This window comes from Heterodontus francisci, chromosome 4 (genome assembly GCF_036365525.1).
Source record: "Heterodontus francisci isolate sHetFra1 chromosome 4, sHetFra1.hap1, whole genome shotgun sequence".
Taxonomy (NCBI): domain Eukaryota; kingdom Metazoa; phylum Chordata; class Chondrichthyes; order Heterodontiformes; family Heterodontidae; genus Heterodontus; species Heterodontus francisci.
Genome location: NC_090374.1, coordinates 158,617,197 through 158,905,554, shown reverse-complemented (window position 1 = coordinate 158,905,554; position 288,358 = coordinate 158,617,197). Strand labels below are relative to the sequence as shown.

General features: G+C 43.6%; 1 protein-coding gene across 5 annotated transcripts; it reads right to left on the bottom strand.

The window, feature by feature from the left end:
- Positions 1–49,818: 49,818 nt before the first annotated feature.
- Positions 49,819–184,339, bottom strand: gak (cyclin G associated kinase). 5 transcript variants are annotated; one of them, XM_068030463.1, is made up of 28 exons: positions 183,987–184,339; positions 158,698–158,759; positions 154,113–154,172; positions 146,086–146,200; positions 145,759–145,901; positions 138,235–138,360; positions 136,287–136,376; positions 126,468–126,603; positions 121,630–121,742; positions 118,645–118,744; positions 114,060–114,177; positions 105,037–105,086; positions 104,141–104,289; positions 101,205–101,327; positions 99,021–99,154; positions 90,535–90,729; positions 88,218–88,335; positions 86,475–86,554; positions 83,646–83,839; positions 79,552–79,707; positions 77,048–77,524; positions 73,631–73,789; positions 70,195–70,335; positions 69,017–69,142; positions 59,631–59,873; positions 58,886–59,034; positions 53,209–53,385; positions 49,819–52,819 (listed from the first exon to the last, which is right to left on the bottom strand). In XM_068030463.1, the coding sequence occupies exons 1-28, from the start codon at positions 184,123–184,125 to the stop codon at positions 52,718–52,720; spliced, it is 3,975 nt and encodes a 1,324-aa protein (XP_067886564.1). In that variant the 5' UTR covers positions 184,126–184,339; the 3' UTR covers positions 49,819–52,717. The 5 variants fall into 5 exon arrangements, with proteins under 5 accessions (XP_067886564.1, XP_067886565.1, XP_067886566.1 ...); XM_068030464.1 differs by having other exon boundaries at positions 73,631–73,786; XM_068030465.1 differs by lacking the exons at positions 146,086–146,200; positions 154,113–154,172; positions 158,698–158,759; positions 183,987–184,339 and adding an exon at positions 151,851–151,998.
- Between the last annotated feature and the right edge of the window lie 104,019 nt (positions 184,340–288,358).

The window sequence follows — 288,358 nt, the reverse complement described above, 5'->3', positions numbered from 1 at the left end:
TTGCAGACGACACAAAGGTTGGTGGAGTTGCGGACAGTGATGAGGATTGTCAGAGGATACAGCAGGATATAGATCGGTTGGAGACTTGGGGGGAGAAATGGCAGATGGAGTTTAATCCGGACATATGTGAGGTAATGCATTTTGGAAGGTCTAATGCAGGTGGGAAGTATACAGTAAATGGGAGAACCCTTAGGAGTATTGACAGACAGAGAGATCTGGGCGTACAGGTCCACAGGTCACTGAAAGTGGCAACGCAGGTGGATAAGGTAGTCAAGAAGGCATACGGCATGCTTGCCTTCATCGGTCGGGGCATAGAGTATAAAAATTGGCAAGTCATGCTGCAGCTGTACAGAACTTTAGTTAGGCCACACTTAGAATATTGTGTGCAATTCTGGTCGCCACACTACCAGAAGGACCTGGAGGCTTTGGAGAGGGTACAGAAGAGGTTTACCAGGATGGTGCCTGGTCTGGAGGGCATTAGCTATGAGGAGAGGTTGGATAAACTCGGATTGTTTTCACTGGAACGACGGAGGTGGAGGGGCGACATGATAGAGGTTTACAAAGTTATAAGCGGCATGGACAGAGTGGATAGTCAGAAGCTTTTTCCCAGGGTGGAAGAGTCAGTTACTAGGGGACATAGGTTTAAGGTGAGAGGAGCAAAGTTTAGAGGGTATGTGCGAGGCAAGTTCTTTACACAGAGGGTGGTGAGTGCCTGGAACTTGTTGCCGGGGGAGGTGGTGGAAGCAGGTACCATAGAGATGTTTAAGAGGCATCTTGACAAATACATGAATAGGAAGGGAATAGAGAGATACGGACCCCGGAAGTGCAGAAGGTTTTAGTTTAGGCAGGCATCAAGATTGGCACAGTCTTGGAGGGCCGAATGGCTTGTTCCTGTGCTGTACTGTTCTTTGTTCTTTGTCCATGTACCTGATGTCTTTCATCTCTGATCCCATTTGAGTAAATCTCTTTTGCACCATAAGACTTTGACATTGTTCCTAAAATGTGGCATCCAGAATGGGCCACAATACTCAAACTGGGGCATAACCAGTGTTTTATGAAGGTTTAGCATAACTAGTTTGCTTTTGTACTTTTATATCTCTATTTATAAAGCCAAGGATCTATCTTTTAAAAAGCCTTCTCAACTTGTCCTGCCCCCTTCAAAAACTTGAGTATGTACAAATACCATCTTCTATATTACAAAGAACAAAGAAAATTACAGCACAGGAACAGGCCCTTCGGCCCTCCAAGCCTACGCCGATCCAAATCCTCTATCTAAACCTGTCGCCTATTTTCTAAAGAAAATAGTTATGCATAGTGTTAAAAACTAAAGTCCCAGCACTGATTCCTGCGGAGCTTCAGTGATTAAACACTGTTGGCACACACACAATATACTAAATCACCTTTAGCCTTGAAGCAAGAAAATAAGTTTCTAGACTCAGGGTCTATCTTGGTATCTTTGTAACAAGCTCATGCTTTCACTCACATGAAAAGAGTGAGAGTGTTTTCCAGAATATTTTGTTGAGATAATTTCAAAACAGGAGACTAATCATTTAGGCAAGATTTGTTTTGTTTTCGCTTTGACCACCTCGTATTGGAAAAAGAGCCCCAAATCTGGTTTTAGGAATAAAAGGAATATTTTGAAAAACAGTCTGAACAAACATGGATATTTTGAAAGCCGAAGTCTCCTCCTCAAGATATAACTGGCTTGAAGCCAAAGTTTAAATAAATTACAGTTTCCGTTAGATAAAATAATAACACTACATCATATTAAAATTAGGCTGTTTCAGTTAACCCAAGTCAAGCCTCTAAATCAAGTGAAATTGGCTTTGAGTGATTTAATCTGGCACACAAAAGCACAAGACCAGTTCCATATACTGAGAAATCATCAACTGTTCTTATCACAGCTATAAGAATCTGAGTTTTTTCAATCAGATTTAAATTTGGGTTATGAAAAGTTACATTGTGTATATTATGTATTTCTTGATAAGTATGCTTCCAGACCAATAAAAAAGGAAGTTGTGCCAGATCTAGTTCTGGGGAATTAAGTGGAGCTTGTTTCGTCGAGTCATACAGCATAGAAACAGGCCCTTCGGCCCACCGCGTCCATGCCGACCATAATGCCTATCTATACTAATCCCACCTGCCTGCATTAATTCCATATCCCTTTATGCCTTGCTCATTCAAGTACCTGTCCAAATGCCTCTTAAATGGCGCTACTGTTTCTGCCTCCACCACCTCCTCAGGCAACTCATTCCAGATACCCACTATTCTTTGTGTGAAAAATTTACCCCTTTGATCCCCTTTAAACCTCCTCTCTCTCACCTTAAATCTATGCCCTCTAGTTTTAGTCACCCCTACCATGGGAAACAGACTCTGGCTATCTACCCTACCTATGCCTCTCATAATTTTATATACCTCCATCATGTCCCCTCTCAGCCTCCTTCGCTCCAGGGAAAACAGACCCAGCCTATCCAATCTCTCTTTATAACTCAAGCCCTCCAAACCAGGCAACATCCTTGTGAATCTTTTCTGCACCCTCTCTAGCTTAATCACATCTTTCCAGTAGTGCGGCGACCAGAATTGCACACAGTACTCCAAATGCGGCCTAACCAACATTATGTACAACTGTAACATGACGTTCAGTGGGACAGCATTTGGGAAACAATGATCACCAGACCATTAGGTTTAGAAAAAAAAGGACAAGGAAATTTTCTGTGAAAATACTCAAATGGAGGAGGGCTCTGTTCAGTGATTTGAAAAAGGATCTGGCCCAGGTAGATTGGAATCAAAAGATGAGCAATGGAAAGTCTTCAAAGTGGAAATGGTTCAAGTAAATGGTTCAGCCATCCCACAAGAGGGAAAAGGAAGGACATCCAAAGCTACAGCTCCCTGCCTGACTAAAGATATAGAGATTAAAATGAAACAGAAAAAGGAGACGTGATAAATGTCGGGTTCATCAATCAGGAGCCAAGCTGAATACAAAAAGTTCAGGGGACAACCGAAAAAGGAAATAAAAGGGGCAGAGACAGAGTATGAGAATAAATTAGCAGGCAACATAAAAGGAACCCAAAAGTCTTATAAACATTTAATATTGCTGAAAACAGAGACATTTAGTCAAAGCTTTTCGTCTTGCACTCATCAAGACAATTCGCAAGAAAACCAATGTAAGGGAAAGCAACAAATTTATACTGATTGCGAAGAGAGTGCTGACTGGTTGGCAAGTTCTCTACTACTAAACAACGAATGAAAGAGCAGTTGAAGGAAGGGTGAGGCGGATTAGGGACCAAAAGATGTTCTTGAAGAGAAAAATAAAATTCATTGCGCATCACACCTGTACATAAATACATGAAAATGGGAATGGAGAAGCTTCTGCTTCTATGCCACACTGGCAGCCTGAACAAAGTGTCATCTTTGTCATTTTTGGGTCAAACATGGTTGAAGTACTAAATGAATACTTTGCATCTATCTTCACTAAAAAAACAAATTAGAAGAAGACATTAATAAAGTTGCAGAATAGGCATATAGTTGGCAAATGAATTAACATTGATTACTGTGAAGTATTTTTCTTAAGAAAATGTAAGGATGTCACCAATTACTTGGGAAATAAGAAATCCAAATGAGGTACAAGAGCAAAGGGATCTAGGAGTACAAATACACAAATTACTAAAAGTAGTGTTACAACCAGGTGAGGAAGAGGTCTCAGGCTCCCCTCTTGCCCCTTTCCTGGTTTGGTCACAACAAGGTTTATCTTTTAAAACAGTGATTTTTAGCTTACCACCTCAGTGAGCCTTTACTCACTGCACTCTAATTGTAATTGCAAATGAACTAATCAGAAAGGTTTTCTTTAGGTTTAAACAAGAAAGACACAAGTTTATTAGCTCGGTTAAAATTACTAATATACGCGACGTAACCACGCTCGCATGCACACGAGATAAACAGATACAGAGAGGAGAAAGAATTTGGGGGGGGGGGGGGGGGGGCGGTGGTTGAAGTAGAGTTTGCAATAAATGGAATTCAGTCACTAGGTGTTAATGTCCTTGATACAATGTCCTCAATTGAAGTTAAGATCATGGAGTTCTCACTGGGGCCCAGTGCACAATTTCAAGCTTGCTTCTCTGGTACCAGAAGGCCAAAGATATGCTTTGTCTGCAGTCTTGAAACTTAGAATCTGCAACCGTGGCATTCCTGGGACTTTGCTGGAGAGAGACCAAGAGAGGGAGACCTTCCTTCTCCTTTCTGTTCAAATTGCAGTCTGTCCTTTCTGTGTGGCACAATTCAAAAAAGACCCCAGTCTGGCCAGCAGGTAGGTCATGTGACCCTCTGAGAAACAGCAGTTTCTGGGAGGGTTGTTGATTTCAAAGCTTTCCAGACACATTCACGGGGGTTGGAGCTCTGGCTCTTACACAAAGAATGTTGATCACCACCATTGCCCAGACCAATCTTGTTAATTGAATCAGTGAGTGCTCCCATTGTCTCTCTATTCAACTGTCTCTCAGAATGCAAATGTGCAACCGTGTTTCCACCTGTTCAGCTCTGTCGTCTTTTTGAACAAGTTATGTGCAATGTCCAGTAAAGAAGGTTCAAGTAGAGTCCCATATGACAAAATTAATGTGTTTCCATTTGGCAGGTGTAGTTTCCATCACAGTAGCAATACAGCTAAATAAAGCTATAAAATTGCAAACAATCACTAGGATTTATTTCTAGAATGATAGAAAAGCATCCCTCTAGAATACTGAATTCTCTACTGAGTATCGGTAAACCTCTGTCTAATCTTGGTTAGACTACAGTTGGAATGCTTTGTGTAGTTCTGGCTGCCATATTACATAAAAAAAAGGACATGGAGGCACTGGAGATGGTGTTAACCTACCCTTCAAAATGGAATTTTGGATATATAAAAAGAGACTTGCATTTATATAGTGCTTTTCATGACCAATGGACATCCCAAAGTGCTCTAGAACCAATGAAGTACTTTTGAAGTGTAGTCACTGCTATAAGGTAGGAAACGCAGCAGCCAATTTGCATACAGCAAACTCCCATAAACAGCAATGTGATAATGATCAGATAACCTGTTTTTTTGAGATGTTGATTGAGGGATAAATATTGGGCAGGACACCAGGAATAACTTCCCAGCTCTTCTTCAAAATAGAGGCATGGGATCTTTTATCTAACCGCTATGGCAGACAGGTTCTCAGTTTAGCAACTCATCTAAAAGATGGCACCTCTGAGTGCAGAACTCCCTCACTACTGCACTGGAGCATCAGCCTTGATTTTTGTGCTCAAGTCCTGGAGTGGGACTTGGAACCCAGAACTTTGTAACTCAGAGGCAAGGGTATTTTTTTTTTTTAATTCATTCATGGGATGTGGGCATCACTGGCTGTGCCAGCATTTATTGCCCATCCCTAATTGCCCTTGAGAAGGTGCTGGTGAGCTGCCTTCTTGAACCGCTGCAGTCCATATGAGGTAGGTACACCCACAGTGCTGTTAGGAAGGGAGTTCTAGGAATTTGACCCAGTGACAGTGAAGGAACGGCGATATAGTTCCAAGTCAGGATGGCGTGTGACTTGGATGGGTACTTGCAGGTGGTGATGTGCTCATGCATCTGCTGCTCTTGTCCTTCGAGGTGGTAGAGGTTTGGAAGGTGCTGTCTAAGGAGCCTTGGTGCGTTGCTGCAGTGCATCTTTTAGATGGTACACACAGCTGCCACTGGGTGTCAGTGGTAGAGGGAGTGAATGTTTGTGCATGGTGCTTTGTTCTGGATGGTGTCGAGCTTCTTGAGTGTTGTTGGAGCTGCACCCATCCAGGCAAGTGGAGAGTATTCCATCAAACTCCTGACTTGTGCCTTGTAGATGATTGACAGGCTTTGGGGAGTCAGAAGGCGAGTTACTCGTCGCATGATCCCTAGCCTCTGACCTGCTCTTGTCGCCATGGTATTTAGATGGCTACTCCAGTTCAGTTTCTGGTCAATGGTAGCCCCTAAAATGTTGATAGTGGGCAATTCAGCAATGGTAATGCCATTGAATGTCAAGGGGAGATGGTTAGATTCTCTCTTGTTGGAGATGGTCATTGCCTGGCACTTGTGTGGCGCAAATGGTACTTGCCACTTATCAGCCCAAGCCTGGATATTGACCAGGTCTTGCTGCATTTCGACACCGTCTGCTTCAGTATTTGAGGAGTCGCGAATGGTGCTGAACATTGTGCATTCATCAGCGAACATCCCCACTTCTGACCTTATGATTGAAAGAAGGTCATTGATAAAGCAGCTGAAGATGGATGGGCCTAGGACACTACCTTGAGGAACTCCTGGAGCTCAGATGATTGACCTCCAACAACCACAACCATCTTCCTTTGTGTTAGGTATGACTCCAACCAGCAGAGAGTTTTCCCCGATTCCCATTGACTCCAGTTTTGCTAGGGCTCCTTGATGCCATACTCGGTCAAATGCTGCCTTGATGTCAAGGGCAGTCACTCTCACCTCACCTCTTCAGTTCAGCCCTTTTGTCCATGTTTGAACCAAGGCTGTAATGAGATCAGGAGCTGAGTGGCCCAGGCGGAACCCAAACTGAGCGTCACAGAGCAGGTTATTGCTAAGCAAATGCCGCTTGATGGCACTGTTGATGACACCTTCCATCACTTTACTGATGATTGAGAGTAGACTGATGGGGCGGTAATTGGCCAGGTTGGACTTGTCCTGCTTTTTGTGTACAGGACATACCTGGGCACTTTTCCACATTGCCAGGTAGATGCCAGTGTTGTAGCTAAACCTGAACAGCTTGGCTAGGGGTGCAGCAAGTACTGGAGCACAGGTCTTCAGTACTATTGCCGGAATATTGTCAGGACCCATAGCCTTTGCAGTATCCAGTGCCTTCAGTCATTTCTTGATATCACGCGGAGTGAATCGAATTGGCTGAAGTCTGGCATCTGTAATGCTGGGGACTTCAGGAGGGGGCCGAGATGGATCATCAACTCGGCACTTCTGGCTGAAGATTGTTGCAAATGCTTCTGCCTTATCTTTGGGTATGCCAAATGAGCCACGGCTGACACCCCTGAAAGGGGTGCATTTGCAAGGCAATGGAGAAAGAGCAATGTCATGCTAAACCCCCACCTGCCAATAATGAGGCATATTAATTTTGCCATACAGATATTAAATTTCAAACTGTTGAAGTGAAGAAAGGACTTGTTTAAAAAAATCACCAGGCGCTTGGTTGGAAAAACATTTTTTGCACACTAACTGCCAGTACTTGGAAGGACAAAGGTGCTATTCCCTACTCCAATTGAACCCACAATGGACTTTAAGCACCAGGTTAAAGGCCTGCCCAGGTGTGCAACTGAAACCCGACCCGGGCCAGACCCTACCACATCCAACCCGAACCCGACCCGGGCCCGAGTCCTTTGATTTTTTTTCCCGCGCCCGGTCAGATCCGACATGACTACCAGAATAAAGTTAATTATATCAAAGCCGTTGTGCTCTACCTTGCCCAAGTGTTGTGATCCTCTGTTCCAGCAGCAGGCTACTACTACAGAATCGTGCAGATGGAGGCAGACTAGTGCAAAGTCCATATGCATGTTTCCCGCCTCGACATCCTGGCTGTTCAAATGTTGAAGTTTACTTCCCTTTCCCTCCCTGAGCAAAAGGCAGCACTGTGTCTGACCCTGCCAGACCCGACCCCAAATGCCAGACCCGGAAGAGAGACCCAACCCGACCCATGTTGTCAGGTCTGGTCGCCATGCTCTACACCAGGTATTGTGTGTTAGAAGAGACATTCCAGGGTCGGCTAAGACCAGAGAATCCACAAACAGACGTGGTCAGACAAGCCAGTCACATAACTAACCTGCCTGGCAACTAGGGTTTTTCTAAATTGTACAAAGAGTTTGAACTAAGAGTGTCTGTTTGCTCCTGGACTGAAAAGACCTCTCCTGGCTGGCTCGCCACAGCCTCTCCTGTCTGCTCCTATCTTCTTCCGTTCCGTCTCTATCAGTATGTGTGTATCGCGTATGCATGCTAGCATGGACGCGTTGTGTATCCGTAAGTTTAATAAATTTCAATCTCTCTTCTTTAAACTTAAGAAAACCGGTTTGTGGTTTCTTTGCCTTATAATTGGAAAGCAGCGAACAAGAATTCACTAAGGGGGAGCTAAAAACAGTGTCATGCAGGCCCCCACCTGCCAAGAATGAGGCACATAAATTTTGCCACATGGACATGAAATTTCAAATTGTTGCTGGGAAGAAGAGAAGGCCTATGACAAGGGGTTACCAGGCCCCTGGCTGGAAAGGCATTTTTGCCTATTAACAGACAAAGGAGCTAGTCCCTGCTCCAATACAATCATGGTCAAATCAGTTAGTCACATGACTAACATGCTTGGCAGTCTAGGTTTTTTCTGAATTGTAGAGTTTGAACTGAGCTTGCAGAAAGCAGAATGCTCCTGGACTGAAGCAGACCTCCTCTCCTGTCTGTCTGCTCCCATCTCTTTCTCACAGTACTCCAAAACCCACTGAAGACACATGAACCCCAAGAGAAAAAAGTCTCCTACAGTAAACAAGGCTTAAGAATAATACTGGGGCCCAACAAAAAGCAAGATCTACCTACAATCAAGAACTCTACAGTGAGCTCGAAGACCCATAACAAAAACCCTCTTCAAAGATTGCCTCAAACTTTTCCACTTTATTTCTTCTGCTCTATTCTGTCTCTATCTGCACGTGTGTATCGCATATGCACACTAGCGTGGGCACGTCGTGTATTTGCAGACATTAACCGAAACAGAGTTGAAGTTTAATAAATTTCAAACTTTCTTCTTTAAACCTAAGAAAACCTGTTTGGCTGGTTCTTTGCCTTATAATTGGAAAGCAGTGAACAAGGATTCATCAAGGGACAGCTAAAAACACGGTGTGTTTAAAATTAAACCCTGTCAAGGTAAAACCGGGTGAAGGCTAAGAGGGAACCCTAGACCCCTATCTCAACTGGTCATAACAGCAGGGAAGAGGGACCAATTGGGAAGTTCCTTCTAAGAGCTGGCACAAGCAGAACATGCCAACTGGCCCGTATCTGTGCACCAGATTTCATGAATCCTTCATACCTTGTATGGCAATGTAAAAAAGGCCTTGCATTAAATGGAAAAAAGTGAACAGAGTATGCTGTCCGCTCTAATAATTAGGAAACAAAACAGGCATGTAAAAGATATTAAACACTTGCTCAAAAGCACACGTACGCATACAAGTAAACATTACAATCTACCTACAATGCTTTACGATTGAAAAAAATTGGACATCAGTCTGATCTCTTAATTTTATAATTACAAAGCTATTGCAAGAGCAGGAAAATAAAAAAAGTGGCAATAAAATTCTACTCAGCAGTTTCAATATCATAAGCAAAAGCAATTAAAGAAAATTGGATGACTTTGCAGAACCACCCATTGATATTTATTTTTTTATTTAATAAATTGGTCAACATCTTTAAATAAATGAGAATTTAATCAGTACTAGCACAAATGCCCCTATCAAGCATCTATATATTCTAGTTCAAAACAATTCAATGTTCTTTTACCTCCCAAATGCTTTGTCTCTATAATATCTACTTCTATAGGGCTGTTTTGGCAATTCCTGAAAAACAAAAAGACAAATGTAAAAATCTAACATTTTGTCACTGCAGTATCCATTACTTTGTGCTTCAGCACATTTGCAAAGCAGATAAATTCACAAAACCCCTCCCCAGCACACTCCCAACTCACCCTTCTGTTCCAACAATGGCTCACTTGCTTCTAACTCAAAATGTTGTGGATTCAAGCTGCATTCCAGAGACTTGAGCACACAATCTAGGTTGACAACCCAGTGTAGTACTAAGGGAGTGCTGTCTTTTGAATGAAATGTTAAACCAAGGCCCCATCTTCCCTCAGGTGGCTGCATAAAGATCCCATAACACTATTAGAACAGCAGCAGTGGAGTTCTCCTTGTTGTCATGGCCAATATTTATTTATACCTCAACCAACACTACTAAAAAATGGACTACCTCATCATGACATTGCGGTTGTGGGATTATGCTGTGCGCAAACTGATTGCCATGTTTCCTACATTATAACAGTGACCACAGATATAAAGCACCATGGATGCTCTGAGATTGTGAAAGGTAATATGCAAAAGCAAGCATTGTTTCTTTCAAATACCTGACAACATATTCTTTACAGTCAACTAGATTGAATACAATAAAGTGACAAAGTTAAGAGTAGAGTGCGTGTTGATGTTGAATAACTAATTTGCAAAGCAATCTTCCCCGCAGATGAAGTTTTCCATTTTAAAAAAATTAGCTCTAACTTTTCCTGTTCTCAATGAATTTTGGCAGGTTGAGGCCACATTGTCAAAATGGCAGGGTGTGACGAGGGAAGAAACAATCTAGTAGACACCTGCAAGCAATTTCAGAACAGCTCATTGAGTTTTTGTAGCTTTATCAAATTCTGCATAATCAGTAAACAGATTATGGTAACATAATATGCATCTTTTTTCTCTCAACAAAATATATAAATTGATGAAGTTAGTTCATAAGGAAAACATTATTGTCACATTTCAAATGTCTGTGCTGAAGCAATCCTTCACAGATGAATACAATAAAATGGTTTTTACTACAAAGTACTATTGAACTGGTATTGGTATTATGATTTTAAATTAGTGGTTACATGCAGATGGAAATTGTAATTCAGTATATTTAACTAGGTCCACAATTTTATTAGAGCCTGGGGTATACAGGAAAAAGGTGTTGGGAAAATGTTAGCAACATAGGAACAGGAGTAGGCTATTCAGCCCCTCAAGTCTCTTCCGCCTTTCAATTAGATCATGACTGATCTGCATCTTGACTCAATTCACCCACCATGGTTCCATAAGCCTTAATACGCTTGCCAAACAAAAATCTACCAATTTTGAAATTTTCAATCGACTAAGCTTCAGCAATTTTTGGGGGGACAGAATTCCAGATTTCCACTACTTTTCATGTGAGGAAGTGCTTCCTGACATCACTGCTGAAGGGTCTAAGGTTGAGGTGATGCCCCCCTATTCTGGACTCTCACACCATAGGAAATCATTTCTATCCACCCAATCAAATCCTTTAATCATCCTGAACATTTCAATTTGATCACTGCTTAATCTTCTATATTCCAAGGAATACAAGCCTAGTCTATGTAGCCTGCCTCCATAATTTAACCCTTTTAGCCCTAGTATCTATCATGCTGGTGAATTTAAGCTGCATCCCATCCAAAGCCAATATATCCATTCTGGGATGGGTGGTGCCTGGAACTGAATGCACTACTCAAGGTAGGCTCTAATCAGAACTCCACTTCCATCCCATTATATTACTGCCCACCCGACTCCACCAGAGATAAAGGTCAACATGCCATTAGCCTTTTCAGCTTTTTTTGTACCTGCCCACTAGCTTTTAGTGTTTTGTGCATTTGGACTATAAATCTCTCTGCTCATACACAGTTCCTAACTTCTCACCATTTAGAAAATACTCTGGTCTATCTATCTTAGGTCCAAAGTGAATATCACCATAATTTTCCACATTGAACTTCATCTGTCAGTCACAGTTTTGCTAACTCACCTGATCTATCAACGACCATTGCAACACTCTGCTCCCATCTACACGATTTACTGTGCCACCTAACTTGTCATTAGCAAACTTAGCTCTCGATTCTTTCATCCAAGTCATTTATAAATATAGTGAAAAGCTACGGCCCCAGTACAGATCGCTGGAAACACCATTCGTCACAGCCTGCCAATTTGAATACATTCCCATTAAGCACACTCTGTTTCCTACATCCTAACCAATTTCCTATCCAAGGCAATTGGCTACCTCTAATTCCATGCACTCTCATTGTTGTCTCTTACATGAAACCTTGTTGAATACCTTTTCAAAGTCCATAGACATTCCCTTATCTACCACGTTTGAATTTTAGGAGGTGACAACTAGGTTCATTAGACATGCCAAATTCATGCTGGCTCACAATTGACGAAATACTCGGTTAATCTGTCCCTAGTAACTTCCATTAGGCTAATAGGCCTAAAATTGCCTATTTTATCTTTCCTACTCTCCTTACATAATGGAGTAACATTGGCAGTTTAACAACCCAAGGGGACAACTCCTGAATACAGTAGGTTTTGGAAGATAATGACAAAAGCAGTAACAAATTCCTCACCTACTTCTTTTAATACCCTGGGGAGAAAACCATGGGTCCTGAAGATTTTTCTGTCTTTAATCTAATGAGATTTTCCATCATTGTTTCTTAATTTATAGTGAATATAGTCTGCCCCCGCTCAAATTTTTTTTTAGTTTTCCTTGTATCTCTGGTACTTTATCCTCATCCTTTAAAGCGGCTACCACCTTTGGCCAACCGGTGAAACATGCATGGGTCACCAAACTGACCCTTAGGACCAAGCTAATGGTTTATAAACATACAAATTAGGAGCAGGAGTTGGCCACTTGGCCCTTCAAGCCTGCTTTGCCATTCATTAAGTGCATGGCTGAACTGATTACTTCACATTTCCACCTACCCCTGATAAGCAAGGGGATGAAAGGTTATCAAGAATCTATCTATCTCGGCCTTAAAAATATTCCAAGACTCTGCTTCCACCGCTTTTTGAGGGAAAGAATTCCAAAGACTCACGACCCTCTGAGGGAAAAAATTTCTTCTCATCTCTGTCTTAAATGTGTGCCCCTATTTTTAAACAGTGACCCCTGGTTTCACCCTGTCAAGACCCCTCAGGATCTTATATGGTTCAATCAAGTCACCTCTTACTCTTCTAAATTCCAACAGATACAAGCCTAGCCTGTCCAATCTTTCCTCATAGGACAGCCCACCCATTCCAGATATTAGTCTAGTACACATTCTCTGTACTGCCTCCAACGCATTTACATCCTTCCTTAAATAAGGAGACCAGTACTGTACACAGTACTCCAGATGTGGTCTCACCAATGCCCAGTACAGTTGAAGCATAACCTCCCTACTTTTGTATTCAACTCCCCTCGCGATAAACGATAACATTCTATTAACTTTCCTAACGATGTGCTGTACCTGCATACTAACCTTTTGCGATTCATGCACTAGGACACCCAGACCCTCTGCATCTCAGAGCTCTGCAATCTCTCACCATTTAGCTAATACGCTTCTTTTTTATTCTTCCTGCCAAAGTGGACAATTTCCCACTTTCCCACATTATACTCCATTTGCCAGGTCTTTGCCCACTCACTTAACCTATCTATATCCCTTTGTAGCTCCCTTATGTCCTCTTCACAAGTTACTTCCTAACTATCTTTGTGTCATCAGCAAATTTAGCAACCATACCTTCGGTCCCTTCAACCAAGTTATTTATATAAATTGCAAAAGGTTGAGGACCCAGCATAGATCCCTGTGGCACACCACTCGTTACATATTGACAACCAGAAAATGACCCATTTATGCCTACTCTCTGCTTCCTGTAACCAATCTTCTATTAATGCCAAAATGTTACCCCATACACCATGAGCTTTTATTTTCTGCAACACCTAATCAAATGCCTTCTGGAAATCTAAGTACAATACATTCACCAGTTCCCCTTTATCCACATAACGTGGTTAAACATGATTTCCTTTTCACAAAACCACTTGACTCTGCCTGATTACATTGAATTTTTCTAAATGCCCTGCTGTAACATCTTTAATAATAGCTTCTAACATTTTCCCTAAGACAGATGTTAATCTAACTGGCCTTTAGTTTCCTGCTTTCTGTCTCCCTCCCTTTTTGAATAAAGGAGTTATATACGCTATTTTCCAATCTAACGGAACCTTCCCCGAATCTATAAAGGACTGTATTCTCAGCGCCTTGCTGTATGACTGTGAAACATGGACAGCTTACAGCTACTTGGAAAAGCAGCTTAATCATTTCAATTTTCACTGTCTAGGGCACATTATGGATGTATCCTAGCAGAACAAAATCATGAATGTGGCAGTCCTCTCAAAGGCAGAGCTCCCAAGTGTCTACACTAATCAAACACGTCCGCAGAATTGAAGACCCTCTGTATGGTGAGGTAGCCAGGGCCAGACGACCAGTAGGGTGCCCAAAACTCCATTTCAAGGATGCTTGTAAGCATGACATGAAGGCCCTTAATGTCAACCATCACACTTGTGAATCACAAGTTGGCGAAAGTAGGAAAGGCCGACACATCCTGTGGACTGGTGTGCACTACCATAATGACCAGTTGCTGCAGCAACTTGGCAACAGATGCCAACATCAAAAACAACAACTCACGGCATCACTTGGCAGCTTCACATGTGGCACTTGTGGCAGAACCTGCCTCTCAAGGATTGACCTTCACAGCCATCAGCAAAGGTGCACCAAGAGAAGACGCCCCACCTAAATGGATAGTTTGCTATGCGTCCATCATCTTTCGTAGATGGAAGGATGCCAACCACTCGAAGACCAATACAAAGTAGCCACTTAATATGTCCGCTATTTCCTGATTTCCAATTAGTTGGTCATTTAAGGGTCTGCACTACTGAGCCACCCTCTTTCCCTTAATATTTGTAAAAATCTTTAACATCGTCCTTGATACACATTCCTTGATAGCCCTCAAGTTTTTTTTCTCATATTTCTCTTTTGCAGCTCTTATCACTTTGTTTGTGTCCCTTTGCTGTTCTTTACATCTTTCCCAGTCCACAGGACCCGTACTTTTTTTTTTGCCTTTGTAGAAAGCCTTTCATTTAGTTTTTTACTATCTCTCATTGCCCTTGTTGACCAAGGCTATTTAATTACACAAGTAGAGCTCTTGTTCTTCAGGGGTTACGTACCAGTTTTGTACTCTACCACATACTTTTTGAATCACCTCCCCCCGCTCATCCATAGTTTTATCTGTTAATAGCGCTGCCCAGTTTTTTGTGGTCAAATTCTGCTTTGTTACTCCAAAGTCAGCCTCAACTAAATTGAAAACTTTGGTTTTCTGACTCAACCTTCTCCCTCTCAGACCCAATATCAAATTCAATAACGTTATGGTCATTGTTCGCTCAATGTCCCCTTGCTGTTAGATTATCAAATAAGTCAGGCTCATCAATCTACTATGGCTTGTTTCTTGTTGTTTTAAGAACATACTGTTCCAGAATACTATACTGAATGCACTCAAGCTATTCACTGCATTAGGAACTCGAGCTGTTTTGACAGTTTGTGAAAATGAAAGTCTCCCATGATAACTACTCTGTTTTTTCAACAAGCTTCTCTGATCTCCACGTTTATGCATCTTGCTACTTAATCACTGCTATCTGGGGGACTATGAACAATTGCCACCAAAATCTTGCATAGGTTTCTATTCCGCAATTAGACCCAGTGCTACTACTGCCTGCTCACCTCAAGTTACATTTTCACAAATATGAACAGCCACACAATACGATAACTAGTGGTAAAAATTCTATGGAATACAGAATTTGACATGATAACCATAAATCACTGGCTTGACAATGCACTGCGCATTACAATCTACTCTTGGTTGTTGTTATTTTTGCAAAAATTTGAAAGATCCAGTAATTGAAATGAAAAGTGCATGAAGCGTTTTAGCACTGAAAGAAATGAATTATCAAGCAATTTTAAGTAACCTTGAATTAACAGTAGATTGTATATAGCAAAACATTCCTATTGTTGTACAACATAACCCCTCATTCACCATCAGCAACAGAACAGATCCAACTGTAACAATGAAAATAACTGGAGTAATTCTTAAAAGATACAAACAAGAAACATGTTTATTGTTTTGAATTTAGATTAGCTAAAACTGAAGAAATCACAACTGTAACTAATCCGTCTCACTGTAAACTCTTGAAATTCTACAAAATATAAAACCCAAACAAATCAAATTGCTCAACAAAAATTGTCAAAATCCATTCAGTCAGCATTTTCCTTTTGTGTGAAAGAGAGAGAGAAAGAAAATAAGAGAAAGAACTTAAAAGGAAAAGCAAGAGAAAGAGGGAAAAATGGTCAGAGAAACTCATTCCCAGCACCTGAACTTTATTCTGTTGAATGTTCTATTAATAATTGCTTACAAAGTCGATTTACTTTTGCCTTATGGCTTTGATCACCATTACCTGCGTTCTGTTTGTAGTTGGATATAGCCAGCTATTTATCTAGTGAAGTATGGGAAAATGAGCATAGGAAACATTTTGAGGAAGAATTTCAGATATAGTAAGTCTAAAGTGTTCTAGTCTTCATATCCATTACCCAACCTTTATTAATCTCTCCAAACCACTCAGTATCCTCACAACTGCACATTCGCAGCTTCCACACCACTCCTGAACTTATACTGGCACAACCTCCCATCCCATAAATCCCCTTTCAAATACAAAGAGCACCACAAAAGATCCAATTTCCCTTGAGCAACACCACATTTTATATATATATATATATATATATATATATATAAAAAACACATACATATAGTGCTTTACATAACATTTCTCTAAGAAGTCTTGGGACTTGCTATCAGACAAAATGCGAGAGAGCCACACAAAGAGATTAGGAGAAGCGACCAAAAGCTTGGGCAGAGGTAGGTTTTAAGGAGGAAAGCGAGATACAGAGGTGGACAGGTTTTGGCAAGGAATTCCAGAGTTCAGGGCCTAATTGAAGGCACAGCTGCCAACGGTGTGTCAAAGGAAATTAGGGAGATACAGAGATCTCAGAAAGTTATAGGGCACCACAAATTGCTCTGACCAGCAACAACAGTCAGTGCTTCAGCCAAGCGTTTTGTAACTGCAAGTGGGCTAAGCCCAAGTCTGTAATGGGCCGAGTCGTGCCCATGGTTGTAGGTTTGTTCTTCACAGGTTCTGATGAAAGGTCACAGACCTGAAACGTCAACTGTTTCTCTCTCCACAGATGCTGCCAGATCTGCTGAGTATTTACAGCACTTTCTGTTTTTATTTGTGCTCCACAGTCCAAGTTGAGCCCAATCTTTCCAGCCAGTGCTATTGCAGTTACTGAAATCCTGATGACAGCCAAGAGCAGGGGAACGGATGCTCGGCAGCGGAAACTGCTTCTTCAGCCCCACAAATATCGACTCGACCCGCCCCCTCAGCCCCGCAGTCAGACTGCTGTAATAATACTGGGGAGACTCTGACAGAGAGGCTGCCCGATTTCCCGACCCCCTCAACCAGCCCCAACATCCTACCACAAGAGTTCCGCGAACCGGACGACAAGGACCCCCGGACGGACTCACCAGCCTGGGCAGTGCCGCCTCCCCGTTCATGCCCACTCGCTCGCTGACCGACGAGCTCCGGTTTCTTCTGATCTTGTGCTGTTTACCGCCTCTTTCGTGAATTTCAAATCCGTCGCGCGGCCCGGACGTCATTCACGCGCCGACCCAAAACATTTCCGTCCGTCAACCAATCGCAGCTCAGCGTGACCAGAGGCGCGGTCTCGCGCGCACCACAACGCACAGCCGTCATCAGAACCGTTGCTTCCCTGCGTTCTATGGCACGTGACCAGAGGAGGTGCCGTGTATGTGTCTGACAGAGAGAAATTGTGGTGGTTCAAAGTTGAGAGGAAGTATCTGCAGGCAGAAGATTTTTATAGTATCACTAATTAATCTGCAGTGGACTTGAACATGTAGAATAGGCACTGTTTCTTACTTGTCTTCTCTCCTTGTTGCTCTTCCTCTTGTACAGGGTTTTGGTGAAACCACATCTGGAATACAGGCCGGAATTTTACACCACTCCAGCGGGTCGGATGGTGGCGTGGGCGGGGCAAAATTGAGTGGCAGGCTCCAGGAGGGCTACCCGCCCCTATTCCGCCTCCGGACAAGTTTACGGAGGTCGGGTGGGGGGCGGGAAACGGCCCGACCACCCGAGGCCATTCAAGACCCTTAAGGGCCCTCGCCCGCCTCCACAGGTATTTTACCCGTGGCAAGCGGGTGTGCTGGGGACGTGAAAGGCCACCCAGCGATAGCTGCTGACCTTTCCACGCCCCGGGGGGCATGGCAGTTGGGCACAGGGTGCCCAATTGAGGGCCACCTCCGCCTCCCAACCCACCCCCGGGATCCAAGATGCCCCCTCCCCCCCTAACGACCACCCTAGCCTCACCAGGGCATGACCGATCCCCCGGTGAGGCAACCCAAACTTACCCACTCTCTCGGGTCCATGGCATTGACTGGGCTGCAGTCCTAGCAGTGGCCACTGCTCCTGGTGGCGCTGCTGAGACTAAGAGCTGCCAGCTCGCTGATTAGCCGGCAGCTCACTGAGGCGGGACCTCCTCCCTCAAGTGGGTGGAAGTCCTGCCTCGGGACAATTAAAGCCTGGGGACCCGTAAAATATGGGACGGATCCCCAGGCTAGGCAGAAGCGGGTTAGTCACTGACATTTAAGTCGGAGTCTGGCTCCCATCTGCCCACTGTAAAATTCCAGCCACTGTGTGCAGTTTTGGTTTCCACATTTAGGAAAGGATATATTTGCATTGGAGGTGGTACAGCAAAGGTTCATTAAATTAGGCCCTATGATGTGAGGCTGAGTAAATTGGGCCTATAGTCTCTGGAGTTTAGAAGAATGAGAGGCTATCTCATTAAAATATACAAGATTCTGAAAAGGCTTGATAGGGTAGATACTGAGAGATTGTTTCTGCTGTTTGGGGATTCTAAAATATGGAGGCACAGTCTCAGGATAAGTGGTCAATCATTTAGGACTGAGATGAGAAGAAATTACTTCACTCGAAGGGTTGTGAATTTTTGGAACCCCCAACCCCAGAGGGATGTGGATGCACCATTGTTGAATACATTTAAGGTGGGGATAGATAGATTTTTGGTCTCTCAGGGAACCAAGGGATGTGGCATCTGGGCAGGAAAGTGGAAGTGAAGCCATGATTGTATTGAATGACGGAGCCATTGATGGGCCAAATGGTCTACTCCTGCTCCTATTTCTTGTATATTTTTGTTTCTCCTCTGATTCTTACTTTGTTCCCTTTGGTTCTCTGCAGGTTTCTTATTTCCAAGTTGTAAGTTGTGGTTTGAAGTCTCACTGCTGGGCCTTGAGTACACCAATTTAGGCTGACGCTCCGGTGCAGTACTGAGGGAGTGCTGCACTGTGGAAAGTGTCGTCTATTAGATGAGACATTAAACCCCATCTGCCCTCTTGGGTAGACATAAAAGATGCCACGGCCTGATTTTAATTAGAGCAGTGGAGTTTTCCTGGTTTCATAACTACGATTTATCACAGAATCACATTTATTCCTCAATCAACACTTAAACCAGATTATAGTAAAAGCAAAATACTGCAGATGCTGGAAATCTGAAACAAAAACAAAAAGTGCTGGAAATACTCAGCAGGTCTGGCAACATCTGTGGAGAGAGAAGCAAAGTTAACCTTTCAGGTCTGTGATCTTTCATCAGAACTGGCAAAGGTTAGAAAATAATTAGGTTTTAAACAAGTGAATGGGAGGGGATAGGGGAGAGAACAAAGGGGAAGGTGTTTGATAGGGCAGGAGAAATTAAATAACAAAGCTGTCCTGGGACAAAGACAAAGCGTGTATTAATGCTTGTGGTGAAAGACAAAGCATTAGACCAGAGAGACTGTTAATAGTGGAATAATAAGCAGCTCTGACTACTTGAAAAGCAGGCACATCGTTAAAAAATAAAATATTAAAAAAAGGCCAGTTATGTTGTGAAGTTGTTGCACTCATTGTTCAGTCCGCAAGGCTGTAGAGTGCTTAATCGAAAGATCAGGTGCTGCTCCTTGAGCTTGCGTTGATGTTCACTGTAACATTGCAGCAGGCCAAAGACAGAAATGTTGGCGTGAGAGCAGGGGGGAGTGTGTTGAAATGGCAAGCAACCGGAAGTTCGGGGTCGTGCTTTCGGACTGAGTGGAGGTGTTCAGCAAAGCGGTCACCCAGTCTACGTTTGTGTCCCCAATGTAGAGGAGACCACATTGTGAGCAGTGAATACAGTATTCTAAATTGAAAGAAGTACAAGTAAATCGCTGCTTCACCTGAAAGGAGTGTTTGGGACCTTGGATAGTGAGGATAGAGGAGGTAACAGAGCAGGTATTACACCTCCTGCGATTGCATGGGAAGGTGCTGTGGGAAGGAGATGAGGTGTCGGGGGTAGTGGAGGAGTGGACCAGGGTATCGAGGAGGGAACGATCCCTTCGGAATGCTGACGGGGGAGGGGAAGATTTGGTGGTGGCATCACGCTGGAGGTGACAGAAATGGCAGAGAATGATCCTCTGGATGTGGAGGCTGGTTGGGTGGAAAGTGAGGACAAGGGGAACCCTGTCGCGGTTCTGGGAGGAAGGGGAAGGCGTGAGGGCAGAAGTGCGGGAAATGGACCAGACACGGTTGAAGGCCCTGTCAACCACAGTGGGGTGAATCCTCGGTTGAGGTAAAAGGAAGATATATTTATTTCATAACTGTAGGAGCTTGCTGTGTGCAAATTAGCTGCCAGGTTTCCTATAATACATGCGTTACACTTTTTTGTATTAAAGGAGCTGATACACTACTGCATGTCTACTATAGGCCACTGAAGAGTGGGAAAAGGATAGAGGAACAAATTTGCAGGCAAATTACAGAAAGATGCAAGATTTACAACTTAGTGATAATAGGAGACTTCAATTATCCTAATATAGACTGGGAAAATAACAGTGTAAACATAGGAACAGGAATTGGCCATTTAAATGCTTCAACCTGTTCCGCCATTCAATGAGGTCATGGCTGATCTGTGACCAAACCCTATATACGCACTTTTGCCCCATTATCTCTTAATACCTTTGGTTAACAAAGCTATCAAAATTAGATTTAAAATTAACAATTGACCTAGCAACAATTGCCATTTGTGAAAGAGAGTTCCAAACTTCCACCAAATGTAGAGTTAACTTCAGTGAAATGGAAACAGATCTGGCCCAGGTGGATTGGAATCAAAAATCGGTAGGCAAAACAGTAATTCAATGATGGGGTATCTTCAAAGAGGAGTTGTTTCAGTTCGAGAATATTCACATTCCCATGCTGGGGAAGGAAAAGCCTCCGAAGCTATAGTTCCCTGGACAACTAAATATATACAGAATAAAATATGACAGAAAAGGAGACTGAAGGCAATTGGAGGATCATAATAGAGAATTAAGCTGAATATAGAAAGTACAGAGGTGGTCTAAAAAAGGGAACGGGGCAAAGAAAAGGTATGAGAATAAATTGGTGGTTAACATAATGGGGAACCTAAACATCTCTTAAAAAGACATAAATAGTAAAAAGGTAAGCTGATTTAGAACCAAAAAGGAGATATTCTTGTTGAGGCAGAGGGCATAGATGAGGTAATAAATGACTACATCTGTCTTCATTGGAGAAGAAGGTGTTGTCAATGCAGCAGTAAAGGAGGAAACGGATGTTGGATTGGATAAAAATAGAGGTGGTACTTAAATGGTTGGCAGTCCTCAAGGTAAAAAATTAACCTGGTCCATATGGGATGTATCCTAGGTTACTGAAAGAAATAAGGATGGAAATTGTGGAGGCTCTGGCCACAATCTTCCAATCTTCCTTGGACATGGGGGCAGTGCCGAGAACTAGAGGATTGCAAATGCAATACCCCCATCTAAGAAATAGAAAGAGTGAAGCCTGGCAAGTACAGGTAAGTCAGCCAATCATCAGTGGCATAGAAAATTTAGAGATAATCCAGGACAAAATTAATTGGCATTTGGAAATGTATGAGCTAATAAATGAAAGCACAGATTTGTTAAAGGCAAATCGTGTTTGACTAACTTGATCCAGTTCTTTGCTGAAGTAATGGAAATGTGTTGTTGAGGATAGAGCAGTTGATATTATGTAAATGGACTTTCAAAAGGCATTTGATAAAGTGCCACAAAACAGATAGGTTAGCAAAATAAAAGCCCATGGGATCAAAGGAACCTGACAGCATGGATACAAAATTGGTTAAGGGACAGAAACCAGACAGTAGTGTTAAACGGTTGGTTTTCAGACTGGATGGAGGTATAAGTGGTGTTGCTCAGCGGTCGGTACCAGGATCATTGCTCTTTTTGATATCTATGAATGGCCTGTACTTGGGTACACGGGGCATAATATAAAAGTTTGCCAATGCCACAAAACTCAGAACTGTAGGAAACAATGAGGATAGTAACAGGCTTCAGGAGGACATAGATTGGTGAAATGGGCAGTCACATAGCAGATGAAATTTGATGCAGAGAAGTGTGAAGTGATACATTTTGGTAGGAAAAATGAGGAGAGGCAATATGAACTAAAATGGTACAACTTTAAAGAGGATGTAGAAACAGAGACCTGGAGTTATTTGTGCACAAATCTTTGAAGGTGGCAGGACGAGTTGAGGAGACTGTTTAAAAAAAAAACATATGGGAACCTTAGCTTTATTAATGGACAAATAGAGTACAAGAACAAGCAAGTTATGCTAAACATTTATAAAACACTGGTTAAGCCTCAGCTGGAATATTGTGCTCATTGCTGGTCATACACTTTTGGAAAGATGTTGAGACCTTACAGAGGGTGCAGAAGAGATTTACTAGAATGGTACCAGGGATGAGGGATTTTAGTTATATGGACAGACTGGAGAAGCTGGGATTGTTCTCCTTAGAGCAGGGAAGGTTAAGGGGAGATTTGATAGAGGTATTCAAAATCATAAACAGTTTTTATAGAGTAAGTAGGGAGTAACTGTTTCCATTGGCAGAAGAACCGTGGTAACCTGAGGAAACATTTCCTTTTACACTGAGTTGGTGTCATCTGGGAGTCCCTGAGTGGATGATGGAAGCAGATTCACAAGGACACAAGAATTAGGAGCAGGAGTAGGCCATTTGGCCCCATCATGCCTGCACCACCATTTGATAAGATCATGGCTGATCTGATTGTGGCCTCAACTTCACTTTTCTGTCTGCTCCCCATAATCCTTGACTCCCTTGTCAATCAAAAACTATCTCACTCAGCCTTGAATAAATTCAATGTCCCAGCCTCCACTGCTCTCTGGGGAAGAGAATTCCAAAGATTAATGACCCTCTGAGAGAAAAAAATTTCTCCTTATCTCCGTCTTAAATCGGAGACCCCTAACCTTTTAAACTGTGTCCTGTAGTTCTAGACTTGCCCACGAGGGGAAACAGTCTGTAGGCATCCACCCTGTCAAGACCCCTCGGGATCTTATATTTTTCAATAAAATTGCCTCTCATTCTTCTAAACTCCAGTGGGTATAAGCCCAACATTAGCATACAATATTAAAACATTCAAGGGAGAATTGGATAAATACTTGAAGAGTACAAAATTACAGGACCATGGAGAAAGAACAGGGGACTGGGGCTAATAGTACAGGTTTTTCAAAGAGTCGACACAGGCACAATGGGCTGAATGTCGACTCCTATGCTGTATTCTGTGAAAATGCTTTGGGATGACCTGAGATTGTGAAAAAGCACTATATAAATGCAAGTCTTTCCTGTTGGGTGGGAGATGGTGGGTGGCATAATGAGGAAAATAGGAACAAGAGTAGGACATTTAACCCTTTGGTCATGTTCCACCATTCAATTAGGTCATGGCCGATCTGTACCTGAGCACCATTTACATGAATTTGATCCATACCATTTGATACAATTGCCTACAAAAATCTATCAATCTTTCTGCTTCCCTTTGTGTGAAAATGTAACCATCAACAATTCCAAGTTGCACTTAGCTTGAGGGTTGTGCAGAAAATGTGACTTACAGCAGTCTTTTCCACCAAATCACTCTCACATCCCCCATGCTCATGTCCCCATTGCATCCCCTATCCCCTTTACCTTCTCACTGGCCCACCTTTACTAACAATCCATCACTGCCTCCTTTAAAATCATGTGCTGACGCACACAGTTTTTTAAAAAATGCAACATATACTTTATCTCAGTATAGATTTTGGAATTTCCCATTTTGTTTTTCAATATTATTTGAAAAAATACTACTGCACAGTAACTGCTAGATGCAATGGAACTACAGAGGTACAGTTGACTGAAGTACTGATGCAATTTCTAGATATTCTAAACATGCGCAGGCTTCAAAATTCAAGTTCAGTTCAGCATCAGAGCTCTGGACAAAATATCCAGGCTAAGCCTTCAAATAAATACTTTAATGAAAACATTATGTAAATGTAACCATGTTATTGTGATTTTTTTATTTTGAATAGGATAAATTTCAGCTACAGAAATGGTAGATTTTTTTTCAGAAGGCGTTTCAAGTGATTTGTGAGGAAAACATATAGATGAATACCTGACAGAACATCCATTAAAACAGTTGGTGGTATGTTAAGTGTAATGTTGTAGGAAAGAGTTTTGTGACAGCTTTAGCATTGAAAATTCTATCAGTGTCATCTACAGGCATCACAGTATTGCAGGGAAATGTGGATACTTAGGAAATTTATTAAGCACAGGTTGACATATGAGTTTTCAATGGGACATGTGCCCCTCAGAAGACAAAGATATAAATACACGTTAATAAAGAGTAAACTTCCGTATAATAATCACTTTTTTTGTGTTATCTGTAATATACTAAAATGTTACCTATCTACACATTTCTGGTGTCAAATTATCCCATTATAACTTGCTATCTCCACATTTAATACTCACCATTATAACGTATGATTGTAATTACGTGCTTTTGGCAGTGGTGACACTGCAGCATATAGTTTTACAATTGTCAATTTTTCAGCCTGTAATGTAGAGAAATTCCTATGCTGCAACCACCTCTACCTTTCTGCGTCCTGAATTGTAATAAGTTTCATCAACAGATATAAAATCTGGACAGAATATAAAATAGAGGCGAGAGGAGGGTTTTGACACTTGGGCAACTCACAACCTCCATACATCCACTCAGGCACGCGCCGTGGAGAGGTCACTCCATAGTCGCCTCACAGCAACCAAAACAACACAGAAGGCAGAAGAGTCTGTCACTCTAGAATTGGCCTTTATAGCCAATGCAGGTGCTGCTTCACAAACCACTGACCACCTCCAGGCGCTTACCCATTGTCTCTCGTGACAAGGAGGCCAAAGAGAAAAATAAGAACTGAATTATATCTGCATGCCCTTGTCCAAATCTATACCTCCCTCAAACCTGTAATCTGAAAATTATACTCTGTATGTGCAATGTCATGGGAACTTAACAAATAAATTAATGCTGTTGCATTGCATGCTTATGTGTTTGCAGTAAAATTTTGTTCCAAAATTATACCATATTCACAATGCACTTTGCTCTCTCTTTTTCTTTTTACTGCTATTATTTTACACTTTTCTACTTGCTGTTTCACTCCCCATCTTTTCACATTTGAGAATTTCACAAGCTATTTTTAAAATTTAACAAAATGTTGTTATGATGTACAATCACGCCCAAAACAATAACCTGTCATTGTATAGATCTGCATCGTGTTTCCAGCATCGATTTTAATTCACAAGAACATAAGACATAAGAGCAATAGGGCATTCAGCCCTTTAAGCCTGCTCCACCATTCAATATGATCATGACTAATCTTCCAACTCAACTCTATCTTCCTGCACTATCCCCATATCTCTTAATTACCTTAGTATCCAAGAATCTATGGATCTCTGTCTTGAACATACCAAATGACTGAGCATCCACAGCCCTCTGGGATATCATGGATATTTACAGCACAGAGGAAGCCATTTGGCCCATTCTAACTGTGCCAGCTGAAAAGTATTTAAAATCCCACTTTCCAGCTCTTGGTCTGTAGCTTTGTAGGTTACAGCACTTCAAGTGGATATCCAACTACTTTTTAAATGTGATCAGGGTTTCTGCCTCTATCAACCTCTCAGGCAGTGACTTCCAGATACCCAACATCCTCTTGAGTAAATATATCTCTCCTCAACTACTCACTAATCTTTCTACTAATTACGTTAAATCTATGCCCCCTGGTTATTGGCCTCTTTGCTAAGAGAAATAGGTCCTTCCTATCCACTCTATGTAGGCCCCTAATAACTTTATCAGAGTGTTTCATGAACACACAGAACACACGCAGAGCGATCGCCAGTATGAATCCAGGCATGGGTACGGGGTGTGCCAACGTCATCATGTAATGATGTCCGAACGTTGCCTCATCCCTCAATGGCCACGATCGCCGCTTCCATTCTCCTCAACAGTAGCCCACTCCCCCGTCTCAATTTCCGCATTCAGTTTCCCACTCCCTCCTGCAATTGCTGCTTCCCTTCACTGCTCCTTCCCACGCTCATCTGCTTGCCACTCCCCCCAAGCGGCGAAGAGAAGGTGCGATCGCAGGAGGGAGTGGGGTACTGTTGGGGGGGATGGAGACAGCAATTGCATCCATTGACAGGTGAGGGTTTGGGTTCAATTTGTTTTTTTGTGTCAAATTGAGCAGCGCCATCTTAATTACTGAGAGCTACCTGAAATGTCGCAGTGGCGATTCAGTCGATGAGGCTGCATTTGCGCATGTGCCAGTACTGCACCTCCTTGTTGTTGTGTTGTCAGCAAACACAGCCAATTAAGTATCTCCTCAGCTGCCTCTGCTCCAAAGAAAACAACCGCAGCCTGTTCAATCTTTTTTCATAGATAAAATTTTCCAGTCCTGACAACATCCTTTCAAATCTCCTCTGTACCCTCTCTCGTGCAATTGCATCCTTCCTGTAATCCGGTGACCAGACCTGTACACAGTACTCTAGCTGTGTCTTAACTATGTTTTATACAGTTCTAGCATAACCTCCCTGCTCTTATATTCAATGCCTCAGCTAATAAAGGAAAGTATCTCTTGTCATGCAGACCCCCACCTGCCAAGAATGAGGCATATTAATTTTGCCATATGAACATTGATTTTAAACTGTTGCTGGAGTGAAGAAATGACTTGTTTGGAGATCACCAGACACTGGGCTGGAAGGACATTTGCATACTAAGAGTCGCTGATAGTGGAGACAAAGGACTATTCCCTGCTCCAATTAACCCAAATGGATTTTGATCATCAGACATTGAAGGTATAAGGAAGCGCATTACAGGGCCTGCTAAGATGATACTATGCACAAAGCCAGGACTGATTAAACCAGCTGATCACATGACTAACCGGCTGATCCAGGTTTTTTTGAACTAGCCAGAGGACAGTTTGAATTCAGAAGGCATGTTCGACACCAAAGCTGGAACAAGGAAACCTCTCTTTCTCTCACTTTCTCCCAAGCCACCGGACCCACGGAAGACACGTAAACCTCAAGAGAGAAAAGACTCCTACATCAGAATAAGTTGAAGCGTGAACTGAGCTCCAACGAATTGCAAGACTTACCAGCAACCAAAGACTCCACATTGAACTTAAAGGACTGTAAGTACCAGATATTGCCTCAAACTTTTCCCATTTATTCTTTTCTATTTTTTCTGTCTCTATCTGTGTGTGTGTTTATCGCGTATGCATGCTAGCGTAGTCATGTCGCGTATTTGTAGTCGTGAACCAGATTAGAGTTTAAGATGTATAAATTTCCACCTTTCTTGTTAAAATCTAAGGAAACCTGTCTGATTTCTTTCCCTTACAATTGGAGCAGTGAACAAGGATTCACTGAGCAGGAGCTAAAAACACAGTGTTTTAAAATTAAACCCTGTTACGATTAGACCAGGCAAAGGCTGAGAGGGACCCCCTAGACCCCTTCTCATCTGGTCGTAACACTCTTATGCCTTCTTAATCACATTATCTACCTGTTCCACCTTCAGAGATCTGTGGACATGCACTCCAAAGTCTCTCTGTTCTTCTGCACTTTGCAGTATCCTACCATTTATTGTGTCTTCCCTTGCTTTGTTTGTCCCCACCCCCCCCGCCCACCCCCGGCCCCAAATGCATTACTTCACATTTCTCCAGACCAAATTCCATTTGCCACTTTTCTGACCACCTCACCAGCTCATTGATGTCTTCCTGTAGACTACAACTTTCTTCCTCACTATAAACCACACAGCCAATTTTTGTATCATCTGCAAACTTATTACTTATGCCTGCTACATTTAAGGCTAGATCATTGATATATACCATGAAAAGCAAGGGACCTAGAACTGAGCTCTCCGGAGCTACACTGGAAACAGCATTCCAGACACAAGGACACCCATCAAGCATTACCCTTTGCTTCCAGCCACTGAACCAGTTTTAAATGCAATTGCCACTTTCCCTTGGATCCCATGGGTTATAACTTTTCTGACCAGTCTGCAAGATGGGACACTGTCGAAAGCCTTGTTAGAGAATTCCAAAGATTCATAACACACTGAGTGAAGAAATTTCTCCTCCTCAGTCCTAAATGGCCAACCTCTTATTGAAACCCCTAGTTATAGATGAATTTTATATGTTTCAATTAGATTACTTCTTATTCTTCTAAATTTTAGTGGATATAGACCTGGCCTACTCAATCTCTCCTCATTGGACTATCCAATCATCCCAGGAATTAGTCTAGGGTACTTCTGTTGCATTTTCTCTAAGAATATACTTGCCTTAGGTATGGACACAATACTCCAGATGTGGTCTCACCAAGGCCCTGCACATTTGCAGTAAGACTTCTTCGCTCTTATACTCCAATCCCTTTGTAATAAAGACTAACACACCATTTGTTTACCTAATTGCTTACTGTATCTGCTTTTCAACTTTCTGTGATTCGTGTACACAGACACCCAGGTCCCTCTGAATACCAACATTTCCCAGTCCTTCACCATTTAAAGCATATTCTGCCAATTTATTTTTCCTTCCAAAGTGGATAACTCTCACTTCCCTGCATTTATATTCCATCTACCATAATCTTACCCACTCACTTAACCTGACTATATTGCTTTGCTGCCTCTTTTCATCCTCTTCACAGCTTATTTCCCACCTAACTTTGAATCGTCAGCTAACTTAGATATATTAGAATTGGTCTCTTCATCTAAGTCATTGATATAGGTAATAAATAGCTGAGGGCCAAGCTTTGATCCTTCTGATACTCTACTAGTTATAGCCTTCCAACCCAAAAATGAGCTGTTTATTCCTACACTCTGTTTTCTGTCCATTAACCAATCCTCAATCCATGCTAATATATTACCCCTCAATCCCGTGAGTCCTAATTTTGTGTAATAACCTCTTGTGTGATACCTTATCGAATGCTTTTTGGAAATTCAAATACACCATATCCATTGGTTCCCCCTTATCCATCCTGCTAGTTACGTTTTCATTAAACATTGATAAACATAGTTACAAATTTTGTTTTGCCCTGCCCTAGCCCTGAACTCGCATCTTTGTCTAATTTCTCTCCTATCTCCCCTCATGCCCTCTCCAAGTAAGACTCACCGCCTGCTCCTCTAACCCTATCCCCACTAAACTGCTGACCACCCAACTTCCAGTCCTGATCCCCATGTTAGCTGATATTGTTAATGGTTCTCTCTCTCAGCTGGTGTCCCTCTCTCCTTTAAATCTTCCATCATCACCCTTATCCTCCAAAAACAAACCCTTGACCCCATCATCGTTGCAAACTACCACCCCATCTCCAACTGCCCTTTCCTTTCCAAAGTCGTTGAACATATTGTCCCCTCCAAAATCATGCCCATCTTTCCTCGAACTACATATTTGAATCCCTCCAATCAGGTTTCCATCCTGCCACAGTATCGAAATGACTCTTATCAAAGTCACAAATGTCATCCCATGTGACTATGGCAAAGGTAAACCATTCCTCCTTGTCCTTCATGACCTGCCTGCAGCCTTTGACATAGATCTTAAGAAATAGGAACAGGAGTAGAACCATACGTCCTCTCGAGCCTGCTCCGCCATTCAAGCCAATCATTGCTGATCCTTGGCCTCAACTCCACCTTCTAACTTGCTCCACATATCCCTTGCTTCCAAGAGATCAAAAATCTGTTTATCTCAGCCTTAAATATATTCAACGATGGAGCATCCAAAACTCTCTGGGGTAGAGAATTCCTTTGATTCACAACCAACCCTTTGAATGAAGACATTTCTCATCTCAGTCCTAAATGATCAGCCCCTTAACCTGAGACTGTGCTCCCGTGTTCCAATTCCCCAGCTACGGGAAACAACCTCTCAGTGTCTATACCCTGTAAAGCTCTTTCTGAATCTTGTATATTTCAATGAGATCGCCTCACATTCTTCTTAATTCCAGACAGTATAGACCCAATTTACTTGGTCTCTCATCATAGGACAACCCCTCATCCCAGGGACCAATTTAGTGAACCTGTGCTTTACTGCCTCTAATGCAAGTATATCCTTCCTTAAATATGGAGACCAAAACTGTGTACAGTATTCCAGGTGTGGTTTCACCAAATCCCTGTACAATTTTAGCAAGACTTCCTTATTCTTGTACTCCAATCCCCTTGCAACAGAAACATTGCCACAAGAAAATTAACATTGAAGGTCTCAAGGATCCCACGAAGGCAGCTCTCCTCAGCAAGCACCTCACAAGCAACTTCTTGACTTCCAGCCAACATGAGCTGCAATGTGTCCACAATACCTGCTCCACTGTAAAGTCCACCATAATCAGCACCTGCGAAGAGATTCTTGGCTTCTCTAGCAGGAAACATAGCGGATGGTTCAATGAGAATGACGAAGAGATTCGACAGCTAATTGAATGTAAGTGCAAAGCATTCATAGACTGGAAGCACAATGACATTTGAAGAGAAAAGCAGCTAGCCTATGGGCATCTGCCTTCAATATGACAAAAAACCCATGACATAAAGAACAAATGGTGGGTGGAAGGAGCGCAAGGGATTCAACAGCTTGCAGACAACCACGACGTGTGGATTCTTCAGCACTGTCACATCCATCAATGGTCTAAACCCTCAAGGGCCCATCCTGCTGAGAGCCTAGAAAGGCGGAGAGCTCATGAAGGACATAGAGGCAGTCAGCATCTGCTGGAGGGAGCATTTCGAAGAACTCATAAATCAAGACTCTGTCTTTGACCCGAGTGTCATTGACTCCATCCCTCAGTACACTATGCAGTTCAGCCTTGGCACTACCCTGACCCGGAGGGAAGTTGGAAAAACCATCCATCAGCTGAAAAACAACTAAGCCGCTGGAGTTGATGGAATTCTTGCCAAAATCCTGAAACACGGTGCTGATAAACTGCTAGTGCAATTGTACCATTCATATCCCTTATCTGGGAAGAGGAGCACATGTCAGGGGATCTCGGGGACACCATGATTGTGACCATTTTCAAGAAAGGAGCCAAATCCAATTGTGATAATCCTTGCTCTCAGCTTTCCTGCCCTGCTTAGTTCATTGAATCATTTCCTGCATTGAATTCAGCAACATTGCACCATGCTCCTGCTGCTGACCTCTTGTGCTACCTCCAACCACACCTTCTTGATGTCCCCAGACAGTGGGCTGGATTTTAAAGGCCCTCCACCATCAGGAATGATGGTGGGGAGCCAATGAAGATCAGTGCGGTGGAGGCCCACCACTGACCCCGATGGCGGCGGCGAAACCTACTTACCATTCATTGCGCAGTGATTCTGCCATCACGTTGCCATCTTCATTCTAGCTGCCAACAATGCCGCACCCTCGAATACTTATTTGGGGAAACGTGGTACGACACCTGTGAGGAGGGGGGGAGGTGTTTTTTTCTCTGTGCGGGAGGGGGGAGCGGGGTGACAGCACAGCGGATTGGTTGGGGGGGGGGTGCGGATGATGGGAAGGGGTAAAAAGTGCCAAACTTTGGAGTGGAGGGGGTGGTGGAAGATCAAATTTTCAATATTGGAAATCCAGTGGGGGAAAGGGCAGGAATGTTTGGAAATGCCATTGCGGGGGTGGGAAAATGCATGGAAAGGTCATTTAATTCTGTTTTGCAACAATTTAACCTACCTGGTCCTTTAAATTTTAAATGTCCATTGAGGACTGTAAACCCTTTAAAAATGGTGCCGGCACCTGCACATTGGCGACGGACGCCATTGCCGGCGATGGCTCGCCCAGCCCCTCCACATTATCGCGGGGTCGGGAACTGCGGCCATGCAAATGAGCCACTGTGTTTGAAATCGCAGAGGCTCCGTGACTTGGTACCCGTGCGCACGGACTGCATTTTCTTTACGTCCGCCACCTACTTTGGCGCCAGAGTCTTAAAATGCAGCCCTGTTTCTTCCTGTTATTGCTCTGGAACAGCAGATCCGTCTGGGTCCTCACAGCCCCCAACAGCACATCGAGGGGGCATTGCTGAAGCCTTTGACCTTCTACCTTCCATATCAACATTTCTTTCTTTCTCATTCACACCTCCAATTGCTTCAAACTTTAAATAGTAGAATTGAAATTGTGTCTTGCGGGTCATCATCATGCCTACTGACATATATTAATGCAGTGCCTGGGCTAAGTAGCTACTGACAGACTTGCTTCACATACTTCTGGGTTTCCCACACATTATCAGGCCCCTTGCAGCTGAACATTAAAATCCAGGCCTTGTTTAAACTAAAGGGGGGTCAGGTGAAGGAAGATTTCAAAATCTAAAAAAAAAGTCGAGACAATAGAGCTGTCTGCCACAGGGAAGATCATCGCAAAGATCCTCTTCAACAGCCTCCTTCCAGTAGCTGAAGAACTCCTTCCAAGTTGCAATGCGAATTTCACCCACTGAGAGTCACTACAGATATGATCTTCACCTCGTGACAAATCCAAGATAAATATAGGGAACTGTACATGACCTTTTCCGACCTCACAAAAGCCTTTGACTTCGTCAATCGTGAAGATTTATGGAGAGTCCTCCTCAAGTTTGTCTGCCCTCAGAAATTTGTCACCATCCTTTGCCTACAACATGATGACATGCAAGCCGTAATCCTTAACAACGAGACCACCATAGACCCTATCTCAGTGAAGACTGGCAACAAACAAGGCTGTGTCCTCGCACCAACCTTCTTCTCCCTCTTCCTCAGCGCGATTTCGCACCTCACCTCCAGCAAGCTCCCCACAGGGGTCGAGATAACTTACAGGACAGACAGGAAATTATTCAACCTCTGTCGTCTCCACTCCAAAACAAAGTTATTGAGCTTCAGTACATGGACAATGCTTGTGTAAGTGCTCACTTGAAGACTGAGCTCCAAGTCATTGTTGACTCCTTCACCGAAGCATCTGAGAGGATGGGCCTTGCTTTAAACATCCAGAAAACTAAGGTCCTCGTCCAACTCACTCCTGGAACACATTATCATCCTCCATCAATATGGATCCACGGCAAGACCCTGGAAAATGTGTACCTTTTCCGATTTCTCGTGTGTCTCCCCCCATTGAAGGCAGACATAGATGAAGAAATCAATGTGGCAGCTCTGCCTTCAGCCAACTGAGGAAGAGAGTATTCGAGGATCTCAAACCCAAGACTAAGGTCATGGTGTACCAGGCAGCCTTGGAGGCTTGGACAATCTAAAGCAGGCACCTCAAGGCACTGGAGAAATACCATCAATGTTGTCTCTGCAATATCCTTCACACTCATTGGTAGGATAGGCAGTCTAATGTCAGCAGTCTCTCCCAAACCAACATTTCCAGCAACATGGTGTTAATCACCCAAAACCAGCCTCGCTGGGCGGGCCACATCACCCGCATGCCTGACACCAGGCTCCCGAAGCAACTGCTTTACTCTGAGCTTTGCCGCAGCAAAAAACTCCCAGGAGGACAAAGGAAACACTTTCGGGGTGTTTTCAAAGCATCCTGAAGAAATCCAGCATACCCACCAACTCATGGGAGTCTCTGTCCCTCGACCACTCAAAGTGGAGAAGGTGCATTTGGGAAGGTACCAAGCACCTTGTCAGATTTCAATAGGAGCAGGTGAAAGCCAAGTCCAGGTGGGGGAAGGAGTGCACAGCCCCCCAAGTAACTCGCCTATCCATCTCTTCAAACACTGCCTGCCTCACATGTGGTAGAGTCTGCGTTTTGCTCATCAGACTCGTTAGCCATGTTAGAATGTACTGAATCTGAGTGGAAGCAAGTCATCCTTGATGCTGAGGGACTGTCTAAGAAGAAGACGTTTCTCCAATACTTTTTCTCTGCTGATATTATTTACCTTAAATTCCTCATTCGTATTAGCCCCTTGATACCCTCTATTTCTGGTATGTAATTTGTATCTTCTACAGTGAAGACAGACACAAAATATTTGTTCAATGCCTGCCATTTCCTCACTCCCCATGATAATTTCTCTGCATAAAAGGGACCAACATTTACTTCAGCTACTCTCATTTTTATATAGTTGTAAAAGCTCTGACAATCCGTTTTTATATTTATGACTAGTTTACTCTCATATTCTAGTTTTTCCCTTTTTATCAACTTTTTGGTCTCCCTTTGATGGTTTCTAAAACACTCCCAATCCTCAGGCTTACTATTATTCTTTACCACATTATAAGCCTCTTCTTTCAATCTAATATTAACATTAACTTCCTTAGTAAGCCACAGATGGATCTTTCTTGCTGACCACACAATTCTCCTCCGATGCCTCTCCACTGTTGCCCAGCTGAGTGGGACTGCTATCTATTTGTAGTCAGAGTATCACTTGCAATGGCTTCTCTATTCTTGGCACCCTCCTATCTCTCATCTACATGTTGCCCTTGGAGACATCATCCGAAAGCACAACGTTAGTTTTCACACGTACACTGACAATACCCAACTCTACTTCACCACCACCTCTTTCGACTCTTCCACTGTTGCTAAATTATCAGATTGCTTATCTGACATCCAGTACTGGATGAGCAGAAATTTCCTTGAATTAAATATTGGGTAGACTGAAGCCATTGTTTTAAGTCCCCACTCCAAACTCTGTTCCCTAGCTACCGACTCCATCCCTCTCCCTGGCAATAGCCTGAGACTAAACCAGTCTGTTCACAATCTTGGTATCATATTCAACCTGAGATGAGCTTTCAACCACATTGTCGTACCATCAGAAAGACCTGTATTTCCACCTCTGTGACATCTGACCTGTCTCAGCTCATATGCTGCTGAAACCCTCATTCATGCCTTTACCTTTGGACTTGACTACTCTAACGCACTCCCGACTGGTCTCCTACATTCTACCCTCTGTAAAGTTGACAACATCCAAAGCTCTGCCCCATGTCTTATCAGGCATCAAGTCCCGATCACCATGTGCTCAGTGACCTACATTGGCTCCTGGTCAAGCAATGTTTTGATTTTAAAATTTTCATCCTTGTTTTAAAATTCCTTCATTGCGTTGGCCCTCCCTATCTGTACAATCTCCTCCAGCCTCACAACTGTCCGAGATACCTGTGCCCATCTAACTCTGGTTTCTTGAGCATCCCCGATTTTAAATGCTCCACCATTGGTGCCCATGTCTTCAGCTGCCTCAACCCTAAGCCCTGGAATTCCCTTCCTAAACCCCTGTGCCTCATTTTCATTCTATAAGACACTCCTTAAAACCTACCTCTTTGACCAGCTTTTGGTCATCTGACCTAATATGTGAAGGACCTATCACCGTTACCTAGTCAGGACTACATATAATTATAGTCCCACACTATATGGTTGATTGTTGGGACATCCGAACAGGACAACTGTTTGAAAAACTTAAACCGTGGCTAGCATGTTAATCAGGTTGCCATTGGAACAGGGGTAGGCCTTTCAGCCCCGCAAGTTTGTTCCGCCATTCAGTTAGATTATGGTTGATCTGTTTCTTAACTGCATCTACCCACTTTGATTCCATAACCGTTAATACCCTTGCTGAACAAAAAATATCAATCACAGTTTTGAAGTTTTTAATTGAGCTAGTCTCAATAACTTTTTAAGGGAGAGAATTCCAGATTTCTACTATACCTTCTCTGAGGAAGTGCTTCCTAGCATCACTCCTGAACAGCCTAGCTCTAATTTTAAGATTATGCCTGTTGCATGATTGTTATAAGAGTGATGTCCCTTTAAAAACTCAGTATGCTAATAAGCTAAGTACTAGGATGTAGTCATAGAGTCATAGAGTTATAAAGCACAGAAACAGGCCCTTCGGCCCAACGTGTCTGTGCCGGCCATACAGCACCCAACTATACTAATTCCATATTCCTGCACTTGGCCCATAGCCCTGTATGCTATGGCGTTTCAAGTGCTCATCTAAATACTTCTTAAATGTTGTGAGGATTCCTGCCTCCACCTGCACTTCAGGCAGTGCGTTCCAGATTCCAACCACCCTCTGGGTGAAAAAATGTTTCCTCAAATCCCCCCTAAACCTCCTGCCCCTTACCCTAAATCTATGCCCCCTGGTTATTGACCCTTTTGCTAAGGGAAAAAGTTTCCTCCTATCTAACCTATCAATGCCCCTCATAATCTTGTACACCTCAATCATGTCCCCCCTCAGCCTTCTCTGCTCTAAGGAAAACAACCCTAGCCTTTTCAGTCTCTCTTCATAGCTGAAATGCTCCAGCCCAGGCAACATCCTGGTGAATCTCCTCTGCACCCTCTCCAGTGCAATCACATCCTTCCTATAGTGTGGTGACCAGAACTGTACACAGTACTCCAGCTGTGGCCTAACTAGCGTTTTATACAGCTCCATCATAACCTCCCTGCTCTTATATTCTAGACCGCATTTGTTGACAACGCGAACGGTAGGTGGCGCTGTTTTGGCACATGCGCAAATCAGCTTGCCTCCGTCCATCCACTGAAATTACTGTTGTGCACACCTTTTTAAGTTCTGCAGTGAAGGCACCAATTGATAACGTCGCCAATGAAGCACTTTTTACCCACCTCAGATGCAGGAATCAGCACATCCTTGCGTCCTCTCCTGCACTGCCTCCATTGCTTGAATGCCGTCCTTAAGTGTCAAGGATTGTTTTCTCAAGGGCACGTTTTACATGAAAGGAAATAAGGAAAGAACATCAGTGTCAGAGCTTCCCTCCCTCCAATGAAAGTACTGTTGCGCATGCTTTATGCTCTGCAGTATAGGCATGTACTGATAACACCGCCAATGGATCACTTAGTACCCACCTCAGCTGTAGGAGTCAGGATGATGTAACTGCCCCTATCTCGTGATTGTTCAATGCTGCTCTCAGGGAAAACATGAATGATGTGAGGGTGCTGGAAAAAGAAGCACATTTCTTTTGGACTATGAACATAAAGCAGGCCATTTAGCCCAGCTGTTCCCTGCTAGTGGTTATGCTACTCCTGCGCCTTCCCATCCACTCCCATTTAATCCTGCCTACTACTATCAGCATCACCTTCCATTTCTTTCACTCTTACCTACCTTTGCCTTAAAGCAACACTGAGGATGGAGAACGGTGTGGCTGCACTCCCACCTCACCAGTTGTGTTCGCAGCAAGAGCATTCACATTTGTGCTACCACTGGACACGGCATGCTTGTTTCTTTTAGTGCTCAGTCTCTTCTTGCTGAATGTTCCCCAAGTGCTTGACCCCTTTGGACGCCCTCTCTGCTTGACAGGCAGCAGCTGGCAATTGCGGAGTCTCACAAGGCTCTGCATGGCTGTTTCAAAGGCGGATGGGGAAACAGGTGGCTGTGTGTCCATGTGCACTGCTCGGATGGGTACAGGAACAGGTGGCTGTGTGTCCATGTGCACTGCTCGGATGGGTGCAGGAACAGGTGGCTGTGTGTCCATGTGCACTGCTCGGATGGGTGCAGGAACAGGTGGCTGTGCGTCCATGGGCACTGCTCTGATGGGTGCAGGAACAGGTGACTGTGTAACTGAACAGCAAGGAGAGGGTACCGCAGGTGGGGGAAGTGGAGCGTTGAACAGGCAGGCGTATGTATGGTCCATCAGATCATTAGGCCAGGGGGTGAAACGCTCAGGATCCATGGATTGTGGCACGTGACTGATGTCCAGCACGTGGCCACCTCCATCCGAAGGTGCTTCCGGGCAATTGTTGGGCAAAGTAAATGGCTCCATCTCATCAGCCAGTCCTTGCTGCCAGCGGAGAATCTGTTGCCGCAGCCAGTCCAGCCTCCTCATGAATGATGCCGTTCCACTCTGCAGAACGGCCTGTTGTAGCTGGTACCATTGATCTGAAAGCAAGCGGTATTTTTCATTGTAGCTGAGGGGCCTTGGCTGTTCCTCTGTAATCACAATGGCAGCAGCCATGCCTGTCGTCATTGGTGTCTGAGATGCATGCCAGCGGCAGTTGGGGGCAAGCCTGTCCAAAGGCAGACCCAGATGCCTCTGCACAACAATAGCATGTTTGCAGGGCAACAAAGTCTGAATGGAGAAGATGCAGCTGCAGGTAGCCTGGCCATCATGTATCTGCAGTGTGTACTGTTTGGCACCAGAAATCACAGTCACTGTGCCTTCGTCCTGCTCCTTGACATGTACTCGCTGAATGTGGCTATGATCCTGATGCATCAGCTTCACAGCATGACTGGTGAATCCCGTGTAAAATGATTGTAGATCTGCTGGTGCCTCTGCGATGCGCTTGAAAGAGGCTCCCTGCAAGAATGTTAATAGGCACGCTCCCGATCCAGGACACTATTGTGGAAGATCAGCGCTGAGATGCATTCCTTCATGGATGAGGAGCAGTGGAGCAGGTGCTTTATCTTGTCATTCTCTGACTCAATGCGATTGTTGGTGTTGTTCCCAAACGTTAGGACTTTACCGCGTGAACATGCTGCCCACATCTCCTTCTGTGGAATCCAGTTTGTAAGCAGGTAGTCCTGCAGGGGTGGGTAGAGATGTCCAATCCTTTCTACACAACTTGTGAGCTTCTCCTCCAAAGATGCATGAACCATTTCCTTGCAGATCATAAACAACTGATCCCTCAGTTCACCATTCAGTGGGTAGCTGCTGATCTTCCTCCTCAAGCTCTGCTTCACATGGAACTGACAGAGGAGAACTGTTGCAGCTGGGAGATGCTTTCTGATCGCATTAATCTCATTGATGTCTTTATCCACAATTGCTGATCTCACGCGGCAGGCGCTGGATCCCATGAAATCGACAGAAACACCCACAATCTCGTCCAGCATCTGAGCCGTCTCATTCCTCACCATGGCATAGAACACAGCCATGCCCCTACCAACATTGTCCTGCACCATCACTTGGTACAGGGGGTAGCATTTGTTCACCTTGTACGTTCCGTCCATGAACAGCAGTTCAGGAAAGGCCTGCATGTGGGCCTTCATGGCTGGTGTCATGAAGGCAATATAGAGGATGCTGCTTCCCTGCAGGCCAACCCGTACTGCAGCCCCGTCCTGCTGAATCTTCTCCAGCATATCACACAGCGCATCCATGCTGTCATCCCCTGTTTTGAGCCGGGATTTTACATTTCTAATGTCACTAAGGGTCACGGTCTTATTGAATGAACACTCGATATAATCCTTCAGCTGTTTGTTCCCAGCCTGCAGCTTGACCAACTCTTCTACCTTGTGCCTTTCATCGTGGTTCAGTTGTCGTCTTCTTGCATAGAAGCGTAAACATTCTGGATGCAAAACATGACCGGTATGCACAAGATGGTAGGAGCTGACACACAGTTTGTTCTTGCTCGTATTGAATTTCACACTGATGAAGACCTAACAGCCCAGGGCGAGATACCTGAAAAGTTACACAGACATTCAATGAGCACGCCCCACGTGCCTCGTGCCCTCACTAAAACGCCAGCCATCCCCAGGTGTGTTGCTGGCAGCAGTTTACATGTGCACCATGACAAGGTCCCAAAATCTGGTGCGCACCTGTTTCGCAGTCCAGAGGAGGTTGCGCAGAGGTGGTCGACCAGCCATTGCTCCATCCAGGAAATCACAACAAAGGCAGTCCATAGACACGGGGGTGGTATGCGCGTGGCTTTGTGGGCACAGGATCTAACTGACGAGATGTATTGATACTGCAAATCTAATCTTGGTTCAATGCGCATCAAGGAACAGCTTTACAGGACTGACAAGCTACACAAGTGGAAATGTAGTGACCGCAGCACCTACCTCTGATTCGGTCTCACTCCAGTGGAACGGATGCATGGCTGCCCATAGTGTACACAGCACAGCCTCACCGAGGCATACTTAAAGCGGATGGGAATTTCGACTCGCCGTCTCTTGTTTTCCGTCTCAAGCGTATGGGTGCTCACTTTTTTAAATAGACTCCCCGTTGCCTGTAAGCACAACAGCAAAGCGCATTTAAATAGCATTGTTAACATAGTGAAACATAACAAGGCACATCACAGGATGTGCCTGCAGACCATGCTACCTGTTGAAACATCTCAAGTTTACTGCTGAAGTCGTCATAACTCTCGAACTCCTGGGTTGTGAAGGTGGCAAGGAACTGCTCTGTGGAATCTACTGACGTTGCCATGATCGAAGTTTGAAGTTCAGGAAGGCGATTAAGGGACCACACGGGAAACATGAGATGAGATAAGAAATACAGAATGCACTCCATTGAAACGTTACAAAAACGAAAGTGACCATTTAGATGGTAGGTTGTTCGCTGGACTGCAGCACATGTACTGCCTGCACACAGCAACTCACAACAGGGACTGGAGCACATGCGGTGCCCCAGACAATGGAAATGCTTTCAGAGCAGCTTACAACAGGGACTGGAGCACATGCGGTGCCCCAGACAATGGAAATGCTTTCAGAGCAGCATACAACAGGGACTGGAGAACATGCGGTGCCCCAGACAATGGAAATGCTTTCAGAGCAGCTTACAACAGGGACTGGAGCACATGCGGTGCCCCAGACAATGGAAATGTTTTCAAAGCAACTTACAAAGGCAAAGCAACTTACCTTGGAACAATCTCCTGTGTCTAATGAAAAAGAAGCAAATATCCAAAACGACTAAATAATTCAGCTAAAATGCGAGAAAATGCCCGACGAAACCTCTCCCCCTTCCACTTCCAAAAAGTCGCGCCGAAGCTTTGACGCATGCGTGAATATCCGAAGATTGACGCATGCGCAGAAGCCAACCTGGCGCATTGCCCGGGGAAGACGACGTAACGCGATGACGTCATCTGCGCATGCACAAAGCGGCCGTGGCAAGCCGGATCGCAGCGCATGCGCAGAGAGCAGGAGACCGTCTGCGCATATGCGCACCACGTCATCTGCCCATGCGTAAGCTTGTCCTGGCAAGCCGGACCGCAGCGCATGCGCTGAGAGCAGGAGACCGTCTGCGCATGAGCGCACTGCGGCGCAGCCTGATGACGTCAGCGCTGATGAAGCGTTGTCACGAATCACTTTGTATATTCTATGCCTCAGCTAATAAAGGCAAGTATCCCATATGCCTTCCTAACCACCTTATCTACCTGTGCTGCTGCCTTCAGTGATCTATGGACAAGTACACCAAGGTCCTTCTGACTTTCTGTACTTCCTAGGGTCCTACCATCCATTTCCTTGCCTTGATAGTCCTCCCAAAATGCATTACCTCACACTTCTCAGGATTAAATTGCATTTGCCACTGCTCCGCCCATCTTACCAGCCCATCTATATCTCCCTGTAATCTAAGGATTTCCTCCTCATTATTTACAACACCACCAATTTTCGTGTCATCTGTGAACTTATGTGACTAGAAGCCATAGTCACTCTGCACAGCAACACCTTGGACAAAGGTTCTGTATAGGGTTTGATCTGTATTGTATGCACTAGTTTAGCTTCTTACCAAGGCAGCCTGGATGGAGGTACCAAAGGAGGTCTCGAACTGTGGGGTGATGTGCAGAAGCTAGGTACAGTGTCACATACACATCAATGACTTGCTCAGGTCAATGGTCTTGGTGAAGCTGTTCCGTTGTTTTCCTCCCTGGCTCCTTCTCTTTAAGACAGAGGGCAGACAAGGCATGCAGTGGAATGCGTGAGCAGCCTTGGTGCCACACGCTTACTGATTGTGTGCAAAGTTGACGATTAGCATTGCTGATGTGCTTAGATGTGTCAAGCAAAAGGCAGTCCTGAATGCATGATTTCAATGCATTTTTACAATGGTTGTGATGCATCTTTGACATGTCACTAAATCTGCACTGTCTCCTGCAGGATAAACGCACCCAGAACAAGCATGAGCAGGCAAAGACAGTTGAAGGTGTCCCAGACATAAGGATGCTGACACCTGCTGAGGAGGAAGCTGCAGGAAAATTGTGAGAGAGGAGGGAGGAAGGGCAAACACAGATGGCAAGGTGTAAGGATAAAGTGTCACATTCAGTCTTGCAGCCATATGTGCACACGAAAGGAAAGTGTGCTGTACTCATGTTCAGCTGGTACTTAATATGCCTCTGTTTGTGTCTCCGCTGCAGGTGCCCACACTCGAGTCTCTGAATGCTATGAGGCCCAAGACTCCTACTCTGGGGAAGAAGATGAAGCCAATGCCCCAGAGGGTGCACCGTCGCCTGCCTTTTCTTCCACCTCTGCCAACGCAGATACATCCACACGGTCTGCGGGGGGTTTAAGATTAGAATCTGGGTCACAAGCTGGTAGTTGTGACAGACACATCCCAGCAGCTGAAGGAGCTGGGTCGCCTGACAATCAGAGGACTGCTGGGGACCAGGCCCCTGCTCAGCCCCACACTCATGATGATCCTCTGTTTGTTGCTACAAGAAGACTGATGGATGTACAGCAAAGCCACGTGGAAAACATAAAAATATGTTGGAGATGCCTTTGGTCATGTGTGGCTTTGCGCGTGCCATGGAAGAGTCCATGCAAGCCATGACGTGTGCCATGTCCCCGGCATATGAGCGTGTGGCTTCCTCAGTCGAGAGTTTGGTGAACTCTGTGGTGAGTCTGGTTGAGCACTCGAGCCATATGCGATCTGACTGCACTCCATCGCTGTAGCCATGGGCTCCATACGGGCAGAGAGAGAGAGGGATGAGGAACCTGGAGCTCCCTCCAGGTGTTCCTTCCCCTTATAGAGACAGGCAGCAGCCATCATGCACCCAGGTGGAGGATGAACGTGTGCCAGCTGCCCCAGGGTAAGTGGCGTCTCATCCACCCCCCGACATTGAACCTCCCTTACCTCCAGCAGTGGAGCACATGGGGGATACTCACGCACCAGTACTGCAGAGTCCAAGTAGGATAGAGCCATCAAGGCCCCGTTCCTCCACGCCACGGTCATCCACAGCAACGGGGCAGCGCACTGAGCAGGCTGCCTCCACCTCAGCTGCTAATGCCGGGGTAGCACCTAGACATAGTGGTAGAAAACATTTTTAAAAAACAGTTTTGAGCACGAAGGTAGCACCGTTGCTGTTACAATTGTGCACATATTGCTGATGTTTAAATACATCTTTATTTACTTTAATATTTGATTCACTCTCGTAAATCATTTGCTTTGTTACAGATGAAAAGGAAAATGTTTATTGGAGGCTTATGGCAGGAATGCATTAATGCTTCCAAAACATTTCAGAAAGTGTCCAGCGTCCATTTATCATTGCTATTTGAGCTTTCAGTCTTCAATGACGTCTATTTGTCGTTGGCAGTTTTTCACTTCTTTTTACTACCAACGTGCCTCACATTTGTGATTCTGCGGTCACACCCTTACTTTCCTTGCATTGGTGTGTTTTTGGTTCCATGGTAGCCCTGAGAAGATTTGATCTGCCGGTCACATCAAAGTGCAGCAAAGTTGTAGCTTGCTGTGTGTGCAGGTTAATGCCTTGATGCAGGACAATTTTTCGAATGGAGATGCAGGTCTCTTTTAATGAAGTTGATAGCATACAAGTGCATCTCCACTGCAGGTTCATGTGCTGTTGTCAGAAGAGCCCTTTTGATTATAGCAATGAGAAAGGCCTCAGGTGTATGTGAACATACTTGGAGAATGTTTTATTTTTTCTCCGAACAACGTTCCTTAATGAAGTGTCTTAATGTTGGCTGAAACATGCAAATATGAGGTTTTCCCTGATGTCCCTCACGTCTCTCCATGGCCCTCATCTATAACGGCATCATTGTCATTGCTATCCTCCTCCTCACCCTCTTCATAGTCATCCTCATCTGAGGAGGACTGGTGTCCCTTCTGTTCCTCAACCTGCAGAATGTTGCTGCATCTAATTGCAAGGTTGTGCAAGGCACAGCGGATGACGATTATTCGTGACACCCTCTGTGGCGCATATTGAAGAGCCTCTCCAGACCGGTCAAGGCAATGGAATCGCATTTTCAGCGTGCCAATGATGTGTTCAATGATGGCTCTGGTGGATGTGTGAGCAACATTGTACCTCTCATCAACAGCGCTTTGGGGATGCCGCACTGGTATCAACATCCATGTACAAATCCATGCACAACATCCTTGTCACCCAGGACCCACCTTAGCTGGTTCCTCAAAAACTGCTGTCAGCTGCGAGTTCCTCAAAATGTATGAATCGTGATAGCTCCCTGGGAAATGTGCATAACCATGTCTCCTGTGATTACAAACCAGTTGTACGTCCAAAGAGTGGAAGACTTTGCGATTCACAAATGCGGCAGGCTGGTCCCAGGGAGCTCTAATGGCTACCTCAGTACAGTCGATCACCCCTTGCACTCTGGGAAACCAGCGATGGCGCCAAAGGCCGCAGACCTTGCTGCCTAGGTGTCCTCATCTACAGGTAAGTAGATGAAATCATTGGCATGTCGAAAAGGGCATTGGTCACCTCTTTACACCTGTGGGTCGCGAACTGTGATATGCCACATATGTCGCCCATTGATCCCTGGAAGGTCCTGCTAGCAAAAGAATTGAGTGCAGCAGTCACCTTGAGGGCAACTGGCATGGGATTCCCAACAAACGCAAGCGGTTGCAGGTCATGCTGCAGGATCCTACAAATTTCTGTGACCATTTCACGTGACATCCTTAGGCATCTCTGACATTGCCTCTCTGACATTTGAAGGTAATTTGTCTTCGTCCTAAGAATGTGATGACGTGCCATTGCCGTCTTTGATAATGCCATTCCTGGATGTTATCATTTGGAGCATCCTCAACAACTTCTTCCTGTTGCTGCTGTTCAGGCACCATGAGTTGAGGAAAAAGAGCCCTCCTTAGTTTCTCTCTCTGCTCTTCTTCCCATGTTAGTAGATAAATTGGGTATATGAGACCCATATCGCTGCAGCTTTTCAAAACATGAAATAAGCAGAGTGTTCCAATTCAGTCCTCTGTTGCCAGTCAGCTGAACCATCGAGGCAATGAGCAGTTCGCTTTTATATGCCTTCGAATTGCAGCCATGTGGAAATCCCACCCACTATCATTTGTCTCTTCCCACTCTCCTTGCAATCCTTGAGTGGCCAGGTGCATTATTGTGGTTTGCATTATCGTTGGAGAAAATTGTGCATGTGCAATTTAGGACAAGTCAACCCATCTTACATCCTCCTCCTGCAACATTTCAGCCTGAATCCATCACCCTTGACCCAATGTAATCATAACCCTTCCCCTTTGTTACCATTGAATCTCCCCTCATTACCTTGGACAGGGCCACAATCAATTTGTTCATGCCATTCCTCCCCCTGTTCCTATTCCTGTTACCAACGACATGCTGACTCTGACCCTTGATCCTCCTCAAATGCACCTGAATATTATTGTTGAGTCCTTTCCCTTCCCTATGATCTTGTAGAATACCAAACCCTAAATCTTAACCTTCCCCCTACACAATCCATTTGCCCCCATTGACTGTGACTGTTCCCTCTGCTAGCCAGTATGTTGAATTCGCCCCACCGGTCCCCAATGTTGACAGTACTCATCCCTCCCTTTAGGCCCCTCAAGACCATCCATTGACTGTAATGCTCAAATTAACCCACCACAGCCACCCACATCCAGCTTCAGCAGCAATAACAACCACTTTTCACCCTGGATACTTTGCTCCTCCCTCCTCTGCTCCGCCATGCATCTGATCACCTTACCCTTTCCTCCCCGAGTACCCTCCACTGCTACTCCATGCACCCGGTCAGCCCACCCTTTCCTCACCAAGTACCCTCCCCTGCTACTCCATGCACCCAATCAGCCCACCCTTTCCTCCCCTGCTACTCTATGCACCCCATCCTTTCCTCCCAGAGTACTCTCCCCTGCTCCTCCATGCAACCCATCACCCCACCGTCCTCCCCAAGTACCCTTCCTATTCCTCCATGCAGCCGATCACCCCTCCCTGTCATCCCCTCCTCCCTCCCCTGCTCCTCCAATACACACCCTATGCCTTCGCCGCTGTTCCCCCGAGAAGGATCACCCTTGCTGGTGCCAAGCCTGGAGCCAACCATCCATTCCAACATTGGCGCTTGTTTTGTTGATAAGTTCAACAAAGAAAAACACTGCCCTCAGACTTAACTGCACAAAAGCCGATTGTTGCATACCATGTTGAAATAAACGTAAACCAGGTGGCAAGGGAATTGCACTTGTGGTTCACTTAATCTGGCAGGTAGGACTTAATTGGACCTAAGTGTAGGGTAATGAATATTCATGGCATGTAAATAAATGCAAAGCTGCAATCTGCCACCGTGTAGGGGGAACCCCGGAATGCTGAAAATATGCCGTCAACTTAATTTCGGTAAAAAATCCTGCCATTGGGAATCCGAAAACACCTCCCACTTAATTAACTCACCCCGCAGGCCACACACTCCACTCTTGCAGGGCCCATAAAATTCCACCCAAAGTGTCCACAGATATATAGATAGGTTAAGTGAGTGGGGAAAAAACGTGGCAAATGAAGTATAATGTGGGAAAATGTGAAGTTGTCCACTTTGGCAGGAAGACTAGAAAAGCAGAATATTACTTACATGGAGAGACTGCAGAATACTGTGATACAGAGGGATCTGGGTGTCCTTTTACATGAACCACAAAATGTTAGCATGCAGGTACAGCAAGTAATTAGGCAGGCTAATGGAATGTTGACTTTTATTGTAAGGGGGATGGAATATAAAAGTAGAGAAGTCTAACTACAACTATACAGGGCATTGGTGAGACTGCACCAAGAGTACTGTGTACAGTTTTGTCTCCATTCTTAAGGAGGGATATACTTGGGATGAAGGGATTGTCTCATGAGGAAAGGTTGAGCAGTTGGGCCTGTACTCACTGGAGTTTAGATGAATGAGAGATGATCGCATTGTAACATCTAAGCTTTTTAGGGGGCTTGCCAGAGTAGATGATGAGAGGATGTTTCCCCTCATGGGGGAATCTAGAACTAGGGGGCACAGTTTCAAAATAAGGGGTTTCCCTTTTAAGATGGAGATGAGGAGGAATTTCTTCTCAGGATGTCATTAATCTTTGGAATTCTCTTCCCCAGCAAGCAGTGGAGGCTGGGTCATTGAATATATTCAAGGATGAGCTGAACAGATTTTTGATCCACAAGGGAGTCAAGGGTTATGGGGGACAGGCAGGAAAGTGGAATTAAGGCCACGTTCAGATCAGCCATGATCCTATTGAATGGCACAGCAGGCTCAAGGGGCCAAATGGCGTACTCCTGCTCCTATTTCTTATGTTTAACTTTATTGAGCTGCATTAGCAGAGAAAGAGAACTAAAACATTTTATTTATTTTTTATTTTTAGAGATACAGCACTGAAACAGGCCCTTCGGCCCACCGAGTCTGTGCCGACCATCAACCTCCCATTTATACTAATCCTACACTAATCCCATATTCCTACCACATCCCCACCTGTCCCTATATTCCCCTACCACCTACCTATACTAGGGGCAATTTATAATGGCCAATTTACCTATCAACCTGCAAGTCTTTTGGTGATGGGAGGAAACCGGAGCACCCGGCGAAAACCCACGTAGACACAGAGAGAACTTGCAAACTCCACACAGGCAGTACCCAGAATTGAACCCGGGTCGCTGGAGCTGTGAGGCTGCAGTGCTAACCACTGTGCCGCCCTTTCAACATTTATTTATTCATTCTATCTTCAATAGTATACACAATTCTTTCCATGCCAATTGAAAGAGAACAGGACATACCCAGGGATGGTGATGTCAGGGACATTGTCTATATGGTATGATTCCGTGAGTATGACTATGTCATGCTATTGCTTGACTAGCCTGTGGGACAGCTCTTCCAATTTTGGCACAAGCCCCCAGTTCTTAGTAAAGGAGGACTTTGCAAGGTTCACAGGGCGGAGTTTGCTGTTGTCGTTTCCAGTGCCACTGTCGATACTGGGTGGTCCATCCGGTTTCATTCCTTTTCTTACACTTTGTTGCGGTTTAATACAACTGAGTGGCTTGCTAGGCAATTTCAGAGGGCAGTTAAGAGTCAACCACATTGCTGTGGGTCTGGAGTCACATGTAGGCCAGACCAGGTAAGGACGGCAAAATTTTCTTCCCTAAAGGCAGATAACATCTGTCATAGGAAAAGTGCTGGAAATCATGTTTGACTAATTCATTGGAGTTCTTTGATGAAGTAGCAAGCAATGTGGATAAAGGGGAACTGGGTTCCAGAAGGATTTGGTACTTGTATTTCCAGAAGGCATTTGACAAGGTGCCACATCAAAGGTTACTAAGCAAAATAAGAGCTCATGGTGTAGGGGGAGGCATATTAGCATGGATAAAGACTGGCTGGCCAACAGGAAGCAGAGAGTAGGGATAAATGGGTTTTTTTGGTACAGCAAGCTGTAATTAGTGGAGTGCCCCAGAAATCAGTGCTAGGGCCTCAACTATTTACAATTAATATCAATGACTTGGATGAAGGGACCGAATGTATGGTTGCTATATTTGCTGATGACACAAACATAGGCAGGAAAGTAAGTTGTGAAGAGTTAAGTTGTAAGGGAGCTACAAAGGGATATAGATAGGTTAAGTGAGTGGGCAAAAAATTGGCAAATGGAGTATAATGTGATAAGATGCGAAGTTCTCCACTTCGGCAGGAATAGTGAAACAGCATTTTATTTAAATGGAGAGAGATTGCAGAACTCTTGAGGTACAGAGGGATCTGGGTGTCCTGGTAAATAAATCACAAAAGGTTGGTATGCAGATACAGCAAATGATTAGGAAAGCAAATGGAATGTTGTCATTTATTGCAAGAGGAATGGAATATAAAAGGAGGGATGTTTTGCTATAGTTGTATAGGGTATTGGTGAGACCACATCTGGTGTAGTGTGTACAGTTCTGCTTTTATTTGAGAAAGGATATGTGTGTTAGAGGCAGTTCAGAGAAGGTTCACTCGACTGATACCTGGAATTTGAGGGGGGGGGGCTTATCTTATGAGGAAAGGTCAGACTAGTTGGGTCTGTATCCATTGGAGTTTAGAAAAATGAGAGGTGATCTTATTGAAACATATAAGATCCTGAGGGGACTTGACAGGGTGGATGCTGAAAGGATGTTTCCCCATGTGGGAGAATCTAGAACTAGGGGACACAGTTTAAAAATAAGGGGTTGCCCAGTTGAGATGGAGATGAGGAGAAATCTTTTCTCTGAGGGTTGAGAGTCTTTGGAACTCTTCCCCAGAGACTTGTGGAGGCAGGGTCATTGAATATTTTTAAGGCAGAGGTAGATAAATTCTTGACTAACAAGGGAGTCAAAGGGTATCGGAGGTAGGTGGGAAAGTGGAGTTGAGGCCACGATCTGATCAGCCATAATCTTATTAAATAGCGGAGCAGGCTCGAAGGGGCCGAATGGCCTCCTACTGCTTCTAATTCGTATGTTGTCCTTAGGTGTAAGTCATGATACAAATCACTGAAAAAGAATGCTACTGTACATTATTCTGTTTAGCTCTATTTCATGTATTAAGTTCATTGTGGATCATGCAGAATAATTAGTAATTTCTGTGTAGGAGTAACTCCTACAGTGTTTAGAGCTGCCCTTGTTGGACCAAAATGGACAGTTATGTTCAAACAAAGGGAATCTAAGCACAAAAACAAGAGTTTTTTTTCTGCAAAATACCTTTTGTAACAAAAATATTAACTGATCCTCCAAATGAGAATCGAGAATACATAATACAGTATTTAGAGTAAAATACCATCATAGTTAATTCAATACTTTCAATTCATTCAACTTATCACCCCCAGTTGAGAACTGAAATTAGGAAGATGTTTGTGCATGTATCCCCACCACAATGCCTGACTAAGGAAAAATCTTATCATATCTGACGCTGAATGTCTGTGACACATTGGAGGAAATGAGGTAATGAACTGCTGAGTAAATCAATCTGTTTTATTAGCCATAAATGCAGTTCACAGAAAAGACACTTAAATTTCCAGAGATGTATGTGACTAACTTAAAGTCTATACTGTATTTATTACATGGATCTGTTTACAATGAGGTTTCAATTTTGTTTGTTCTATATATACATATATGTTGTACAATCTATAGATAATACAATATTTCCATATTTTAAAAAATGCAACTTGTATAACATATTTTCTGATAGTTGTCCAAAATAAGATTATTTTCTGCAAGTCCCTTCAATATATCCCAGAAAAATCACACAGATTAAGACTATGTTAGATTTAAAAGTAATTGTGCAACCAAATCATTATTTTCCATAAGTTAAGGTCGATACAAGAGCAAACACATCCGATTTTGCACTTGGAATTTATCCTTTGAATGCCTTAAATGACTGCAATGCCCGATTACTCACCTGCCATTTTAGGAGTGTCTCATCCAGCAATACAAAATTCCTACTATACATCACTTGCTATTTCAACTACATGTTCCCAGGTAAAATTACACAATGTATCCTTCATTAAGCAATAACTTGCCAAGATATACAAATATGCAAAAAAAATCCTGCTTCTGTCCTGACATGTACTCTCCCAGCAAGCATTTCAGCTCTAGCCTTTCAAATTAATTCCAAAAACAGGTTCTATGAGTGCTTGTTTCAAGTTCAACAGTAGTGTTCACTGCACATGTAAACAGTTCAACTGTGAAATCACCTTGTAAGCCACATCATTATCTTTGTTTACTGTAATTCTTAAGCAAAAAGTTACTGGGTAAACATCTATCAGAAAGCTCAATTAAAGAATTCTCACAAGGTATGAATTTTTTCTTCAGGTTGACCTCACAATGTTAGAAATGTTGCTGTTTTTGTCAAGTACTGTGCAGTCTCGGGTTGTGCATGTAGCCTTGGTCTGAGGTGGACATCCCACTTTGAACACATGGGTTTGAATTCCCAGCCTGATGACACTTAAAATTCAAACCTTGACGTGGGACAATTTTGTCAGGTCTTAGCCAGATTGCTAAACAAAACTCCTTGGGGTAGAGGGATATGCGCTCCGGACTAGAAAAAGGAATCTCCTGGGAGTTGCACTTTATAATAGGCAACAGCACAGTTGGCAGGAATGAAGAAGTTGGACCTACCTCTTTTTACCCTCTTGCGTGAAGTATGACACATGGAGGCAACAAAAAGGGAGCAGAGAGGTAAAAATGATTTAAAAATGGCCTTTCAATACTGATGGAATATTAAGAATACCATATTCTATGACCATATTTTAATACGTAATATTTGTAAGTGTTTGTAATACAGATTCTCTCTTGCCTTTCCTCATTAACCAACAGGTAAGCAATTAATTCTCATCCTTTTAATAAATGGCTGCATCAGTAACCCAATTTCATAAGAAACTTGTGCCTAGTTGATTGAGATTTGCAAACTTGATTTCTGTCAAATGGTATTGACTCTGGCGTAAGCTAAATTCAATGTGCAGAGATTATGTGTTAGTTACCACGGTATGAATTAAAATACACTGCACCAAATTCACTAAACTGCAAATCACTTCAGTTCAAAATATCGTACTCACCAATTGGGATTTAAGATTTATGCAGCTGAACTCAAACCAACTTTTATATCAACAACAGGAGAGAACGGACTTTGATGTTGCAATTCAATCAGTTCTGAGTAGCCTTACCATTCATGCATTTCTTTTTTTCAGAAAACTACTCGGTTAATTCTGGACAAACGATGACCATATAAAACAAGGCCTTTGAACGGAACGTATACAGGAGATGTTCTCCTTTATGTATACGACAAAGGTAAAGTTTCCTAAATTTTACCTCCTGGAAAGCAGCGTTCAGCAGACAGTCAACCAAAGGATAGCTTGAATGTAAACTGCAAACACTTTCAATTTTCACAAAGAAAAAGTAACGAACATTTTCTTCATTTTAAGTTATTACAAATCATTTCTCACAGGTGTTGGCTGACACTTGAAGACCCACATGCTAAAATTGCAGCATTGACATGCTAAACCTTAGGATGTGATGCACGACCCCCATGTTCAATAGTCATTGAAATCTGCAGCAGGAACATAATGCTTCAAAGTAAGTCAACGCCCTAATTCACAGCACATAATATATACTCACAAACATTAAATTTACATTATTACAGAAATTAACATGAAAATGAGAAAGGAGCTTGCTGAAAGAAGTCTCTAGATTCAGAAAGACATAAATTATAGTCTATATAGGGTAACAAAATGAACATCACTTCTGGACAATAACCTTTTGGATGGAGGTTAACAGAAATCAACAAAAGGCTGCCATGATAAGACAAATTATGGCAAACATGAAAAAAGAATGAAGATAGTGGGGCGGAGGGAACATGCCAACAGGATGCTTCACCTCCAGTTTTTCAAGGCAAGGCATTGTTAAATAAATATGTTGCTTAAACTTATTAAACCTGTAACTGCACATTTTTAGAACTGGTCTTCATACAACTTAGATTTTCTTCTGAAGCCTTCTCAAGCATTTACACACTGCATTTTCATCTCTCTGTCAAACAGGATAGATTTTCAACATGTTTCAAAAGAATATTCACTATAATGATTTTAAAGATAAAAATGTGTTTTTTATGAGGGCTTCTAAGTGCTGCCATCACCCTGTAGCAGAAAAATTTGTCTTGATGATGCAGGAAGTGCATCAAGAGTCTGTAGGAAGAACTCCATACATTTTAAACTACAGCTCTGCAGTAACATTTCATGAAAATGAAGTTTTAAGACAACTGAAGATATGATGATCTTTTGCAGTGGCTGTTCCAGGAGAAGATAAAAACGGACAAACTGAGCACTTGGAGCAGCCTCATTGATTATATCCATAAGTTTGATAATTCAGAAGAGTGCCTTTGATCCCTGGTTTTCAAATTCTGACCAAGCATCATTCAGCTCCATGAAGATCATTTTGGCATACTGTTCATAGGGCTCACCTGTAGCCTTAATAGTAAGAAAAAAATGTTTAATACCTAGTTCACAGCAGCTACAATGTGCTATACTTCATTGTATGTTTGGAACTTTAAAAGCAAATCACATGAGAGGCAGAACATATCATACAAAAAATGTTGTGATGGGTTCCATCAGGATTTAGTAATCAATTATTGAGCCCTTTGTAAATAGTAATTTGGGCCTAACTCTCCAATTTTTCCTGTTGGTATCAAAAAGCAAAAATTAACTAAAATTCAAACACTGTATTTCATTTTCTTTCAAATTGTTTAAAAATACTATATACTTTTGATAATGTTAATTGTGAAAACCTGGAATGATTTCCCAGATTTTCAACTTTACTCCTGTTGATTTTTTCGACAATGTCATGTTGCTGACCTTACCTTATCCGGATGAACCACAAGTACAGCTTTCCTATAGACCTTCTTCACTTGGTCTGGGTGTACTACGTCTGCCATGCTCACAGGTTTCCATTTGGTTTCACCCTCCCACAATACTGTGTGCAGAGTCGACAGTAAAGCCCTTATATTTCTCTCTTTTCCTTCAATCCAGTCAAAGATCTAGCGAAACAAATAAAATATTAATCTGTACTTCAATGACCTATGAGAACTTATTGAATAATTATGCGACATCCTAATCTCACATATGATGATTACAAATAGCCCTACAGCACTGGAAGGAGACTGGGATCTGCAGTGGGGTTGCTGCACAAACAGCACATGGGTTTCCCAAAATTTAATCCAGAATTAGAATTTAAATTTGTTTTCACAGAAAAGAAAACAATCAGTAAAATTTTACAATGTTGGTCATCTTCTAATTTTTCAAATGAAGAAAAAAAAATGACCTGTGGCAAAACTTCAGTAGGCAATGCTTAAAAGCTTCATCACAGCATAGGGATATGGCATATGGTTCTAAGAGAAGAGAATTGAGGTACAGATCAGTCATAATCTGAATTGTATGGCAGAACAAGCTCAAAGGACTAAATGGCCTACTCACGTTCATTTGCTTCACTGTAGCCTGAAGTTGTACACATATGTGAAGTATGAATTTCATTGTTCGCAAAGATGTTTTGATAGAATGATGCAACAAAATCAACAGCATCACTACACTTTGTGCTATTTAGGTATCACTTTCTAACAGCAACTGCTACTGACAAGTCAAAAATAAATCACTGCAGTTCTAGAAGCTTATTCAAATTGCAAGTCACATACACAAATTGATACATTAAGGATTTGTGCTTTTTGTTCTTGATTCCCAATTCTTCAGCTGCTTTTGAAGAACAGTTTGCCAATTACAATTGAAAATATTAAACAGCCACCACACCAACCTCTCTTCACAATCCCAATGAAGCTGCCACAATTTTTAGTACTAATTTTCTTTATTCGTTCACGAGATGGGCGTCGCTGGCAAGGCCAGTGTTCATTGCCCTTTCCCAATTTCCCTCGAGAAGATGATGGTGAGCCACCTGCTGGAACCACTGTAGTCCATCTGGTGCTTGTACACCCACGATGCTGTTAGGGAGGAAGTTCCAGGATTTTGACCCATCAACAGTGAAGTGATCTAGTGATATAGTTCCAAGTCAGGGTGGTGTGTGATTTGGAGGGGAACTTGCAGTTGGTGGTGTTCCCATGTATCTACTGCTCTTGTCCTTCTAGGTGGTAGAGGTGGTGGGTTTGCAAGGTGCTGTAGAAGGAGCCTTGGCGAGTTGCTGCAGTGCATCTTGTAGATGGTACATACTGCTGCCACTGTGTGTCGGTGGTGGAGGGAATGAATGTTTAAGGTGGTGGATGGAGTGTTGATTAAGCAGGCTGCTTTGTCCTGGATGGTGTCAAGCTGCACTCATCCAGGCAAATGGAGAGTATTCCATTACACTCCTCATTTATGGCTTGTAGATGGTGGACATGCTCTGGGGAGTCAGGAGGTGAGTTACTCAACACAGAATTGTCAGCCACTGATCATCTCTTTTAGCCACATTATTCATATGGCTGTTCCATTTAAGTTTCTGGTCAATGGTAACCCCAAGGATATTGATAATGGGAGATTGAGCAATGCTAATGCCATTAAATATTAAGGGGAAAAGGTTAAATTCTCTCCTGTTGGTGATGGTCATTGCCCAGCACTTGTGTGGCGCAAATATTACTTGCCTCTTATCAGCCCAAGCCTGAATGTTGTCCAGATCCTGCTGCATGCAGGCATAGACAGCTTCAGTATCTGAGGAGTCGCGAATGGTACTGAACACTGTGCAGTGTACATCCCCACTTCTGACCTTATGATGGACAGAAGGTCATTGATGAAGCAGCTGAAGATGGTTGGGCTGAGGATACTACCCTGAGGAAATCCTTCAGTGATGTCATGGGTTTAGATGATTGGCCTCCAGCAACCACAACCATTATCCTTTGAGCTCAATATGACTCCAACCAGTGGAGAGTTTTCACCCGATTCCCATTGACTTCAATTTTACTATGGCTCCTTGATGCCACACTTGGCCAAATGTTACCTTGATTCAAGGGCAGTCACTGTCAAGTCACCCTCTAGAATTCAGTTCTTTTGTCCATGTTTGGGCCAAGGCTGTAATGAGGTCTGAAGCCGTGTGTTGCTGGTGGAACCCAAACTGAGCACTGGTAAGCAGGTTATTGGTAAGTAAATACCGCTTGTTAGGACTGTCAACAACACCTTCCATCACTTTTCTGATGATTTGGGAGTTGGCTGATGGGCAGTAATTGACCAGATTGGATTTGCCCTGGTTTTTTGTGGACAGGACATACCTGGGCAATTTTCCACATTGTTGGGCAGATGTGAGTGTTGTAGCTGTAGTGGAACAGCTTAGCAATGGGCACAGCTAGGTTTGAAGCACAAGTCTTTGGCACCACTGCCAGGATGTTGTTGGGGCCCATTGCCTTTGCTGTACCCAGTGTGCTCAGCCATTTCTGGATATCATGTGGAGTGAATCGAACTGGCTATAAACTGGCACCTGTGATGCTGAGGACCTGAGGAGGAGGCCGAGATTGATCATCCAGTTCAGACCTCGGACCGAAGATTTTTTTTTATTGATTCAAGGGATGTGGGCGACGCTGGCCAGGCCAGCATTTATTGCCCATCCCTAACTGCCCTTGAGAAGGTGGTGGTGAACTGCCTTCTTGAACTGCTGCAGTCCATTTGGGGTAGGTATACCCACAGTGCTTTTAGGAAGGGAGTTCCAGGATTTTGACCCAGCGACAGTGAAGGAACGGCGATATAGTTCCAAGTCAGGATGGTGTGTGACTTGGAGGGTAGCTTGCAGGTGGTGGTGTTCCCATGTATTTGCTGCCCTTGTCCTTCTAGTTGGTGGAGGTCGCGGGTTTGGAAGGTGCTGTCTGAGGAGCCTTGGTGCATTGCTGCAGTGCATCTTGTAGATGGTACACACTGCTGCCAGGCAAGTGGAGATTATTCCATCACACTCCTGACTTGTGCCTTGTAGATGGTGGACAGGCATTGGGGTTACTCGCCTCAGGATTCCTAGCCTCTGACCTGCTCTTGTAGCCACAGTATTTATATGGCTACTCCAGTTGAGTTTCTGATCAATGGTAGCCCTTAGGATGTTGATAGTGGGCGATTCAGCAATGCTGTTGAATGTCAAGGGGAAATGGTTAGATTCTCTCTTGTTGGAGATGGTCATTGTCTGGCACGAATGTTACTTGCCACTTATCAGCCCAAGCCTGGATATTGTCCAGGTCTTGCTGCATTTCTACACGGACTGCTTCAGTATCTGAGGAGTCATGAATGGTGCTGAACATTGTGCAATCATCAGCGAACATCCCCACTTCTGACCTTATGATTGAAGGAAGGTCATTGATGAAGCAGCTGGTTGGGCCCAGGACACAACCAGGACATTGCTACAAACGCTTCAGCTTTGTCTTTTGCACTCACATGTTGGGCTCCCTCCCATTGATGATGGGTTCATTTGTTGAACCTCCTCCTCCTTTTAACTGTTTAATTGTCCACCGCCATTCACGACTGGATGTGGCAGGACTACAGAGCTTTGATCTGATCTTTTAGTTGTGGGATCACTTAGCTCTGTCTATCACATGCTGCATCTGCTGTTTGGCATGCATGTAGTCCTGTGCTGTAGCTGCACCAGGTTGCCACCTCATTTTTCGGTATGTCTGGTGTTACTCCTGCTCCTGGCATGCTCTCCTACACTCCTCATTGAACCAGGGTTGGTCCCCTGGCTTGATGGCACTGGTAGAGTGAGGGATATGCCAGGCCATAAGGTTGGAGATTGTGGTTGAATACAATTCTTTCTTTAAAATTCATTCATAGGATGTGGGCGTTGCTGGCCAGGCCAGCATTTATTGCCCATCCCTAATTGACCTTGCGAAGGTGGCGGTGAGCTGCCTTCTTGAGCCGCTGCAGTCCATGTGGGGTCGGTACACCCACAGTGCTAGCAGTTAGATACAACTTAGTGGCTTGCTAGGCCATTTCAGAGGGCATGTAAGAGTCAACCACATTGCTGTGGGTCTGGAGTCACATGTAGGCCAGACCAGGTAAGGACAGCAGATTTCCTTCCCTAAAGGACATTAGTGAACCAGATGGGTTTTTACAACAATCGACAATGGTTTCATGGCCATCATTAGACTAGCTTTTTAATTCCAGATTTATTAATTGAATTCAAATTCCACCTTCTGCTGTGGTGAGATTTGAACCCATGTCTGCAGAGCAATACTCTGGGTCTCTGGGTTACTAGTCCAGTGATAATACCACTACACCACCGGCTCCCCAATTCTGCTGCCATGATGGCCCACAGTGCCTCAAGGATGCCCAGTTTTGAGCTGATAGATCTGTCCTGAGTCTATCATATTTAGCGCAGTGGTAGTGCCACACGACATGATGAAAGGTGTCCTCAGTGTGAAGTCAGAATTTTGCCTCCACAAAGATTATGCTGTGGTCATGCCGACCAATACTGTCATGGACAGATGTATCTACGACAGGTAGACTGGCGAGGTCAAGTTCAAGTAGGTTTTTCCCTCTGGTTGGTTCTCTCACCATCTGCTGCAGGCCCAGTCTAGCAGATATGTCCTTCAGGACTCAACAGCTTGGTCAGTAGTGGTGCTACTGAGCCACTCTTGGTGATGGGCACTGAAGTCCCTCAGCCAGAGTACATTCTGTGCCCTTGCCACACTCAGTGCTTCTTCCAAGTGATGTTCAAAATGGAAATGCACTGATTTGGCAGTTGAGGGAGGGTAGTAGGTGTTACTCAGCAGGAGGTTTAACCTGATGTCATGAGACTTTATGGCACCCAAGGTCAATGTTGAGGACTCCCAGGGCCACTCACTCTTGACTGTAAACCACTGTGCTGCCACCTCTGCTGTGTCTGCCCTACTGATGGGACAGGACATACCTAGGAATGGTGATGGAGGAGTCTGGAGACATTGGTTGTAAGCTATGATTCGGTGAGTATGACTATGTCAGGATGTTGCTTAACTAATCTGTGGGACAGCTCTCCCAATTTTGGCATAAGCCCCTCAGTATTAGCGAGGAGGACTTTGCAGGGTCGACTGGGCAGGGTGTGCCTTTGTCATTTCCAGTGTCTAGATTGACCCAGGTGGTCCACCCAGTTTTGTTTGTATTTAACTTTTCTTTGATACAGCTGAGTGGCTTCCGAGGCCATTTCAGAGGGCAATTAAGAGTCAACCACATTGCTGTGGGTCTGCAGTCAGACAGGTAAGGACAGCAGATTTCCTTCCCTAAAGAACATCAGTGAATGACAATCCGGTAGTTTCATGATCATTATTGCTGAGACTAGCTTTTTATTGCAGACTCATGTAACAAATAGAATTAAAATTTCCACAGCTGGCCAATCTGGTGATTTATAAAATCAAATCAGAAGCTAAGAATGGAATAGGATCACAGGTTTATGAGGAACCCAGGATGACGTGAGTTAATCTCAGTCAGAATTATTATTCACCTAATCTTTGCAAACTCAGGGGCAGCAATTATATACTCAATGAAGAATTAAACCTGTGCTACAGGTTACAAAATAAAGAATCAAGCTCTGTGCACACATGTATATATTCTTCAAACCTTCAATTTTAGAGGATCCATTTCTTTCGTCAGCTCTTCTCTCCGCAATTCTGCAATAGTCTTTGGTTCTTTTCTGTCCACTGTGCTGGAAAATCCTTGCTCAGACAACAAATCCTTAAAGTCGTTTGCAGAAACTTTTGGTTTTGGTCCTGCAAAAGGTGCGGGGGTGGGGGGAGAAACCAAGTGAATAATAGAATTCTGTGATAATTTCCTTTCATGATCAGAAGAAAATGATATTAAGAAAACAAAAAACTTTTTTTTTAATATTTAGGTCCATTTTCATCGGAACAGAGGAGATAACGGGGTGCTTTGTGGTGTCGAAATTTATGAACGGATGGGATACATTAGGCAGAGACAGTGCTTCAGAGGGGTAACCTAATAGTGGTTCATGGGGGCCCTAAAATGAGGGAGCATACATTTGAGAAATTTAGGAGGGAGAACTTTGTTTTCAAATTGGGTTGTGAGGTTCTAGAGTTAGTGATTGAAGCAGAGACAATGTCAACATTTAAGAGTCGGTTTGATAGGTGGTTGAAGAAAAGGGGTATGGGAACAGAGGGGACATATGGAGTGAGGACTATTGCTGGTGTGGAGGATAGACACCAACACAGACTGGTTGGGCCAAATAGTCTGCTTCTGCATTGTAATTTCTATCTAATTCTATGTGCTTTAGAAAGTTTTTTCCCCCTTAAAAACTAAAGGTTGAAAAAAAAAAGCTGAAATATAAAACAAAAAAACAAAAACATACCAAATCCAGGTCCACGGATGCCTCGTTCCTCCCGTCTTCCAATCACGCTGAAATTCAAACTGTAGTTAGGTTTGGTCTGGGCTGCTGGCTTAGGCTGGTGTGGCTTTGGCTGCTGTGCCTGTTGTCGTGTAGCAGTATTGCTGCCCGGTGTTCTGCCCGCCTGCCATGAACCACTGCCCATTGCTGGCTGGGCTTGTTTCTGAGTGAATGTGCCTCCAGCCGTGAACCCTCCACTCAAGGAACCTGGAGGAGCATCAAGAACAATTACTATGAATGCAAAACAACTATACAGTTCATGCTATTTGTCCATGATTTCTCCTCACATGAAATACAACAGATTACACAGCATTCCAAACATTTGTGTTCTCTTTCATAATAAGTGAGATCAATGCTGGGACCACCTTTGTTCACTAATGACATAAACCATTTAGACTCAGGAGTACAATATCAAAATTTGCCACTGACATCAAATTGGGGAGGTGGAATAAGCAAAACTGTAGAGGACTGCAACAAAATACAGGAAGACATTAATCAGCTTGTCGAATGGGTGTGCAATTTGCAAATGAACTTCAAAACTACTTTTTAATAAATTCATTCGGGGATGTGGGCATCGCTGGCCATCCCTAATCGCCCTCGAGAAGGTGGTGGTGAGCTGCCTTCTCGAACCGCTGCAGTCCTTGGGGTGTAGGTACACCAACAGTGCTGTTAGGAAGGGAGTTCCAGGATTTTGACCCAGCGACAATGAAGGAATGGGCAATATAGTTCCAAGCCAGGATGGTGTGTGGCTTGGAGGGGAACTTGCAGATGGTGATGTTCCCACGCATCTGCTGCCCTTGTCCTTCTAGTTGGTAGAGGTCGCAGGTTTGGAAGGTGCTGTTGAAGGAGCCTTGGTGAGTTGCTGCAGTGCATCTTGTAGATGGTACATACTGCTGCCACTGTGCGCGATAGTGAAGGCAGTGAATATTGAAGCTGGTGGATGGGATGCCAATCAAGCAGGCTGCTTTGTCCTGGATGGTGTCGAGCTTCTCAAGTGTTGTTGGAGTTGCACCCATCCAGGCAAATGGGGAGTATTCCATCACACTCCTGTCTTGTGCCTTGTAGATGGTGGACAGGCTTTGGGGAGACAGGAGTTGAGTTACTCACCGCAGAATTCCTAGCCTCTGACCTGCTCGAGTAGCCACAGCATTTATGTAGCTGGTCCAGTTCAGTTTCTGGTCAATGGTAACCCCAGGATGTTGACAGTGGGGGATTCAGCGATGGTAATACCATTGAATGTCAAGGGGGGTTGGTAGAATTCTTTCTTGTTTGAAATGGTCATTGCCTGGCACTTGTGTGGCGTGAATGCTACTTGCCACTTATCAGCCCAAGCCTGAATGTTGTCCAAGTCTTGTTGCATCTGGACACGAGGTGCTTCAGTATCTGAATAATCATGAATGGCGCTGAACATTGTGCAGGCGAACATCCCAACTTCTGACCTTATGATGGAGGGAAGGTCATTGATGAAGCAGCTGAAGATGGTTGGGCCTAGGACACTACCCTGAGGAACTCCTACAGTGATGTCCTGGGACTGAGATGATTGACCGCCAACAACCACAACCATCTTCCTTTGTGCTAGGTATGACTCAAACCAGCAAAGAGTTTCCCCCCCGATTCCCACTGACTCCAGTTTTGCTAGGGCTTCCTGATGCCATACGTGGTCAGGTGCTGCCTTGATGTCAAGGGCAGTCACTCTCACCTCACCTCTGGAGTTCAGCTCTTTTGTCCATGTTTGGACCAAGGCTGTAATGAGGTCAGGAGCTGAGTGGCCCTGGCGGAACCCAAACTGGAGCATCAGTGAGCAAGTTATTGCTGAGCAAGTGCCGCTTGATAGCACTGTCGATGACCCCTTCCATCACTTTGCTGAGAGTAGACTGATAGGGCGGTAATTGTCTGGGTTTGATTTGTCCTGCTTTTTGTGGAAGGACATACCTTGGCAATTTTCCATATTGCTGGGCAGATGCCAGTGTTGTAGTCATACTGGAACAGCTTGGCTAGAGGCGCGGCCAGTTCTGGAGCACAAGACTTCAACACTATTGCTGGAATGTTGTCAGGGCCCATAGCCTTTGCAGCATCCAGTGCCTTCAGCCGTTTCTTGATATCATGTGGAGTGAATCGAATTGACTGAAGACTGACATCTGTGATGCTGGGGACCTCAGGAGGAGGCCGAGATGGATCATCCACTCAGCACTTCTGGCTTAAGATGGATGCAAATACTTCAGTCTTGTCTTTTGCACTGATGTGCTGGGCTCCCCCATCATTGAGGATGGGTATATTTATGGAGTCTCTTCCTCCTGTTAGTTGTTTAATTGTCCGCCACCATTCACGACTGGATGTGGCAGCACTGCAGAGCTTAGATCTGATTGTTGGTTGAGGGACTGCTTAGCCCTGTCTATTGCATGCTGATTCCGCTGTTTGGCATGCAGGTAGTCCTGTGTTGTAGCTTCACCAGGCTGATAATGCATTTTTAGCTATGTCTGGTACTGCTCTTGCCACGCCCTCCTGCACTCTTCATTGAACCATTGATAAGTGTGAGGTAGTATATTTTAGTAGCAAGAATAAGGATGCCACATGTTCCTTGGAAAGTAAATGTCTAAATGGGATGGAGGAACAGAAGGATCTGGGGATACAGATGCACAAATCATTTAAGGTAATGAAAAACACAAATAAAGCACTATGATTTATTTCTAGAGGGACAGAATTAAAAAGCAGTTGTTATCTTAAACTTGTATAGAACATTGGTTCGACCACACTTGGGACAATTGAACGGTTCTGGTCTCTATATTATAAAAAGTATGTAGAGGCACTGGAGGGGTTTACTAGAATTATATCAGAACTGAGAAGTCACACCACCAGGAAAGATTGAACAGGATGGGGCTCTTTCCTGAAGACTGAGGGGTAACCTAATAGATGTCTTAAAGATTATGAAAGGGTTTGATAGGGTAGGCGTAAAGAAGATGTTTCCACTTCTAGTGCAGACTAGAATTAGGGGCCTTAAGTATAAGATAGTCACTAACAATTTCAATAGGGAATTCAGAAGAAACTTCTTTACCAAAGAGTGGTTAGAATGTGGAACTCGTTACCATAATGAGAGTTGAGGCAAATAGCATAGATGTATTTAACAGGAAGCTTGATAAGCACATGAGCGAGAAAGGAATCAGAGAATATGTCAATGGGATGCAATGAAGTGTGGGAGGATGTTCGTATGCAGCATAAACACTGGCATGAACCTGATGGGCTGAACGGCCTGTTTCTCTGCTGTAAATATTATGTAGCTATCTAAATGGCAAAGTATTACACTTTGTCGAACAGTACATTCCCTCCATAAATATGTGCACATCCAAAACTCGATGCCTGTATCCTAACTTGCACCAAATCCCATTCACTTCAGTGCTCACTGACTTGCATTGCCCTCAGTCCACTAGCACATCAAATTTATAATTCACATTCTCGTGTTCAAATCCCTCCATGGCCTTGGCCCTCTCTAAACTCCTTGAGCACTACAATCCTGCATTCTTTCAACACTGGTCTCTTGTGTACTCCAACTTCTTTCAGCCTAGCGTCAGCCTAGCATGGGTGGTTGTGCCTTCAGCTGTCCAGGTTATAAGCTCTGGAATTCCGTCCTTAAACCTTACCATCTCTCTTGCTCCTTCTTTAGGAGCTTCACCAGACTGATCCCTGGGATGAGATTCAATCCGAAACTAGGGTCTCAAATCTAAACAAATGAAACTACGAAGGTATGAGGGGCAAACTGGCTGTGGTAGATTCGGAAACTACATTAAAAGGTATGACGGGAGACAGGCAATGGCTAGCATTTGAAGGATTAATACATGGTGTTATGATCAGGTGAGAAAGGTGTCTTGGGGTCTTTTACTGTCTTTGCCTGGTCTTATTGTAACAGGGTTTAATTTTAAACACCCTGTGTTTTGAGTTCCCCCTTTGGTGAATCCTTGCTCACTACTTGCCAATTATGAGGCAAAAATGAGCATAAACAGGCTTTCTGAGGTTTAAAGAAGAAAAGTGAAATTCATTAAACCTTAAACTTAAACTCTAACACGGTTAACATGTACGGATATACGACGCACCCATGCTAGCATGCACACGCAATACACACATGCAAATAGGGACAGAAAAGAGAAGAAAAATAAAATGGAGAGGTTTGAGGCAATATCAGAGGAGTTTCTTGTTTACTGTGCTTGGAGCTCACTGTAGTCCTTTTATAAGTAGTCTTGCTTTTCTTGGGTTCCAGTATTCTTCTTAAACCTTGTTTACTGAAGGAGACTTTCTCTCTTTGTGTTCATGTGTCTTCAATGGTTTCCAAAGCTGGTGAGAGAGAGATGAGAGCCGACAGGAGAGAGGTGTTCTTAGTCCAGGAGAAAACAGCTTTCCGAGTTCAAAATCCCTGTTGGAAGTTGATATTCAAAAAGCTCCAACAGTCCGCCAGTAATGTAACCAAACTGGTCAGACCATGTCAGTTTGTGTATTCAGCCATCTTAGCAGAATGCTAGCCTTTCCACCTTCAATGCCTGGTAATCAAAAGTCCATTGTGGATTAAATTGGAGCAGGGAATAGCGCCTTCGTCCTTTGAAGTACTTGTCTGTTGATATGCTAATGTCTCTCTCCAGCCAAAGTCTCCAATTGTTTTTTTAAAGCAAGTTCTTGCTTCATCAACAATAGTTTAAAATCAATGTTCATGTGGCGAAATTAATTTTCCTCATTCCTGGCAGGTGGGGGGGGGGGCTTGCCTGACAATGGTTTCCAACAAATTTACATTCCTTTGAGGTACAAAAACCCAGCAGGAAAGGTGATCCAACCATGGCTAACAAGAGAAGTTAAAGATTGTATTAGATCAAAGGAAGAGGCTTATAATGTTGCCAAAAAAGTAGTAAACCTGAGAATTAGGAGCATTTTAGAATTCAGCAAAGGAGGACCAAGAAACTGATAAAGAAAGGGAAAATAGAATATGAAAGTAAATTAGCATAGAACATAGAACAGTACAGCACAGTACAGGCCCTTCGGCCCACGATGTTGTGCCGAACCTTTAACCTACTCTAAGATCAAACTAACGACCTACCCTTCATTCTACTATCGTCCATGTACCTATCCAAGAGTCACTTAAATGTCCCTAATGTATCTGCTTCTACTACCACCGCTGGCAGTGCATTCCACGCACCCACCACTCTCTGTGTAAAAAACCCACCTCTGACATCTCCCCGAAACCTTCCTCCAATCACCTTAAAATTATGCCCCCTGGTGAGAGCCCTTTCCACCCTGGGAAAAAGTCTCTGGCTATCCACTCTATCTATGCCTCTCATCATCTTGTACCCCCCTATCAAGTCACCTCTCATCCTTCTTCACTCCAATGAGAAAAGCCCTAGCTCCCTCAACCTTTCTTCGTAAGACGTGCCCTCCAGTCCAGGCAGCATCCTGGTAAATCTCCTCTGCACCCTCTCTAAAGCTTCCACATCCTTCCTATAATGAGGCGACCAGAACTGAACACAATATTCCAAGTGTGGTCGAACCAGGGCCTTATAGAGCTGCAGCATAACCTCGCGGCTCTTAAACTCAATCCCCCTGTTAATGAAAGCCAACACACCATACGCCTTCTTAACAACCCTATCAACTTGGGTGACAACTTTGAGCGATCTATGGACATGGACCCCAAGATCCCTCTGTTCCTCCATACTACCAAGAATTCTGTCTTTAAGCCTGTATTCTGCATTCAAATTCGACCTTCCAAAATGAATCACTTCACACTTTTCCAGGTTGAACTCCATCTGCCACTTCTCAGCCCAGCTCTGCATCCTGTCAATGTCCCATTGCAACCTACAACAGCCTTCCACACTATCCACAACTCCAGCAACCTTCGTGTCATCGGCAAACTTGCTAACCCAGCCTTCCACTTCCTCATCCAAGTCATTTATAAAAATCACAAAGAGCAGAGGTCCCAGAACAGATCCTTGTGGAGTACCACTGGTCACCGAGCTCCATGCTGAATACTTTCCATCGACTACCACCCTCTGTCTTCTATGGACCAGCCAATTTTGTATCCAGACAGCCAACTTTCCCTGTATCCCATGCCTCCTCATTTTCTGAATGAGCCTATCATGGGGGAACCTTATCAAACGCCTTGCTAAAATCCATATACACCACATCCACTGCTCTTCCTTCATCAATGTGTTTTGTCACATCTTCAAAGAATTCAATAAGGCTGGTGAGGCATGACCTGCCCCTCACAAAGCCATGCTGACTGTCTCTAATCAAACCATGCTTTTCCAAATAATCATAAATCCTGTCTCTCAGAATCCTCTCCAATAATTTTCCCACTACTGACATAAGACTGACTGGTCTATATTTCCCAGGGTTATCCCTATTCCCTTTCTTGAACCAGGGAACAACATTTGCCACCCTCCAATCATCCGGTACTACTCCAGTGGACAGTGAGGACGCAAAGATCATCGCCAAAGGCGCAGCAATCTCTTCCCTCGCTTCCCGTAATATCCTTGGGTATATCCCGTCTGGCCCCGGGGACTTATCTGTCCTCATATCATTCAAAATTTCCTCAACCTATGCAAGAGCATAAAAACGGACTGTAAAAGCTTCTATTGGTATGTAAAAAGGATAAGATTTGCAAAGACAAATGTGGTCCGACTCTAGGCAGAGACAGGAGAATTTATAATAGGGAATAAGGAAATGGCAGAGAAACTAAACAAATACTATGTGTCTGTCTCCAAGGAGAAAGATACAAAAAACCTCCCAAGAATACTAGAGAACCAAGGGACTAGGGAGAATGAGCAACTAAAAGAAATTAGTATTAATTAAAAAGGAGTACTGGAGAAAGGAATGGGACTGAGAGTTGATAAATCCCCTGAACCTGATGATCTACATCCCAGAATGCTGAAAGAGGTGGCTACATACAGACATATGAATTAGGAGCAGGAGTAGGCCACTCAGCCCCTCGAGCCTGTTCCGCCCTTTAATAAGATCATGGCTGATATGACTGTAATCTCAACTCCACATTCCCGCCTACCCCCGATAACCTTTCACCCCCTTGCTCATCAAGAATCTATCTACCACTGCCCTAAAAATATTCAAAGACTCTGCTTCCACCGCCTTTTGAGGAAGAGAGTTCCAAAGACTCACGATCCTGAGAAAAAGTTTCTCCTCATCTCTGTCTTAAATGTGCGACTCCTTATTTTAAAACACTGTCCCCTAGTTCTAGATTCTCCCACACGAGGAAGCAAACTTTCTGCACCCACCCTGTCAAGACCCCTCAGGATCTTATATGTTTCAATCAAGTCACCTCTTACTCTTTTAAACTCCAGCGGATACAAGCCTAGCCTATCCAACCTTGCCTCACAAGACAACCTGTGATTCCAGTTTCTGAACTGCTTCCAACGTATTTACATCCTTACTTAAATAAGGAGACCAATACTGTACACAGTACTCGAGATGTGGTCTCACCAATGCTCTGTATAACTGAAGCATAACCTCCCTACTTTTGTATTCAATTCCCCTCACAATAAACGAAAGCATTCTATTAGCTTTCCTAATTACTTGCTGTAACTGCATACTAACCTTTTGCGATTCTTGCACTAGGACACCCAGATCCCTCTGCATATCAGAGCTCTGCAATCTCTCATCATTTAGATAATACGCTTCTTTTTTATTCTTCCTGCCAAAATGGACAATTTCACATTTTCCCACATTATATTCCATTTGCCAGATCTTTGCCCACTCACTTAACCTATCTATATCCCTTTGTAGCCTCCTTATGTCCTCTTCACAACTTACTTTCCTACATATCTTCGCATCATCAGCAAATTTAGCCACCATACCTTTGGTCTCTTCATTCAAGTCATTTATATAAATTGTAAAAGGTTGAGACCTCAGCACTGATCCCTGTGGCACACCACTTGTTACATAATGACAACCAGAAAATGACCCATTTATGCCCACTCTTCATTTCCTGTTAGCTAATCTGTTAGGGTGGTGAATCTTTGGAAATCTCTACTCCAGAAGGCACTGAGCATAGTCAACAGAGATCAATAGATTTCTCGATATGAAAGATATCAAGGGATATTGTGGGAAAATGGCATTGAGGTAGAAGATCAGCCATGATCTAGTTGAATGGCAGAGCAGGCTTGAGGGACCAAATGGCCTATTCCTGCTCCTATTTCCTATGTTCTTTAAAACCTACAACTTTGACTAAGCTTTTGGCAACCTGTCCTAACGTCTCCATAAGTGGTTAGGTGTTCATTTTCAACTGATTATGTTCCTGTGATGTGCCTTGGGTTGTTTTATTACATTAAAGGCACTATATAAATACTATTTTTTGTTGAAACCAAGCATTCCACTTATTATAACCCTGGTCCATCAAAATCACTTTACAAAATAACAATGTAGAGTAGCATAACAAGATTCAGTCGTGATAACAATGGAAAATAACAGTTCAATAAAACACAGACATTACAATTAATGCAGCAAACTGGTCTGGGAGTACATTACAGAGTAGCTCAAGCAGTTTACCAAGTTTAAAATGCAAGCGTACAATCTTTTTGCTCTTATGGGTCACTTATAAGCATTGTCTCCGATTAAAGTTTAAATCGATATTCCAATAATCTGCATACATTTCAAGCTTCAGGTAATGGATCTTAAGGTTCTGATTTCAGATTTTTCCAACAGTGAAGCAACAGAGTTAAGAACCACTCTTTCCATACTTCCAGCTCCACAAAATTCAAACATGTAATAATTTAATTATTTCTTTAAACAGAGACTGGTGAGAATGTGAAACTCACTGCCACATGAGGTTGTTGAAGAAGATAGCATTGACACCCTTAAGGGGATGTTTGATGCAATGTGTGGGAGAAGGGAAGAGAGAGAGACAGAGCAAGGTGAGAAAAGGTAATTAAGAGTGGGAGGAACCCCCTGTGGAGTATAAACACTGGCATAGACCAGTTGGGCCGAAGGGCCTGTTTCTGTGCCCTAGATATTGTGTGTGTAGATGATACAGAAATATGAGCAGAAATGCATGCAGTTGTCTGGCCCACAATGCCAGAGTCCGCGAGTCACAGGGCCCACGAACTGTAGTTTGGACACCCTGGTTTAGAGCATTGTCAAAATCCAAGGTACATCTGAACAAGGGGGGAATAAAATCAGAATAAAATCTGTGATCATCCAACAAACAGATCAATCTTGTCAAAACAAGTTTCACTGCATGACCCTTGTCTTACTCTTAACTTGTTAACTGTGAGTGAATAAATGCAAGGCAACAAAAGAAACAAGGATGATTTTAGTAACTGGATCCAAGATGAAATGCAAGTTTTGTATTAATGGCTTCAGAACATTACCTGGTAAACTGGAACCAAGGTTACCGATGTCAGCAAACGGATCGAAGCTCTGCGACTTTGAATGACTAAATGGCGTACCTGATGAAGGACCGGAGGCAGCACCAGAAGTTGAACTAAAAGTTGAACCTACGTTTGAAACAACCCAGCACAAGTTACTTACAGGTCAGCAGCCATGCATCATACAAGGGCAAAAATAATGGTACAAAAGTTATGCAGACCAAAATTCAGAACAGATCTCATTCAATAGACTATATACTGTACAATCAAAACTAACATAACACATAACAGCCAATATAGCAATAATGCTAATTCATCATGTCAGCAAAAAAGCATTTTGTTTTTAAGTGATCACTGCTATGGTACTCCATAAATCATACTTTTTCCACTGTGGTCTATAAATATGTATACAGGTGTCTATGTATATCTGCAAATCACAGTGCGGAAAGCCAATGAACCTGTGCACATTTTGGTAAAGTTTGTTGTTTCTACCAATATTGAACAGTTTATTCCACACAGCCCAGACAGATGGGTTTCTTATCTATCTCGCCCTCTATAGAAAATTGGCCACTTATTTACATTATCCTTCTTTGGATGAGACATTAAACAAAGGCCTCGCCTGCCCTCTCAAGGGGACATAAAAGATCCCATAACACCATTCGAAGAAGGGCAGGGGATGCCAACATTTATCCTTCAACCAACATCACTAAAAACAGTTGTCTGGTCAATTATTTCCTTGCTGTTTGTGGGGCTTTACTGTGTCCAAATTGGCTGGTGCATTTCCTATATTACAATAGTGACTACACTTCAAAAGTACTAACTGGCTGTAAAGCACTATGGGACATTCTGAAGTTGTGAAAGGCACTATAAAACCCAAGTACTTCATTTCTTTTCTTCAGAAAGCTGGTGGTGTGTATTTAACCTAAATATGACTGAACCGCTGATATGATCAGCAGGTTCAGGTAGATTTGTTTATTCAATCTCGGGCTCAGCTGACAAGTCTCAAAATCCTTGATCCCAAGGCTGATGAATGAACTGGCATTCTAAAAATTAGATTCCAATCCAAGTTATGCATTTTTAAACATCTCAGGCAGTTTTTTTAAAAACTAAGTATGGCTATATGAGATAGCCAAGATGCAGCAGGTTGACTGAAAACATATTTTAAAACAAGCATATGTTACTTTGTGCTGTAGCTCCAAACGCAGCCTTGTTATCCTGTTGTGGAACTGTGCTGCTGCTGGAAGGCCACGTGTCCCAGTCACTGATCAGGTCTGGCTGACTGGCAGATGACGATACTTTTGATACCTCAGGTGGTGCATTTCCTGGAATTAAGCACAATTTGTGCTAGTTCAAACATTTTTCCAGAATCATTAAAATACTCAGAATACTAAAAAGCACTATGATCATTTACAACCAAAACGACAATCAAACATTCAGCGAATTTCAGCAAAGTCTCACTACACAGGCCATTTTCAGAACTGCATTCCATATAGATGGAGGGTGGGCATTTTAATGCTCCATTGTATTTTGTTGCAAAAAATGATACATTTTTACTTATTTTAAAATATGCAAACTGTCAAGGGAAAGAAACAAAAAAACACTATGTGAGGCCCCTCAGAATGACAATCAAGGCTCATCACAGAATGGTTACAGCGTAGAAGGCATTCATTCGTCCCAGCTCTGCATAAGCAACTCAGTTAGTCCCTGCCTTTTCCCCGTAGCCCTGCAAATATTTATCAAATACCTTTTGAAAGCCATGATTGAATCTGCCTCCACCACACTCTCAGGCAATGCATTCCAGATCCTAACCACTCGCTGCAAAAAAAAGTTATTCCTCCTGTTGCCTTTGGTTCTTTTGCCAATTACCTTAAATCGGTATCCTCTGGTTCTCGATCCTTCTGCCAATGGGAACAGTTTCTCCCTATCTACTCTGTCCAGTCCCCTCAGGATTTTGAACACCTCTATCAAATCTCCTCTCAAACTTCCCTTCTCTAAGGAGAAAAGTCCCAGTTTCGTCAATCTATCCACGTGACTGAAGTCCCTCATCCCTGGAACCATTCACGTAAATCTTTTCTGCACCCTCTCCAATTGCCTTCACATCCTTCCTAAAGTGTGAAACCCAGAATTGGACACAAGACTCCAGTTGAGGCTAAACCAGTGATTTGTAAAGATTCACCATAACTTCCTTGCTTTTGTACTCTATGCATCTATTTATGAAGCCCAGGATCCCATATGCCCTATTAACCGCTTTCTCAACTGGCACTGCCACCCTCTTTAAAATTTTATCCTTTATTTTGTATTGCATTTCGTTATTCTTCCTACCAAAATGTATCAGTTTACACTTCTCTCTTTTAAATATCATCTGTCAAGTGTTTGCCCATTCCACTAGCCTATGTCCTCTTAAAGTCTAACGTTGGTTTGGCCGCATCTGGAGTACTGTGTGAAGTTCTGGTCGCCGCACTACAGGAAAGATGTGATTAAGCTAGAGAGGGTGCAGAAAAGATTCACAAGGATGTTGCCTGGTTTGGAGGGCTTGAGTTATAAAGAGAGATTGGATAGGCTGGGTCTGTTTTCCCTGGAGCGAAGGAGGCTGAGAGAGGACATGATGGAGGTATATAAAATTATGAGAGGCATAGATAGGGTAGATAGCCAGAGTCTGTTTCCCATGGTAGGGGTGACTAAAACTAGAGGGCATAGATTTAAGGTGAGAGGGAGGAGGTTTAAAGGGGATCAAAGGGGTAAATTTTTCACACAAAGAATAGTGGGTATCTGGAATGAGTTGCCTGAGGAGGTGGTGGAGGCAGGAACAGTAGCGACATTTAAGAGGCATCTGGACAGGTACTTGAATGAGCAAGGCATAGAGGGATAGGAATTAATGCAGGCAGGTGGGATTAGTATAGATAGGCATTATGGTCGGCATGGACGCGGTGGGCCGAAGGGCCTGTTTCTATGCTGTACGACTCTATGAGTATCCTCCACACAGCTCACAATACTTCCAAGTTTGTTTGAAATTCTTCAGATTTTTCTGAATGCACATTTTACAAAATATAAGCAGCAAACAAGGCCATTCAACTTTGCGCAAGCACCCAAATGCTTTGAACATCAGTAAATTAAAGAATAAAAAACTGAATAGTGCAAGTAATATTTATTGAATGGGAATTCCAAGTGGATTGTGACAATAACTATAGTATTTAACAACATCTAGGAACCCATAAACCTTACCCCAACTTGGCTACTTAACTGTGCACTAAGTAAAGGAACTGTATGGTACACTTAAGTTAGAGATGATACCTGGGTTAAAAGGTTAAATTACAAGGGCAGGTTTGCACCAACTTGGCTTGTATTCCCATGGATAGAAGACTGAGGGGTGATCTAATCGAGGTGTTTAAAATGATAAAAGGTTTCAACAGAGAACCTATTACCTTTGATGGGGGAATCCAGAACAAGATGGCATAATCTTAAAATTAGAGCCAGGCCATTCAGGAGTGAAATCAGGAAGCACTTCTTCATACAAAGAGTGGTAGATTTGTGTTAAGTAAGGGGATCAAGGGATGTGGATCAAAGGCAAGTAAATGGAGTTGAGGTACAGATCAGTCATGATCTAACTGAATGGTGGACAGCCTCAAAGGACTGAATGGTCTACTCTTGTTTGTATGTTCCTAGGCGATAAGCTGAATCTATTCTATGTTATTGATGGCAATACAATTGGAATGTTTTGTCTGTTTATAAAAACTTTTTTTGTTTTTTGATTAGCCCTGATGAGTACTTGTCAGAACAGTTAATTAAATTTATACTAACCATACACCGCTAAGAACAAATTTCTGTCCTTATTCAAGCAAACATACTTTTGACAATATCAATCTCTTTAATGTGTAATCAACATAGCAACAGATCCACAGCATACTCTGTAACCCTGGAACTTAAAGAGTGTATTTTTTGCTACTCAGAAAAATGCCGATAATTGCTTTCAATATGTGGGCGGCACAGTGGCGCAGTGGTTAGCACTGCAGCCTCACAGCTCCAGGGACCCGGGTTCGATTCCGGGTACTGCCTGTGTGGAGTTTGCAAGTTCTCCCTGTGTCTGCGTGGGTTTTCTCCGGGTGCTCCGGTTTCCTCCCACAAGCCAAAAGACTTGCAGGTTGATAGGTAAATTGGCCATTATAAATTGTCACTAGTATAGGTAGGTGGTAGGGCAATATAGGGACAGGTGGGGATGTTTGGTAGGAATATGGGATTAGTGTAGGATTAGTATAAATGGGTGGTTGATGGTCGGCACAGACTCGGTGGGCCGAAGGGCCTGTTTCAGTGCTGTATCTCTAATCTAATCTAATCTAATATTGTTCAAATGAAAGCACACTACATAAAATGTTCTGTGCAAATTTTCTTTCAGCAATGAGAATTTTGAATTCATGTACACTTTGCTGTTTCCCTTGTGGAAAGGAAAATGCTCTTAAACATTAAACAGGGGTAGGAAAAAAACTCAGAACTAATACAAGACTTAAAGTCTGGAGAGAAGGCAGACAGCAGATGTGGTCTGTGAGCGCAGTCACTCTATTGAACAACATCAGTGGAAGACAAACAAGGAGGAAGAATTAAACATTATTGAGCCAACCTTACCTATATTGAAGAAATCTGAACTCGAGGATGGATGAGGCATATCATTTGTGGATGAAAAAGCAGGAGCATTAGGACTGAAAAACTGTCCAAATAAATCTGGCTCAGTTTGATCAGGCTTGTCTGTTGAAAATGCAGCACCAAACGGATCAAAGGAGTCTGCTGAGAAAAAGGTGAACAGGCAAGTAAAGCTGTTTTATTACAATGTCTCTTATCAATCAATGATTAACATAAAATGCACAATGCACATTACTGACTTACATTAAATCTTAAGTTCTACCGAAAAATGAGCAGCTGACTCAGGAAAAGCTTTAAGAACATAAGAAATAGGAGCAGGAGTAGGCCATTTGGCCCCTCAATCCATTCAATAAGATCATGGCTGATCTGCCCCAGACCTCAACTCCTCTTTCATACCAGCTCCTCATAGCCCTCAACTCCCTGATATTTCAAAAATCTATCTACCTCCTCTTTAAATACTTTCAGTGATCTAGCCTCCACAACTCTCTGAGGCAGAGAATTCCAGACATTGCCACTGCTCATCCACTGACCTTCCCCTTAGTCTATTTTCCCAGCCTGCTTTAGACAACTCTTTCTTCATACCTCTGTAATTACCCTTGTTTAAGTTGAAGACACTGGTTTGAGACCAGAGTTGCTCGCCCTCAAACTGAATTTGAAATTCTCGATCGCTACCCCCTTGAGGATCCTTAACTACGATATCTCTTATTAATCCTACCTCATTACACATTACTAGATCTAAAATAGCCTGTTCCCAGGTAGGTTCTGCAACGTATTGCTCGAAGTAACAATCCCTGATGCACTCTACAAATTCATATTCCACATTACCGCTGCCAATCTGATTTGTCCAGTCAATATGCAGATTAAAATCACCCATGACAATTGCAGTGCCCTTCTTACACGCCTCCATTATTCCCCGATTTATACTTTGCCCTACAGTGAGGCAACTCTTTACTGTAGCCTGAGTTGTCCATCAGCTTGGCATATTTACAAACTCATCTATTAAGAACATTCAGCATGACGAACATTTCAGAATAATAACAGAGTGTGAAATCGTGCCCAAATACCCTTACTCTTCAGCTTCTGTCTGTTGATTTATGGGGGTGTAAATGAATAATAGCCTCAAATTTAAAGCAGATAATGGAAACGAGCATAGGGGATTTGTAGATTCCCTCCTTAATGTGACAACTAATCAGGTAGTCATTAAAGGAATAGGAACAGAAGTTTAAAAGGGGACAGAGTTTATTCTGAACAATTCCACCCAGTCTGAAATGATAGATTCCAAGCATTTAATGGACACATTTTATACCACACTCAAAGCAATCTTAATGGATAACTAATTACCAAAATGGAATTAGACCCAGCAGTTTCAACTCTCCAATGACCAACATAACTCAATATGCAAAGTATTTTCTATTTACTCCCACTGTATGCAATTCTTAATCCATGCACAGATTTTAAAATGTAGATCACTTGTTCTGCTTACCTATTCTCTTAAAAAGAAACCTCACTATTTTAACACCATTTCCTACTCCACTGATAGCAACTGGGACCACGAGAAAAATAATAAGTCTACACATTGCACAAAGTTAAAAAGGTCCTCTTCCCTCATAAAAATTAGGCTGGCATATTTTAGTGTGATATATTTGACTAGAACTATAATCATCAAAAATGAATTAAAATTGAGCTGCTAAACCTGGGTTCTCTCCCTTTAGGAAATAAATACAAGATATCTGCATTGTTATCACGCAGTAGGGACTGAAATGATGTTGCAAATCACAATTGTGAAACTCAGACACATTGGGCCAAATTTTTAGCGGCGAACTTCAATAACGGCACTGCGCATGCAAAAGATGTGCGCCGCTGAGCCGCTGCAATATTTATTGCGGCGTTTCATTTACATGGAGGTGACATGAATGCCTGCCCCTGATGACGCAGAGGGGGCGGGTGCTCCATCCCCAGCAATGGCGTCTGGCGCCGCCGCCAGCACCATTTTTAAAGGGCTTCAGGCGCTTTGGACGCATTAAAATTTTTTAAGTGACAGAATGCTGAAAAATGAAAATAGACTTTCATTCACATTCTCAATTCCCTCTCCCACACCCCCAATGAATAATGAATATGTAAATTGTTCTCTCCCCCTAAAAAACCTTTTTTCAGGTCTCGATCTTCCCCCCATCCTGAACTTCATTACCTTTGACCCTCAACCCCTTCCCACCAATAGGAAGAGTTTTCCCTGCACCCCTCCATCACGAAAACTTCACTCCTCCCCCCTCTCCAGCAGTTTTCTGCCTCGATCTCCGAGATCTGAAGGCGCGGGACTTCAGGCAACCGGACGGAATATCAGTGTGGGACGGCCGTCGTGGAAAGGCAGGTAATTATTCAGTGATTAACATAGATTTTAATATTGAAATTAAGGTTCCGTTGTTGAGCGGCGGGGGGTGGGCAGCCCCGAGGCCTCGCTGCCCATGGTAAAATGGGGCAGGACCATCCCAGTGTCGAGGCCCATAGCGGGCCTCTCCCGGAAGTATTTTCCAGGCCCCCCTGCCGTGACCCCCGGCGTCGGGGAGGCTGGTAAAACTCAGTCCATTGTGGCAGCTCAAATATTAAATGCATCTCTGTCCCATAACACATTATACCACACAGAAATACAACAATTTATTACAGTTTAACATTGCCATTTTTGATAATTATGTTGTGATAGAGACTGATGATTGGCAGGGTCCTCTAATAAAACCATGTAATTTAAGAGACAGTAGTTTACAGTACTAAATAATTGAAAATAACAGACAAATATCATAGCTTTTATTTACAGTCTGCAGTCTCTCACTGTTTCACAATTCTGCTGTTCCCTTTATAACACGCTTTCCAAAACAAACATGAAGTTTACAGAGGCAGTCTGGCAACTTCAGTCAAACTGTTCTGAACCAGATCACATGATCAAATCCCAGGGCTGCTTAACACTCCAAACCACTTGCCTTGGTGGAGTGACTTTATGAGCAGTTTGTTGCACCAGCTGATAGACTGTTACCTAGAAGCAAAGGATTCCAGTTTAGGAAGTTGCGGCGGTCGGTGGGGGGGAGGGGGGGTGAGGACAAACAGATACACCAGCTCAACTACTTTAAAATCTACCTCCAACTAACCGTAGTGAACCAGTGACCATGGCAAAGTCTGCAGTTTATACTAACAAAAGGTGGGTGATATATAGCATTAATCAAAAGCAAAACTTTTGAGGGGTGGCAGGGCAGGCATGGAAATATTTTCTTCAATCTCTACAACTCCTGACCCAAAAGCACCTTGGTTTAATCTCTACACCAATCAATATAGCATCTGACAAAAAGGGACCCGATATTGACAGATCTAATTATCCGGTAGTTGTGAGTGATATCCATCTGTAGCAATGCCTACCTGCTGAAGTGCGTGGTACAGGAACTGGTTCCACCGGTGGTGCAGGCGCCCCACTGAAAAAGAAATCATCCGCTCCCCCAATAAGGTCAGCTGAGAATTCCTGCTTCATTTCTGGTGGAGCTCCAGCAAACAAATCATTCAGCAGATCAGCATTGCTAGATGAACTCTTCATTTCCACTGCAGGAGGGGCAATGTCAGACTGGACATCACTATTTAGTCCAAGTAAATCCACATTGTCCTCAGTAGGAGATTCTGTGGTTTGCTCTGCTGGTCCATCAAAATCTGCTTCAAAGAAAAAGTTCACAGCGTCCTTTTGTTCTTGCTGATTTGGGCTTTCTGGCTCATCAACCTTCGCCGTGCTGCGCTTGCTAGAAAAAGCAGCAAAATCATCATCTGATGGTCCACTTTCATCCACCACGCTTGTATGATCTTCATCTGGAGACTGTCCTTCAGCAGTCCTGGAGTCCTCTTTTCCTTCTGATAAATAAACAAAGCATCAGGACTAAACTGATTAGGTTCACACAAGCCATTAAAATCATTATGTGCAAATTAATAATGTGTACTTCAATGTCTTCATTCATTGTCTTTCGATGGTAACTTATAGCAGGTTATAGTTTCAAGGGCAATAGTGCTATGCTATCTCGCTAAATCATTCTATTTCATGTCAGCTTGGTGAGTGAATCAGTGGGCCATTTGACCATGAGGACCATCACAGCCAAGCTTGTCTTCACCTGGTGACCAAACACAAGCACTTTCCAGCAGGAAACACTGGAGAACAGCACCGGAAACTGATTTATTTTTCCTCTATATCGTCCAAGAAAACAGAATTTAACCGTAGTGCTCCCACCAGCCGAGGCCAGTGAACTCAGCACACATCAGGGATCATAGCTGCAACCTTCCTGTTCTGTGTTGCATAGTACCACATTAGGCAGTGCTCTGACCCAATTGGGAAATCTACAAAAAAATCAATCAGTGTGTTTCTTCGATAGCTCAACAAACAGTTTTGGTTCCCAGGAGAGAAGTGGGAGTTGAAAGGTGGTTGGTGGGGGGGGGGTGGGGGGGGGGGGGGGGTGCGGGGAGAGGGGTGGAATTACTCAATGACATGGGTCTGAATTTTCCCAGCCCATTGGAGGCAGGCTGGGAAGTGGTGGGGCTGGCAATATGGCATCGGGAGGGGAGCCTGACATTTTCCCGTCACCATGGCATATAGCCAGCAGTGGAAAACATGGCAGCACAGCCGCCTGCCTGGCTGCCAACTGAACAACTTAAGTGGCTAAATAAAGTCAACTTCCCGCCTCTGGGCATTTTGTCTACGGCAAGAGGGCCTGCCGCTGCATGGGGAGACTGCTAGGTAAACACTGGCGGCCTCCCAGTGTGTTCCAGGGGGCCCTCCTTTATGAGAACTTCATGGCCCACAGAGGGGCCCCTGGCGGCAATGCTGTCCCTCCGGCAACGGCACCGTTGGTGCCCCATGTCACCACCCACCCCCCCACCCAATTGCCGCTGTCTGCCTGCCTAGCCCCGGTGTCCCCCAACCCAACTCACCTGTCTTCAAGGACACCCTCTCCCTGGAGCTGCAGTCACAGCACTGGCCACTGCTAGCTTTGGCACTGCTGAGGTTGCTGAGCTGCCGGCCCTCTAATTGGGCCAGCAGTTCTTGGGTGTGGGCTGTCATCCTTAATTGGACAGTGGCTTTTACTTGGCTGCCCCCTGCAATATGCCGCCTCAGGGATCTGCTGCCAGCTGAAGTGGGGTCACCTCCCACGTTCGGCCCTGACAGTGGGACTTCCAGGAAAGTGGAAAAATTTCGTCCATGGTTTCAAAGCCGAAAAACATAATGAAAAAAATCTAGTTTCTGGAAACGTAGTGACACTATAGCTTGAAACAAAAAAAGTAGGCTTAGGATAGAGGATGCTATGCTGCTGGTAGACCCAGGTTATGAGAAATAAATGTTACCTTCCCCCTTCCCAAATAATTTCAAGCAGTACATAAATTCAACTTAATCGACTGTGTTTAACACAGACTAACTTCAGACAGTCTACATCCTTAATATTACTTGGAAAAGTGCCTGCTTAAGTTGCAGAAGTGAGATAATTATTTACATCCTTGTTTTTTTTCGAATTTTCTGTCTAACTGATTTCACAAACACGTGGATTCAAGTGACTAACTAACCCGAATGGTTGAAGAGCAGTAGTCCTGTGAAGAAGATTGGGTCAATATTAATGCTTGCACTACATACAAATAAGATGTGAAGGTAGTCCAATATTGCTCCATGAGATGTAAAACTAATAAAATTGGAGTTTTACTTTGCTGTGAATTTGATGGTAAGCATTCTCAACTTTTGAATGAGTTACCATGAACTGCAAGTTCTTGCTTCTTTTAGCAGGTGCTTTTAAATAAATACCCATGTGAAACAAAAATCAAGGAATTATTAATAAAATGAAACCTCCATGTACTACACTTGCTGAAATCTGACCAATTCATCAAGATCATTCAACACTCACCTTCCCAATTTAGTGTTTCGAAAAAACTGTTGGAGGTGTCACTGTTCTGATGTGATGCCTCATCTTCACTTGTATTCTGTGAAGTGTGGTCTGATTTAGGGGTCTCTGCATCATACTGTGCTGTTGACCCTGGTTGTCTGGGTAGTTCAGGTTTTCCTTTGTATGGTGAGAAAAATAGTTATAAACCTCAGAACTTCCTTAAGTTATATTTTATCTCTACATCAACGGGCTTTCCTGAATATTCTGCATAATTTTACTAATAAAATTGATCTAATACTTCATCATTACTACCCAATAAACATTGGCCCACGGGAGTGGTGATATAGTGAGATTTAAAAACAAAACCTTCATTGAGGAAGTTATTTTTATTCAGAAAGTTATTCTTACCTATTTAATACAAAGATTATCAACAAAATCTAATGCAATAGTTATGCGACTCTCCATTGCAAATAAGCATTAATACAGTCGTGAGTGCTGCAGAGGAAGTGGGCTTGCAACATTTTTCACTCTGTCCAAAATAGTTCCTTACACATAAATTGTTGATGTGTATTTCATTGCCTAGAATATGTTTACATTAAATAGGTCTATAGATACAGAAGGAGTAGGGCCTCAGGGAGGGGTGGAATAACTGATCACTGAAAGCATATATCAACAGAAGATTCTGATGTTTTTCAAAATGCTAGCATGAGTGAGTGAGGGGCTAGTGAGAAAACTGGAAAAACTAATTCTTTGAGCTGCTATATACAGCTCAGCACTCAGGGAAAGAAAAAATACATTTTCCTCTCCAGCTGTCATTCAGCCCATCTTGCCTCTGCCAGTTCTATGAAACAGCTATCTAATTACTCCCACTTCCCTGTTCTTCTCCCATAGCTCTGCAAATTCTTTCTTTTCAAATATTTATCCAATTCCCTTTTAAAATTCACGATTGATTCTGCTTCCACCACCTTTTCATGCAGTGCATTCCAGAACATAACAATTCGCTGTGTAAAACAATTTCTCTTAATCTCCCCCTTTTGCCAATTATCTTAAATTTGTGGTTACCGACCCTCCTGCCATTGGAAATTGTTTCTCCTTACTTAAACTATCAAAATCCTTCATAATTTTGAACATCTCCATTAAATCTCTCCTTTACCTTCTCTGCTCCAAGGAGAACAATCCCAGTTTCTCTAGTATCTTCACGTAACTTAAATCTCTCATTACTGGTACCATTTTAGTTAATTTCCTCTGCACTGTCTCTAAAGCCTTGATGTCCTTCCTAAAGTGTAATGGCCAGAATTGGACACAGTACTCCAGCTGATCATTTACAAAGGTTTAGCAAAACTTCCTAGCTTTTTTACTCTATACCTAAATTTATAAAGTCTCTATTTTAAAAAAAAGCCTATCAACTTGTCCTGCCACCTTCAAAGATTTGTGTATGTCGTCAGACTGAAGGTCACTCACAATGAGGAAATCACTCACTGTGGTTAGAAATGTACCCTATTTGGATATGCATTTTGTCACTACTCCCTATGTATAAACAGAATTATGTGTGCCACTCTTATGGAGCACAAATGTCACTCTTAACATCTCCCTAATGTTGGCAGCTTTGAGACTACAGCTTCTGAAACGGTATCTGCCTAATTTTAAATCTTTGTCAAACAAGCATCTACAGAGCTTCCTCATTTAGATCACACTCCCATCTGTTACTCTTGTATCTAACATGCAATACGTCATACTTAACTATGAGCTGCATCAGCAATTGTTCTGCCTGCTCACTCAATCCATGTTCTATTGCATTCTTTTGTTCTGTTGCATTCTTTTGTTCTCTTCCTCTCAATTGCTATCTTCGTATCAAATGCAAACTTGGATGTTCTCCATTAGTTACATAGCGGGATTTTCAATGATTTGATTGAGGGGATTTTTTGGTATTGTTTATTTTCCATTACTAATACAAAGTTAAACTCAGATTACAAATGGCTAATTTCCCAGAGATCTAGAAATAGCTTCTGACATGATAGGAAACATTGAATATTGATTAGTTGAGAATGTCCATGTGCTATCCTGAGGGGAAGTGATATGGCAATTAAAAACATTTACTTTCTACACACTAGACTTTGAGTCTTTCTACAAGACTTCGAGCTCACATTAAGAGAGAATGGGCTTTCATTCAATACACCTAGCATGGTGGCTTTAGCTGACAGGCGTTAAGAGGTGCCCTGAGCTCCCTACACCAAGGGAGAGGGCTTTTCATGTAACTTTGGAAGTTCAGCCAGCCAATCCTCCACAGAGAGAACTGAGGAAAGGGTCAGCTTTTATCATTCTCTCTCTCTCTCTCTCTCTCTCTGAAGAAATCAGTCTAGGGAGTCTGAGTCAACCAGAAAGGTCTTGCTTTCTGGAGGCAAACGTTCACAAGCTAAGGCATGAACGCACGTAGCCTGTAAGAGAAAATGATAATGGCAGTTACTTTAGGGACTGCTAACTTGTAAAGTGAGCTCATACCATCATAGGGCTGTCATGCAGACCCCCAACTGTCAAGAATGAGGCATATTAATTTTGTCATATGAACATTGATTTTAAACTGTTGCTGGAGCGAGGAAGTTACTTGTTAAACAGATCAGCCGTGGCTGGATAAAACATTTACATACTAACAGACAGTGCTTGTGGAGACAAAGGCCCATTCCCTGACATATTCAACCCACAATGGACTTTGATCACTAGACAGTGAAGGTGAGGATGCTCACATTCCAGGATGACTGCTAAGCTGGCCGATTCCACAAACAGACATGGTCAAACCAGCTAGTCACATGACTAACCTGCTGGGCAACCTGAGTATTTTAAAAATTGTACAAACAGCTTGAGAGAGAGAGACTGGTTGCTTCTGGACTTAGAAGACCTCTCCTGTCTGCTCCCATCTCTTTCTCATGGAACTCCAAATCCAATGAAGACGTGAACCGCAAGAGAAAAAAGTCTCCTACATCGAATAAGGTTTAAGAAGAAAACTGGGCCCCAACGAAAAGCAGGACCTACCTACAATCAAGGACTCTACAGCGAGCTCTAAGAACAGTAACCAAAACCATCTTCAGATGTTGCTTCAAACTTTTCCAATTTATTTCTTCTGCTCTTTTCTGTCTCTATCTGCATGCGTGTATTGCGTATGCATGCTAGCGTGGGCATGTCGCGTATCCATAGGTGTTAACTGAATCAGAGTTTAAGTTTAATAAACTTCAACCTTTCTTCTTTAAACCTAAGAAAACCTGTTTGGCTGGTTTCTTTGCCTTGTTGGAAAGCAGTGGACAAGGATTCACTAAGGGGGAGCTTAAAAAAAAGTGTCTAAAATTAAACGCTGTTCGTCTAAGACCAGGTGAAGGCTGAAAGGGAACCCTAGACCCCTTTCTTGCCTGGTCAGAACAAGGGCAAAGGTGCATATTTTGCTTTTTACCATGGTATGAAGAGCAAAAAGAAACAGACCGATCTCACTGGAATAGCCTGTGTTCTATTCATTCATTTCATATAAAATAAACCAGTATGCTGGTCTGCAATTGGCCTCATACTGTTACATGGCTTTTTAGTTTGCCTCCCAAAAGATAGAATTGAGCTTTGGAAAATTGTAACTATTGCATTTCTGATTTGCTCACCTATTTCTGTAAATACCCTTGGGAAGAAACAGTCTAGGGCCTGGAGAGGTATCCAACTTTAATACCATCGATTTAAACATTTCAATCTTTATTTATATAATCCCAGTAAGTTTCCCTCTATCACCAATTCCCTGTACTTGTGGCACTGTGTCCTACTTCTCTGCTGTGATGACCAAAACAAAACATTTAGTACCCTTTACTAATCATGCCTATGGCTGTTTTTATTAGGCCCATCTCCTCCTTTATCGCTTTCTTTCTTGATGTACCTTTGCTCATATGCTTGATACCATCTGCAAGGCGCTTTCGTACTCTTTTTTGCCCTTATTATAATTTTCTTGGGTTTTTTTGTGGCTTTCTATAATCCTTCCACTCCTCATTTTGTCCCATATTCCTGCCCTTACATATGCAATTACATGAATTCTTTTCTATGAGCTGTATATACGGGCAGCCTGGATATTGGTTTGGATTTCTAAAACTTACCAAATTTAGACAGCATTGCTTGCTGTTCTTCACGGCTAGAGAAGAGAATCTTGGGATTAAGTCCCTTTGTCATCAAGTTTTCCCACGGTGGTATATTACTGCTGGTGTTGTCCCGAGGTTCCACCTCTACTTCCAGAGTTACCTGGAACAGATCTGGATATTTCTCCTGGATGTCACATGCATCAAGATCATACCTGCAACATAGAATCATCATTCCATCAGAATCATTTTCAACAACAACTCATTTTTATAGCACCTTTAACATAATAAAAGATCCCAAGGTGCTTCACAGGAGCATTATGTAACAAAATATGACACTGAGCCATATAAAGACATGACCAAATGCTCGATCAAAGAGATAGGTTTTAAGAAGTGTCTTAAAGGAGCAAAGTGAGGTAGCGAGCCTGAGAGTTGTAAGAAGGGAATTCCAGGGTCTAGGGCCTAGGCAATTGAAGCCACAGCCACCAATGGTGGAGTGATTAAAATCAGGGATGTTCAAGAGGCCCAAATTAGAGGAGCGCAGATATTTCGCAGGGTTGTGGGGCTGGAGGAGATTATAGATAGGGAAAGGCAAGTCCATGAAGGAATCTGAAAACAAGGATGAGAACTTTAAAATCAAGATGTTGCTTGACTTGGAACCAATGTAGTTCAGCAAGCACAGGGGTGATAGGTGAAGGGCACTTGGTGTGAGTGAGAACATGGGCAGCAGAGTTTTGGACAGTCTCATATTTACGGAGGGTAGACTGTGGGAGTCCAGCCAGGAATGCGTTGGAATAGTCTAGCGATAACAAACGCATGGATGAGAGTTTCAGCAGTCACGAGCTGAGGCAGGAGTGAGGACAGACTATGTTGCAGAGGTGGAAATAGGCGGCCTTAGTGATGGCATGAGTACATGATTGGAAGCTCAGATTTAAGGTGATTGGTAGAAGAATTAGAGGGAACATGAGAAAAACCTTTTTCACCCAGAGGGTGGTGGGTGTCTGGAATTCACTGCCAGGAACGGTGGTGGAGGCAGAAACCCTCAATTCTTTAAAAAGGTACCTGGACATGCACCTCAAGTGCTGTAACCGGCAAGGCTATGGACCAGGTGCTGGAAGTTGGGATTAGATTGGGCGACTAGTTTTTTTTCAGCCGGCTCGGACATGACGGGCTGAATGGCCTCCTTCTGTGCCGTAATTTTTCTATGGTTCTAAAACAGAACCAAAGCTCAAGTTATCTTTGAAGCTGAAAGGGTGCTTGTGACTAAGTTAGTTTATTGAGGGGGATCCTGCTAACAACGGGGGTAGGTTTATGTACGTCAACTTGCAAAGCAGCTGTACACATTGTCATTTATTGAATGGAATTTACTGGGTACATCTTAGCACTTTTGTCAAACTTCACCAGGTGAAATCCTTCACACCTTTCTTTATATTAAGCAAATATTGAAGAAGCAAATCCATCCAATTCCAAATTTTTTTAAATGTAGAACAATGAAAAACCATTTATTTTTCTCGACAATTTGAACAGTGAATTATTTTCTAATAACATAAAAATAATTGTGCTTTTTTTATTCTTTCAAGGGATGTGGGCGTCAATGGCAAGGCCAGCATTTGTTGCCCATCCCTAATTGCCCTTGACAACTGCGTGGCTTGCTAGGCCATTTCAGAGGACATTTAAGAGTCAACCACATTGTCATTCCTGCACCAGTTTGAATTGACTTGTTTAAAAACCTCAGGTCCAGTATGATTTCCTGGCGGTAGTTTTAACTTTGGGCAATGGTATAAAATGGATATCGAATTGCTACTGAAGTCAATGGAAAGGAAAATCATGACAGGTGTATAATAGACAGCCAAATTCATTGTCACCCCCTTTACTCTCTCGCCAAAGATATAACTGTTTGCAGATTAACAGAAGTCTCGCCATGCTTTTTTCTGCCAAATGGAACCATTCTCTTGGCTTCAAAAAAACAGTGAAGTGGCTGCCTCTAAAGCCATGACATCGTTAGTCAATTTACTGCAGAAACTAATCCCTTTGGATGCTTAAAATAATGGGCAGCCTTCCCAGACTGATTGTAAAAATACTTGTAAGAGTTGACTTTCAATGATTACACAGTCCTTGTTAAGTGCATAGTACTGCAGAACAGACAGCTCTACTAAATGAACCCCACATCTCCAATGGAGCCCTAAAAATATTTTTTTCTGATTCCTGAAAAAGGGGAATCTAAAGCATAGAAAACCCAAGTGGCTATTTGAATTGGTCCTTCTAGTACATCACATATGCTCTCCGCCCCACCTGTAAACCAGGTAATCTCCTGGGAAAGGCAAAATACAGATAAAAATTCAGGACAATTAAGCGGGAAGAAGTCCAGAAAATTCCCTTTCGATCCCTTTTGACAATCAAAATTAGTCCAGGAGACACCACTCTGGTCCTGATTAATGCCACAATCAGGTGAGTATCAGATTCACCTCAAAAACACTGTCTCAGAAGTACACATCCATTTACAGTTTATATTGTGCAACTTAATGCATACAATCTATTCTCAATAATTCAAAGCTGTTTATTACACTAAAAAGTTATCCAGTAAATCAAATTAATCAATGCAAAAGGTGCAAAGAAATTCCAATTATCCAATATGAATTATGAATAAACTCTATTAGCCAAAATAATTCAACGTTCAAATTCTATGCTGAGGGAGAAAATAAAACATGTAAATTGGGCTCTCTCTATACAATCCAACCAAAGTAAAAAAGCTTCAAATAAAAATTTGAGATGTAAAAAAGGTGAATACAGCAGTTATGTACATATTAAATTTAGGTTTACTTGCAAGACATTAAATTTAAAAAGACTTACTTTGCAAATTTGACCAACGTAGCATTCCGGGGCACAAATCCAGTGTGGAACTGAATCTGGAACATCTTCATTGAAGTCATCTGAAATAAAATAATTAGTCAATGCTTGCACATCCCTTCAATCTTTCAAATTTTATGAGGCAGCACTCACATTTTCTAGTCCATTACCTCAACTATCATAGAAAAATATACACTATTTTGAAAATCCATTAGCAATTAGTAGCAATAGGCTGTCCAAGAGTGGGGAGGAGGAGGAAGAGGAGGATGAGGGGAAGTGTAATGTGTTAGCTGTGGAAGATTCAATAAGTAGGGAGATGGAGAGAATCATAGAAAGAATCATTGAAAGTTTGTGGCACAGAAAGAGGCAACTTGGCCCATCGTATCTGTGCTGGCCTAAAAACAATCCATTCTAATCCCATCTTCCATTATTTTGTCCTTTATGGAGACTTTATGGGCAGAATTAAGAAATAGAAAAGGATTTAAGAATAGTGGGAGTTGTGCATAGGCCCCTCATAGCAGCTGTCAAGTGGTAGATTGCATAAATGCAGAGATTAGACAAACATTTAGCAAAGGCAGAGTGGTTTTAATTGGCGATTTTAACTTTCATGTAGATTGGGATAAGCAGACATGTCAGAAAGGTAGTGAATTTCTTGAGAGTACCCAGGATAGTTTGCTAAAGCAATACAATCGAGATCATTGTAGTGTTTGAAAGGGATATTAATATGATATAGAACCAGTTTATACCCGTAAGTAATGAGCTCTGTTTGCCTAAAAAGACAGCCACGGACAACTAAAAAGATATGCAACATAAAACTAAAAGAAAAAGTATACAACAATGCAAAAAATAGCACAGTTCCTGGCAAATGGGAAAGGTACAAACAGCAACAAAGGGTGACAAAACAAATAGAAGGGCTACAAAAAGGGAAGAATGAAAAGAAACTTCCAAGAGAATCAAAATCAACACTAAATATTTTTACAATTACATTGGGAAAAATGAGGAGGGTCAGGAGCAATGTGGGCCTATTAAAAACTGATAGTGGTAATATTGTCAATGAAAATAAAGGAAATGTGGGCTTTTATTCCCTGGAATTTAGAAGATTAAGTGGTGATTTGATCAAAGTTTTCAAGGTAGTATTAAGGGGAACAGATAGGGTAGATAAAGAGAAACAATTTCTGCTAGTAGGGGAGTCTCAGACTGAGGGCACAGTCTAAACATTAAAGCCAGACCTTTCAAGAGTGAAACTGGGAAACAGTTCTAGTTCTACACGCAAAGTGTGGTAGAAGTTTGTAACTCTCTTCCACAAATGGCAATTGATGCTAGATCAATTTTATATTTAAAACTGAGTTTGATAGATTTTTGTTAATGAAAGATATTACGGGATATCAGGCAAAGGTGGGTATATGGATTTAGGTCGCAGATCAGCTTTGATCTCATTGAACGGCGGAGCAGGATCGAGGGGCTAAATAGCCGACTGTTCCTATGTTCCTATTTATGAAATTGGCTGGTCATGAAATGCTGCACATCCAACACATCTTACAGGGAACCAAGACCATATGAAAAAATATATTCACTAAATCAATTTCTACATGCCCATCTCTTCTTGCCAGTATATCAGCATTAGAGAGTGAATTCAGATCCTCTTGTCAAGCAAAATACTGAAGTTAAATCAATTTGCAGAGTTAACAGTGTTTTTTTCACCACTACCAGAATAAGTGAATTAAGAATTCTTCAGATTTTCTGTACCTTTGCCTGCAGTCTTCCTCCAAGTGTTGATCTGGCATGAAAGATCACAATGAGGACATCGCCGTGGACGTTTAAACCCAGTGGAATTATTGCCTTGCCATCTTCCATTTTAAATTCCCTGAAAGAAATAGATGCCAGGTAATCCATCCGCCACAATACCAGGTACAATCTAATTCTTGTTAACAAAAAAAATCTCTATCACAAATCATCTGAGATTAGTATTTTTCATGTTGAACAGTCTGACAAATCCAATGCTTCAATGGCAGTTCCATTTAACATTAGCAGCACTAAGTCAGGAAAAAATAACATTAGGATATGTAATGTTAATGGGCTGTTTTGCCAGTGTCATCACAGCTAAGCCTAATATTGCTCTCATCTGGTACCTATGCACTTCCAAGAGGAGATGTTAGATCAGGGGTGTCCAACCTTTACTTGTGGGGGGCCACATTACAATTTTTGTCCTATATAGGGGGCTGCTGAAAAAATTTTGCAAAGGTAAAGGCATTAAAAATTTATTTACTATTGATCAAAACAACAAATGTGCATTTTTGTGAGGAAGCTTCAAATTAGAAGACTAATTTATTAATTTACTTTCTCGTCACTATGTTGAACACTGATCACTGATTTAGTGACATACCTGGCATTGTTTTTGCTTGCCTAAGTACTCAATCTCTGCCCGCACACTTGACGTAATGATGCGCAGTATTCCGGATAGATGTCCATCTGTCAGGACTGATCTTGATCTCTCTTGCTGCCGCCCCCCCCACTATGTTTGTCTGTCTCTCTCCCCTCCCTCTCTATCTGTCTCTCTGCACCCTCTCTTCTGTCTCTCTTTCCTTCACTCTCCACTCCTTCTCCTCCCTCCACTCCCTGCAAATATGCATAATAGAGGCAGGCTGTGAATGCGGCCTCGCTGCTGGGTGCAGCCATATTGTGTGGTAGCGGGGTCCTAACAAACCTATAGGCATCTGCCAAGGTGCTTGACATTCCGGCAGTTTACATCCATGGGCCAGATGGAAACTTTTGGCAGGCCGGAGTCTGGCCCGTTGGCCGTATATTGGACAGCCAAGTGTTAGATAGTGATTGGCGAACCTCAGTCAATCTTTTCCCTTTTCAGATCATATACACACAGTCTTGCATTGGCTGCCATACCATTGCCCAGCTGATTTAAGCTGACTCTATGCAACAACTTACATTAAATGTAGTGAAACATCCCAAGGTACTTCACAAAATCAGGGAGGGTGGGGAGTTAACTGTCACCAAGCAGGATTTGGGAGAAAAAGGGAAGTACATGTAACTGAAGATTTCATCAATGAACTAGGTTTGATCTTTGATCTTCCCTGATCAGTATGGAGCAGCATGTTGCACATAGCTGCTACTCTATCAGTCACAACAATGTGATGCACCAGCACTTTCTATAATAGCCATATTATAGCTGTGTGAGTTTGCCAATTTAGGGGAAAATTACAGATAGTTTTGCCGTGACAAACCCTGCTGCTGCAAAGTGGCTGAATTATCCCTTTTGGCCAATAGAGAGATGAGACTTTCATCCCATCAGTCTAGTCGGATTGAAACAGAGATCACATGGGTGATCTAATTTTTAGACTATGCCCCCTAGTCCAAGACTCTCCAAACAACAGAAAAAGTTTCTATCTACCCTATCTGTTCTCTTAATATCTTGAAAACTTTGATCAAATCACAACTTAATCTTCTAAATTCCAGGGAATACAATCATGCCATTTCCTTATTTTCATTGACAATATAACCGTTCGCAGTTTTTAAGGGGCCCACATTGCTCCTGACCCACCCTCTATTTTCCTCATATAATTGTAAAAATTGTTCTTTTTGACTGATTCTCTTGCAAGTTTCTTTTCATTCTTCCCTTTTTGTAGCTCTTACTGTTTTGACACCCTTTGCTGTTGTTTGTATCTTTCCCATTCGTCAGGATCTGTGCTATGTTTTGCATTTTTTGTATGCGTTTTCTTTGATGTTTATGTTATTGCTTATCTTTTTAGTTGGTTTTTTTTGGCAAGTGGAGCTCTTGCCCCTTTGGGGTATAAATTGGTTCTGTATCACATTAAATTCTTTTTTGAACACTTCCCATTGATCTGTTGTTTTACCCATTAATAGATTCGTCCAGTTTACTGTGAATAGTCTGTCACACTGTAGTGAAGCCAGCCTTACCTAAATCTCGAACCTTAGTATCTGTTTTGCATTTCTCCATTTCAAATGCTACATTTAACTCAATCATATTATGATCACTATTATATGAACTGCCAATAAACTACAGATAACTAGATAAATAAACAGTACTTACTTCAATTTATCGTATTCTTCAGAAGTGGTCATTACTCGATCATCACCCACGTATATCTCGCAGAACGGGCGGCAAGCATTACGTTGTTTATTAAATAAAGGGACAGGTGTCATCACAATTGATTTGATCATGATGGGTTTGTTGTGGGGAATTATAGGCTCTTCAGCCATCATGTCACACATGTATTCCACATACCTATAAACACAAGGAAAAAGGTACAACTATCTAGTAGCACAGCAGTAAACTATAGCATTCCTGCTAGTAACTGAACAGAGTGTACTTTGCCAGTACAATCTCAGACTGGTCAATCTGAAAATTCAAGGCCTTGTTCATACTCAGTAGTTACAGTTATTAATACAATTAAAATTTTGTTTCAGGTATTTCAACAAAACACAGATGTCCCATGGTTTTACTGAATAACTCATTTCAACCTCTTGTGCAATTGTTCCTGAAGGAAAAGATAAAAACAGAATTCTCTAATTTCCTGCATCTGTGTTTCATTCTTTCCCACTCTCTCATTCTGTTTATCTGTTTGCCAACAACTCTCAATTGTGTTTTTCATTGCCCCAGCTGTCTATGATTATTTTTCTCACTTCTTTTATGTCTTTACTGAGCTTTGTCTGTTTTACGACCATAGGAATTAGGAGCAAATATAGGCCATTCGGCCCCTCGAGCCTGCTCCATCATTTAATAAGATCATGGCTGATCTGCTTATGACTCGAATTCCACACTCCCATCTTTTGCTCCCATTTATTTTCCAATCCGTCTTTATGGCTCTCACACATGTTGCTTCACCTATGTAGTGATATTTCATACCCAGGAAAAGCAGCAACATGGCAGACAACATCTACCAGGGTGGAGGCAGGTGGTGGGATCAGGGAGGGAGAGGCTCTGTGAGCTGGTGAGTACATGTAAGTGAAACAACAAGCGGGGTGTTGGAAAGTCAGGCTGGGAGGAATTGGGGAAGTAGGGAAGAATGGATCCCAGGGTTGCCACGTGGGGGAAATCAGTGGGTGTGGAAGAACTGAACCTGGGGAAGGGGCCCAGCAGGGTTTGGGGTGGTTTGGCAGTAGAGCAAGGTTAAAGTCATGAGATTTACCAGACATCCGGGAGCACTCAATGAGGCTGGGCTTTGGCTGCATTGCATGGGAAGGTACTACTTGGGATCACCTGACAGCCAGGGGTGGACAAGCCCTTGTGTTAGGTCTCTCAGTAGTCTGTAAAAGGCGGGGTTGGGGTGGGCCCTTGGAGTTGTGGTACTGTTATCTTACTGAGTTATTGTGTGAACTGTGTATTTGTTTATAATCTCATCAGGGCAGGTTGCTGAAACATATCAGAAAGAAAACTGCTTTGATGAACTATAGTCATAAATATTACAGGACTGTTCACTGTGACTCAGTTCAGTTTCTCTTGCCGTGGTGCACCAGATGAATTAAGCTCCAGTGGCTGACTCTACATTTGCATAACTCACACAAAAGGCTATATTCAGTTTTCACTGAGCAAGCTTCCTTATTTCTCTGAGGAATACTTCTTAGGTTCTATAAGGAGCATTCAAAAATCTTGCCTGACTTAGTAGTTTAATTATCACCCTTGTGAGCTGCTTCTAGACTTTTGGTATTGTATTGGACGTTCAATACTTCGCCTACACTACTTGCTTCTATAAATAATTATTTTTGTGAATAGAATTGCTTGTGCTTTTTTTAAATGGACGCACACAATAAGAAGTTTTAATATTCTCTGATAAGGGTCAGAAATAGTCACTTACATAAAAAATCTATTTGCAAACTGAATTTATGAATGGACTCATTAATTAGTGTCCCCTTGATAATTTATATCCTGGAATTACAAGGATACATGGATAGTTTCAACAGATCAAACATTTATGCTAAACTGGGCAGTCATGATTTAGTGATGAGCAAACATCCTGTACTGACTTTTTGTGAGCTTGTAGCACAATACAAACCAATGGGAAGACCCTCCTATTCTAACCTATTTACTCCAAGCTCAGCGTTATTACCCAGTCAAGGGAACAAGCATTTACCTCTATAAGGGGAGATGGTGGCATAATGGTAATGTCACTAAATTAGTAATCCGGGGCCCAGGCTAATGCCCCAGGGACACAGGTTCAAATCCCACCGTGGCAGCTGGTGTCACATGTTGGTCAGATCAGGTAAGGATGGGCAAATTTCTTTGCCTAAAGGACATTAGTGAACCAGATGGGCTTTTATGATAAACAATGATCGTTTCATGGCACCATTAGAGGCTAGCTTTCAATACTAGAGCTTTTTAAAATTAATATAATTATATTAACACATATCTTTCATTCTAACTCTTTGAGATGAGTTATTCAGAGCTTTATCACTGGGATGTTATATATTACATTAATTATATTAATTAAAAAACTCGAGAATTGAAAGCTAGTCTCAGTAATGGTGTGATGAAGCCATCATCGATTGCCATAAAAACCCACCTGGTTCACTAATGTCCTTTAGGGAAGGTAATCTGTCGTCCTTACCTGGTCTGGCCTACATGTGACCCCACACCCACAGTAATGTGATTGACTCTTAACTGCCCTCTGAAATGGCCTAACAAAGCCACTCAGTTGTCAAGGGCAATTAGGGTTGGGCAACAAATGCTGGCCTTGCCTATGATGCCCAAATCGCATGAAAGAACAAAAAAAGGTGACACACCTAACCTGCCAAATAAGGTGGTCTCCCTCCCTGCAATAAAGCTAAAACCAAATAACTCATCTCAAAGAGAATGAAAGATATGCATTAATATCCTGCCACACTGTGGATAGTCTCATTCATCTTTAACTAGATATAAAAACATAGCTAAAAGCAAAGATTATATCAAATTCTGTGAGATCCTACAAAATAAGTTTTCTGTACGCTCTTGGTACCTATTTTTGTGTTCATTAAGTGAGATCTCTAAGTAATTTTTAGTTGAGAGATACAGCACTGAAACAGGCCCTTCGGCCCACCGAGTCTGTGCCGACCATCAACCACCCATTTATATTAATGCTACACTAATCCCATATTCCTACCACATCCCCACCTGTCCCTATATTTCCCTACCACCTACCTAAACTAGGGGCAATTTATAATGGCCAATTTACCTATCAACCTGCAAGTCTTTGGCATGTGGGAGGAAACCGGAGCACCCGGAGGAAACCCACGCAAACACAGGGAGAACTTGCAAACTCCACACAGGCAGTACCCAGAATTCAACCTGGGTCGCTGGAGCTGTGAGGCTGCGGTGCTTACCACTGTGCCGCCCTTGGAGTCATACCCTCCCATCCCTGACCACTAGCCAGAACTGTACCACTAAGGAGCGTGCCTGCCTCCTGGATCAAAGTGTTCAGGTAACATTCCCTCTCCCTGAAGCCCTGTAATTCCTGCATCTCGAATTCCTGCTCAACAGCTCTGAGCTGAAGTTCCATATGATGTAGACAATTACTGCAGATGTCGCTATCTAAGGTTGCAATGCTCTCCAGAGTCCCCCCCCCCTGCTGCAGCTGCAGCAGGGGAGCTCCAGTTACAGTTCTGGCTAGTGGTCAGGGATGGGAGGGTATGACTCCAAGTCAGGCAAGTAAGGGGACCCGAGGTGCAGTGCAGGAGGAGCTTTGGCCTTTGCCCTGAACCAACAGGTATGAGCTTCTTGGTGCCTGTGCGGATGAGGACGAAGTCTGTGGGATGGATGAGCAAACTGACCATGGTACGGCAGACCATTCAAATAGAGAGGCAGAAAATGAACATGATAATGGCAGGAGACAGTATAGTCAGGGGGTCAAATACTTCTCTCAGCAGCTGCAACCGGGAGTTCCAAAGATTGTGTTGCCTGCCCAGTGCCAGGGTTAAGGACATCTCTTCGCGGCTAGAAAAGAACTTGGAGTAGGAGGGAGAGAATCCAATTGTCATGGTCCACCTAGGAACCAACAACATAGGCAGAACAAGGAATGAAGTTCTGCTAAGGGAGTTTGAGGAGCTAGGATCCAAATTAAAAAAGCAGAACCTTTAAAATAATAATCTCTGGATTACCATCTGAGCCACGCACAAATTGGTATAGGTGAAAGAGTTTTTATTATGTGGCTCAAGGATTGGTGGGGAGAAAGGGGCTTCGATTCATGTGGCACTAGCACCAATACTGGGGAAAGAAGGAGCTGTTCCTTTTGGACGGGCTGCACTTAAACTAGCTGGGACAAGTGTCCTGGCAATCGACTAACTAGGTCTATAGATAGGACTTTAACCTATAAAGGAGGGGAAGGATTCAACTGAGGGGAAATTTATAAATTTAAAGTGAAAAGTCAAGGCCACAAAGCATTGTAGCATTTTGGGTAAAAATAAGCAGAGTGGGACGGAAAGGGACAAAAGGTTTAATTAACAGTACATCAGTGAATAAAGTCAATTCAGGGAAAAATGGTAGAAAGTTAAATTAAAGACTCTTTATCGGAATGCATGAGGCATTCGTATCAAGATCAACAATTAATGGCACAAATAGAGATAAATGGGTTTGATATAAAAGCCATTACGGAGACGTGGTTGCATGGTGACCAAGGTTGGGAACTAAATATTACAGAATACTTAGCATTTTGAAAAGACAGACAAAAGGGAAAAGGGGTTGGAGAAAGAGTAGGCCTGCTAATAAAGGATGACATAAAGACGATAGTGAGGAAGAATCTTGGGTCAGAACAGCAGAAAGTAGAATCACTGTGCGTGGAGATAAGGAATAACAAGGGTCAGAAAACGCTGGTGTGAGTAGTTTATAGGCCCTCTAACAGTAGCTAACTGTCGGACAGAGTATTAACCGAGAAATAAGAGGAATTTGTAACAAAGGCAATGCAATAATCACGGACGACTTTAATCTTTATATAGATTGGACAAATCAAATCAGCAAATGTAGTCTGGAGGACGAGTTCATGGCATTTGAGAGTTTTCCAGAACAATACATTGTGGAACCAACCAGGGAAGAGGTTATTTTAAATCTTGTTTTGTGTAATGAGACAGTATTAATTAGTAATCTCATAGTAAGAGATCCTCTGGGGAACAGTGATCATATGATAGTATTTCACATTAGTTGCAGTCACGTATGTAAGTCCAAAACTAGAGTATTGAACTTGAACTTAAATAAAGCCAATGACATAGGTAGTGGAGGAGGCAAAAGCTAGGTTGGGAAATTAGATTAAAAGGTTTAATAGTAGATGAGCAATGGCGAACATTTAAAGCAATATTTCATAATTTTCGGCAAATCAACATTCAATTGAGATATAAAAGCTCCATAGGAAAAGAGATTCACCAATGGCTAACTAAAAATGTTAAGGACAGTATTAGACTAAAAGAGGTGGTTTCTAAAATCAAAGTGACTCCTGACAATGTAGAGCATGCGCAGAGCGATCGCGGACATCATCAGTTCATGCAAGCATCTGCCAGCTTGCCAGTATGAATGTCAGTATGCGCGCACTGACGTCACCACCCATCAATAGACGTGATCGCCGGCTCCATTCTCCCGAACAGCACCCCACTCCCTCCCTGCTTTAATCGCTGCTTTCAATTTCCCGCTCCATCCCGCCTCATCGCTGCCTTCCCTCAACCGCTCGCCCCCGCTGCTTCTCCCCTTGGCTGCTCGCTCTCCGCCTCACCGCAGCCTTCCCTCAGCTGCTCGCTTCCCGCGTCGCCACTTCCCCATCCCAACAATCTTGCTCCCACACTCGCCGCTTCCTCCACTTCCTGGCCACTTGCTGCAGGCCTCGCTGCGTTCCCCCTCGGCCACTCACCCCTGCCCTTGCCCTTCCCCCACCGCCCTCACCCCGACCGCTCGCTCCTGGCCTCATCTCTTCCCCCTTCGGCCAATCGCTCCCTGCTGCGCCACCCAAATAAGTGGTGGGGAGGAGAGGGGGGAATGAGCTGCCAAAGTGGCAAGGCGGGGAGCGAGCAGCTAAGGGATGATGAAGCAATGCGGGAGCTAGTGGCCAGAAGAGGGAAGCGGTGAAGCCTGCAGCGAGTGTCTGGGGGGGTGGGGCGAGTGGCTGAAGCGGCAAGGCGGGGAGCGAGCAGCCGATTTGGGAACGAGGTGAGGGCGGGAGCTAGTGGCTGAGGGAAGGCAGCGGCAAGGCAGGGAGTGAGTGGCCGAGGGGGGAGAGGCAGGGAGCAGGAAATGAGCAGATAGGCGCGGCGAAGAAGGGAGTGGGGTACAGCTGGGGATGGGATGGAGACAGTGATTGCAGCTACTGTTGGGATTTGGGTTTAAGGCTGCGTTTGCTTTTTGTGACAAATGGAGCAGCGCCATCTTTATTACTGGCAGTTGCCTGAGACATTGCAAACAGTGACGTTTCAGTGGATGAGGCTGTATTTTTGCATGTCAGTACTGCGCCACCTAGTGGTTGTGTTGTCAGTAAACGCAGCCTTATAATATTGCTAAGGGAAAGAATGAAGATTAGAAGAGTTCTAGATATCAGCAAAGGATGACCAAAAACTGATAGAGGGAAAATCCCATAATGAGAGTAAATTAGCCAGAAATACAAAAAAGATAGTAATATCTTTTACAACTATGCAAAAAGGAAGAGAGTAGCAAAAGTAAAAATTGGTTGATGAGAGGCAGAGAGCAGAAATTATAATGGGGAATAAGGAAATGGCAAAGACATTAAACAAATAATGTGCTTCTGTCTTCACACTAGAAGCCAGAAGAAATACCAACCGGAGCCAAGGGTCTAATGAGAGAGAGGAACTTAAGGTAACCAATCTTAGTAAATAAAAATTACGGGAGAAATTAATGGGATGGAAAGCTGACAAATCCCTGGACCTGATGGCCTACATCCTAGGACTCAAAAAAAAAGAGGAAGCTGCCGAGATGGTGGATCTGCTAGTTGTGATCGTCCAAAACTGCCTCGAGTCTGGAATGGCCACAGTGCACTGGAAGGCAAAGGTAACACCACTGTTCAAGAATGCAGGGAGAGAGAAAACAGGGAATTATAGACCAGTTAACCTGACATCAGTCACTGGGAAGATGCTGGAAGCCATTATTGAGGAAGTGGTTACAGGCCACTTAGAAAATCAAATATGATTAAGCAGAGCCAACATTGTTTTGTGAAAGGGAAATTGTGTTTGTCAAATCTATTAGAATATTATTGAGGACGTAGCAAGCAGGGTAGATAAAGGGAAACCAGTGAATTTAGTATATATGTATTTTCAAAAGGCATCCAATAATGCACCACATGAAAGATTGTTGCGCAAGATAAGGGTTCAAGGGGTTTGTGGGTAATGCATTGGCATGGATAATGGATTGGATAAAACAGAGTAAGAACAAACAGGTAATTTTCAGGTTAGCAGGCTATTATAAGTGGGGTATTGCAAGGCCCAGTGCTGGGACCTCAGCTATTTACAATCTATATTAATGATTTAAATAAAAGTGTAATGTATCCAAGCTTGCTGATGATAAAAATCTAGGTGGGAAAGTAACGCTGTGAGGAAAACACAGAGTCTGCAAAGGGATAGAGTCAGGTTAAATGAGTGAGCAATAAGGTAGCAGATGGAGTATAATGTGGAGAAGTGTGAGGTTATTCACTTTGGTGGTAGGATTAGAAAACAGAACACTTTTCAAATGAAAATAAACTATTAAATGTTGGTGTTCAAAGGCATTTGGGTATACAGCAAGCAATTCAGAAGGCAAATGGTATATTAGCCTTTATTGCATACGAGCTGCAGTACAAGAGTGAGGAAGTCTTGCTGCAACTGTACAGGGTTTTGGTAAACCTAGAGTACTGTGTGCAGTTTTGGCCTGAGGAAGGATATACCTGGCTTAGAAGCAATGCAACAAAGGTTCACTAGACTGGTTCCTGGGATGAGAGGGTTGTCCTATACAGAGAGGTTAAGTAGTATGGACCTATATTCTCTGGAGTTTAGAAGAATGAGAGGTGATATCATTGAAACATAGAAGATTCTAAGAAGGCTTGACAGGGTAGTTGCTGAAACACTGTTTCTCCTAGCTGGAAAATCTGAAACTAAGGGGCCTAGGCTCAAGATGAGGGGCAACCATTTTGGACTGAGGAGTAATTTCTTCACTCAGAGGGTTGTGAATCATTAGCGTTCTCTGTCCCAGAGGGCTATGGATGCTCAGTCATTGAGTACATTCAAAGCTGAGATCAATAGATTTTTGGGCTCTATGAGAATCAAGGAATATGGGCAACGGGCATCCGGTGGGAAAGTGGAGTTGAGGTTGAGGATCAGCCATGATCTTATTAAACGGTGGAACAAGCTCCAAGAGCCAAATGGCCTACTCCTGCTATTATTTTTTTCATGTTATGAAAAGACAAGAAGGGCAAGTAACCTGCCCCCCAGCTACTAAAAGCAGCACAAAAGCAAAGTTAATTGTCTAATGTTCTAGTGTGTCAACAAACTGCGCAAACTAATGTAAGCTCTGTTCAGCAACGTTTGGTGCACTTAACATAATCCGCCCATCAGCTTTATTTTATAAAACCAAATATAGCATACCTTTTGTGAGAAGGCCAAATACCAGGTGGTGACCTCTTCATACTGAACATGTACACTGCAGCTTCAGCAGTGGTGAAGAGACGACAAAAGCACAGGAAAGAACAGACGACTACTGCAGATGCTGCTCGGCCATCCTGTTACAAAAGATTTGAATAAAAGTCCATTGGTATGAAAAAAGCCCATATATGCAGATCACTCAACCCCAGGAAGATAATATAAACAGTTCAGCATATTTTTGGCCAAAGTTGGGCATGCTCACCAATTCAGGCACATAGCTATTGGTGCAATAGAACTATTGCTGCTACCAGTGTTTGTGAATGCCTTTCCATCCTTACATCAAGGTCAAGTAAAGGAGATGCAACACAAGATGGACTAGCGCTAGTACATCTACTACTGCAAAGCATTCCGTCTTGTAGTCAAGAACCAGTGTCAATCGCCTATCAAACAGACTCAAGATTTCTAATGATAGTCAAATACATCAGTGCTGGAGGTGGCAATATTTTTATTTATTGATAACAGCACTTTTATATTTTTAATTAAATAGTCACATGAATTTTCAGCTCAAGTGAAGGATGCTGTGCTCAAGATGGGAACACTTTTCCCATCTTTGTTACCCAGTGTCAGCATTAACTGCAGTGTCAAGCGCCCTTTACTAAATTCCAATCATGTGCCTTAATGCCCAAACTCAGGACAACACCCACGACAACATCCCAGAACAACCACTCTTACCACGACAGGGTTCCCCCGTGCTCATTTTCCACCCCACCAGCCACCACATCCAAAGGATCATCCTCCACCATCTCTAGCATGATACCACCAAATGCACCTTCCCCTCCCAGCATTCCGAAGGGACCATTCCCCCAGCGGCACCCGAGTCCACTCCTCCATCACCTTGCCCCCTCCCCAGGTCACCTTCCCATGCAATCACAGGTGGTCTAACACTTGCCCTTTTACCTCTTCTCTGCTCACCATCCAAGGAACCAAACACTCATTCCAGGTGAAGCAGCGATTTACTTGTACTTCTTTCAATTTACCATAGTGTATTCATTGCTCACAATGTGGTTTCCTCTACACTGGGGAGACCAAATGCAGATTGAGTGACCGCTTTGCAGAACACTTCTGTTCAGTCTGCAAGCACGGCCCCGAGCTTCCAGCTGCTTGCCATTTTAATTCACCATCTTGCTGTCACACCCACATTTCTGTTCTCCACCTGCTGCAATGTTCTAGAGAAGCTCAACACAAGCTCGAGGAACAGTACCTCATCTTCTGATTAAGGACTTTACAGCTTTCTGGACTCAATATTGAATTCAACAATTTCAGACCATGACCACCATTTTGATTGTTTTTTTTAACCATGTACCCAGTCCTAAACTTGCTTTTCATGTTTTTGCTTTCAGACAGTCTTTCATTATTCTGTCATTAACACTCTCCCTGGACAAATACTTTGTATTTTACTACAACTATTACCACTCTCTTTGCCTTTTATTCGATGACATCTTTGTCATTTAACCTCTCCCACCCTCCACCCTATCATAGGCCTTCCCTTTGGCTCTTTCTTCCCTCCCGCCACCGCACCACCCCCCACTCCCCCACCCCACTTTCACAGAACCTATTACATTTCTAACCTTTGCCAGTTCTGAAGAAAGGTCATTGGACTGAAACATTCATTCTGTTTCTCTCTCCACAGATGCTGCCAGACCTGCTGAGTATTTCCAGCATTTTCTATTTTTACTTTTAATACAGAAATTAAAGTTTGCATAAATTGCTATTATCTTCCCATGAGATAAATTACAATGTTTATTTTGGATTGTTCAGATTTTCAAAAGATACTTGTAGACGAGGAACATCTCAATTCATCCACCCAGAAAGAAATTACAGTGCCACATCTAATTGCTTCTTAAATGACTTCAGAATTTTTGCTTCCACTACTCTCTAGAAGGCCATACCAAGAACACATCACTCTTTGTATGAAGAACTACTTCTTGATATGCACCTTAAATTTAACTTTCACTATTTTGAGCTTGAGTCACCTTGTCCTATTAGTTTTCGTTTAAAGTAATGAGAATAATTTTTTATTCCTTTAACTACCTTATAAACCTGTATAAAATTACTTCAAATGCCCCCTTTCCAACATTCAATTCTCCTTTATTTCACATAATAAAAACATATTTCATTACTACTTACAAGGCAATGGACAACACAAATATTCTTCTGGTCTTGTTTCAACCATAAGTGCATATTTCTGCAAATATTGTACAAGTTTTGCAGACTTGGAGCACGTCGTGTTGGCCAGCCACATTCAGAAACCTATGGTTATCAAAACAGAGCGTATGTTTCACAAAATATTCCTGTACTTTATGAAAATCTGTATATCTTAGTGACTCATATTCAAATACAATCCTAACCATTGCTTTATCAGTTTAATTTTATGAACAAGTACATTTGTAAATGTGATGCATGAAAAGAAAGTATCTTTAAGTTTGTGGCATTGGATTTTGCCTCGACAGTCAGAAGGTTTATGTGTTCAAGTCCAACTTCAGCAACATGAGCACAAATTCCAGGTTGATTCTTCAGTGCTGTACTATCAGAGATGCCACCTTTCGGATGAGACATTAAACTGAGGCCTGTCTTCCCTTTCAGATGGTTATAAAAGATCCCATGGCACTATTGAAGAAAAGCAAGGGAACTCTCTCCTGGTTTCCCAGCCAGTATTTAATACCATAACCACCATCAATAAGAAACAGATTAAAGGGGTTGTTATCTCATTGCTGTTTGTGGGACTTTGCAAAGTGTCACAAATTGGCTGCCACATTTCCAACATTATAACACTTACTACATTTCAGAAGTACTTAACTGGGTGTAAAGTGCTTTGTGATATCCTGAGGTCATGAAAGTCACTGCAGAAAGGTAAGTATATCTTTCTTTTAGGTGGAATCACTTATTTAGAAACAACACTGCAGTATGATTCTGAACTTTGGGCTGGATGTACAAAACTGATCAAGCCAGTGGACAATTTCATCCTGTGGCAAAAATTAACCTCAATATTTAAATTAATATTCAATTCTAAGATTAAAACAAGTAGCAATTTTGCTAAAGCCTGCTATTATTATGCAAAGCTTGGGAGGAAAGTGAGCTGTGAGGAGGATGCAAAGAGGCTCCAATATGATTTGGACAAGTTGGGTGAGCAGGCAAATGCATGTTTGCTGATGATTGCACAATGTTCAGAACCATTTACCTCACATACTGAAGCAGTCCGTGTAGAAATGCAGCAAGACTTGATTGGCGCCCAACGCACAAAAAACATTCATTCCCTCCACCACCGATGCACAGTGGCAGCAGTGTGTACCATCTACAAGATGCACTGCAGCAACACACCAAGGCTCCTTGGACAACACCTTCAAAATCCGTGACCTCTACCACCTAGAAGGACAAGGGCAGCAGAAGCATGGAAACACCACCACCGGCAAGTTTCCCTCCAAGTCACACACCATCCTGACTTGGAACTATATCGCCGTTCCTTCACAGTCGCTGGGTCAAAATCCTGGAACTCACTTCCTAACAGCACTGTGGGTGTACCTACTCCACGTGGACTGCAGCGTTTCAAGAAGGCAGCTCACCACCACCTTCTCAAGGACAATTAGAGATGGGCAATAAATGCTGGCCTAGCCGGCGACGCCCAGATTCCATGAACAAATAAAAAACGACTGAGATAGTTAAATCTTTCCTTCTCAACATTAATGCAAAAGATCTTTCACACAACAAACATTTCAGCTAATAGCCTCATCGGTCTACACACCAGGGGCTGGATTTTATGGGCCCCCCTGAGACAGGTTTGGAGGCGGGAGGGCCCATAGAATTGCGATGGGAGGCAGGGAGCGGAGGGCCCGTTGCCTCCCCATCACAACGCAATTTTGTCGGGAGTGGTCTAGGCCAACGACGACTTTCCCACTCAGAGGCCAATTGAGACCCTTAAGTGGCCTATTAACGGCCACTTAAGGGCCTCTACCCCGCCACTGGTATATAACCAGTGGCAGAGGGCGTCTCTGTCAGGTGGGGAGGTTGCCCAGTAATATGATCTGTGGCCCACAGAGGGCTGGGAAAAAAACACACAGGTTAAACACTCCTCCCACCACACCCTCAACAGGGCCTGCTGGTCTGACCCCGGTAACCCCGCCTCACTTAACTTGGGTCCAGGTCTCCAGCACTGCCAATAGCCACCGCTCCCTGTGATTGGTCGGCAGCTCTTGGAGGTGGGATCTCAGTCTTTAAAGGGGCGGGGATCCCGGTGCCGGTCACTTAAGCGCTGGAGCAACACAAGATCGCACGGTGGGGGGAGGGGGGGGGCGGTTGCAAGGAAAGGACAGGGCAGGGCTCTCCCCACCTTTTCGGCACAGCGCTGAGAACCTTGCCGGCGCCACAAAATCCAGCCTATGTTGCACAGTTTGAAAGAAAGTAAAGAAAGTACCAACCAATAAAATTGAAGGCATGAATACCATTTTTTTTTACATATGTAGTTGTCAATATTAGAAGGTTTGCCTTGAAGAGGATATAAACTTATATTTGCAATAAGAATTAAAATACATTTCAATTGTGTAATACTACATTCCAAATCTAAAGCAACTTTAAAGTCATTTCACGTTCAAAAAATCTTAGAAAAAACAAGTGTTTTGTTTTGATTTCCTCAACATTTTTCAAGATTTAATACATTTAAGGACATAAGCAGCACAACCATGATTTTTATTTATTTAAAAAGGCAGAATTTTGAACGGCCACTTGAAAATAGTTTGGCTGACCAATTTCCCACATTCAAAGATGTCCAATATGATGTTGCCCACAACAATCAGTGGCTAGGTTTTTATTTATGGAAAAAGTCAAACTGAACAGCTACTTGGCAGCTTTTTTATTGCACATGCAGCTGCACTGAATTGAGCAACAAAACATAAAATGGACAGAAGCGACCATTAAGAAGACAACATACTTCAAATCTGCTCAACATCTACATATGTACGTAGTTTCATATGAAGAAAATGAATTAAGTTTAAGAATACAAAGCTTGAGTAATGCATTGAAGATATCTCATTTCAATTCACCTTTAACAGCTTTACATTTGTTATACATACCCTGTTATGGAATTTGGTGGACCTGTAGGTTCGTTGTGAGAGATTGTAAACTGCGTAATGTCCCGGATGGCGGGAATCTAGAAATAATCTAACATCTTCAATGTTGTTTTTGATTGCAGACTCAACACCTTCAGCTGGAAATGACATAACTGAAGGCAAATATAAAATATATTACAAATACTTGGCATAGAACTGCATGGTCATAAATTACAATTAATTCAAATGATTTCAGAACTCCTTAATTAGATTACTGCCTTGTACTCCCTGGTGTTTATTATTCTCTGTGGAAAACATGTGAGAATTGTAATTAGAATGACTACTCTGTAATTACTGCTCGATATTTCACAAGCTAATTCAGAACCTGCTATTGTGGATCACCCTTTAATTGTGCCTTTTGCCATTTATTTGATTTAAAATAATTGTATAGTTTTCAAAAACACTTCCCACTGATTCCCTTTACGAATGCTAGGTGGTCACAGAGGTAGCATTTCATGAACCATAAAAAAAAAGTCCGTTCAAGACTTCAAATTAAACCATACAGAAGCCTCGGAATAGAGAAATCAAAGTGTTTTTGTTTCTAATATAATCTCCAGTATCTTGTGAAATTTTCTTGGGTACAGGGCTTTGTTACAGTTAAGTTTTCCATAAAATAAAACTCCAAACAGGGTCAACAATTCAATTATAAATTCCTGTATTCATGATTTTCAAGAGTTTAACAAATGTGAAGTGAGATAAAGCACAGTTGTGCCATAGAATCTAGGCCATGAACAAGTAATTCTCAGTTAACAGTTGGCTTTCTTGTACAAAACAAAATCTACTGTTGAAAGCAGTTTATCAAACAGGCTCACACCAATGCATTTAAGCTTATCACTGATACATAAAGGCTTTTGACTTACCAGCTATTCTTGAAGTAACATATGAAATGTCCAAATCTCCTTTAGCATAGCTGGTCAAAAGAGCACAAAAAAAGCACATAAGAACATACTGTAAAGTAGGAAAGAGTGAGATACACAGCTTAACCCTTGAGCAAGGAATGCACCATAATCCAGAATGAAGTAATCATACACGGATTCTCAGAGTCGTACATGCGGCACACAGTCAGTAACCCAATTATCCATTTCTTTCACAAGTTTAAAAACAGAAAGGGCATCCAATTAATCACGAGCTACTTTTAATTCATGATAAACACTCACAGAACAGTTACTGCTCATCATTGCAAAGGTAGCTGTTATTTCATAGAAATGTACAGCAAAGGTGGTTGTCATTCAGCCCATCATGCCTTCGTCAGATCTTTTAAAGAGCCATCCAATTTGTGCCACTCCCTGCCCTTTCCCCAGATACCCACAAGTTTTTCCTTTTCAAGTATATAACTAATTCACTTTTGAAAATTACTACTGAATCTGCTTCCATCACCTTTTCAAGCAAATCATGTAAAACAAAAATGCTCTTGGACCCAGAGACCAAAACAAAACATTGAATGAAATTGGCAAGGATAATCTGAATACAGATTAAAAGGGAAGAAAAGACTAAGAGGAATATTTTTGTCTCAAGTACTTTATTTACTTTTATTTTTTATTTAGAGATACAGCACTGAAACAGGCCCTTCGGCCCACCGAGTCTGTGCCGACCAACAACCACCCATTTATACTAACCCTACAGTAATCCCATATTCCCTATCACCTACCCACACTAGGGGCAATTTACAACGGCCAATTTACCTATCAACCTGCAAGTCTTTGGCTGCGGGAGGAAACAGGAGCACCCGGCGAAAACCCACGCGGTCACAGGGAGAACTTGCAAACTCCGCACAGGCAGTACCCAGAATTGAACCCGGGTCCCTGGAGCTGTGAGGCTGCGGTGCTAACCACTGCTTCACATACAACCTAATGCACCAAGCCAGTTCTGCAGTTTGCACAGCATGAGGTTCTGTAAGCTGGACCAAAATGCCAATTTCAGACCAAATAAATGGGATGTTGGTGAGCCATCTCTGAGTGCGAGCAAATACCCAAAACAACAGATCTCCATGAAAGAGTAGAAACATAAAAATGATTTAAAAATCCCAATAGGAAGTACCATTTTCAGTTTTTTATTTTAAATACAATATGAAGGAAGTACTTCATATTGAAAATCTAGCCTTTAAATTGGGATACAGGAATGTAGAGAGGACCAAAGACACCACTGAGGCTCATCCCAACATTTGAAGAATTGCATATACTATTCTCTCACCCCTTCATTACTTTCTCTACAAATATTTAAGTTCTCCCTTGAATATGCCATTACTATCCACCCCACTGCCAACCTAAGCAATCTATTCTTTATTTTCACACCCCCGTTCAAAGTACTTAAATCTAGACGGCCTATCTTCCCATGTCTGTGCTTTGGTTCTTCAACAGTCCTCTGTCGACAACATCGCTCTGCTTTCCTGCTGTTGATGTGATAAATTTTTAACATTTAAGTTCCAGAATCAAGCAATAAAGTATTGATAAAATCCCTGATATAATGGCTATTTGAATTCTCCTTTTCCTTATGAGAACTCATGTTTCATGGAGTCTTAAAGCACAGAAGGAGGCTATTCAGCCCATTGTGCCTCTGCTAACTGAGTTCGGCAATTCTTCCCACTTCCCTGCTCTTTCTCAATAGCCTATCAAATTTTTATTTAGCAAGTATATATCCAATTCTCTTTTGAAAGTTAAGACTGAACTGTTCAGGTGAAGGGTCGGGCCAACAAGTCCAGGGAAGCCTGGATATCAAGGGATATAGAGGATTGGATCAGGAAAAAAAAGGAGGCTTATGACAGATTCGGAGCGCTGCAAACAGCAGAAGCACTAGAGGAGTATAGAAAGTGTAGGGGGGTACTTAAAAAAAGTAATTAGGAGAGCGAAGAGGGGACATGAAAAAACACTGGCAGACAAGAGAAAGGAAAATCCTAAGGCGTTTTATAAGTATATTAAGGGAAAGGGGATAACTAGGGAAATAGTAGGGCCCATTAGGGAGCAAAGTGGCAATGTGTGTGTGGAGCCGGAGGACATAGGTGAGGTTTTAAATGATTACTTTTCATCTGTGTTCACTATGGAGAAGGAAGATGTAGGTGAGGAGATCAGGGAGGGGGATTGTGATATACTTGAACATATTAGCATTGAAAGGGAGGAAGAATTAGCCGTTTTAGCGGGCTTAAAAGTGGATAAATCCCCAGGCCCAGATGAGATGTATCCCAGGCTGTTATGTGAGGCAAGGGAGGAGATAGCAGGGGCTCTGACACAAATTTTCAAATCCTCTCTGGCCACAGGAGAGGTACCAGAGGATTGGAGGACAGCGAATGTGGTACCATTATTCAAGAAGAGTAGCAGGGATAAACCAGGTAATTACAGGCCGGTGAGTCAAACATCAGTGGTTGGGAAACTATTGGAAAAAATTCTGAGAGACAGGATGAATCTCCACTTGGAGAGGCAGGGATTAATCAGGGATAGTCAGAATGGCTTTGTCAGGGGGAGATCGTGTCTAACAAACTTGACTGAATTTTTCAAGGCGGTGACAAGATGTGTAGATGAGGGTAAAGCAGTTGATGTAGTCCACATGGACTTCAGTAAGGCTTTTGATAAGGTCCCGCAAGGGAGATTGGTTAAGAAGGTAAGAGCCCATGGGATTCAGGGCAATTTAGCAAATTGGATCCAAAATTGGCTTAGTGGCAGGAAGCAGAGGGTAATGGTCAAGGGTTGTTTTTGCGAGTGGAAGCCTATGACCAGTGGTGTACCACAGGGATCAGTACTGTTTGTAGTGTACATTAATGATTTAAACGTGAATATAGGAGGTATGATCAGTAAGTTCACAGATGACACGAAAATTGGTGGTGTTGTAAATAGTGAGGAGGAAAGCCTTAGATTACAGGACAATACACCAGAGACCTTGGGGTGCTTGTCCATAGATCGCTGAAGGCAACAGCACAGGTAGATAAGGTGGTAAGGAAGGCATATGGGATACTTGCCTTTATTAGCTGAGGCATAGAATATAAGAGCAGTGAGATGGTATGATGGGTGGAGCAGTGGCAAATGGAATTTAATCCTGAGAAGTGTGAGGTGATGCATTTTGGGAGGACTAACAAGGCAAGGGAATATACAATGGATGGTAGGACCCTAGGAAGTACAGAAAGTCAGAGGGACCTTGGTGTACTTGTCCATAGATCACTGAAGGCAACAGCACAGGTAGATAAGGTGGTTAAGAGGTTAGGAAGGCATTTGGGATACTTGCCTTTATTAGCCGAGGCATAGAATATAAGAGCAGGAAGGTTATGATGGAGCTGTATAAAACACTAGTTAGGCCACAGCTGGAGTACTGTGTACAGTTTTGGGCACCACACTATAGGAAGGATGTGATTGCACTGGAGAGAGTGCAGAGGAGATTCACCAGGATGTTGCCTGGGCTGGAGCATTTCAGCTATGAAGAGAGACTGAAAAGACTAGGGTTGTTTTCCTTAGAGCAGAGAAGGCTGAGGGGGGACATAGATTTAAGTTAAGGGGCAGGAGGTTTAGAGGGGTGTTGAGGAAAAAAAATTTCACCCAGAGGATGGTTGGAATCTGGAACGCACTGCCTGAAGAAGTGTTTGAGGCAGGAACCCTCATAACATTTAACAAGTATTTAGATGAGCCCTTGAAACGCCATAGCATTCAAGGCTATGGACCAAGCGCTGGAAAATTGGATGAGAATAGTTAGGTGCTTGATGGCCGACACAGACACGATGGGCCGAAGGGCCTGTTTCTGTGCTGTATAACTCAATGAACCTGCTTCCTCCACCCTTTCAGATAATGCATTCATTGCATTAAAAAAAATTATCAACTCTCCCCTGGTTCTTTTGCAATTATCTTGGATCTGTGTTCTCTGGATATCAACCCTCCTGCCAGTAAAAACAGTTCCTCGCAATCAAAGCCCTTCATAATTCATACACGGCGGCACAGTGGCGCAGTGGTTAGCACCGCAGCCTCACAGCTCCAGGGACCCGGGTTCAATTCTGGGTACTGCCTGTGTGGAGTTTGCAAGTTCTCCCTGTGTCTGCGTGGGTTTTCTCCGGGTGCTCCGGTTTCCTCCCACAAGCCAAAAGACTTGCAGGTTGGTAGGTAAATTGGTCATTATAAATTGACCCTAGTATAGGTAGGTGGTAGGGAAATATAGGGACAGGTGGGGATGTGGTAGGAATATGGGATTAGTGTAGGATTAGTATAAATGGGTGGTTGATGGTCGGCACAGACTCGGTGGGCCGAAGGGCCTGTTTCAGTGCTGTATAACTAAACTAAACCTCTATTATATTTCCCTTTAACATACCCTGCTCTAAGGAGAACAGCCCTAGCTTCTTCAATCTCTCCATATAACTCAAGTTCCTCATCCCTGTTGTCATACCAGTAAATCTCCTCTGCACCCTCTTCAAGGCCCTGACATCCTTCCTAAAGTGTGGCACCCAGAATTAGACATATTACTCCAGCTGAGGTCTTACCAGTGATTGAGAAAGATTTAGCAGAACTTCCATGTTCTTGTGCTCCGTGCCTCTATTTATAAAGGCCAAAATCTGTATGCTATTTAACAAAAAAAAACACCTGCCAAAGATTTGTGTATGTGAACCCGCAAGGTGACTCTGTGTACCATTTAATTTATATTATTCATCCCTGGTCTTCCTCCCAAAATGCATCACTTCACACTTATCTGCATTAAATTTCATCTCCCATATGTCTGTCCATTTCACCAGTCTGTGTCCTCCTGATGTCTGTTACTATCCTTTTCATTGTTTACTACATTTCCAAGTTCTGTGCCACCCACTAACTGTGATTTTTTGCCTCCAATACCAAAGTTCCAGGTCATTAATATATTTCAAAAATAACTGTGGCCTTAATACTGACCCCTAATAATGGCCCTACTTGCTACTCGCCATAATTGTTTGCGTGCAACTTTCAGAATGCCATCTGGCAGTAACACACTTCATCAGGGACAAGAAAATAAAATCAATTGATAATTATATCTCAACTTGCTAAGCATGCCTCCTATTGGCCAATACAAAGTCATACTGGCTGCTGTTGTCATGATTCATTACTCCATTCTACTTGCTGACGTGCATGAACAACCTAGTGGCAGAAAAGTAGTGAGGGAAGATGAAACAGAGAGGGAATGGTTAGTCAATTAAAATCACACACACAAGTCATATAAAATGGGGCCCATAACCACACGCATTACAAACAAGGGTTACAAAGTAGACATGAGATGTTGAACCCTACTTTTTTTTACTTGGTTACATTTTGCCAAGATTAACAGAATAAGTTTGCAGATTTACAATATACTTATTTAGTTCCACAGACTAATTTATTTCAAACAAGCTGGTGGGGTTCCAGTGGCATTGCTCCCTGAGAGTTGCAGGATAAGGTGTGATTTCAGTCTGTTATACATAGAAAGGAAGAGACAGATCAGAAATTTGTGAGACAGCTACTTAGAGACAGCAAAGACAGTAGTGCTTTTTGACTGTATTTCTGCAAAATTTGAATGAATCTGAAGTCATATTTTTAGTTTCAAATTTGAAGTGTGAACACTACCTGCGAGACTTCAAATATATGTTGGTAAATATTAACACAATGGGTCACAAGCAGATTAGTTCCAAAATGTTTTATCCATTAGCAAGATTGTTTGTACTCACCTCTGCCCCTACCTCACTCCCACTCTTACTGAAACTATCACCCACGCCTTTGCTACCTCTAGACACAATTGCTACAATGCCCCAGTTACCACTCCCCATCTTTTGTTCGAACTTTTGGTTACCTTTCCTAACACTCCAATCATGGGTTGATAGCCTTTCATTTTTATTTTTTTCCACTTAAGAAGTTTTTCTACTAGAAGATGCTATATAAATTCAAGCTAGTTGATATTGTTCAACTATCTCTGCAGCACCTGTGGAAGAGCCTGTCACTCCAGAATTGGCCTTTATAGCCACTCCAGGCGCTGCTTCACAAACCACTGACCACCTCCAGGCGCGTATCCATTGTCTCTCGAGATAAGGAGGCCCAAAAGAATATAAAGAAAAGTCCTGAATACACCTCGCAACCATTGCTCACCAGAGTTTGCAGAATAATGCTTAGAGGGTCAAAATGTTAATCAAGATAAAATAGATGCCCAAATTTAACAAGTTAATCAGGAAAAACACAGAACAGTTATTTCTGAAAGACTGATTATAAGTAAAGACACAGCACATATAAAGATGAACTCAAAGCTTCTCCACACTGCATATTTTTAACATGCCCCCTTATGAACTCCATTCAGGCAACATTAATTGCAAACACGTGCCATAGTAGTGTCAGATATATTATAGCTCAGATCAATTTACAGACCCCCTGGCATTGTTGAAAGAAATTCTATCATACCTTTACATTTATCAATGGAAAAACAGTACATTAACGCAATTAGACTATTTACTAACCAGATTAAAGAGGGAAACTTTTTGATCATGATATTTATCATCATCATGAACATGAAAACCTTCAAAAGAAAATCCCTGTAAACAATATGACTGCAGAATGTCAAAAGCTTTATGCAACTTCTTAACTATACTTAGTCCTCAACAAAACTGGACTGAAGGTATCCCTAAGCAATGATCATCTGAACGTTTGACTCCAGCATTCGCAGATCAGAGGCTGTAGGTACTGAAAAACTCAATCAGCTCGATTTCACTTTGAAGCTGCTTTCTGCCCTCTTGAATAACTCATTCGGGTTGCCTGATGCTGATGATGGATGTGCAAAATTAGAATTGCTTCATTCATCAGTCGCAACATCCCTGAAATGCAGCAATGCAATCAAATTCAAAAACATAAAACCGAGAACAAGCAAAAACATAGCATCCCTCTCACAGAACCACGTTTGTACATGCCAAATCTGGGCACTTCAGCTTAACTGTTGACTAGCAACTTTTTAAAACATCACTGACTGAGAGGCACCAGCAAGATTTCAAGGTAAGTTGCAATCTGGAAAATTGATGAGCCCTGCCCGTTCGACTCATATCCCCAACTCTTGGAAATACAAACAGTAAGTGCTGTTCATCCCCAACTCTTCCTTTCTTTGCCTACACCCTTTCCTTCAGTAAATAAAATTAAACTAAATTAACAGTGTTTACAGTTGTAGCCCTTCAAACGAAAACACATACCAACACCTCTGTTCTGAGGTTTGAACTCAAAGAGAACAGTTAATGAACACTTATCAAAAGGTGGGCAAAATCCAGTTATTACAAAACCATATATTAGCAGCACACAGAAGAACCAAAATATTTACCTGGGATTACTACCAGAGGCAGAGAGATGTTGAGAAAGAAAGAAATTAAGTGATGAATACTCAAAACACAAACAGTAACAAGCAACAATAGTCACAATGGGAAACAAAAATGTTAAGTGCATGCTACTCATCAAATCAAATTTTTAAAAAAATTCTTAGGAAAAGGTTTGCAAATTAAAAGAAATGCAAATGTCAAAACAGTTGTCTCTCCGGCAGGAATGACACATCTAATTTGGACAATATAATTTAATGTTCTTTTGATTGACACCCCAAACTCTAGAGGAAGGCAACATCACAACATAGCTCAAATTCATTAATCGCTTGTTATTGAATGAAGAAAGCAAATGGAAGCTTGGCTATCCTTTTGGGCAGACATTTGTCTCCTGCCCGTTAACTTAGCAGCAGAACAGTGGCCTTAGCTATGATGGATGCACTTGTTCTGTTAGCTTACACTAATGGGTGAGAACAGAAATGTTAAACAGAAAGAAGAGGGATTGGAAAAGAGAAAGCTCAGATTTGCTGCATCTTTCCGTCATCTTATTTCTGTCCACCCACATACTTTAGCACAACAGCTGTAAATATTTCTGCTTTCAGCTCTAGGAAAGGGAGAAGATGATGCAGTATGAATTGATATGATTGTCTTCTTTTCAAAAGCCTAAATTCTAGATTTAATGGAAACTTTTTTTTATTGAAATTATTTAAATGCTCAAAAAGGTACAAATAAATCAAATGTCATCAATTTTTCTTCATTGTCATTTTTATTTTACTTCTTAAAATCTGTGATCCAAAAGAACTCATTAAAGCCCATCAGCACATTGCCATCAGCTCCAAATTGCCCAGAAATAGTAGCGCATTCCAAAAGCACACCTAGAGAAAGTGGGATAGCCCCGTATATATCTGCCCCACTATGCTGTCGCATCCTGAGGTGTTACTATACAAATATGTATTGCTATCCTACCCATCTGCTTGTTCACAAGTACCATGTTGAGAGTATAACCCAATGCTATATCATGGTAGCAAATTAGAATAACATTTTTCTTCAAAAAATAACCTTAATTATATTTTTAAAAAGTTTACACCCAGACTGCTATTTGTTAGCTTTCCTGCTTAAATTTGTAATGCTTGTTTACAATATTTGGCTTTTTTGAAAAAGTGTTTATATAAAAAGGTGATAATAAATCTGTAACTATTGAGCAAAACATCTTTAAAATTATGTAACATTGGCAAAGATTTCACAATTGCAGTGCAAAAAGTTCTATTTATTTTGCAAAAGACGACTGAAATAAAAATAATCTGTAAACAAAAATTAATGCAATAAACAAAGTCAATGCATGAAAAGATATACAAAAATCAATGAGGCACGGCAGTAACATTAGTGAGAGGATGCACTGCATTAATCAATAAATTAAGTCTACTTTCTTGTAGGAAGAAAGAGAAAGGTGAAACAAATTTAGTTACAATTTACTGGGTTTGCATCTTCAAACACTTCCTCAGTCATTGTAATCCCTGGGCATTTACCAGCTGAATGTCTGGGTCCATCAACAGTGGCTCTGTGGTACACCTGTAATAAAATGTAGTGACTCTGTGGAACACATGATGAAATGTTTGCTCAGCTCTTGTCTCCACTTACTTGGCAACTGACTGGATCATCTTTGAAGATGTATCCTTGATGTTAGTCAGGAACCGTTCCGTGCCTCCTTTGAGGATATCAAACAACCCCCCAGGGTGTGATACATCATTTTCAATACCTAAGGAATAAAATGAACAAATAAACCAAGATGAACCAATAACTCATGCTTAAATTGCCTCATTTCCTTTCTCACATTTCCCATAACCCGCCTTCTACATATTACAAATTAAATAATGAAGATTTTTGGAATATTTTTAAATATTTGCCAAACCTGTATAATCAAGTAACCCAATAACTGCACCTGAAGATTAATACTACCAATTGTAACACTACAATTTATTTCACAAGTAGAAAGACTCTGAAAACTCACTGTATTTGCATATGGGCATGGTTTAAGCTATCCAGGTTTTTCCATAAGAGTAGGCCTAACCAACTCTAATTCCCACTAAACCCACACAAAGGTACTCAAAACCTAAATAAAAAACCTAAATACTCAAAACCTGCCAGGGTCAACACACAGACTACCTCACTCGCCAGATTCTTATACCAATATCCAAGTTGAAAAGGTGGCTGAAAGTGCACAAACTATGCGCTATGCCATGACACTGTACAACACTTGTAAAACACCAAATACAACATTTTAGAAATTCCTAAATTGATTGCACTGATATAAATGAAATTAGAGATGAATAATGTGCAGCCATCATCGCATAAAGATCATGATGATACAAATTTGAGCATCTCAATGCCAGACACAGACTGATACTGAACTGAGCATAACCAGGGCAAACATATTTTTGTCACATCAACATATCTTTTCAGTTCTGTTCATTCGGCCCACCAGTGTTGAGGCACCAAAAAAAATCAAAAGCCAAATACAAAGAGACAAAGCAAGAGATCCTAAAACCAAGAAACTATAATGCAATGTCCCTTCAGTATACGAGTTTGGTCAATCATTTATGTACATCAATTAAATGGGTCAGCCAATGTTCATCAATAATCAACTATCATCTTATAAACAGGTTAATTGTAACTGAAGTAATTAAAGAACTTGCATTTTTCATAACCTCAGAATGTCTCAAAGCCCTTTACAGCCAATTAACTACTATTGAAGTGTAGCATTTTTTACTTTTACAGTGCTCTAGATTGATCTAATGGATAATAGGTTGGGGAAAGCAAACATTTTCTATTTTCTCCTTAGTACATGGTGCATTTTTATGATCATGTATGATAAGAGAATGGTGAACAAAGGGGTACCAATAGATGTAGTGTGTTTGGATTTCCAAAAAGCATTTGATAAGGTGTTGAATAAAAGGTTATTGCACAAAATAAGAGTTCATGGTGTTGGGAGTAATATATTAGCACGGATAGCGGATTGGCTAACTAATAGGAAACAGAATCGGGATAAATGGGGCATTTTCAGGATGGAAAACTAACTAATGAGGTGCCACAAGGATCAGTGCAGGGGCCTCAACTATTTACAATCTATACTAATGACTTGGATGAAGGGATCGAGCGTATTGTAATCAAATTTGCAGATGATGCAAAGATAGGTAGGAAAGCAAGTTGTGAGGAGGACACAGAATCTGCAAAAGGATATAGATAGGTTAAGTAAGGGGGCAAAAATTTGGCAGATGGAGTATAATGTGGGAAAATGTGAGGTTATCCACTTTGGTAGGAAGAATAGAAAAGCAAAATATTATTTAAATGGAGAGACTATAAAATGCTGTGGTACAGAGGGATCTGACTGTCCTTGTACATGAATCACAAAAAGTTAGCATGCAGTTACAGCAATTAATTAGGAAGGCAAATGGAATATTGGCCTTTATTACAAGGGGAATGGAGTATAAAAGTAGGCAAGTCTTTCTACAACTGTAAATGGCATTGTTGAGACTACAGCTAATATACCGCGTAGATGTCTAGACTCCTTATTTAAGAAGGGATATGCTTGCATTGGAGACAGTTCAGAGAAGGTTCACTAGGTTGAATAGGAAGGTGTAATACCTGCCCATTTACCTCCTCTCTCCTCACCATCCGAGGCCCCAAACACTTCTTTGTCTTTCAGGTGAAGCAGCGATTTACTTGTACTTCTTTCAATTTAGTACACTGTATATGCTGCTCAGAATGTGGTCTCCTCTACATTTTTTATTTTATAGATACAGCGCTGAAACAGGCCCTTTGGCCCACCGAGTCTGTGCCGACCAACAACCACCCATTTATACGAATCCTACATTAATCCCATATTCCCTACCACATTCCCACCTTCCCTCAATTCTCCTGCCACCTACCTACACTAGGGGCAATTTACAATGGCCAGTTTATCTATCAACCTGCAAGTCTTTGGCTGTGGGAGGAAACCGGAGCACCCGGTGGAAACACACGCGGTCACAGGGAGAACTTGCAAACTCCACACAGGCAGTACCCAGAACTGAACTCGGGTCGCTGGAGCTGTGAGGCTGCGGTGCTAACCACTGCGCCGCCCATTAGGGAGACCAAACACAGATTGGGTGACCGCTTTGCGGAACACCTGCACTCAGTCCAAAAGCATGACGTTGAGCTTCCGGTTGCTTGCCATTTCAACACACACCCCTGCTCTCATGCCCACATTTCTGTCCTTGGCCTGCTGCAGTGTTCCAGTGAACATCAACGCAAGCTCGAGGAACAGCACCTCATTTTCTGATTAGGCACTCTACACCTTCCAGACTGAACATTGAGTTCAATAATTTCAGAGCATGACTTGCCCTTTTTTATCTTTTTTTTTTACCACGTGCCTGCTGTAAACTGGGTTTTTCATGTTTGTGCTTTTGGCGAGGGCTGTTCATTTTTCTGTCATTAACACTCTCGCTGCACTAATGTTTTATCTTTCACCACACCCCATTAGCACACTCTCTTTGCCTTTGCCCATGACCTCTTGTCAGCTAATATCTCCAGCCCTCTGTCCTCTCACACACCTTCCCTTTTGTTCTTACCCTCCCACCCCCGCTTTACTTGCTTAAAACCTATTATATTTCTAACTTTTGCCAGTTCTGATGAAAGGTCACAGCCCTGAATTGTGAACTCTACTTCTGTCTCCACAGATGCTGCCAGACCTGCTGAGTTATTTCCAGCACCGTGTTTTTATTTCAGATTTCCAGCATCCGCAGTATTTTACTTTTATTCACTAGCTTGATTCCTGAGATGAAAGCGTTGTCTTATGAGGAAAGGTTGAGCAGACTGGGCCTATACTCATTGGAGTTGAGAAGAGAGGTGATGTTATTGAAACATAAGAATTTGAGGGGGCTTGACAGGGTAGATGCTGAGAGGATGCTTCCCCTCATGGGAGAATCTAGAAGTAGGGATCACTATTTAAAAATAAAGGGTCTCCCGTTTAAGACAGAGATGAGGAGGAATTTCTTCTTTCAGAGGATCGTTAATCTTTGGCAATCTCTTCCCTAGAAAGCAGTGGAGGCCGGGTCTTTGAATATATTCAAGGCTGAGCTAGACCGATTTTTCATCTACAAGGGAGTCAAGGGTCATGAGAGTGGCAGACAGGAAAGTGGAGTTAAGGCCACAATCAGATCAGCCATAATCTTATTGAATGGCAGAGCAGGCTCGAGGGGCCGAATGGCCTGTTCCTGCTCCTATTTCTTATGTTAAGAAGTCTAAGTGCCAACACTAATATAATTGATTAAATCAATCTATCAGACGGACTGTTGAATCAGTCTTGATCACTGTTTGGATCAAGAGCTTTTTGCTGTTGCCAGGAATGTGACTGCATTTGCCCTGTGATTTTTATTCAGCATTAAAAGGAAGAGGCACAGAGAGTTTAATAATGTTTACAATTTAATTTCCGTAATGCAGTTTTCCAATTTCTTCAAAATTCAATCAGAACTCTGATGAAAGGGACAATTTTTGTTTTTAATTGTTTGAAATGTAGCTTTGATTTCAATGGAGGTGAGGTTAATATAGCAATCCAAAACAATATGCAATCATCCAATCTTTGTCCCCACAAAACACTGAGAAGGGGGAAAAGAGAAGGGAACACAATTGTATCTCTTTAAAATGCCTAACATAAAATACTGGGTATAAACTATATTCTTTGTGATCTTGGTTTTATGATGCTGCAGTGATTTTAATTTAATAGGGCTATAATCTCCAAACACATTAATCAGTCCACAGGGAGTGGCCTACCACTATAATTCTACAGATTCAAAAGGGAAACAAACTAGGGTCTGTCCTGTTTGTTAATTTGTGAATTAATCAGCAACATAAAACACAATGAAAATGGAGAGAATCAAATAGAAATGAGAGCACCACATCAGCAGCAACATCGCTGATGACCTGATTTCGACATGCATTTCCCGACTTGCATAAATCTGCAGAACCAAGAAGCAGTCCTGAACCTAAATGAACCAGACAGCAGGATTTCGACCACTAAATCCAGTTTAGTAGCAAGATCACTGAAGTTGGCCATCAGTCTGAAACAAACTGTACAGCTTTGACTTGCATTTATTTGATGCTGCACATCATACATTTCTGTGGTTTTATACTGCAGAGTTCACTACTACTCTTTTATTTCTCCTTTGTTGAAAAATAGATCGCATACCTGCATTGTGCATGTTGTTCAGTGGTCCTGCTGGTTTGCTCCACTGTGGCGCTGAACTTGCCATCGTACTGTTGGTCACCCCTCCATTCTGCTCCAGGAGCTGTAAGGATTGGTAACCATCACAATTGATTTTTCTCAGATAAGAACCCAGCAGACTCATGAAAGAACAATCCAGACACTAACACAACAAAAAAAGCCGAGATTTCTAGCCACCAGTTGCAAATTATTTCTGCTATTGAGTCACAGCAGCAAGGAGCCCCTCTCCAGAATAAACAGAACATTGCTACGTTAGTGCCATCTCAATGCTCAGCTGTCTACACTTACAAGCAGACCCAGCAGGATATCCAATTTGGCTTTAGGCCCAGCCTTGATCAGGGTATGCAGCTGACTATACCATGCCTGCTTGACACTTAAGCTGATTAGTTTGAAGATGAGCAGATTACCACATAATTCTAATCAAAAATGTGAAAATGGACAGCTTTTTTAATTTTAGGGGAAGTCCCACTTACAAATTTTAAAACCATTTAAAAATTCTCCAAAATACTAAACCACAAAGAAAACACTATGTTTCACAATCTGGGCAAATAATCTTCCAATAACTTTGTAACAATTCCTTTGACTAGCTGTACTTTGCAAACATCTAAAACTTCTTATTTTATAACGACTCACTTCAATTACATATTTTCCAGCCAACATGTTAATTGCCCCATTTAAACAGGGGCTGAAAACACATCAGCGTTTGCTTTAATCATGGGATCAGTATTTTAGTAAAGTAGGGTCTGTCTTGATGTCAGGGCAGAGCTGGAGCAATCCTGTATTTTGGGTCATAGAAACTGTCTTTTCAAACATTTCTATGGGATAAGTTAACTATTGCACAAAACTATGATTTAGCACATATGCTAGAAAGACAAGTGCTTATTCCTCCTGATTAGTACACATTCCACATTTAAGCATTCAAAAAATCCATCACTTCAACAGTTTGGAAATGAAGCAATAAGGCCAGCTGTTTTTGTACCTGATTCAACTAGAAATGATTTAAAGAGGCACAATTTCTACATGATATTTCTATTAAGGTTAGTGCTAAATATTCATTACAGCTTCTGTGACTGAGACCAACCTGCAGATTCAATATAAAAATCAGTTTCATTTTCAGTGGGCGAAGGGGAAGAGAAAAAATAAGCAAGAGAGTGAGTACAAGAGAGATATTTCTACTCTGGTGGCATAATGGCAGAGGAAGCAATCTATAAGCACTGTCCAAGTCCATTACCTCCCTTCGCGATGGTATTCCTTATTATGTAATCGTTGGTCTCTATCACTCAAGAATGCATGTGAAAATCTGGACCCCTATATCAACAGCTAGCTGAATTGATGCGCTTTCAACGGAAGGAATACCATCAGCTAACAGAGGTCTCAACTGAAGTAGTCGACACAAAAAACAATAAACATGTCAAAGCCAGAAGCCAAGATGATTGCAAAACAGCAGGCAGAAATTTACTAAAACCTTTGTAGGACTATAAATATGATTAACCATAGAGGAAATCATGTTCAACTTCTACTGTATGCGAGAAAACAACGCTGAGAGGCTGTAAAATGACATGAAATTATGAAGGAACAAGGTCTTATACTGCAGCAGCTGAGGGCAGCTCAGTGGTTTCATGGCTACTGCAAGGGGGTTTAACTATTTGAGGGACACAGTACCAAACAGTCCCCCTCCCTAAATGGATGACTCATTTATTTATACATAGAGACAGAATGAACAACTGATGGATTGCAAACAAAAAATATTCTACACATCTGATGCACAAGTAAAATCCCGTAACAATTTATGTGTATAATCATATATTTTCTTCCAGAGAGAAAACATTTGATTATATTGCCATTACATATTATGCCTTTAGAATCTAAATAGACAAAACAAAATGAACATTAACACAAAAGATGAAGACAACAGCAGGGCTGTGCAGAGAATCCTCTGGATTCATTTCCTGGTGAAAGTCCCTCTCTCACCTCCCCATATTCGATCCTTACTTCTCTTACACTGGCCTCCTTTAGTCAGACAATAGGACAGTCCAGTTAATGGAATTCTCCCCAGACAGGACCAATGCAGCTCCACAACTAGCTAACTGCACTTCAGTGGGTCACAATGGCTCTCCCAGATTTGTTTCACCCCTGAACAGAGCAGCCAATTGCCACCACTAACAGAACAGTCAGCTAAAGAAATGCAAAAACCTGCCCATCGAAAGCAGTTAAAATATAAACTAAAAGATGGTTTAAGTGCGCAATTGCTGGAGTTACTAAACCACTGTCAGTCCTCAAGATTCACCAAACAAGATAAACTGCATGCATCTATTCCATCAAAACATCTAAACAATGCATCAAATAATGATCAGCTCATCTTAGCACTAGCCTACCCTTCTCTAAAGGTTAACACTGCATGTGGACGATGGAGATGTCAGCTTATTTTGAGACATCAAAAGCACATTAGCAGAGGAAATCACACGGTCATAATAACTGAGAGTTATAACTCCTCCCATCACAACCACAAGAGGAGAAATCAGAAACATCAAGACATATACAAATCAGTTGATCTTTTCTGCTTTTGCCAAAATACCAGATTGAAGTGATGAGACTCAGCAGTGGACTGGGAGTAATACTGTGAACAGCTCAGTTTTAATTATTTCTCATCTGATTACCAACACAGATGATCCAGGAAGTTAATTTATTCAAAGTCTATGATCACTAGAGTCCTGTGGCAGCCCAGGGCAATGTCACTCTTTGACATGACCATCACGAACAACAGCACACTCTATTCAAACATCAGTTTTAAAAATAAATAAATCAGGGTACCGAGTGATCAATGTTATAGTACACTGGTACTTAATTACTGAAACTTGAATTTCAACTCAAATTCCTCTTTTAATGTGGTTTTTAATGTGGGGTGAACCCCCTACTGTACAACTTTAGAACCAGAATCAAGTTTCTTACCTCTGTAATTGGAGATTTAAGATTAATATTCCTAGCTGCAGCTATCTCCTGCAGCTGATTCACCACCTCTGTAATAGTCAATCGCTCTTCAGGATTTACCTTCATCATATTATCTATAGCAAAAAAAGGGGAGAAAATATAGGTCATCATGTTACCTTCTGCCAACAGGAGTTCTAAGCTAACAAATATGACTAAAATATAGTAATAGGACCAACTCTAATTTCCCCCATGGAGTCCAGTTACCAGTTAGAATTTAGGAATGACAGCTTGAACGAAAAGAACAAACTTGCATTTATATAGCTTCTTTTCCATTCTCAGGATATTTCATGGTGCTTCACAACCATGAATAATTTTGAACTGTAGTCTACTGTGACGTAGGCATGTCTCTCAGCCAATTTGCACACAGCAAGGTCTCAAAACAGCAACGAGATAATGATCAGTTAATCTGTTTTATTTGTGTTGGTTGGCTAGGATACCGGGAGAATTCTTTTGCTTTTCTTTGAACAGTACCATGGGATCTTTTACGCCTCAGTTTAGCGTCTTATCCAAAAGACAACACCGTTGACAGTGCAGCACTCCCTCAGTACTGCATTGAAGCATCAGCCTAGATTATGTGCTCCAGTGCTGGAGTACACCTTGAGTATGGAACAAGCACAGATTTACAGCAATGTGATATTGCATCAAAACATTAGAAGTGACCATAATCCATCTTAATCTGCTTGAGCCAACATCAACTCAAACCACAATGGCATACTTTGGTTCTTTTTTTGTCTTATAAAATGAACCCAGGTCTGATTCCAGTCCCAACTCCCCCTGTTACAATCAAACCTCCAGTCTGTGCTACTCCATTTCCTTAGCTGGGACAGTGGGAGGTTTGCCTGCAACTGAGGAAAACAAGAGAGGCAGCACATGATGCAAGATCTTTCCACATATATCAGGAGTGATTGAATTTTTTGAGGACATAATTAGCATGGTGGATAGGACTATTCTTTATATGGACTACCAAAAGGCATTTGATAAAGCTTTGCACAAGAGATTATTAGCAAAAAGTGTACAGAATTGGAGGTAACATTAAAGCATAGGTTGGTAATTGGTTAGGAGGTGGGAGAGAATGAGGTAGGGAAAAAAGTTTCATTCTGATTGGCAGAAGGTGACAAGTGGAGCTGCCCAAGGATCCATACTGCAGCATAAGCCTTTTCACTATATATATTCATGACTTGGATGAAGGAATAGAGTTGTATATTCAGGTTTGTAGATTACATTAAGTTAAGTGGCATAAGTGGCCAAATGGGAGCAGGAAATTACAAAGGGACACAGATAGGCTAAGTGAGTGCGAAAACTATAGCCGCTGGAGTTCAATGTGATGAAGTGAGAGATTATCCATTTTGCAACCAAGAAAGACAAAAATAATATTTTCCTGATGGTTCTGAACATTGTGCAATCATCAGCGAACATCCCCACTTCTGACCTTATGATTGAAAGAAGGTCATTGATGAAGTAGCTGGAGATGGTTGGGCCTAGGACACTACCCAGAGGAACTCCTGCAGTGATGTCCTGGAGATGAGATGATTGACCTGCAACAACCACAACCATCTTCCTTTGCGCTAGGTATGACTCCAACCAGCGGAGAGTTTTTTCCCTGATTCCCATTGACCTCAGTTTTGCTTGGGTTCCTTGATGCCATACTCGGTTCAATGCTGCCTTGATGTCAAGGGCAGTCACTCTCACCTCACCTCTTGAGTTCAGCTCTTTTGTCCATGTTTGAACCAAGGCTGTAATGAGGTCAGGAGCTGAGTGGCCCTGGCGGAACCCAAACTGAGCATCGCTGAGCGATTAAGGTGGCAAATGCAATGTTGTCATCTGTTGCAAGGGGATTGGAATATAAAAGTAGGGATGTTTTGCTGCAGTTGTACAGGGCATTGGTGAGACCACATCTAGAGTATTGTGCACAGGTTTGGTCTCCTTACTTAAAAAAGGATATAACTGCACTGGAAGCAGTTCAGAGAAGGTTCACTTGACTCATTCCTGGGATGAGAGGGTTATCTTATGAGGAAGGGTTGGATAGGTTGGGTCTGTATTCATTTGAGTTTAGAACGATGAGAGGTGATCTTATTGAAACATACAAGATCCTGAGAGGACTTGATATGGTGAATGTTGAAAGGATGTTTCCCCTTGTGGGAGAGAGTAATACTGGGGGGAACAGTTTAAAAATAAGGGGTCTCTCATTTAAGACAGAGATGAGGAGAAATTTTTTTCTCTTACAAGGTCGTGCATCTGTGGAGAGCGGTGGAGGCAGGTGCATTGAATGTTTTTAAGGCAGAGGTTGACAGATTTTTGACAAACAAGGGAGTCAAAGGGTATCAGGGGTCGGCAGGATAGTGGAGTTGAGTCCACAAACAGATCAGCCACAACCTTATAGAATGGTGGAGCAGGCTTGAGGGGCCAAGTGGCCTACTCCTGCTCCTAGTTTGTATGTTTGTATGGTACGTGGAGTTAGGTTGCAGATCAGCCATCATCTCACTGAATGGCAGAATAGGCTCAAGGGGCTAAATGGCTTACTCCTGTTCCTGTGTTCCTATGGAGTACAAAGTTTAATTTTCTCCTTGAGGGGGCAAAAGTTCATGAAAACTCTATCACTTTAAAGTGTATAACAAAAATAATGTTTTATCTGCAACTGTGAAGAAAGACACAAAAAAAGGTTGCAGCATAGTATCTTAAACAATTAAAGGGCAGTAGTGCATGTTTAGTTTATTAAAAATATCTTAAGCTATAAGTTAACTTGCTATTTAGTATCATACCACACTGATACATTGATAAGTGCTTCAAATAAAATAGTACAGGTTCTAACCCCAATTTTTAACCGGAGTTCCCAATCCTGGCAAGCAATCTCAATGAGAGCTCAGAATGAAGGATCTGTTGAGGTTCTCTTATGCATTCTATTAAAAAAATACATTGTGAAGTTGGTCATGAACTTGCATCTCTCTCTTGTTTCTCCAGTCATGCCCTCTTTGAGCTCATCTCGCCCATAAGAAATCTCTTCCTGGAGCCATGACATAATTCCTATTAAACCGCTAGCCACCAAAGTTCCCTTTCCAGTCCCAAGCTAGCTAACACTGTAAATGGTCCCTCTCCTCAGGTACTGTCCCATTTCCTTTCAAAACCACGGTCACCATCACCCCTCTCAAAAAAAACAATCCTTCACCCTTCTGTCCTTGTAAACTACTGCTCTCTTGCCAATCTACCCCCCCTCACCAAAGTTTTGAATGTTGTTGTCTTCCAAATCTTGTCCATCTTTTGCACACCTCTTGGCACAAATCTCGCCAACTTGGTTTCTGCCCTAACACAACACTAAAACAATCCTAAGTGTCACAAATAACATCCTCTGTGACTGCGACAGTGGTCCATTATCCCTCCTACTCCTCGATTCTCTGCAACCTTTGACATGGTCAGCAAACTAAGCTCCTCCAATGCCTCTTCTATTGTGACTAACTCAGTGAGACCCTTGCTAGTTATACTGTTACTTGTTTGATCATAGCCAGAGCATCGTCTGCAATGGCTTCTCTTCGCATCTCTACAATGTAAGTTACAGAGTCGCCCAAGGACCCATCTTTGACACCCGCCTCTTCCTCATCCACATGCTGCCTCTTAGCAACGTCATCTGCTGAGAGGTCTACTTCCACATGTGCTGGCAACACCCAACCGTACCTTTCCACCATCTCTGTCAACCCATCCACTACCTCGGTGCTGTCTGACATCCATTCTTAGATGAGTCATTATTACCTCCAGCTAAATAATGGGAACACCGAAGCTATTGTCTTCAGTCCCTGTCACAAACTCGATATCCTTGTCACTGATTCCATCTCCCTCTCCAGCCACAATCACAGGCTGACTCAGACATTTTGCAACCTTGACATCCTATTTGGCCACGAGCACAGCTTCCAGCCCCATATCCTCTCCATCATCAAGTTTGCCTTGTTAACCTCCATTGCATTATCTGCCTCTGCCCCTATCTCAGCCCATCTATTGTCAAAACCTTCATCTATATGTGTCAACATCTTAGATGATTTCAATGCTCATCCTCCACCCTATCCAAAACCTATGCCCTATTCTGCACCGTTCCACTTACTGAACACCTCAGTATTTGCTGAACTACATTGACTCCTGATCTCTCAACACCTCCAATTTAAAATTTTCATCCTTACATTTAATTTCCTCATGGTCTTGACTCTGCTTGTACTTGCAAACACCTGGAGTCCTGCAACACCCCACCCTGAAATCTTAACCTCTAGCCTTTCTCCATCACACCAATGGCAGCTTGCCTTCAGCTGCTTGCTCACCACACTCTGGAATTCCCTCCCTAAGCTCCTCCACCTCCCTCTCCTCCTTTAGGGCCATCCTTAAAACCCACCTCTTCTCTCAAGCTATTTGTCACTACTCCTAAATTCTGCTTACTAGCCTCAGAATCCATTTTTCATAAGGCCTCTGTGAAGTGATTTTTTCTCCACATATTAAAGGCACAATATAAATGCTAGTTGTCATTCGCAGGAGTAGTTTTTTTTCTTTTTTTCCTTTTTATTACCTCTTTTGGAAGCAAGAGTGTCATGGCATCCACTGATGCCCAGGTTATTCCAGGGACTTTACAAATTAAAGCTGGGGGTGGGGGAGGGTTGAGGGGGGGGGGGGGGGTTAATGTTCATGCAACCAACCCTGCACACCCCCACACCCCAGTTAATTGTTCCAAAATTATCAAGCAATAATCTACAGTTAATTGTCAGAAAATAAGTCAGTACATATCTTGCGTAATTAGCCTGAATATCAAACTGAGATATTATACTTACGAATGAGATCATGAAAAACAGTGTATTTGGTATCATTCGAAGGAATAGAGTATTTTCCATTTACTATTCCAAGTTTAGCACCATCTTCAAATGGATGCTGCTTAAAGCACAAAAGGTAGAGGATGCAACCCAAGGCCTAAGAAAAGTTACAAAATGCATTTCATCAAACAGCTGCATGTTAATTACACACGATAACTCTATGCACAACTGCATTTAATAGCAAGTACTTGTCTATAATTAACTTTGCTATTTCAATTTTTTCTTCAGAAGGCAGTAACTTACATTGCACAGTTTAACAGAGCCAGCAACTCTCCTGTACCTCTGCTCAAGCAATTTTACTTCATGTGCAAGTCTAGAAAGCAGATGATCAACCATAAAAGAAAGAAAAACAGGCCTAATGGCCCACTCTGCACTTTTCAGTAGGAATACCACTTGAAAGAGGGACGTCTGGTTGATTGTTCCCTCCTACTCCAGGAGCAGTGAGGCAAAGGATATTGATCCTCTTGCTGTCCTGGTTGATGTCAGCTAAATCAGCACAGAGCATGGACTGGTTCTGGTACCTTCCTGGCCTGTAAGATCAATCTTAGGAAATATATTGCATTTGTACATCTGGCCCCAACTATGTTTGCTTTGTGAAACAAAATTGAAAAACTCTTCTGTTGAGCCCTGTATACTCTCCATTTAATTCAGCAAACAGTGAAACAGACTTGGAGTGGCATCAGCCAATAGATCTCCATGGAGCACATTAATCCCTTCCTCCTCCTCTCCTGAAGACATTAACTCTTTGCTGAGGTATGGTTCCAGAGGCAAAGATCACACCTTCCAATGCCTAGCCCAAGTGACCATTCTTCATGTGGGAACCTCATCTCTGAGTGTTGATAGACTGAGTTGAGTATACTATCAAAGCATAGGCTGATTCCATCCTAACCTGACATCCAATTGCAACAAGGGTCGCTGGATAGCAATCAACAGCAATTTTTTTCCTCCTCTTATTCAATTATACCGCCTCTAGCGCCACTTAGCTGAAATCAGCTAACGCGGTAAAGACAGGGAGTAGAATGTCCAACAATCCTAATCTGTAAGACTCAGTTACTCACTGTTTTTCAAATTATAAATTATGATTTTTCTGCTAAAGTTGAACTTTATAGTCAGCGTATTTTAACAATCTGGATTATCTCTATTTGCAACAGTGCTCAATGGTACACTGACATTTTCAACAGTGTGTGTAAGTTCACAGTAATGACCTCCCATGGGAGGAGTTACTAAACCTACAGTAGCATGAAATGGAGCGAAGTTGTTCTCCAACAGGAAATTTGTGCATTATACTTAAATCCTGTTTTCTGCTTTGAGATTCAAATGCCCAAGCTGAGTAACTCTGGAGTGGTCCTGTGGTAATAAGGCTACAGTTTGAATCGTCAGCAACTGGATCATCCCAATAACTGCAGTTGAAAATTTCTCAATTTACAATGAAGCCCAGTTTCCTTTAAAGGCCAGTACCTGCTGGACAAACACTCTCGTGGGAGAGAACTCTGATCAACCAGGTGCCTATATGAAGATAAATACATAGCCACCATAACTCAAGAAACACTACCACTGTAGACAGACACTTGAACAATGGCTGCTAACACGAGGCCAAATGAGGGTACCTTGGGCTGGTAGTGGCTCACTTCCATCATAGTAAGTCAATGCCCTGAGAAGGTTTTAGGCTTTCATGGAATGATACAGCACAAAAGGAAGCTATTTGGCCCATTGTGCTTGTGCCAGCTATTTGAAAGAACTATTTGATTAGTTCCGTTCCCCTGCTATTTCTCTATAGCCCAGCAAGTGATTTCCCTCCGAGTGTTTGTTCAATTCCCTTTTGAAAGTTACTACTAATTTGCCTTCAACACCCTTTCAAAAAGTGCATTCCAGATCATAACAATACACTGTGTAAAAAAAATTTTTTCTCATGTTGCCTGTGATTCTTTTGTCAATTTATGGAATGGATAGAAATGGACTGGTAATGTGATAACATCTCATTGCTCAGGTTGCCAGCTATGATTGGATATATTCCTGGAGGTTTCATCACATGATCTCCCACACAGTCATTGTTGGTACTATTTGATTCCTCTAAAGTGGCTTTCAATTTTTCTCACCAAAATCTCTATTCCCTTGGAAAAGCTGCTGGAATTTAAAAAAAGAACCCTGTAGTTCTCAAATAAAAACAGAAAATATTCAGCAGGTATTTCCAGCATTTTATTATTATTTCAGATTTTCAGTATCTGCAGTATTTTACCCCAATAATTCTCAGCTTAACTATGGAGCCAGATAAATAGGGGCGTTATCCTCACTACTGTGTTGGGGTGCAGCAAACAGCTAGTTATTTAGATAACATTTTATGCACATGAGCTTAGACATAATCCTTGAATTCAAAGGCTTGTGCGGTTTATTAAAGTGCAAAATTGACCCAGTGAGTCTGATAAAATGTTATTTTTAAGGAGCTTGTGATTATAATTTTCTGCCCCAGTTGTTGGTCTTTCTTTCCTGCCAAGGTGAATAGGCATTTCCCTCAGCACAAGGAATATCCCATTTCTTGTCACAATGAAAACTCACTGGGGAGTCTTCTACGGGAGTGGGGGTTGGGGGGGGGGGGGGGGGTGCGAGGTTAAGCAAGGGTTCCTTGGTGATTTTAAACACTCAAACTCTGCACCAGCTAAAAGCCTACTCAGGGGCTTTCAGGTGCCTTATTCTGAATAGGCTTCAAATATGGTGGATTCCCCAAATCAACAGAACTCTACTACATCTAGATTCCTATTCCTTGGTTTTTCTGGGATGTGAACTCACACTTACGAGAGTGTGTGGAAATTATAATTAAAAGAAATGTGATCTTTGGGAATGACCAAAACCTTTCTTCAGTTAACCACTTACTCTTGTGTTTGCAAAAGCTGAGTTAACAGGTAGGTTTGTTGGACAAAAGTGTCTTCTCCTGTTGTGCTTTGGGATCAATTGGACTGGGAAGCATTAATCTGGAGACAGCCTCATCAAGCAGAGTGGATCACTGCTCTTCTGACTGTGTTGTGCCAGCTGAAAACTCTGCGTAGACTTTGCTGGTTTCACTGAGTAACAATGAAGCTACTGTAGAACCTGAGATCCAGGTGATTTATGGCTATTGCTGGAGTTGAATGTCTCAGGAAGATCCCAACCTTCTTCTTAGATAGATCAGTCAGCACACAACGTCATTTGGCTCGGAAACCCTTTCTACAGCATTCCGGAGAATAATCCGACCTAATGCAGGAAATGTGTTTCATGGAGGAAACAGAATTCGACGTCGAGGCACTTGGAATTGAGTTTGTACAATTCTGTCAGTAGAACAGTCTTCCAGAGAGTGAAATGATAACAAGTTCTTTTTGCTGACATTGGAACAAAATTCACATTTATGCAAGTTGTTCAAAGCCAGAAAATCAAGCAAGTAGTTGTCATCAGTATTGGTCACTACTGTGAACAAGACTGAATGCAAACTATGGTAAATCCTAACTACAGGCAAAGGTTATGAATTAATAATGATAATAGAGTTTACTAGGCTCTTTTACTATAGGAAACTGAATTCATAAGCTGTATGGAATACCATCAATGCCCAATTCAGAGTGTTGTTAAAACATGGAATGTCATATCAGTAACACTGGTGAAAGCAAAATTCAAAACTGCATCAAATGGTTGGGGAACAAATTTTAAAATGGGAAAAGGAAAATGCAGGGGAATTAGTAGATAGCACTCTGAAACCTATTTCAGGTGCAATGGGTTAAATGGTCTCAATTGGTGCTGTAAAATTCTACAATTCAAATCATTTTTGCAGCAGGCTTTTGTAATTATAACTGCACTTAAAACAAATTAAGTCTGCTACAGATAATATCGTGAAACAACTTTTATGAACGCTGGACTTTGTAACATGGTTATGTTTTTAAAAATTGTGATTTTTAAAAGTTTAAGATGGGAGTCTGGAGGGTCAGGTGACCTCTCATCCACTCTGCAAAAGGACGAGACAGACCAAACACCTGAAGAATAATTGGTTTCGCCCTCCCAGACTTTCTGATCATAAAACAGGGAGTCAGTGATTCTGAAGATGCAACTGTACCAAGCAGCTGTTAACACCTGGGAACAAAGAAGGCCCAGGTGGCTCTGTGAAACCAGACTTCTACACTCTGCATACTGGAATAGGTCAATAAGTTATTGACTTTTTAGTCCAGATAAATTTAACAGATTTTCTGAAGGCAGACAGGCTGTAAGAAACAAGTGGTTGCAGCCTCAAAGCAAGCTATAAGAAGAGAACCCAGCAGTCGCAGCCTGAAAGCAGGCTTTAAGGATCCAGTCAGAGTGAGTGAGTGCGAGAGTGAGTGAGAAAGTGAGTGAGAAAGTGAGTGAGAAAGTGAGTGAGAAAGTGAGTGAGAAAGTGAGTGAGAAAGTGAGTGAGAAAGTGAGTGAGAGACAGAAAAAAGACACCTTCTCTTGGAAGCCTAATATAGCAAAAGGCTGCGAAGACTTGAACCAGTTTTGAAAGTTGAACCTTGTGGAGAAGTGGAAGACCAGCAGTATCACCAGGAACTGCCTTATTCATGAATGTCCAGGTTGGAAGTAGTCAGAGAAGTGAGCGAAGAGGACACTGATTTTTGAAAAGGTCTGGGAGATCCAACCCATTATCACTAGGAGGAGCTTGGGACTTTTAACTGCAAAGGATTTCACCATCAAAAAGAACTGTGTAATGTTTAAGTGAGTGTGAGGTTTTCAAGTATTTCAATAAGTAAATACCTTTCTTTGTAATCTGGGGTATCAGCTATTTACAAAGTACAATTTAGTTAATGGGGATTTATTTCGTTTAGTTGTTATAACAAAGAGTCAAAAGTTGAAATCTTGTCATGTAATTGTTTAAATTGGTCTGGGGGTTCATATCTCGTATTTTTATGTTAACGGTCTGAGATTGTAACACAAATGCGAACATTTTAACATGAGTAAATGGGAAATGAAGGTCCAGCAATTAAACAAAGTGATAGTATTGCAGTTAAAAGCATAACTGTGAGAGCAGGTGTAACATAGAATTATGATTAGTAGGGACTGAGTAGTATAGCTGTAATTTAATCAAATTTAAGATAACTTGAAAACACAGAAGCAAAGCTTAAGTGAATCACAATCTTTTATGTTGTACCACTCATTATGGTTAATAAATACTGTTAAGAACAGGTGACATCAAGGCAGCATTTAACTGAGTATGGCATCAAGGAGCCCTAGCAAAACAGGAGTTAATGGGAATTGGGGGAAAACTCTCCACTGATTGGAGTCAGTATACATAGCACAAGGGAAGATGGCTGTGGTGTTGGAAGTTTATCATCTCAGTCCCAGGACATCACAAAAGGCATTCCTCAGGGAGTGTCCTTGGCCCAACCATCTTCAGCTGCTTCATCAATGACCTTCCCTCCATCATAAGGTCAGAAGTCGGGATGTTCGCTGATAATTGCACAATGTTCAGCACCATTCGCAACTTCTCAGATACCGAAGCAGTCCATGTAGAAATGCAGCAAGACCTGAACAGCATCCAGGCTTAGGCTGACAAGAGGCAAGTAACATTCACGCCACACAAGTGCCAGGCATTGCCCATCTCAAACAAGACAGAATCTAACCATCTCCTCTTGATGTTCAATGGCATTACCATCGCTGAATTCCACACTAACAACATCCTGGGGGTTACCACTGACCAGAAACTGAACGCGACCAGCCACATAAATGCTGTGGCTACTAGAGCAGGTCAGAGGCTGGGAATTTTGCGGCGAGTAACCCACCTCCTGTCTCCCCAATGCCTGTCCACTATGTACAAGGCATAAGTCAGGAGTGTGATAGAATATTTTCCACTTGCCTGGATGGGCGTAGCTCCAACAACACTCAAGAAGCTCAACATCAACCAGGACAAAGCAGCCCGCTTAACTGACACCCCATCCACCAACTTCAACATTCACTCCCTTCACCACCAAAGCACAGTGGCAGAAGTGTGTACCATCTACAAGATGCACTTCAGCAACTCACCAAGGTTCCTTCGACAGCACTTTCCTAACCTGTGACCTCTACCACCTAGAAGAACAAGGGCAGCAGATGCATGGGAACATCACCACCTGCAAGTTCCCTCCAAGCCACACACCATCCTGACTTGGAACTATATTGCCATTCCTTCACTGTCACTGGGTCAAAATCCTGGAACTCCCTTCCTACAGCGATGTTGCTGTACCTACCCCACGCGGACTGGACCAATAGTGGAACTATCTGGAGAACAGGCCATCCTAGACTGGGTATTGTGTAATGAGAGAGGAATAATTGACAATCTAGTTGTGTGAGACCCTGTGGGGATGAGCGACCATAATATGATAGAATTCTTCATCAAGATGGAGAGTGACATAGTTGATTCTGAGACTAGGGTCCTGAATCTTAGTAAAGGAAACTACGAAGGTATGAGGCACGACTTGGCTATGATGGATTGGGAAGCGTTACTTCAAGGGACGACAGTGGCTAGGCAATGGCAAATATTCAAACAGCGCATGGATGAACTGCAACAATTGTTTATTCCTGTCTGGCGCAAAAGTAAAACAGGAAAGGTAGCCAAACCATGGCTTACAAGGGAAATCAGATCCAAGGAAGAGGCATATAAATTCGCCAGAAAAAACAACAAACCTGAGGATTGGGAGCAGTTTAGAATTCAGCAAAGGACCAAGGGATTGATTAAGAAGGGGAAAATAGAATACCAAAGTAAGCTTGCGGGGAACATAAAAACTGACTGTAAAAGTTTCTATAGGTATATGAGAGAAAAAGATTAGTAAAGACAAATGTAGGTCCCTTACAGTCAGAAACAGGGGAATTTATTATGGGGAATAAAGAAATAGCTGACCAACTAAATGCATACTTTGGTTCTGTCTTCACAAAGGAGGACCCAAATATCATACCAGAAATGTTGGGGAACACAGGGCTTAGTGAGAGAGAGGAACTGAAGGAAATAAGAATTAGCAGAGAAGTGGTGTTGGGGAAATTGGTGGGATTGTAGGCCGATAAATCCCCAGGGCCTGATGGTCTGCATCCCAGAGTACTTAAGAAAGTGGCCCTGGAAATAGTGGATGCATTGGTGGTCATCTTCCAAGATTCTATAGACTCTGGAACAGTTCCTACAGATTGGAGGGTAGCTAATGTAACCTCACTATTTGAAAAGGGAGGTAGAGAGAAAGCAGGGAATTATAGACCAGTCAGCCTGACGTCGGTAGTGGGGAAAATTCTAGAGTCCATTATCAAAGATTTTATAGCAGAGCACTTGGAGAACAGTGGTAGAATCAGACAGAGTCAGCATGGATTTACAAAAGGGAAATCATGCTTGACAAATCTACTAGAATACTTCGAGGATGTAACTAGTAGAGTTGATGAGGGGGAGTCAGTGGATGTGGTTTATTTGGACTTTCAGAAGGCTTTCGACAAAGTCCCACATAAGAGATTAGCGTGTAAAGTTAAAGCGCATGGGATTGGGGTTAGTGTACTGTGATGGATAGAAAATTGGTTGGCAGACAGGAAACAAAGAGTAGGGATAAATGGGTCTTTTTCCAAATCGCAGGCAGTGACTAGTGGGGTACTGCAGTGATCGGTGCTAGGACCCCAGCTATTCACAATATATATTAATGATTTAGATGAGGGAACTAAATGTAATATCTCCAAATTTGCAGATGACACAAAACTGGGTGGGGGGGTGAGTTGTGAGGAGGATGCAAAGAGGCTTCAGGGTGATTTGGACAAGTTGAGCGAGTGGGCAAATGCATGGCAGATGCAGTATAATGTGGATAAATGTGAGGTTATCCACTTTGGTAGCAAAAACAGGAAGGCAGATTATTATCTGAACAGCTATAAACTGAGAGAGAGGAATATGCAACGAGACCTGGGTGTTCTCGTACACCAGTCGCTGAAGGTAAGCATGCAGGTGCAACAGACGATAAAAAAGGCAAATGGTATGTTGGCCTTCATAGCAAGAGGATTCGAGTACAGGAGCAGGGATGTCTTGCTGCAATTATACAGGGCCTTGGTGAGGCCACACCTTGAATGTTGCGTGCAGTTTTGGTCTCCTTATCTGAGGAAGGATGTTCTTGCTATAGAGGGAGTGCAGCAAAGGTTTACCAGACTGATTCCTGGGATGGTGGGACTGACGTACGAGGAGAGAGTGAGTCAGTTAGGATTATATGCGCCAGAGTTCAGAAGAGTGAGGGGGGAGGGGGGGATCTCACAGAAACCTATAAAATTCTAACAGGACTTGACAGGGTAGATGCAGGAAGGATGTTCCCGATGGTGGAGGAGTCCAGAACCAGGGGTCATAGTCTAAGGATACGGGGTAAACCATCCAGGACTGAGATGAGGAGAAATTTCTTCACCCAGAGAGTGGTGAATCTGTGGAATTTGCTACCACAGAAAGCAGTTGAGACCAAAACACTATGTTTTCAAGAAGGAGTTAGATATAGCTCTTGGGTTTAAAGGGATCAAAGGATATGGGGCGAAAGCGGGAACAGGTTACTGAGTTGAATAATCAGCCATGATCATAATGAATGGTGGAGCAGGCTCAAAGGGCCGAATGGCCTACTGCTGCTCCTATTTTCTATGTTTCTATGTTACTATTTAATTAATGGGAATTTCTTTTAGTTTTGTTGTTGTAATAAGTCCTAAAACATGAAATCTTGTCATGCAATTCTTTAAATTGGTCTGGGCGTTCATAACCTGTATTTTTAACGTTAACGGTCTCACTGAGCTCATAACAACACTCATTAAAAAAAAAATCCAAATTTGGGCCAAAATGGAACAACCATGATGTCATTACTACAAACAGGTAATGGTAGCATAGCGGCTATGTTTCTGGATTAATAATCCAGAAACCTGGACTAATAATCCGGAGAACTAGTTCAAATCCCATCATGGCAGCTGGAGAACTTAAATTCAATTAATTAAATAAATCTAGACTAAAAAGCTAGTATCAAAAATGGTGACCATGAAACTACCAGATTGTTGTAAAACCAATCTGGTTCACTAATGTCCTTTAGGGAAGGAAGTCTGCTGTCATAGAGTCATAGAGTTATACAGCACAGAAACAGGCCCTTCGGCCTATCATGTCTGTGCCGGCAATCAAGCACCGAACTATTCTGATCACATTTTCCAGCACTTGGCCCGTAGCCCTGTATGCTATGACATTTCAACTGCTCATCTAAATACTTCTTAAATGTTGTGAGGATTCCTGCCTCTACCACCCCTTCAGGCAGTGCATTCCAGATTCCAACCAACCTCTGGGTGAAATTTTCTTTCCTCAAATCCCCTCTAAACCTCCTTCCCCTTACCTTAAATCTATGCCCCCGGTTATTGACCCCTCCACTAAGGGAAAAAGTCTCTTCCTATCTAACCTATCAATGCCCCTCATGACTATACCTCAATCATGTCCCCCCTCAGCCTTCTCTGCTCTAAGGAAAACAACCCTCGACTTTTCAGTCTCTCTTCATAGCTGAAATGCTCCAGCCCAGGCAACATCCTGGTGAATCTCCTCTGCACCAGTGCAATCACATCCTTACCCGGTCTGGCCTATATGTGACTCCAGACCCACAGCAATGTGGGTGACCCATAACTGCCTGAGCAAGTCACTCAGCTGTATTCAAAAAGGCAGCTCACCAGCATCTCAAGGGCAATTAGGGATGGGTAATAAATGCTGGCCTTATTAGTAACGCCCACATCCTGTCAATGAATAAAGAGGTGAATTGTCCTGCTATTACAAAGCATAATACTTGATGACAGACATACCCAGATATCCTGTTTCTCATTGATTGGATAGTTGGAATAAAGATCTATTATTTCTGGTGTCCGGTACATTGGTGTAGTGTTTCTCGTAATCTGGCAAAAAAAACCGAAAGATACATAATGTCTTTATGTTTCATTATTTTCCAGTGATCAGACAGAAATATATAGTGCGCCAATGCTTAATTACTATGAGTACCATTTACAATGCATTCCCATTTTACTGCAGACAGTAAATCAATGCCAAATAGCGACTGTAAAGCACGAGGCACAAACTAAGCTTGCATGGTTCACAATCAGAATCCTAGAATAGTGAAACAGAAATCTACAGATGCTATGCTAAGAATATACAACTCAACGATAGACCACACTTAGATAGTATGTTTTATTTTGGTTACTGAAACACAAAACAATAATTATAGGCATTGGAAAGGGTAGACAGAATAGCGATTTCAACTGTCAATGGGATAAGCTACGAGGAAAGACTGGAGATCAAACGTCATAGCCTAGCAAGAAATTTACAAAGGGTGACCCACAATAAAAGTACATAAAATAACGGAGTTACATTGGAAAAAACTCAACCTCCAGTAAGACAGAAAGATAGAAGACAAATGAAAATTAGATGAAAAATATATTTTAAACAGATATCAGTGGAAGTGGGATAAATGGTTGGAATATAATTGATCTTGTACTGCAGGACAGTAGTTCAAGATGTAGCTGATACTCTGATGGAAGAGTTAGAGTAATAGGTGGTGAGGGAGGGTTGAGCTTCAATAGGCTATATAGCCTTTCTTCATTACTGATTTATGCTCTTAAGGTATGTTGAAATCAAGCCTTAAAAGTTAGTTCAAAATTATTTTTTAACTTGACACTGACATTCAAGTTTTATTCTGTTTTGAGCATTTAGTACATTATACTTCAAAAAAAGTATTTCATTATCTCCCAAAATGCTTTGGCATGTCCTGAGGTTGTGAAAGACACTATGTAAATGCAAATTCTTTGCTCACAGCGCTATCAGCGTCCAAAATGTTGCTGCAGGACAAGACCCACACAAATGAATTAACAACTATGACAAACTGGCTGCAAGCTTAGAATAAAACTGAATGACTTAAGTGCACACACATATCACCGCTTTGTCAAGATAGTCTTATTCAATCAATACATTTTCTTCACAATAGTAGCTTTAATCGGTCAAATGTTACATCCAAAGTAGTGTTTTTTACACCTGACATTTATTTTTAGTTAGCTTTTTCTTGACATTTGTCCTTTTCACATGTATTTGGTATAATAAGACCCATGAGCTCAAAACATACTTTCCAAGAGCAAAGCATAAAAGGTTTTTACTCAATTGGGAAGACATTTTGCACCAACTCACTCGAATTGAAAAAGTTAAATGTCAAGTACTGTTATATTGTATATTTTCAGGTACTTATTTCCTTTTGACCGTCAGAAATCACTACTAGGGTCACCTCCACTGTTCTCATTCTCAAAGAGCATACTGTAAAAATGCCTTGATCATCATTTCCTCTCTCCTTAATTCAAATAAAATGCACTTTACATAATGGATAAACAGATCACTGGTTGAGGACTTGCAGTTTCTGTATAATTAACCACTTATTGCTGTGCTAACTCACTCACAACAGTGGGATGTTAAGAGATATAAATGAAAAGGAAAGAAATTGCATTTAAATAGCACCTTTCACAACCTCACAATGTCCCAAATCACTTTTCAACCAAATAAGTACTTTTGATATGTAGTCACAGTTGTAATGTAGGGAAACACAGCAGCCAATATGCACCCAGCAATGAGATACATGATCAGACTATCTAATGTAGTGATGTTGATTGAAGGATAAATGTTGGCCAGGACACCCAGTAAACTCTCCTGCTCTTCTTCAAATAGTGCCATGGTGTAGTCTGTGCCATTCAATGAATGATAAAAGTACACACATACCTCCTCCTCCACCATTGCTCTCTTCTGTGCAGACCAGGTGTAGTCTGGATAGTGTGCTATACTTGTTGCACTGCCAAAATCACATAGCTTGATAGTGCCTTGATGACTGACCAAAAGGTTTTCAACCTATATTAAGAAACAAAGCATACAGCAAAATTAAGATAAGCAAATACTGTAATAACAGTCGTCTGGCAGCACAGAACTTGAGAAAAGCTGATAATAGAGACATGTCGAAGCTTTTCGTCTTGCACTCATCAGGACAATACACAAGAATAACCAATGTAAGAGAAAACAACAACTTATACTGCATGAAAAGAGAGTGTTGATTGGTTGGCAAGTGAATTCTGATTGGTAGAGGCGTTGCCATGGAGAACGCACCAGTTTACAGTGACTGACAGTTAAATGCCAAACTTTGTTTAAAATTTAAACCAGGCAGCTTGACTCTGTTTGGTCAAGGCATTACCCTGAGGAATGAACCGGCAAATGGCTGTCATTTATTTTGTTCATTGGTTATTCTTGCGTATTGTCCTGATGAGTGCAAGACGAAAAGCTTTGATAACATGTTGCTATTTTCAGCAATTCTCAAATACTGTACAATTAAAATAACAAATCTAACGAATATGTGCTGCACATGCTGCCCGAGACAAAAGAGGGGGAAGGGGTGGGTGAGGGAAACAAGAGAGAGAGGTTTTATGAAAACAGTATCTATGCAAAGAGGCTTCAGAAAATTTTTGCAACCTTACTGGAACAGTGGGGTGGAATTTCCCTGAACGGGCTTACCCAATCTTCTGCATGACTCTGGAGAAAAACCCAGAGATATGGCAGAAATAGCCAATCCTAGTGATTTCAACAACAACTTATATTTAGATAGCACCTTTAATGCAATAAAACGTCCCAAGGCATTTTCCAGGAACTTTGTAAAACAAAGTATGACACTGAGCCATCAGTACAGGATATATCACATCAGAAGACCAAAAGCTTGGTCAAAGAGGTAGGTTTTAAGGAGTGACTTAAAGGAGGAAAGTAAGGCAGAGAGGCAGAGAGCTATAGGGAGGGTATTCTAGAGCTTGGGGCCCAGGCAAGTGAAGGTGCAGCCACCAATAGTGGAGCAATTCAAATCAAGGCTGCCCAAGAGGCCAGAATTAGAGCAGGATTGTGAGGCTGGAGCAGATGACAGAGATAGGAAGGGGTGAGGCCATGGAGGGATTTGAAAACATGGATGAGAATTTTAAAATCAAGTTGTTGCTTAACCGGGAGCCAATATAGATCAGTGAGCACAGGGGTGATAGGGAAATGGGAGTTGGTGCCAGTTAAGACACTGGCAGCAGAGCTTTGGATGACCTAAAGTTTACCAAGAGCAGAATGTGGGAGACCAGCCTGGAGTGCATAGGAATAGTCAAGTCTAAAGGTAACAATGGCATGAATGAGGGCTTCAGCAGTGGATGAACTGAGACAGGGGCAAAGTCAGGCAATTTTATGATGGTGGAAAGACGGTCTTAGTGATGGCATGAATACTCGGTCGGACGCTCATCTCGGGGTCAAATGTGACAACAAGATTGCGAACAGACTGGCTTAATCTCAGGCTATTGCCAGGGAGAGGGATGGAGTTGGTAGCTAGGGAATGGAGTTTGGAGCGGGGATCGACAACAATGGCTTCAGTCTTCCCAATATATAATTGGAGGAAATTTCTGCTCATCCAGTAGCCTGATAATTTAGCAACAGTGGAAGAGTCGAGAGAAGTGGTGGTGAGGTTGAGCTGGGTATCTTCAGCATACATATGAAAATGAACAGTGTGCTTTTGGATAATGTTGCCAAGGGGCAGCAGATGAGATATAGAAGCAGGCCAAGGATAGATCCTTGGGGGGACGCCAGAGGTCACTGTGCAAGAGCAGGAAGAGAAGCCATTGTAAGTGATTCTGTGACTACGATTAGATTAACAAGAATGGAACCACATGAGAGTAGTCCAACCCAGCTGAACAACAGTGGAGAGGCAATAGAGAAGAATGATGTGGTCAACTGTGTCAAAGGCTGCAGACATGTCGAGAAGTACGAGGAGGGAAACTTTATCTTTGTCACAGTCACATAGGATGTCATTTGCGACTTTGATAAGAGCAGATTTGGTATAGTGGCCGGGTGGAAATTTGATCGGAGGGATTCAAAGATGAACTTCCAGTAAGATGGGAATGGAATTCGGAGATGACTACACCTTCAAGAGGAGAGGAAAGGGAGGTTGGAGATCGGGCGATAGTATGTAAGCGTGGTGGGGTTAATGGTTGTTTTTTTTGAGGAGGGGAGTGAAGGCAGATTTAAAGGAGAGAGGGACAACACCTGAAGAGAGAGAACTGTTTACAAAAGGAACCAGGAGGGGAAGTTGGGCAATTAGCAGTTTGGTAGGAATAGGATCGAGGGAACAGGAGGTGGGGTCTCATGGACAAAATTAACTCAGAGAGGGCATGAGGAAAGATAGGAGAGAATCTGGAGGAAGACGCTGAGTTTAGGGCTTGGGCAGCAGGGGCATTAGAGGAAGTTTGACCAGGTGCGCTAGTGGAAGGGAGGGATGTGGCAAAGGCAGCTTATCAGATCTTCTCTATCTTATTGACAAAGAAGTCCATGATCCTCGCATTATTGAAGGTGAGGGTGGAAGCGACAGAGCAGTTTAATAAGTAGTGCAGAAAAGAAGCTGGGGGTTATCTTTGCATTCCAAGATGATCCTGGAATAGTGACCAGTTTTAGCCGACAAGTGCAGAATCCAATAGTGTTTTGTAGTGGTGCCAGATCTGGCAATGGATGGTTAAACCAGTCAAAACCAATTTCTGAAAATTTTGCCACCGTACAGAGAATCCTTCTACCAAACAAAGCATCAGCTCCTATGATTGTACCAACTGCCGCACCATGAATCTGCAGAGAAGGTATTAAAGAAGGAGTTTTAGTTACAGATGGCTTTTTTGGGGGGAGTAATGTTTTAAAATAAAAATAGTGCAAGGTGTAGATTTGTAGACTGCAATTTCCAAGGCAATACCAGGAGAACTTCCAAGTAGTTATATGCATTTTTAATTTAATTACTTCTGCTGCAATATATTAACACAAGATATGTTTGCACAGATAATGTGGTTTTCTTTTTGGACATTAGGAGATCCCAGGAGTGTGTTATTATTTGTAGGGCATCTCCTGCACAGAAAGTTTGAAAAATACTGATGAAAAGAGAAAAAAACAAGTGTCCTGGGGCTACACAAGCCTGTGTCTCAAATTGTAAGCAAACCTGTATAGTGATTTGGGACTCAATTTATGAGGAGCCAAATATAAAAAGGCACAACTGCGTTAAGTCAGGGACACAAAATTATTGGTAGATTTAAAAACAAATAGGTGAACAACAATGTAGATGCACTAATTCCCCCTCTTCCTCAATATCTGGTATAGTGAAGAATAGGATCAGGAGTCCGTCCGAGGAGGAGGGAGTGGAGTGGAGGGGAGGGAGAGAGGGGGTGGAGGAGAAGAGAGTGGATGGGGGAGGGGTGCAGAAGGAGGAGGTGGGAAGGTGAGGGGAGAGGGCCTAGGAGGAAAGGAAGAAAGAGTGGATGGGGGGGTGATGAGGGAGGGAGGGGATGGGGTGCATGAGGGGGGGAGGTGGAGTGGATGGGGGGGTGATGAGGGAGGGGATGGGGTGCATGAGGGGGGGAGGCGGAGTGGATGGGGGGGTGATGAGGGAGGGGATGGGGGGTGGATGGGGGGGTGATGGAGGGGATGGGGGGTGGATGGGGGGGGTGATGGAGGGGATGGGGGGTGGATGGGGGGGGTGATGAGGGAGGGGATGGGAGGTGGATGGGGGGTGCATGAGGGAGGGGATGGGGTGCATGAGGGGGGGAGGCGGAGTGGATGGGGGGGTGATGAGGGAGTGGATGGGGGGGTGATGAGGGAGGGGATGGGGTGCATGAGGGGGGAGGCGGAGTGGATGGGGGGGTGATGAGGGAGGGGATGGGGTGCATGAGGGGGGGAGGCGGAGTGGATGGGGGGGGTGATGAGGGAGGGGATGGGGTGCATGAGGGGGGGAGGCGGAGTGGATGGGGGTGGTGATGAGGGAGGGGACGGGAGGTGGATGGGGGGAGGGGATTGTGGAGTGGATGGGGTGCATGAGGGGGGGAGGCGGAGTGGATGGGGGGGTGATGAGGGAGGGGATGGGAGGTGGATGGGGGGAGGGGATTGTGGAGTGGATGGGGTGCATGAGGGGGGGAGGCGGAGTGGATGGGGGGGTGATGAGGGAGGGGATGGGAGGTGGATGGGGGGAGGGGATTGTGGAGTGGATGGGGTTCATGCGGGGGAGTGGATGGGGGGGGGGGAGTGATGAGGGAGGGGATGGGGGAAGGGGATTGTGGAGTGGATGGGGGAGCGGGGGGGGGGAGTGGATGGGGGAGGGGTGCAGAAGGAGGAGGTGGGAAGGTGAGGGGAGAGGGCCTAGGAGGAAAGGAAGAAAGAGTGGATGGGGGGGGTGCATGAGGGAGGGAGGGGATGGGGTGCATGAGGGGGGGAGGCGGAGTGGATGGGGGGGTGATGAGGGAGGGGATGGGGTGCATGAGGGGGGGAGGCGGAGTGGATGGGGGGGGTGATGAGGGAGGGGATGGGGGGGTGATGGAGGGGATGGGAGGTGGATGGGGGGGGTGATGAGGGAGGGGATGGGAGGTGGATGGGGGGGGCACAGTGGCGCAGTGGTTAGCACCGCAGCCTCACAGCTCCAAGGACCCGGGTTCAATTCCGGGTACTGCCTGTGTGGAGTTTGCAAGTTCTCCCTGTGTCTGCGTGGGTTTTCTCCGGGTGCTCCGGTTTCCTCCCACAAGCCAAAAGACTTGCAGGTTGATAGGTAAATTGGCCATTATAAATTGTCACTAGTATAGGTAGGTGGTAGGGAAATATAGGGACAGGTGGGGATGTTTGGTAGGAATATGGGATTAGTGTAGGATTAGTATAAATGGGTGGTTGATGTTCAGCACAGACTCGGTGGGCCGAAGGGCCTGTTTCAGTGCTGTATCTCTAAACTAAACTAAACTATTAATGATTTCCATGTATTACACAATATACAGCAGTAAAACAGGTTTTTCAGCCCAACTAGTTTGTTCTGGTGTTTATACTCAACAAGTCTATCATTCCATCTACTCATTTCAGCTTTTCAGAATACCTTTCTATTCCCTTTTCTCTCATATATGTGTCTAGTTTCCTTTTGAAAGCATCTAAGCTATTTGCCTCAATCACATCCGGTGGCAGCGAATTCCACACTCTAACCATGCTCTGAGTTGGATTTACTAGTAATTATCTTGGATATATGACTGCTAGATTTGGATTCTCCCACAAAGGGAAATATTTTCTCTACACTTACCTTGTCCAACACGTTCTTAATTTTGAAGATCCCTATCTGATCCCCTCTAAGTTTTTTATTTTCTCACGAAAAAGCCCCAACCTGTTCAATCTTTCCCAATAGTTATAAACCCCTCATTTCCAGTACCACATTTGTAAATCTTTTTTGCATTCTCTCTAGTGCTTCTACCTCCTTTTTTTAAAATATAAGTATGGAGACCAGAACTGCGCACAGTACTCTAAATGTGGCCTGACCAGGGTCCTGTACAAGTTAAACATAACTGCACTGCTTTTGAATTCTATAATGCTACAAATAAACCTCAATGCTATGTTAGCATTTTTCATTGCTGTACTGACCTCTGATGTTGCTTGTAATGATTTGTTCACCTGTATCACTAGATCCTTTTGCTCTTCTTCCACAGAATGTGTTATTTTCTAAGATGTAGGTGATATTTCCATTTTTTCTACCAAAGCACATCATCTCACATTTATCTAGGTTGAGGTTAATTTGCCACTTAGCTGCCTCGTCTGTGAGTTTTCTAACACCTTCTTGTAATATGTTGCATTCTTCCTCAGCATTAGCTACACTCCATCTCCCCCAAATTAGGTATCATCTGTAACTTTTGATAATTACTTGTTCCCAAGTCCAAATTTTTTATGTAAATTATGAAAACCATAAGCAATTATTTAGTGAAAAACGCAATAGATTTGAAGGAAAGTAAGAATACTTCAAATATATAAATATTCACTCAAGTTTTTAACCCTTCTTCCATCCTCTCAGACTTGAATTTGCATTAAGAGCAAATCTACACAATGGTGACGAGGTTATTGCATTAAGTTTTTGGGCAGTTTGCAGTATCATACTGTAGGTGATACAATCACATTCAGTAACTCTACCGCAATAAAGGACACTTAAATCAAGAGTCGTAAAACCAGCATCTTAGGGGATTGAAAGCTGACTATGGGCTTTGAGTTGGGCTTGAGAGCAAGGATTCGAATTAGTTAGCAGGAAGCACGTTGATCTTTGCTTAAGCAGCTAGCCAGGGATAGACTCATCACATATGTCACCTGAGCAACTCTTTTCCAGTCAACTCTGTTACTTTTAGATTGCCATCATCTGAGAGATATTAACTTGGCACATTTAACACTGGAGATTCAAAGTATTTCAATAAACTCAAGCTCTCTGAATTTTCTTGCAGTTACTTCGAATTTCCGAAGCTCCAAAATATGGTAAATTGGGCATCCATTTCTTCTAATTTGCAATATAACAATATTGTACTCAAGATTTTCTGGGAAGTGAGAATGGACTACTTTAAATATGAATGACTTCTTTTTGTTCCTCCAACACAGTGAAATAAGCTCAATAAAAGAATGCAGAGTATTAAACACTAAGTAACTAAAGAATGTTCTCTGTTGCTAGGGAGACTAAAACGCTGCTGGAAAAATAATGCAGAGAATAGGTTTTCTCATGGCTCCAGTACTTCAGTTTTTGCTTTTCCTGAGTATTGTAAAATTGGAGTCAATTCATGTGCCACAAATTCACGTGCATACAAAGAAAGAATTTGAATCCACAACATGTTTTGGCACACAGACTCAGTTGCAATTAAAGCATCTAAGATCATGCAAATGCAGACTGAAGGCAACCCAATAAAACAGAGTCTTGTGAAGATGCATGCAATATTTCCAAAGAATCCAACAGCCTCAGTTTATATAAACAAACCACAACACCCTCATGAGAAGACTCTTCAAGGAAAAAACTCTTACCCGTTTGATTCAGAACTATAAGAAGGAAAAGATCTGTCCTCACTTAATGCTAAAACTTAAAAAGGTGGCTGCACAGAAAGTTTGAAAAATACTGATGAAAAGAAAAAAAAGCAAGTGTCCTGGGGCTACACATTATTATTATTATAAAATGCCAAAGTGATACCAGCTCAGTGGCTGCATCCATACTGCAAGTTCTATATTGTTGCAGCTCTAAGTGTGATACATAGCTGCATTTATAGAAGTTGTAGCATGAAAACATGTAAAAGAGAAGAATGTAGAAAGTATTGAAACCAAAAATATGACGACTCAGGTTCTTTTTTTAAGAAGCAACTTCATTTTCACAACTACGATACCCAACTCAAGAATCAACTGCATTATTTTTCTGACACTGCCAGGGTAGCAGAAGCTATTCCTTACTTTGAGATCTCGATGAATGATTGGCGGTTTCTGTTTGTGCATGTGCTGCACTCCACGACAGGTCTGATAAAATATCTTGAGCACTGTATTACATGGCAATGGGTTATTTGCTTCAGCCCTCTTCAAAAACTCAACCAACTGGCCTAGAAACAAAAGGGGACAAGAAGATCAAGTTATTGTTGTACCAAGTGGTTAGCTTGTGAATATATATATATGCAAATGGATAATTTGCTTTTTCACCCAGTCAGGCTAAACATCAACCCGAAAAAGGCATCCACAAATCTATAATCAAAATCACTGTATATCCATACTCATATTTAACTTCACCTTTACATAGTTCTGTGAGTATAAGGTATTCTCCTTGTCCAGTATCAGATTCTTCTTTGCCTATGGAAGCTGCTGAGCTGAATTGCACAATGTTTGGATGCCCTGAAAGCTTTTTCTGAAGTTGCTTGGTCAAGGAGCATATTGTTCATTAAGATATAAAGGTGTATAAACTTTTAATGTCTTATACCTAATGATTATAAGGAATGCCACACAGGATCAAAGGGACATTTCAACTTTTAAAACCATCTTGCACATTGGAGTATTTGAGAAAAGAATGACAAATGTAAGGGCGAATGCAGTGATGTTGCATTCCCCACATTATTGTTCGGAAGCCTCAACTCCGAGCTTCAATGAATATGTCTGTAGTGTCACAAAGACCCAAGAAAATAGGAATTCAGGACAAAAAAAAAATCTTGCAACACATAGCCGAATAAACAACCATTTGTTTTGACAGTTATTATGAGTCACTTTTAAAAAGCAACAGACAGCTCTCAATCACCTATTCCAGCAACATTGCTGGAGATGGGGATACAGTGCACACACTGATTCTCCAGAAGTGGAGAGATATATTAGTGAGTAATACACAATCAAAAATAAAACTATTTTAGTGTCCATTATTCCTTGAGCCATTGAAAGTGTGCAACGGTGAACTACTTTTGAACTTCTACCAAGTTGTTTGTTCACTCGGTGTGGTCAGGAGAAGGCCACAAAAATAAAACTACCAATAAAGTCCATCAGCCCGTTCACTCACATATCATTTAGGTCCATATTCAAGGCATGCACAGACAAGTTTTCATCTCAGCCCTGCCCTGCAGCAGTGTTCCCTCCGCTACCATTTGCAGAACTAATCAAAACTATATTGGTCACTAGCCACATCAGTTATTGTAGACTGCAATGAAAACCCTATCCCATAGATAATAGAAAATCAAGAATAGCAGCTGAGGTACACTGGATACTGGCTACCTCAAGGAACTTAGGCATGGAAGAAATCTGTCATTAAAGTGGCCTTGGAAATAGTGGATGCATTGGTGGTCATCCTCCAAAATTCTATAGACTCTGGAGCAGTTCCTACAGATTGGAGGGTGGCAAATGTAACCCCACTATTTAAAAAAGGAGGGAGAAAAAAAACAGGGAACTACAGACCAGTTAGCTTACACCGGTGGTGGGGAAAATGCTACAGTCTATTATAAAGGATGTGATAGCAGAACACCTGGAAAGCATAAATGGGATTGGGCAAAGTCAGCATGGGTTTACGAAAGGGAAATCACGCCTAACAAATCTACCGGAGTTTTTTGAGGATGCAACTAGTAGAATTGATAAAGGAAAGCCAGTGGATGTGGTGTATTTGGATTTTCAGAAGGCTTTTGATAAGGTCCCACATAACAGGTTAGTGTGCAAAATTATAGCACATGGGATTAGGGGCAATCTACTGGCATTGATTGAGAATTGGTTGAAAGACAGGAAACAGAGAGTAGGAACAAACGGGTCTTTTTCCGGGTGGCAGGCAATGACTAGTGAGGTACTGCAGGGATCAGTGCTTGGGCCCCAGCTATTCACAATGTACATTACTGACTTGGGTGAGGGAACTAAATGTAACATTTCCAAGTTTGCAGACGACACAAAGCTAGGGGGAAATGTGAGCTGTGAGGAGGATGCAAAGAGGCTCCAATGTGATTTGGACAAGTTAGGTGAGTAATGCATGGCAGATGCAGTATAAGGTGGATAAATGGGAGGTTATCCACTTTTGTTGCAAAAACAGAAAGGCAGATTATGTGAATGGTGATAGATTGGGAAAGGGGGAGGTCCGTGTACACCAGTCGCTGAAAGCAAGCATTCAGGTGCAGCAAGCAATTAGGAAGGCAAATGGTATGTTGGCTTCATTGCAAGAGGATTTGAGTACAGGAGCAAGAATGTCTTACTGCAGTTATACAGGGCCTCGGTGACACCACATCTGGAGTATTGCGTGCAATTTTGGTTGTCTTTTCTGAGGATGTTCTTGCCATGGAGGGAGTGCAAAGAAGATTTACTAGGCTGATTCCTGGGATGGCAGGATTGACGTATGAGGAGAGATTGGGTCGACTAGGCCTATATTCACAAGAGTTTAGAAGAATGAGAGGGGATCTGATAGAAACCTATAAAATTCTAATAGGAAAAGACAGACTAGATGCAGGGAGGATGTTCCCGATGGCTGGGGAGTCCAGAACTAGGGGTCACAGTCTCAGGTTACGGAGTATGCCATTTAGAACCGATATGAGGAGAAATTTCTTCACTCAGAGGGTGGTGAACCTGTGGAATTCTCTACCGCAGAAGGCAGTGGAGGCCAAGTCATTAAATATATTCAAGAAGGGGATAGATATATTTCTTAATGCCAAAGGGGGATCAAGGGATATGGGAGAAAGCAGGAACAGTGTACTGAATTAGACGATCAGCCATGATCTTTTTTGAATGGTGGAGCAGGCCCGAAGGGCCGAATGGCCTACTCCTGTTCCTATTTTCTATGTTTCTATGTAAAATCTCGGTGAATTTTGGGAGTAAGTATTAAAAAAATCTTTGGCAATGCCAGCAGACTTTTATTTTAAAAAAGTAAACGTTTTCATTAAAAAAAAACTGAAAATCAAGGATGGCACAGGTAGGACCATAAATTAGTGAGCAGATGGGTTCATCCCTATGATTTGAGACAACTTTCAATCCCAAGTCTTGGCATTACAGGGAAATTATGTATTTCCTCACTATAGGAAAGGGAAGGAAAATTAAATAAAAATTGGCAGTGAATCACCGTAAACCCAGGTGTATTGGCTCAAGAGCAGCAGTTGGAATTTCCTCAAAGCATTATCTGATCGACTCCTCAGCCATAAACAGCATATGCACTTGGGGGAGTAAGAAAGCATTTATAGACAGGTAATAATACACAAATATCCAGAATTTTCTGGAACTCAACAGCATAAGTATGGCACAACAGCAATGAAGTGACATTTTTTTTCCAACTAAGGAAACACGCATGCACATGATTTACACTTATTTTATGCCAGAATGTCGGTAGACACAAATTTGTCAATTGTTTGCACCATTTCCCAGATATGACCACCCAAACTTTCTGCTGCCTGTACACACAACTCCAACCCCAATGCAAATGACCAGCTCATACAATTTTCCTACACCCACATCAGTATTGTGCTCAGATAAATGTGCACAGCATGACCCTTCACCTGATATTGGCAGAACTGAGGCCTGGCCTATATTTAAACAAAGTGCAGAGAGTCTCAAAGCACTAAGCAGCTGGAATGGCCTCCCCAATGGGTAAATCCCTGTCCTGCATAATAAAAGAGGCAGAAATGCAGCTGAGGTAAAAAGTTTAGAGAGTGAGGCGGCGTGGCAGAAGACAGAAGCCCACTCGCTATCACCCTTATTGACTGCACAGCACTTGCGCTTGTTTTATACTGATTTTAATGCCTCAGTGTAGGCTATTAGGCTCTGCGTGAAATTTTGTTGTTAAGTTCTTGTCAACAAGATTGGCGCAGAAGCCAGCGTAATTTCTGCATAGGAGTGATTCAAGAAATTCTGAGTCAGTTTTACCTTGCTCACAAATTAAAAGGTTAAATGATTCTCTGCACCTCCCTTCCCTGCCTGCTGTGTAGTTTCCAAATGTTTTCTCAGGACATGGCAAAAAAATAAGATACTTTGGAAAAGCTTAACAGCTCTCTTGCTAAACAAATATCGTTTTTGTTTTTAAAAAAATGAATCAGTCTGACTTTCCAGTTTCTGCCAGTAGGTTCTGTATGACGAACACCGGAAGTCTAGTTTAACTTTGTTTATAGAATTTTACTAACACAAATTTATGAAAATCACAGCATTTTGAAAGCCAGCAGCAGACATGGGGTTGGGCTGGTATCAGTACGACTTTGGAAATGGGTTTCTGGCTGGTTAGATGCAGGTGCAGCATGGACCTGCCTTCAGTGTTTGAATGCTCTGGACATTACACTACAGCCTAGATGAAGTACTATATAAACAAAGTTAATCTTTTACTTTCAGTGTTAGTAGTGTCATGCTAGGCCCCCACCTGCCCAGAATGAGGCACATTAACTTTGTCATGAACATTGATTTTAAACTGTTACTAGAGTGAGGGAGTGAGGGGAGGACTTGTTGAACAGATTAGCCATGGCTGGAAAAGATATTTCCATATTAACAGACAGTGTTTGGAATGACAAAGTAGCCATTCCCTGACATTCAACTCACAATGGACTTTTGATCACCAGACGTTGAAGGTGAGGTAGCTTGCATTCCAGGTTGACTGCTAAGATGGTCGAATACACAAACGGACATGGTCAAACCAGTTAGTCACATGACTAACCTGCTGGGCAATCTGGGTTTTTTGAACTTGTACAAACAGTTTGGGCAAAATGTCTGTTTGCTCCTGGACTGAAGATGTCTCTCCTGTCTGCTCCCATCTCTTTCTCACAAGCCTCTGAATCCACTGAAGACACGTGAATCCCAAGAGAGAAAAGTCTTCTACAGCGAACAAGGTTTAAGAAGAATATTGGGCCCCAACGAAAAGCAAGATCTACCTACAATCAAGGACTCTACAGTGAGTTTGAAGAACCGTAACAACAACTCTTCAGATATTGCCTCAAACCTTGACACTTTATTTTTTCTTCTGCTCTTTTCTGTCTCTATTTGCATGTGTGTATCGCGTATGCATGCTAGCGTGGGGCACCGTATTAGAGTTTAAGTTTAATAAATTTCAACTTTTCTTCTTTATACCTAAGAAAACCTGTTTGTGCTGGTTTCTTTGCCTTATAATTGGAAAGCAGTGAACAAGGATTCACCAAGGGGGAGCTAAAAACACAGTGCGTTTAAAATTAAACTTACAGCAAGACCAGGTGAAGGCTGAAAGGGGCCCCTAGACCTCTTTCTCACCTGGTCGTAACAATAGCCAAGATTAGACATTTCAAACAAGGCAGGGAACTCATGGTGCTTTAAATGTTACCTCATATTTACAGTGCCTGAATGGACAGACAAGTGCTCGAACATTAACCAGACACTGTTTGGGGCAGTTACAGTATTAATTATAAAACACTCCTAAAAGCGAGGATGAAAAACAAAACATGCCACATTCAATTACAATGTACTATTTAATACACTGAATAGCAGTCAGTCTTGCTTGAATAGTTGCATCTCTAATCCTTATTCTACTCACAGACTGTTAGATCCAGAGATAAATGCCTCTATTCATGTGGTTCTGTTACAAAAACAAGTTTTTCCTACTACTTGTAGCCAAAGCACTAACAAAAACTGAAACAAAAATACTATTTAAAAAGCACTGAAATTCAACAACAGCCTCATAAAATTTCTAGATTTACCTTCTATTTTCAACACAATGCAACATGCTATTTGTCAAAGACAGAGCATCCAGTTTACATGCAAAACTCAGAAAGACCTTTTCACCAGACATTTAGCAATGTTGTAAAGTCCAACCACTTTTCTGCTGTAAGATATGTTATGTACTCATCCTACAGATTTTCACGACATAGCTTCCATACAGCACAATCATGTACCAGAAGAAAACAAACCTAAGCTTCACCATTTACAAATATAAACTGCAATTGAGAGCTAATAGAGTAGGAAACCTAATGTCCCAAGTTATACACTAATCCATGTTCCAAGAAGTATTTGTTCAAAGTTTCACAAACATAAATTACACAAGGTTGATACATCACGGAACAGAATGTGAAACTACAGTGCAGTTTGAAGCAATACTCATACTGTACCGTTACGACCTCCAGACCTTTCTATTCCAATGCTCTCTGGGCAGCTTCCCAACATGTGCACCCTCTGTAAAATTGAGCTCATGCAAAACTCTGCTGCTTGTATCCTAACTTGCACCAAATCTTGTTCACCCATCACATCAGTCAGACAACACGTCAATTTTAAGATTCTTATCTTTGTTTGTAAATCCCTTCATAGGCTGCCCCTCCCTAACCCTGTAACTTCCTCCAGCACAAGCAACCTCCAAGATCTCTGTGCTTCTTCCAATTCTGGCTTTTCATGCATCCTCTAATTTCATCACTCCACTATTGGCAGTCATGCCTTCAGCTGCGTTGCTCTGGTAATCCCTCCCTTAATCTCTCCACTTTATTTCCTTTAAAATGGTCCTTAAAACTTATCTCTTTGACTAAGCTTTTGGTCATGTGTCCTATTATCTCGTGTCGCTTGGTATCAAATTTTATTTGATAACACTCCTATGAAGTGTCTTGGGACATTTAACTACGTTACAGACACTACATAAATGCAAGTTGTTGTTGTACCTCAGAGAAGCCAAGTTCATTTGTTGACCACATGCAGGTAAAGTGCAACTTGCCTGTTAATCAGACAACTTCCCCTGCAAAAACAAATATTATACAAACCAGCACCTACTCACAACACCTTCACCACTCGTTCAAAAAAGAGGTGTGTTTTCTGCACAAGTACTGTGAAAGCAAAAACGATGTGCTTACACAGATCAAAATCAATATTAAAAGGTATGTTTTGAGCAGTAGGATGTTTACAGATTACAGATCACAACCATGCTGTTTTGGGAACAGAATTCAGGAAGGCAGAAGAACTAAAGACTCCCCTATATCCCACACAGAGCAGCATCATCAGAGTCCAAGACTAGATGTCTGTTCAGCCCTACAGCCAGGGATTGCACAGACTTCAAGAAAACATGAGCGAAGACAACAGCAAACGGAAGGGGACAATGAGGTTGACTGCTAGAGTAACTGCATCAGGCACAGGGACATTGGTCACTGCCACTGACACGTCAATGTGCGTTATCAGATGGCTGCACTGCAGAGACAAAATACAAGTTACCACAATAACATTTCCTCTCATGGGTTCAGATGAACCACAATGATGATCATTACATCTGCATACAAAAAGGCTGGTTACTTCATTACGATATTTGGGCTTGGTAACAATTTGCAAACAAGAACAATTCTCACAAATTTGCTTGCCATGCTGATAGTATTTGACTCACATAAAAGCAATAGTGATAGAAAAAACTCATCTAGTCAATTGCTTTTGAAAAAAGTGTATAGAAGTGTGGAATGGTGACATGCAGGTTCAAACACTTACTCTAGCACGTCCTTGTTAACAGCCATGCAGCTGCTGTAGAGAAGCGCTAAGTGGAGCACCGCCCCAGCAGGGAAATGAAACTGCACAAAAGAAGGCAAGAACTGGCAATTATTAAAAGCTTTCCACAGCCTCCGATATCCCAAAGCTGTTGTGACGTAGGCAAATGCAACAGCCAACCGGCATATAACTAGGTCCGACAAATAGTGATTAAATAAATTACCGGATAAACTATTTCTGGTGGTGTTGGTTCAGGGATAGATTTTGGCCATGACAGCAGGGAGAACTCCCCAGCTCTTCTCCAAAGTAGTGCCATGAGATATGCTATGTCCACCTGAGAGGCAGATGGAGCTCAGTTTAATGTCTCATTCCAAAGACAGTAACCTCAGACAGTGCAGCACTTCCTCAGTCATGCACTGAAGCATTATTCTGAGCTATGCACTTAAGTCATTGGAATGGAGTTTGGACCCACAACCTTCTGACTCAAAGCCAAGAGTGTTATAACTGAGTGAAGGCTTAATGGGCAGCATCTGCTGAACTGCTTTCATGACCTAGTGGTATCCAATCAAGTGCAATAATGGAGATGGGTTAGGGGAAACCACTCGACATCTTCTCTATGGAGGGGAAAACCAGTGAGGAAGAAAGCTCTGAAAGTTAAAAGTAGCAGCAGGAATCTTGGAATGAATGTTGTGTGAATATGGTTTCCTCACTTACCCATGGAAAGGGCACAAAATTGGTAATCAGACTTGACACATTTTAAAGTGTTGTTTTTTTTTAAAAAGGTGGCGGCTATTGTTCCTCAAACTTCTCCTTAAAAAAGCCAGAGAAGCTAGAACCAGTCAACCAGTGCAGACAGGATGGACTTCCATGCTGTAAATTCCTATGATTCCACAATAGGACTTCAACTAACAAAAGGATACCATAAAGCAAACTTCCTGAATGATTGCTTTGCTCTTCTCTTCCTCATTTGACAAAAGTCTCTGTAACACAAAATAAGATCGCATGAATTTTCAATAATTAAGCAAATTACGCTTAACTTTAAATTGTCTAAATGCATCAGATACCATGGATTTTCTGTGGACAAAAGCTCAATTTGCAGAAGTCACTACACCAGTAGCTTGATCAGCAAAATAGTGCAATCAGTTAATTTGTTAAATGTGATCTGTATCACTTTATTAAATTGACAATCTGCAATTATTTAGTGCGTTTACTGTCAGAAGATGCGCCTAGGCAGTTCATACATATCAGCATAATCAGACATAAATTGACACCAAGCAATTAGGAGGGGTGACTTCAAACTTGGTCAATGAGGTAGGTTTTAAGCAGAGTCTCAAGAAGAGCACAGAAGCAGTGAGGGTTAAGGAGGAAATTCCAGATGTTAGGGCCTAGACGACTGACAGCAAGGTCGTCAATGGTGGGGTGAAGGGAGTGGAGGACTGGTAAGAGGCCAGAGTTACAGGAAAGCAGAGTTCTCAGAGGGTTGTGGAGCTTGAGGAGATTACAGAAATACAGAGGGTGAGGTCATGAACATTAGGATGAGAATTTTAAATTCAAGGTGCTAGCGGACAGGGTGCCAACGTAGGTCAGCAAGCACAGGGGCGATGGGTGAATAAAATTTGATGCAAGTTAGGATATGGAGGGTGGAAGATGGGAGGCCAGCCAGAAGAGCATTGGTATAGTTGAGTCTGGTGATAACAGAAGGATGGATAAGGGTTGTAGCTGCAGATGGGTTGAGGCAAGGGTGGAGATGGACGATGTTACAGAGGTGGAAGTAGGCAGTCTTTGTGTTGGAGAGGACATGGAGGCAAAGGCTCACTTCAGGGTCAAATATGACATAGCAGTTGCGACCAATCTGATACAGCCTGAAACAGTAACCAGGGAGTGGGGTAGAATTGGTGGTGCAGGTATCGAGTTTGCACTGAGAATCAAAAACAATGACTTCCCAATGTCTTATTGGAGGAAATTACAGCTCATCCAGGACTGGATTTTGGACAAGCAAGCTGACAACAAAAAGGCAATGGAGGGGTCAAGAAAGATGGTGGTGAGGACAAGTTGGGAGTCTTCAGCATACACGTGGAAACGGACATCATGTCTTCAGATGATGTCACAGAAGGGCAGCACATAGATAAGAAATAGGAGTGGTCCAAGGATAGATCCTTTGCGGACTCCAGAGCTAACAATATGGGGAAAGGGAAAAAAAGCATTGGAGTATTTTTTCTGGCTACAACTGGATAATTAAGAGTGGAACCTGGCACGAGCAGTCCCACTCAGCAGAACAATGGAAGAGAGGCACTGGGGGGAGGATGCTGCGGTCAGCTGTATTAAAGGCTGCAGAAAAAATCGAAAGGTTGAAGAGGACAGTTTATCACAGTCACAGGGGATGTAATTTGTGATTTTGATAAGGACAATTTAATTGCTATAGATGGAGTAGAAGCCTAACTGGAAAGGTCTAAACAAGAAGGCCTCTTCCTCAAAAGGTGGTGGAAGCAGAGTCTTTGAATATTTTTAAGGCAGAGGTAGACAGATTCTTGATAAGCAAGGGGGTGGAAGGTGGAAATGTGGAGTAATCAGTTCAGCCGTGAACTTATTGAATGGCGGAGCAGGCTCAAAGGGCCGAGTGGCCTACTCCTGCTCCTAATTCGTAAGTTCATAAGGTGTGAGAAAGAAGGGCATCGATTTAGGAGGCATCACATTCAAGGATTTGAAAGAAAAGGGAGGTTGGAGATGGGGTGGTAGTTTGTAAGGACAGAAAGGTCACTGATTTTTTTTTTTGAGGAGGTGAGTGAATGGTGGCAGTACCTGAGGAAAATGAACGATTTACAATGTCATCTAGTATGGGAGCCACGAAGGGAAGTTAGGTGGGCAGCAGTCAAGAGCGGTCAAGATAGCAAAATGTGGGACTCATGGATAAGCTCAGAGGGGGCATGGGAGGCAGATAAGAGAAAAACTTGAGAAATATGTGGGTTCACTGCTAGACGGCAGAGGCAGCTGAACGGATGGTTTAGAAGTCCATGAGCCCCTCGCACTTGTTGGAGGTGAGAATGGATGGGGCAGGGAAGAGGAGTCCTGGCCTGAGTGCTGATGCAGAGCTGCCAGGGACTCAGAAAGCTCTCTGCTAGCTGGACAGTGACCTCCACTGCCAAGAACGGAACTGCGCCAAGATAACTGATATTACTGAGACAATTAAGGAGGAGAGGAGACCAAATTCACGTGGTAGCAAATTTGTTAATATTTTAGAATAGGTGATAATGTATACAGAACTATATCGTTTCAAGACAGAACCATAGAAGGAGGGAGTACAACAGAAAGTACTCCACAACTTTACTCCCATTTAGCCTCAACAATTATCAGCCATCCAGCAGAGTGTTGGTCGTTCTGTGGTGTGGGATGGTGGAGGGCAAATCATTAAAGTGGAGGTCCCAACTGAGATCAGCTACATCACCAAAGACAAGAGGTCGAAACAAGTGTTTACCCGTTTGTATAACTCAGTGCAGTATGGTATACCTCAGTATTGCATTGAGCCTAGGGCATTGCACTTACAATTTGCTTTAAGAATAATTAAACTGACTGGTACATTCATTTCTCCTTTTACTCCCCGCAGCCCCACAACATGCATCCCCTGATACCAGCAATGATGCAGTTCATGATTATCAGGAACCAGACCCTACATTGGTTCATTTTAGCCAGAGTACAGAGAATATTAATCCAATATAGCAGAAACAGTCTGCAAAAACTAAGAGGAGAAAAAAAAAATACTTTCTACTGCATAACTTTGCAGAAAATATTTTCACAATATGGAAGGTTGAAACTCCTCCCACAAGTGGTTGGATTTCCTCACTGAATTATTTGAAGAGGTTACAGAAAGAATGGATAAGGGTTATGCTATGAATGTAATACATCTAGATTTCCAAAAGAACTTTGATAAGGTACTGCACAGTAGAATAAATAAAGGACAAAGCATGCAGAGTCGGGGGACAAGTAGCAGAGTGGATAGCTAGCTGGCTACAAGATAGAAAGCAGAGCGTAGGGTACAGGGCAGCTATTCAGAGTGACAGATGGTGAATAGTTGGGTCCCACAAGGATCATGCTCAGATCTCTGTTCTGTTGTTCACAATTTATATTAACTTAGATTTTGGAATCAAAAACAATTTCTAAATTTACAGCCAACACCAAATTGAAAGAGATGGTCAGTACTGAGGAGGATTGTGACAATAACCAGCAAGACATTAATAAACTTGCAGCATGGGCATTAAATTGGCAAATGAATTTCAACATAGGTAAATGTGAAGTATTACATTTTGATAAAAAAAATAAGGAGGTCACATATTACTTGGAAAAGAAGAATCCAAATGGGGTAGAGGAGCAATGACACCAGAAGTACAAATACATAAATCACAAAGTTGTAATGCAGGTCAATAAGGCTTTAACAAAAGCAAACCAAGCTTTTTATTTCTAAATTTACAGAATTGAAAAGCAGAGCAGTTACGGTGTATCAAACCTTGGTTAGACCACACTTGAAGTACTGTGTACAGTTCTGGTCATTATATTATAAAAATGGTATGGAGACACTGGAGAGGGTGCAAAAATGCTTTACAGGGATGATACCAGAACTGCAAGGTTAGACCCATCAGGAAAGGATTAATAGGCCAGGTCTCTTTTCTCTGGAAAACAGAAGGTTGAGGGGGGTCCTAATAGAGATATTTAAAATTATGAAAGGTATTGACATGGTAGACACAGAGAGTGTTTCCACTTCGGGGAAGAACAAAACAAGAGGTCATCAATATAAGATAGTCACCGAGAAATCAAATAGTGAATTCAGAAAAACTTCTTTCCCCAGAGCATGGTGAGGATGTGGAACTGGATACCACAGAGAGTAGTTGGAGGCTAATAGTATAGATGTATTTAAGGGGAAGCTAGATAAGCATATGAGTGAGAAGGGATTTGAGGGCTATGCTGATTAAGTTAGATGGGGAAGGATGGGAGGAGGCTAGAGTAGAGCACAAACACTGGTTGAGCTAAATGGTCTGTTTCTATGGTGTATATTTGATATAATTTTATGTAATTTTTCAAGTCTCCTCACTGAATTAAATACTTGATCCAGTTGAGTTAGAAACACAATTTAATTTACACTCAACTGTGACATTATAAGCACATTGATCTGAAGATTAAGATCTAAGACACAAAACCCCAATCCTACCCTCATCTAACCTCAACATGCATGAACAGACCAACACCATTTGGGATCTTCCTAATATGTCTACTAGAAAATACAAAACTTTTAAACATTGCCCACCTGGAGGCACCATTTATTTAATCTAGAAACACTCATCCCCTGACTTGTCTGGGTGTTGGATATTGTCCATAGTGTGGCAGAAAACAAACACACTGGACTGCACTTCACCCTAACTCATGATTGCAGAAGCAATAGAAATGTCTCTGAACTGGCACAAAGACCTGAAATGCCTTCAAGACCACATTTTAAAATAGCTTCAAAGTATAACTCACCTTTAAAGCATAATCTCTTCCACTACCAAGATCTTGTGCTTCATAAACAAAGGCAAATCCACCTGTTAAATCAGAAATATATTTTTAGAGTGAGAACTTCTGAACAATACACTGTGGACATTATATACCTACATATAGTCTAACAGAAACCTGAGGTGATTAAAAGACCATAATTCACTTTGGGGTTCAGATCATGTAGTAAGCCAAGATAGCAAATGGTTTCAAAGAGTTGTTTGAGCCCCAAAATGAAATTACTGCCTTAATCACTTTTTAAGACATTTCACAACTGTTAGCAGTAATGTTTTGTTAGTGAACTAGATTATCATGGGGAACAACAATAGTCAAATTGTACAGCTCAGTTGATGTTTTCAGATGAAATTTGGTAACTGTGGCAGAGATCTGGATTTTAGCCTGGAGGCAAGCTGTGTGCTGGGGTAGGGGGTTGGGGTGCACACCGTTCAGAAGTCGGGAAATCTGAAAGAATGGGTTTCCCAGATGTCCTGCAGAATTTAACTTAAGGACTGCTTTGTTCTTCTTTCCCATGGGGGTCCCACCTGTAGGCAACCTGAATGACAGGCTGGAGGCCTATCAGGTGGGAAGCCTGCTTCACTGGGCTGAAGCCAACAAGAGCAAGTAGTGTATTGGGGGCATGTCCCAGGGTGTTCCACGGGGTCCCAATAATCATGGGCTGGGTTGTGGTCTAGGGAGGTGAGGGGTGGCAGGCAGAGCGCAGTGGGGTAGAAGGTGGTGGTTTACTGGGTAGCTTGTTGGCCTGGAGGAAGCACTCCTGCTCCTTCTGGCCCACAAGCAGTGCTGTAAAGACACTTACCTCATTGATTCAGCCTCTCTCACCTCCTTTAAGTTGTCGAGCTTCCCACGTCCGGGAAACCCAGCCACCTTTGTGGTTAAACATAGAATGACAGGTAAAATGAAGGCACGCAGCCTCATTATAATATTTAAATGGCCAACCACTTCCTCTAAGAGGGTTGGTCGCCTGCTCCCGCCTCCGTTAAAACTGGAAATGGGCAGGTTTGAGGCGGGTTCGGTTCTTGTTCCAGATTTTTTCTGCATTTTAACCTCTGACGTAACCCCAACCCACCCATTGTTGGAAGTTAAGGTTCAACCTATAATCACTGTAGCTGATTAACACAAAGTTGTCAGCGTATGTAAGACAGCAATCCAAACTGAGTGCAAGTGGTTTATGAATATTACATGAACTACAAGACTAGATTACAATCAGTCATTCCTCATTTGAATTGATCTTAAATTTCAACTCACTTCCTCTATTAAGTTTGTTCCTTCTTACACCCCTCCCCATGCACCAGTCCCCTACCAAAATAACCAAAATATTGCTCTCAAGCTTTTCATATCATTCTGTAACCAGCCAGTGAAATGAACAAGAACAATCCAGGATCATTCACTCACCTACTCATTCCCCTGCTTCCCATAAGGGAGAAAAGCACAACCGGTTCAGACAGCCCACTGAGACCTGCCGTCTAGGAAATCAGAATAAGCCTGCATCCTATCACTTTGTTATGGCAATGGGTTGACACATTGCTGGACTAGCTGTCATTTTAACTTTCTGAATATTGTACAGTTTCAAAAATTCTAACTTATAACGTACAACAGTCATTGATTTCAGACACCTCCAGATTCACCAACCAATTAACTGTTGAGTAAATTTCATTCACTTTCAAGAGGGAAGCTATGCGCAGTTGCAACACAAACACTTAAGAATTGGTTCATCATAGGGTAGTAATTAGGGGGCTTATACTTTCAAAATTATCAAAACCAAAATTTATAATATACTAAATTGACCATGTATGTCGTGCACATGTTATGTGGGCATCATCATTCAGTTTCACAGTCACCACCAGTAGCTGTATACGATCACCTTAGAGTCTCATAAGCTGCAGATACCCACACCTTGGCTCAGACGTTAAACCGAGGCCCTATCTGCCCTCTCACGTGGACTCTAGACATTATTTTTTAAAAAGGGAAGACTTCTGCTGGGTCTTGTGACCAGTATTTATCCTTCGACGAAAACCACTAATAAACAGAATGTTTGATCATTATCACAATGTACATTGTGGAATCCTGCTCTGTGCATATTGGCTGCCACCTTTCCTTCAGCAGTAACTACACTTCGATTCAATAAAAGAACCTTATTGGCTGTAAAGGTCTTTGGGAGGTTCTGAGGTTATGAAAGGCACTATACAAATGCAAGATCTTTCTTTCACCTATACCTGCAGAATCACTAATGTACTGAGGGAAATTTACTTTGTCCTGTCTTTCCTTGGATCATACCACAGGACATCCAATATCAATATTTATTTGCAGTCGTGTTGTAAAATCAAAGCAGTGACAGATAACAGAGGCAAATGGTGGCATAGAACCTTGAAATCATTTTACACCCATTGTTTAAAACAAATGGTCTAATCAGAACTTTTGTTTCCATGCCAGATCATAGTAGTTTGACCCCACGCCAATCTATTCCCCTATCAACATCCTAGGGGTTACCAATGACCAGAAACTGGAGTAGCCATACACATACTGTGGCTACAAGAGCAGGTCAGATGCTAGGAATCCTGCAGTGAGTAACTCACCTCCTGACTTTCCAAAGCCTGTCCACTATCTATAAGGCACAAGTCAGAAATCTGATGGAATACTCTCCATTTGCCTGGATGGGTGCAGCTCCATCAACACTCAAGAAACTCAACACCATCCAGGACAAAGCAGCCCGCTTGATTGGTGCCCCATCCACAACCATTCACCTTCTCCACCACCGATCCACAGTGGCAGCAGTGTGTACCATCTACAAGATGCACTACAGCATCGCACCAAGGCTCCTTAGACAGCACCTTCCAAACCTGTGATCTCTATCACCTAGAAGGACAAGGGCAGCAGATGCATGGGAACACCATCACGTGCAAGTTCCCCTCCAAGCTACATACTGTCCTGACTTGGAACTATATCGCCATTCCTTCACTGTTGCTGGGTCAAAATCCTGGAACTTCCTTCCTAACAGCACTGTGGGTGTACCTACCCCACATAGACTTCAGCAGTTCAAGAAGGCAGCTCACCACCACTTTCTCAAGGGCAATTAGGGATGGGCAATAAATGCTGGCCTAGCCAGTAATGCCCAAATCCCTGGAACAAATAAAAAAAAGTTCAGCTTTTAGCTCGACAGGTTGAAGCCAGGGAAGTCTTCATGGATTGGGAGGAGGGGATCAAAATAAGAACTCCAGTGATTAACAGCAGGCCTTGTCTGTACAACTTCATTCAGCATGCTTCTATGACATTGGCAAAGACTGGGAGCAGTCTTAGTTCAGCAGTAGCATTCTCACCTCTAACCAAAACGTAATAGATACAGGCCTCACTTCAAAGCTTTTAGCACCCAAGATGACACTTAATGGAGGACTGTACTGAGGTACTGCATTCTCGGAGGCACCATCTTTCTGATAAGACGTTAAACAGAGGCCCCGTTTGCCCTCTCTACTTCATTCGCTGTAAAGCTCTGCATCCAACATAAAAGACTCCATAGCACTATTTGAATGAGAGCAGGGATGTTCCCCGAGTGTCCTGACCAACATCATCCCTTAACTAAGATCACACAAAAAAATTATCCTGTCATTAACTTCATTTGTAGTTTATCGAACTTTGCTATGCAAGACAGAATTCAAAAAAACAAATCAGAAGGCAAAGGGGAACTATGAAATTAAATTATCAAGAAGCATAAAACAAAATAGCAAAATATTCCATAGCCACATAAATTAAAAAAGGAAAATTCAGATGGGAATAGGGCCATTAAGGGATGGGCAGGATAAAGTTATAGGCAACACTGGCAAAATGGCAGAAATATTAAATAATTATTTTGCTTCAGCATTTACAAGGCAGACGGATCAGGTGGACATGACATCAGAATATGAGATTAGAAACAATATAACCGCATTTAAAATAGAACAGAAAAATAATAAAATAAATCAAACTCGAAGAGGATAAAAATTCCTGGTGCAGACAGATTGCATCCACGGATTTTAAAAGAATCTGTTAATTGTATATTAATTCTATGCAGGTGCTGGACATGAACTGGTAATTCACTTCTATCTCAATGAAAAGGTAGAGGCTGAAACTGTGGTTGCTGAGTTAGGAGGTGTATGCTTGTAATGTGTAACTCTGTAAATAAATATATAAGTGTGTAAAGATTAGCTCCAATTCTATCCTTCACCAACTGGCTTCCTGGAGTATGACATCCCCAAACTTCTAGCTTCCCTTTGCTTCTTTTTTTTGTATTTGCGCTTGGGATGTCAGTGACACCAGCAAGGCTGCATTTATCATCCATTCTGATCACCATGAGAAAGTGGTGATGGGCTTTCTTCTTGAGGTGATGGTGCTCCCACAGTGCTGTTAGAAATTTCCAGGATATTGACCCAGCAACAAAAAATACCTATATTTATGAAGTGAGATAGAACGTGTCCAGGGAACTATGGACCAGTCAGCTCAACACCATTGGTAGGAAAGATAATGGTATCCCGAATAAAGAGAGACGAAAATAGAAAAAAAATCTAGAAACCAAAAATATTATGAATAGTCAGCATGGAATACAAAAGGAAAAGTTTTGCTTGACCAGCCTCATTGAACTCTGAAGAGGTAACAAAATAGGCAAAGGAAATGTAGTAAATGTAATTTCCAAAAGGCGTCCAAAAAGATACCACACAACAGACTCAGGAATAAGGTCAAAGGATGTGGAGTCAGGGAACAAGTGGCAGAATGGATAACTGGCTGCAAGACAGAAAGCAGAGAGAGTAGGGATGGAGAGAAGCTATTCAGAATGGCAAAAGGTCTGAAGTGGGGTCCCACTAGGATTAATGCTGGGAACACTGCTGTTCACCATTTATATTAACAATTTAGACTTAATTGAATTTAGAATGATGCCAAATTTGGACAGTGGGGTGAGGGGGGTGGGGGGGAATGAAGGCAGCAAGAAAAGACAATCAATACTGAAAATGGTTGTAACACTTTACAAAATAACATTAATAAACTTGCAGAATGAGCATTAAATTAGCAAATGAATTTTAACATAGGTAAACGTGAGGTATTACACTTTGGCAAGAAAAAATAAAGAGGTCACATTACTTGGAAAATCAGAATATAAATGGGTAGAAGAGCAAATGGAGTTGAGAGCATAAATACACAAATCGCTAGAAGTAGCAATGCAGGTTAATAAGACCATAAAAAATGCAAACCAAGCACTAGATTTGTTTCTAGAGGGATAGAACTGAGAAGTAGGGAAGTTATGCTAAACCTGTATCAAACCTTGGTTAGGCCACACTTCAAGTACTGTGTACAGTTCCAGTTGCCATATTACAAAAAGGATATAGAGGCACTGGAGAGGGTACAAAAAGGATAACAAGGATAATACCAGAAGTGTAAGTTTATAGCGATCAGGAAAGGATGAAGAGGCTGGGATGAGAGCAGAAAGTGCCGGAAATACTCAGCAGGTCTGGCAGCATCTGTGGACAGAGAAACAGAGTTCAAGTTTCAGGTCTGTGACCCTTCATCAGATCATCTGATGAAGGGTCGCAGACTTGAAATGTTAACTCTGTTTCTCTCTCCACAGATGCTGCCAGATCTGCTGAGTATTTCCAGCACTTTCTGTTCCCATTTCAGAGTTCTAGCATTTGCAGTATTTTGCTCTTATTATGAATCGGCTGGGTCTGCTTTCTCTTGAAAAGAGGGCTGAGAGGCAACCGAATAGAGATCTTTAAATTATGAAAGGTTTTACCAGAGTACACAGAGAGAGTGTTTCCACTTGTGGGGAAGAGAAAAATTAGTGTCCATCAATATAAAACAGTCACTAAGAAATCAAATAGGGAATTCAGAAGATAATAGCAAAAAATACTCAGCAGGTCTTGCAGCATCTGTGGAGAGAGAAGCAGAGTTAACGTTTCAGGTCTGTGACCCTTCATCAGAACTGGCAAATATTAGAAATGTAATAGGTTTTAAGCAAATAAAGTGGGAGTGGGGCAAGAGATAAAAAAAGAGGCGTTGATAGGACAAGGTCACAGAGAATAATTGACCAGAAGGTATTCAGAATTCAGAAGAAACTTCTTTATCCAAAGAGTGGAGAGAATGTGGACCTTGCTGTCAGTGAGTAGTTGAGGCAAATGGAATAGATTCATTTAAGGGAATGCTAGATAAGCATATGAAGAAGAAGGGAATAGAAGGTTAATCTTGATTGAGAGGGATGCTCAAGGACAGCATAAATGCCGGCATGGACTGATTGAATATATAGCACAGGAAAAGGCCATTTGGCCCAATGTAATCCTATGTAAACTGACTGCTGCATTTCCCTACACTTCAACAACAACTACTTTCCAAAAGTACTTCAATAGCTGTGAAGTGCTTGAGATGTCCTAAGGTGATGAAAGTTGTTAATAGTTCATGGGGTGGAAAGACCAAGGGTCTAAGGATTTTATACACACCAACTAAAAAAAAAAATTGCCATGAAGACAAAATAATACAACATAATCTGGATACATTTCCTGCTGCTCTCAACAATCCATTTGTTAAAACAGACTTTTCTTCCCCAACATAAACTTGTAAGTGTCTTTGTCCAAAAGTTCTATTCCTTACTGGAATAAATTGAAACCTTTCCCAGAAAACAAAAATGTGCTCAATTTTAAAACATGTTCTGCTATTCAGAATTACTAGTAAATTAAAGGAATGTCTGACACCTTGTGGAGATGTCTGCCCTGGAAGAAGGTGCAGAGTTTGTTCAGGGCGCAGAGCTCATAAAGGTGTTGTCAGTTATCGTTGATCTTCCCACTCCATGATGACGGAGACAGAGCAGCCATGAATTACTGTCTACCCCAACACTATGCTGACGATGCTGCGCTAGTCGCTCACACAGAAACTCAGCTACAAAGACTTATGGACTGTCTCTCCCATGCCTGTTCACTCTGACTATGAGCATCAAGAAAACCTTGGTCATGGGACAAGGTGTTGCATCTCTGCCCCTGATCACACTAAATAACACTCCATTGGAAGTGGTTAGCAAATTCTGCTCCCTCAGGTTCACAGAGACGGTCTGTTCCTTGATGCAGAGCTCAATACATTAATAGGAAAAGCAGCCACCATCTTTGGCCAACACACGAAATGCGCATGGGATAACACAAAGCTGACCTTTTGTCTTTGGAATTCTCTTCTTCAAAAGGCAGTGGAAGCAAAGTCTTTAAATATTTTTAAGGCAGAGGTAGATAGATTCTTGATAAGCAAGAGGGTGAAAGGTTATCCGGGGTAGGTGAGAATGTGGAGTCGAGGCTACAATCAGATCAGCCATGATCTTACTGAATGGCGGAGTAGGGCTTGAGGGGCCGAATGGCCTACTCCTGCTCCTAATTCGTATGTTCATATGTCAATGAGAAGAACAGACTCAAGGGCCGGAATTTTATGCCTACAACCTACAACCTACAAAATACTGAAAGGGAAAGACAGGGTAGATGCAGCTAAGAAGCTTCCCCTGGTTTGGGAGTCTAGAACCAGGGGACACCATTTCAAAATAAGGGGGAAGCCACTTAGGACTGAAATGAGCAGAAATTTCTTTATTCAGAAGGTTGTGAATCTTTGGAATTCTCTACCCCAGAGGGCTGTGGAAGCTTAGTCATTGAGTAGGTTCAAGGTAGAGATTGACAGATTTCTAAATATCAATAACCTAAAGGGAAATGGGGATAGTGTGGGGAAAAGGCATTGCAGTGGATGACGAGCCATGACCGTATTGAATGGCGGAGTAGACCCAATGGGCTGAATGGCCTACTCCTGCTCCAATGTTCAATAGGCTCACTGGGAGCTAATCCATAAAAGGGAGATCTGTTTTCCTGCACATGCCAGGACTAATACAATTACAAGGTCAGCAGCAAGTAAATCTCCACAGTAAATAGGAAACAGAGTAGATCATTCAACCCCTCGAGTATGATCCACCATTCAATAGATAATGGCTAATTTGAACCATTATCTAACAAAAAAAATGAATCTCAGCTTTAAAAATTTCAACTGACCCAGCATCCACAGCCTTTTAGGTGACTCATTTCCACTACCCTTTGTGTGAAATAATGCTTCCTGATTTCACTCCTAAATGGCTTTAATTTTTAGGTTATGCTTCCTTGTTCTTTACTCCCTTAACTAGAGGAAATGAATTCTATCTATCCCATCGAATTCCTTTGGCATTATAAACACCTCAGTTAGATCACTCTTCAATCTTCTAAACTCAAGGAACTACAAAGCAAGTTTCTGCAACCTACTCCAATTTAACCCTTGAAGCTTCATTATCCTTTTAATGAATCTGTGCTGTAACTGAACAAAGTGTATTCTCAGTTGGGAATTTGTATGGAATCAAGTTCAAAATTCATTCATGCAAAATATAATTCTTCCTTTGACTTGAAGTTCTTCATTGGTCTTTGTTCACTGACATGAAGCTGATCCTGTGCACCTACTTATTTGCAAAGCTAGATCTACATGTCCAACAGCAAGGACAAGTGCTTATTCAACAGTGAGTGATAAAACCCATGAAAAGCTGAGTCTTCAGTACCACTACAAGTCCAGAGGTCAGGTCATTTACATTTGAAAGTTCCATCAACAGCTGGGAAACTAAAATGTTGTATTATATTACATTAACACTGAACCTCAAATTCTAAATCACAATTCATTTCCTGATAATTGAAAAAACAAACTTCCTTTGTTCAGGTTCGAATAACTTATTAACTTTCGTTTCAACAGATTCTCACTGTTTTAAAATTAATTGCATCTCCTTTCACTCCACTTTACTGAAGAGAATAGTTTCAGATTTAGACAACCGAGAGATCAAAATTCTCTGTGGGTCTCAGATACAATTGTGCAGGTTCAGTAATGCTCTTTTGGAATAAAGTAATGATAATCAAGAGAATGCAATCTTCTTAATCCAACTGCCCACCACTTCACTAATGACAACACCTGAATGGGGACGTGTTGCCAGCAATGTAGCCCTTACTCTGCCTTTAATTGCAATTTCACATTACAACAGCACAAACACTGCTCGAACCAAAATCAAGTTGCTTATCTTCCTCTGCCTTCATCAAAGTACACCAGTTGACTGTATAATCAAAACTAAATTTCTCAGGCAATGCAATATCTACGAAAAACAGCCATTCACTCAAAACAGCCTACCTTTGTTCCTTTCGTATAACAGCATTCCACTCCAAATGCATTTTTCTCCCAACACAATTTGACCTCAGCTAAAGCAATTCAACTTTCTAAATAAACGCATTTACCTTCAAGTGAGTGCCATTTTTAAAAATAAATCAGTTGAACAATTGTGATAACAAAGAGAAGTTACAATTTTTTAAATTGTAAACGCTGCAGGGAAAGTGGGTCAGTTACTAAAACAGTCCAGGATGACTGAATGCATGATTGAATGTGAATCATTACTGGTTAAGCAAGATATAAAGTCTTGACGGTATCAAAAGCCCTTAGTGTTTGCAATTGATTTAACCTACACCATCCAATAATCAGCACTGGGGGGGGGGTTAAAGGAAAGCGAAGCTTCTCACCGACACAAAAAGAAATAAACAACAAAACAAAAACCGTTGAAAGGTATTTCTCCATAACTGCTTTGGTTTTTAAATATTAGCACTTTTGACAACTGACACACTTAAAAAAAAATTTTAAACCTAGAAGTTTCTCTGTATATCTCCAGATACAGGAAAGGCAGTGCTTCATACTTTGGCCTACGTCTAATTTAGGTACCACATACAGGCCCAGATTTCACAGTCAGCAGAGAAGTTACGGCACTCACCACTGACCTCGAAGAAAGCTACCCACAAAGATTTAGCAATCTTTGTGGCATGGATTTCCCCTTTCCTGATGTTAGTTTAAATCTGGCATCAAAATGAGAGGATCTCCAGACATCCATCGAGCAAGTAAGCAGCCAAGCAAATTGCTGTCTGCAAGAATGCTTCAATCAGGAAACAAAATGAACTGATTATCCTTCAATTATAATTACATTTTAGAGTGCTAAATAAGTCATTTGGGATTAAGGCGGGAGCTGAAATATCATACAAACTTTTTAAAAATTATTTTAGCGTGTGCAATTTTATCATAATGACACTCCACAAATAAAAATTAGTTTTTCAGAGCCTGTGAGGCTGTTCAGCAGTAATTATGAACTTTGCATGCTGTGACAAACCCACTTACACACCACAATCAACAAGGTGCATCTTTTTCAACAGTTTTTACACCTAGACTAATAGCATAAAAGAGCAAGTTCTCATCAGTTGAGTGATTTCGAATTGAGTGCAGAGTGAGGGAACTTCAATATCACACGCTATGGCGAAGCATAGGAGAAGCTCAGGGTTTCTCCATTTAAATGCTCATGTGCAGACTCCAAAATTTGTCAGTTTCAGAGGAGTAATAATGACAAAGGCGAACAGTTGTGCCTTCATTCCTACAGCAAAATCTAAGCCAATATCTGCTCAATGTATGAACCACCAACAAACAGCAAAAATGCAACTTACTGGAAATCAAAATATAATATTTTAAACAGATGCTGTCTTCCTGGCAAAGTTATAAGGAAAGCTTATAAAATAAGCCATATAAACAAAAAAAGGAACCAGATTCAATCGCAGGTCTGTGCTCACCCCAAGCAAATCCTATTGGAAATGCCCTTGAGGGAACATCAGGTGAGGACAGGGTCAGGCTTGGGTCAATAGCTTGTATGTCGCCGCTGAGTGAGCTACCAGCATCTACGGTGAGGAGGGAGTGAAATTATACCAGTGAAAATTGCAGGAGAGATACTCGGGGAGTGACAAGGAAATGTTGGTACACAAACACAGTACAATGTTATTCAGATTGCAAACGCGTCCAAAAAAGGTGAAAAATGCATTCTTAAAGGCAGCTGGATCTCATTACATTGACTGGCCACCACAAACTATGAACTAAATATTCCAAGCCTTTGCAAAGAACAGGTATAAATGATCATGCTGCAATTATAGGGACTGACAGCTTGTCCCAATTTCCATAAAAGAGGTGGGATGGTGGGAACCAGAAGATTATGCAAGACATGAAAAAGAAAACCAGAAACAGATCTTGAGACAAACAGAGCATAAGAGAAGCAGGTTGGGAGTGAGATTTATGATCATTCAAAGTCAGATTTTAACAGCATTTGAAATATAAGGGGTTGAATACTGTTCGTTCAGTACACTGACGGTCACCACCCCTGCAAGTGGGGACTCTCTCAAAAGCCCCCTAGGGACCAAAGCAGACATGCTAGTACCCTCCCTCTCCTACTCCTCCTCAGCCCCATGGGTCACTGGCAAAATGTGAATTTTCACTTACCCACACCAGACTCAAAACTTTCTCCCATATCTGGAATTTACAGACACAGAAAACAACCCCCACCTCAGAATCACTGACACAATGAACAACCCCACCTCAGGAGCACTGACATGCTGAATAGCCGAATCTCAGGACCACTGACACAATGAATACCCCCAACCCCAGGGGGTGACTGACACGCTGAATACCCGAACCCCAGCCGATTACTGACGTACTGAATAACCAAACCCAGGGGATCACTGACACACTGAATACCCCCAACCCCCGGGGGATCACTGACAAATTGAATACCCCCAACCCCAGGGGATCACTGACACAGTGAATACCCCAAACCCAAGGGGATCACTGACACACTGAATACCCCAACCCAGTGGATCACTGACACACTGAATACCCCAAACCCCAGGGGATCACTGACACACTGAATACCCCCAACCCCAGCAGATCACAAACACACTGAATACCCCCAACCCCAGGCAATCACTGACACACTGAATACCCCCAACCCCAGCAGATCACAAACACACTGAATACCCCCAACCCCAGGCAATCACTGACACACTGAATACCCCCAACCCCAGCAGATCACAAACACACTGAATACCCCCAACCCCAGGCAATCACTGACACACTGAATACCCCCAACCCCAGGGGATCACTGACACATTGAATATCCCTAACCCCAGTAGATCACAAACACACTGAATACCCCCAACCCCAGGCGATCACTGACACAGTGAATACCCCCAACCCAAGGGGATCACTGACACACTGAATACCCCAACCCAGTGGATCACTGACACACTGAATACCCCCAACCCCAGGGGATCACTGACACACTGAATACCCCCAACCCCAAGGGATCACTGACACATTGAATATCCCTAACCCCAGTAGATCACAAACACACTGAATACCCCCAACCCCAGGCGATCACTGATACACTGAACACCCCCAACCCAAGGGGATCATTGATACACTGAATACCCCCAACCCAGTGGATCACTGACACACTGAATACCCCAAACCCCAGGGGATCACTGACACACTGAATACCCCCAACCCCAGGCAATCAGTGACACACTGAATACCCCAACCCCAGGCAATCAGTGACACACTGAATACCCCCAACCTCAGGCGATCACTGACACACTGAATACCCCCAACCCAAGGGTGTCACTGACACACTAAATATTCCCAACCCCAGGGGATCACTGACACACTGAATACCCCCAACCCAGGGGATCACTGACACACTGAATACCCCCAACCCAAGGGGATCGGCGACACACTGAATACCCCCAACCCAAGGGGATCACTGACACACTGAATACCCCCAACCCAAGGGGATCAGTGACACACTGAATACCCCAACCCAAGGGGATCACTGACACACTGAATACCCCCAACCCCAGCAGATCACAAACACACTGAATACCCCCAACCCCAGGGGATCGGCGACACACTGAATACCCCCAATCCCAAGGGATCACTGACACACTGAATATCCCTAACCCCAGCAGATCACAAACACACTGAATACCCCCAACCCAAGGGTGTCACTGACACACTAAATATTCCCAACCCCAGGGGATCACTGACACACTGAATACCCCCAGGCCCAGGGGATCACTGACACATCGAGTACCACAACCCCAGGGGATCACTGACACACTGAATACCCCCATTCCAGGGGATCACTGACACATGGAATATCCCCAACCCCAGGGGATCACTGACACACTGAATACCCTAACCCCAGGGGATCACTGACACACTGAATACCCCCAACCCAGGGGATCACTGACACACTGAATACCCCCAACCCAAGGGGATCGGCGACACACAGAATACCCCCAACCCAAGGGGATCACTGACACACTGAATACCCCCAACCCAAGGGGAGCAACGACACACTAAATACCCCCAACCCCAAGGGGATCACTGACGCACTGAATACCCCCAACCCAAGGGGATCACTGACACACTGAATACACCCAAACCAAGGGATCACTGACACACTGAATACACCCAAACCAAGGGATCACTGACACACTGAATACCCCCAATCCAAGGGGATCACTGACACAGTGAATACCCCCAATCCAAGGGGATCACTGACACAGTGAATACCCCCAATCCAAGGGGATCACTGACACACTGAATACCCCCAACCCAAGGGGATCACTGACACAGTGAATACCCCCAACCCAAGGGGATCACTGACACACTGAATAACCCCAACCCCCGGGGGATCACTGACACACTGAATACCCCCAACCCCAGGGGATCACTGACACATTGAATATCCCTAACCCCAGTAGATCACAAACACACTGAATACCCCCAACCCCAGGCGATCACTGACACAGTGAATACCCCCAACCCAAGGGGATCACTGACACACTGAATACCCCAACCCAGTGGATCACTGACACACTGAATACCCCCAACCCCAGGGGATCACTGACACACTGAATACCCCCAACCCCAAGGGATCACTGACACATTGAATATCCCTAACCCCAGTAGATCACAAACACACTGAATACCCCCAACCCCAGGCGATCACTGACACACTGAATAACCCCAACCCCCGGGGGATCACTGATACACTGAATACCCCCAACCCCCGGGGGATCACTGATACACTGAACACCCCCAACCCAAGGGGATCATTGATACACTGAATAGCCCCAACCCAGTGGATCACTGACACACTGAATACCCCAAACCCCAGGGGATCACTGACACACTGAATACCCCCAACCCCAGGCAATCAGTGACACACTGAATACCCCAACCCCAGGCAATCAGTGACACACTGAATACCCCCAACCTCAGGCGATCACTGACACACTGAATACCCCCAACCCAAGGGTGTCACTGACACACTAAATATTCCCAACCCCAGGGGATCACTGACACACTGAATACCCCCAGGCCCAGGGGATCACTGACACATGGAATATCCCCAACCCCAGGGGATCACTGACACACTGAATACCCTAACCCCAGGGGATCACTGACACACTGAATACCCCCAACCCAGGGGATCACTGACACACTGAATACCCCCAACCCAAGGGGATCGGCGACACACTGAATACCCCCAACCCAAGGGGATCACTGACACACTGAATACCCCCAACCCAAGGGGATCAGTGACACACTGAATACCCCAACCCAAGGGGATCACTGACACACTGAATACCCCTAACCCAAGGGGAGCAACGACACACTGAATACCCCCAACCCCAAGGGGATCACTGACACACTGAATACCCCCAACCCAAGGGGATCACTGACACACTGAATACCCCAACCCCCGGGGGATCACTGACACACTGAATAACCCCAACCCCCGGGGGATCACTGACACACTGAATACCCCCAACCCCCGGGGGATCACTGGCAAATTGAATACCCCCAACCCCAGGGGATCACTGACACAGTGAATACCCCCAACCCAAGGGGATCACTGACACACTGAATACCCCAACCCAGTGGATCACTGATACACTGAATACCCCAAACCCCAGGGGATCACTGACACACTGAATACCCCCAACCCCAGCAGATGACAAACACACTGAATACCCCCAACCCCAGGCAATCACTGACACACTGAATACCCCCAACCCCAGCAGATCACAAACACACTGAATACCCCCAACCCCAGGCAATCACTGACACACTGAATACCCCCAACCCCAGGGGATCACTGACACACTGAATACCCCCAATCCCAAGGGATCACTGACACACTGAATACCCCCAACCCCAAGGCATCACTGACACACTGAATATCCCTAACCCCAGTAGATCACAAACACACTGAATACCCCCAACCCCAGGCGATCACTGACACACTGAATATCCCCAACCCCAGGGGATCACTGACACACTGAATACCCCCAACCCCAAGGGATCACTGACACATTGAATATCCCTAACCCCAGTAGATAGCAAACACACTGAATACCCCCAACCCCAGGCGATCACTGACACACTGAATACCCCCAACCCCAGCAGATCACAAACACACTGAATACCCCCAACCCCAGGCAATCACTGACACACTGAATACCCCCAACCCCAGCAGATCACAAACACACTGAATACCCCCAACCCCAGGCAATCACTGACACACTGAATACCCCCAACCCCAGGGGATCACTGACACACTGAATACCCCCAATCCCAAGGGATCACTGACACACTGAATACCCCCAACCCCAAGGCATCACTGACACACTGAATATCCCTAACCCCAGTAGATCACAAACACACTGAATACCCCCAACCCCAGGCGATCACTGACACACTGAATATCCCCAACCCCAGGGGATCACTGACACACTGAATACCCCCAACCCCAAGGGATCACTGACACATTGAATATCCCTAACCCCAGTAGATCGCAAACACACTGAATACCCCCAACCCCAGGCGATCACTGACACACTGAATATCCCCAACCCCAGGGGATCACTGACACACTGAATACCACCAATCCCAATGGATCACTGACACACTGAATACCCCCAACCCCAAGGGATCACTGACACATTGAATATCCCTAACCCCAGTAGATCACAAACACACTGAATAACCCCAACCCCCGGGGGATCACTGATACACTGAATACCCCCAACCCCCGGGGGATCACTGATACACTGAACACCCCCAACCCAAAGGGATCATTGAAACACTGAACACCCCCAACCCAGTGGATCACTGACACACTGAATACCCCCAACCCCAGGCAATCAGTGACACACTGAATACCCCAACCCCAGGGGATCACTGACACATTGAATACCCCCAACCCCAGCAGATCACAAACACACTGAATACCCCCAACCCCAGGGGATCGGCGACACACTGAATACCCCCAATCCCAAGGGATCACTGACACACTGAATATCCCTAACCCCAGCAGATCACAAACACACTGAATACCCCCAACCCAAGGGTGTCACTGACACACTAAATATTCCCAACCCCAGGGGATCACTGACACACTGAATACCCCCAGGCCCAGGGGATCACTGACACATCGAGTACCACAACCCCAGGGGATCACTGACACACTGAATACCCCCATTCCAGGGGATCACTGACACATGGAATATCCCCAACCCCAGGGGATCACTGACACACTGAATACCCCCAACCCAGGGGATCACTGACACACTGAATACCCCCAACCCAAGGGGATCGGCGACACACAGAATACCCCCAACCCAAGGGGATCACTGACACACTGAATACCCCCAACCCAAGGGGAGCAACGACACACTAAATACCCCCAACCCCAAGGGGATCACTGACACACTGAATACCCCCAACCCAAGGGGATCACTGACACACTGAATACACCCAAACCAAGGGATCACTGACACACTGAATACACCCAAACCAAGGGATCACTGACACACTGAATACCCCCAATCCAAGGGGATCACTGACACAGTGAATACCCCCAATCCAAGGGGATCACTGACACAGTGAATACCCCCAATCCAAGGGGATCACTGACACACTGAATACCCCCAACCCAAGGGGATCACTGACACACTGAATACCCCCAACCCAAGGGGATCACTGACACACTGAATAACCCCAACCCCCGGGGGATCACTGACACACTGAATACCCCAACTCCAGGGGATCACTGACACACTGAATACCCCCAACCAAATGCAGATCACAAATACACTGAATATCCCCAACCCCAGGGGATCGGCGACACACTGAATACCCCCAATCCCAAGGGATCACTGACACACTGAATATCCCTAACCCCAGCAGATCACAAACACACTGAATACCCCCAACCCCAGGCGATCACTGACACACTGAATACCCCCAACCCCAGGGGATCACTGACACACTGAATACCCCCAGGCCCAGGGGATCACTGACACATCGAGTACCACAACCCCAGGGGATCACTGACACACTGAATACCCCCATTCCAGGGGATCACTGACACATGGAATATCCCCAACCCCAGGGGATCACTGACACACTGAATACCCCCAACCCAGGGGATCACTGACACACTGAATATCCCCAACCCCAGGGGATCACTGACACACTGAATACCACCAATCCCAATGGATCACTGACACACTGAATACCCCCAACCCCAAGGGATCACTGACACATTGAATATCCCTAACCCCAGTAGATCACAAACACACTGAATAACCCCAACCCCCGGGGGATCACTGATACACTGAATACCCCCAACCCCCGGGGGATCACTGATACACTGAACACCCCCAACCCAAAGGGATCATTGAAACACTGAACACCCCCAACCCAGTGGATCACTGACACACTGAATACCCCCAACCCCAGGCAATCAGTGACACACTGAATACCCCAACCCCAGGGGATCACTGACACATTGAATACCCCCAACCCCAGCAGATCACAAACACACTGAATACCCCCAACCCCAGGGGATCGGCGACACACTGAATACCCCCAATCCCAAGGGATCACTGACACACTGAATATCCCTAACCCCAGCAGATCACAAACACACTGAATACCCCCAACCCAAGGGTGTCACTGACACACTAAATATTCCCAACCCCAGGGGATCACTGACACACTGAATACCCCCAGGCCCAGGGGATCACTGACACATCGAGTACCACAACCCCAGGGGATCACTGACACACTGAATACCCCCATTCCAGGGGATCACTGACACATGGAATATCCCCAACCCCAGGGGATCACTGACACACTGAATACCCCCAACCCAGGGGATCACTGACACACTGAATACCCCCAACCCAAGGGGATCGGCGACACACAGAATACCCCCAACCCAAGGGGATCACTGACACACTGAATACCCCCAACCCAAGGGGAGCAACGACACACTAAATACCCCCAACCCCAAGGGGATCACTGACACACTGAATACCCCCAACCCAAGGGGATCACTGACACACTGAATACACCCAAACCAAGGGATCACTGACACACTGAATACACCCAAACCAAGGGATCACTGACACACTGAATACCCCCAATCCAAGGGGATCACTGACACAGTGAATACCCCCAATCCAAGGGGATCACTGACACAGTGAATACCCCCAATCCAAGGGGATCACTGACACACTGAATACCCCCAACCCAAGGGGATCACTGACACACTGAATACCCCCAACCCAAGGGGATCACTGACACACTGAATAACCCCAACCCCCGGGGGATCACTGACACACTGAATACCCCAACTCCAGGGGATCACTGACACACTGAATACCCCCAACCAAATGCAGATCACAAATACACTGAATATCCCCAACCCCAGGGGATCGGCGACACACTGAATACCCCCAATCCCAAGGGATCACTGACACACTGAATATCCCTAACCCCAGCAGATCACAAACACACTGAATACCCCCAACCCCAGGCGATCACTGACACACTGAATACCCCCAACCCCAGGGGATCACTGACACACTGAATACCCCCAGGCCCAGGGGATCACTGACACATCGAGTACCACAACCCCAGGGGATCACTGACACACTGAATACCCCCATTCCAGGGGATCACTGACACATGGAATATCCCCAACCCCAGGGGATCACTGACACACTGAATACCCCCAACCCAGGGGATCACTGACACACTGAATACCCCCAACCCAAGGGGATCGGCGACACACAGAATACCCCCAACCCAAGGGGATCACTGACACACTGAATACCCCCAACCCAAGGGGAGCAACGACACACTAAATACCCCCAACCCCAAGGGGATCACTGACACACTGAATACCCCCAACCCAAGGGGATCACTGACACACTGAATACACCCAAACCAAGGGATCACTGACACACTGAATACACCCAAACCAAGGGATCACTGACACACTGAATACCCCCAATCCAAGGGGATCACTGACACAGTGAATACCCCCAATCCAAGGGGATCACTGACACAGTGAATACCCCCAATCCAAGGGGATCACTGACACACTGAATACCCCCAACCCAAGGGGATCACTGACACACTGAATACCCCCAACCCAAGGGGATCACTGACACACTGAATAACCCCAACCCCCGGGGGATCACTGACACACTGAATACCCCAACTCCAGGGGATCACTGACACACTGAATACCCCCAACCAAATGCAGATCACAAATACACTGAATATCCCCAACCCCAGGGGATCGGCGACACACTGAATACCCCCAATCCCAAGGGATCACTGACACACTGAATATCCCTAACCCCAGCAGATCACAAACACACTGAATACCCCCAACCCCAGGCGATCACTGACACACTGAATACCCCCAACCCAAGGGTGTCACTGACACACTAAATATTCCCAACCCCAGGGGATCACTGACACACTGAATACCCCCAACCCCAAGGGATCACTGACACACTGAATACCCCCAACCCCAGGGGATCACTGACACACTGAATACCCCAACCCCAGGGGATCACTGACACACTGAACACCCCCAACCCCAAGGGATCACTGACACACTGAATATCACCAACCCCAGGGGATCACTGACACACTGAATACCCCCAACCCGAAGGGATCACTGGCACACTGAATACACCCAAAAAAGGCAATCACTGACACACTGAAAACCCCAACCCCAGGGGATCACTGACACACTGAATACCCCCAACCCCAAGGGATCAATGACACACTGAATATCCCCAGCCCCCAGGGATCACTGATACACTGAATACCCCCAACCCCAGGGGGATCACTGACACACTGAATACCCCAACCCCAGGGGATCACTGACACACTGAATACCCCCAACACAAGGGGATCACTGACACACTGAATACCCCCAACCCCCGGGGGATCACTGGCAAATTGAATACCCCCAACCCCAGGGGATCACTGACACAGTGAATACCCCCAACCCAAGGGGATCACTGACACACTGAATACCCCAACCCAGTGGATCACTGACACACTGAATACCCCAAACCCCAGGGGATCACTGACACACTGAATACCCCCAACCCCAGCAGATCACAAACACACTGACTACCCCCAATCCCAGGCAATCACTGACACACTGAATACCCCAACCCCAGCAGATCACAACACACTGAATACCCCCAACCCCAGGCAATCACTGACACACTGAATACCCCCAACCCCAGGGGATCACTGACACACTGAATACCCCCAATCCCAAGGGATCACTGACACACTGAATACCCCCAACCCCAAGGCATCACTGACACATTGAATATCCCTAACCCCAGTAGATCACAAACACACTGAATACCCCCAACCCCAGGCGATCACTGACACACTGAATATCCCCAACCCCAGGGGATCACTGACACACTGAATACCCCCAACCCCAAGGGATCACTGACACACTGAATATCCCCAGCCCCCAGGGATCACTGATACACTGAATACCCCCAACCTCAGGGGGATCACTGACACACTGAATACCCCCAACCCCTGGGGGATCACTGACACACTGAATACCCCCAACCCCTGGGGGATCACTGACACACTGAATACCCCCAACACAAGGGGATCACTGACACACTGAATACCCCCAACCCCCGGGGGATCACTGACAAATTGAATACCCCCAACCCCAGGGGATCACTGACACAGTGAATACCCCCAATCCAAGGGGATCACTGACACAGTGAATACACCCAAACCAAGGGATCACTGACACACTGAATACCCCCAATCCAAGGGGATCACTGACACACTGAATACCCCCAATCCAAGGGGATCACTGACACACTGAATACCCCCAACCCAAGGGGATCACTGACACACTGAATACCCCCAACCCAAGGGGATCACTGACACACTGAATAACCCCAACCCCCGGGGGATCACTGACACACTGAATACCCCAACTCCAGGGGATCACTGACACACTGAATACCCCCAACCAAATGCAGATCACAAATACACTGAATATCCCCAACCCCAGGGGATCGGCGACACACTGAATACCCCCAATCCCAAGGGATCACTGACACACTGAATATCCCTAACCCCAGCAGATCACAAACACACTGAATACCCCCAACCCCAGGCAATCACTGACACATTGAATACCCCCAACCCCAGGCGATCACTGACACACTGAATACCCCCAACCCAAGGGTGTCACTGACACACTAAATATTCCCAACCCCAGGGGATCACTGACACACTGAATACCCCCAACCCCAAGGGATCACTGACACACTGAATACCCCCAACCCCAGGGGATCACTGACACATTGAATACCCCAACCCCAGGGGATCACTGACACACTGAATACCCCCAACCCCAAGGGATCACTGACACACTGAATATCACCAACCCCAGGGGATCACTGACACACTGAATACCCCCAACCCCAAGGGATCAATGACACACTGAATATCCCCAGCCCCCAGGGATCACTGATACACTGAATACCCCCAACCCCAGGGGGATCACTGACACACTGAATACCCCCAACCCCTGGGGGATCACTGACACACTGAATACCCCCAACACAAGGGGATCACTGACACACTGAATACCCCCAACCCCCGGGGGATCACTGGCAAATTGAATACCCCCAACCCCAGGGGATCACTGACACAGTGAATACCCCCAACCCAAGGGGATCACTGACACACTGAATACCCCAACCCAGTGGATCACTGACACACTGAATACCCCAAACCCCAGGGGATCACTGACACACTGAATACCCCCAACCCCAGCAGATCACAAACACACTGACTACCCCCAATCCCAGGCAATCACTGACACACTGAATACCCCAACCCCAGCAGATCACAAACACACTGAATACCCCCAACCCCAGGCAATCACTGACACACTGAATACCCCCAACCCCAGGGGATCACTGACACACTGAATACCCCCAATCCCAAGGGATCACTGACACACTGAATACCCCCAACCCCAAGGCATCACTGACACATTGAATATCCCTAACCCCAGTAGATCACAAACACACTGAATACCCCCAACCCCAGGCGATCACTGACACACTGAATATCCCCAACCCCAGGGGATCACTGACACACTGAATACCCCCAACCCCAAGGGATCACTGACACACTGAATATCCCCAGCCCCCAGGGATCACTGATACACTGAATACCCCCAACCCCAGGGGGATCACTGACACACTGAATACCCCCAACCCCTGGGGGATCACTGACACACTGAATACCCCCAACCCCTGGGGGATCACTGACACACTGAATACCCCCAACACAAGGGGATCACTGACACACTGAATACCCCCAACCCCAAGGGATCACTGACACACTGAATATCCCCAGCCCCCAGGGATCACTGATACACTGAATACCCCCAACCCCTGGGGATCACTGACACACTGAATACCCCCAACCCCAAGGGGATCACTGACACACTGAATACCCCCAACACAAGGGGATCACTGACACACTGAATACCCCCAACCCCCGGGGGATCACTGACAAATTGAATACCCCCAACCCCAGGGGATCACTGACACAGTGAACACCCCCAACCCAAGGGGATCACTGACACACTGAATACCCCAACCCAGTGGATCACTGACACACGGAATACCCCAAACCCCAGATCACAAACACACTGAATACCCCCAACCCCAGGCAATCACTGACACACTGAATACCCCCAACCCCAGTAGATCACAAACACACTGAATACACCCAACCCCAGGCGATCACTGACACACTGAATACCCCAAACCCCAGGGGATCACTGACACACTGAATACCCCCAACCCCAGGCAATCAGTGACACATTGAATACCCCCAACCCCGGGGGTCACTGACATATTGAATACCCCCAATCCCAGGGGATCACTGACACACTGAATATCCCCAACCCAGGGGATCACTGACACACTGAACACCCCAACCCCAGGGGATCACTGACACACTGAACACCCCCAACCCCAGGGGATCACTGACACACTGAATACCCCAACCCCAGGGGATTACTGACACACTGAATACCCCAAGCGCAGGTGATCACTGACACACTGAATCCCCCAACCCCAGGGGATCACTGACACACTGAATACCCCCAACCCAAGGGGATCACTGACACACTGAATACCCCCAACCCTTGGAGATCACTGACACATTGAATACCCCCAACCCAAGGAGATCACTGACACACTGAATACCCCCAACCCAAGGGGATCACTGACACACTGAATACCCTCAACCCCTGGGGATCACTGACACACTGAATACCCCTACCGGCAGGAGATCACTGACACATTGAATACCCCTACCGGCAGGAGATCACTGACACATTGAATACCCCTAACCGCAGGAGATCACTGACACACTGAATACCCCTACCGGCAGGAGATCACTGACACATTGAATACCCCAACCCAGGGGATCACTGACACATTGAATACCCCAACCCAGGGGATCACTGACACATTGAATACCCCAACCCAGGAGATCACTGACACACTGAATACCCCCAACCCAGGAGATCACTGACACATTGAATACCCCTACCGGCAGGAGATCACTGACACATTGAATACCCCTAACCGCAGGAGATCACTGACACACTGAATACCCCTACCGGCAGGAGATCACTGACACATTGAATACCCCAACCCAGGGGATCACTGACACATTGAATACCCCAACCCAGGGGATCACTGACACATTGAATACCCCAACCCAGGAGATCACTGACACACTGAATACCCCTACCGGCAGGAGATCACTGACACATTGAATACCCCAACCCAGGGGATCACTGGCACATTGAATACCCCAACCCAGGAGATCACTGACACACTGAATACCCCCAACCCAGGAGATCACTGACACACTGAATACCCCCAACCCAGGGAATTACTGACACATTGAATACCCCAACCCAGGAGATCACTGACACACTGAATACCCCCAACCCAGGGGATTACTGACACATTGAATACCCCAACCCAGGGGATTACTGACACATTGAATACCCCAACCCAGGAGATCACTGACACATTGAATACCCCAACCCAGGGGATTACTGACACATTGAATACCCTTACCAGCAGGAGATCACTGACACATTGAATACCCCTAACCGCAGGAGATCACTGACACATTGAATACCCCAACCCAGGGGATCACTGACACATTGAATACCCCAACCCAGGGGGTCACTGACACATTGAATACCCCAACCCAGGGGATCACTGATACATTGAATACCCCAACCCTTGGAGATCACTGACACATTGAATACCCCCAACCCAAGGAGATCACTGACACACTGAATACCCCCAACCCAAGGGGATCACTGACACATTGAATACCCCCAACCCCGGAGGATCACTGACACACTGAATACCCCTACCGGCAGGAGATCACTGACACATTGAATACCCCTAACCGCAGGAGATCACTGACACACTGAATACCCTCAACCCCTGGGGATCACTGGCACATTGAATACCCCAACCCAGGAGATCACTGACACACTGAATACCCCCAACCCAGGAGATCACTGACACATTGAATAGCCCAACCCAGGGGATCACTGACACATTGAATACCCCAACCCAGGGGATCACTGACACACTGAATACCCCCAACCCAGGAGATCACTGACACACTGAATACCCCCAACCCAGGGGATTACTGACACATTGAATACCCCAACCCAGGAGATCACTGACACATTGAATACCCCAACCCAGGGGGTCAGGCACGCTGAAAGCTCCCCGAGTTGGCAGCTCGGACACCTGCGACTCTCTCCCCCGGCTCTGGATGTCGAGGAGTCGCCACCGGGCAACAGGCCGGACCAGGATATGTGCCGGCTTTTCCTGCTGCTCTCGACCCGGGCCCTGCTCCCTTACCCTCGGCGATAACCCGCTTGATCCGCAGCTTCACATCGCCCAATTCCACCGTCTGACCCACGAAGTCGTTGTGATCGCGGCCGGCGGCGAAGCCCGGGGAGCCGGACAGGAAGTCGAAGGCCGATTGGAAGATGGACATTACGGCGGGGAAGAGGCCGGGCTGAGAGAGGCCGCGGGACCGGGCCTAGCCAGGCCAGAGCTGGGGGTGGGACGCACGGGCAGGCGGGAGGCCGGGACCGGGACCGGGACCGGGACCGGGACCTGGATCGGGATCAGTGACTGCACTCCCGAAACCCGCTACGATCCGGATCAGGCGGCGCCGCTTCCGCAACAACGTCACCGGCTGAGGGGAGGGGTCAGAGAGAGAGAGAGAATGTGGCAGGGAAATAGAGAGAGAAAATGTGGCACGGAAAAAAAGAGAGAGAATGTGGCAGGGAAATAGAGAGAGAGAATGTGGCACGGAAAAAAAGAGAGAGAGAGAGAGAGAATGTGGCAGGGAAATAGAGAGAGAGAATGTGGCAGGGAAATAGAGAGAGAAAATGTGGCACGGAAAAAAAGAGAGAGAATGTGGCAGGGAAATAGAGAGAGAGAATGTGGCAGGGAAATAGAGAGAGAGAGAGAATGTGGCAGGGAAATAGAGAGAGAAAATGTGGCAGGGAAATAGAGAGAGAGAGAGAATGTGGCAGGGAAATAGAGAGAGAAAATGTGGCAGGGAAATAGAGAGAGAGAGAGAGAGAGAGAATGTGGCAGGGAAAAAAAGAGAGAGAATGTGGCAGGGAAATAAAGAGAGAGAGAGAGAGAGAATGTGGCAGGGAAAAAAAGAGAGAGAATGTGGCAGGGAAATAAAGAGAGAGAGAGAGAGAGAATGTGGCAGGGAAAAAAAGAGAGAGAATGTGGCAGGGAAATAGAGAGAGAGAATGTGGCAGGGAAATAGAGAGAGAGAGAATGTGGCAGGGAAATAAAGAGAGAGAGAGAGAATGTGGCAGGGAAATAGAGAGAGAGAGAGAGAATGTGGCAGGGAAATAGAGAGAGAGAATGTGGCAGGGAAATAGAGAGAGAAAATGTGGCACGGAAAAAAAGAGAGAGAATGTGGCAGGGAAATAGAGAGAGAGAATGTGGCAGGGAAATAGAGAGAGAGAGAGAATGTGGCAGGGAAATAGAGAGAGAAAATGTGGCAGGGAAATAGAGAGAGAAAATGTGGCAGGGAAATAGAGAGAGAGAATGTGGCAGGGAAATAGAGAGAGAGAATGTGGCAGGGAAATAGAGAGAGAAAATGTGGCACGGAAATAGAGAGAGAGAGAGAGAGAATGTGGCAGGGAAATAGAGAGAGAAAATGTGGCAGGGAAATAAAGAGAGAGAGAGAGAGAGAATGTGGCAGGGAAATAGAGAGAGAAAATGTGGCAGGGAAAAAAAGAGAGAGAATGTGGCAGGGAAATAGAGAGAGAGAGAGAGAGAGAGAGAATGTGGCAGGGAAAAAGAGAGAGAAAATGTGGCAGGGAAAAAGAGAGAGAGAATGTGGCAGGGAAATAGAGAGAGAGAATGTGGCAGGGAAATAGAGAGAGAGAATGTGGCAGGGAAATAGAGAGAGAGAATGTGGCAGGGAAATAGAGAGAGAGAATGTGGCAGGGAAAAAGAGAGAGAATGTGGCAGGGAAATAGAGAGAGAAAATGTGGCAGGGAAATAGAGAGAGAGAATGTGGCAGGGAAATAGAGAGAGAGAATGTGGCAGGGAAATAGAGAGAGAAAATGTGGCACGGAAAAAAAGAGAGAGAATGTGGCAGGGAAATAGAGAGAGAGAATGTGGCAGGGAAATAGAGAGAGAGAGAGAATGTGGCAGGGAAATAGAGAGAGAGAATGTGGCAGGGAAATAGAGAGAGAAAATGTGGCAGGGAAAAAAAGAGAGAGAATGTGGCAGGGAAATAGAGAGAGAGAATGTGGCAGGGAAATAGAGAGAGAAAATGTGGCAGGGAAATAGAGAGAGAGAATGTGGCAGGGAAATAGAGAGAGAGAATGTGGCAGGGAAATAGAGAGAGAGAATGTGGCAGGGAAATAGAGAGAGAAAATGTGGCACGGAAATAGAGAGAGAGAGAGAGAGAATGTGGCAGGGAAATAGAGAGAGAAAATGTGGCAGGGAAATAAAGAGAGAGAGAGAGAGAGAATGTGGCAGGGAAATAGAGAGAGAAAATGTGGCAGGGAAAAAAAGAGAGAGAATGTGGCAGGGAAATAAAGAGAGAGAGAGAGAGAGAATGTGGCAGGGAAATAGAGAGAGAAAATGTGGCAGGGAAAAAAAGAGAGAGAATGTGGCAGGGAAATAGAGAGAGAGAGAGAGAGAGAGAGAGAATGTGGCAGGGAAATAGAGAGAGAGAATGTGGCAGGGAAATAGAGAGAGAAAATGTGGCAGGGAAAAAAGAGAGAGAATGTGGCAGGGAAATAGAGAGAGAAAATGTGGCAGGGAAATAGAGAGAGAAAATGTGGCAGGGAAATAGAGAGAGAGAATGTGGCAGGGAAATAGAGAGAGAGAATGTGGCAGGGAAATAGAGAGAGAGAATGTGGCAGGGAAATAGAGAGAGAAAATGTGGCAGAGGAAAAAAGAGAGAAAATGTGGCAGGGAAATAGAGAGAGAGAATGTGGCAGGGAAATAGAGAGAGAGAGAGAGAATGTGGCAGGGAAATAGAGAGAGAGAATGTGGCAGGGAAATAGAGAGAGAAAATGTGGCAGGGAAAAAAAGAGAGAGAATGTGGCAGGGAAATAGAGAGAGAGAATGTGGCAGGGAAATAGAGAGAGAGAATGTGGCAGGGAAATAGAGAGAGAGAATGTGGCAGGGAAATAGAGAGAGAGAATGTGGCAGGGAAATAGAGAGAGAGAATGTGGCAGGGAAATAGAGAGAGAAAATGTGGCACGGAAATAGAGAGAGAGAGAGAGAGAATGTGGCAGGGAAATAGAGAGAGAAAATGTGGCAGGGAAATAGAGAGAGAGAATGTGGCAGGGAAATAGAGAGAGAAAATGTGGCACGGAAATAGAGAGAGACAGAGAGACAATGTGGCAGGGAAATAGAGAGAGAAAATGTGGCAGGGAAATAAAGAGAGAGAATGTGGCAGGGAAATAGAGAGAGAGAGAGAGAGAATGTGGCAGGGAAATAGAGAGAGAAAATGTGGCACGGAAATAGAGAGAGAGAATGTGGCAGGGAAATAAAGAGAGAGAGAGAGAATGTGGCAGGGAAATAAAGAGAGAGAGAGAGAGAATGTGGCAGGGAAATACAGAGAGAAAATGTGGCAGGGAAATAAAGAGAGAGAGAGAGAATGTGGCAGGGAAATAAAGAGAGAGAGAGAGAGAATGTGGCAGGGAAATAAAGAGAGAGAGAGAGAGAGAATGTGGCAGGGAAATAAAGAGAGAGAATGTGGCAGGGAAATAGAGAGAGAGTGGAGAGAGAATGTGGCAGGGAAATAGAGAGAGAAAATGTGGCACGGAAATAGAGAGAGAGAATGTGGCAGGGAAATAAAGAGAGAGAGAGAGAATGTGGCAGGGAAATAAAGAGAGAGAGAGAGAGAATGTGGCAGGGAAATAGAGAGAGAGAGAGAATGTGGCAGGGAAATAGAGAGAGAAAATGTGGCAGGGAAATAAAGAGAGAGAGAGAGAATGTGGCAGGGAAATAAAGAGAGAGAGAGAGAGAATGTGGCAGGGAAATAAAGAGAGAGAGAGAGAGAATGTGGCAGGGAAATAGAGAGAGAGAATGTGGCAGGGAAATAAAGAGAGAGAGAGAGAATGTGGCAGGGAAATAGAGAGAGAGAATGTGGCAGGGAAATAGAGAGAGAAAATGTGGCACGGAAAAAAAGAGAGAGAATGTGGCAGGGAAATAGAGAGAGAGAATGTGGCAGGGAAATAGAGAGAGAGAGAGAATGTGGCAGGGAAATAGAGAGAGAAAATGTGGCAGGGAAATAGAGAGAGAAAATGTGGCAGGGAAATAGAGAGAGAGAATGTGGCAGGGAAATAGAGAGAGAAAATGTGGCACGGAAATAGAGAGAGAGAGAGAGAGAATGTGGCAGGGAAATAGAGAGAGAAAATGTGGCAGGGAAATAAAGAGAGAGAGAGAGAGAGAATGTGGCAGGGAAATAGAGAGAGAAAATGTGGCAGGGAAAAAAAGAGAGAGAATGTGGCAGGGAAATAGAGAGAGAGAGAGAGAGAGAGAGAATGTGGCAGGGAAAAAGAGAGAGAAAATGTGGCAGGGAAAAAGAGAGAGAGAATGTGGCAGGGAAATAGAGAGAGAGAATGTGGCAGGGAAATAGAGAGAGAGAATGTGGCAGGGAAATAGAGAGAGAGAATGTGGCAGGGAAATAGAGAGAGAGAATGTGGCAGGGAAAAAGAGAGAGAATGTGGCAGGGAAATAGAGAGAGAAAATGTGGCAGGGAAATAGAGAGAGAGAATGTGGCAGGGAAATAGAGAGAGAGAATGTGGCAGGGAAATAGAGAGAGAAAATGTGGCACGGAAAAAAAGAGAGAGAATGTGGCAGGGAAATAGAGAGAGAGAATGTGGCAGGGAAATAGAGAGAGAGAGAGAATGTGGCAGGGAAATAGAGAGAGAGAATGTGGCAGGGAAATAGAGAGAGAAAATGTGGCAGGGAAAAAAAGAGAGAGAATGTGGCAGGGAAATAGAGAGAGAGAATGTGGCAGGGAAATAGAGAGAGAAAATGTGGCAGGGAAATAGAGAGAGAGAATGTGGCAGGGAAATAGAGAGAGAGAATGTGGCAGGGAAATAGAGAGAGAGAATGTGGCAGGGAAATAGAGAGAGAAAATGTGGCACGGAAATAGAGAGAGAGAGAGAGAGAATGTGGCAGGGAAATAGAGAGAGAAAATGTGGCAGGGAAATAAAGAGAGAGAGAGAGAGAGAATGTGGCAGGGAAATAGAGAGAGAAAATGTGGCAGGGAAAAAAAGAGAGAGAATGTGGCAGGGAAATAAAGAGAGAGAGAGAGAGAGAATGTGGCAGGGAAATAGAGAGAGAAAATGTGGCAGGGAAAAAAAGAGAGAATGTGGCAGGGAAATAGAGAGAGAGAGAGAGAGAGAGAGAGAATGTGGCAGGGAAATAGAGAGAGAGAATGTGGCAGGGAAATAGAGAGAGAAAATGTGGCAGGGAAAAAAGAGAGAGAATGTGGCAGGGAAATAGAGAGAGAAAATGTGGCAGGGAAATAGAGAGAGAAAATGTGGCAGGGAAATAGAGAGAGAGAATGTGGCAGGGAAATAGAGAGAGAGAATGTGGCAGGGAAATAGAGAGAGAGAATGTGGCAGGGAAATAGAGAGAGAAAATGTGGCAGAGGAAAAAAGAGAGAAAATGTGGCAGGGAAATAGAGAGAGAGAATGTGGCAGGGAAATAGAGAGAGAGAGAGAGAGAGAGAGAATGTGGCAGGGAAAAAGAGAGAGAAAATGTGGCAGGGAAAAAGAGAGAGAGAATGTGGCAGGGAAATAGAGAGAGAGAATGTGGCAGGGAAATAGAGAGAGAAAATGTGGCACGGAAAAAAAGAGAGAGAATGTGGCAGGGAAATAGAGAGAGAGAATGTGGCAGGGAAATAGAGAGAGAGAGAGAATGTGGCAGGGAAATAGAGAGAGAGAATGTGGCAGGGAAATAGAGAGAGAAAATGTGGCAGGGAAAAAAAGAGAGAGAATGTGGCAGGGAAATAGAGAGAGAGAATGTGGCAGGGAAATAGAGAGAGAAAATGTGGCAGGGAAATAGAGAGAGAGAATGTGGCAGGGAAATAGAGAGAGAGAATGTGGCAGGGAAATAGAGAGAGAGAATGTGGCAGGGAAATAGAGAGAGAAAATGTGGCACGGAAATAGAGAGAGAGAGAGAGAGAATGTGGCAGGGAAATAGAGAGAGAAAATGTGGCAGGGAAATAAAGAGAGAGAGAGAGAGAGAATGTGGCAGGGAAATAGAGAGAGAAAATGTGGCAGGGAAAAAAAGAGAGAGAATGTGGCAGGGAAATAAAGAGAGAGAGAGAGAGAGAATGTGGCAGGGAAATAGAGAGAGAAAATGTGGCAGGGAAAAAAAGAGAGAGAATGTGGCAGGGAAATAGAGAGAGAGAGAGAGAGAGAGAGAGAATGTGGCAGGGAAATAGAGAGAGAGAATGTGGCAGGGAAATAGAGAGAGAAAATGTGGCAGGGAAAAAAGAGAGAGAATGTGGCAGGGAAATAGAGAGAGAAAATGTGGCAGGGAAATAGAGAGAGAAAATGTGGCAGGGAAATAGAGAGAGAGAATGTGGCAGGGAAATAGAGAGAGAGAATGTGGCAGGGAAATAGAGAGAGAGAATGTGGCAGGGAAATAGAGAGAGAAAATGTGGCAGAGGAAAAAAGAGAGAAAATGTGGCAGGGAAATAGAGAGAGAGAATGTGGCAGGGAAATAGAGAGAGAGAGAGAGAATGTGGCAGGGAAATAGAGAGAGAGAATGTGGCAGGGAAATAGAGAGAGAAAATGTGGCAGGGAAAAAAAGAGAGAGAATGTGGCAGGGAAATAGAGAGAGAGAATGTGGCAGGGAAATAGAGAGAGAGAATGTGGCAGGGAAATAGAGAGAGAGAATGTGGCAGGGAAATAGAGAGAGAGAATGTGGCAGGGAAATAGAGAGAGAGAATGTGGCAGGGAAATAGAGAGAGAAAATGTGGCACGGAAATAGAGAGAGAGAGAGAGAGAATGTGGCAGGGAAATAGAGAGAGAAAATGTGGCAGGGAAATAGAGAGAGAGAATGTGGCAGGGAAATAGAGAGAGAAAATGTGGCACGGAAATAGAGAGAGACAGAGAGACAATGTGGCAGGGAAATAGAGAGAGAAAATGTGGCAGGGAAATAAAGAGAGAGAATGTGGCAGGGAAATAGAGAGAGAGAGAGAGAGAATGTGGCAGGGAAATAGAGAGAGAAAATGTGGCACGGAAATAGAGAGAGAGAATGTGGCAGGGAAATAAAGAGAGAGAGAGAGAATGTGGCAGGGAAATAAAGAGAGAGAGAGAGAGAATGTGGCAGGGAAATACAGAGAGAAAATGTGGCAGGGAAATAAAGAGAGAGAGAGAGAATGTGGCAGGGAAATAAAGAGAGAGAGAGAGAGAATGTGGCAGGGAAATAAAGAGAGAGAGAGAGAGAGAATGTGGCAGGGAAATAAAGAGAGAGAATGTGGCAGGGAAATAGAGAGAGAGTGGAGAGAGAATGTGGCAGGGAAATAGAGAGAGAAAATGTGGCACGGAAATAGAGAGAGAGAATGTGGCAGGGAAATAAAGAGAGAGAGAGAGAATGTGGCAGGGAAATAAAGAGAGAGAGAGAGAGAATGTGGCAGGGAAATAGAGAGAGAGAGAGAATGTGGCAGGGAAATAGAGAGAGAAAATGTGGCAGGGAAATAAAGAGAGAGAGAGAGAATGTGGCAGGGAAATAAAGAGAGAGAGAGAGAGAATGTGGCAGGGAAATAAAGAGAGAGAGAGAGAGAATGTGGCAGGGAAATAGAGAGAGAGAATGTGGCAGGGAAATAAAGAGAGAGAGAGAGAATGTGGCAGGGAAATAGAGAGAGAGAATGTGGCAGGGAAATAGAGAGAGAAAATGTGGCACGGAAAAAAAGAGAGAGAATGTGGCAGGGAAATAGAGAGAGAGAATGTGGCAGGGAAATAGAGAGAGAGAGAGAATGTGGCAGGGAAATAGAGAGAGAAAATGTGGCAGGGAAATAGAGAGAGAAAATGTGGCAGGGAAATAGAGAGAGAGAATGTGGCAGGGAAATAGAGAGAGAGAATGTGGCAGGGAAATAGAGAGAGAAAATGTGGCACGGAAATAGAGAGAGAGAGAGAGAGAATGTGGCAGGGAAATAGAGAGAGAAAATGTGGCAGGGAAATAAAGAGAGAGAGAGAGAGAGAATGTGGCAGGGAAATAGAGAGAGAAAATGTGGCAGGGAAAAAAAGAGAGAGAATGTGGCAGGGAAATAGAGAGAGAGAGAGAGAGAGAGAGAATGTGGCAGGGAAAAAGAGAGAGAAAATGTGGCAGGGAAAAAGAGAGAGAGAATGTGGCAGGGAAATAGAGAGAGAGAATGTGGCAGGGAAATAGAGAGAGAGAATGTGGCAGGGAAATAGAGAGAGAGAATGTGGCAGGGAAATAGAGAGAGAGAATGTGGCAGGGAAAAAGAGAGAGAATGTGGCAGGGAAATAGAGAGAGAAAATGTGGCAGGGAAATAGAGAGAGAGAATGTGGCAGGGAAATAGAGAGAGAGAATGTGGCAGGGAAATAGAGAGAGAAAATGTGGCACGGAAAAAAAGAGAGAGAATGTGGCAGGGAAATAGAGAGAGAGAATGTGGCAGGGAAATAGAGAGAGAGAGAGAATGTGGCAGGGAAATAGAGAGAGAGAATGTGGCAGGGAAATAGAGAGAGAAAATGTGGCAGGGAAAAAAAGAGAGAGAATGTGGCAGGGAAATAGAGAGAGAGAATGTGGCAGGGAAATAGAGAGAGAAAATGTGGCAGGGAAATAGAGAGAGAGAATGTGGCAGGGAAATAGAGAGAGAGAATGTGGCAGGGAAATAGAGAGAGAGAATGTGGCAGGGAAATAGAGAGAGAAAATGTGGCACGGAAATAGAGAGAGAGAGAGAGAGAATGTGGCAGGGAAATAGAGAGAGAAAATGTGGCAGGGAAATAAAGAGAGAGAGAGAGAGAGAATGTGGCAGGGAAATAGAGAGAGAAAATGTGGCAGGGAAAAAAAGAGAGAGAATGTGGCAGGGAAATAAAGAGAGAGAGAGAGAGAGAATGTGGCAGGGAAATAGAGAGAGAAAATGTGGCAGGGAAAAAAGAGAGAGAATGTGGCAGGGAAATAGAGAGAGAGAGAGAGAGAGAGAGAATGTGGCAGGGAAATAGAGAGAGAGAATGTGGCAGGGAAATAGAGAGAGAGAATGTGGCAGGGAAAAAAGAGAGAGAATGTGGCAGGGAAATAGAGAGAGAAAATGTGGCAGGGAAATAGAGAGAGAAAATGTGGCAGGGAAATAGAGAGAGAGAATGTGGCAGGGAAATAGAGAGAGAGAATGTGGCAGGGAAATAGAGAGAGAGAATGTGGCAGGGAAATAGAGAGAGAAAATGTGGCAGAGGAAAAAAGAGAGAAAATGTGGCAGGGAAATAGAGAGAGAGAATGTGGCAGGGAAATAGAGAGAGAGAGAGAGAATGTGGCAGGGAAATAGAGAGAGAGAATGTGGCAGGGAAATAGAGAGAGAAAATGTGTCAGGGAAAAAAAGAGAGAGAATGTGGCAGGGAAATAGAGAGAGAGAATGTGGCAGGGAAATAGAGAGAGAGAATGTGGCAGGGAAATAGAGAGAGAGAATGTGGCAGGGAAATAGAGAGAGAGAATGTGGCAGGGAAATAGAGAGAGAAAATGTGGCACGGAAATAGAGAGAGAGAGAGAGAGAATGTGGCAGGGAAATAGAGAGAGAAAATGTGGCAGGGAAATAGAGAGAGAGAATGTGGCAGGGAAATAGAGAGAGAAAATGTGGCACGGAAATAGAGAGAGACAGAGAGACAATGTGGCAGGGAAATAGAGAGAGAAAATGTGGCAGGGAAATAAAGAGAGAGAATGTGGCAGGGAAATAGAGAGAGAGAGAGAGAGAATGTGGCAGGGAAATAGAGAGAGAAAATGTGGCACGGAAATAGAGAGAGAGAATGTGGCAGGGAAATAAAGAGAGAGAGAGAGAATGTGGCAGGGAAATAAAGAGAGAGAGAGAGAGAATGTGGCAGGGAAATACAGAGAGAAAATGTGGCAGGGAAATAAAGAGAGAGAGAGAGAATGTGGCAGGGAAATAAAGAGAGAGAGAGAGAGAATGTGGCAGGGAAATAAAGAGAGAGAGAGAGAGAGAATGTGGCAGGGAAATAAAGAGAGAGAATGTGGCAGGGAAATAGAGAGAGAGTGGAGAGAGAATGTGGCAGGGAAATAGAGAGAGAAAATGTGGCACGGAAATAGAGAGAGAGAATGTGGCAGGGAAATAAAGAGAGAGAGAGAGAATGTGGCAGGGAAATAAAGAGAGAGAGAGAGAGAATGTGGCAGGGAAATAGAGAGAGAGAGAGAATGTGGCAGGGAAATAGAGAGAGAAAATGTGGCAGGGAAATAAAGAGAGAGAGAGAGAATGTGGCAGGGAAATAAAGAGAGAGAGAGAGAGAATGTGGCAGGGAAATAAAGAGAGAGAGAGAGAGAATGTGGCAGGGAAATAGAGAGAGAGAATGTGGCAGGGAAATAAAGAGAGAGAGAGAGAGAGAATGTGGCAGGGAAATAGAGAGAGAAAATGTGGCAAGGAAATAAAGAGAGAGAGAGAGAGAATGTGGCAGGGAAATTGAGAGAGAGAGAGAATGTGGCAGGGAAATAGAGAGAGAAAATGTGGCAGGGAAATAAAGAGAGAGAGAGAGAGAATGTGGCAGGGAAATAAAGAGAGAGAGAGAGAGAATGTGGCAGGGAAATAAAGAGAGAGAGAGAGAATGTGGCAGGGAAATAAAAGAGAGAGAGAGAGAATGTGGCAGGGAAATAGAGCGAGAAAATGTGGCAGGGAAATAGAGAGAGAGAATGTGGCAGGGAAATAAAGAGAGAGAGAGAGAGAGAATGTGGCAGGGAAATAGAGAGAGAAAATGTGGCAGGGAAATAAAGAGAGAGAGAGAATGTGGCAGGGAAATAAAGAGAGAGAGAATGTGGCAGGGAAATAGAGAGAGAGAATGTGGCAGCGAAATAGAGAGAGAAAATGTGGCAGGGAAATAAAGAGAGAGAGAGAGAATGTGGCAGGGAAATAAAGAGAGAGAGAGAGAGAAAATGTGGCAGGGAAATAAAGAGAGAGAGAGAGAATGTGGCAGGGAAATAAAGAGAGAGAGAGAGAATGTGGCAGGGAAATACAGAGAGAAAATGTGGCAGGGGAATAAAGAGAGAGAGAGAGAGAATGTGGCAGGGAAATAGAGAGAGAGAGAGAGAGAGAATGTGGCAGGGAAATAGAGAGAGAAAATGTGGCAGGGAAATAGAGAGAGAAAATGTGGCAGGGAAAAAAAGAGAGAGAATGTGGCAGGGAAATAGAGAGAGAGAGAGAGAGAGAGAATGTGGCAGGGAAATAGAGAGAGAGAATGTGGCAGGGAAATAGAGAGAGAGAGAGAGAGAATGTGGCAGGGAAATAGAGAGAGAAAATGTGGCAGGGAAATAAAGAGAGAGAATGTGGCAGGGAAATAGAGAGAGAGAGAGAAAATGTGGCAGGGAAAAAAAGAGAGAGAATGTGGCAGGGAAATAGAGAGAGAGAGAGAGAATGTGGCAGGGAAATAGAGAGAGAGAATGTGGCAGGGAAATAGAGAGAGAGAATGTGGCAGGGAAATAGAGAGAGAGAATGTGGCAGGGAAATAGAGAGAGAGAATGTGGCAGGGAAATAGAGAGAGAGAGAGAGAGAGAGAGAGAATGTGGCAGGGAAATAGAGAGAGAGAATGTGGCAGGGAAATAGAGAGAGAAAATGTGGCAGGGAAAAAAAGAGAGAGAATGTGGCAGGGAAATAGAGAGAGAAAATGTGGCAGGGAAATAGAGAGAGAAAATGTGGCAGGGAAATAGAGAGAGAGAATGTGGCAGGGAAATAGAGAGAGAGAATGTGGCAGGGAAATAGAGAGAGAAAATGTGGCACGGAAATAGAGAGAGAGAGAGAGAGAGAATGTGGCAGGGAAATAGAGAGAGAAAATGTGGCAGGGAAATAAAGAGAGAGAGAGAGAGAGAATGTGGCAGGGAAATAGAGAGAGAAAATGTGGCAGGGAAAAAAAGAGAGAGAATGTGGCAGGGAAATAAAGAGAGAGAGAGAGAGAGAATGTGGCAGGGAAATAGAGAGAGAAAATGTGGCAGGGAAAAAAAGAGAGAGAATGTGGCAGGGAAATAGAGAGAGAGAGAGAGAGAGAATGTGGCAGGGAAATAGAGAGAGAGAATGTGGCAGGGAAATAGAGAGAGAGAATGTGGCAGGGAAATAGAGAGAGAAAATGTGGCAGGGAAAAAAAGAGAGAGAATGTGGCAGGGAAATAGAGAGAGAAAATGTGGCAGGGAAATAGAGAGAGAGAATGTGGCAGGGAAATAGAGAGAGAGAATGTGGCAGGGAAATAGAGAGAGAATGTGGCAGGGAAATAGAGAGAGAAAATGTGGCACGGAAAAAAAGAGAGAGAATGTGGCAGGGAAATAGAGAGAGAGAATGTGGCAGGGAAATAGAGAGAGAGAGAGAGAGAGAGAGAGAGAGAATGTGGCAGGGAAATAGAGAGAGAGAATGTGGCAGGGAAATAGAGAGAGAAAATGTGGCAGGGAAAAAAAGAGAGAGAATGTGGCAGGGAAATAGAGAGAGGAAATGTGGCAGGGAAATAGAGAGAGAGAATGTGGCAGGGAAATAGAGAGAGAGAATGTGGCAGGGAAATAGAGAGAGAGAGAGAGAGAATGTGGCAGGGAAATAGAGAGAGAAAATGTGGCAGGGAAATAAAGAGAGAGAGAGAGAGAGAGAATGTGGCAGGGAAATAGAGAGAGAAAATGTGGCAGGGAAAAAAAGAGAGAGAATGTGGCAGGGAAATAAAGAGAGAGAGAGAGAGAGAATGTGGCAGGGAAATAGAGAGAGAAAATGTGGCAGGGAAAAAAAGAGAGAGAATGTGGCAGGGAAATAGAGAGAGAGAGAGAGAGAGAATGTGGCAGGGAAATAGAGAGAGAGAATGTGGCAGGGAAATAGAGAGAGAAAATGTGGCAGGGAAAAAAAGAGAGAGAATGTGGCAGGGAAATAGAGAGAGAAAATGTGGCAGGGAAATAGAGAGAGAAAATGTGGCAGGGAAATAGAGAGAGAGAATGTGGCAGGGAAATAGAGAGAGAGAATGTGGCAGGGAAATAGAGAGAGAGAATGTGGCAGGGAAATAGAGAGAGAAAATGTGGCAGGGAAAAAAAGAGAGAAAATGTGGCAGGGAAATAGAGAGAGAGAATGTGGCAGGGAAATAGAGAGAGAGAGAGAATGTGGCAGGGAAATAGAGAGAGAAAATGTGGCAGGGAAAAACAGAGAGAGAATGTGGCAGGGAAATAGAGAGAGAGAATGTGGCAGGGAAATAGAGAGAGAGAATGTGGCAGGGAAATAGAGAGAGAGAATGTGGCAGGGAAATAGAGAGAGAGAATGTGGCAGGGAAATAGAGAGAGAGAATGTGGCAGGGAAATAGAGAGAGAGAGAATGTGGCACGGAAATAGAGAGAGAGAGAATGTGGCAGGGAAATAGAGAGAGAAAATGTGGCACGGAAATAGAGAGAGACAGAGAGACAATGTGGCAGGGAAATAAAGAGAGAGAATGTGGCAGGGAAATAGAGAGAGAGAGAGAGAGAATGTGGCAGGGAAATAAAGAGAGAGAGAGAGAATGTGGCAGGGAAATAAAGAGAGAGAGAGAGAGAGAATGTGGCAGGGAAATAGAGAGAGAAAATGTGGCAGGGAAATAAAGAGAGAGAGAGAGAGAATGTGGCAGGGAAATAAAGAGAGAGAGAGAGAGAATGTGGCAGGGAAATAAAGAGAGAGAGAGAGAGAGAATGTGGCAGGGAAATAAAGAGAGAGAATGTGGCAGGGAAATAGAGAGAGAGTGGAGAGAGAATGTGGCAGGGAAATAGAGAGAGAAAATGTGGCACGGAAATAGAGAGAGAGAATGTGGCAGGGAAATAAAGAGAGAGAGAGAGAATGTGGCAGGGAAATAAAGAGAGAGAGAGAGAGAATGTGGCAGGGAAATAAAGAGAGAGAGAGAGAATGTGGCAGGGAAATAGAGAGAGAAAATGTGGCAGGGAAATAAAGAGAGAGAGAGAGAATGTGGCAGGGAAATAAAGAGAGAGAGAGAGAGAATGTGGCAGGGAAATAAAGAGAGAGAGAGAGAGAGAATGTGGCAGGGAAATAGAGAGAGAGAATGTGGCAGGGAAATAAAGAGAGAGAGAATGTGGCAGGGAAATAGAGAGAGAAAATGTGGCAAGGAAATAAAGAGAGAGAGAGAGAGAATGTGGCAGGGAAATAGAGAGAGAGAGAGAATGTGGCAGGGAAATAGAGAGAGAGAGAGAAATGTGGCAGGGAAATAAAGAGAGAGAGAGAGAGAATGTGGCAGGGAAATAAAGAGAGAGAGAGAGAATGTGGCAGGGAAATAAAAAGAGAGAGAGAGAGAATGTGGCAGGGAAATAGAGCGAGAAAATGTGGCAGGGAAATAGAGAGAGAGAATGTGGCAGGGAAATAAAGAGAGAGAGAGAGAGAGAATGTGGCAGGGAAATAGAGAGAGAGAATGTGGCAGGGAAATAGAGAGAGAAAATGTGGCAGGGAAATAAAGAGAGAGAGAGAGAATGTGGCAGGGAAATAAAGAGAGAGAGAGAGAGAAAATGTGGCAGGGAAATAAAGAGAGAGAGAGAGAATGTGGCAGGGAAATAAAGAGAGAGAGAGAGAGAATGTGGCAGGGAAATAGAGAGAGAAAATGTGGCAGGGAAATAAAGAGAGAGAGAGAGAGAATGTGGCAGGGAAATAGAGAGAGAGAGAGAGAGAGAGAATGTGGCAGGAAAATAGAGAGAGAAAATGTGGCAGGGAAATAGAGAGAGAAAATGTGGCAAGGAAATAAAGAGAGAGAGAGAGAGAATGTGGCAGGGAAATAGAGAGAGAGAGAGAATGTGGCAGGGAAATAGAGAGAGAAAATGTGGCAGGGAAATAAAGAGAGAGAGAGAGAGAATGTGGCAGGGAAATAAAGAGAGAGAGAGAGAGAATGTGGCAGGGAAATAAAGAGAGAGAGAGAGAATGTGGCAGGGAAATAAAAAGAGAGAGAGAGAGAATGTGGCAGGGAAATAGAGCGAGAAAATGTGGCAGGGAAATAGAGAGAGAGAATGTGGCAGGGAAATAAAGAGAGAGAGAGAGAGAATGTGGCAGGGAAATAGAGAGAGAAAATGTGGCAGGGAAATAAAGAGAGAGAGAGAATGTGGCAGGGAAATAGAGAGAGAGAATGTGGCAGGGAAATAGAGAGAGAGAGAGAAAATGTGGCAGGGAAATAAAGAGAGAGAGAGAGAGAATGTGGCAGGGAAATAAAGAGAGAGAGAGAGAATGTGGCAGGGAAATAAAAAGAGAGAGAGAGAGAATGTGGCAGGGAAATAGAGCGAGAAAATGTGGCAGGGAAATAGAGAGAGAGAATGTGGCAGGGAAATAAAGAGAGAGAGAGAGAGAGAATGTGGCAGGGAAATAGAGAGAGAGAATGTGGCAGGGAAATAGAGAGAGAAAATGTGGCAGGGAAATAAAGAGAGAGAGAGAGAATGTGGCAGGGAAATAAAGAGAGAGAGAGAGAGAAAATGTGGCAGGGAAATAAAGAGAGAGAGAGAGAATGTGGCAGGGAAATAAAGAGAGAGAGAGAGAGAATGTGGCAGGGAAATAGAGAGAGAAAATGTGGCAGGGAAATAAAGAGAGAGAGAGAGAGAATGTGGCAGGGAAATAGAGAGAGAGAGAGAGAGAGAGAATGTGGCAGGAAAATAGAGAGAGAAAATGTGGCAGGGAAATAGAGAGAGAAAATGTGGCAAGGAAATAAAGAGAGAGAGAGAGAGAATGTGGCAGGGAAATAGAGAGAGAGAGAGAATGTGGCAGGGAAATAGAGAGAGAGAGAGAGAGAATGTGGCAGGGAAATAAAGAGAGAGAGAGAGAGAATGTGGCAGGGAAATAAAGAGAGAGAGAGAGAATGTGGCAGGGAAATAAAAAGAGAGAGAGAGAGAATGTGGCAGGGAAATAGAGCGAGAAAATGTGGCAGGGAAATAGAGAGAGAGAATGTGGCAGGGAAATAAAGAGAGAGAGAGAGAGAATGTGGCAGGGAAATAGAGAGAGAAAATGTGGCAGGGAAATAAAGAGAGAGAGAGAATGTGGCAGGGAAATAGAGAGAGAGAATGTGGCAGGGAAATAAAGAGAGAGAGAGAGAATGTGGCAGGGAAATAAAGAGAGAGAGAGAGAGAAATGTGGCAGGGAAATAGAGAGAGAAAATGTGGCAGGGAAAAAAAGAGAGAGAATGTGGCAGGGAAATAGAGAGAGAGAGAGAGAGAGAGAGAGAGAATGTGGCAGGGAAATAGAGAGAGAGAATGTGGCAGGGAAATAGAGAGAGAGAGAGAGAGAGAGAATGTGGCAGGGAAATAGAGAGAGAAAATGTGGCAGGGAAATAAAGAGAGAGAATGTGGCAGGGAAATAAAGAGAGAGAGAGAGAGAAAATGTGGCAGGGAAAAAAAGAGAGAGAATGTGGCAGGGAAATAGAGAGAGAGAGAATGTGGCAGGGAAATAGAGAGAGAGAATGTGGCAGGGAAATAGAGAGAGAGAATGTGGCAGGGAAATAGAGAGAGAAAATGTGGCACGGAAAAAAAGAGAGAGAATGTGGCAGGGAAATAGAGAGAGAGAATGTGGCAGGGAAATAGAGAGAGAGAGAGAGAGAGAGAATGTGGCAGGGAAATAGAGAGAGAGAATGTGGCAGGGAAATAGAGAGAGAAAATGTGGCAGGGAAAAAAAGAGAGAGAATGTGGCAGGGAAATAGAGAGAGAAAATGTGGCAGGGAAATAGAGAGAGAAAATGTGGCAGGGAAATAGAGAGAGAGAATGTGGCAGGGAAATAGAGAGAGAGAATGTGGCAGGGAAATAGAGAGAGAAAATGTGGCACGGAAATAGAGAGAGAGAGAGAGAGAATGTGGCAGGGAAATAGAGAGAGAAAATGTGGCAGGGAAATAAAGAGAGAGAGAGAGAGAGAATGTGGCAGGGAAATAGAGAGAGAAAATGTGGCAGGGAAAAAAAGAGAGAGAATGTGGCAGGGAAATAAAGAGAGAGAGAGAGAGAGAATGTGGCAGGGAAATAGAGAGAGAAAATGTGGCAGGGAAAAAAAGAGAGAGAATGTGGCAGGGAAATAGAGAGAGAGAGAGAGAGAGAGAATGTGGCAGGGAAATAGAGAGAGAGAATGTGGCAGGGAAATAGAGAGAGAGAATGTGGCAGGGAAATAGAGAGAGAGAATGTGGCACGGAAATAGAGAGAGAGAGAATGTGGCAGGGAAATAGAGAGAGAAAATGTGGCACGGAAATAGAGAGAGACAGAGAGACAATGTGGCAGGGAAATAAAGAGAGAGAATGTGGCAGGGAAATAGAGAGAGAGAGAGAGAGAATGTGGCAGGGAAATAAAGAGAGAGAGAGAGAATGTGGCAGGGAAATAAAGAGAGAGAGAGAGAGAGAATGTGGCAGGGAAATAGAGAGAGAAAATGTGGCAGGGAAATAAAGAGAGAGAGAGAGAGAATGTGGCAGGGAAATAAAGAGAGAGAGAGAGAGAATGTGGCAGGGAAATAAAGAGAGAGAGAGAGAGAGAATGTGGCAGGGAAATAAAGAGAGAGAATGTGGCAGGGAAATAGAGAGAGAGTGGAGAGAGAATGTGGCAGGGAAATAGAGAGAGAAAATGTGGCACGGAAATAGAGAGAGAGAATGTGGCAGGGAAATAAAGAGAGAGAGAGAGAATGTGGCAGGGAAATAAAGAGAGAGAGAGAGAGAATGTGGCAGGGAAATAAAGAGAGAGAGAGAGAATGTGGCAGGGAAATAGAGAGAGAAAATGTGGCAGGGAAATAAAGAGAGAGAGAGAGAATGTGGCAGGGAAATAAAGAGAGAGAGAGAGAGAATGTGGCAGGGAAATAAAGAGAGAGAGAGAGAGAGAATGTGGCAGGGAAATAGAGAGAGAGAATGTGGCAGGGAAATAAAGAGAGAGAGAGAGAGAATGTGGCAGGGAAATAGAGAGAGAAAATGTGGCAAGGAAATAAAGAGAGAGAGAGAGAGAATGTGGCAGGGAAATAGAGAGAGAGAGAGAATGTGGCAGGGAAATAGAGAGAGAGAGAGAAAATGTGGCAGGGAAATAAAGAGAGAGAGAGAGAGAATGTGGCAGGGAAATAAAGAGAGAGAGAGAGAATGTGGCAGGGAAATAAAAAGAGAGAGAGAGAGAATGTGGCAGGGAAATAGAGCGAGAAAATGTGGCAGGGAAATAGAGAGAGAGAATGTGGCAGGGAAATAAAGAGAGAGAGAGAGAGAGAATGTGGCAGGGAAATAAAGAGAGAGAGAATGTGGCAGGGAAATAGAGAGAGAGAATGTGGCAGGGAAATAAAGAGAGAGAGAGAGAAAATGTGGCAGTGAAATAAAGAGAGAGAGAGAGAATGTGGCAGGGAAATAGAGAGAGAAAATGTGGCAGGGAAATAAAGAGAGAGAGAGAGAGAATGTGGCAGGGAAATAGAGAGAGAGAGAGAGAGAGAGAATGTGGCAGGAAAATAGAGAGAGAAAATGTGGCAGGGAAATAGAGAGAGAAAATGTGGCAAGGAAATAAAGAGAGAGAGAGAGAGAATGTGGCAGGGAAATAGAGAGAGAGAGAGAATGTGGCAGGGAAATAGAGAGAGAAAATGTGGCAGGGAAATAAAGAGAGAGAGAGAGAGAATGTGGCAGGGAAATAAAGAGAGAGAGAGAGAGAATGTGGCAGGGAAATAAAGAGAGAGAGAGAGAATGTGGCAGGGAAATAAAAAGTGAGAGAGAGAGAATGTGGCAGGGAAATAGAGCGAGAAAATGTGGCAGGGAAATAGAGAGAGAGAATGTGGCAGGGAAATAAAGAGAGAGAGAGAGAGAATGTGGCAGGGAAATAGAGAGAGAAAATGTGGCAGGGAAATAAAGAGAGAGAGAGAATGTGGCAGGGAAATAGAGAGAGAGAATGTGGCAGGGAAATAAAGAGAGAGAGAGAGAATGTGGCAGGGAAATAAAGAGAGAGAGAGAGAGAAAATGTGGCAGGGAAATAGAGAGAGAAAATGTGGCAGGGAAAAAAAGAGAGAGAATGTGGCAGGGAAATAGAGAGAGAGAGAGAGAGAGAGAGAGAGAATGTGGCAGGGAAATAGAGAGAGAGAATGTGGCAGGGAAATAGAGAGAGAGAGAGAGAGAGAGAATGTGGCAGGGAAATAGAGAGAGAAAATGTGGCAGGGAAATAAAGAGAGAGAATGTGGCAGGGAAATAAAGAGAGAGAGAGAGAGAAAATGTGGCAGGGAAAAAAAGAGAGAGAATGTGGCAGGGAAATAGAGAGAGAGAGAATGTGGCAGGGAAATAGAGAGAGAGAATGTGGCAGGGAAATAGAGAGAGAGAATGTGGCAGGGAAATAGAGAGAGAAAATGTGGCACGGAAAAAAAGAGAGAGAATGTGGCAGGGAAATAGAGAGAGAGAATGTGGCAGGGAAATAGAGAGAGAGAGAGAGAGAGAGAATGTGGCAGGGAAATAGAGAGAGAGAATGTGGCAGGGAAATAGAGAGAGAAAATGTGGCAGGGAAAAAAAGAGAGAGAATGTGGCAGGGAAATAGAGAGAGAAAATGTGGCAGGGAAATAGAGAGAGAAAATGTGGCAGGGAAATAGAGAGAGAGAATGTGGCAGGGAAATAGAGAGAGAGAATGTGGCAGGGAAATAGAGAGAGAAAATGTGGCACGGAAATAGAGAGAGAGAGAGAGAGAATGTGGCAGGGAAATAGAGAGAGAAAATGTGGCAGGGAAATAAAGAGAGAGAGAGAGAGAGAATGTGGCAGGGAAATAGAGAGAGAAAATGTGGCAGGGAAAAAAAGAGAGAGAATGTGGCAGGGAAATAAAGAGAGAGAGAGAGAGAGAATGTGGCAGGGAAATAGAGAGAGAAAATGTGGCAGGGAAAAAAAGAGAGAGAATGTGGCAGGGAAATAGAGAGAGAGAGAGAGAGAGAATGTGGCAGGGAAATAGAGAGAGAGAATGTGGCAGGGAAATAGAGAGAGAGAATGTGGCAGGGAAATAGAGAGAGAAAATGTGGCAGGGAAAAAAAGAGAGAGAATGTGGCAGGGAAATAGAGAGAGAAAATGTGGCAGGGAAATAGAGAGAGAGAATGTGGCAGGGAAATAGAGAGAGAGAATGTGGCAGGGAAATAGAGAGAGAAAATGTGGCAGGGAAATAGAGAGAGTGAATGTGGCAGGGAAATAGAGAGAGTGAATGTGGCAGGGAAATAGAGAGAGAGAGAGAGAGAGAGAGAGAATGTGGCAGGGAAAGAGAGAGAGAGAATGTGGCAGGGAAATAGAGAGAGAAAATGTGGCAGGGAAAAAAAGAGAGAGAATGTGGCAGGGAAATAGAGAGAGAAAATGTGGCAGGGAAATAGAGAGAGAGAATGTGGCAGGGAAATAGAGAGAGAGAATGTGGCAGGGAAATAGAGAGAGAGAATGTGGCAGGGAAATAGAGAGAGAAAATGTGGCACGGAAATAGAGAGAGAGAGAGAGAGAGAGAATGTGGCAGGGAAATAGAGAGAGAAAATGTGGCAGGGAAATAAAGAGAGAGAGAGAGAGAGAATGTGGCAGGGAAATAGAGAGAGAGAATGTGGCAGGGAAATAGAGAGAGAAAATGTGGCAGGGAAAAAAAGAGAGAGAATGTGGCAGGGAAATAGAGAGAGAGAGAGAGAGAGAATGTGGCAGGGAAATAGAGAGAGAGAATGTGGCAGGGAAATAGAGAGAGAAAATGTGGCAGGGAAAAAAAGAGAGAGAATGTGGCAGGGAAATAGAGAGAGAAAATGTGGCAGGGAAATAGAGAGAGAAAATGTGGCAGGGAAATAGAGAGAGAGAATGTGGCAGGGAAATAGAGAGAGAGAATGTGGCAGGGAAATAGAGAGAGAAAATGTGGCAGGGAAAAAAAGAGAGAAAATGTGGCAGGGAAATAGAGAGAGAGAATGTGGCAGGGAAATAGAGAGAGAGAGAGAGAGAGAGAATGTGGCAGGGAAATAGAGAGAGAAAATGTGGCAGGGAAAAAAAGAGAGAGAATGTGGCAGGGAAATAGAGAGAGAGAATGTGGCAGGGAAATAGAGAGAGAGAATGTGGCAGGGAAATAGAGAGAGAGAATGTGGCAGGGAAATAGAGAGAGAGAATGTGGCAGGGAAATAGAGAGAGAAAATGTGGCACGGAAATAGAGAGAGAGAGAGAGAGAATGTGGCAGGGAAATAGAGAGAGAAAATGTGGCACGGAAATAGAGAGAGACAGAGAGACAATGTGGCAGGGAAATAGAGAGAGAAAATGTGGCAGGGAAATAAAGAGAGAGAATGTGGCAGGGAAATAGAGAGAGAGAGAGAGAGAATGTGGCAGGGAAATAGAGAGAGAAAATGTGGCACGGAAATAGAGAGAGAGAATGTGGCAGGGAAATAAAGAGAGAGAGAGAGAGAATGTGGCAGGGAAATAAAGAGAGAGAGAGAGAGAGAATGTGGCAGGGAAATAAAGAGAGAGAATGTGGCAGGGAAATAGAGAGAGAGTGGAGAGAGAATGTGGCAGGGAAATAGAGAGAGAAAATGTGGCACGGAAATAGAGAGAGAGAATGTGGCAGGGAAATAAAGAGAGAGAGAGAGAGAATGTGGCAGGGAAATAAAGAGAGAGTGAGAGAGAATGTGGCAGGGAAATAGAGAGAGAAAATGTGGCAGGGAAATAAAGAGAGAGAGAGAGAATGTGGCAGGGAAATAAAGAGAGAGAGAGAGAGAATGTGGCAGGGAAATAAAGAGAGAGAGAGAGAGAATGTGGCAGGGAAATAGAGAGAGAGAATGTGGCAGGGAAATAAAGAGAGAGAGAGAGAGAGAGAGAATGTGGCAGGGAAATAGAGAGAGAGAGAGAATGTGGCAGGGAAATAGAGAGAGAAAATGTGGCAGGGAAATAAAGAGAGAGAGAGAGAGAATGTGGCAGGGAAATAAAGAGAGAGAGAGAGAGAATGTGGCAGGGAAATAAAGAGAGAGAGAGAGAATGTGGCAGGGAAATAAAAAGAGAGAGAGAGAGAATGTGGCAGGGAAATAGAGCGAGAAAATGTGGCAGGGAAATAGAGAGAGAGAATGTGGCAGGGAAATAAAGAGAGAGAGAGAGAGAGAATGTGGCAGGGAAATAAAGAGAGAGAGAATGTGGCAGGGAAATAGAGAGAGAGAATGTGGCAGGGAAATAGAGAGAGAAAATGTGGCAGGGAAATAAAGAGAGAGAGAGAGAATGTGGCAGGGAAATAAAGAGAGAGAGAGAGAGAATGTGGCAGGGAAATAAAGAGAGAGAGAGAGAGAATGTGGCAGGGAAATAGAGAGAGAAAATGTGGCAAGGAAATAAAGAGAGAGAGAGAGAGAATGTGGCAGGGAAATAGAGAGAGAGAGAGAATGTGGCAGGGAAATAGAGAGAGAAAATGTGGCAGGGAAATAAAGAGAGAGAGAGAGAGAATGTGGCAGGGAAATAAAGAGAGAGAGAGAGAATGTGGCAGGGAAATAAAGAGAGAGAGAGAGAGAATGTGGCAGGGAAATAAAGAGAGAGAGAGAGAATGTGGCAGGGAAATAAAGAGAGAGAGAGAGAGAATGTGGCAGGGAAATACAGAGAGAAAATGTCGCAGGGAAATAAAGAGAGAGAGAGAGAATGTGGCAGGGAAATAGAGAGAGAAAATGTGGCAGGGAAATAAAGAGAGAGAGAGAGAGAATGTGGCAGGGAAATAGAGAGTGAGAGAGAGAGAGAATGTGGCAGGAAAATAGAGAGAGAAAATGTGGCAGGGAAATAGAGAGAGAAAATGTGGCAGGGAAAAAAAGAGAGAGAATGTGGCAGGGAAATAGAGAGAGAGAGAGAGAGAGAGAATGTGGCAGGGAAATAGAGAGAGAGAATGTGGCAGGGAAATAGAGAGAGAGAGAGAGAGAATGTGGCGGGGAAATAGAGAGAGAAAATGTGGCAGGGAAATAAAGAGAGAGAATGTGGCAGGGAAATAGAGAGAGAAAATGTGGCAGGGAAATAAAGAGAGAGAGAGAGAATGTGGCAGGGAAATAAAGAGAGAGAGAGAGAGAATGTGGCAGGGAAATAAAGAGAGAGAGAGAGAAAATGTGGCACGGAAATAGAGAGAGAAAATGTGGCAGGGAAATAAAGAGAGAGAGAGAATGTGGCAGGGAAATAAAGAGAGAGAGAGAGAGAATGTGGCAGGGAAATAAAGAGAGAGAGAGAGAGAATGATGCAGGGAAATAGAGAGAAAAAATGTGGCAGGGAAATAAAGAGAGAGAGAGAGAGAATGTGGCAGGGAAATAGAGAGAGAGAGAGAATGTGGCAGGGAAATAGAGAGAGAAAATGTGGCAGGGAAATAAAGAGAGAGAGAGAGAGAATGTGGCAGGGAAATAAAGAGAGAGAGAGAGAATGTGGCAGGGAAATAAAAAGAGAGAGAGAATGTGGCAGGGAAATAGAGAGAGAGAATGTGGCAGGGAAATAGAGAGAGAAAATGTGGCAGGGAAATAAAGAGAGAGAGAGAATGTGGCAGGGAAATAAAGAGAGAGAGAGAGAAAATGTGGCAGGGAAATAAAGAGAGAGAGAGAGAATGTGGCAGGGAAATAAAGAGAGAGAGAGAGAGAATGTGGCAGGGAAATAGAGAGAGAAAATGTGGCAGGGAAATAAAGAGAGAGAGAGAATGTGGCAGGGTAATAAAGAGAGAGAGAGAATGTGGCAGGGAAATAGAGAGAGAAAATGTGGCAGGGAAATAAAGAGAGAGAGAGAGAATGTGGCAGGGAAATAGAGAGAGAGAATGTGGCAGGCAAATAGAGAGAGAAAATGTGGCAGGGAAATAAAGAGAGAGAGAGAATGTGGCAGGGAAATAAAGAGAGAGAGAATATGGCAGGGAAATAGAGAGAGAAAATGTGGCAGGGAAATAAAGAGAGAGAGAGAGAGAAAGTGGCAGGGAAATAGAGAGAGGAAATGTGGCAGGGAAATAAAGAGAGAGAGAGAGAATGTGGCAGAGAAATAGAGAGAGAAAATGTGGCAGGGAAATAAAGAGAGAGAGAGAGAATGTGGCAGGGAAATAAAGAGAGAGAGAGAGAGAATGTGGCAGGGAAATAGAGAGAGAAAATGTGGCAGGGATATAAAGAGAGAGAGAGAATGTGGCAGGGAAATAAAGAGAGAGAGAGAGAGAGAATGTGGCAGGGAAATAGAGAGAGAAAATGTGGCAGGGAAATAAAGAGAGAGAGAGACAGAATGTGGCAGGGAAATAAAGAGAGAGAGAATATGGCAGGGAAATAGAGAGAGAGAAAATGTGGCAGGGAAATAGAGAGAGAGAGAATGTGGCAGGGAAATAGAGAGAGAGAGAGAGAACGTGGCAGGGAAATAAAGAGAGAGAGAGAGAGAGAATGTGGCAGGGAAATAGAGAGAGGAAATGTGGCAGGGAAATAAAGAGAGAGAGAGAGAATGTGGCAGGGAAATAGAGAGAGAAAATGTGGCAGGGAAATAAAGAGAGAGAGAGAGAATGTGGCAGGGAAATAGAGAGCGAAAATGTGGCAGGGAAATAAAGAGAGAGAGAATATGGCAGGGAAATAGAGAGAGAAAATGTGGCAGGGAAATAAAGAGAGAGAGAGAGAATGTGGCAGGGAAATAGAGAGAGAGAGAGAAAGTGGCAGGGAAATAAAGAGAGAGAGAGAGAGAGAATGTGGCAGGGAAATAAAGAGAGAGAGAATATGGCAGGGAAATAGAGAGAGAAAATGTGGCAGGGAAATAAAGAGAGAGAGAGAGAATGTGGCAGGGAAATAGAGAGAGAGAGAGAAAGTGGCAGGGAAATAAAGAGAGAGAGAGAGAGAGAATGTGGCAGGGAAATAGAGAGAGAAAATGTGGCATGGAAATAGAGAGAGAAAATGTGGCAGGGAAATAAAGAGAGAGAGAATATGGCAGGGAAATAGAGAGAGAAAATGTGGCAGGGAAATAAAGAGAGAGAGAGAGAATGTGGCAGGGAAATAGAGAGAGAGAGAGAAAGTGGCAGGGAAATAAAGAGAGAGAGAGAGAGAGAGAATGTGGCAGGGAAATAGAGAGAGAAAATGTGGCATGGAAATAGAGAGAGAAAATGTGGCAGGGAAATAAAGAGAGAGAGAGAGAGAAAGTGGCAGGGAAATAGAGAGAGGAAATGTGGCAGGGAAATAAAGAGAGAGAGAGAGAATGTGGCAGAGAAATAGAGAGAGAAAATGTGGCAGGGAAATAAAGAGAGAGAGAGAGAATGTGGCAGGGAAATAAAGAGAGAGAGAGAGAGAATGTGGCAGGGAAATAGAGAGAGAAAATGTGGCTGGGAAATAAAGAGAGTGAGAATGTGGCAGGGAAATAAAGAGAGAGAGAGAGAGAGAATGTGGCAGGGAAATAGAGAGAGAAAATGTGGCAGGGAAATAAAGAGAGAGAGAGACAGAATGTGGCAGGGAAATAAAGAGAGAGAGAATATGGCAGGGAAATAGAGTGAGAAAATCTGGCAGGGAAATAGAGAGAGAGAGAATGTGGCAGGGAAATAGAGAGAGAGAGAGAAAGTGCCAGGGAAATAAAGAGAGAGAGAGAGAGAGAATGTGGCAGGGAAATAGAGAGAGGAAATGTGGCAGGGAAATAAAGAGAGAGAGAGAATGTGGCAGGGTAATAAAGAGAGAGAGAGAATGTGGCAGGGAAATAGAGAGAGAAAATGTGGCAGGGAAATAAAGAGAGAGAGAGAGAATGTGGCAGGGAAATAGAGAGAAAAAATGTGGCAGGGAAATATAGAGAGAGAGAGAGAGAATGTGGCAGGGAAATAAAGAGAGAGAGAATATGGCAGGGAAATAGAGAGAGAAAATGTGGCAGGGAAATAAAGAGACAGAGAGAGAATGTGGCAGGGAAATAGAGAGAGAGAGAGAAAGTGGCAGGGAAATAAAGAGAGAGAGAGAGAGAGAATGTGGCAGGGAAATAGAGAGAGAAAATGTGGCATGGAAATAGAGAGAGAAAATGTGGCAGGGAAATAAAGAGAGAGAGAGAGAGAAAGTGGCAGGGAAATAGAGAGAGGAAATGTGGCAGGGAAATAAAGAGAGAGAGAGAGAATGTGGCTGAGAAATAGAGAGAGAAAATGTGGCAGGGAAATAAAGAGAGAGAGATAGAATGTGGCAGGGAAATAAAGAGAGAGAGAGAGAGAATGTGGCAGGGAAATAGAGAGAGAAAATGTGGCAGGGAAATAAAGAGAGAGAGAGAATGTGGCAGGGAAATAAAGAGAGAGAGAGAGAGAGAATGTGGCAGGGAAATAGAGAGAGAAAATGTGGCAGGGAAATAAAGAGAGAGAGAGACAGAATGTGGCAGGGAAATAAAGAGAAAGAGAATATGGCAGGGAAATAGAGAGAGAAAATGTGGCAGGGAAATAGAGAGAGAGAGAGAATGTGGCAGGGAAATAGAGAGAGAGAGAGAAAGTGGCAGGGAAATAAAGAGAAAGAGAGAGAGAGAGAGAATGTGGCAGGGAAATAGAGAGAGGAAATGTGGCAGGGAAATAAAGAGAGAGAGAGAGAATGTGGCAGGGAAATAGAGAGAGAAAATGTGGCAGGGAAATAAAGAGAGAGAGAGAGAATGTGGCAGGGAAATAGAGAGAGAGAATGTGGCAGGGAAATAGAGAGAGAAAATGTGGCAGGGAAATAAAGAGAGAGAGAGAGAATGTGGCAGGGAAATAGAGAGAGAGAGAGAGAAAGTGGCAGGGAAATAAAGAGAGAGAGAGAGAGAGAATGTGGCAGGGAAATAGAGAGAGAAAATGTGGCATGGAAATAGAGAGAGAAAATGTGGCAGGGAAATAAAGAGAGAGAGAGAGAGAAAGTGGCAGGGAAATGGAGAGAGGAAATGTGGCAGGGAAATAAAGAGAGAGAGAGAGAATGTGGCAGAGAAATAGAGAGAGAAAATGTGGCAGGGAAATAAAGAGAGAGAGAGAGAATGTGGCAGGGAAATAAAGAGAGAGAGAGAGAGAATGTGGCAGGGAAATAGAGAGAGAAAATGTGGCTGGGAAATAAAGAGAGAGAGAGAATGTGGCAGGGAAATAAAGAGAGAGAGAGAGAGAATGTGGCAGGGAAATAGAGAGAGAAAATGTGGCAGGGAAATAAAGAGAGAGAGAGACAGAATGTGGCAGGGAAATAAAGAGAGAGAGAATATGGCAGGGAAATAGAGAGAGAGAAAATCTGGCAGGGAAATAGAGAGAGAGAGAATGTGGCAGGGAAATAGAGAGAGAGAGAGAAAGTGCCAGGGAAATAAAGAGAGAGAGAGAGAGAGAATGTGGCAGGGAAATAGAGAGAGGAAATGTGGCAGGGAAATAAAGAGAGAGAGAGAATGTGGCAGGGTAATAAAGAGAGAGAGAGAATGTGGCAGGGAAATAGAGAGAGAAAATGTGGCAGGGAAATAAAGAGAGAGAGAGAGAGAATGTGGCAGGGAAATAAAGAGAGAGAGAATATGGCAGGGAAATAGAGAGAGAAAATGTGGCAGGGAAATAAAGAGACAGAGAGAGAATGTGGCAGGGAAATAGAGAGAGAGAGAGAAAGTGGCAGGGAAATAAAGAGAGAGAGAGAGAGAGAATGTGGCAGGGAAATAGAGAGAGAAAATGTGGCATGGAAATAGAGAGAGAAAATGTGGCAGGGAAATAAAGAGAGAGAGAGAGAGAAAGTGGCAGGGAAATAGAGAGAGGAAATGTGGCAGGGAAATAAAGAGAGAGAGAGAGAATGTGGCAGAGAAATAGAGAGAGAAAATGTGGCAGGGAAATAAAGAGAGAGAGAGAGAATGTGGCAGGGAAATAAAGAGAGAGAGAGAGAGAATGTGGCAGGGAAATAGAGAGAGAAAATGTGGCAGGGAAATAAAGAGAGAGAGAGAATGTGGCAGGGAAATAAAGAGAGAGACAGAGAGAGAGAATGTGGCAGGGAAATAGAGAGAGAAAATGTGGCAGGGAAATAAAGAGAGAGAGAGACAGAATGTGGCAGGGAAATAAAGAGAGAGAGAATATGGCAGGGAAATAGAGAGAGAAAATGTGGCAGGGAAATAGAGAGAGAGAGAGAATGTGGCAGGGAAATAGAGAGAGAGAGATAAAGTGGCAGGGAAATAAAGAGAAAGAGAGAGAGAGAGAGAATGTGGCAGGGAAATAGAGAGAGGAAATGTGGCAGGGAAATAAAGAGAGAGAGAGAGAATGTGGCAGGGAAATAGAGAGAGAAAATGTGGCAGGGAAATAAAGAGAGAGAGAGAGAATGTGGCAGGGAAATAGAGAGAGAAAATGTGGCAGGGAAATAAAGAGAGAGAGAGAGAGAATGTGGCAGGGAAATAAAGAGAGAGAGAATATGGCAGGGAAATAGAGAGAGAAAATGTGGCAGGGAAATAAAGAGAGAGAGAGAGAATGTGGCAGGGAAATAGAGAGAGAGAGAGAAAGTGGCAGGGAAATAAAGAGAGAGAGAGAGAGAGAGAGAATGTGGCAGGGAAATCGAGAGAGAAAATGTGGCATGGAAATAGAGAGAGAAAATGTGGCAGGGAAATAAAGAGAGAGAGAGAGAGAAAGTGGCAGGGAAATAGAGAGAGGAAATGTGGCAGGGAAATAAAGAGAGAGAGAGAAAATGTGGCAGGGAAATAAAGAGAGAGAGAGAGAATGTGGCAGGGAAATAAAGAGAGAGAGAGAGAGAATGTGGCAGGGAAATAGAGAGAGAAAATGTGGCTGGGAAATAAAGAGAGAGAGAGAATGTGGCAGGGAAATAAAGAGAGAGAGAGAGAGAGAATGTGGCAGGGAAATAGAGAGAGAAAATGTGGCAGGGAAATAAAGAGAGAGAGAGACAGAATGTGGCAGGGAAATAAAGAGAGAGAGAATATGGCAGGGAAATAGAGAGAGAAAATCTGGCAGGGAAATAGAGAGAGAGAGAATGTGGCCGGGAAATAGAGAGAGAGAGAGAAAGTGCCAGGGAAATAAAGAGAGAGAGAGAGAGAGAATGTGGCAGGGAAATAGAGAGAGGAAATGTGGCAGGGAAATAAAGAGAGAGAGAGAGAATGTGGCAGGGAAATAGAGAGAGAAAATGTGGCAGGGAAATAAAGAGAGAGAGAGAGAATGTGGCAGGGAAATAAAGAGAGAGAGAGAGAGAATGTGGCAGGGAAATAGAGAGAGGAAATGTGGCAGCGAAATAAAGAGAGAGATAGAGAATGTGGCAGGGAAATAAAGAGAGAGAGAATATGGCAGGGAAATAGAGAGAGAAAATGTGGCAGGGAAATAAAGAGAGAGAGAGAGAATGTGGCAGGGAAATAAAGAGAGAGAGAGAGAGAATGTGGCAGGGAAATAAAGAGAGAGAATGTGGCAGGGAAATAGAGAGAGCAAATGTGGCACGGAAATAGAGAGAGAGAATGTGGCAGGGAAATAAAGAGAGAGAGAGAGAATGTGGCAGGGAAATAAAGAGAGAGAGAGAGAATGTGGCAGGGAAATAAAGAGAGAGAGAGAGAGAATGTGGCAGGGAAATGGAGAGAGAAAATGTGGCAGGGAAATAAAGAGAGAGAGAGAGAATGTGGCAGGGAAATAAAGAGAGAGAGAGAGAGAATGTGGCAGGGAAATAAAGAGAGAGAGAGAGAGAGAGAGAATGTGGCAGGGAAATAGAGAGAGAAAATGTGGCAGGGAAATAAAGAGAGAGAGAGAGAATGTGGCAGGGAAATAGAGAGAGAAAATGTGGCAAGGAAATAAAGAGAGAGAGAGAGAGAATGTGGCAGGGAAATAGAGAGAGAGAGAGAATGTGGCAGGGAAATAGAGAGAGAAAATTTGGCAGGGAAATAAAGAGAGAGAGAGAGAATGTGGCAGGGAAATAGAGAGAGAAAATGTGGCAAGGAAATAAAGAGAGAGAGAGAGAGAATGTGGCAGGGAAATAGAGAGAGAGAGAGAATGTGGCAGGGAAATAGAGAGAGAAAATGTGGCAGGGAAATAAAGAGAGAGAGAGAGAATGTGGCAGGGAAATAAAGAGAGAGAGAGAGAGAATGTGGCAGGGAAATAAAGAGAGAGAATGTGGCAGGGAAATAGAGAGAGAAAATGTGGCACGGAAATAGAGAGAGAGAATGTGGCAGGGAAATAAAGAGAGAGAGAGAGAATGTGGCAGGGAAATAAAGAGAGAGAGAGAGAATGTGGCAGGGAAATAAAGAGAGAGAGAGAGAGAATGTGGCACTGAAATGGAGAGAGAAAATGTGGCAGGGAAATAAAGAGAGAGATAGAGAATGTGGCAGGGAAATAAAGAGAGAGAGAGAGAGAATGTGGCAGGGAAATAAAGAGAGAGAGAGAGAGAGAGAGTGTGGCAGGGAAATAGAGAGAGAAAATGTGGCAGGGAAATAAAGAGAGAGAGAGAGAGAGAATGTGGCAGGGAAATAGAGAGAGAAAATGTGGCAAGGAAATAAAGAGAGAGAGAGAGAGAATGTGGCAGGGAAATAGAGAGAGAGAGAGAATGTGGCAGGGAAATAGAGAGAGAAAATGTGGCAGGGAAATAAAGAGAGAGAGAGAGAATGTGGCAGGGAAATAGAGAGAGAAAATGTGGCAAGGAAATAAAGAGAGAGAGAGAGAGAATGTGGCAGGGAAATAGAGAGAGAGAGAGAATGTGGCAGGGAAATAGAGAGAGAAAATGTGGCAGGGAAATAAAGAGAGAGAGAGAGAGAGAATGTGGCAGGGAAATAAAGAGAGAGAGAGAGAATGTGGCAGGGAAATAAAGAGAGAGAGAGAGAATGTGGCAGGGAAATAAAAAGAGAGAGAGAGAATGTGGCAGGGAAATAGAGCGAGAAAATGTGGCAGGGAAATAGAGAGAGAGAATGTGGCAGGGAAATAAAGAGAGAGAGAGAGAGAATGTGGCAGGGAAATAGAGAGAGAAAATGTGGCAGGGAAATAAAGAGAGAGAGAGAATGTGGCAGGGAAATAAAGAGAGAGAGAATGTGGCAGGGAAATAGAGAGAGAGAATGTGGCAGGGAAATAGAGAGAGAGAATGTGGCAGGGAAATAGAGAGAGAGAATGTGGCAGGGAAATAGAGAGAGAGAGAGAGAATGTGGCAGGGAAATAAAGAGAGAGAGAGAGAATGTGGCAGGGAAATAAAGAGAGAGAGAGAGAGAAAATGTGGCAGGGAAATAAAGAGAGAGAGAGAGAATGTGGCAGGGAAATAAAGAGAGAGAGAGAGAGAATGTGGCAGGGAAATAAAGAGAGAGAGAGAGAGAATGTGGCAGGGAAATAGAGAGAGAAAATGTGGCTGGGAAATAAAGAGAGAGAGAGAGAGAATGTGGCAGGGAAATAGAGAGAGAAAATGTGGCAGGGAAATAAAGAGAGAGAGAGAGAATGTGGCAGGGAAATAGAGAGAGAGAGAGAGAGAATGTGGCAGGAAAATAGAGAGAGAAAATGTGGCAGGGAAATAGAGAGAGAAAATGTGGCAGGGAAAAAAAGAGAGAGAATGTGGCAGGGAAATAGAGAGAGAGAGAGAGAGAGAGAGAGAGAATGTGGCAGGGAAATAGAGAGAGAGAATGTGGCAGGGAAATAGAGAGAGAGAGAGAGAATGTGGCAGGGAAATAGAGAGAGAAAATGTGGCAGGGAAATAAAGAGAGACAATGTGGCAGGGAAATAGAGAGAGAAAATGTGGCAGGGAAATAGAGAGAGAGAATGTGGCAGGGAAATAAAGAGAGAGAGAGAGAGAATGTGGCAGGGAAATAGAGAGAGAAAATGTGGCAGGGAAATAAAGAGAGAGAGAGAGAATGTGGCAGGGAAATAAAGAGAGAGAGAGAGAGAATGTGGCAGGGAAATAAAGAGAGAGAGAGAGAGAATGTGGCAGGGAAATAAAGAGAGAGAGAGAGAGAGAATGTGGCAGGGAAATAGAGAGAGAAAATGTGGCAGGGAAATAAAGAGAGAGAGAGAGAGAATGTGGCAGGGAAATAGAGAGAGAGAGAGAGAATGTGGCAGGGAAATAGAGAGAGAAAATGTGGCAGGGAAATAAAGAGAGAGAGAGAGAGAATGTGGCAGGGAAATAGAGAGAGAGAGAATGTGGCAGGGAAATAAAAAGAGAGAGAGAATGTGGCAGGGAAATAGAGAGAGAAAATGTGGCAGGGAAATAAAGAGAGAGAGAAAATGTGGCAGGGAAATAAAGAGAGAGAGAGAGAATGTGGCAGGGAAATAAAGAGAGAGAGAGAGAGAGAATGTGGCAGGGAAATAGAGAGAGAAAATGTGGCAGGGAAATAAAGAGAGAGAGAGAATGTGGCAGGGTAATAAAGAGAGAGAGAGAATGTGGCAGGGAAATAGAGAGAGAAAATGTGGCAGGGAAATAAAGAGAGAGAGAGAGAATGTGGCAGGGAAATAGAGAGAGAAAATGTGGCAGGGAAATAAAGAGAGAGAGAGAGAGAATGTGGCAGGGAAATAAAGAGAGAGAGAATATGGCAGGGAAATAGAGAGAGAAAATGTGGCAGGGAAATAAAGAGAGAGAGAGAGAGAATGTGGCAGGGAAATAGAGAGAGAGAGAGAAAGTGGCAGGGAAATAAAGAGAGAGAGAGAGAGAGAATGTGGCAGGGAAATAGAGAGAGAAAATGTGGCATGGAAATAGAGAGAGAAAATGTGGCAGGGAAATAAAGAGAGAGAGAGAGAGAAAGTGGCAGGGAAATAGAGAGAGGAAATGTGGCAGGGAAATAAAGAGAGAGAGAGAATGTGGCAGAGAAATAGAGAGAGAAAATGTGGCAGGGAAATAAAGAGAGAGAGAGAGAATGTGGCAGGGAAATAAAGAGAGAGAGAGAGAGAATGTGGCAGGGAAATAGAGAGAGAAAATGTGGCAGGGAAATAAAGAGAGAGAGAATATGGCAGGGAAATAAAGAGAGAGAGAATATGGCAGGGAAATAGAGAGAGAAAATGTGGCAGGGAAATAGAGAGAGAGAGAATGTGGCAGGGAAATAGAGAGAGAGAGAGAAAGTGGCAGGGAAATAAAGAGAGAGAGAGAGAGAGAATGTGGCAGGGAAATAGAGAGAGGAAATGTGGCAGGGAAATAAAGAGAGAGAGAGAGAATGTGGCAGGGAAATAGAGAGAGAAAATGTGGCAGGGAAATAAAGAGAGAGAGAGAGAATGTGGCAGGGAAATAGAGAGAGAAAATGTGGCAGGGAAATAAAGAGAGAGGGAGAGAGAATGTGGCAGGGAAATAAAGAGAGAGAGAATATGGCAGGGAAATAGAGAGAGAAAATGTGGCAGGGAAATAAAGAGAGAGAGAGAGAATGTGGCAGGGAAATAGAGAGAGAGAGAGAAAGTGGCAGGGAATTAAAGAGAGAGAGAGAGAGAGAATGTGGCAGGGAAATAGAGAGAAAAAATGTGGCATGGAAATAGAGAGAGAAAATGTGGCAGGGAAATAAAGAGAGAGAGAGAGAGAAAGTGGCAGGGAAATAGAGAGAGGAAATGTGGCAGGGAAATAAAGAGAGAGAGAGAGAATGTGGCAGAGAAATAGAGAGAGAAAATGTGGCAGGGAAATAGAGAGAGAGAGAGAATGTGGCAGGGAAATAAAGAGAGAGAGAGAGAGAATGTGGCAGGGAAATAGAGAGAGAAAATGTGGCAGGGAAATAAAGAGAGAGAGAGAATGTGGCAGGGAAATAAAGAGAGAGAGAGAGAGAGAGAATGTGGCAGGGAAATAGAGAGAGAAAATGTGGCAGGGAAATAAAGAGAGAGAGAGACAGAATGTGGCAGGGAAATAAAGAGAGAGAGAATGTGGCAGGGAAATAGAGAGAGAGAAAATGTGGCAGGGAAATAGAGAGAGAGAGAATGTGGCAGGGAAATAGAGAGAGAGAGAGAAAGTGGCAGGGAAATAAAGAGAGAGAGAGAGAATGTGGCAGGGAAATAGAGAGAGGAAATGTGGCAGGGAAATAAGGAGAGAGAGAGAGAATGTGGCAGGGAAATAGAGAGAGAAAATGTGGCAGGGAAATAAAGAGAGAGAGAGAGAATGTGGCAGGGAAATAAAGAGAGAGAGAGAGAGAATGTGGCCGGGAAATAGAGAGAGAAAATGTGGCAGGGAAATAAAGAGAGAGAGAGAATGTGGCAGGGAAATAAAGAGAGAGAGAGAGAGAGAATGTGGCAGGGAAATAGAGAGAGAAAATGTGGCAGGGAAATAAAGAGAGAGAGAGAGAATGTGGCAGGGAAATAGAGAGAGAAAATGTGGCAGGGAAATAAAGAGAGAGAGAGAGAGAATGTGGCAGGGAAATAAAGAGAGAGAGAATATGGCAGGGAAATAGAGAGAGAAAATGTGGCAGGGAAATAGAGAGAGAGAGAGAAAGTGGCAGGGAAATAAAGAGAGAGAGAGAGAGAGAATGTGGCAGGGAAATAGAGAGAGAAAATGTGGCATGGAAATTGAGAGAGAAAATGTGGCAGGGAAATAAAGAGAGAGAGAGAGAATGTGGCAGGGAAATAAAGAGAGAGAGAGAGAGAAAGTGGCAGGGTAATAGAGAGAGGAAATGTGGCAGGGAAATAAAGAGAGAGAGAGAGAGAATGTGGCAGGGGAATAGAGAGAGAAAATGTGGCAGGGAAATAAAGAGAGAGAGAGAGAATGTGGCAGGGAAATAAAGAGAGAGAGAGAGAGAATGTGGCAGGGAAATAGAGAGAGAAAATGTGGCAGGGAAATAAAGAGAGAGAGAGAGAGAATGTGGCAGGGAAATAAAGAGAGAGAGAGAGAATGTGGCAGGGAAATATAGAGAGGGAGAAAATGTGGCAGGGAAATAAAGAGAGAGAGAGAGAATGTGGCAGGGAAATAACGAGAGAGAGAGAATGTGGCAGGGAAATAAAGAGAGAGAGAGAGAATGTGGCAGGGAAATAAATAAAGAGAGAGAGAATGTGGCAGGGAAATAGAGAGAGAAAATGTGGCAGGGAAATAAAGAGAGAGAGAGACAGAATGTGGCAGGGAAATAAAGAGAGAGAGAATATGGCAGGGAAATAGAGAGAGGAAATGTGGCAGGGAAATAAAGAGAGAGAGAGAGAATGTGGCAGGGAAATAGAGAGAGAAAATGTGGCAGGGAAATAAAGAGAGAGAGAGAGAATGTGGCAGGGAAATAGAGAGAGAAAATGTGGCAGGGAAATAGAGAGAGAGAGAGAGAGAATGTGGCAGGGAAATAAAGAGAGAGAGAATATGGCAGGGAAATAGAGAGAGAAAATGTGGCAGGGAAATAAAGAGAGAGAGAGAGAATGTGGCAGGGAAATAGAGAGAGAGAGAGAAAGTGGCAGGGAAATAAAGAGAGAGAGAGAGAGAGAGAATGTGGCAGGGAAATAGAGAGAGAAAATGTGGCAGGGAAATAAAGAGAGAGAGAGAGAGAAAGTGGCAGGGAAATAGAGAGAGGAAATGTGGCAGGGAAATAAAGAGAGAGAGAGAGAATGTGGCAGAGAAATAGAGAGAGAAAATGTGGCAGGGAAATAAAGAGAGAGAGAGAGAATGTGGCAGGGAAATAAAGAGAGAGAAAATGTGGCAGGGAAATAAAGAGAGAGAGAGAATGTGGCAGGGAAATAAAGAGAGAGAGAGAGAGAATGTGGCAGGGAAATAGAGAGAGAAAATGTGGCAGGGAAATAAAGAGAGAGAGAGAGAGAATGTGGCAGGAAAATAAAGAGAGAGAGAATATGGCAGGGAAATAGAGAGAGAAAATGTGGCAGGGAAATAGAGAGAGAGAGAGAAAGTGGCAGGGAAATAAAGAGAGAGAGAGAGAGAGAATGTGGCAGGGAAATAGAGAGAGAAAATGTGGCATGGAAATTGAGAGAGAAAATGTGGCAGGGAAATAAAGAGAGAGAGAGAGAATGTGGCAGGGAAATAAAGAGAGAGAGAGAGAGAAAGTGGCAGGGAAATAGAGAGAGGAAATGTGGCAGGGAAATAAAGAGAGAGAGAGAGAGAATGTGGCAGGGAACTAGAGAGAGAAAATGTGGCAGGGAAATAAAGAGAGAGAGAGAGAATGTGGCAGGGAAATAAAGAGAGAGAGAGAGAGAGAATGTGGCAGGGAAATAGAGAGAGAAAATGTGGCAGGGAAATAAAGAGAGAGAGAGAGAGAATGTGGCAGGGAAATAAAGAGAGAGAGAGAGAATGTGGCAGGGAAATATAGAGAGGGAGAAAATGTGGCAGGGAAATAAAGAGAGAGAGAGAGAATGTGGCAGGGAAATAAAGAGAGAGAGAGAGAATGTGGCAGGGAAATAGAGAGAGAAAATGTGTCAGGGAAATCAAGAGAGGGAGAGAATGTGGCAGGGAAATAGAGAGAGAGAGAGAGAGAGAGAGAATGTGGCAGGGAAATAGAGAGAGAGAGAGAGAATGTGGCAGGGAAATAGAGAGAAAATGTGGCAGGGAAATCAAGAGAGGGAGAGAATGTGGCAGGGAAATCGAGAGAGAGAGGGAGAGAATGTGGCAGGGAAAAAAAGAGAGAGAGAGAGAATGTGGCAGGGAAATAAAGAGAGAGAGAGAATGTGGCAGGGAAATAAATAAAGAGAGAGAGAATGTGGCAGGGAAATAGAGAGAGAAAATGTGGCAGGGAAATCAAGAGAGAGAGAGAATGTGGCAGGGAAATAGAGAGCCAAAATGTGGCCGGGAAATCAAGAGAGGGAGAGAATGTGGCAGGGAAATAAAGAGAGAGGAAGAATTTGGCAGGGAAATAGAGAGAGAAAATGTGGCAGGGAAATCAAGAGAGAGAGAGAATGTGGCAGGGAAATAGAGAGAGAAAATGTGGCATGGAAATAGAGAGAGAAAATGTGGCAGGGAAATAAAGAGAGAGAGAGAGAGAAAGTGGCAGGGAAATAGAGAGAGGAAATGTGGCAGGGAAATAAAGAGAGAGAGAGAATGTGGCAGAGAAATAGAGAGAGAAAATGTGGCAGGGAAATAAAGAGAGAGAGAGAGAATGTGGCAGGGAAATAAAGAGAGAGAGAGAGAGAATGTGGCAGGGAAATAGAGAGAGAAAATGTGGCAGGGAAATAAAGAGAGAGAGAGAATGTGGCAGGGAAATAAAGAGAGAGAGAGAGAGAGAATGTGGCAGGGAAATAGAGAGAGAAAATGTGGCAGGGAAATAAAGAGAGAGAGAGACAGAATGTGGCAGGGAAATAAAGAGAGAGAGAATATGGCAGGGAAATAGAGAGAGAAAATGTGGCAGGGAAATAGAGAGAGAGAGAATGTGGCAGGGAAATAGAGAGAGAGAGAGAAAGTGGCAGGGAAATAAAGAGAGAGAGAGAGAGAGAATGTGGCAGGGAAATGGAGAGAGGAAATGTGGCAGGGAAATAAAGAGAGAGAGAGAGAATGTGGCAGGGAAATAGAGAGAGAAAATGTGGCAGGGAAATAAAGAGAGAGAGAGAGAATGTGGCAGGGAAATAGAGAGAGAGAATGTGGCAGGGAAATAGAGAGAGAAAATGTGGCAGGGAAATAAAGAGAGAGAGAGAGAGAATGTGGCAGGGAAATAAAGAGAGAGAGAATATGGCAGGGAAATAGAGAGAGAAAATGTGGCAGGGAAATAAAGAGAGAGAGAGAGAATGTGGCAGGGAAATAGAGAGAGAGAGAGAAAGTGGCAGGGAAATAGAGAGAGAGAGAGAAAGTGGCAGGGAAATAAAGAGAGAGAGAGAGAATGTGGCAGGGAAATGGAGAGAGAAAATGTGGCATGGAAATAGAGAGAGAAAATGTGGCAGGGAAATAAAGAGAGAGAGAGAGAGAAAGTGGCAGGGAAATAGAGAGAGGAAATGTGGCAGGGAAATAAAGAGAGAGAGAGAGAATGTGGCAGAGAAATAGAGAGAGAAAATGTGGCAGGGAAATAAAGAGAGAGAGAGAGAGAATGTGGCAGGGAAATAAAGAGAGAGAGAGAGAGAATGTGGCAGGGAAATAGAGAGAGAAAATGTGGCAGGGAAATAAAGAGAGAGAGAGAATGTGGCAGGGAAATAAAGAGAGAGAGAGAGAGAATGTGGCAGGGAAATAGAGAGAGAAAATGTGGCAGGGAAATAAAGAGAGAGAGACAGAATGTGGCAGGGAAATAAAGAGAGAGAGAATATGGCAGGGAAATAGAGAGAGAAAATGTGGCAGGGAAATAGAGAGAGAGAGAATGTGGCAGGGAAATAGAGAGAGAGAGAGAGAAAGTGGCAGGGAAATAAAGAGAGAGAGAGAGAGAATGTGGCAGGGAAATAGAGAGAGGAAATGTGGCAGGGAAATAAAGAGAGAGAGAGAGAATGTGGCAGGGAAATAGAGAGAGAAAATGTGGCAGGGAAATAAAGAGAGAGAGAGAATGTGGCAGGGAAATAAAGAGAGAGAGAGAGAGAATGTGGCAGGGAAATAGAGAGAGAAAATGTGGCAGGGAAATAAAGAGAGAGAGAGAGAGAATGTGGCAGGGAAATAAAGAGAGAGAGAATATGGCAGGGAAATAGAGAGAGAAAATGTGGCAGGGAAATAGAGAGAGAGAGAGAAAGTGGCAGGGAAATAAAGAGAGAGAGAGAGAATGTGGCAGGGAAATAGAGAGAGAAAATGTGGCATGGAAATTGAGAGAGAAAATGTGGCAGGGAAATAAAGAGAGAGAGAGAGAATGTGGCAGGGAAATAAAGAGAGAGAGAGAGAGAAAGTGGCAGGGAAATAGAGAGAGGAAATGTGGCAGGGAAATAAAGAGAGAGAGAGAGAGAATGTGGCAGGGAAATAGAGAGAGAAAATGTGGCAGGGAAATAAAGAGAGAGAGAGAGAATGTGGCAGGGAAATAAAGAGAGAGAGAGAGAGAGAGAATGTGGCAGGGAAATAGAGAGAGAAAATGTGGCAGGGAAATCAAGAGAGAGAGAGAATGTGGCAGGGAAATAGAGAGCCAAAATGTGGCCGGGAAATCAAGAGAGGGAGAGAATGTGGCAGGGAAATAAAGAGAGAGGAAGAATTTGGCAGGGAAATAGAGAGAGAAAATGTGGCAGGGAAATCAAGAGAGAGAGAGAATGTGGCAGGGAAATAGAGAGAGAAAATGTGGCATGGAAATAGAGAGAGAAAATGTGGCAGGGAAATAAAGAGAGAGAGAGAGAGAGAAAGTGGCAGGGAAATAGAGAGAGGAAATGTGGCAGGGAAATAAAGAGAGAGAGAGAATGTGGCAGAGAAATAGAGAGAGAAAATGTGGCAGGGAAATAAAGAGAGAGAGAGAGAATGTGGCAGGGAAATAAAGAGAGAGAGAGAGAGAATGTGGCAGGGAAATAGAGAGAGAAAATGTGGCAGGGAAATAAAGAGAGAGAGAGAATGTGGCAGGGAAATAAAGAGAGAGAGAGAGAGAGAATGTGGCAGGGAAATAGAGAGAGAAAATGTGGCAGGGAAATAAAGAGAGAGAGAGACAGAATGTGGCAGGGAAATAAAGAGAGAGAGAATATGGCAGGGAAATAGAGAGAGAAAATGTGGCAGGGAAATAGAGAGAGAGAGAATGTGGCAGGGAAATAGAGAGAGAGAGAGAAAGTGGCAGGGAAATAAAGAGAGAGAGAGAGAGAGAATGTGGCAGGGAAATGGAGAGAGGAAATGTGGCAGGGAAATAAAGAGAGAGAGAGAGAATGTGGCAGGGAAATAGAGAGAGAAAATGTGGCAGGGAAATAAAGAGAGAGAGAGAGAATGTGGCAGGGAAATAGAGAGAGAGAATGTGGCAGGGAAATAGAGAGAGAAAATGTGGCAGGGAAATAAAGAGAGAGAGAGAGAGAATGTGGCAGGGAAATAAAGAGAGAGAGAATATGGCAGGGAAATAGAGAGAGAAAATGTGGCAGGGAAATAAAGAGAGAGAGAGAGAATGTGGCAGGGAAATAGAGAGAGAGAGAGAAAGTGGCAGGGAAATAGAGAGAGAGAGAGAAAGTGGCAGGGAAATAAAGAGAGAGAGAGAGAGAGAATGTGGCAGGGAAATGGAGAGAGAAAATGTGGCATGGAAATAGAGAGAGAAAATGTGGCAGGGAAATAAAGAGAGAGAGAGAGAGAAAGTGGCAGGGAAATAGAGAGAGGAAATGTGGCAGGGAAATAAAGAGAGAGAGAGAGAATGTGGCAGAGAAATAGAGAGAGAAAATGTGGCAGGGAAATAAAGAGAGAGAGAGAGAGAATGTGGCAGGGAAATAAAGAGAGAGAGAGAGAGAATGTGGCAGGGAAATAGAGAGAGAAAATGTGGCAGGGAAATAAAGAGAGAGAGAGAATGTGGCAGGGAAATAAAGAGAGAGAGAGAGAGAATGTGGCAGGGAAATAGAGAGAGAAAATGTGGCAGGGAAATAAAGAGAGAGAGACAGAATGTGGCAGGGAAATAAAGAGAGAGAGAATATGGCAGGGAAATAGAGAGAGAAAATGTGGCAGGGAAATAGAGAGAGAGAGAATGTGGCAGGGAAATAGAGAGAGAGAGAGAGAAAGTGGCAGGGAAATAAAGAGAGAGAGAGAGAGAATGTGGCAGGGAAATAGAGAGAGGAAATGTGGCAGGGAAATAAAGAGAGAGAGAGAGAATGTGGCAGGGAAATAGAGAGAGAAAATGTGGCAGGGAAATAAAGAGAGAGAGAGAATGTGGCAGGGAAATAAAGAGAGAGAGAGAGAGAATGTGGCAGGGAAATAGAGAGAGAAAATGTGGCAGGGAAATAAAGAGAGAGAGAGAGAGAATGTGGCAGGGAAATAAAGAGAGAGAGAATATGGCAGGGAAATAGAGAGAGAGAGAGAAAGTGGCAGGGAAATAAAGAGAGAGAGAGAGAATGTGGCAGGGAAATTGAGAGAGAAAATGTGGCATGGAAATTGAGAGAGAAAATGTGGCAGGGAAATAAAGAGAGAGAGAGAGAATGTGGCAGGGAAATAAAGAGAGAGAGAGAGAGAAAGTGGCAGGGAAATAGAGAGAGGAAATGTGGCAGGGAAATAAAGAGAGAGAGAGAGAGAATGTGGCAGGGAAATAGAGAGAGAAAATGTGGCAGGGAAATAAAGAGAGAGAGAGAGAATGTGGCAGGGAAATAAAGAGAGAGAGAGAGAGAGAGAATGTGGCAGGGAAATAGAGAGAGAAAATGTGGCAGGGAAATAAAGAGAGAGAGAGAGAATGTGGCAGGGAAATAAAGAGAGAGAGAGAGAATGTGGCAGGGAAATATAGAGAGGGTGAAAATGTGGCAGGGAAATAAAGAGAGAGAGAGAGAATGTGGCAGGGAAATAAAGAGAGAGAGAGAGAATGTGGCAGGGAAATAGAGAGAGAAAATGTGTCAGGGAAATCAAGAGAGGGAGAGAATGTGGCAGGGAAATAGAGAGAGAGAGAGAGAGAGAATGTGGCAGGGAAATAGAGAGAGAGGGAGAGAATGTGGCAGGGAAATAGAGAGAAAATGTGGCAGGGAAATCAAGAGAGGGAGAGAATGTGGCAGGGAAATCGAGAGAGAGAGGGAGAGAATGTGGCAGGGAAAAAAAGAGAGAGAGAGAGAATGTGGCAGGGAAATAAAGAGAGAGAGAGAATGTGGCAGGGAAATAAATAAAGAGAGAGAGAATGTGGCAGGGAAATAGAGAGAGAAAATGTGGCAGGGAAATCAAGAGAGAGAGAGAATGTGGCAGGGAAATAGAGAGAGAAAATGTGGCCGTGAAATCAAGAGAGGGAGAGAATGTGGCAGGGAAATAGAGAGAGAAAATGTGGCATGGAAATAGAGAGAGAAAATGTGGCAGGGAAATAAAGAGAGAGAGAGAGAGAAAGTGGCAGGGAAATAGAGAGAGGAAATGTGGCAGGGAAATAAAGAGAGAGAGAGAATGTGGCAGAGAAATAGAGAGAGAGAATGTGGCAGGTAAATAAAGAGAGAGAGAGAGAGAATGTGGCAGGGAAATAGAGAGAGAAAATGTGGCAGGGAAATAAAGAGAGAGAGAGAATGTGGCAGGGAAATAAAGAGAGAGAGAGAGAGAGAGAATGTGGCAGGGAAATAGAGAGAGAAAATGTGGCAGGGAAATAAAGAGAGAGAGAGACAGAATGTGGCAGGGAAATAAAGAGAGAGAGAATATGGCAGGGAAATAGAGAAAGAAAATGTGGCAGGGAAATAGAGAGAGAGAGAATGTGGCAGGGAAATAGAGAGAGAGAGAGAAAGTGGCAGGGAAATAAAGAGAGAGAGAGAGAGAGAATGTGGCAGGGAAATGGAGAGAGGAAATGTGGCAGGGAAATAAAGAGAGAGAGAGAGAATGTGGCAGGGAAATAGAGAGAGAAAATGTGGCAGGGAAATAAAGAGAGAGAGAGAGAGAATGTGGCAGGGAAATAAAGAGAGAGAGAGAGAATGTGGCAGGGAAATATAGAGAGGGAGAAAATGTGGCAGGGAAATAAAGAGAGAGAGAGAGAATGTGGCAGGGAAATAAAGAGAGAGAGAGAGAATGTGGCAGGGAAATAGAGAGAGAAAATGTGTCAGGGAAATCAAGAGAGGGAGAGAATGTGGCAGGGAAATATAGAGAGAGAGAGAGAGAGAGAGAATGTGGCAGGGAAATAGAGAGAGAGAGAGAGAATGTGGCAGGGAAATAGAGAGAAAATGTGGCAGGGAAATCAAGAGAGGGAGAGAATGTGGCAGGGAAATCGAGAGAGAGAGGGAGAGAATGTGGCAGGGAAAAAAAGAGAGAGAGAGAGAATGTGGCAGGGAAATAAAGAGAGAGAGAGAATGTGGCAGGGAAATAAATAAAGAGAGAGAGAATGTGGCAGGGAAATAGAGAGAGAAAATGTGGCAGGGAAATCAAGAGAGAGAGAGAATGTGGCAGGGAAATAGAGAGCCAAAATGTGGCCGGGAAATCAAGAGAGGGAGAGAATGTGGCAGGGAAATAAAGAGAGAGGAAGAATTTGGCAGGGAAATAGAGAGAGAAAATGTGGCAGGGAAATCAAGAGAGAGAGAGAATGTGGCAGGGAAATAGAGAGAGAAAATGTGGCATGGAAATAGAGAGAGAAAATGTGGCAGGGAAATAAAGAGAGAGAGAGAGAGAAAGTGGCAGGGAAATAGAGAGAGGAAATGTGGCAGGGAAATAAAGAGAGAGAGAGAATGTGGCAGAGAAATAGAGAGAGAAAATGTGGCAGGGAAATAAAGAGAGAGAGAGAGAATGTGGCAGGGAAATAAAGAGAGAGAGAGAGAGAATGTGGCAGGGAAATAGAGAGAGAAAATGTGGCAGGGAAATAAAGAGAGAGAGAGAATGTGGCAGGGAAATAAAGAGAGAGAGAGAGAGAATGTGGCAGGGAAATAGAGAGAGAAAATGTGGCAGGGAAATAAAGAGAGAGAGAGACAGAATGTGGCAGGGAAATAAAGAGAGAGAGAATATGGCAGGGAAATAGAGAGAGAAAATGTGGCAGGGAAATAGAGAGAGAGAGAATGTGGCAGGGAAATAGAGAGAGAGAGAGAAAGTGGCAGGGAAATAAAGAGAGAGAGAGAGAGAGAATGTGGCAGGGAAATGGAGAGAGGAAATGTGGCAGGGAAATAAAGAGAGAGAGAGAGAATGTGGCAGGGAAATAGAGAGAGAAAATGTGGCAGGGAAATAAAGAGAGAGAGAGAGAATGTGGCAGGGAAATAGAGAGAGAGAATGTGGCAGGGAAATAGAGAGAGAAAATGTGGCAGGGAAATAAAGAGAGAGAGAGAGAGAATGTGGCAGGGAAATAAAGAGAGAGAGAATATGGCAGGGAAATAGAGAGAGAAAATGTGGCAGGGAAATAAAGAGAGAGAGAGAGAATGTGGCAGGGAAATAGAGAGAGAGAGAGAAAGTGGCAGGGAAATAGAGAGAGAGAGAGAAAGTGGCAGGGAAATAAAGAGAGAGAGAGAGAATGTGGCAGGGAAATGGAGAGAGAAAATGTGGCATGGAAATAGAGAGAGAAAATGTGGCAGGGAAATAAAGAGAGAGAGAGAGAGAAAGTGGCAGGGAAATAGAGAGAGGAAATGTGGCAGGGAAATAAAGAGAGAGAGAGAGAATGTGGCAGAGAAATAGAGAGAGAAAATGTGGCAGGGAAATAAAGAGAGAGAGAGAGAGAATGTGGCAGGGAAATAAAGAGAGAGAGAGAGAGAATGTGGCAGGGAAATAGAGAGAGAAAATGTGGCAGGGAAATAAAGAGAGAGAGAGAATGTGGCAGGGAAATAAAGAGAGAGAGAGAGAGAATGTGGCAGGGAAATAGAGAGAGAAAATGTGGCAGGGAAATAAAGAGAGAGAGACAGAATGTGGCAGGGAAATAAAGAGAGAGAGAATATGGCAGGGAAATAGAGAGAGAAAATGTGGCAGGGAAATAGAGAGAGAGAGAATGTGGCAGGGAAATAGAGAGAGAGAGAGAGAAAGTGGCAGGGAAATAAAGAGAGAGAGAGAGAGAATGTGGCAGGGAAATAGAGAGAGGAAATGTGGCAGGGAAATAAAGAGAGAGAGAGAGAATGTGGCAGGGAAATAGAGAGAGAAAATGTGGCAGGGAAATAAAGAGAGAGAGAGAATGTGGCAGGGAAATAAAGAGAGAGAGAGAGAGAATGTGGCAGGGAAATAGAGAGAGAAAATGTGGCAGGGAAATAAAGAGAGAGAGAGAGAGAATGTGGCAGGGAAATAAAGAGAGAGAGAATATGGCAGGGAAATAGAGAGAGAAAATGTGGCAGGGAAATAGAGAGAGAGAGAGAAAGTGGCAGGGAAATAAAGAGAGAGAGAGAGAATGTGGCAGGGAAATAGAGAGAGAAAATGTGGCATGGAAATTGAGAGAGAAAATGTGGCAGGGAAATAAAGAGAGAGAGAGAGAATGTGGCAGGGAAATAAAGAGAGAGAGAGAGAGAAAGTGGCAGGGAAATAGAGAGAGGAAATGTGGCAGGGAAATAAAGAGAGAGAGAGAGAGAATGTGGCAGGGAAATAGAGAGAGAAAATGTGGCAGGGAAATAAAGAGAGAGAGAGAGAATGTGGCAGGGAAATAAAGAGAGAGAGAGAGAGAGAGAATGTGGCAGGGAAATAGAGAGAGAAAATGTGGCAGGGAAATCAAGAGAGAGAGAGAATGTGGCAGGGAAATAGAGAGCCAAAATGTGGCCGGGAAATCAAGAGAGGGAGAGAATGTGGCAGGGAAATAAAGAGAGAGGAAGAATTTGGCAGGGAAATAGAGAGAGAAAATGTGGCAGGGAAATCGAGAGAGAGAGAATGTGGCAGGGAAATAGAGAGAGAGAATGTGGCAGGGAAATGGAGAGAGGAAATGTGGCAGGGAAATAAAGAGAGAGAGAGAGAATGTGGCAGGGAAATAGAGAGAGAAAATGTGGCAGGGAAATAAAGAGAGAGAGAGAGAATGTGGCAGGGAAATAGAGAGAGAGAATGTGGCAGGGAAATAGAGAGAGAAAATGTGGCAGGGAAATAAAGAGAGAGAGAGAGAGAATGTGGCAGGGAAATAAAGAGAGAGAGAATATGGCAGGGAAATAGAGAGAGAAAATGTGGCAGGGAAATAAAGAGAGAGAGAGAGAATGTGGCAGGGAAATAGAGAGAGAGAGAGAAAGTGGCAGGGAAATAGAGAGAGAGAGAGAAAGTGGCAGGGAAATAAAGAGAGAGAGAGAGAGAGAATGTGGCAGGGAAATGGAGAGAGAAAATGTGGCATGGAAATAGAGAGAGAAAATGTGGCAGGGAAATAAAGAGAGAGAGAGAGAGAAAGTGGCAGGGAAATAGAGAGAGGAAATGTGGCAGGGAAATAAAGAGAGAGAGAGAGAATGTGGCAGAGAAATAGAGAGAGAAAATGTGGCAGGGAAATAAAGAGAGAGAGAGAGAGAATGTGGCAGGGAAATAAAGAGAGAGAGAGAGAGAATGTGGCAGGGAAATAGAGAGAGAAAATGTGGCAGGGAAATAAAGAGAGAGAGAGAATGTGGCAGGGAAATAAAGAGAGAGAGAGAGAGAATGTGGCAGGGAAATAGAGAGAGAAAATGTGGCAGGGAAATAAAGAGAGAGAGACAGAATGTGGCAGGGAAATAAAGAGAGAGAGAATATGGCAGGGAAATAGAGAGAGAAAATGTGGCAGGGAAATAGAGAGAGAGAGAATGTGGCAGGGAAATAGAGAGAGAGAGAGAGAAAGTGGCAGGGAAATAAAGAGAGAGAGAGAGAGAATGTGGCAGGGAAATAGAGAGAGGAAATGTGGCAGGGAAATAAAGAGAGAGAGAGAGAATGTGGCAGGGAAATAGAGAGAGAAAATGTGGCAGGGAAATAAAGAGAGAGAGAGAATGTGGCAGGGAAATAAAGAGAGAGAGAGAGAGAATGTGGCAGGGAAATAGAGAGAGAAAATGTGGCAGGGAAATAAAGAGAGAGAGAGAGAGAATGTGGCAGGGAAATAAAGAGAGAGAGAATATGGCAGGGAAATAGAGAGAGAGAGAGAAAGTGGCAGGGAAATAAAGAGAGAGAGAGAGAATGTGGCAGGGAAATTGAGAGAGAAAATGTGGCATGGAAATTGAGAGAGAAAATGTGGCAGGGAAATAAAGAGAGAGAGAGAGAATGTGGCAGGGAAATAAAGAGAGAGAGAGAGAGAAAGTGGCAGGGAAATAGAGAGAGGAAATGTGGCAGGGAAATAAAGAGAGAGAGAGAGAGAATGTGGCAGGGAAATAGAGAGAGAAAATGTGGCAGGGAAATAAAGAGAGAGAGAGAGAATGTGGCAGGGAAATAAAGAGAGAGAGAGAGAGAGAGAATGTGGCAGGGAAATAGAGAGAGAAAATGTGGCAGGGAAATAAAGAGAGAGAGAGAGAATGTGGCAGGGAAATAAAGAGAGAGAGAGAGAATGTGGCAGGGAAATATAGAGAGGGAGAAAATGTGGCAGGGAAATAAAGAGAGAGAGAGAGAATGTGGCAGGGAAATAAAGAGAGAGAGAGAGAATGTGGCAGGGAAATAGAGAGAGAAAATGTGTCAGGGAAATCAAGAGAGGGAGAGAATGTGGCAGGGAAATAGAGAGAGAGAGAGAGAGAGAATGTGGCAGGGAAATAGAGAGAGAGGGAGAGAATGTGGCAGGGAAATAGAGAGAAAATGTGGCAGGGAAATCAAGAGAGGGAGAGAATGTGGCAGGGAAATCGAGAGAGAGAGGGAGAGAATGTGGCAGGGAAAAAAAGAGAGAGAGAGAGAATGTGGCAGGGAAATAAAGAGAGAGAGAGAATGTGGCAGGGAAATAAATAAAGAGAGAGAGAATGTGGCAGGGAAATAGAGAGAGAAAATGTGGCAGGGAAATCAAGAGAGAGAGAGAATGTGGCAGGGAAATAGAGAGAGAAAATGTGGCCGTGAAATCAAGAGAGGGAGAGAATGTGGCAGGGAAATAGAGAGAGAAAATGTGGCATGGAAATAGAGAGAGAAAATGTGGCAGGGAAATAAAGAGAGAGAGAGAGAGAAAGTGGCAGGGAAATAGAGAGAGGAAATGTGGCAGGGAAATAAAGAGAGAGAGAGAATGTGGCAGAGAAATAGAGAGAGAAAATGTGGCAGGGAAATAAAGAGAGAGAGAGAGAATGTGGCAGGTAAATAAAGAGAGAGAGAGAGAGAATGTGGCAGGGAAATAGAGAGAGAAAATGTGGCAGGGAAATAAAGAGAGAGAGAGAATGTGGCAGGGAAATAAAGAGAGAGAGAGAGAGAGAGAATGTGGCAGGGAAATAGAGAGAGAAAATGTGGCAGGGAAATAAAGAGAGAGAGAGACAGAATGTGGCAGGGAAATAAAGAGAGAGAGAATATGGCAGGGAAATAGAGAAAGAAAATGTGGCAGGGAAATAGAGAGAGAGAGAATGTGGCAGGGAAATAGAGAGAGAGAGAGAAAGTGGCAGGGAAATAAAGAGAGAGAGAGAGAGAGAATGTGGCAGGGAAATGGAGAGAGGAAATGTGGCAGGGAAATAAAGAGAGAGAGAGAGAATGTGGCAGGGAAATAGAGAGAGAAAATGTGGCAGGGAAATAAAGAGAGAGAGAGAGAATGTGGCAGGGAAATAGAGAGAGAAAATGTGGCAGGGAAATAAAGAGAGAGAGAGAGAGAATGTGGCATGGAAATAAAGAGAGAGAGAATATGGCAGGGAAATAGAGAGAGAAAATGTGGCAGGGAAATAAAGAGAGAGAGAGAGAATGTGGCAGGGAAATAGAGAGAGAGAGAGAAAGTGGCAGGGAAATAGAGAGAGAGAGAGAAAGTGGCAGGGAAATAAAGAGAGAGAGAGAGAGAGAATGTGGCAAGGAAATGGAGAGAGAAAATGTGGCATGGAAATAGAGAGAGAAAATGTGGCAGGGAAATAAAGAGAGAGAGAGAGAGAAAGTGGCAGGGAAATAGAGAGAGGAAATGTGGCAGGGAAATAAAGAGAGAGAGAGAGAATGTGGCAGAGAAATAGAGAGAGAAAATGTGGCAGGGAAATAAAGAGAGAGAGAGAGAGAATGTGGCAGGGAAATAAAGAGAGAGAGAGAGAGAATGTGGCAGGGAAATAGAGAGAGAAAATGTGGCAGGGAAATAAAGAGAGAGAGAGAATGTGGCAGGGAAATAAAGAGAGAGAGAGAGAGAGAGAAAATGTGGCAGGGAAATAGAGAGAGAAAATGTGGCAGGGAAATAAAGAGAGAGAGACAGAATGTGGCAGGGAAATAAAGAGAGAGAGAATATGGCAGGGAAATAGAGAGAGAAAATGTGGCAGGGAAATAGAGAGAGAGAGAATGTGGCAGGGAAATAGAGAGAGAGAGAGAGAGAAAGTGGCAGGGAAATAAAGAGAGAGAGAGAGAGAGAATGTGGCAGGGAAATAGAGAGAGGAAATGTGGCAGGGAAATAAAGAGAGAGAGAGAGAATGTGGCAGGGAAATAGAGAGAGAAAATGTGGCAGGGAAATAAAGAGAGAGAGAGAGAATGTGGCAGGGAAATAAAGAGAGAGAGAGAGAGAATGTGGCAGGGAAATAGAGAGAGAAAATGTGGCAGGGAAATAAAGAGAGAGAGAGAATGTGGCAGGGAAATAAAGAGAGAGAGAGAGAGAATGTGGCAGGGAAATAGAGAGAGAAAATGTGGCAGGGAAATCAAGAGAGAGAGAGAGAATGTGGCAGGGAAATAGAGAGAGAAAATGTGGCAGGGAAATAAAGAGAGAGAGAGAGAGAATGTGGCAGGGAAATAAAGAGAGAGAGAATATGGCAGGGAAACAGAGAGAGAAAATGTGGCAGGGAAATAGAGAGAGAGAGAGAAAGTGGCAGGGAAATAAAGAGAGAGAGAGAGAGAGAATGTGGCAGGGAAATTGAGAGAGAAAATGTGGCAGGGAAATAAAGAGAGAGAGAGAGAATGTGGCAGGGAAATAAAGAGAGAGAGAGAGAGAAAGTGGCAGGGAAATAGAGAGAGGAAATGTGGCAGGGAAATAAAGAGAGAGAGAGAGAGAATGTGGCAGGGGAATAGAGAGAGAAAATGTGGCAGGGAAATAAAGAGAGAGAGAGAGAATGTGGCAGGGAAATAAAGAGAGAGAGAGAGAGAATGTGGCAGGGAAATAGAGAGAGAAAATGTAGCAGGGAAATAAAGAGAGAGAGAGAGAGAATGTGGCAGGGAAATAGAGAGAGAAAATGTGGCAGGGAAATAAAGAGAGAGAGAGAATGTGGCAGGGAAATAAAGAGAGAGAGAGAATGTGGCAGGGAAATAGAGAGAGAAAATGTGGCAGGGAAATAAAGAGAGAGAGAGAGAATGTGGCAGGGAAATAGAGAGAGAAAATGTGGCAGGGAAATAAAGAGAGAGAGAGAGAGAATGTGGCAGGGAAATAAAGAGAGAGAGAATATGGCAGGGAAATAGAGAGAGAAAATGTGGCAGGGAAATAGAGAGAGAGAGAGAAAGTGGCAGGGAAATAAAGAGAGAGAGAGAGAGAATGTGGCAGGGAAATAGAGAGAGAAAATGTGGCATGGAAATTGAGAGAGAAAATGTGGCAGGGAAATAAAGAGAGAGAGAGAGAATGTGGCAGGGAAATAAAGAGAGAGAGAGAGAGAAAGTGGCAGGGAAATAGAGAGAGGAAATGTGGCAGGGAAATAAAGAGAGAGAGAGAGAGAATGTGGCAGGGGAATAGAGAGAGAAAATGTGGCAGGGAAATAAAGAGAGAGAGAGAGAATGTGGCAGGGAAATAAAGAGAGAGAGAAAGAGAATGTGGCAGGGAAATAGAGAGAGAAAATGTGGCAGGGAAATAAAGAGAGAGAGAGAGAGAATGTGGCAGGGAAATAAAGAGAGAGAGAGAGAATGTGGCAGGGAAATATAGAGAGGGAGAAAATGTGGCAGGGAAATAAAGAGAGAGAGAGAGAATGTGGCAGGGAAATAAAGAGAGAGAGAGAATGTGGCAGGGAAATAAAGAGAGAGAGAGAGAATGTGGCAGGGAAATAAATAAAGAGAGAGAGAATGTGGCAGGGAAATAGAGAGAGAAAATGTGGCAGGGAAATAAAGAGAGAGAGAGACAGAATGTGGCAGGGAAATAAAGAGAGAGAGAATATGGCAGGGAAATAGAGAGAGAAAATGTGGCAGGGAAATAGAGAGAGAGAGAATGTGGCAGGGAAATAGAGAGAGAGAGAGAAAGTGGCAGGGAAATAAAGAGAGAGAGAGAGAGAGAATGTGGCAGGGAAATAGAGAGAGGAAATGTGGCAGGGAAATAAAGAGAGAGAGAGAGAATGTGGCAGGGAAATAGAGAGAGAAAATGTGGCAGGGAAATAAAGAGAGAGAGAGAGAATGTGGCAGGGAAATAAAGAGAGAGAGAGAGAGAATGTGGCAGGGAAATAGAGAGAGAAAATGTGGCAGGGAAATAGAGAGAGAAAATGTGGCAGGGAAATAAAGAGAGAGAGAGAATGTGGCAGGGAAATAAAGAGAGAGAGAGAGAGAATGTGGCAGGGAAACAGAGAGAGAAAATGTGGCAGGGAGATAAAGAGAGAGAGAGAGAATGTGGCAGGGAAATAGAGAGAGAAAATGTGGCAGGGAAATAAAGAGAGAGAGAGAGAGAATGTGGCAGGGAAATAGAGAGAGAGAATATGGCAGGGAAATAGAGAGAGAAAATGTGGCAGGGAAATAGAGAGAGAGAGAGAAAGTGGCAGGGAAATAAAGAGAGAGAGAGAGAGAGAATGTGGCAGGGAAATTGAGAGAGAAAATGTGGCATGGAAATTGAGAGAGAAAATGTGGCAGGGAAATAAAGAGAGAGAGAGAGAATGTGGCAGGGAAATAAAGAGAGAGAGAGAGAGAGAAAGTGGCAGGGAAATAGAGAGAGGAAATGTGGCAGGGGAATAAAGAGAGAGAGAGAGAGAGAATGTGGCAGGGAAATAGAGAGAGAAAATGTGGCAGGGAAATAAAGAGAGAGAGAGAGAGAATGTGGCAGGGAAATAAAGAGAGAGCGAGAGAATGTGGCAGGGAAATATAGAGAGGGAGAAAATGTGGCAAGGAAATAAAGAGAGAGAGAGAGAATGTGGCAGGGAAATAAAGAGAGAGAGAGAGAATGTGGCAGGGAAATAGAGAGAGAAAATGTGGCAGGGAAATAAAGAGAGAGAGAGAGAATGTGGCAGGGAAATAAAGAGAGAGAGAGAGAATGTGGCAGGGAAAGAGAGAGAGAAAATGTGGCAGGGAAATCAAGAGAGGGAGAGAATGTGGCAGGGAAATAGAGAGAGAGAGAGAGAGAGAATGTGGCAGGGAAATAGAGAGAAAATGTGGCAGGGAAATCAAGAGAGGGAGAGAATGTGGCAGGGAAATATAGAGAGGGAGAAAATGTGGCAGGGAAATAAAGAGAGAGAGAGAGAATGTGGCAGGGAAATAAAGAGAGAGAGAGAAAATGTGGCAGGGAAATAGAGAGAGAAAATGTGTCAGGGAAATAAAGAGAGAGAGAGAGAATGTGGCAGGGAAATAAAGAGAGAGAGAGAGAATGTGGCAGGGAAAGAGAGAGAGAAAATGTGGCAGGGAAATCAAGAGAGGGAGAGAATGTGGCAGGGAAATAGAGAGAGAGAGAGAGAGAGAATGTGGCAGGGAAATAGAGAGAGAGAGAGAGAATGTGGCAGGGAAATAGAGAGAAAATGTGGCAGGGAAATCAAGAGAGGGAGAGAATGTGGCAGGGAAATCGAGAGAGAGAGGGAGAGAATGTGGCAGGGAAATAAAGAGAGAGAGAGAGAATGTGGCAGGGAAATAAATAAAGAGAGAGAGAATGTGGCAGGGAAATAGAGAGAGAAAATGTGGCAGGGAAATCAAGAGAGAGAGAGAATGTGGCAGGGAAATAGAGAGAGAAAATGTGGCCGGGAAATCAAGAGAGAGAGAGAATGTGGCAGGGAAATAAAGAGAGAGGAAGAATTTGGCAGGGAAATCACAAGAGAGAGAATGTGGCAGGGAAATAAAGAGAGAGAGAGAGAATGTGGCAGGGAAATAATAAAGAGAGAGAGAATGTGGCAGGGAAATCAAGAGAGAGAGAGAATGTGGCAGGGAAATCAAGAGAGAGAGAATGTGGCAGGGAAATGAGAGAGAGAGAATGTGGCAGGGAAATAAATAAATAGAGAGAGAATGTGGCAGGGAAATCGAGAGAGAGAGAGAGAATGTGGCAGGGAAATCGAGAGAGAGAGAGAATGTGGCAGGGAAATCAAGAGAGAGAGAGAATGTGGCAGGGAAATAAAGAGAGAAAGAGGGAGAGAATGTGGCAGGTAAATAAAGAGAGAGAGAATGTGGCAGGGAAATAGAGAGAGAAAATGTGGCAGGGAAATAAAGAGAGAGAGAGAGAATGTGGCAGGGAAATAGAGAGAGAAAAAGTGGCAGGGAAATAAAGAGAGAGAGAGAGAATGTGGCAGGGAAATAGAGAGAGAGAGAGAAAGTGGCATGGAAATAGAGAGAGAGAGAGAAAGTGGCAGGGAAATAAAGAGAGAGAGAGAGAGAGAATGTGGCAGGGAAATGGAGAGAGAAAATGTGGCATGGAAATAGAGAGAGAAAATGTGGCAGGGAAATAAAGAGAGAGAGAGAGAGAAAGTGGCAGGGAAATAGAGAGAGGAAATGTGGCAGGGAAATAAAGAGAGAGAGAGAGAATGTGGCAGAGAAATAGAGAGAGAAAATGTGGCAGGGAAATAAAGAGAGAGAGAGAGAGAATGTGGCAGGGAAATAAAGAGAGAGAGAGAGAGAATGTGGCAGGGAAATAGAGAGAGAAAATGTGGCAGGGAAATAAAGAGAGAGAGAGAATGTGGCAGGGAAATAAAGAGAGAGAGAGAGAGAGAATGTGGCAGGGAAATAGAGAGAGAAAATGTGGCAGGGAAATAAAGAGAGAGAGACAGAATGTGGCAGGGAAATAAAGAGAGAGAGAATATGGCAGGGAAATAGAGAGAGAAAATGTGGCAGGGAAATAGAGAGAGAGAGAATGTGGCAGGGAAATAGAGAGAGAGAGAGAGGAAATGTGGCAGGGAAATAAAGAGAGAGAGAGAGAATGTGGCAGGGAAATAGAGAGAGAAAATGTGGCAGGGAAATAAAGAGAGAGAGAGAGAATGTGGCAGGGAAATAAAGAGAGAGAGAGAGAGAATGTGGCAGGGAAATAGAGAGAGAAAATGTGGCAGGGAAATAAAGAGAGAGAGAGAATGTGGCAGGGAAATAAAGAGAGAGAGAGAGAGAATGTGGCAGGGAAATAGAGAGAGAAAATGTGGCAGGGAAATAAAGAGAGAGAGAGAGAATGTGGCAGGGAAATAGAGAGAGAAAATGTGGCAGGGAAATAAAGAGAGAGAGAGAGAGAATGTGGCAGGGAAATAAAGAGAGAGAGAATATGGCAGGGAAATAGAGAGAGAAAATGTGGCAGGGAAATAGAGAGAGAGAGAATGTGGCAGGGAAATAAAGAGAGAGAGAGAGGAAATGTGGCAGGGAAATAAAGAGAGAGAGAGAGAATGTGGCAGGGAAATAGAGAGAGAAAATGTGGCAGGGAAATAAAGAGAGAGAGAGAGAATGTGGCAGGGAAATAAAGAGAGAGAGAGAGAGAATGTGGCAGGGAAATAGAGAGAGAAAATGTGGCAGGGAAATAAAGAGAGAGAGAGAATGTGGCAGGGAAATAAAGAGAGAGAGAGAGAGAATGTGGCAGGGAAATAGAGAGAGAAAATGTGGCAGGGAAATAAAGAGAGAGAGAGAGAATGTGGCAGGGAAATAGAGAGAGAAAATGTGGCAGGGAAATAAAGAGAGAGAGAGAGAGAATGTGGCAGGGAAATAAAGAGAGAGAGAATATGGCAGGGAAATAGAGAGAGAAAATGTGGCAGGGAAATAGAGAGAGAGAGAGAAAGTGGCAGGGAAATAAAGAGAGAGAGAGAGAGAGAATGTGGCAGGGAAATTGAGAGAGAAAATGTGGCAGGGAAATAAAGAGAGAGAGAGAGAATGTGGCAGGGAAATAAAGAGAGAGAGAGAGAGAAAGTGGCAGGGAAATAGAGAGAGGAAATGTGGCAGGGAAATAAAGAGAGAGAGAGAGAGAATGTGGCAGGGGAATAGAGAGAGAAAATGTGGCAGGGAAATAAAGAGAGAGAGAGAGAATGTGGCAGGGAAATAAAGAGAGAGAGAGAGAGAATGTGGCAGGGAAATAGAGAGAGAAAATGTAGCAGGGAAATAAAGAGAGAGAGAGAGAGAATGTGGCAGGGAAATAGAGAGAGAAAATGTGGCAGGGAAATAGAGAGAGAAAATGTAGCAGGGAAATAAAGAGAGAGAGAGAGAGAATGTGGCAGGGAAATACAGAGAGAGAGAGAGAGAATGTGGCAGGGAAATAGAGAGAGAAAATGTGGCAGGGAAATAAAGAGAGAGAGAGAGAATGTGGCAGGGAAATAGAGAGAGAAAATGTGGCAGGGAAATAAAGAGAGAGAGAGAGAGAATGTGGCAGGGAAATAGAGAGAGAGAATATGGCAGGGAAATAGAGAGAGAAAATGTGGCAGGGAAATAGAGAGAGAGAGAGAGAGAAAGTGGCAGGGAAATAGAGAGAGGAAATGTGGCAGGGAAATAAAGAGAGAGAGAGAGAATGTGGCAGGGAAATAGAGAGAGAAAATGTGGCATGGAAATTGAGAGAGAAAATGTGGCAGGGAAATAAAGAGAGAGAGAGAGAATGTGGCAGGGAAATAAAGAGAGAGAGAGAGAGAAAGTGGCAGGGAAGTAGAGAGAGGAAATGTGGCAGGGAAATAAAGAGAGAGAGAGAGAGAATGTGGCAGGGGAATAGAGAGAGAAAATGTGGCAGGGAAATAAAGAGAGAGAGAGAGAATGTGGCAGGGAAATAAAGAGAGAGAGAAAGAGAATGTGGCAGGGAAATAGAGAGAGAAAATGTGGCAGGGAAATAAAGAGAGAGAGAGAGAGAATGTGGCAGGGAAATAAAGAGAGAGAGAGAGAATGTGGCAGGGAAATATAGAGAGGGAGAAAATGTGGCAGGGAAATAAAGAGAGAGAGAGAGAATGTGGCAGGGAAATAAAGAGAGAGAGAGAATGTGGCAGGGAAATAAAGAGAGAGAGAGAGAATGTGGCAGGGAAATAAATAAAGAGAGAGAGAATGTGGCAGGGAAATAGAGAGAGAAAATGTGGCAGGGAAATAAAGAGAGAGAGAGACAGAATGTGGCAGGGAAATAAAGAGAGAGAGAATATGGCAGGGAAATAGAGAGAGAAAATGTGGCAGGGAAATAGAGAGAGAGAGAATGTGGCAGGGAAATAGAGAGAGAGAGAGAAAGTGGCAGGGAAATAAAGAGAGAGAGATAGAGAGAATGTGGCAGGGAAATAGAGAGAGGAAATGTGGCAGGGAAATAAAGAGAGAGAGAGAGAATGTGGCAGGGAAATAGAGAGAGAAAATGTGGCAGGGAAATAAAGAGAGAGAGAGAGAATGTGGCAGGGAAATAAAGAGAGAGAGAGAGAGAATGTGGCAGGGAAATAGAGAGAGAAAATGTGGCAGGGAAATAAAGAGAGAGAGAGAATGTGGCAGGGAAATAAAGAGAGAGAGAGAGAGAATGTGGCAGGGAAACAGAGAGAGAAAATGTGGCAGGGAAATAAAGAGAGAGAGAGAGAATGTGGCAGGGAAATAGAGAGAGAAAATGTGGCAGGGAAATAAAGAGAGAGAGAGAGAGAATGTGGCAGGGAAATAAAGAGAGAGAGAATATGGCAGGGAAATAGAGAGAGAAAATGTGGCAGGGAAATAGAGAGAGAGAGAGAAAGTGGCAGGGAAATAAAGAGAGAGAGAGAGAGAGAATGTGGCAGGGAAATTGAGAGAGAAAATGTGGCATGGAAATTGAGAGAGAAAATGTGGCAGGGAAATAAAGAGAGAGAGAGAGAATGTGGCAGGGAAATAAAGAGAGAGAGAGAGAGAGAAAGTGGCAGGGAAATAGAGAGAGGAAATGTGGCAGGGAAATAAAGAGAGAGAGAGAGAGAATGTGGCAGGGAAATAGAGAGAGAAAATGTGGCAGGGAAATAAAGAGAGAGAGAGAGAGAATGTGGCAGGGAAATAAAGAGAGAGCGAGAGAATGTGGCAGGGAAATATAGAGAGGGAGAAAATGTGGCAAGGAAATAAAGAGAGAGAGAGAGAATGTGGCAGGGAAATAAAGAGAGAGAGAGAGAATGTGGCAGGGAAATAGAGAGAGAAAATGTGGCAGGGAAATAAAGAGAGAGAGAGAGAATGTGGCAGGGAAATAAAGAGAGAGAGAGAGAATGTGGCAGGGAAAGAGAGAGAGAAAATGTGGCAGGGAAATCAAGAGAGGGAGAGAATGTGGCAGGGAAATAGAGAGAGAGAGAGAGAGAGAATGTGGCAGGGAAATAGAGAGAGAGAGAGAGAATGTGGCAGGGAAATAGAGAGAAAATGTGGCAGGGAAATCAAGAGAGGGAGAGAATGTGGCAGGGAAATATAGAGAGGGAGAAAATGTGGCAGGGAAATAAAGAGAGAGAGAGAGAATGTGGCAGGGAAATAAAGAGAGAGAGAGAAAATGTGGCAGGGAAATAGAGAGAGAAAATGTGTCAGGGAAATAAAGAGAGAGAGAGAGAATGTGGCAGGGAAATAAAGAGAGAGAGAGAGAATGTGGCAGGGAAAGAGAGAGAGAAAATGTGGCAGGGAAATCAAGAGAGGGAGAGAATGTGGCAGGGAAATAGAGAGAGAGAGAGAGAGAGAATGTGGCAGGGAAATAGAGAGAGAGAGAGAGAATGTGGCAGGGAAATAGAGAGAAAATGTGGCAGGGAAATCAAGAGAGGGAGAGAATGTGGCAGGGAAATCGAGAGAGAGAGGGAGAGAATGTGGCAGGGAAATAAAGAGAGAGAGAGAGAATGTGGCAGGGAAATAAATAAAGAGAGAGAGAATGTGGCAGGGAAATAGAGAGAGAAAATGTGGCAGGGAAATCAAGAGAGAGAGAGAATGTGGCAGGGAAATAGAGAGAGAAAATGTGGCCGGGAAATCAAGAGAGGGAGAGAATGTGGCAGGGAAATAAAGAGAGAGGAAGAATTTGGCAGGGAAATCACAAGAGAGAGAATGTGGCAGGGAAATAAAGAGAGAGAGAGAATGTGGCAGGGAAATAAATAAAGAGAGAGAGAATGTGGCAGGGAAATCAAGAGAGAGAGAGAATGTGGCAGGGAAATCAAGAGAGAGAGAATGTGGCAGGGAAATGAGAGAGAGAGAATGTGGCAGGGAAATAAATAAATAGAGAGAGAATGTGGCAGGGAAATCGAGAGAGAGAGAGAGAATGTGGCAGGGAAATCGAGAGAGAGAGAGAATGTGGCAGGGAAATCAAGAGAGAGAGAGAATGTGGCAGGGAAATAAAGAGAGAAAGAGGGAGAGAATGTGGCAGGTAAATAAAGAGAGAGAGAATGTGGCAGGGAAATAGAGAGAGAAAATGTGGCAGGGAAATAAAGAGAGAGAGAGAGAGAATGTGGCAGGGAAATAGAGAGAGAAAATGTGGCAGGGAAATAAAGAGAGAGAGAGAATGTGGCAGGGAAATAAAGAGAGAGAGAATATGGCAGGGAAATAGAGAGAGAAAATGTGGCAGGGAAATAAAGAGAGAGAGAGAGAATGTGGCAGGGAAATAGAGAGAGAGAGAGAAAGTGGCAGGGAAATAAAGAGAGAGAGAGAGAGAGAATGTGGCAGGGAAATAGAGAGAGAGAATGTGGCAGGGAAATAGAGAGAGAGAATGTGGCATGGAAATAGAGAGAGAAAATGTGGCAGGGAAATAAAGAGAGAGAGAGAGAGAAAGTGGCAGGGAAATAGAGAGAGGAAATGTGGCAGGGAAATAAAGAGAGAGAGAGAGAATGTGGCAGAGAAATAGAGAGAAAATGTGGCAGGGAAATAAAGAGAGAGAGAGAGAATGTGGCAGGGAAATAAAGAGAGAGAGAGAGAGAATGTGGCAGGGAAATAGAGAGAGAAAATGTGGCAGGGAAATAAAGAGAGAGAGAGAATGTGGCAGGGAAATAAAGAGAGAGAGAGAGAATGTGGCAGGGAAATAGAGAGAGAAAATGTGGCCGGGAAATCAAGAGAGGGAGAGAATGTGGCAGGGAAATAAAGAGAGAGAGAGAGAGAATGTGGCAGGGAAATAAATAAAGAGAGAGAGAATGTGGCAGGGAAATAGCGAGAGAGAGAGAATGTGGCAGGGAAATCGAGAGAGAGAGAGAATGTGGCAGGGAAATCGAGAGAGAGAGAGAATGTGGCAGGGAAATCAAGAGAGAGAGAGAATGTGGCAGGGAAATCAAGAGAGAAAGAGGGAGAGAATGTGGCAGGTAAATAAAGAGAGAGAGAATGTGGCAGGGAAATAAAGAGAGAAAGAGGGAGAATGTGGCAGGGAAATAAAGAGAGAGAGAGAGAATGTGGCAGGGAAATAGAGAGAGAGAGAATGTGACGGAAATAAAGAGAGAGAATGTGGCAGGGAAATAGAGAGAGAATGTGGCAGGGAAATCAAGAGAGGGAGAGAATGTGGCAGGGAAATCAAGAGAGGGAGAGAATGTGGCAGGGAAATAAAGAGAGAGAGAGAGAATGTGGCAGGGAAATAGAGAGAGAGAGAGAGAATGTGGCAGGGAAATAGAGAGAGAGAGAGAGAGAATGTGGCAGGGAAATAGAGAGAGAGAGAGAGAGTGTGGCAGGGAAATAGAGAGAGAGAGAGAGAATGTGGCAGGGAAATAGAGAGAAAATGTGGCAGGGAAATCAAGAGAGGGAGAGAATGTGGCAGGGAAATCGAGAGAGAGAGCGAGAGAATGTGGCAGGGAAAAAAAGAGAGAGAGAGAGAATGTGGCAGGGAAATAAAGAGAGAGAGAGAGAATGTGGCAGGGAAATAAATAAAGAGAGAGAGAATGTGGCAGGGAAATAGAGAGAGTAAATGTGGCCGGGAAATCAAGACAGGGAGAGAATGTGGCAGGGAAATAAAGAGAGAGAGAGAGAATTTGGCAGGGAAATCAAGAGAGAGAGAATGTGGCAGGGAAATAAAGAGAGAGAGAGAGAATGTGGCAGGGAAATAAATAAAGAGAGAGAGAATGTGGCAGGGAAATAAAGAGAGAAAGAGGGAGAATGTGGCAGGGAAATCAAGAGAGGGAGAGAATGTGGCAGGGAAATCAAGAGAGGGAGAGAATGTGGCAGGGAAATAAAGAGAGAGAGAGAGAATGTGGCAGGGAAATAGAGAGAGAGAGAGAGAATGTGGCAGGGAAATAGAGAGAGAGAGATAGAGAATGTGGCAGGGAAATAGAGAGAGAGAGAGAGAATGTGGCAGGGAAATAGAGAGAAAATGTGGCAGGGAAATCAAGAGAGGGAGAGAATGTGGCAGGGAAATCGAGAGAGAGAGGGAGAGAATGTGGCAGGGAAAAAAAGAGAGAGAGAGAGAATGTGGCAGGGAAATAAAGAGAGAGAGAGAGAATGTGGCAGGGAAATAAATAAAGAGAGAGTGAATGTGGCAGGGAAATAGAGAGAGAAAATGTGGCCGGGAAATCAAGAGAGGGAGAGAATGTGGCAGGGAAATAAAGAGAGAGAGAGAGAGAATGTGGCAGGGAAATAAAGAGAGAGAGAATATGGCAGGGAAATAGAGAGAGAAAATGTGGCAGGGAAATAGAGAGAGAGAGAGAAAGTGGCAGGGAAATAGAGAGAGAGAGAGAGAGAGAATGTGGCAGGGAAATTGAGAGAGAAAATGTGGCAGGGAAATAAAGAGAGAGAGAGAGAATGTGGCAGGGAAATAAAGAGAGAGAGAGAGAGAAAGTGGCAGGGAAATAGAGAGAGGAAATGTGGCAGGGAAATAAAGAGAGAGAGAGAGAGAATGTGGCAGGGGAATAGAGAGAGAAAATGTGGCAGGGAAATAAAGAGAGAGAGAGAGAATGTGGCAGGGAAATAAAGAGAGAGAGAGAGAGAATGTGGCAGGGAAATAGAGAGAGAAAATGTAGCAGGGAAATAAAGAGAGAGAGAGAGAGAATGTGGCAGGGAAATAGAGAGAGAAAATGTGGCAGGGAAATAAAGAGAGAGAGAGAATGTGGCAGGGAAATAAAGAGAGAGAGAGAATGTGGCAGGGAAATAGAGAGAGAAAATGTGGCAGGGAAATAAAGAGAGAGAGAGAGAATGTGGCAGGGAAATAGAGAGAGAAAATGTGGCAGGGAAATAAAGAGAGAGAGAGAGAGAATGTGGCAGGGAAATAAAGAGAGAGAGAATATGGCAGGGAAATAGAGAGAGAAAATGTGGCAGGGAAATAGAGAGAGAGAGAGAAAGTGGCAGGGAAATAAAGAGAGAGAGAGAGAGAGAATGTGGCAGGGAAATAGAGAGAGAAAATGTGGCATGGAAATTGAGAGAGAAAATGTGGCAGGGAAATAAAGAGAGAGAGAGAGAATGTGGCAGGGAAATAAAGAGAGAGAGAGAGAGAAAGTGGCAGGGAAATAGAGAGAGGAAATGTGGCAGGGAAATAAAGAGAGAGAGAGAGAGAATGTGGCAGGGGAATAGAGAGAGAAAATGTGGCAGGGAAATAAAGAGAGAGAGAGAGAATGTGGCAGGGAAATAAAGAGAGAGAGAAAGAGAATGTGGCAGGGAAATAGAGAGAGAAAATGTGGCAGGGAAATAAAGAGAGAGAGAGAGAGAATGTGGCAGGGAAATAAAGAGAGAGAGAGAGAATGTGGCAGGGAAATATAGAGAGGGAGAAAATGTGGCAGGGAAATAAAGAGAGAGAGAGAGAATGTGGCAGGGAAATAAAGAGAGAGAGAGAATGTGGCAGGGAAATAAAGAGAGAGAGAGAGAATGTGGCAGGGAAATAAATAAAGAGAGAGAGAATGTGGCAGGGAAATAGAGAGAGAAAATGTGGCAGGGAAATAAAGAGAGAGAGAGACAGAATGTGGCAGGGAAATAAAGAGAGAGAGAATATGGCAGGGAAATAGAGAGAGAAAATGTGGCAGGGAAATAGAGAGAGAGAGAATGTGGCAGGGAAATAGAGAGAGAGAGAGAAAGTGGCAGGGAAATAAAGAGAGAGAGAGAGAGAGAATGTGGCAGGGAAATAGAGAGAGGAAATGTGGCAGGGAAATAAAGAGAGAGAGAGAGAATGTGGCAGGGAAATAAAGAGAGAGAGAGAGAGAATGTGGCAGGGAAATAGAGAGAGAAAATGTGGCAGGGAAATAAAGAGAGAGAGAGAATGTGGCAGGGAAATAAAGAGAGAGAGAGAGAGAATGTGGCAGGGAAACAGAGAGAGAAAATGTGGCAGGGAGATAAAGAGAGAGAGAGAGAATGTGGCAGGGAAATAGAGAGAGAAAATGTGGCAGGGAAATAAAGAGAGAGAGAGAGAGAATGTGGCAGGGAAATAGAGAGAGAGAATATGGCAGGGAAATAGAGAGAGAAAATGTGGCAGGGAAATAGAGAGAGAGAGAGAAAGTGGCAGGGAAATAAAGAGAGAGAGAGAGAGAGAATGTGGCAGGGAAATTGAGAGAGAAAATGTGGCATGGAAATTGAGAGAGAAAATGTGGCAGGGAAATAAAGAGAGAGAGAGAGAATGTGGCAGGGAAATAAAGAGAGAGAGAGAGAGAGAAAGTGGCAGGGAAATAGAGAGAGGAAATGTGGCAGGGAAATAAAGAGAGAGAGAGAGAGAGAATGTGGCAGGGAAATAGAGAGAGAAAATGTGGCAGGGAAATAAAGAGAGAGAGAGAGAGAATGTGGCAGGGAAATAAAGAGAGAGCGAGAGAATGTGGCAGGGAAAGATAGAGAGGGAGAAAATGTGGCAAGGAAATAAAGAGAGAGAGAGAGAATGTGGCAGGGAAATAAAGAGAGAGAGAGAGAATGTGGCAGGGAAATAGAGAGAGAAAATGTGGCAGGGAAATAAAGAGAGAGAGAGAGAATGTGGCAGGGAAATAAAGAGAGAGAGAGAGAATGTGGCAGGGAAAGAGAGAGAGAAAATGTGGCAGGGAAATCAAGAGAGGGAGAGAATGTGGCAGGGAAATAGAGAGAGAGAGAGAGAGAGAATGTGGCAGGGAAATAGAGAGAGAGAGAGAGAATGTGGCAGGGAAATAGAGAGAAAATGTGGCAGGGAAATCAAGAGAGGGAGAGAATGTGGCAGGGAAATATAGAGAGGGAGAAAATGTGGCAGGGAAATAAAGAGAGAGAGAGAGAATGTGGCAGGGAAATAAAGAGAGAGAGAGAAAATGTGGCAGGGAAATAGAGAGAGAAAATGTGTCAGGGAAATAAAGAGAGAGAGAGAGAATGTGGCAGGGAAATAAAGAGAGAGAGAGAGAATGTGGCAGGGAAAGAGAGAGAGAAAATGTGGCAGGGAAATCAAGAGAGGGAGAGAATGTGGCAGGGAAATAGAGAGAGAGAGAGAGAGAGAATGTGGCAGGGAAATAGAGAGAGAGAGAGAGAATGTGGCAGGGAAATAGAGAGAAAATGTGGCAGGGAAATCAAGAGAGGGAGAGAATGTGGCAGGGAAATCGAGAGAGAGAGGGAGAGAATGTGGCAGGGAAATAAAGAGAGAGAGAGAGAATGTGGCAGGGAAATAAATAAAGAGAGAGAGAATGTGGCAGGGAAATAGAGAGAGAAAATGTGGCAGGGAAATCAAGAGAGAGAGAGAATGTGGCAGGGAAATAGAGAGAGAAAATGTGGCCGGGAAATCAAGAGAGGGAGAGAATGTGGCAGGGAAATAAAGAGAGAGGAAGAATTTGGCAGGGAAATCACAAGAGAGAGAATGTGGCAGGGAAATAAAGAGAGAGAGAGAGAATGTGGCAGGGAAATAATAAAGAGAGAGAGAATGTGGCAGGGAAATCAAGAGAGAGAGAGAATGTGGCAGGGAAATCAAGAGAGAGAGAATGTGGCAGGGAAATGAGAGAGAGAGAATGTGGCAGGGAAATAAATAAATAGAGAGAGAATGTGGCAGGGAAATCGAGAGAGAGAGAGAGAATGTGGCAGGGAAATCGAGAGAGAGAGAGAATGTGGCAGGGAAATCAAGAGAGAGAGAGAATGTGGCAGGGAAATAAAGAGAGAAAGAGGGAGAGAATGTGGCAGGTAAATAAAGAGAGAGAGAATGTGGCAGGGAAATAGAGAGAGAAAATGTGGCAGGGAAATAAAGAGAGAGAGAGAGAGAATGTGGCAGGGAAATAGAGAGAGAAAATGTGGCAGGGAAATAAAGAGAGAGAGAGAGAATGTGGCAGGGAAATAGAGAGAGAGAGAGAAAGTGGCAGGGAAATAGAGAGAGAGAGAGAAAGTGGCAGGGAAATAAAGAGAGAGAGAGAGAGAGAATGTGGCAGGGAAATGGAGAGAGAAAATGTGGCATGGAAATAGAGAGAGAAAATGTGGCAGGGAAATAAAGAGAGAGAGAGAGAGAAAGTGGCAGGGAAATAGAGAGAGGAAATGTGGCAGGGAAATAAAGAGAGAGAGAGAGAATGTGGCAGAGAAATAGAGAGAGAAAATGTGGCAGGGAAATAAAGAGAGAGAGAGAGAGAATGTGGCAGGGAAATAAAGAGAGAGAGAGAGAATGTGGCAGGGAAATAGAGAGAGAAAATGTGGCAGGGAAATAAAGAGAGAGAGAGAATGTGGCAGGGAAATAAAGAGAGAGAGAGAGAGAGAATGTGGCAGGGAAATAGAGAGAGAAAATGTGGCAGGGAAATAAAGAGAGAGAGACAGAATGTGGCAGGGAAATAAAGAGAGAGAGAATATGGCAGGGAAATAGAGAGAGAAAATGTGGCAGGGAAATAGAGAGAGAGAGAATGTGGCAGGGAAATAGAGAGAGAGAGAGAGAAAGTGGCAGGGAAATAAAGAGAGAGAGAGAGAGAGAATGTGGCAGGGAAATAGAGAGAGGAAATGTGGCAGGGAAATAAAGAGAGAGAGAGAGAATGTGGCAGGGAAATAGAGAGAGAAAATGTGGCAGGGAAATAAAGAGAGAGAGAGAGAATGTGGCAGGGAAATAAAGAGAGAGAGAGAGAGAATGTGGCAGGGAAATAGAGAGAGAAAATGTGGCAGGGAAATAAAGAGAGAGAGAGAATGTGGCAGGGAAATAAAGAGAGAGAGAGAGAGAATGTGGCAGGGAAATAGAGAGAGAAAATGTGGCAGGGAAATAAAGAGAGAGAGAGAGAATGTGGCAGGGAAATAGAGAGAGAAAATGTGGCAGGGAAATAAAGAGAGAGAGAGAGAGAATGTGGCAGGGAAATAAAGAGAGAGAGAATATGGCAGGGAAATAGAGAGAGAAAATGTGGCAGGGAAATAGAGAGAGAGAGAGAAAGTGGCAGGGAAATAAAGAGAGAGAGAGAGAGAGAATGTGGCAGGGAAATTGAGAGAGAAAATGTGGCAGGGAAATAAAGAGAGAGAGAATGTGGCAGGGAAATAGAGAGAGAGAGAGAAAGTGGCAGGGAAATAGAGAGAGGAAATGTGGCAGGGAAATAAAGAGAGAGAGAGAGAGAATGTGGCAGGGGAATAGAGAGAGAAAATGTGGCAGGGAAATAAAGAGAGAGAGAGAGAATGTGGCAGGGAAATAAAGAGAGAGAGAGAGAGAATGTGGCAGGGAAATAGAGAGAGAAAATGTAGCAGGGAAATAAAGAGAGAGAGAGAGAGAATGTGGCAGGGAAATAGAGAGAGAAAATGTGGCAGGGAAATAAAGAGAGAGAGAGAATGTGGCAGGGAAATAAAGAGAGAGAGAGAGAGAATGTGGCAGGGAAATAGAGAGAGAAAATGTGGCAGGGAAATAAAGAGAGAGAGAGAGAATGTGGCAGGGAAATAGAGAGAGAAAATGTGGCAGGGAAATAAAGAGAGAGAGAGAGAGAATGTGGCAGGGAAATAGAGAGAGAGAATATGGCAGGGAAATAGAGAGAGAAAATGTGGCAGGGAAATAGAGAGAGAGAGAGAGAGAAAGTGGCAGGGAAATAGAGAGAGGAAATGTGGCAGGGAAATAAAGAGAGAGAGAGAGAATGTGGCAGGGAAATAGAGAGAGAAAATGTGGCATGGAAATTGAGAGAGAAAATGTGGCAGGGAAATAAAGAGAGAGAGAGAGAATGTGGCAGGGAAATAAAGAGAGAGAGAGAGAGAGAGAAAGTGGCAGGGAAGTAGAGAGAGGAAATGTGGCAGGGAAATAAAGAGAGAGAGAGAGAGAATGTGGCAGGGGAATAGAGAGAGAAAATGTGGCAGGGAAATAAAGAGAGAGAGAGAGAATGTGGCAGGGAAATAAAGAGAGAGAGAAAGAGAATGTGGCAGGGAAATAGAGAGAGAAAATGTGGCAGGGAAATAAAGAGAGAGAGAGAGAGAATGTGGCAGGGAAATAAAGAGAGAGAGAGAGAATGTGGCAGGGAAATATAGAGAGGGAGAAAATGTGGCAGGGAAATAAAGAGAGAGAGAGAGAATGTGGCAGGGAAATAAAGAGAGAGAGAGAATGTGGCAGGGAAATAAAGAGAGAGAGAGAGAATGTGGCAGGGAAATAAATAAAGAGAGAGAGAATGTGGCAGGGAAATAGAGAGAGAAAATGTGGCAGGGAAATAAAGAGAGAGAGAGACAGAATGTGGCAGGGAAATAAAGAGAGAGAGAATATGGCAGGGAAATAGAGAGAGAAAATGTGGCAGGGAAATAGAGAGAGAGAGAATGTGGCAGGGAAATAGAGAGAGAGAGAGAAAGTGGCAGGGAAATAAAGAGAGAGAGATAGAGAGAATGTGGCAGGGAAATAGAGAGAGGAAATGTGGCAGGGAAATAAAGAGAGAGAGAGAGAATGTGGCAGGGAAATAGAGAGAGAAAATGTGGCAGGGAAATAAAGAGAGAGAGAGAGAATGTGGCAGGGAAATAAAGAGAGAGAGAGAGAGAATGTGGCAGGGAAATAGAGAGAGAAAATGTGGCAGGGAAATAAAGAGAGAGAGAGAATGTGGCAGGGAAATAAAGAGAGAGAGAGAGAGAATGTGGCAGGGAAACAGAGAGAGAAAATGTGGCAGGGAAATAAAGAGAGAGAGAGAGAATGTGGCAGGGAAATAGAGAGAGAAAATGTGGCAGGGAAATAAAGAGAGAGAGAGAGAGAATGTGGCAGGGAAATAAAGAGAGAGAGAATATGGCAGGGAAATAGAGAGAGAAAATGTGGCAGGGAAATAGAGAGAGAGAGAGAAAGTGGCAGGGAAATAAAGAGAGAGAGAGAGAGAGAATGTGGCAGGGAAATTGAGAGAGAAAATGTGGCATGGAAATTGAGAGAGAAAATGTGGCAGGGAAATAAAGAGAGAGAGAGAGAATGTGGCAGGGAAATAAAGAGAGAGAGAGAGAGAGAAAGTGGCAGGGAAATAGAGAGAGGAAATGTGGCAGGGAAATAAAGAGAGAGAGAGAGAGAATGTGGCAGGGAAATAGAGAGAGAAAATGTGGCAGGGAAATAAAGAGAGAGAGAGAGAGAATGTGGCAGGGAAATAAAGAGAGAGCGAGAGAATGTGGCAGGGAAATATAGAGAGGGAGAAAATGTGGCAAGGAAATAAAGAGAGAGAGAGAGAATGTGGCAGGGAAATAAAGAGAGAGAGAGAGAATGTGGCAGGGAAATAGAGAGAGAAAATGTGGCAGGGAAATAAAGAGAGAGAGAGAGAATGTGGCAGGGAAATAAAGAGAGAGAGAGAGAATGTGGCAGGGAAAGAGAGAGAGAAAATGTGGCAGGGAAATCAAGAGAGGGAGAGAATGTGGCAGGGAAATAGAGAGAGAGAGAGAGAGAGAATGTGGCAGGGAAATAGAGAGAGAGAGAGAGAATGTGGCAGGGAAATAGAGAGAAAATGTGGCAGGGAAATCAAGAGAGGGAGAGAATGTGGCAGGGAAATATAGAGAGGGAGAAAATGTGGCAGGGAAATAAAGAGAGAGAGAGAGAATGTGGCAGGGAAATAGAGAGAGAGAAAATGTGGCAGGGAAATAGAGAGAGAAAATGTGTCAGGGAAATAAAGAGAGAGAGAGAGAATGTGGCAGGGAAATAAAGAGAGAGAGAGAGAATGTGGCAGGGAAAGAGAGAGAGAAAATGTGGCAGGGAAATCAAGAGAGGGAGAGAATGTGGCAGGGAAATAGAGAGAGAGAGAGAGAGAGAATGTGGCAGGGAAATAGAGAGAGAGAGAGAGAATGTGGCAGGGAAATAGAGAGAAAATGTGGCAGGGAAATCAAGAGAGGGAGAGAATGTGGCAGGGAAATCGAGAGAGAGAGGGAGAGAATGTGGCAGGGAAATAAAGAGAGAGAGAGAGAATGTGGCAGGGAAATAAATAAAGAGAGAGAGAATGTGGCAGGGAAATAGAGAGAGAAAATGTGGCAGGGAAATCAAGAGAGAGAGAGAATGTGGCAGGGAAATAGAGAGAGAAAATGTGGCCGGGAAATCAAGAGAGGGAGAGAATGTGGCAGGGAAATAAAGAGAGAGGAAGAATTTGGCAGGGAAATCACAAGAGAGAGAATGTGGCAGGGAAATAAAGAGAGAGAGAGAATGTGGCAGGGAAATAAATAAAGAGAGAGAGAATGTGGCAGGGAAATCAAGAGAGAGAGAGAATGTGGCAGGGAAATCAAGAGAGAGAGAATGTGGCAGGGAAATGAGAGAGAGAGAATGTGGCAGGGAAATAAATAAATAGAGAGAGAATGTGGCAGGGAAATCGAGAGAGAGAGAGAGAATGTGGCAGGGAAATCGAGAGAGAGAGAGAATGTGGCAGGGAAATCAAGAGAGAGAGAGAATGTGGCAGGGAAATAAAGAGAGAAAGAGGGAGAGAATGTGGCAGGTAAATAAAGAGAGAGAGAATGTGGCAGGGAAATAGAGAGAGAAAATGTGGCAGGGAAATAAAGAGAGAGAGAGAGAGAATGTGGCAGGGAAATAGAGAGAGAAAATGTGGCAGGGAAATAAAGAGAGAGAGAGAATGTGGCAGGGAAATAAAGAGAGAGAGAATATGGCAGGGAAATAGAGAGAGAAAATGTGGCAGGGAAATAAAGAGAGAGAGAGAGAATGTGGCAGGGAAATAGAGAGAGAGAGAGAAAGTGGCAGGGAAATAAAGAGAGAGAGAGAGAGAGAATGTGGCAGGGAAATAGAGAGAGAGAATGTGGCAGGGAAATAGAGAGAGAGAATGTGGCATGGAAATAGAGAGAGAAAATGTGGCAGGGAAATAAAGAGAGAGAGAGAGAGAAAGTGGCAGGGAAATAGAGAGAGGAAATGTGGCAGGGAAATAAAGAGAGAGAGAGAGAATGTGGCAGAGAAATAGAGAGAAAATGTGGCAGGGAAATAAAGAGAGAGAGAGAGAATGTGGCAGGGAAATAAAGAGAGAGAGAGAGAGAATGTGGCAGGGAAATAGAGAGAGAAAATGTGGCAGGGAAATAAAGAGAGAGAGAGAATGTGGCAGGGAAATAAAGAGAGAGAGAGAGAATGTGGCAGGGAAATAGAGAGAGAAAATGTGGCCGGGAAATCAAGAGAGGGAGAGAATGTGGCAGGGAAATAAAGAGAGAGAGAGAGAGAATGTGGCAGGGAAATAAATAAAGAGAGAGAGAATGTGGCAGGGAAATAGCGAGAGAGAGAGAATGTGGCAGGGAAATCGAGAGAGAGAGAGAATGTGGCAGGGAAATCGAGAGAGAGAGAGAATGTGGCAGGGAAATCAAGAGAGAGAGAGAATGTGGCAGGGAAATCAAGAGAGAAAGAGGGAGAGAATGTGGCAGGTAAATAAAGAGAGAGAGAATGTGGCAGGGAAATAAAGAGAGAAAGAGGGAGAATGTGGCAGGGAAATAAAGAGAGAGAGAGAGAATGTGGCAGGGAAATAGAGAGAGAGAGAATGTGACGGAAATAAAGAGAGAGAATGTGGCAGGGAAATAGAGAGAGAATGTGGCAGGGAAATCAAGAGAGGGAGAGAATGTGGCAGGGAAATCAAGAGAGGGAGAGAATGTGGCAGGGAAATAAAGAGAGAGAGAGAGAATGTGGCAGGGAAATAGAGAGAGAGAGAGAGAATGTGGCAGGGAAATAGAGAGAGAGAGAGAGAGAATGTGGCAGGGAAATAGAGAGAGAGAGAGAGAGTGTGGCAGGGAAATAGAGAGAGAGAGAGAGAATGTGGCAGGGAAATAGAGAGAAAATGTGGCAGGGAAATCAAGAGAGGGAGAGAATGTGGCAGGGAAATCGAGAGAGAGAGCGAGAGAATGTGGCAGGGAAAAAAAGAGAGAGAGAGAGAATGTGGCAGGGAAATAAAGAGAGAGAGAGAGAATGTGGCAGGGAAATAAATAAAGAGAGAGAGAATGTGGCAGGGAAATAGAGAGAGAAAATGTGGCCGGGAAATCAAGAGAGGGAGAGAATGTGGCAGGGAAATAAAGAGAGAGAGAGAGAATTTGGCAGGGAAATCAAGAGAGAGAGAATGTGGCAGGGAAATAAAGAGAGAGAGAGAGAATGTGGCAGGGAAATAAATAAAGAGAGAGAGAATGTGGCAGGGAAATAAAGAGAGAAAGAGGGAGAATGTGGCAGGGAAATCAAGAGAGGGAGAGAATGTGGCAGGGAAATCAAGAGAGGGAGAGAATGTGGCAGGGAAATAAAGAGAGAGAGAGAGAATGTGGCAGGGAAATAGAGAGAGAGAGAGAGAATGTGGCAGGGAAATAGAGAGAGAGAGAGAGAGAATGTGGCAGGGAAATAGAGAGAGAGAGAGAGAATGTGGCAGGGAAATAGAGAGAAAATGTGGCAGGGAAATCAAGAGAGGGAGAGAATGTGGCAGGGAAATCGAGAGAGAGAGGGAGAGAATGTGGCAGGGAAAAAAAGAGAGAGAGAGAGAATGTGGCAGGGAAATAAAGAGAGAGAGAGAGAATGTGGCAGGGAAATAAATAAAGAGAGAGAGAATGTGGCAGGGAAATAGAGAGAGAAAATGTGGCCGGGAAATCAAGAGAGGGAGAGAATGTGGCAGGGAAATAAAGAGAGAGAGAGAGAATTTGGCAGGGAAATCAAGAGAGAGAGAATGTGGCAGGGAAATAAAGAGAGAGAGAGAGAATGTGGCAGGGAAATAAATAAAGAGAGAGAGAATGTGGCAGGGAAATAAAGAGAGAGAGAGAGAATGTGGCAGGGAAATAGAGAGAGAAAATGTGGCAGGGAAATAAAGAGAGAGAGAGAATGTGGCAGGGAAATAAAGAGAGAGAGAGAGAGAGAGAATGTGGCAGGGAAATAGAGAGAGAAAATGTGGCAGGGAAATAAAGAGAGAGAGACAGAATGTGGCAGGGAAATAAAGAGAGAGAGAATATGGCAGGGAAATAGAGAGAGAAAATGTGGCAGGGAAATAGAGAGAGAGAGAATGTGGCAGGGAAATAGAGAGAGAGAGAGAGAAAGTGGCAGGGAAATAAAGAGAGAGAGAGAGAGAGAATGTGGCAGGGAAATAGAGAGAGGAAATGTGGCAGGGAAATAAAGAGAGAGAGAGAGAATGTGGCAGGGAAATAGAGAGAGAAAATGTGGCAGGGAAATAAAGAGAGAGAGAGAGAATGTGGCAGGGAAATAAAGAGAGAGAGAGAGAGAATGTGGCAGGGAAATAGAGAGAGAAAATGTGGCAGGGAAATAAAGAGAGAGAGAGAATGTGGCAGGGAAATAAAGAGAGAGAGAGAGAGAATGTGGCAGGGAAATGGAGAGAGAAAATGTGGCAGGGAAATAAAGAGAGAGAGAGAGAATGTGGCAGGGAAATAGAGAGAGAAAATGTGGCAGGGAAATAAAGAGAGAGAGAGTGAGAATGTGGCAGGGAAATAAAGAGAGAGAGAATATGGCAGGGAAATAGAGAGAGAAAATGTGGCAGGGAAATAGAGAGAGAGAGAGAGAAAGTGGCAGGGAAATAAAGAGAGAGAGAGAGAGAGAATGTGGCAGGGAAATTGAGAGAGAAAATGTGGCAGGGAAATAAAGAGAGAGAGAGAGAATGTGGCAGGGAAATAAAGAGAGAGAGAGAGAGAAAGTGGCAGGGAAATAGAGAGAGGAAATGTGGCAGGGAAATAAAGAGAGAGAGAGAGAGAATGTGGCAGGGGAATAGAGAGAGAAAATGTGGCAGGGAAATAAAGAGAGAGAGAGAATGTGGCAGGGAAATAAAGAGAGAGAGAGAGAGAATATGGCAGGGAAATAGAGAGAGAAAATGTAGCTGGGAAATAAAGAGATAGAGAGAGAGAATGTGGCAGGGAAATAGAGAGAGAAAATGTGGCAGGGAAATAAAGAGAGAGAGAGAATGTGGCAGGGAAATAAACAGAGAGAGAGAGACAATGTGGCAGGGAAATAGAGAGAGAAAATGTGGCAGGGAAATAAAGAGAGAGAGAGAGAATGTGGCAGGGAAATAGAGAGAGAAAATGTGGCAGGGAAATAAAGAGAGAGAGAGAGAGAATGTGGCAGGGAAATAAAGAGAGAGAGAATATGGCAGGGAAATAGAGAGAGAAAATGTGGCAGGGAAATAAAGAGAGAGAGAGAGAGAATATGGCAGGGAAATAAAGAGAGAGAGAGAGAATGTGGCAGGGAAATATAGAGAGGGAGAAAATGTGGCAGGGAAATAAAGAGAGAGAGAGAGAGAATGTGGCAGGGAAATAAAGAGAGAGAGAGAATGTGGCAGGGAAATAAAGAGAGAGAGAGAGAATGTGGCAGGGAAATAAATAAAGAGAGAGAGAATGTGGCAGGGAAATAGAGAGAGAAAATGTGGCAGGGAAATAGAGAGAGAGAGAGAAAGTGGCAGGGAAATAAAGAGAGAGAGAGAGAGAGAATGTGGCAGGGAAATAGAGAGAGGAAATGTGGCAGGGAAATAAAGAGAGAGAGAGAGAATGTGGCAGGGAAATAGAGAGAGAAAATGTGGCAGGGAAATAAAGAGAGAGAGAGAGAATGTGGCAGGGAAATAAAGAGAGAGAGAGAATGTGGCAGGGAAATAGAGAGAGAAAATGTGGCAGGGAAATAAAGAGAGAGAGAGAATGTGGCAGGGAAATAAAGAGAGAGAGAGAGAGAATGTGGCAGGGAAACAGAGAGAGAAAATGTGGCAGGGAAATAAAGAGAGAGAGAGAGAATGTGGCAGGGAAATAGAGAGAGAAAATGTGGCAGGGAAATAAAGAGAGAGAGAGAGAGAATGTGGCAGGGAAATAAAGAGAGAGAGAATATGGCAGGGAAATAGAGAGAGAAAATGTGGCAGGGAAATAGAGAGAGAGAGAGAAAGTGGCAGGGAAATAAAGAGAGAGAGAGAGAGAATGTGGCAGGGAAATTGAGAGAGAAAATGTGGCATGGAAATTGAGAGAGAAAATGTGGCAGGGAAATAAAGAGAGAGAGAGAGAATGTGGCAGGGAAATAAAGAGAGAGAGAGAGAGAGAAAGTGGCAGGGAAATAGAGAGAGGAAATGTGGCAGGGAAATAAAGAGAGAGAGAGAGAGAATGTGGCAGGGAAATAGAGAGAGAAAATGTGGCAGGGAAATAAAGAGAGAGAGAGAGAGAATGTGGCAGGGAAATAAAGAGAGAGCGAGAGAATGTGGCAGGGAAATATAGAGAGGGAGAAAATGTGGCAAGGAAATAAAGAGAGAGAGAGAGAATGTGGCAGGGAAATAAAGAGAGAGAGAGAGAATGTGGCAGGGAAATAGAGAGAGAAAATGTGGCAGGGAAATAAAGAGAGAGAGAGAGAATGTGGCAGGGAAATAAAGAGAGAGAGAGAGAATGTGGCAGGGAAAGAGAGAGAGAAAATGTGGCAGGGAAATCAAGAGAGGGAGAGAATGTGGCAGGGAAATAGAGAGAGAGAGAGAGAGAGAATGTGGCAGGGAAATAGAGAGAGAGAGAGAGAATGTGGCAGGGAAATAGAGAGAAAATGTGGCAGGTAAATCAAGAGAGGGAGAGAATGTGGCAGGGAAATCGAGAGAGAGAGGGAGAGAATGTGGCAGGGAAATAAAGAGAGAGAGAGAGAATGTGGCAGGGAAATAAATAAAGAGAGAGAGAATGTGGCAGGGAAATAGAGAGAGAAAATGTGGCAGGGAAATCAAGAGAGAGAGAGAATGTGGCAGGGAAATAGAGAGAGAAAATGTGGCCGGGAAATCAAGAGAGGGAGAGAATGTGGCAGGGAAATAAAGAGAGAGGAAGAATTTGGCAGGGAAATCACAAGAGAGAGAATGTGGCAGGGAAATAAAGAGAGAGAGAGAATGTGGCAGGGAAATAAATAAAGAGAGAGAGAATGTGGCAGGGAAATCAAGAGAGAGAGAGAATGTGGCAGGGAAATCAAGAGAGAGAGAATGTGGCAGGGAAATGAGAGAGAGAGAATGTGGCAGGGAAATAAATAAATAGAGAGAGAATGTGGCAGGGAAATCGAGAGAGAGAGAGAGAATGTGGCAGGGAAATCGAGAGAGAGAGAGAATGTGGCAGGGAAATCAAGAGAGAGAGAGAATGTGGCAGGGAAATAAAGAGAGAAAGAGGGAGAGAATGTGGCAGGTAAATAAAGAGAGAGAGAATGTGGCAGGGAAATAGAGAGAGAAAATGTGGCAGGGAAATAAAGAGAGAGAGAGAGAGAATGTGGCAGGGAAATAGAGAGAGAAAATGTGGCAGGGAAATAAAGAGAGAGAGAGAGAGAATGTGGCAGGGAAATAAAGAGAGAGAGAATATGGCAGGGAAATAGAGAGAGAAAATGTGGCAGGGAAATAAAGAGAGAGAGAGAGAATGTGGCAGGGAAATAGAGAGAGAGAGAGAAAGTGGCAGGGAAATAAAGAGAGAGAGAGAGAGAGAATGTGGCAGGGAAATAGAGAGAGAGAATGTGGCAGGGAAATAGAGAGAGAGAATGTGGCATGGAAATAGAGAGAGAAAATGTGGCAGGGAAATAAAGAGAGAGAGAGAGAGAAAGTGGCAGGGAAATAGAGAGAGGAAATGTGGCAGGGAAATAAAGAGAGAGAGAGAGAATGTGGCAGAGAAATAGAGAGAAAATGTGGCAGGGAAATAAAGAGAGAGAGAGAGAATGTGGCAGGGAAATAAAGAGAGAGAAAATGTGGCCGGGAAATCAAGAGAGGGAGAGAATGTGGCAGGGAAATAGAGAGAGAAAATGTGGCAGGGAAATAAAGAGAGAGAGAGAATGTGGCAGGGAAATAAAGAGAGAGAGAGAGAATGTGGCAGGGAAATAGAGAGAGAAAATGTGGCCGGGAAATCAAGAGAGGGAGAGAATGTGGCAGGGAAATAAAGAGAGAGAGAGAGAGAATGTGGCAGGGAAATAGAGAGAGAGAGAGAGAGAATGTGGCAGGGAAATAGAGAGAGAGAGAGAGAATGTGGCAGGGAAATAGAGAGAGAGAGAGAGAATGTGGCAGGGAAATAGAGAGAAAATGTGGCAGGGAAATCAAGAGAGGGAGAGAATGTGGCAGGGAAATCGAGAGATAGAGGGAGAGAATGTGGAAGGGAAAAAAAGAGAGAGAGAGAGAATGTGGCAGGGAAATAAAGAGAGAGAGAGAGAATGTGGCAGGGAAATAAATAAAGAGAGAGAGAATGTGGCAGGGAAATAGAGAGAGAAAATGTGGCCGGGAAATCAAGAGAGGGAGAGAATGTGGCAGGGAAATAAAGAGAGAGAGAGAGAATTTGGCAGGGAAATCAAGAGAGAGAGAATGTGGCAGGGAAATAAAGAGAGAGAGAGAGAATGTGGCAGGGAAATAAATAAAGAGAGAGAGAATGTGGCAGGGAAATAAAGAGAGAAAGAGGGAGAATGTGGCAGGGAAATAAAGAGAGAGAGAGAGAATGTGGCAGGGAAATAGAGAGAGAGAGAATGTGACGGAAATAAAGAGAGAGAATGTGGCAGGGAAATAGAGAGAGAATGTGGCAGGGAAATCAAGAGAGGGAGAGAATGTGGCAGGGAAATCAAGAGAGGGAGAGAATGTGGCAGGGAAATAAAGAGAGAGAGAGAGAATGTGGCAGGGAAATAGAGAGAGAGAGAGAGAATGTGGCAGGGAAATAGAGAGAGAGAGAGAGAGAATGTGGCAGGGAAATAGAGAGAGAGAGAGAGAATGTGGCAGGGAAATAGAGAGAAAATGTGGCAGGGAAATCAAGAGAGGGAGAGAATGTGGCAGGGAAATAGAGAGAGAGAGGGAGAGAATGTGGCAGGGAAAAAAAGAGATAGAGAGAGAATGTGGCAGGGAAATAAAGAGAGAGAGAGAGAATGTGGCAGGGAAATAAATAAAGAGAGAGAGAATGTGGCAGGGAAATAGAGAGAGAAAATGTGGCCGGGAAATCAAGAGAGGGAGAGAATGTGGCAGGGAAATAAAGAGAGAGAGAGAGAATTTGGCAGGGAAATCAAGAGAGAGAGAATGTGGCAGGGAAATAAAGAGAGAGAGAGAGAATGTGGCAGGGAAATAAATAGAGAGAGAGAGAATGTGGCCGGGAAATCAAGAGAGAGAGAATGTGGCAGGGAAATGAGAGAGAGAGAATGTGGCAGGGAAATAAATAAATAGAGAGAGAATGTGGCAGGGAAATAGAGAGAGAATGTGGCAGGGAAATCGAGAGAGAGAGAGAGAATGTGGCAGGGAAATCGAGAGAGAGAGAGAATGTGGCAGGGAAATCAAGAGAGAGAGAGAATGTGGCAGGGAAATAAAGAGAGAAAGAGGGAGAGAATGTGGCAGGTAAATAAAGAGAGAGAGAATGTGGCAGGGAAATAAAGAGAGAGAGAAAATGTGGCAGGGAAATAAAGAGAGAGAGAGAATGTGGCAGGGAAATAAAGAGAGAGAGAGAGAATGTGGCAGGGAGTTAAATAAAGAGAGAGAGAATGTGGCAGGGAAATAGAGAGAGAAAATGTGGCAGGGAAATAAAGAGAGAGAGAGAGAATGTGGCAGGGAAATAGAGAGAGAAAATGTGGCCGGGAAATCAAGAGAGAGAGAGAATGTGGCAGGGAAATAAATAAAGAGAGAGAGAATGTGGCAGGGAAATAGAGAGAGAAAATGTGGCAGGGAAATAAAGAGAGAGATTGAGAATGTGGCAGGAAAATAGAGAGAGAGAGAATGTGGCAGGGAAATCAAGAGAGAGAGAATGTGGCAGGGAAATGAGAGAGAGAGAGAATGTGGCAGGGAAATAAATAAAGAGAGAGAGAATGTGGCAGGGAAATAGAGAGAGAATGTGGCAGGGAAATCGAGAGAGAGAGAGAGAATGTGGCAGGGAAATCGAGAGAGAGAGAGAATGTGGCAGGGAAATCAAGAGAGAAAGAGAGAGAGAATGTGGCAGGGAAATGGAGAGAAAGAGGGAGAGAATGTGGCAGGTAAATAAAGAGAGAGAGAATGTGGTAGGGAAATAAAGAGAGAGAGAGGGAGAATGTGGCAGGGAAATAAAGAGAGAGAGAGAGAATGTGGCAGGGAAATAGAGAGAGAGAGAATGTGGCAGGGAAATAGAGAGAGAGAGAATGTGATTGGGAAATAAAGAGAGAGAATGTGGCAGGGAAATAGAGAGAGAATGTGGCAGGGAAATAGGGAGATAGAATGTGGCAGGGAAATAGGGAGATAGAATGTGGCAGGAAAAAGAGAGAGAGAATGTGGCAGGGAAATAGAGAGAGAGAATATGGCAGAGAAATAGACTGATAACGTAAAGAGAGAGGGACAATGTGACGGAAATAAAAAGAGAGAATGTGGCAGGCAAATAGAGAGAGAGAATGTGGCAGGGAAATCGAGAAAGATAACGTGGCAGGTAAACAGAGAGAGAGAGAATGTGGCAGGGAAATAAAGAGAGAGAGAGAGAATGTGGCAGGGAATAAAGAGAGAGACAGAATGTGGCAGGGAAATGAAGAGTGGGAGGGAGAGAATGTGGCAGGGAAATAGAGAGAGAGAGAATGTGGCAGGGAAATCAAGAGAGAGAGAATGTGGCAGGGAAATGAGAGAGAGAGAATGTGGCAGGGAAATAAATAAAGAGAGAGAGAATGTGGCAGGGAAATCGAGAGAGACAGAGAATGTGGCAGGGAAATCGAGAGAGAGAGAGAATGTGGCAGGGAAATAAAGAGAGAAAGAGGGAGAGAATGTGGCAGGTAAATAAAGAGAGAGAGAATGTGGCAGGGAAATAGAGAGAGAAAATGTGGCAGGGAAATAAAGAGAGAGAGAGAATGTGGCAGGGAAATAGAGAGAGAAAATGTGGCCAGGAAATCACAAGAAGGAGAGAATGTGGCAGGGAAATAAAGAGAGAGAGAGAGAATGTGGCAGGGAAATAAATAAAGAGAGAGAGAATGTGGCAGGGAAATAGCGAGAGAGAGAATGTTTCAGGGAGATAAATAAAGAGAGAGAGAATGTGGCAGGGAAATAGAGAGAGAAAATGTGGCAGGGAAATCAAGAGAGAGAGAGAATGTGGCAGGGAAATAGAGAGAGAAAATGTGGCCGGGAAATCAAGAGAGGGAGAGAATGTGGCAGGGAAATAAATAAAGAGAGAGAGAATGTGGCAGGGAAATCGAGAGAGAGAGAATGTGGCAGGGAAATCAAGAGAGAGAGAATGTGGCAGGGAAATGAGACAGAGAGAGAATGTGGCAGGGAAATAAATAAAGAGAGAGAGAATGTGGCAGGGAAATAGAGAGAGAATGTGGCAGGGAAATTGAGAGAGAGAGAATATGTGGCAGGGAAATCGAGAGAGAGAGAGAATGTGGCAGGGAAATCAAGAGAGAGAGAGAATGTGGCAGGGAAATCAAGAGAGAGAGAGGGAGAGAATGTGGCAGGTAAATAAAGAGAGAGAGAATGTGGCAGGGAAATAAAGAGAGAGAATGTGGCAGGGAAATAGAGAGAGAGAATATGGCAGAGAAATAGACTGATAACGTAAAGAGAGAGGGAGAATGTGACGGAAATAAAAAGAGAGAATGTGGCAGGCAAATAGAGAGAGAGAATGTGGCAGGGAAATGGAGAGAGATAACGTGGCAGGTAAACAGAGAGAGAGAGAATGTGGCAGGGAAATAAAGAGAGAGAGGGAGAGAATGTGGCAGGAAATAAAGAGAGAGACAGAATGTGGCAGGGAAATGAAGAGTGGGAGGGAGAGAATGTGGCAGTGAAATAGAGAGAGAGAGAATGTGGCAGGGAAATCAAGAGAGAGAGAATGTGGCAGGGAAATCAAGAGAGAGAGAATGTGGCAGGGAAATGAGAGAGAGAGAATGTGGCAGGGAAATGAGAGAGAGAGAATGTGGCAGGGAAATCGAGAGAGAGAGAGAATGTGGCAGGGAAATCAAGAGAGAGAGAGAATGTGGCAGGGAAATAAAGAGAGAAAGAGGGAGAGAATGTGGCAGGTAAATAAAGAGAGAGAGAATGTGGCAGGGAAATAGAGAGAGAGAATGTGGCAGGGAAATAGAGAGAGAAGATGTGGCCGGGAAATCAAGAGAGGGAGAGAATGTGGCAGGGAAATAAATAAAGAGAGAGAGAATGTGGCAGGGAAATCAAGAGAGAGAGAATGTGGCAGGGAAATAAAGAGAGAGATTGAGAATGTGGCAGGGAAATAAATAAAGAGAGAGAGAATGTGGCAGGGAAATAGAGAGAGAGAGAATGTGGCAGGGAAATCAAGAGTGAGAGAATGTGGCAGGGAAATGAGAGAGAGAGAGAATGTGGCTGGGAAATAAATAAAGAGAGAGAGAATGTGGCTGGGAAATAAATAAAGAGAGAGAGAATGTGGCAGGGAAATAGAGAGAGAATGTGGCAGGGAAATCGAGAGAGAGAGAGAATGTGGCAGGGAAATCGAGAGAGAGAGAGAATGTGGCAGGGAAATCGAGAGAGAGAGAGAATGTGGCAGGGAAATCAAGAGAGAGAGAGAATGTGGCAGGGAAATCAAGAGAGAAAGAGGGAGAGAATGTGGCAGGTAAATAAAGAGAGAGAGAATGTGGCAGGGAAATAAAGAGAGAGAGAGGGAGAATGTGGCAGGGAAATAAAGAGAGAGAGAGAGAATGTGGCAGGGAAATAGAGAGAGAGAGAATGTGACAGGGAAATAAAGAGAGAGAATGTGACAGGGAAATAAAGAGAGAGAATGTGGCAGGGAAATAGAGTGAGAATGTGGCAGGGAAATCAAGAGAGGGAGAGAATGTGGCAGGGAAATAGAGAGAGAGAGAGAATGTGGCAGGGAAATAGAGAGAGAGAGAATGTGGCAGGGAAATCAAGAGAGAGAGAATGTGGCAGGGAAATGAGAGAGAGAGAGAATGTGGCAGGGAAATAAATAAAGAGAGAGAGAATGTGGCAGGGAAATCGAGAGAGAATGTGGCAGGGAAATCGAGAGAGAGAGAGAATGTGGCAGGGAAATCGAGAGAGAGAGAGAATGTGGCAGGGAAATCAAGAGAGAAAGAGAGAGAGAATGTGGCAGGGAAATGAAGAGAGAAAGAGGGAGAGAATGTGGCAGGTAAATAAAGAGAGAGAGAATGTGGTAGGGAAATAGAGAGAGAGGGAGAATGTGGCAGGGAAATAAAGAGAGAGAGAGAGAATGTGGCAGGGAAATAGAGAGAGAGAGAATGTGACAGGGAAATAAAGAGAGAGAATGTGGCAGGGAAATAGAGAGAGAATGTGGCAGGGAAATAGGGAGATAGAATGTGGCAGGAAAAAGAGAGAGAGAATGTGGCAGGGAAATAGAGAGAGAGAATATGGCAGAGAAATAGACTGATAACGTAAAGAGAGAGGGAGAATGTGACGGAAATAAAAAGAGAGAATGTGGCAGGCAAATAGAGAGAGAGAATGTGGCAGGGAAATCGAGAAAGATAACGTGGCAGGTAAACAGAGAGAGAGAGAATGTGGCAGGGAAATAAAGAGAGAGAGGGAGAGAATGTGGCAGGAAATAAAGAGAGAGACAGAATGTGGCAGGGAAATGAAGAGTGGGAGGGAGAGAATGTGGCAGGGAAATAGAGAGAGAGAGAATGTGGCAGGGAAATCAAGAGAGAGAGAATGTGGCAGGGAAATGAGAGAGAGAATGTGGCAGGGAAATAAATAAAGAGAGAGAGAATGTGGCAGGGAAATCGAGAGAGAGAGTGAATGTGGCAGGGAAATCAAGAGAGAGAGAGAATGTGGCAGGGAAATAAAGAGAGAAAGAGGGAGAGAATGTGGCAGGTAAATAAAGAGAGAGAGAATGTGGCAGGGAAATAGAGAGAGAAAATGTGGCAGGGAAATAAAGAGAGAGAGAGAATGTGGCTGGGAAATCAAGAGAGGGAGAGAATGTGGCAGGGAAATAAATAAAGAGAGAGAGAATGTGGCAGGGAAATAGCGAGAGAGAGAATGTGGCAGGGAGATAAATAAAGAGAGAGAGAATGTGGCAGGGAAATAGAGAGAGAAAATGTGGCAGGGAAATCAAGAGAGAGAGAGAATGTGGCAGGGAAATAGAGAGAGAGAGAATGTGGCAGGGAAATCAAGAGAGAGAGAATGTGGCAGGGAAATGAGAGAGAGAGAGAATGTGGCAGGGAAATAAATAAAGAGAGAGAGAATGTGGCAGGGAAATAGAGAGAGAATGTGGCAGGGAAATCGAGAGAGAGAGAGAATGTGGCAGGGAAATCGAGAGAGAGAGAATGTGGCAGGGAAATCAAGAGAGAGAGAGAATGTGGCAGGGAAATCAAGAGAGAAAGAGGGAGAGAATGTGGCAGGTAAATAAAGAGAGAGAGAATGTGGCAGGAAAATAAAGAGAGAGAGAGGGAGAATGTGGCAGGGAAATAAAGAGAGAGAGAGAGAATGTGGCAGGGAAATAGAGAGAGAGAGAATGTGACAGGGAAATAAAGAGAGAGAATGTGGCAGGGAAATCGAGAGAGAGAGAGAATGTGGCAGGGAAATAAAGAGAGAGAGAATGTGGCAGGAAAATAAAGAGAGAGAGAGGGAGAATGTGGCAGGGAAATAAAGAGAGAGAGAGAGAATGTGGCAGGGAAATAGAGAGAGAGAGAATGTGACAGGGAAATAAAGAGAGAGAATGTGGCAGGGAAATAGAGAGAGAATGTGGCAGGGAAATGAGAGAGAGAGAGAATGTGGCAGGGAAATAAATAAAGAGAGAGAGAATGTGGCAGGGAAATAGAGAGAGAATGTGGCAGGGAAATCGAGAGAGAGAGAGAATGTGGCAGGGAAATCGAGAGAGAGAGAGAATGTGGCAGGGAAATCAAGAGAGAGAGAGAATGTGGCAGGGAAATCAAGAGAGAAAGAGGGAGAGAATGTGGCAGGTAAATAGAGAGAGAGAGAATGTGGCAGGGAAATAAAGAGAGAGAGAGGGAGAATGTGGCAGGGAAATAAAGAGAGAGAGAGAGAATGTGGCAGGGAAATAGAGAGAGAGAGAATGTGACAGGGAAATAAAGAGAGAGAATGTGACAGGGAAATAAAGAGAGAGAATGTGGCAGGGAAATAGAGAGAGAATGTGGCAGGGAAATCAAGAGAGGGAGAGAATGTGGCAGGGAAATAAAGAGAGAGAGAGAGAATGTGGCAGGGAAATAGAGAGAGAGAGAGAATGTGGCAGGGAAATAGAGAGAGAGAGAGAGAATGTGGCAGGGAAATAGAGAGAAAATGTGGCAGGGAAATTAAGAGAGGGAGAGAATGTGGCAGGGAAATCGAGAGAGAGAGGGAGAGAATGTGGCAGGGAAAAAAAAGAGAGAGAGAGAATGTGGCAGGGAAATAAAGAGAGAGAGAGAGAATGTGGCAGGGAAATAAATAAAGAGAGAGAGAATGAGGCAGGGAAATCAAGAGAGAGAGAAAATGTGGCAGGGAAATCAAGAGAGAGAGAGAATGTGGCAGGGAAATAGAGAGAGAAAATGTGGCCGGGAAATCAAGAGAGGGAGAGAATGTGGCAGGGAAATAAAGAGAGAGAGAGAGAATGTGGCAGGGAAATAAAGAGAGAGAGAGAGAATGTGGCAGGGAAATAAATAGAGAGAGAGAGAATGTGGCAGGGAAATCGAGAGAGAGAGAATGTGGCAGGGAAATGAAGAGAGAGAGAATGTGGCAGGGAAATGAGAGAGAGAGAATGTGGCAGGTAAATAAATAAATAGAGAGAGAATGTGGCAGGGAAATAGAGAGAGAATGTGGCAGGGAAATCGAGAGAGAGAGAGAATGTGGCAGGGAAATCAAGAGAGAGAGAGAATGTGGCAGGGAAATCAAGAGAGAAAGAGGGAGAGAATGTGGCAGGTAAATAAAGAGAGGGAGAATGTGGCAGGGAAATAAAGAGAGAGAGAGGGAGAATGTGGCAGGGAAATAAAGAGAGAGAGAGAGAATGTGGCAGGGAAATAGAGAGAGAGAGAATGTGACAGGGAAATAAAGAGAGAGAATGTGACAGGGAAATAAAGAGAGAGAATGTGGCAGGGAAATAGAGAGAAAATGTGGCAGGGAAATTAAGAGAGGGAGAGAATGTGGCAGGGAAATCGAGAGAGAGAGGGAGAGAATGTGGCAGGGGAAAAAAAAGAGAGAGAGAGAATGTGGCAGGGAAATAAAGAGAGAGAGAGAGAATGTGGCAGGGAAATAAATAAAGAGAGAGAGAATGTGGCAGGGAAATCAAGAGAGAGAGAAAATGTGGCAGGGAAATCGAGAGAGAGAGAGAATGTGGCAGGGAAATAGAGAGAGAAAATGTGGCCGGGAAATCAAGAGAGGGAGAGAATGTGGCAGGGAAATAAAGAGAGAGAGAGAGAATTTGGCAGGGAAATCAAGAGAGAGAGAATGTGGCAGGGAAATAAAGAGAGAGAGAGAGAATGTGGCAGGGAAATAAATAGAGAGAGAGAGAATGTGGCAGGGAAATCGAGAGAGAGAGAATGTGGCAGGGAAATCAAGAGAGAGAGAATGTGGCAGGGAAATGAGAGAGAGAGAATGTGGCAGGTAAATAAATAAATAGAGAGAGAATGTGGCAGGGAAATAGAGAGAGAATGTGGCAGGGAAATCGAGAGAGAGAGAGAGAATGTGGCAGGGAAATCGAGAGAGAGAGAGAATGTGGCAGGGAAATCAAGAGAGAGAGAGAATGTGGCAGGGAAATAAAGAGAGAAAGAGGGAGAGAATGTGGCAGGTATATAAAGAGAGAGAGAATGTGGCAGGGAAATAGAGAGAGAAAATGTGGCAGGGAAATAAAGAGAGAGAGAGAATGTGGCAGGGAAATAGAGAGAGAAAATGTGGCTGGGAAATCAAGAGAGGGAGAGAATGTGGCAGGGAAATAAAGAGAGAGAGAGAGAATGTGGCAGGGAAATAAATAAAGAGAGAGAGAATGTGGCAGGGAAATAGCGAGAGAGAGAACGTGGCAGGGAGATAAATAAAGAGAGAGAGAATGTGGCAGGGAAATAGAGAGAGAAAATGTGGCAGGGAAATCAAGAGAGAGAGAGAATGTGGCAGGGAAATAGAGAGAGAAAATGTGGCCGGGAAATCAAGAGAGGGAGAGAATGTGGCAGGGAAATAAATAAAGAGAGAGAGAATGTGGCAGGGAAATCAAGAGAGAGAGAATGTGGCAGGGAAATAAAGAGAGAGATTGAGAATGTGGCAGGGAAATCAAGAGAGAGAGAATGTGGCAGGGAAATGAGAGAGAGAGAGAATGTGGCAGGGAAATAAATAAAGAGAGAGAGAATGAGGCAGGGAAATAGAGAGAGAATGTGGCAGGGAAATAGAGAGAGAGAGAGAATGTGGCAGGGAAATCGAGAGAGAGAGAGAATGTGGCAGGGAAATCAAGAGAGAAAGAGAGAGAGAATGTGGCAGGGAAATGAAGAGAGAAAGAGGGAGAGAATGTGGCAGGTAAATAAAGAGAGAGAGAATGTGGCAGGGAAATAAAGAGAGAGAGAGGGAGAATGTGGCAGGGAAATAAAGAGAGAGAGAGAGAATGTGGCAGGGAAATAGAGAGAGAGAATGTGACAGGGAAATAAAGAGAGAGAATGTGGCAGGGAAATAGAGAGAGAATGTGGCAGGGAAATAGGGAGATAGAATGTGGCAGGAAAAAGAGAGACAGAATGTGGCAGGGAAATAGAGAGAGAGAATATGGCAGAGAAATAGACTGATAACGTAAAGAGAGAGGGAGAATGTGACGGAAATAAAAAGAGAGAATGTGGCAGGCAAATAGAGAGAGAGAATGTGGCAGGCAAATCGAGAAAGATAACGTGGCAGGTAAACAGAGAGAGAGAGAATGTGGCAGGGAAATAAAGAGAGAGAGGGAGAGAATGTGGCAGGAAATAAAGAGAGAGACAGAATGTGGCAGGGAAATGAAGAGTGGGAGGGAGAGAATGTGGCAGGGAAATAGAGAGAGAGAGAATGTGGCAGGGAAATCAAGAGAGAGAGAATGTGGCAGGGAAATGAGAGAGAGAGAATGTGGCAGGGAAATAAATAAAGAGAGAGAGAATGTGGCAGGGAAATCGAGAGAGAGAGAGAGAGAGAATGTGGCAGGGAAATCAAGAGAGAGAGAGAATGTGGCAGGGAAATCAAGAGAGAGAGAGAATGTGGCAGGTAAATAAAGAGAGAGAGAATGTGGCAGGGAAATGGAGAGAGAGAATGTGGCAGGGAAATCGAGAGAGAGAGAGAATGTGGCAGGGAAATCAAGAGAGAGAGAGAATGTGGCAGGGAAATAAAGAGAGAAAGAGGGAGAGAATGTGGCAGGTAAATAAAGAGAGAGAGAATGTGGCAGGGAAATAGAGAGAGAAAATGTGGCAGGGAAATAAAGAGAGAGAGAGAATGTGACAGGGAAATAGAGAGAGAAAATGTGGCCAGGAAATCAAGAGAGGGAGAGAATGTGGCAGGGAAATAAAGAGAGAGAGAGAGAATGTGGCAGGGAAATAAATAAAGAGAGAGAGAATGTGGCAGGGAAATAGCGAGAGAGAGAATGTGGCAGGGAGATAAATAAAGAGAGAGAGAATGTGGCAGGGAAATAGAGAGAGAAAATGTGGCAGGGAAATCAAGAGAGAGAGAGAATGTGGCAGGGAAATAGAGAGAGAAAATGTGGCCGGGAAATCAAGAGAGGGAGAGAATGTGGCAGGGAAATAAATAAAGAGACAGAGAATGTGGCAGGGAAATCAAGAGAGAGAGAATGTGGCAGGGAAATAAAGAGAGAGATTGAGAATGTGGCAGGGAAATAAATAGAGAGAGAGAGAATGTGGCAGGGAAATAGAGAGAGAGAGAATGTGGCAGGGAAATCAAGAGAGAGAGAATGTGGCAGGGAAATGAGAGAGAGAGAGAATGTGGCAGGGAAATAAATAAAGAGAGAGAGAATGTGGCAGGGAAATAGAGAGAGAATGTGGCAGGGAAATCGAGAGAGAGAGAGAATGTGGCAGGGAAATCGAGAGAGAGAGAGAATGTGGCAGGGAAATCAAGAGAGAGAGAGAATGTGGCAGGGAAATCAAGAGAGAAAGAGGGAGAGAATGTGGCAGGTAAATAAAGAGAGAGAGAATGTGGCAGGGAAATAAAGAGAGAGAGAGGGAGAATGTGGCAGGGAAATAAAGAGAGAGTGAGAGAATGTGGCAGGGAAATAGAGAGAGAGAGAATGTGACAGGGAAATAAAGAGAGAGAATGTGGCAGGGAAATAGAGAGAGAATGTGGCAGGGAAATAGGGAGATAGAATGTGGCAGGAAAAAGAGAGAGAGAATGTGGCAGGGAAATAGAGAGAGAGAATATGGCAGAGAAATAGAGTGATAACGTAAAGAGAGAGGGAGAATGTGACAGGGAAATAAAAAGAGAGAATGTGGCAGGCAAATAGAGAGAGAGAACGTGGCAGGGAAATCGAGAAAGATAACGTGGCAGGTAAACACAGAGAGAGAGAATGTGGCAGGGAAATAAAGAGAGAGAGGGAGAGAATGTGGCAGGAAATAAAGAGAGAGACAGAATGTGGCAGGGAAATGAAGAGTGGGAGGGAGAGAATGTGGCAGGGAAATAGAGAGCAAATGTGGCAGGGAAATCAAGAGAGGGAGAGAATGTGGCAGGGAAATCAAGAGAAAGAGAGAGAATGTGGCAGGGAAATCAAGAGAGAGAGAGAGAATGTGGCAGGGAAATCAAGAGAGGGAGAGAATGTGGCAGGGAAATAAAGAGAGAGAGAGAATGTGGCAGGGAAATAGAGAGAGAAAATGTGGCAGGGAAATCAAGAGAGGGAGAGAGAATGTGGCAGGGAAATCGAGAGAGAAAATGTGGCAGGGAAATCAAGAGAGGGAGAGAATGTGGCAGGGAAATAAATAGAGAGAGAGAGAATGTGGCAGGGAAATAGAGAGAGAAAATGTGGCAGGGAAATCAAGAGAGAGAGAGAATGTGGCAGGGAAATCGAGAGAGAAAATGTGGCCGGGAAATCGAGAGAGGGAGAGAATGTGGCAGGGAAATAAAGAGAGAGAGAGAGAATGTGGCAGGGAAATAAATAAAGAGAGAGAGAATGTGGCAGGGAAATCAAGAGAGAGAGAATGTGGCAGGGAAATAAAGGGAGAGAGAGAGAATGTGGCAGGGAAATAAATAAAGAGAGAGAGAATGTGGCAGGGAAATAGAGAGAGAGAGAATGTGGCAGGGAAATCAGGAGAGAGAGAATGTGGCAGGGAAATAAAGAGAGAAAGAGGGAGAGAATGTGGCAGGTAAATAAAGAGAGAGAGAATGTGGCAGGGAAATAAAGAGAGAGAGAGGGAGAATGTGGCAGGGAAATAAAGAGAGAGAGAGAGAATGTGGCAGGGAAATAGAGAGAGAGAGAATGTGACAGGGAAATAGAGAGAGAGAGAATGTGACAAGGAAATAAAGAGAGAGAATGTGGCAGGGAAATAGAGAGAGAATGTGGCAGGGAAATAGGGAGAGAGAATATGGCAGGGAAATAGAGAGAGAGAATATGGCAGAGAAATAGACTGATAACGTAAAGAGAGAGGGAGAATGTGACAGGGAAATAAAAAGAGAGAATGTGGCAGGCAAATAGAGAGAGAGAATGTGGCAGGGAAATCGAGAAAGATAACGTGGCAGGAAAACAGAGAGGGAGAGAATGTGGCAGGAAATAAAGAGAGAGACAGAATGTGGCAGGGAAATGAAGAGTGGGAGGGAGAGAATGTGGCAGGGAAATAGAGAGAGAGAGAATGTGGCAGGGAAATCAAGAGAGAGAGAATGTGGCAGGGAAATGAGAGAGAGAGAATGTGGCAGGGAAATAAATAAAGAGAGAGAGAATGTGGCAGGGAAATCAAGAGAGAGAGAGAATGTGGCAGGGAAATCAAGAGAGAGAGAGAATGTGGCAGGTAAATAAAGAGAGAGAGAATGTGGCAGGGAAATAGAGAGAGAAAATGTGGCCGGGAAATCAAGAGAGGGAGAGAATGTGGCAGGGAAATAAAGAGAGAGAGAGAGAATGTGGCAGGGAAATAAATAAAGAGAGAGAGAATGTGGCAGGGAAATAGCGAGAGAGAGAATGTGGCAGGGAGATAAATAAAGAGAGAGAGAATGTGGCAGGGAAATAGAGAGAGAGAGAATGTGGCAGGGAAATCAAGAGAGAGAGAATGTGGCAGGGAAATAAATAAAGAGAGAGAGAATGTGGCAGGGAAATAGAGAGAGAATGTGGCAGGGAAATCGAGAGAGAGAGAGAATGTGGCAGGGAAATCGAGAGAGAGAGAGAATGTGGCAGGGAAATCAAGAGAGAGAGAGAATGTGGCAGGGAAATCAAGAGAGAAAGAGGGAGAGAATGTGGCAGGTAAATAAAGAGAGAGAGAATGTGGCAGGGAAATAAAGAGAGAGAGAGGGAGAATGTGGCAGGGAAATAAAGAGAGAGAGAGAGAATGTGGCAGGGAAATAGAGAGAGAGAGAATGTGACAGGGAAATAAAGAGAGAGAATGTGGCAGGGAAATAGAGAGAGAGAGAATGTGACAGGGAAATAAAGAGAGAGAATGTGGCAGGGAAATAGAGAGAGAATGTGGCAGGGAAATAGGGAGAGAGAATATGGCAGGGAAATAGAGAGAGAGAATATGGCAGAGAAATAGACTGATAACGTAAAGAGAGAGGGAGAATGTGACAGGGAAATAAAAAGAGAGAATGTGGCAGGCAAATAGAGAGAGAGAATGTGGCAGGGAAATCGAGAAAGATAACGTGGCAGGAAAACAGAGAGGGAGAGAATGTGGCAGGAAATAAAGAGAGAGACAGAATGTGGCAGGTAAATAAAGAGAGAGAGAATGTGGCAGGGAAATAAAGAGAGAGAGAGGGAGAATGTGGCAGGGAAATAAAGAGAGAGAGAGAGAATGTGGCAGGGAAATAGAGAGAGAGAGAATGTGACAGGGAAATAGAGAGAGAGAGAATGTGACAAGGAAATAAAGAGAGAGAATGTGGCAGGGAAATAGAGAGAGAATGTGGCAGGGAAATAGGGAGAGAGAATATGGCAGGGAAATAGAGAGAGAGAATATGGCAGAGAAATAGACTGATAACGTAAAGAGAGAGGGAGAATGTGACAGGGAAATAAAAAGAGAGAATGTGGCAGGCAAATAGAGAGAGAGAATGTGGCAGGGAAATCGAGAAAGATAACGTGGCAGGAAAACAGAGAGGGAGAGAATGTGGCAGGAAATAAAGAGAGAGACAGAATGTGGCAGGGAAATGAAGAGTGGGAGGGAGAGAATGTGGCAGGGAAATAGAGAGAGAGAGAATGTGGCAGGGAAATCAAGAGAGAGAGAATGTGGCAGGGAAATGAGAGAGAGAGAATGTGGCAGGGAAATAAATAAAGAGAGAGAGAATGTGGCAGGGAAATCAAGAGAGAGAGAGAATGTGGCAGGGAAATCAAGAGAGAGAGAGAATGTGGCAGGTAAATAAAGAGAGAGAGAATGTGGCAGGGAAATAGAGAGAGAAAATGTGGCCGGGAAATCAAGAGAGGGAGAGAATGTGGCAGGGAAATAAAGAGAGAGAGAGAGAATGTGGCAGGGAAATAAATAAAGAGAGAGAGAATGTGGCAGGGAAATAGCGAGAGAGAGAATGTGGCAGGGAGATAAATAAAGAGAGAGAGAATGTGGCAGGGAAATAGAGAGAGAGAGAATGTGGCAGGGAAATCAAGAGAGAGAGAATGTGGCAGGGAAATAAATAAAGAGAGAGAGAATGTGGCAGGGAAATAGAGAGAGAATGTGGCAGGGAAATCGAGAGAGAGAGAGAATGTGGCAGGGAAATCGAGAGAGAGAGAGAATGTGGCAGGGAAATCAAGAGAGAGAGAGAATGTGGCAGGGAAATCAAGAGAGAAAGAGGGAGAGAATGTGGCAGGTAAATAAAGAGAGAGAGAATGTGGCAGGGAAATAAAGAGAGAGAGAGGGAGAATGTGGCAGGGAAATAAAGAGAGAGAGAGAGAATGTGGCAGGGAAATAGAGAGAGAGAGAATGTGACAGGGAAATAAAGAGAGAGAATGTGGCAGGGAAATAGAGAGAGAGAGAATGTGACAGGGAAATAAAGAGAGAGAATGTGGCAGGGAAATAGAGAGAGAATGTGGCAGGGAAATAGGGAGAGAGAATATGGCAGGGAAATAGAGAGAGAGAATATGGCAGAGAAATAGACTGATAACGTAAAGAGAGAGGGAGAATGTGACAGGGAAATAAAAAGAGAGAATGTGGCAGGCAAATAGAGAGAGAGAATGTGGCAGGGAAATCGAGAAAGATAACGTGGCAGGAAAACAGAGAGGGAGAGAATGTGGCAGGAAATAAAGAGAGAGACAGAATGTGGCAGGGAAATGAAGAGTGGGAGGGAGAGAATGTGGCAGGGAAATAGAGAGAGAGAGAATGTGGCAGGGAAATCAAGAGAGAGAGAATGTGGCAGGGAAATGAGAGAGAGAGAATGTGGCAGGGAAATAAATAAAGAGAGAGAGAATGTGGCAGGGAAATCGAGAGAGAGAGAGAGAGAGAGAGAATGTGGCAGGGAAATCAAGAGAGAGAGAGAATGTGGCAGGGAAATCAAGAGAGAGAGAGAATGTGGCAGGTAAATAAAGAGAGAGAGAATGTGGCAGGGAAATAGAGAGAGAAAATGTGGCCGGGAAATCAAGAGAGGGAGAGAATGTGGCAGGGAAATAAAGAGAGAGAGAGAGAATGTGGCAGGGAAATAAATAAAGAGAGAGAGAATGTGGCAGGGAAATAGCGAGAGAGAGAATGTGGCAGGGAGATAAATAAAGAGAGAGAGAATGTGGCAGGGAAATAGAGAGAGAGAGAATGTGGCAGGGAAATCAAGAGAGAGAGAATGTGGCAGGGAAATGAGAGAGAGAGAGAGAATGTGGCAGGGAAATGAGAGAGAGAGAGAATGTGGCAGGGAAATAAATAAAGAGAGAGCGAATGTGGCAGGGAAATAGAGAGAGAATGTGGCAGGGAAATCGAGAGAGAGAGAGAATGTGGCAGGGAAATCGAGAGAGAGAGAGAATGTGGCAGGGAAATCAAGAGAGAGAGAGAATGTGGCAGGGAAATAAAGAGAGAGAGAGGGAGAATGTGGCAGGGAAATAAAGAGAGAGAGAGAGAATGTGGCAGGGAAATAGAGAGAGAGAGAATGTGACAGGGAAATAAAGAGAGAGAATGTGGCAGGGAAATAGAGAGAGAATGTGGCAGGGAAATAGGGAGATAGAATGTGGCAGGAAAAAGAGAGAGAGAATGTGGCAGGGAAATAGAGAGAGAGAATATGGCAGAGAAATAGAGTGATAACATAAAGAGAGAGGGAGAATGTGACAGGGAAATAAAAAGAGAGAATGTGGCAGGCAAATAGAGAGAGAGAACGTGGCAGGGAAATCGAGAAAGATAACGTGGCAGGTAAACAGAGAGAGAGAGAATGTGGCAGGGAAATAAAGAGAGAGAGGGAGAGAATGTGGCAGGAAATAAAGAGAGAGACAGAATGTGGCAGGGAAATCAAGAGAGGGAGAGAATGTGGCAGGGAAATCAAGAGAGAGAGAGAGAATGTGGCAGGGAAATAAAGAGAGAGAGGGAGAGAATGTGGCAGGAAATAAAGAGAGAGACAGAATGTGGCAGGGAAATCAAGAGAGGGAGAGAATGTGGCAGGGAAATCAAGAGAGGGAGAGAATGTGGCAGGGAAATAAAGAGAGAGAGAGAGAATGTGGCAGGGAAATGGAGAGAGAAAATGTGGCAGGGAAATCAAGAGAGGGAGAGAGAATGTGGCAGGGAAATCGAGAGAGAAAATGTGGCAGGGAAATCAAGAGAGGGAGAGAATGTGGCAGGGAAATAAATAGAGAGAGAGAGAATGTGGCAGGGAAATAGAGAGAGAAAATGTGGCAGGGAAATAGAGAGAGAAAATGTGGCCGGGAAATCAAGAGAGGGAGAGAATGTGGCAGGGAAATAAAGAGAGAGAGAGAGAATGTGGCAGGGAAATAAAGTGAGAGAGAGAGACAATGTGGCAGGGAAATCAAGAGAGGGAGAGAGAATGTGGCAGGGAAATCGAGAGAGAAAATGTGGCAGGGAAATCAAGAGAGGGAGAGAATGTGGCAGGGAAATAAATAGAGAGAGAGAGAATGTGGCAGGGAAATAGAGAGAGAAAATGTGGTAGGGAAATCAAGAGAGAGAGAGAATGTGGCAGGGAAATCGAGAGAGAAAATGTGGCCGGGAAATCGAGAGAGGGAGAGAATGTGGCAGGGAAATAAAGAGAGAGAGAGAGAATGTGGCAGGGAAATAAATAAAGAGAGAGAGAATGTGGCAGGGAAATAGAGAGAGAAAATGTGGCAGGGAAATCAAGAGAGAGAGAGAATGTGGCAGGGAAATAGAGAGAGAAAATGTGGCCGGGAAATCAAGAGAGTGAGAGAATGTGGCAGGGAAATAAATAAAGAGAGAGAGAATGTGGCAGGGAAATCAAGAGAGAGAGAATGTGGCAGGGAAATAAAGGGAGAGAGAGAGAATGTGGCAGGGAAATAAATAAAGAGAGAGAGAATGTGGCAGGGAAATAGAGAGAGAGAGAATGTGGCAGGGAAATCAGGAGAGAGAGAATGTGGCAGGGAAATAAAGAGAGAAAGAGGGAGAGAATGTGGCAGGTAAATAAAGAGAGAGAGAATGTGGCAGGGAAATAAAGAGAGAGAGAGGGAGAATGTGGCAGGGAAATAAAGAGAGAGAGAGAGAATGTGGCAGGGAAATAGAGAGAGAGAGAATGTGACAGGGAAATAGAGAGAGAATGTGGCAGGGAAATAGGGAGAGAGAATATGGCAGGGAAATAGAGAGAGAGAATATGGCAGAGAAATAGACTGATAACGTAAAGAGAGAGGGAGAATGTGACAGGGAAATAAAAAGAGAGAATGTGGCAGGCAAATAGAGAGAGAGAATGTGGCAGGGTAATCGAGAAAGATAACGTGGCAGGAAAACAGAGAGGGAGAGAATGTGGCAGGAAATAAAGAGAGAGACAGAATGTGGCAGGGAAATGAAGAGTGGGAGGGAGAGAATGTGGCAGGGAAATAGAGAGAGAGAGAATGTGGCAGGGAAATCAAGAGAGAGAGAATGTGGCAGGGAAATGAGAGAGAGAGAATGTGGCAGGGAAATAAATAAAGAGAGAGAGAATGTGGCAGGGAAATCGAGAGAGAGAGAGAGAGAGAATGTGGCAGGGAAATCAAGACAGAGAGAGAATGTGGCAGGGAAATCAAGAGAGAGAGAGAATGTGGCAGGTAAATAAAGAGAGAGAGAATGTGGCAGGGAAATAGAGAGAGAAAATGTGGCCGGGAAATCAAGAGAGGGAGAGAATGTGGCAGGGAAATAAAGAGAGAGAGAGAGAATGTGGCAGGGAAATAAATAAAGAGAGAGAGAATGTGGCAGGGAAATAGCGAGAGAGAGAATGTGGCAGGGAGATAAATAAAGAGAGAGAGAATGTGGCAGGGAAATAGAGAGAGAGAGAATGTGGCAGGGAAATCAAGAGAGAGAGAATGTGGCAGGGAAATGAGAGAGAGAGAGAATGTGGCAGGGAAATAAATAAAGAGAGAGAGAATGTGGCAGGGAAATAGAGAGAGAATGTGGCAGGGAAATCGAGAGAGAGAGAGAATGTGGCAGGGAAATCGAGAGAGAGAGAGAATGTGGCAGGGAAATCAAGAGAGAGAGAGAATGTGGCAGGGAAATCAAGAGAGAAAGAGGGAGAGAATGTGGCAGGTAAATAAAGAGAGAGAGAATGTGGCAGGGAAATAAAGAGAGAGAGAGGGAGAATGTGGCAGGGAAATAAAGAGAGAGAGAGAGAATGTGGCAGGGAAATAGAGAGAGAGAGAATGTGACAGGGAAATAAAGAGAGAGAATGTGGCAGGGAAATAGAGAGAGAATGTGGCAGGGAAATAAAGAGAGAGAGAGGGAGAATGTGGCAGGGAAATAAAGAGAGAGAGAGAGAATGTGGCAGGGAAATAGAGAGAGAGAGAATGTGACAGGGAAATAAAGAGAGAGAATGTGGCAGGGAAATAGAGAGAGAATGTGGCAGGGAAATAGGGAGATAGAATGTGGCAGGAAAAAGAGAGAGAGAATGTGGCAGGGAAATAGAGAGAGAGAATATGGCAGAGAAATAGAGTGATAACATAAAGAGAGAGGGAGAATGTGACAGGGAAATAAAAAGAGAGAATGTGGCAGGCAAATAGAGAGAGAGAACGTGGCAGGGAAATCGAGAAAGATAACGTGGCAGGTAAACAGAGAGAGAGAATGTGGCAGGGAAATAAAGAGAGAGAGGGAGAGAATGTGACAGGAAATAAAGAGAGAGACAGAATGTGGCAGGGAAATCAAGAGAGGGAGAGAATGTGGCAGGGAAATCAAGAGAGAGAGAGAGAATGTGGCAGGGAAATCAAGAGAGAGAGAGAGAATGTGGCAGGGAAATCAAGAGAGGGAGAGAATGTGGCAGGGAAATAAAGAGAGAGAGAGAGAATGTGGCAGGGAAATGGAGAGAGAAAATGTGGCAGGGAAATCAAGAGAGGGAGAGAGAATGTGGCAGGGAAATCGAGAGAGAAAATGTGGCAGGGAAATCAAGAGAGGGAGAGAATGTGGCAGGGAAATAAATAGAGAGAGAGAGAATGTGGCAGGGAAATAGAGAGAGAAAATGTGGCAGGGAAATAGAGAGAGAAAATGTGGCCGGGAAATCAAGAGAGGGAGAGAATGTGGCAGGGAAATAAAGAGAGAGAGAGAGAATGTGGCTGGGAAATAAAGTGAGAGAGAGAGACAATGTGGCAGGGAAATCAAGAGAGGGAGAGAGAATGTGGCAGGGAAATCGAGAGAGAAAATGTGGCAGGGAAATCAAGAGAGGGAGAGAATGTGGCAGGGAAATAAATAGAGAGAGAGAGAATGTGGCAGGGAAATAGAGAGAGAAAATGTGGCAGGGAAATCAAGAGAGAGAGAGAATGTGGCAGGGAAATCGAGAGAGAAAATGTGGCCGGGAAATCGAGAGAGGGAGAGAATGTGGCAGGGAAATAAAGAGAGAGAGAGAGAATGTGGCAGGGAAATAAATAAAGAGAGAGAGAATGTGGCAGGGAAATAGAGAGAGAAAATGTGGCAGGGAAATCAAGAGAGAGAGAGAATGTGGCAGGGAAATAGAGAGAGAAAATGTGGCCGGGAAATCAAGAGAGTGAGAGAATGTGGCAGGGAAATAAATAAAGAGAGAGAGAATGTGGCAGGGAAATCAAGAGAGAGAGAATGTGGCAGGGAAATAAAGGGAGAGAGAGAGAATGTGGCAGGGAAATAAATAAAGAGAGAGAGAATGTGGCAGGGAAATAGAGAGAGAGAGAATGTGGCAGGGAAATCAGGAGAGAGAGAATGTGGCAGGGAAATAAAGAGAGAAAGAGGGAGAGAATGTGGCAGGTAAATAAAGAGTGAGAGAATGTGGCAGGGAAATAAAGAGAGAGAGAGGGAGAATGTGGCAGGGAAATAAAGAGAGAGAGAGAGAATGTGGCAGGGAAATAGAGAGAGAGAGAATGTGACAGGGAAATAGAGAGAGAGAGAATGTGACAGGGAAATAAAGAGAGAGAATGTGGCAGGGAAATAGAGAGAGAATGTGGCAGGGAAATAGGGAGAGAGAATATGGCAGGGAAATAGAGAGAGAGAGAATGTGGCAGGGAAATAAATAGAGAGAGAGAGAATGTGGCAGGGAAATCAAGAGAGAGAGAATGTGGCAGGGAAATAAATAAAGAGAGAGAGAATGTGGCAGGGAAATAGAGAGAGAATGTGGCAGGGAAATCGAGAGAGAGAGAGAATGTGGCAGGGAAATCGAGAGAGAGAGAGAATGTGGCAGGGAAATCAAGAGAGAGAGAGAATGTGGCAGGGAAATCAAGAGAGAAAGAGGGAGAGAATGTGGCAGGTAAATAAAGAGAGAGAGAATGTGGCAGGGAAATAAAGAGAGAGAGAGGGAGAATGTGGCAGGGAAATAAAGAGAGAGAGAGAGAATGTGGCAGGGAAATAGAGAGAGAGAGAATGTGACAGGGAAATAAAGAGAGAGAATGTGGCAGGGAAATAGAGAGAGAGAGAATGTGACAGGGAAATAAAGAGAGAGAATGTGGCAGGGAAATAGAGAGAGAATGTGGCAGGGAAATAGGGAGAGAGAATATGGCAGGGAAATAGAGAGAGAGAATATGGCAGAGAAATAGACTGATAACGTAAAGAGAGAGGGAGAATGTGACAGGGAAATAAAAAGAGAGAATGTGGCAGGCAAATAGAGAGAGAGAATGTGGCAGGGAAATCGAGAAAGATAACGTGGCAGGAAAACAGAGAGGGAGAGAATGTGGCAGGAAATAAAGAGAGAGACAGAATGTGGCAGGGAAATGAAGAGTGGGAGGGAGAGAATGTGGCAGGGAAATAGAGAGAGAGAGAATGTGGCAGGGAAATCAAGAGAGAGAGAATGTGGCAGGGAAATGAGAGAGAGAGAATGTGGCAGGGAAATAAATAAAGAGAGAGAGAATGTGGCAGGGAAATCGAGAGAGAGAGAGAGAGAGAGAGAATGTGGCAGGGAAATCAAGAGAGAGAGAGAATGTGGCAGGGAAATCAAGAGAGAGAGAGAATGTGGCAGGTAAATAAAGAGAGAGAGAATGTGGCAGGGAAATAGAGAGAGAAAATGTGGCCGGGAAATCAAGAGAGGGAGAGAATGTGGCAGGGAAATAAAGAGAGAGAGAGAGAATGTGGCAGGGAAATAAATAAAGAGAGAGAGAATGTGGCAGGGAAATAGCGAGAGAGAGAATGTGGCAGGGAGATAAATAAAGAGAGAGAGAATGTGGCAGGGAAATAGAGAGAGAGAGAATGTGGCAGGGAAATCAAGAGAGAGAGAATGTGGCAGGGAAATGAGAGAGAGAGAGAATGTGGCAGGGAAATAAATAAAGAGAGAGAGAATGTGGCAGGGAAATAGAGAGAGAATGTGGCAGGGAAATCGAGAGAGAGAGAGAATGTGGCAGGGAAATCGAGAGAGAGAGAGAATGTGGCAGGGAAATCAAGAGAGAGAGAGAATGTGGCAGGGAAATCAAGAGAGAAAGAGGGAGAGAATGTGGCAGGTAAATAAAGAGAGAGAGAATGTGGCAGGGAAATAAAGAGAGAGAGAGGGAGAATGTGGCAGGGAAATAAAGAGAGAGAGAGAGAATGTGGCAGGGAAATAGAGAGAGAGAGAATGTGACAGGGAAATAAAGAGAGAGAATGTGGCAGGGAAATAGAGAGAGAATGTGGCAGGGAAATAGGGAGATAGAATGTGGCAGGAAAAAGAGAGAGAGAATGTGGCAGGGAAATAGAGAGAGAGAATATGGCAGAGAAATAGAGTGATAACATAAAGAGAGAGGGAGAATGTGACAGGGAAATAAAAAGAGAGAATGTGGCAGGCAAATAGAGAGAGAGAACGTGGCAGGGAAATCGAGAAAGATAACGTGGCAGGTAAACAGAGAGAGAGAGAATGTGGCAGGGAAATAAAGAGAGAGAGGGAGAGAATGTGGCAGGAAATAAAGAGAGAGACAGAATTTGGCAGGGAAATCAAGAGAGGGAGAGAATGTGGCAGGGAAATCAAGAGAGAGAGAGAGAATGTGGCAGGGAAATCAAGAGAGAGAGAGAGAATGTGGCAGGGAAATCAAGAGAGGGAGAGAATGTGGCAGGGAAATAAAGAGAGAGAGAGAGAATGTGGCAGGGAAATGGAGAGAGAAAATGTGGCAGGGAAATCAAGAGAGGGAGAGAGAATGTGGCAGGGAAATCGAGAGAGAAAATGTGGCAGGGAAATCAAGAGAGGGAGAGAATGTGGCAGGGAAATAAATAGAGAGAGAGAGAATGTGGCAGGGAAATAGAGAGAGAAAATGTGGCAGGGAAATAGAGAGAGAAAATGTGGCCGGGAAATCAAGAGAGGGAGAGAATGTGGCAGGGAAATAAAGAGAGAGAGAGAGAATGTGGCAGGGAAATAAATAAAGAGAGAGAGAATGTGGCAGGGAAATAAATAGAGAGAGAGAGAATGTGGCAGGGAAATCAAGAGAGAGAGAGAATGTGGCAGGGAAATAGAGAGAGAAAATGTGGCCGGGAAATCAAGAGAGGGAGAGAATGTGGCAGGGAAATAAAGAGAGAGAGAGAGAATGTGGCAGGGAAATAAATAAAGAGAGAGAGAATGTGGCAGGGAAATAGAGAGAGAAAATGTGGCAGGGAAATCAAGAGAGAGAGAGAATGTGGCAGGGAAATAGAGAGAGAAAATGTGGCCGGGAAATCAAGAGAGGGAGAGAATGTGGCAGGGAAATAAATCAAGAGAGAGAGAATGTGGCAGGGAAATCAAGAGCGAGAGAATGTGGCAGGGAAATAAAGGGAGAGAGAGAGAATGTGGCAGGGAAATAAATAAAGAGAGAGAGAATGTGGCAGGGAAATAGAGAGAGAGAGAATGTGGCAGGGAAATCAAGAGAGAGAGAATGTGGCAGGGAAATGAGAGAGAGAGAGAATGTGGCTGGGAAATAAATAAAGAGAGAGAGAATGTGGCAGGGAAATAGAGAGAGAATGTGGCAGGGAAATCGAGAGAGAGAGAGAATGTGGCAGGGAAATCGAGAGAGAGAGAGAATGTGGCAGGGAAATCAAGAGAGAGAGAGAATGTGGCAGGGAAGTAAAGAGAGAAAGAGGGAGAGAATGTGGCAGGTAAATAAAGAGAGAGAGAATGTGGCAGGGAAATAAAGAGAGAGAGAGGGAGAATGTGGCAGGGAAATAAAGAGAGAGAGAGAGAGAATGTGGCAGGGAAATAGAGAGAGAGAGAATGTGACAGGGAAATAAAGAGAGAGAATGTGGCAGGGAAATAGAGAGAGAATGTGGCAGGGAAATAGGGAGATAGAATGTGGCAGGGAAATAGAGAGAGAGAATATGGCAGGGAAATAGAGAGAGAGAATATGGCAGAGAAATAGACTGATAACGTAAAGAGAGAGGGAGAATGTGACAGGGAAATAAAAAGAGAGAATGTGGCAGGCAAATAGAGAGAGAGAATGTGGCAGGGAAATCGAGAAATATAACGTGGCAGGAAAACAGAGAGGGAGAGAATGTGGCAGGAAATAAAGAGAGAGACAGAATGTGGCAGGGAAATGAAGAGTGGGAGGGAGAGAATGTGGCAGGGAAATAGAGAGAGAGAGAATGTGACAGGGAAATAAAAAGAGAGAATGTGGCAGGAAATAAAGAGAGAGACAGAATGTGGCAGGGAAATGAAGAGTGGGAGGGAGAGAATGTGGCAGGGAAATAGAGAGCAAATGTGGCAGGGAAATCAAGAGAGGGAGAGGGAATGTGGCAGGGAAATAAATAAAGAGAGAGAGAATGTGGCAGGGAAATCAAGAGAGAGAGAATGTGGCAGGGAAATAAAGAGAGAGAGAGAGAATGTGGCAGGGAAATAAATAAAGAGAGAGTGAATGTGGCAGGGAAATGAGAGAGAGAATGTGGCAGGGAAATGAGAGAGAGAGAGAATGTGGCAGGGAAATGAGAGAGAGAGAGAATGTGGCAGGGAAATAGAGAGAGAATGTGGCAGGGAAATAGGGAGATAGAATGTGGCAGGAAAAAGAGAGAGAGAATATGGCAGGGAAATAGAGAGAGAGAATATGGCAGAGAAATAGACTGATAACGTAAAGAGAGAGGGAGAATGTGACAGGGAAATAAAAAGAGAGAATGTGGCAGGCAAATAGAGAGAGAGAATGTGGCAGGGAAATCGAGAAAGATAACGTGGCAGGAAAACAGAGAGGGAGAGAATGTGGCAGGAAATAAAGAGAGAGACAGAATGTGGCAGGGAAATGAAGAGTGGGAGGGAGAGAATGTGGCAGGGAAATAGAGAGAGAGAGAATGTGGCAGGGAAATCAAGAGAGAGAGAATGTGGCAGGGAAATGAGAGAGAGAGAATGTGGCAGGGAAATAAATAAAGAGAGAGAGAATGTGGCAGGGAAATCGAGAGAGAGAGAGAGAGAGAATGTGGCAGGGAAATCAAGAGAGAGAGAGAATGTGGCAGGGAAATCAAGAGAGAGAGAGAATGTGGCAGGTAAATAAAGAGAGAGAGAATGTGGCAGGGAAATAGAGAGAGAAAATGTGGCCGGGAAATCAAGAGAGGGAGAGAATGTGGCAGGGAAATAAAGAGAGAGAGAGAGAATGTGGCAGGGAAATAAATAAAGAGAGAGAGAATGTGGCAGGGAAATAGCGAGAGAGAGAATGTGGCAGGGAGATAAATAAAGAGAGAGAGAATGTGGCAGGGAAATAGAGAGAGAGAGAATGTGGCAGGGAAATCAAGAGAGAGAGAATGTGGCAGGGAAATGAGAGAGAGAGAGAATGTGGCAGGGAAATAAATAAAGAGAGAGAGAATGTGGCAGGGAAATAGAGAGAGAATGTGGCAGGGAAATCGAGAGAGAGAGAGAATGTGGCAGGGAAATCGAGAGAGAGAGAGAATGTGGCAGGGAAATCAAGAGAGAGAGAGAATGTGGCAGGGAAATCAAGTGAGAAAGAGGGAGAGAATGTGGCAGGTAAATAAAGAGAGAGAGAATGTGGCAGGGAAATAAAGAGAGAGAGAGGGAGAATGTGGCAGGGAAATAAAGAGAGAGAGAGAGAATGTGGCAGGGAAATAGAGAGAGAGAGAATGTGACAGGGAAATAAAGAGAGAGAATGTGGCAGGGAAATAGAGAGAGAATGTGGCAGGGAAATAGGGAGATAGAATGTGGCAGGAAAAAGAGAGAGAGAATGTGGCAGGGAAATAGAGAGAGAGAATATGGCAGAGAAATAGAGTGATAACATAAAGAGAGAGGGAGAATGTGACAGGGAAATAAAAAGAGAGAATGTGGCAGGCAAATAGAGAGAGAGAACGTGGCAGGGAAATCGAGAAAGATAACGTGGCAGGTAAACAGAGAGAGAGAATGTGGCAGGGAAATAAAGAGAGAGAGGGAGAGAATGTGACAGGAAATAAAGAGAGAGACAGAATGTGGCAGGGAAATCAAGAGAGGGAGAGAATGTGGCAGGGAAATCAAGAGAGAGAGAGAGAATGTGGCAGGGAAATCAAGAGAGAGAGAGAGAATGTGGCAGGGAAATCAAGAGAGGGAGAGAATGTGGCAGGGAAATAAAGAGAGAGAGAGAGAATGTGGCAGGGAAATGGAGAGAGAAAATGTGGCAGGGAAATCAAGAGAGGGAGAGAGAATGTGGCAGGGAAATCGAGAGAGAAAATGTGGCAGGGAAATCAAGAGAGGGAGAGAATGTGGCAGGGAAATAAATAGAGAGAGAGAGAATGTGGCAGGGAAATAGAGAGAGAAAATGTGGCAGGGAAATAGAGAGAGAAAATGTGGCCGGGAAATCAAGAGAGGGAGAGAATGTGGCAGGGAAATAAAGAGAGAGAGAGAGAATGTGGCTGGGAAATAAAGTGAGAGAGAGAGACAATGTGGCAGGGAAATCAAGAGAGGGAGAGAGAATGTGGCAGGGAAATCGAGAGAGAAAATGTGGCAGGGAAATCAAGAGAGGGAGAGAATGTGGCAGGGAAATAAATAGAGAGAGAGAGAATGTGGCAGGGAAATAGAGAGAGAAAATGTGGCAGGGAAATCAAGAGAGAGAGAGAATGTGGCAGGGAAATCGAGAGAGAAAATGTGGCCGGGAAATCGAGAGAGGGAGAGAATGTGGCAGGGAAATAAAGAGAGAGAGAGAGAATGTGGCAGGGAAATAAATAAAGAGAGAGAGAATGTGGCAGGGAAATAGAGAGAGAAAATGTGGCAGGGAAATCAAGAGAGAGAGAGAATGTGGCAGGGAAATAGAGAGAGAAAATGTGGCCGGGAAATCAAGAGAGTGAGAGAATGTGGCAGGGAAATAAATAAAGAGAGAGAGAATGTGGCAGGGAAATCAAGAGAGAGAGAATGTGGCAGGGAAATAAAGGGAGAGAGAGAGAATGTGGCAGGGAAATAAATAAAGAGAGAGAGAATGTGGCAGGGAAATAGAGAGAGAGAGAATGTGGCAGGGAAATCAGGAGAGAGAGAATGTGGCAGGGAAATAAAGAGAGAAAGAGGGAGAGAATGTGGCAGGTAAATAAAGAGAGAGAGAATGTGGCAGGGAAATAAAGAGAGAGAGAGGGAGAATGTGGCAGGGAAATAAAGAGAGAGAGAGAGAATGTGGCAGGGAAATAGAGAGAGAGAGAATGTGACAGGGAAATAGAGAGAGAGAGAATGTGACAGGGAAATAAAGAGAGAGAATGTGACAGAGAAATAAAGAGAGAGAATGTGGCAGGGAAATAGAGAGAGAATGTGGCAGGGAAATAGGGAGAGAGAATATGGCAGGGAAATAGAGAGAGAGAGAATGTGGCAGGGAAATAAATAGAGAGAGAGAGAATGTGGCAGGGAAATCAAGAGAGAGAGAATGTGGCAGGGAAATAAATAAAGAGAGAGAGAATGTGGCAGGGAAATAGAGAGAGAATGTGGCAGGGAAATCGAGAGAGAGAGAGAATGTGGCAGGGAAATCGAGAGAGAGAGAGAATGTGGCAGGGAAATCAAGAGAGAGAGAGAATGTGGCAGGGAAATCAAGAGAGAAAGAGGGAGAGAATGTGGCAGGTAAATAAAGAGAGAGAGAATGTGGCAGGGAAATAAAGAGAGAGAGAGGGAGAATGTGGCAGGGAAATAAAGAGAGAGAGAGAGAATGTGGCAGGGAAATAGAGAGAGAGAGAATGTGACAGGGAAATAAAGAGAGAGAATGTGGCAGGGAAATAGAGAGAGAGAGAATGTGACAGGGAAATAAAGAGAGAGAATGTGGCAGGGAAATAGAGAGAGAATGTGGCAGGGAAATAGGGAGAGAGAATATGGCAGGGAAATAGAGAGAGAGAATATGGCAGAGAAATAGACTGATAACGTAAAGAGAGAGGGAGAATGTGACAGGGAAATAAAAAGAGAGAATGTGGCAGGCAAATAGAGAGAGAGAATGTGGCAGGGAAATCGAGAAAGATAACGTGGCAGGAAAACAGAGAGGGAGAGAATGTGGCAGGAAATAAAGAGAGAGACAGAATGTGGCAGGGAAATGAAGAGTGGGAGGGAGAGAATGTGGCAGGGAAATAGAGAGAGAGAGAATGTGGCAGGGAAATCAAGAGAGAGAGAATGTGGCAGGGAAATGAGAGAGAGAGAGAATGTGGCAGGGAAATAAATAAAGAGAGAGAGAATGTGGCAGGGAAATCGAGAGAGAGAGAGAGAGAGAATGTGGCAGGGAAATCAAGAGAGAGAGAGAATGTGGCAGGGAAATCAAGAGAGAGAGAGAATGTGGCAGGTAAATAAAGAGAGAGAGAATGTGGCAGGGAAATAGAGAGAGAAAATGTGGCCGGGAAATCAAGAGAGGGAGAGAATGTGGCAGGGAAATAAAGAGAGAGAGAGAGAATGTGGCAGGGAAATAAATAAAGAGAGAGAGAATGTGGCAGGGAAATAGCGAGAGAGAGAATGTGGCAGGGAGATAAATAAAGAGAGAGAGAATGTGGCAGGGAAATAGAGAGAGAGAGAATGTGGCAGGGAAATCAAGAGAGAGAGAATGTGGCAGGGAAATGAGAGAGAGAGAGAATGTGGCAGGGAAATAAATAAAGAGAGAGAGAATGTGGCAGGGAAATAGAGAGAGAATGTGGCAGGGAAATCGAGAGAGAGAGAGAATGTGGCAGGGAAATCGAGAGAGAGAGAGAATGTGGCAGGGAAATCAAGAGAGAGAGAGAATGTGGCAGGGAAATCAAGAGAGAAAGAGGGAGAGAATGTGGCAGGTAAATAAAGAGAGAGAGAATGTGGCAGGGAAATAAAGAGAGAGAGAGGGAGAATGTGGCAGGGAAATAAAGAGAGAGAGAGAGAATGTGGCAGGGAAATAGAGAGAGAGAGAATGTGACAGGGAAATAAAGAGAGAGAATGTGGCAGGGAAATAGAGAGAGAATGTGGCAGGGAAATAGGGAGATAGAATGTGGCAGGAAAAAGAGAGAGAGAATGTGGCAGGGAAATAGAGAGAGAGAATATGGCAGAGAAATAGAGTGATAACATAAAGAGAGAGGGAGAATGTGACAGGGAAATAAAAAGAGAGAATGTGGCAGGCAAATAGAGAGAGAGAACGTGGCAGGGAAATCGAGAAAGATAACGTGGCAGGTAAACAGAGAGAGAGAGAATGTGGCAGGGAAATAAAGAGAGAGAGGGAGAGAATGTGGCAGGAAATAAAGAGAGAGACAGAATGTGGCAGGGAAATCAAGAGAGGGAGAGAATGTGGCAGGGAAATCAAGAGAGAGAGAGAGAATGTGGCAGGGAAATCAAGAGAGAGAGAGAGAATGTGGCAGGGAAATCAAGAGAGGGAGAGAATGTGGCAGGGAAATAAAGAGAGAGAGAGAGAATGTGGCAGGGAAATGGAGAGAGAAAATGTGGCAGGGAAATCAAGAGAGGGAGAGAGAATGTGGCAGGGAAATCGAGAGAGAAAATGTGGCAGGGAAATCAAGAGAGGGAGAGAATGTGGCAGGGAAATAAATAGAGAGAGAGAGAATGTGGCAGGGAAATAGAGAGAGAAAATGTGGCAGGGAAATAGAGAGAGAAAATGTGGCCGGGAAATCAAGAGAGGGAGAGAATGTGGCAGGGAAATAAAGAGAGAGAGAGAGAATGTGGCAGGGAAATAAATAAAGAGAGAGAGAATGTGGCAGGGAAATAAATAGAGAGAGAGAGAATGTGGCAGGGAAATCAAGAGAGAGAGAGAATGTGGCAGGGAAATAGAGAGAGAAAATGTGGCCGGGAAATCAAGAGAGGGAGAGAATGTGGCAGGGAAATAAAGAGAGAGAGAGAGAATGTGGCAGGGAAATAAATAAAGAGAGAGAGAATGTGGCAGGGAAATAGAGAGAGAAAATGTGGCAGGGAAATCAAGAGAGAGAGAGAATGTGGCAGGGAAATAGAGAGAGAAAATGTGGCCGGGAAATCAAGAGAGGGAGAGAATGTGGCAGGGAAATAAATCAAGAGAGAGAGAATGTGGCAGGGAAATCAAGAGCGAGAGAATGTGGCAGGGAAATAAAGGGAGAGAGAGAGAATGTGGCAGGGAAATAAATAAAGAGAGAGAATGTGGCAGGGAAATAGAGAGAGAGAGAATGTGGCAGGGAAATCAAGAGAGAGAGAATGTGGCAGGGAAATGAGAGAGAGAGAGAATGTGGCTGGGAAATAAATAAAGAGAGAGAGAATGTGGCAGGGAAATAGAGAGAGAATGTGGCAGGGAAATCGAGAGAGAGAGAGAATGTGGCAGGGAAATCGAGAGAGAGAGAGAATGTGGCAGGGAAATCAAGAGAGAGAGAGAATGTGGCAGGGAAGTAAAGAGAGAAAGAGGGAGAGAATGTGGCAGGTAAATAAAGAGAGAGAGAATGTGGCAGGGAAATAAAGAGAGAGAGAGGGAGAATGTGGCAG

Bases quoted from the DNA above. Each gene is read 5' to 3' on its own strand.
- gak (XM_068030463.1), bottom strand. From the start codon at position 184,125: ATGTCCATCTTCCAATCGGCCTTCGACTTCCTGTCCGGCTCCCCGGGC. The intron at 158,760-183,986 runs GTAAGGGAGCAG...CTGATTTAACAG, and splicing joins CAAGCGGGTTATCGCCGAGG to GTGGATTTGCCTTTGTTTAT. The intron at 86,555-88,217 runs GTACAGAAAATC...ATTTTATTTCAG, and splicing joins GAGGAAGACTGCAGGCAAAG to ATGACTTCAATGAAGATGTT.